The sequence below is a fragment of the Gymnogyps californianus genome, chromosome 10 (genome assembly GCF_018139145.2).
Source record: "Gymnogyps californianus isolate 813 chromosome 10, ASM1813914v2, whole genome shotgun sequence".
Taxonomy (NCBI): Eukaryota; Metazoa; Chordata; class Aves; order Accipitriformes; family Cathartidae; genus Gymnogyps; species Gymnogyps californianus.
In genome coordinates, this window is record NC_059480.1 from 13,786,988 (window position 1) to 14,075,345 (window position 288,358).

A 288,358-nucleotide genomic window follows, 5' to 3' on the forward strand; every position below is an offset into this window, starting at 1 on the left:
GGCTTGGGATTCAGAGGTTGCTTGTCTGATTAAATGGAAAGGAGGTAATTTAAAAGCATCTTCCTTTCCAAATATGTTACTGTCAATTGGCTTTGGTTCAGAGGTTTCCAATCTGAAGTACATGAGGCAGCTGCAGAAGAACTCTATTAATATTCCTGCATAAAATGCTTTCTTAGCCCAGGTCAGCTCCCCTATGCACTTTTGATGTATTAGAAACTTAATATTTAACTGAATTGACAAGTGATGGGTTTTACAATCAATGTGCACAAAGGACATGCCATTCCCAAGGAAGCTCAAGATTTATTAAATATAATGATAGAGGAGCATATCAGGTGGAGGCTACTGTGCAGTGTTTTGTTCCTCTATAGTTCATATACTGTGCAAGATACACCTGTGATATCGTCTGGTTTAAAACTGGGCTGAAGCTCAGCTCTATTTCAGTATTAAGTAAATGAAAGTTATGAATCTAGTTAAAATGGAGAGTGTCAATCTAAATGTTCAAGAGAGAGAAAAAATAAATCTGTGGCATGTTTTCCTTAATGTTTTGCCACAGGGTGATTTCTGAACTCACAGCACAGATGTTTTAAATATGATACAACCTATCTGCTATGATGTTCAATGCTAATTCCTTCAGAAATATGTACTAATTTGGGGGAGGTTATGTTTTCTTTTGATGAAGTAACTCAGCTACCACCAGTGTTTCCAGGAGCTTTTTCACTGTTTTGTGTTTTTTTTTTTTTTCTTTAATGGGTAATGTTGGAATGAAGTGGCAGGGTCTTTCACAGAAAGGCTAACTTACAGTAGTTTTTGTATAATGCTCTACAGATGTAGATGTTCCCCAGATGTGAACAGACTAGAAACTTAGTTTTGTCTCTGGGTATTCATTCGCCATATAAATCTCCCAACACATTCTTATCTGCTATGTAAATAAGATGTGGAATTCCAATAGTGTCTCAGCCTTCTACAGCAGATGGTATAGTGAGATTTACCACACCATTACATTTAATGGGATTGAATTCATTTGGATTTCTTGATGTTCACTCTGTCCTTCTCTGAGCAGCAGTGTTGCCAATGTTCCTGATTATATATGATTTGAGAGAGTGCTTAAAGAACAAAAAACCCTTTATCTTAGAAATATGAGTATTTTCTGTCAAATTTTAAAGGGTGTATGTATTACATTTCAGAGGATTTATAAGCCCTATGAGAAAAGGATATTTAATGAATATTCAACAAAGAACTTGAAGTCATTACATTTGAAGATTTTTGTAAATATCAGCTATCCAGTTAACTGTTTTAGTACTAGCATCATTATATATTCATTTGGAAAGAAATGAGCTTTTTAGCTCATCACATCAGTGTAGACAGAGTCAAAACAAGAAAGAATCTATGTTGAGGAAAAAAAAATCTTTTAAAAACATAATCCAAATAGAAATTTTTTATTTTCATTTCAAAGTAAAGCTGGCTCACTGTATGCAATAATTATACTAAATTAATAAATAATATTTTCAAAATTGAAGTGTAAACCAACACTGCTAAAACATAATTAAAAATGACAGTGTAAAACAGTCAAATTATTCTAGTGAATTGTCTTTTCAAAAAATGCTGCTGCAAACGCCTTGATCTGCTTGTTCCACAAATTGCTGTGTACCCAAAATGACATCTAAAATGTATACAGATGTTGTATGCAGTCATCCATTAGCTGACACTTTAACTTATTTTCTCTGCTTAGCATTCTATCGTTTCTGCAATACCATGTGTGGCCTAAAAATCTGCTCAAACCAGTCTTGTGAATTTTATCATGCTGTTGCTATTATTCCTCACGATAGTCATGTAGACCACCAAAATACTCTTACAGGACAGCTGAATGAGAAAAAACATGTCTTTTTATAATTAAACTTAGTAAGGATTTCAGAATTTTTCCACCTCAAAAGTACCCAGGTTTTTTAATTAAAGTTATTTCTAAAGTCATGCTTCAGGTTCAAGAGATCTTAACTGTTTTATAGACTATTTTATAAATTGTAAATCAGTCATCTGATCGGCAATAACACACTCTTTACTACAGTGCCAAGCAAGGACAGCAATAATGCTGAATCTACCATGCATGAATGAAAAAGCTTTAATTAGCACAGTGAATGGCGAACATCTCACTTTTCTCAATAGCATATGTAGGCGATAATATCACCTCTGTAGCCGATCCGGTTTACACCCAGAATTCCTATTCCGGTGGGCACTACAACTTTTGCTTTTAATTTGAAGATAGATGAAAAATGCAATGACAAAATTCTGAAACTAATGGAATACTATGGAAAACTCTGAAATACTGATGTTTTGATCTAAATAATATAGGATCACAGGATAAATAGTTGGTTCCACCAAATCACCAAACTGAAAGGTAAGAGAGCTATAATGATGCTAGGAACTCTGGGCTGGGCTTCCTGGGAAGAGGCTGGAGGGGACTACAGGTTCCTTTGCCCAGCTCCCGCGAGCTTGCACACTCACAGCAAAAGTCAAAGTGCAAGATCAAAATTGTCCTATTAAAAATGCTGGGTTTGTGAAAGACAGAGCTTTAATGGAGAAATATTCTGATGGAGAGTTAAGCAAGCTGTAGTTTACAGCAAGTTGCCCTCTCCCAACATCACAACACAGGCGCTGTGAGCTGTTTTTGCCAATGCAGTCATTTTGCTGGCAGTCATGAGGAAGACACAGCAACAACAAGACATGTTCCAACTGTTGCACAATGATCACATGTTGCTGTACCATGTGCTCGCTGACTGCAAACACTAACGAAATTTAATCATTAGGAAATACCTTTGCTTTAGTGTGACTATCAGCAGCTTTGTCTGCAAAAGAAAATAGGAATCTAAAAAAAAAAAAAACATGGAAGAGGCAGTATGGCATTCTTGATTCATCTCTACTATAGTTTATAATTGAAGTAAAAATGAGAGCTCTATAGATCTTTCATTTCAGTGAGACTTCACTGACAAACTTTTCCCCCCTTCAAAGACAGTATCTTCAGATACGGCAGCCCTACTTTTCCATGCAGTCTGTGAGTTGCTTCTTCACTCCCTGGCTTTGATGGCAATTAGATCAGACTATCAGTATAGCTCATTTTTCTATTGCTTACCCATAGCTCTTGTTACCTTCTGCCAAGGATATTAATGATATACAATACATTAATGATATACCTATATTGGCATTAAGGAAATTAGCTACAGGAGGTTGCTGTAGGCCCAGAGGAGTTTTCTTATTTTCTTTGATTTATTCATGGCAGACAGTGGCTTTAAGACTGGTTCTGTTTGTGAGGAGAGAGAAGAAAACAAACAAACAAACAACAACCCATGCATCGTGGCTACTTTCCCATGGTAAAAAAAAAAAAAAAAAGAAAAAAAAAAGCCCTGAAAAAGCTCAAGCACCTGTTATTTTCCAATATTTATATTCTCACAGTGAAAAAGCTGGGGGGGAAGAGGAGGAGAAGTACTTGCCATGCAAAATGAAACTCCCAAACTGTTCCATACACTAATCTGGATTTTTGTATGTATATCTTTCATATATGAACTCCAAAGCCTTCTGAAGCATTTTTTAGGACTTTTTAGACAGAAAAGACCCCAAGAAGAAAACTGAACTGTCTCAAGTTAATTCTATTTTGCTTTAATATTGAACTTCCAACGACTCATGCTGGTTTAAACTGAGTAGAGACGCCCCATGAGATGAACCAAGGAAGCATTGTTTCATTCTAAATAAGTACTCAGAGTTTGAATGTGTATTTGGATCAGGTTATTTTCTTTGAAAATCCATGAGAATAGATTTTCTATAAGATACTGTTGGCACTTGCTTCTGGAATATAAGGGGAGGTGCATTATTTAATGTGTCCTTTGCAGTCCTAGTAACACAAAAAGTGCAGGAGAAAAAGTTCATAATGTGTTCACACATCAAAGTCTTTGGGTTCTCACTGTTACTAGAAGAGTAACAAATTCATCTGAGTCAAACAAAGGTCTGTTCTGCTCTCTTTTTCTCTTTTTTTCTGTATGGTTTGGAATCTCCCAAGCAGGGGTATGGAGGCAGTAATTGCAGCAGGGAATTTAAGAGTAAACTTAGGTAAAGGAGTGATAAATCAGAATTCCACTTTTATCTAGTCAATGCATCGTTTACCCACTTAGATACATCAAATAGAGAAATTTATCCACTTTTTTTATAAAGCACTACAGGATATATTCATGAGCCAGTGGAGGACATGAACATCACATGAAAAATACTGATACTCGGGTGAATTGGGAAACAGTAAATGAAATAGTTTTCATTTAATTGCTTGGGGGCTCTTCCATGAGGAACAAACGAAAAAGAGATCTGTCTACACAGCCAGCAAAACCAGCCCAAAGAGTGAAAGGGAATTTTCCAGTGAGATACACTGGATATATTACAAGAGTTGCTCTCCCTTCTCTGTGTAATCCAAAGGTAAAACAAACTTTTCCATGCTTCCTAAAGTTGCTTGCTGACTCCCCGCCTGTGGTTATTCATACTAACCGAGTTACCTATGTAACTTGGAGCTGCCTAAACAATTTTTTTCATTTTAAAAAAACCTAGATGAAAATTTAATCTCCTCTTCCTATGTTGTACTCAGTTTCATTTAAGGATTGGTATGCATTTTCACTTAAATTATTCTGAAAAACAAAGAACACGGTATTTAAGTTTAACATGTCATTAAAATTGGGGATTAGCTCTGTCTACTTTTGAGCTTCATATTTAGCTTGTTCTAGAAATTCATGGTTTCTGGGTATAGTAAGAGGATGCTACTGACTTAAGTCAGCATTTTATGCACTATGCATGGCTTCAATAGCCGTTAATGGAACTGCTACCCCAGTCCATCTTCACTATAACACAAACTTGAAGATTCCCCAGTTCAGATAGGAAAAATAGGCACAGTCTTCCTCTAAAGTACCTATGATAGCGACTCCAGATGGGAAAACATTTTGAAATTATGGAGAGCCAGTTTCTATATCTTTGATCACACCGAGTAACTTCTTGCTTTACAGATGGTGCCACTGACATCAGCAGTTCCTGCTGTAGAGTCAGGTGCTAGACAGTATGAATTTGATAACTAAACCTGGCCCTAAGGACAGTTCTAGCACCTGAAGAGGACTATTCTTTTGTAACACAAAAGGAAACATGTTTATCATTCCTTTTGTTATTTGATAGTCACCATTTTGATATTTATTTTGTTTTAATCCTATCACTAAAGTGAAAATTTTGGCTACTTCTTCTATTACACTTTGTGATAGCTACTCTAAATTTCACATTGCTCATGCAGTTATGAACAAGACAAATTTGAGTCATGGACTGAACCTAGAAGCTTGTAAATCAAAAGGCACCACAGGTACTCTGTGTTCTTGTTAGTCAGTCCCTAGGATTTAGATAGGAAAAAATTTTTAAAACAGGAAAATAATATACTGTTAAAGTTGATTAGCTGGCTGTAGTCTCCTAGATACAGGAGATTTCCTCCTTTTGCACAGCAGGTGCATGCATGACTTATGCAGGCAAAGCTCAATTTTGCAAAGGTTAAATTTGATCAAATTGATTAAATACAGATTTTTCTTCCATTCTATCAGTACCAGGTTTATGCTTACTGGTTAGAAACCTGTTTCCCAAAAGCCAGTCATTTCCTTACTTTACTGTGTCTGATTGTTAAGTATCTACAATTTCAAATAAAGAAACAATCCTTTTACTTGTAACTCAAAAGTGCATTAAGTAGCCCCCTGCAAAAACGTTCTTGCTCACCTGTGACAAAGAAAATAAGTAAAAATTAATTTCTCCTGGCCCACTATGTTTGGCACATCAATGCTCAGACCAGATGAAATGATTACTTCAAGTAAAAGTACTTTTTCTTTTAGCAAGTCAGAAGAACAAAGTTTCCAAAAGCATCACACACTGAGAGAAATAAATTACTTTTCTCACTTGGCCGAAACTGAAAACACAGGTCTGGAACCTGCAAATGTTTAAAATTCAAGCTAAGCACTACGTATATGATTAGCAATGTTGACTTTGACAGGGATTCTTATACAGATAAAGTTAAACACACGTATGAGGCTTGCATAGGACTGGGGAAAAGCTAGCCCTGTCTCTGGGAGACTGAATGCATTAAATTCCCATTTGAAGTATCCGGTAGTGGATAATGTTCAACACCTTGTGGAAGATACTCAGCGTAGGGGCTAGAGTGCTAGTTTACACCTGAGCTGATGGCTAGTGGTGGGCAGGATTTCAGCTCCTCACCATGAAAAACCTTTGCACCATCCAGGAATTATAATGGAATTTATTCAGGGTCATTAACTACGCAGAGACAGCTGTGAGCACTAGTAAGATTTACTTAGCATGAGGATATAAAAATTAACCAGTCTCCTAGATTATAGATACAAATCTGTGCTCCGAATCCATATAGATCAATGCTAAATGAATCATTAATATTCTGTATGAAGCAGAAAATGAAGCTGATGAAAACTGATCCCCCTACCTTGTCATTACGTTCTCTATTATCACAAGTTCATCCAAAATTGCAAATCATTACAGCTTCTCCGGCATCTGCCACACTCCTCTACTGTCCCTGGAGCACTCAGAGAGTCAAATATGTTTACTAAAGCATAAAACTACTAGCACCACTCATCCATGGTTACACAGACACATCTGAACATTACTTTAAAAGTGTCATAGACCTTATATTTATTGTTCTGAATAAACATTAGTCTCATGAGCAGAGAAACACCAAAGACTGGAGACTGGTAATTACTCACAGGACAGGTACACTGCCATTAGCTGCAATGAAAGCCTCTCTGTCTTTCCATGTCAGCGGATTTCGGCACTAAGAAAGAGTATCTTGCTTCAGACAGGAGAATTTAACTCCCTGCTTCTTTAGTTTTAAGTACTTAGGCAAAAAGACCGTGATGTTGCTGGATGTTTGACTAGCTTTTGACACAAATTGCACTAGACACAGTACATGGATAATTAGCAGTGCATATAGGCTCTGTTTTTAATCCAAGCCTTTTAATGTAAGTCTCAAAAACTAACATTTGGGCCACCTGAAATATTTCATGACATTTTCATTTTTGCAAAAACTGTAAGCCCTCCTACAATGCCGATAAAATTATGATTTTTTTCAATGAAATTTTGGGTTTTTAACTGGTTTTAATCTTTATTTTGATTTTAAAAGCTAAATATTTTTAACAGTTTAAAAGTAAACAATTCTATAGGAACCATTTTTATGAAAATTCAGCGCATTTTCAGAGTCAACAAGCAGAAAAATCAGTTACTAAGCTCTAGCTCTGGTGTAATTTTCTGCGAATAAAGATTCAGTTGTCTATCTGATATCAACACACTCTAAACATCAAGGCAATACAAAATTGTTATTTATACTATTATATTTCTAATTAGAAGGGACAAGAATCTTTTTAAAGTGACTGTCTTATAGTCTAATCTAAGTCTGTGATGAGCACTAGCAAGATGTCAGGGAAATCAGAATCAAGTCTGATGCCCAGATGTTTCTGTAAAACAGTATTTGAAGGACTGTGACCCACAAAGAAGTACACGCATTCGTCCAAGACACTAAAATGTGCTGATGATCGCTGCACTCACTAGATAGCAGAGACATTTGTTCTCTAACATAACAACTCCCAACAACTTTTTAACCCACATCATTTAGGACTACCAAAAATGGGAGCTACCTCTGTACTACTATTCAAAAATTAAGTGTTGGACTCATGCCAGTCTTTCATTGATGTGCTACATGAAATCGAGGAAAAGAAGAAAAGCAAAACTAGATACCAAAATTTTCCACTATTTCTCTGGCAGCCCCAAAACCAAAAGCTAACGTGTGTTTTGGCAGAGTACCACTTCAAAGCTGACGGATATTGGGATTATTCTGGTTTACATCAGCTACTGGTCTGACCCAGGGCCTTTGGTGCTGTCCTCTAAGGGATGAGTTTGGCAGACTGAGACACTGGACAACACCCCTCGCCACGCTGTGCTGTGCTGCAACGTGCCTCCGGGGTGGAAATTGGGGCTGGAGGCTCCGCATGCCGACCGAAACCGAGGAAATGCGCCATAAGGCTTTTTATAACTCGTCTCTCAGCCTCACAGAAGGCAATAGGCAGCCTTTTTTTCTTCAGTGAAATCTGCCTTTCTGCATTGCTCATATTCAGCTCACAATCAGATGCTATGCAGATCAGTGCCCAAAATATCAATCCAGCCAAATGTTTGCCAGAGCTTTAGGGAAACCTTACGGTCTCAGAACTATTTGCATTCTGAGTTGAATGTGCTTTAATTTCAATTCTACTGGCATCTGCTATGTTTTCACAATCTTTTAGAAGGGTTACTGGGATTATTAGCAAGTTACTACTGCTATGTTTTCACAATCTTTTAGATGGGTTACTGGGATTGTTAGCAAGTTACTACTGTGATTTGACTTTTGTTTTTACTTTTCCCTCTCCCTGATATGGAAAGGTAGTAAACTATGTCTGAAACTCTGCTACAAATTGGTCCACCTTGTTCATTTGATTTGACATTTTGGGGGGGGGGGGGGGGGGGGGGGTCAGTTTGAGGTTTACTTTCTAGTGTCCACTCATGCCTTAGAACAATATAATTTAAGTGCCATGCAGATACTTCTCAAGATATATTCCATTTGTATTTGATCTTTGGCCTGTGTTGACACGTTTCCTTCCCAGTCACTTATTGCCTTTTCTCCCAAATCCACAAACAAATTGTTCTGTAAAAGACCTTTCACTGATATATCCTCCTTGCTTTACACCTTTTATTCCCTGAGCCTTTCATTAGCAGCTGCCAATCTCTTCTATTTATCAACTGACACCAGTGAAACCACTGGATTTTCTCTTTTTCTTTTCAGACCTGTACTTCAGATCCGCCCGGGCAGTCCAAGCTGGGAAAAGAGGTGATGGCGAAGACAGTCATGGGGAATTGCATTCGACTATGGAAGCAGCTGTGGTCCTTGAACAACAAAAAGCTTAGAAAATTCACCTTTTTAATTTGTCTAATAAAAATGGATGACACTGGTGTGGGATGGATTCTAGCTGCTTTAGGCTGGTGTTTGGATGAGCAACAACTCAAGGATCCTCAGGAGTCCTCGCTTAAGAGAGTGCTGATTCTCCCTCTGGTTTGCTTTCCAATACTTGGGAAGCACTAATGAGTGTTTTAAATCAAAGCGCATCTCAAATATTAATGATGTTTCAATGTGCCTCCCATTTAATGTAAAGTAGCGCATAGCGCTTTTCAGCTGATTTTATTTTTTTAAATAGATTTTGCACTCTAACTGGCATTAGCAGGAGACCTCCGAGTGGCATTAACATATTAAGGGTGCTTAGTTCCCTGCCTGTCTTTATCCCAGCCACCCAATGAGTAACTGTTATGGTCAAGCTTGTGGAAAATCCTTCCAGAAACTGTTTCAAATGCAAACACCTTTTATGCCCTTTGGTTTAGTGCATCTTTTTATTTTACATTTTTATAGGGATTGGCTGTCAGGAGAGACATATCACATCACATTGTTTATATATAATGCCATTACAAAGACTTCATGTTTAGCTGCAGCTCACTAGGGCTGTTTTCCTTTTGGGGGATAATTTGTGCCAAAATGAGAGGAAATAGCATTTCCTCCGAGAGTAATGAGCAGCTGGTGCTTTTGCCCTGGTGTTTATGGGATGTAATAGGCACAGTGGCACATTTGGAACTGGTTGGGGAGAAAACTAAATGCTGCTTTCTTTTATCTTTATCACCCCCTTTCCCAAGAAGGTTTTTCAGTTTCTATAGTTTATACTAATTTTAGAAAATGCAATAAAAATAAAACTGCAGCACTTTGCCACAATGTAGTTGGATATTACAATGTATGCTTGGTAAAGATGGACTGTTTTTATCAACTGGAATCATAAAAACTAAGCCAATAAAATATCTTTAAAACTTCTCCAAATAGTTCTTGGAAGAACTAAAGCAAAGGAAGTACATCTGGAAATCATATTTGGAGAAGAACCAGTGAAATCGTCAAAAATTGTACATCTGCTCTTCTGGCCATCATCTGACCTTAACTTGTGTGTTCATGGCTGCCGTTCTCGTACCATGAAACTCTAATCCAGCGACAGGACAACAGTAGAAAAACTTTAAAAGTACCGATTTCTCCTAAATAGCATTTAGCAGTTCTTCAACCAGTGTAAATTGGTATAGCTCCATTAACTGTGATAGAGCTATGCAACTCTCTTTGAAAACAATATAAACCCATTGAAACAGAACCAGGATCTGCTCCTTTATTCACAGCACTTCAGACTGACTGATTAGACCATTATGGATTGTGAATAGGGGTGGCAAACACTGTTCCACAGATAATGTCCTCTTCATCAACCATACTAATTGGTATTTGTGGTGATCTTATAAACATTGCATAAACTAATGATACGCACGTGATAGTGGTTCAGTAGCCAAAGAGTATTTGTGTTGATATGATGTGATGAAACACATAATTACCTACCCTTGTTGTAACAGTGCTTTTTACATGGATCACCATTAATACAAAGAGTTACATCATTCTCAAGTAGTGATGTCATACTGGTGATTTTAGAAATGAGGTTATGGGTAAGCAAGGAGAAGTACTCTTCCTAGGTGGTTACATAAAGAGATTTCAGAAGGGTGCCACTTAGGTATTATTCGGCTAATAAGAACATCTAAACACATGTTTATAGAATTATTTTTTTATATAATTCAAGATTACGTAAAGCTTTAAGAATGGTTATTTACTCAGCATTGTCTGAAATTTGCCACCTAAGTCCAGATTTGGGCACCTTATTTAGTTAGCTTTTGTTTTTCTGAAGTGATGGCCTTCCACAAAAGCAAGTTAGAACTAGGACATGTATGTAGGGCACTCAAATGTGCATTTAAAATCCTGCCATAAGAACCTAATTTGAAAAACCCAGGTTTTAGCATTTCTCGCAGGGAATACATCATGGCCAAACCATGCTTATGGGAACCTCCAAATGGGTTGCAGCTCCTCTGAATATTCAGAGTATCCATGAGACAAGAAAACTCTACATAAGCCTGAAAGTTATTTACTTAGGTCATATTAAATTCTCACAGTGATTCACCTTGGTTTCCGGTTGTGCTGCAAACTGAAGGTTCAGACCTGGTATACTGGATTCAATACATATGAATCATTTTAGGCATAGTTGAACACAGCATTTCTGACGTGCTTCTGAAATGAAGGATGACTGTGTGAGGAGGTACCTTGGACATGCCAGGGAAGCTTCATCCTATGAAGCCTCCTGCTTCAGTGTCACACGAGAAAAGAGCTCCTCACTGTAACTTGGATCACCATCAGCATCACCCAGAGGCCGGCTCAGTTAGCGCACAAGGCAGTACTGGTAATTTCCTCACATTTCCTTACCTCTCCCACACATTCCTCCTTCTGACATAGCCCTCAGAATGAAAGACAAGAGATGCTACTGAAGCAATGGAGGAGATTAAACCAATCACCACAATGTCCCTCTTCTTCCACTGGCCACAGCTCCCTTCACCATCACTTGCTGAGGGTGCCCTGACGTGCCCTGCAGAGCCGGGCACTTTGGCATCCCTGAGACTACCTGACCATGAGCTGGCATGGCCCTTTGTCCTGCTTTTTTCATGCTGCCCTGACACCAAAACTTCCTGTCTTATCCAGAAGTTACTATGACTTGCCTTGCCATCCCCAACCAGCCTTCTTGGACATCTGGTTAACCTCGTACTCTATTTACCTTAGCTCTTTCACTGCAGGATGTGACAGCCTGCCTTCAAAAATCTCTGCAGCTGGAGGGCTACAGGGAAAACCTCCTCGCCCAATGCAAGAAGAATATACAGGACCATATTTACAGCCAGATATCTCAACTATTAGTTGGATGATGCAGGAATATGTTGTGCCCAGTTTGCTGAAAAGGGAATTTATCTTGCTTATCAGTGTGAGGCTGAGCACATCGCAACCCCCACTGTCACTTATTCTTCTTCTCCTTTTTTCTTTCCTCTGCATTTGGATGTTTTACATGTTTTAAATAAACTAAAATAAAAGCCCGGTTAAGCCTGAATCACCAAATCCTGTCCTGCAAAACTTTGCATACTGCAAAACTGTGTTCCTTTTGAAATCATTGGATATCTTACCATTCACTTTAGCAGCAAGCCGGATCCTACTTACTCTTTAAAAAGTACCTTGCATGATGGCTTCAGAGAAAAAAGGGCTGCAGTACTATTTGCATTTTTTTATCTGAGTTCTGAACATCACACGAGTTTCCAGAAGAGACTAGGTGTGCTCCAGCCCGACCTCTGCTACTTCACACTGCCCTCGGAGCAAAGCAACTCCAGAGCATGCACCTGAACTCCAGAGCTCCTTTTGCAATTCCTTGTATTACAAAAGAAATGTAACTTTGGAAAAGCATTCCAAAGAAAAATGCAACACATAAGGCTTCTAGTCCCCAGACTGCATGGTTAAATAGCGTTTAGGAATCAAAACAGACAAGCAACTAGTACGAACATTTGTACAATCCCTCCGAGAATGGAGAGAGGATTTCTAACATTAGCAACCTCTTTAGGAGAATTTCTGCTTCATAACTGCTTTTCATACTGTTCTGCCCTTTCCCTTAAGCTCTTTCCATTTAGTCCGCTGGCTCTTTGCTCTCTTTTTTCAGAAGCTCTAAGATGGTACTTGCCATGGTTACAAGGTTTTGCATTACCTGACACAAGAAGACTAAGAGGGTCTGACAGCAGATTTAAATAACTGTTGGTAACTAACACACAATATTATTCAGTTTAGCTGATGGAAACTCAGTCAAAAGCCCACTTATCATTAAAATCGACATCTCATAGCACAATTAGGTTTTCGGGTTGTTTGTTCCACCCCATCATTACTCCATGTTTGACATAACAAAGCTTGCCATGGCTTCACTGGGGTAAGATGGGGAAGAGGCTTATTAAGCTATTGAAAAAAATTACTGAGCAAATCTTACTACCAGTAATCTGTGCAAACTTTCCTTGGTCAGGAACAGATCACTGTCATCTTACGGTAGAGACATAGGAATTCATCTTGCTGGAGTAAGAATACAGCATACCTCACAACCTCTGCCACTTTGCTCCATTTAAGGTAGAATTTTTTTTATAGTAGTAAATCTGGAGCTTTAATTTACATTTAATAAATCATCTTGACCTGCTGCACCAACCACCCAGCAGGTGGTAGACCTAGCAGGTACTCTTGGGAGAACTTAGCACACACACCAATGTTCTCATTAATATAGCACAATCAATTTGAGCTCTGGGCCCAGGATTAAAATGTGCAGCCATATTTCAAACTCCATCTTTGCAGCCTGGGCTTTGGGCTGCTCTGGCCTGTGTGCCTGCTGTAATCTGCTCTCCCCAGGGGTTCAGCTGTCTAGGACCCAAATCATTGTTCAGACAAGGCACAGCTGCTGAGTCTCTCCCTGCCTACCTAGCGAAGGCTCTCTTATGTCTTACAGCAAGCAGTGAGAAAACTCATTTTTAGCCTGGTAGGGTGTTGATCCTGACTATCTTTTGTGTGTCTTCTCCAATAAGTAACTGTTTTACAATTCTGAGTTGTGCTTATCCCGCTTGTGGAGTTTCTGTGCTCATGGCAAAACATGTCCGAAGCGACCACCAGAGGAGGGTTACACAGCCACCTGATTGCTGTGAGGTGCACATCAGATCTGACCCCAAAATCACAGAAGGGCTTTTCAGCTACCTGGGGTCGGTGGAGCACAGGAGTATCTCAACAGCCTGACCACAGCCTTGCTGAAACAGCTGAAGAAGGTGCATAAGCTGAAGCTGTTCAAAACACAATCTTTTACTTGGTGTGTGGGGAGACCTATGGAGCACCTGACACCATGGTAAGGCTACCCTGATAGAAGCTGTGTTTATCATATCCAAAATTCTTCAAATAGTTGGCAGTCAGCTGGCTGCAGCCCCACGGCAGGCACAGCACAGGTCTACGTCCTCAGCGACACTTTGGTAACAATCTGTCCTGAATGTACATATGGCTTCACATACGATGACAAGCCAAGCCCCAATAACTCCCAGGAAGGCTCCCAAAAGGCATACACTTATCAGCTCAGTCCTGTTCCATTTCAGCTCTTTTTAAAACCAAAGATAACCCTTCCCCCGATTCACCAGCCATAAACCCACTGGAATATTCTACAGTGAGTCGATCAGTTTGTCATGCCAGGATTGCACAGATCAGTAAGAGAACAAGTGATATATTATAATTGCACATAAAAGGACTGGAATGATCTTTTGCATCTTTATTTACTTCTATTAGAAAATGTCTTGGCAGACTTAGCCATTAACATTTTCTGCTTTCTCAAGGAAAAGATAATTTATCCTCTTAAGGATATTAGACTCCTGTGTATTGTTTTTCCCCATTTGGTATCCTTGATTCCCCCTTCTGAACACTTGAGTGCTTGCAATCAGCACACAATGACACTTACTAATAACAACTGAACTACAACACCCCACCATAATGTTGTTCTAATACAATATATATAACACGATATAACACCAGCAATGTGGAGCAGCTTCACTGTGCAGAGACTCGAGTCTCTCCATACCTACATCTGTTTTCTTTTCCTTCTGGTACATCTGCTGTGGAGCATGACCCCTGCTGAGCACAATGAGACCCAAACTCATGTTTTTTGCTGTAATTCTGAGCCCCAATTCAAATTCTGGTGCTTGGCTTTAATTTCTCAGAAACTGACAGATGCTGGATCAACACAACGGCATGCAGAAAGCTGTGTGTCGTGTTCTGCTGTCTTTGTTATGCTTATTATATTCTACTGGAGAAGTGGTCAACAAACAAATTCTGTAGCACACCTTCTTGCTACATTATATGCCACATTGCCAGCAACAAGAGAAATATATGAGACACATATGGGAAAAGGGAGAAGAAATGTTAGATGGCTAATCTATATAACAGACTGCTAAATTTCAGCGCTGTTTTATTTGCTTCAAACAGCAACAGACAGAAAAACATTCACTGATTAAATTCTCAATTTTTTTCTGCTAAATTATGTCCTTATTAGTAACAGACATACACATAAATATAGCAATAGACTGGAGCAGCTGCTCCATCAGTGTTACAAGACTGCAAGACTTGGGCATTCCTGGGGTCCCCGAGCTCTGCAATTCCTCCTTCTCTGCACCTCCCCACAGCGCAAGCAAGTCCAAGCGAATTTCACTTGTAGCCCTCTCTCTTCCCAGGAGGAGGAGGAAGAGAAAAATATAAATCCTTATCCAACAAAGGGAGGACATGTTGCATTTGTGCCAAGGATTTTTTTTCTTTATTTAATTCTACAGGTCTAATTAATAACCCCTGAAGTCCTCTTGGCATCTTCCTTTTAAAGCTCTATAGGCTGCTCCTTAAGAGAGAGCTAATGCGATCCTTAGTGTACTTCTTTCTCCTCGCTTTGTTTACAAGTAGCATATGCAACAGCTGATCAACATCACCATCACCAAGAGTGAAAGAAATCTATTCCTGTTGCTGTGAAAAATAAGGGTTATAGGCATACGCATGTATGTTACTTCAGACAGGCACTGTTCACCAGTGTTGGAGATAAAAGTTTGTTTAGCTCAATAATGTAACACCCAGAATGGCCATTCCATATATTTCTAGATATAGATCTCCAAAGAGATCCAGCAGGTATTTTACAAATATTGTACCTTCCCAGCCACGTACCTGAAGAGTAAATCCCAGGCAATCTAGTTTACTGGTTCTTCCCTACGTGTGGAAGTGGCTAAGCACTTTACCAGGCTTAGCACTTCGAGGCACCTCAGACCTTCACTCTTTCATTAGTAGACTTCAAATTCCTGAGGCTGAGGAGCAGAGCAATTGCTGGGTATGAAGAAAGCCCTCTCCTGAGTCCCCCTTCTGTGCTCCATACACCAGATTTCAATCCTTCCCTGTTTAATATGAAACACTTTGCTTTTTTGGCAGGCTGTTTTCCTAGAGGGCAGGCTGATGAGAAGACCTAGGGAAAACCTAGAAGGTCTTTGACATATTTAGCTATATGCTCTTAGTAAGAACAATTTAATTTTGTTAAAAGTATAATTAACAGAAATCACTGGAGGACACCTTATGACTCGGTGAAAAACTATGCTGAGGTAATGTATAAGGCTTATTCAGTTTATTTAGAAAAGTGGGAAAATTCCATGAATAATAATAATAATAAAACTTCTGTTATCCTCTTTAGAAAATGAAAAGTTTGATTAGCTGACTTTTTCACAAGCTTTTTAAACGAGAATTTTTATTTTTCTTGCATGGTAACTTTCCCTATTTTTTCTTTTCTCCACCCTCTCCCCCCATCATTCTTTGCTTCTATATAAGGGTAGAAAGGAAAAAACTGAACAGTAATGCTTTTTCTTTGTTTGGGGAAATAAAAATTTGAGCGAAAGTTGTATTAAGGTGATTTTTTATTATAAATGTTCAAAATGTTTTGACAGCTCTATTTTTATTTATGTAACATGGGATAGATTTATGATCTTTTCAATGCTCTTTTATAGTATAAGCACGTGGGGGAAAAGGCCCATATTGTGTGATGTGGTGCAGGTCTGCAAGACAGCATGCCAGTGCTTGAACCATTGCTATATCCACAGGGGACAGAGCAGACCAACCAGGGCTCTGCAGCGGTAAACAAATGAAAGCCCAACTGTTTTTCCCTGTAATATTTCATACATCAGAAAAATCACATATGAAAATACAATGATTAGGAAACTAGCATGCTCCTGGATTACGGAGCTAACAGTAGCTCATCCTAGCAGCATGTTTTACATTGCTTTCGTATCTACAAGGCACTGGCAAGCTATCAAAATAACACCAGCAAAACAGTCAAGCACTATGCAAAGCAGACTTTCAGAGGACTGCACTTCTGTCAGCTATATTACGAAGACCTTGTGTTATACCCAAGCCTTTCTTTTCTCACTGTTTTCGATTTGACCATAATATTTTTATGACGTGTGATTTGACAACACTGGTTAAGCAGCACTAACTGCTTCCAGTCTACACAGTCTTGCTGATAGTTGTCCTAATACATGCTAACACTTGCAAGAAACTATGTGCAAACATGATATAGCAGTAAAAATAAGACTGAGGGTTTGCTAATGCTAAACATACCAGGGGGTTTCAGAGTATTTTAGGGTAGTGAATGTCCACATGCATAATTACAAATACGGGTATGGTAATTCAGCTCTGTTTCTATGTCCTGGACATGACATCATTTATTCTATATAGTCTTTCCATTTTTTATATTTGTTCTCTTTCTTATCTAAATCAAGATTACTGGGGAAGAATCATATTTGAGCAACTAATAGATTCACACTGACAAAGCTCACAAACTATGATGTTATGACTGACACAGCACTGTAAAGTATTATTTATTGGACAAAGGACAGTTAAGAAATTTGGTGGTACTCAGGCAAACGATTAGGCAGTCATTGTCAACCACTGTAGCAGAAAGCCTGGTTTTCTGAGACATTACAGCTTTGGGAGCTATTTAGACTCATTTATATTGTGTGTAAAATAAACATCATCTGTGCAAATGGTGAGTGTGAAAAGTTAGAGATTTACACCTACTTCATATTTATGCTGTACTCCTTTAAGTAATTATAGAGATGAACAAAACTGGTTAGACAGTATTCTTATGGTTAGCATTTGTAGAGAGGAAGCCTTGAAGGCTTGATTTCCCCTTGTCTTCACAACCACTGGAAAGGAATTCAAAGCAGAAATAAAATACTGCCAACCTCATCTGAAACTGATGTGAGACAACTTTGCTCTGATGCAAATGAGATTAAGCCCAAAGGAGAAGTAGACTCACAGAGAATTTAAGGATCTCACCTGTTTTCTTATTTTTATTTCTGAAGAAGAAAAAGAGGTTGTAGTAGTAACTAAGCCTACAGCAGTCTCAGAGCTTTCTCTTTAGTCCCTCGTATGTACATAATTGTTAACAGCTCCATGTCAGCTCCTCTCCACAAGGGTTACAAAGGAAATTGCAGAGTTCCACCCTCGGATCCGCTCTTGCACAGTTTTAGACAATAAGGGCTCAAGTGTGCTCCAAATCACCCTTCTGCAGCCACAGATTTTGTGACTGATCAGGTCACCTGCATGGGTATTTAACTCTACTCCAGAGTCCAAATTAAAAAAAAAAAGTTTGGGCTTGCAATTCCAATTTATGTACCTAACATATTCCAGTTCAGTTCAAGTTTAGGAACCTAAATAATTTCTTTAATCTTGACCTGATCATCATCCTCCACCTACAGCCATCCACCCACCAGTCACCTAAAACAGAGATAAATCCATTTTACTTGCAAGCTGAGTTTTTCGATCTTTCAATTAGTATCCAGTTTAGGTCACAGTGAACAGGGAGGATAATGAATAAATCATTATTCTTCCTCCATGCTTCATCTGGTCTTCCCTGCTGGTGCCTACTTTCTTTACTGTATTATTGGAGCAAATGTACTTTAACTTTGTGTAGATGTCAGAGAAGACGGCCCACATGTGCTGTAGCTAGCGTGTATGTAGCATGTTGTCACCAAAGCAACATCTGTCTGATGACTCAGAGTAAAAGTGGTTCTGTTTGTTCTGTGTCAAAAAGAGAAACGCTACTTTGATGTTCTAGCGTGCATCAGAGTACCAGACATATGCACAACAGAGGCAACGGCAAGCAGCACAATCTGGTTTCATTCCATACATTTTAGGTATTTTCCAAGGTTTAAAAAAAAGTTTAATTCTCTAAGCAGTGAACTGCTTTGCAACACCTCTAAATAAAATAGTCCTCCCCCTTTCTTTAAAGCACCGACCACCAGTATACTTCATAATCTAGTCCTGCCAAAAATGATGAGGGCAGGTTCTGCCCATTTATGCACAGGAAGAAAACTGTTGAAATTTGTCCTTTCTAAACACATGATTTTCTAATTATCACAAGTGAGTTTTTCAAAATAGAAAACAAAAATAATTAACAGAATGCTAAGGGCTACAAGAGGATTTTATTTTTGCTGTATGAAAGTTCTTCAGATGGTATTCACAGCTGACTAGTGAATTCACTATTCTCAGTTCCCAGCTTCACACACCTTTAAGAAACAATTTTCTGCAGCTGGTTGCACATAGCACACTCTGAAAATCAGGAGCCTTTCAGGTGTTTCAAGATGAGCCTCCAGAGATTAAGGCACCAAATTATATTTGTCACTCTACAAAGCATAAGCCTAAAAGTCCAGCTCAAGGCATCCATGATTCAGATGAGCTGCCAAGCTCCTGCCAATCATTCTGGCCAGCAACAGGGTCAGGATGCCAGAGAACACGGGGACTCAGGGACAGAGGACAGAGAGTAAATACTTTTGGGTCCATGCCTAAGTAGATTGGGGGAAGAAGAGCCTCCTGCTAGTTAAGCATGGAGATACAGCTTCCAGGGAGGAGACAGAATCAGCCGGGAGCAAAGCTTGCCAAAGATGGTTTCTAACAGCCAGTTCAGAAATCATCTGTGATTTTAACAGCCAGTTGTGCTGAAATGTGCTCCAGCAGAGTCCTGCAGATAGTTATGTTATAATGGAAAGAGCCTGTAGCCAGTTTGTAATCCAACTGCCTAAGAAGAGCAGAAGTTAGAGGGGATACAGCCACTACACCCAGTGTGCCAGCTTGGACTCACTGCTCACAAAGGCATTCAGCTCAGAGCCACTCCCTTCAAAGGAAGCAGTAGAAGGGGTCTCCTGCTACAGCATGAGGTGCAGTCTTCAGCAACAGGCTAAATCTAACCCTTGGGATTGCAGAGTCAGCTAAATTAAAATGTCATCTTCCTGCAATAGAGTGTTACTGCAGTCATAGTCTGCTCATCACGTCTATGAAGACTTTTTACTGCTGTTTGTGCAATAACATCCCATCTTGAAATGGTGTTTGTTAAACTTGCACCATATTTCATTAGCTCCTGCCATTTCCCATCACAATCTCTTTGAATTGCAGAATGTTATTCAATTTAGTTACTATTTGGATTTCTTCCAGAGCTGTATGGCTCTGAGAACAGCGCACAAAATAACAACATTGGCTTGTATTATTTTCGACAGCTCCCTTTGTTGTTTTCTGATGATGATGTGTGGTGAAATAGCTGAGAATGTAATCAACGGTGCTGATTTTGTATTCACCTATATTACACTATATTATATCTTTTGCAGTTTTAGTAGTCCATGCCCTTTTATGTTCCTAACACTGCAGTTGTTGCTATTATAAGGGCAATTTTTTTCTCACCAAAACAAAACTGAAACTAGAAAATTTCTGTGTAAGTCTGTAGCGGAGCAGAGGACAAAAAAAAAAAAAAAATTTAGCCCCATTTTTCTCAGGAATTTTCAACAGTTCCTGAAAAATACCAAAGAAATAAGAGAAAAGCAAGATAAAAATATAACGTGCTCTAGTACTTTCCACAGTGAATGATTGATTTCTTAGCAGACAGAGCAACATGAACTTTATAAATTGAAGTTTTCTTTGTATACCTATAATATTGTAGCTTAGGCTGAGCAACTATGGCAGCTCTAGCTTATTGATTGAAGTTTAAAGGAAACCCTCATCACTTAAATCTTTGTTCTGGAGGTTTTCATGTGATTCACCAGTACAAGAACATATCCAATAGCTTTGTAAGGTCGTGGTACATAGAACCGGTCAAACAGTTTAGGTGGAGGGTGGGGTTGTATCAAAGCGTTCAACACTGCACTAAAATTTCTCTCTGGCTTTAAATGCAGTTAATCAGGACCCACATATTAGTTAGGCTCATGTAAGCAACTGTCTGGCAAAACCATATCCCAGTTCTGCAGTAGGTGTAAGACTGAAATCCTACCCTTAACTAATCAGTTAAGTACATAACTTGATTTTAATTTTAGTCAGCTTGTCTTCCTTCTTCTGCCTGTAGCATAGAAACTTAAATCTGTTACTGTGAAATTAAACAATTTAGAGACTGAAGTGATATTAAATTGGGAAATAAAAAAATTGTAAGGAGAGGGACACTTAAAAAAAAAACCCCGTCCCATAGCAGTTTTGACAGGACTGTGCTGTTCAGTTAGTTGTCTCGGGCTGGGTTCTGCGCAACGTTGCACTGCACTAGCGTGGGCTGTGAGGGCTGTATTTTATAGTAACTTCTCTAGACCAGCTGCAGAGAAAATTCAACAATAAAATTCAAATGATGTTTGTCATAAGCTTCTGCTCTTTCATCGCTACATTTGTGTACATGAAATGTAATATACTAGTGAGAATATCCCCTGACATGGAGCTGATTTTTATATCCTTTAAATTTACCACTAGCTTTACAGATGCCGCAATCTCTTTTATTCCAGTTCTAGCAATTATAACGTAATCTGTGCTAACATTGCAGATTACTAGGGCAATTTTGAAGATAAATGATCACATCTCCATTTCCATCTGCTGGTCCAATCAGGAAAATGGTGAGAATAAAACCTATCCTTTATATTGGTGCATTTTGGTGCTTGTCTGGCAGCCTACTCAGACGACTGTATTGGGCCATGCAAAGAACAATTCCCATGAAGATACGAAGAAAGCTCCCAATTCCCCACCGCCTTATGTCTTCATTTTACAACATTATAAAGGTCCAAGCATTTCTCTTTCTCCACCATTGGGCATACTCCCGGACATGAGTGACATACAGTTTTTCCTGCTCAATAGAAGGCTTTCCTAGATGTGAATTTGGCACATTTCTGTCCCTACAGCTACCGTAATTACAAGCTCTGGTCAGAGTCCTTAGCCAAGCCACAACCATGGGCAGTCTGTCTTGTCCAAGCACTGTGATACAGCCAGGGCACTCCAGTTTCATCTGTTTTTGTTGGTCTAAACTATACCCAGGTACCAGTTTGCAACAGACCAGGGTCGATAAAAGAAACACGTTCAGAACGTGCTTAGATATCAGTTGATTTTAGAGCACAAACTAAACAGCCAAAACAAAACAAACACTTCTCCCTGCCAAACCAGACAGACTTCTCCCTGCTTTCCTCCTCCCCCTCTCTCTAAAAGGCCTGTCTGATGAAGATTTTTCAAGAAAATTAGGTTTGCAAATCTCCTGAATATAATGATATCAGGTCATGCATAACTGCTCAGACATTTCTTTTGTCATCAGGTGCAAAGTTTCATACCATTGAAATGCGTTTCAATTCAATGATTAGAAAACAAAAATATTTGGCGGATAAGCAAACTAGAAGAACAATGCAACTATTTTCAAGGGAATTATTTGCAGCACATTTCTACTAGTAATTATTTTTTGTTCTGGTTTGCAGCGCTTCTGCTTCTGGCATCTCATCTCCTTCTCAGCAGCCAGCAATTGAATTAGAATCATTGCTGAACAGCAAGAAAAATCTGTCATAGAAGTCATGTTGACAGACAACTTTGTTCTGTTCTCATTTCTATTTTCCCTTTATTGTATTTACATCTGAAAGTCCACACCTAGAAGTGAACAGAAACAGACACAAATCATATTTGTCTAGCCTCTTCCTCCTTTGTCCTGCTTTTGTCTTTAATAGAGCTTGCATTCAGCCACTCGTGTCAGGAGGAAATAGCCAGCCACCAGTCTTTACTACCCACTGTGTCTGGCAGCACATCAAAAACCTACCTTTTCTCCAGCATACTGCGGTAGTAGTGCTTGTCTCCCATTATCATCCTGAATGACTAACAGGAGTAAAAGATGATCGAATTCTTACTTTGTAAATACTGGATGTCACTGTTTTTGTGTATGGTGCTGTGCTTCCAGGTATGACATCACAGCGCCAACAGGACCTGGGTCCATGGACCTGTCATTTGAAGGCCAATCCATCAAAGCTGCCTTTCACAGAAAACCATTGCAGATAACCCCCACACAGGTTTTGTTTGTTGTTTCTTTTTTTTTCCTCCCTTGAACAAGCCCAATTTTTACTACATAACATTGTTTATATAATGCTTTCACAGACACAAGCAGGCACCAAGCCCTCCGTAATGCTGACTTTTAATAAAAGCTGGTAAAAGAGGGGGTGGGGAGGAGTTTCCCCCATTCTCATGACATTGCATATCCTAAGGTTATAAAAATATTGAAAATCCTAAGGGTGAGAGAAATGGAAACACAATTAGTGAAACAAATGCATCTCCTCTTTCCAACTGCAAAATTTTATATTACCTCCAGACAGAAACACCCTCCAGAAGTTGACTGGCAGAAGAAAACTGCACACAGCAAGTTTGATGCACCTCATGTCTTCCAGAGATAGAGTATTTACAGATAAAACAACTCCCTCCAAAACTAAAGAACAAAAAAATTTCTGCTAAGAGCTGCTTCTGCAGAAATCAACATGTCCTGTTTGCTTTATAAAGCACATGTACAGAGGACCACTCAGCAGCCGCACTGACTGCGGCCAACTTATAATTAATTCACTGATGTCTTTTAATCTGTGGCACCTCAGATAAAAGCACTGCTGTGGAATGAGCTATGAAACCCTTTGCAGCAAGGATGGATCTGGCTCGTGATACATCCCACAGGTTCTTCCAGGGAAGTAAACCTTTGTGGGCTGGTGACTTGTTTTGACATACAGTGCGGTACGGATCATACGGTGGCCCCGACTTCACAGCCCTGCATGTATGAATAATGCAGGGCTATGCTGTCAGAGGCAGGAACGAGCTCTGTCATCACTGATGCCAGATGACAAAAACTACCATGTCAAAACACCACCTTGTGTTGTGGCTGCTCTTGGGAAGTTTCCTTCCCATTTCTGTCCCTCTTCCACAGAGGAAAGACCGCTGCCATATATTTATGTTAGGAAAGGAAGGAACACAACATGCTTCCTATCCTTACGCACCCAAGGAAAACACTTCTCATCTAGACCTGGTTTATTAAAGAAAATGAAAGAGGGATCTGAAAGCCAGGCCAAGATGCTCACAAACTTGTGAAGCCCAATAGGCCCAGGCAGTCATGGTAAATGAAGAGAGTCCTCACACATCTATGGTGACCATTCTTTGGACAAGTTCATTCAGATTTGTTTTTTCTGAGACATCCCACATCTTTCAGCTCTCTGAATTGTTTGCACAAGCTTTGCAGTTGTGGGACCTGCATGGTACCAACTGAAAGCAAATACTTGTCCTTAAAGCAGAAGTTAAAAGTTCTCCATCTCCAGGACAAAAGTCTCCATTTGCACATATTGGTGATCATTTTACAGTCATATTTACATTTATATAGTCATAAGTCAAAAAAGGTGTAAAAGATGACAGCCAATGCAGAATTTATCCTCTTGCATGAAAACAATTCAGTGTAAGACCAAACGGTGAAAACTGGAAAATGCCATTTGATATCTAGCTCCTTGGTGAAGCATGTGTTTTTTCCTCAGCAGAAAGCAAGATTCACTGGGGGGAAAAAATGTTTTTTTCCTTTAGGAACAGTACTCAAATTCAGAAAGACATTTCCTTTCTGGTGACAGCTCCTCAAAACACATTGACTGCATTTTCTTTGAATAGATGCAGTCTTTACATACTCCCATGATACGTGTTATATCAGGCCCATTACTGACACAGTTATTGATATCATGGGTAGCTTTAGACAAAATTGTGGACTGCAGTACTAAGATAACCACTAGTCTTGCCAATAGGTCAGATCACATGGAAAAATGAGTGACATGGGCTTTGAGTATGTGGTCCAGCTTGATCACATAAATGTAATCTCTTTTAGGATCACCTTTAAAGCCAGAGCTCTCCGATACTTGGAATTTTTCTACTTTACTGTCCCAATTTACACGCTTTGAAGTCATACAGCGTGTGCAGAGTGTCCACTTATACACATCTATGCACACACAGATCATCCCAAGTTAAGCAGAAACAAGGTGCATGCAGATTTTCATGTGTTCATAGATCTATTCATGTACACGCACAATTAGTCTAGATTGCATAGAAGTGATTTTAGAGAAATGGTACACGTTAGTGTGCAACTATTTTGAAATGACAAAACTAAAAAAAATAAAGTGCTAGAACTCAATAAAATGGCTTGGCATGAAGAGTGGTTGTAGAAAGCCATGAAGATAGTTAACTTTTATCATTTGGTAAAAGTGAAATTATAAATAATTGTATTCATTGAAATCTCAACAAGAACCAAATGAAAATATTTTTTGTTTTTTAACTAACCTTAACATTCAGATCACACATAAAACTGAAAAGGGTTTGTATATATGCATAGGAAAGGAACAGTGTGGTGTATATATCTTAGATACGATCACTTAAAATGTTATTGCAATGGGGAGAAATTATCTATTACTATAGAAAATAATTCTCATTTCCTTGTCAAAGCCTTTCAACTGGATGTTTCTACCTTGTAACTTCACAAATGACTTTGTGTAAGAAGAGATATCATTCATTTCTAAATCCCATGACATCAGTATGCCACCCAAACTTTCTCTAATAATACTAAAGTGATCTATCCTTTTCCCTTTTAAGTCACAAAATTTAAGAGTGTTGCCAGATGAGCATAAAAGAGGTTTGCATTCACATGCCATTTTTTCCACTTGGTTTTGTCTAACACATGTCAATGTCTTTAAAATGCAGAGAAACCACCGCTAAGAAATAGCTGGCCCATGGGACTGGAAAGGTGATCTGAAGGTTTGCCCTGCTGGGTCACTTGCTGTGTATCCGGCTTATGGCTCTGGTTGACAGTAAATTAAAGTTACTGCCATTTGACAGGTGTGCAGCAGCCTATGTAAAATGAGTTGGTGTGTCAAGCGCTGCCGTTTGTAGGCAGGTGTCTGCAGCACACCAGCACGCTCACGGCCAGCGCTTGCCTTGGCAGTCTCAGGAGAGCGCTCAGGAATCGCCCAGACACGGAGCACGGCCTGCGCTTTCGCTCTTACAGGTGGTCCTTCTGCTTCACGGTCGAAGCACGTAGGCAGCACCGCAGAGGAAAGCGCAGGACTTCACTCCTTGTGTGGCACTCCTAAATAAGCACTTCCACTTTCACTGCCAGCAGCTGGCTATGTGCTATAGTTAAGAACTTAGTATCTGAATTTAAAAAAAAAAAAAAATAGAAAAAAATATTGTGCCATTATGTAGATATTACACATCATCCTGATAAGAGAAAAATACATATAAAAATCTAGATCAGTGATTAATTGTGGGAGACCATCCTGCCTGGTTTCTTTCAGTATTGGAGTGGAAAACAGCTCCTTGCTGTAAGCAGCCCAGAGACAGCTTTTTGCATGCTCCCTGTGGGAAGCTGGATGCCTTCAAAGAAGTCAGAAGGGAAAAACACAGGAGGCATTCTGGCTCTGCTTCTTTCTCTGCTGTGGCCAGCAGCACCAGGAGGACTTGTTTGTAAGAAAAGAAAAGTAATACCAAAATGATCAGATGAAGAACAGCACAAAAATCCAACCAAAAAAAGATCAATTAAAAAGGGGAAAACCATTGACTTTTTTCAAACTCCCAGAAATCCACACCTGATATTACAATATCATTGTCGAAATAAGTGATGTTTCCTCACTTGGAATTATTTGCTTTGTCCCCATTTATTTTTATTAGAAATATAGAAAACATTTACCTTAACATGAGACCCAGAGGACATTAAATCACAACAAAATAAGTCTGCAAACTCAGTGCTGTCATTATGAACAAGACTGTGATAGAAATCCAGGGAAGCAAATGTGGGTAATAAGACCATTTTCAGGTACATGAGAGAATAAAGATTTAAAAAAAGAGAGAATCAAACTCATGCTTCAGGAAAATCTGGAGATAACTGGGAAAACAGTATTTCACCATGGGCAGGTTACATGAGTGATTATTGAGATAGGGTATAGAACAGAGTTCAGAAAACATTGGCATACAAATTGCTTTCCTTAAATGGTCAAAAAGTAGTGAAAAAATAAGCTCTGCTTTATGTTAAACTGATACGTCGTTCTTGACTGAAATAAAATACTTTGTTTCAAGATTGTTCTTACATTTGGTTTTTTTCCCTTTTCTTTAGTTCAACTTAGTTTATAATAATCAATGGAAACAGCTATTTTAAGAATCAAATTAAACATTATGCAAAGAGTCCAAGCCAGCCCATAGCAGTCAGAATTTAAGGCGTTTCTCTCACCTTTGTCTGAAACATCTCTGCCTTGCTCAAAATAATTACTTGGCTACTTGGAATATAAGTCTATTATGATAGAGAAATCATATGTTTGCATGCAGGTCATTTCTAGAAACTGCCAGTTACCGGGCACCAGATTACAGAGGTTCATTTATCCCGTCCACTACGTCAATTTCTATGCTTTTTCCAAAATGATGGTCTTGCTAGAATTTCTGAAACACATCTGGTTTTTTTCCAACTTGTGATTTCTTAAAAATATTTTCTTCCTGCATTTTTATGCTTTCACTCTTCTGCAGCGTGTAAGGTAGCTAAGCAAGATCAATTACTGTGTTAAGAGTTTCAATAATCTTACTTTCCAAAGCAACATCCTTCTTAAACTCTAATCTTTACTGTTCCACTACTCTGACAGTTGCCGTTGAGCACTACAAGAAGAAGAATTAGGTAATTGTATCTAATTGTGTTCTCCCTGACTGTTGTTTAAACAAGAAAAGCCTTTCAGTTGTTGTGGAAAGTATTAACAGCAGACCTTTGCTGACCTTCCAGAGCCGTTTGGGAAAACTTGACATTACACAGAAGCTTACTCAAACAAGCTATAATTAAGTTGAGAGTGGAGTGACACCACTTACAAGAGAAAACTAAGTATGGCCATTTAATCCAAAAATTACTTAAGGACTCCCGGGAGCACAAAAGTTTACTTCTGCTAAAATAATTATGTTTTGCCATTAGATAAAGAGAGGGTACAAATGGAATATGCATGTTCTTTTCAACATCACTACCCTTCACTGCCCTACCAAAACTGGAAGGGGCAATGGAAAGATCTTTCAAACTAATGTTTTGCATTCAATTAGGTAGAAGCATCTGCTTTGCCTTTAAATAATCTGCCAGTCATTCACAAGGTAAAGGACAAATTCTGACTGCTGTTGCGTACCCAGAAGTCCCAAGGACTAACTGAAGTATAGAGACCTTGGCCTTCTGAGGTTCAGGACAACAGTGCTTTACCTCTGGCTTAGCATATTAGTCTCTTCTCTATTCCCTCCTCCGTCTGTCTCTCCCACTGTCTTACTTTTACCTTTCACAGCAAATATTTGTTGTTAGTTGTCTCTGGAGTCAAAACGTACATTGCATAAACTTCAGGATGTGTGTCAAAAATAAGAACGGTGTCAAATTTACAACAGTCCTGTCGAAAATATTAAGCATTTATGTTTTTGTGAAGGTTATTTAGGAAATGCCTCACATCCCTCCTTTTGCAAAATTCCTACTTTAATATTCTCAAAACTCAAACAAAATTTTTCCCAAAATATATACTGTAATCTGTGTATCTCTTCTAGCTCTCTCTGAAATATTAAATGAGGTATTTCTTGGAAAAGAACAAGCATCAAAAAATCAGGCAGCCAAAATCATCCCCCTCAGTTACAGATTCAACAGTACCAACTTCTCAGATGGTTTCATTGCACCAGACACAATCTCTCCATTCAGAGCTGCAGGAACCAGCCACGCTACCCAACTGTCCTGGTCTTTTTTTTTTTACATTCTTCTCATGCTTTCTGCTTTGCTAGTCATGCCAGCTTTCATGCCCCTTTCATCTCCTTCCCAAAGGCCGCCTTCTGTGCATCCTCATGCATTAAAACAATTTCAAATCTATTTACCTTCAACATATTTAAATTACTGCTAGAAAAGCTCACTCCTTCAACATTGTCTATAAAATTCTAGAATGCAGTCTTAAAATATTTTTCATGTTCTACTCTTTATCTCTAAATATAAATCCAAAACTATGAAAAACCTCCAGAAACTGGAGCTAAATGAATTCTGACAAGTTGAGCATCTGACCAATGGGAGTAGATAATCATATTCCTGTAATTAAGGACTATTTTAACACCCATATACATGATTTGACTTACGCCTCTTTTCAATTATATGTTTCAATAATATAGGCCCCAAACATTATTGTCATTCATTAACATTCAGACTATGAGTACAGAAATCTCTTTTCCCTGTTTACTCAGTGAGGTACTTTCATGTACTAAGCACAAAGCAATTAATAACAAATACCCATTTACTGAATATCCACAGGTCAATAGCCAAAATTATTTCTTCTTGTTATACCTGTGTCTGTATTTCAAACTACCTCTAAACACATCATATTTGTAGGAAAGTACAGAAAAACTAGAGGGCCACTGAAAGTACCAAGGTGATTTGTGAAAAGTTTTAAGTTTCATCGTAGTGCCCCCACTATGATTGTTGTAACACCACTGTAAGATATCCTTTTGAAGGGTATTCATCCACGTAATTTAGGTGCCTGAAATCATAGGGTGTGAATTAGGAAATTAGTTTTCTTATTGCTCCTCCATAGTATCTGGTAAAGGTAGGATCTTCTGGATGACAATTCAGAGCAAGATCTTATTTTCTCCCTTCAAGAACTTGTCTCCCTCAAATGCCTCTCAAGAAAGCCCAAAAAGTCAAGTCAGCTAACTGTATTACCAAAATCAGGCTTTTTGAATTCCCTTTTGAGACTACTGCTTGCAAGAGCACAGTATTTCAGAAGGCAATAAGAGACGGTAGATTGATTTTGGGGGGAGAAAGTTGTTTTCTTCTCATCAAATTTGTTCCTTTGTAAGAAGGTTTTTGCAAACACATTCAACCAAAACAGGCTGGAAGTAAAAGAATTTTAAATTGTTTTTATTTTTGAAAGATATAATGACAGAGTATGAAATACTTTCAAATTCTTGCAAACCAAACAGCAAGAGAATGGATATATTTTAATGCATCCAGAACAACCTTTTCTCTCTAATGCAAAAAAAATTACATAGTAGCCTAGCAAATCAATATAAAGTCCTTTTATGGTGGATCTATTTGTGGGTGATTCTTTAATGTTATCCTTTTTGATACACAGTAGGAGCAGAGGGTTAGAGGTAACTTTTCTATTCCCCAGAATTATTCTACTAGTGAACTAGATGAAAGAATTTTCATTGGAATGATAATTTTTGAATTCAATAGAAAAGCCATCCAGAACAGAGCTCCCAAAAATACTTTTGTTGTTGAAAAACGTTATTTCTCAGCACTAGAACGTTCACAAGTTTTCATTAAATTCAGGCAGAAGGATATCTGGTAAAGAAGATGAAGAAAGTGAGATAACACATAATACTTGTCCCTTGCATAAAATATAGGCTGGTAAACAGGGCTCACCTGGGATGCAGAACAGCACTTCACACAGAAGGGAACTGAATCTAGCTTTTCTGCATTTCAGGAGAGTGTCCAAATCTGCAGTTTACATAGCCAGCCTCTGTCACTCATCCAAACTCTTCTCTTTATTTTCTCCTGTGTTAGATTAATTTCTGTTCACAGGAGCAGAAGAATGGCTCAGTAGCAGAACAATTGAACTCAGGTTCCTTCCTCCTAACAGATTGTTTGGGATACAAAACAGAAGTTATTTGGAAGGATTAGGCGGTAGCCTAGTGGTTAGACATTCTGACCTCAGATATCCAAGTTGGGAAGGACTTGAAAGTAGTCAGCCCACATCCTGACTGCTATAACCTGAAATTCTGGAGATGTAAGCCTGCCTTAGATTTTTCACAACCAGATTTCTAGAGCACTTTATACCCATTCGGTGCAAAAATATTGTGAAATCTCAAAATGATTTGTGATATCCATAAATCTATTTCATTTGAGGTTCCAGTTTTATCTACGGTGTTGTGAAACCTCTGAGAGTATCTATAAAAATACTGAGCTATAGAATCAACTTACAAATATACTTTCATTGTGCTCTCAAAACCTCACAGAATTAACTGGGTTTGTACTTTGATGTGGAGATGAGAGGAAAGCTTTTAAGAGATCTAACCTTTATTGAGTTCAGATGAAATCTACATTCAGTACTAAAGTAAGATGCCATTGCCTAAAGGAAGCTGAACTTACTTCCTGATAAACACATTTTAAAGTCTTAAATTTGCTTTTACCCAAAAAAATGCAAAAAGCATTTTACTCTTTCCTTTTCTATAATGAAAGATTATATTGTCACATCAGAGAAAAATACCATAAGCATATTCCATTCCCATCTTACTCCTTTGATTTTTTTTTCCCCCTAAAAAGCACCCAATTACTTAGTCCTCATTTTATTCATGGCTTTAATAATTTAAAGAAGCATTTATAAAAAATAAAACAACCAAGCAAAACATAAAACACAAATAAGCCTATCTGACAAATGAGAACTAGAAGGAGAGAGGAAAAAAATCCTTGTTTCTAAACCACAGATTATTATGTAGATATTTTGTTTGTTGTTTGTTTTACAAAAGGCCTGATAGATGAAAATTTTATGTGCCACCTTTGTGTAGAGAGAGAGAATTAAAGCTCACTATAAATGTAGTCTCTCTTGATATTTCTGGCCACAGTCAAATTAAGGAAACTGTTTTGAAGCAGCGAAAGCGAGTTGTGGCATGGCTGCCCTTTTCTGTTGTGCATCGTACCAGAGATCTTGAGAAAATAGAGTAACCTTTGGTCCAATATCAATTATACCTAAAAGGATGGAGGCAACTCAAATCAGGGAATGGGGTAAAAACAGAGACCTTTGCTATGCATTTTCTTTTCACGATACTGAAACTCGCAGATGCTATGTAAGGCTCAAGATGTGTTGACACAGAGGAGCATTAGCTCCAAGGCAAGAGGACAACAAGGACACACTGAAGTGTTGTCCACCAGAGGAATTTTCCTCACTTGTAGAAGTTTCCTACCAGGTTTTTGTGAACATTTTGTCTTACCAAACAGCCCACTGAGGATGTTGCAGAGAGCAGGTTTCCTGGGACTGTCACCTGCTCTACAGCAAAGGGAGGCTCTGAGCTGGGCTGGCCAGAGCATACCTTTCCTGTTCGGATGGCCTACAGTACCTGCATGGTGTATTCACCAGTAACTGATCCTAAATCTCCAGAAGTGCCACCCAACAATATAATTTGCCATATGTGCTGGGTTTGGCTGGGATAGAGTTAATTTTCTTTACAGCAGCTAGTATAGGGCTATGTTTTGGATTTGTGCTGAAAACAGTATTGATAATTCAGGGATGTTTTAGTTACTGCTGAGCAGCGCTTACACAGAGTCAAGGCCTTTTCTGCTCCTCACCCCACCCCACCAGCGAGGAGGCTGGGGGTGCACAAGGAGTTGGGAGGGGACACAGCCGGGACAGCTGACCCCAACTGACCAAAGGGATATTCCATACCATATGACGTCATGCTCAGCATATAAAGCTGGGGGAAGAAGGAGGAAGGGGGGGACGTTCAGAGTGATGGCGTTTGTCTTCCCAAGTAACCATTATGCATGATGGAGCCCTGCTTTCCTGGAGATGGCTGAACACCTGCCTGCCGATGGCAAGCAGTGAATGAATTCCTTGTTTTGCTTTGCTTGTGCGTGCAGCTTTTGCTTTACCTATTAAACTGTCTTCATCTCAACCCACAAGTGTTCTCACTGTTACCCTTCTGATTCTCTCCCCCATCCCAACCAAGGGGAGTGAGCAAGAGGCTGTGTGGTGCTTAGCTGCCAGCTGGGGTTAAACCATGACACCACAGAAACTTAGAATTTAGGCAGTTGACTTTAGACCCGTGAAGACCAGCAACATGGATCAAAAATGACTTACTGGTAGCAACAAACAGCATGCTCTCTGTGATAACCAATTCACTGATATCAAAACAGTTATGGTCACTAAAAGCCCAATAGTCTAACCTGCAGCTATCATTATATTGTAATCTCAGTATTTTCTTCTCCATCATCTCAAATTATTTATTTATGCCCATGTTACTTGGCAAAAAACCAAACTCAACACTTCTGATAAGTAGTTTGTTAGGAAAAAGGTCAGTGCCCAAATATTGCTGTCATTTGTATTAAGATCCCTTCTTTTGCATTTATTACGACTTCTGTGGTATACTGAAGGGGAAGAGTAGAATGAAGTTTATATTTCTACACATGATAGATTGGAGCTGAATGGTGACCAGCTTCCTACTGAGTCACTGAACAGATTTTTCTATATTTCCAATAAATTCAGTTTTGAACAAAACTGAATTGTATCAATTCATTTATTAAACTCTGTATTTTTCTTTTATATTGTAAAGGACATAGTTACATGGCACGAAATCAGGCATTGCTAAAATTAGGCAATATATAATAAAAAGTATTGTACAATCCTATCACCCAAAGTTAAACATGTTCCTAAAAACTCCTTATTTTGTGCAAAATATTGTGACCTTCCATTTAACAGTGATGCTATAACAGTTGTTCTGTGTTGTGTAAGAAATATTACTACATGTCTCCATGTAACTCAGCTCACACCAATCTAAATATTTGATACAATATTTCACAGTTTGGGGTTTAACATTAGTTTTAAATTCCCTAAACTAATAACTGAATCTTTAAAACTCACAAAACAAAACAGTTACCCAAGTGGAAAACATCTTAAAAGCTCTCCGAAGTTGGGAATAAAGCTTTATTAAATACAACTGTTCTGACACGATGGATGTACTTACCATAACACCTATGGGCTTACACTATTACTGCTATCTTGAACAATTCCCTAAGTGGAAATATATAATTTAGCACACCAATGTCTCTCAAAATATACTGTCTTACAAGTTTGTCAGTGTCTATCAGCTCTAGCTAAGTTCTTAGTGGGAAGCACCTCTATGGTAACTTTGTCTAAATTTTTTGGTTCTTTCTAATTTGTTTTTGTTAGACACGCAAAAAATTTAAGCTAACAAAAACAATGTAATTGAATTTAGAAGGTTTGTTAAGTAGTTTGTATAAATATACTAAAGACAAAGCCTAGTGTCTGGAAAATTGTTACTGACTTCCATACACCAGTGCCCTCAACAAACTGAGCAGAAAGACTTGGTGAAGAATGGTGGGGAGGACTGAACAATTTCCAAATAAGTTTCTGTTGAATCTCTTCAGTTCATATATTATCTCTATTAGCATATCAGAAAAGTTTGCCTGAAGAAATTTTTAATTAAGGACATATTAAAGAAAAATATATTCAAGCAGAGAATTTTCTCAAAGTAAAATAAAATTTCATTCACATACATGTTGTTTAGCTATAAGAGGAGCTAATCTGCAAAAATATAGCAAATTTTGCATTCAGAAAAAATACAAGTCATCAAATGGCCTAGACGATACTGCATACTGAATCCAAAAGCAAATTCATTCTTTGTTGTGAATAATCTGCCCAGTTACAGTCAAAAGAATCCACGGCTCCTTTATGCAAGCAGAAATCTTCCATGTGAATATCATGAATCCATGTTCACTGACAGCATGAAATTTTCCCAGTAACTTCAGTCAGCTTTGACTTGGGTTCTAAACAAGAATTGCCACGGTGGAATATATTTTTCAAAGTTGCATGACACCCTTCTGTGACATTACCTCTAATGTTTCAACCTTTACCAGGGAAAAGGTAAAACAACAGTATCTGAAAAAACCTAAGGGGATACGTAAGAAAGAATCTGATTTCACATATATGTCTTTAAAACACTGCTCCTTACCGCACTGCTTTTCAACAAAAAAAAAGATATTTTCAGAATGTGTTTGTAAAACATGAAGATACAAGTGGTTTCCTACACAGTATAAATCCCTTGCAGTGCTCCCCTGCAGAACACGCTCCTTCCCACTCCCAGTTAGTCTTGCATGGTAATGAACAAAGTAGTTTCTTTTTGTTTTAACATGAAGGGAAAATAATTATTCTTGTATTTTGCACATTTATTCAGGTACTTTTCATTTGTGTCTGTAGTTTCTCTCAAAATGGAAACGGTGAAGATATACTACTTCCTATTTTAATCCTGACATTGTAATATTTTTGTAGTATTATATTGTTTTGTTGACATATGTGTAGAAATGGAAATTCAAGTCCACTCTAAAAGCTGTGGGAGAGAGAAAATACTTCACATGGGTAAGTCATAAAACAAGAATTTGTCATGGTTAAAATAAAACTTTTTCCATGACTACCTACTTCTTTCTTATTTCAACATACTGTGGCCTAACTGAAGAACAAGCAGCAAGACCCAGAATATAAAAGTTTTAGGCACAAGTATTTCTTTTGCTTCCCTTGCAATGTGAAAGTATCTTAATTTGAAAGAAAATAACGTCCCAAGTGCCTCTCAACCTTTAAAGAAAAAATTCATTCTGCAAAGCTTGTTAAACATAATCTACACCACACCACACTGCAGGTGAGGCTTGCCAGCCCAATCTGACAAGCATTAAAAAAAAAAAAAAAAAATAGGCATGCCTCCTGCTAAAACAGAGGGGTAACTGCTCCTGTCCTTTGTGCTACACACACAGGGAGCATTTGGAGCCTGCAGTCACCTGGATCTCACAGGAGCTGTTACTAATTATTCATTATTAATAACTACCTTTAGGGAACCTAGGATCAAAGACTGGACCAAATACTGTTCCCATATATGACAGGCTGCAGGGCCCACTCCAGCCCTTCACACTTCAAAGCGGCTGTGGGATGAGGAACGTTGACTTTGGGCCAGCAGCACAAGGGCTACAGAGTCACAGTTTGCCATCGCCTCCTTCTGCCTTCCCCCTTTTTAGCTGGCCCTCGTTAGGAGTTCTGTGGATGATGAGGAATCCTGAGCTGACTGAAGCAGCATGTAGTTGTATTTTAGCTGCTTTTAGGGGAGAGGGAGGCAATTTTTGCTTTACTGTCAGATGTGTCCTTGTGGAACCTTTTTCCTCTTTCCCTTCCTTGCCTTCCTTCCAGAAGCATCTCCAAACACCATCCACCACATGTAGTGGTAGGACTGCCCAAGTACTACTTTGTGTTATCAGTCCATGCTGTTGTAGTGCACTTGATTCATAATCACTGTCAAAAACAGCTGAGGATGGTGAGGAAGGGGGGGGGGTGTGTGCGAACCACACTGTCCCTCCACACTCCCCTTCCCACAGGAGAAGGCACTTGGGCTTGCAGCAGTGATTCTGGGACCAGTTAAGGGCTGGGAAGAGGGACCTCCCTCATGCAGGACAGACTGTGGAAGTGCGCTTGTCTTGAACGAACAAGTTCAGTTCTCAGAGATGTTAAGTTAACACATATGCAGCCTGGTTAAACCACACTCTTAAATCTTGTCTCTTTCTTCACCATCTGTGACAAGGTTTTTCTCTTTGAAACTATTAAGAGAAGTTGACCTTTTGTGCTTACATGCATTTCCTCTGTTGAGTTTTTAGACTCATCATCCTACCATGTCACTGCTTTCCTGAGGAGGACTATAGTATATAAATAGCCAAGCTCAAAAGAAGGTCCTTCTGATCTATTTGACAGTTTGTCTTCCTTGATTATATGAGAAGACGGTAACTTGTAAATTGTCTCCTCCTCAAAACTTAGCAGAGTTGAAGGTACTGAGCTGTGTTGTTTAATGACTTCTAAAGGAGCCCTGATTTAAAGACTGGAATAACTGCAAAGTTTGGAAACATCTGGTACTAATCTAATACCTACTCCAATCTAAAAAGACTGATTAAACACTGCAGCAACAGGTGGTGCAAACACTAGTAAGTCAATTTTAATAAGAGAGGTCAACACCTTCAGCTCCTCATTTTTCTTTCCATAAGTACTAATAAATTTCTCTCAACAGGTGTGGGTCTAGGATGTATAATTACATTGTTCGCAAGCAAAGGTCTCTTAAAAAAAAAGAAGTGTCCTGGTTTCAGCTGGGATAGAGTTAATTTTCTTCCTAGTAGCTGGTATAATGTTATGTTTTGGATTTAGTATGAGAACAATGTTGATAAGACACTGAGTTTTTAGTATAAACACTACTTAGCAACAGCTAAGTCAAGGATTTTTCAGCTTCTCATGTCCAGCCAGCAAGAAGGCTGGAGGGGCACAAGAAACTGGGAGGGGACGCAGCCAGGACAGCTGACCCAAACTGGCCAAAGGGATATTCCATACCATATGACATCATGCCCAATATATAAACTGAGGGGAGTTGGCTGGGAAGGGCGGATCACTGCTCAGGAACTGACTGGGCATTGGTCGGCAAGTGGTGAGCAATTGCACTGTGCATCACTTGTTTTGTATATTTTAATTCTTTTAGCATTATTGTTGTAATTTTATTATTATTATCATTATTTTCCTTCCTTTCTGTCCTATTAAACTGTCTTTATCTGAACCCACGAGTTCTGGGGTTGTTTTTTTTTATTCTCTCCCCCATCCCACTGGGTGGGGGGAGTGAGCGAGCAGCTGCATGGTGCTTAGTTGCCAGCTGGGGTTAAACCACAACAAAAAGAAGAGGAAAAAACTTCCAATGTTTGAAATGTCATCCCTGACTTCCTCCACTATTCTCTTTTCACGTATATTTTTCATGCCATGAAAATGTTTATGGGTATCAGACTGGAAGAAGTACTACACACTGCTCAGTACTTCTCCAGGAAGAAAAGTGTTTTCTGGATTTACTACAGATTCTTGTCCAGCATGTTCTAAACCTCAGTCTTAACTAGCACAAAAATTCAATTCCTTCTTGCATTCAATGGATGCCTATCCTTATTCCTACAAGAAGGCTCTATTTAATTGCTGGTGGCTCTCAAAAGTGCATCAGTCTTCACTGTCTGATTAAATGACTACTTGGGGAGGGGGAATATATGAAGTCTACGACAAGGGAAAGAAAAAATACAAGAGTGGGGCCTGACTCTGCAGTCTGCCAACGCTCTCTCTTCAGAGTAGACAACCCATATTTTCCTTTCAGGGTGTTTAAGTACTTGACATGCTGCGTGTTTAATTTTTATATTCTTTGTTTGGCATTCTTAATGTTCTTTGTAACAATGTAATACTGGGACAAACTTTTCTTGGCACTTGAACTGAAAATGACGCTTCAGAATTCAGTGTTCTGGTTTGAGCATAATGCAGGTGAAAGAGGATAAAGATGCTCTAAAGAAAGCAAGATCTTCAGGCCAAAAGGTATATTGCTTAACTAAATGGTTCCTATGCCTTTTACTATCTACAAGGGCTTTTCTTTGCCTGCTACATGGGCTATTTTTACAGAAATCCCAAGGGGTTATTTATTGTGAAAATAAGAAATAACAAAGCAAAGAATATCAAGGGAGCATTCAATATAACAATCCAAAAAAGAAAACAGTAGTGTCTGAATCAGTAAAGAAAAACTTTGTCCTCCACTGCACCGTGTAGGGGTTGGAATGTCCAGTACAGAAGCAAATAAGCTAACAGTTATTATTCTGCAGGGACAGGATTCTGAATAATCCCTTATTCCAGTTGTTTGGCAACACTGAGCTGATTACAGCTGAGGGGTGGTTCTGCAAGCTGAGGAAACTATAACAAAACAGAGCACATTTACAGGAAATCATGAGAATACGCAGAAAATTTGGGCTCCCCAGAGGGTCTGTTGGAAGAGGACAGGGCAGCCCAAGGCAGTCACAGCCCCGGGGAGAGGGGAAACCTGTGAGCTATACTGCAACGGGCATGCCCCAGGAACAGGCAGCCCCTTGCGGGGAGAGCATGACCACTTTCCACGTATTGCTGTGACACACTTCCAGCCAGAGTAAGTACAGAAGGCGGCTTTTTCTTGGCATTACAACCCACCAACAGAAGGAAAACTAGGTTTGCTCTCCTGCCTCCCATGGAGGCTGCATTTGTCCAGCAGTGCCAAGCGACACGGCGCACACTCTGCACGTGTTGGCATGTGGTCTCTAGCCACCTTCATCTGTGTTTTGTCAAGTCCTCTCTGAAAATCTAACTGCATAAATACCCAGTGAATTCCTCCAGCCTACACTGCTACCCACAGCCCAAGCCATGCACGATCTCTTCTTCCCCAACCCACAAGGACTATTATTAATCAAAGCCTACGCCAAGACATCTTCCACTTGATGTCTTAAAATCAGGAGCTTCACCCTAAGAGTTCATGATCAAGTTGGATTGCTTGGGTGAAACTGTGTGCGCTTCAAACCATTTAAAAAGTGATGTTCCGGCCCTAAATGATCTCTTGAACTCAGAAACACCAAAAAAAGCTCTGTAGAAATTTCTCTGGATTCAGACCTACATTCTTTTAGCACAGCTGGGTATCTGCTTTCTGACAAGAAGTCTTTTTAGTTCTAAGAGCCTTTTAATGACTACTTGCTGTAGAACTACACAGTTCTTTGTTTATTTATTTATTATGAATAATTAGAGAGGATACTCCCAGGAGAAAGAGCTTTTGTTTTTTCAAGGTGGTTATTTTAAGAACATTCATTTTTATATAAGACCCACTAAGTAATCCTCATTCAATCCATTCTCACCCAAAGCTTGGGGGTGTTTGTAAATGTCTATGTATGTTGTTCTTCTAAACATGCCTAAAACAAAATGCAAAACATTTGAATTCAAGAAACAAAAAGAAATATATTAATTTCCACCTAGGAATCAGTTACACTAAAATCCAAGTAGTAAAATGAAAATATAGGGTTTAATAAAAGTCTGATTGGCATTTCTTTTTCCTAATTCCTATATACCACTTGTGGCGTCAAGGAAACATACAGCTTTAGCTCCATTTTAATTACATGGATTTAAGAAAGCTGTTATTAAAACAGAACCTTCATGTTTTTTCAGCTATATTGATATAATGGTGTTAGTATTGACTTAGCTTACTCCTTTGAGTATGTTATGAATGATTTGCCTCCTCATCTACACTTCTTTATGAGACAGGAAAGAAAATAAAACCAAACAAAAGACTCAGAGAACTCTATACAGAACTTAGACATTGCAAAACAGATTTTTTTTCCTATCTTATGGCCAGAAGAAAGGGGAGAGGAGAGAGCGAGAGAAAGGATTAGCATAGGTAGATAAAAACCACTTCATTACCGGGAAAAGAAATTCTTTCCTGGATACTCATTAGTAACTTTACAGTAGCAAGACATTAAACTAGTAGCAAAAACATTTACAAGAAAACATCCTTTTTCTTAAGAATATGTGGTCAGCCAGGCCATATGAGTTGTCAGCATGACTAATGTGATGGCACAATAGCTGATGTAACAGCAAAAGGAAAGACATCACTCTTCCACTTTAAAAACCTGATGATCTAGAAGATAAGTATCTTGTTCACAGGATTACTAAATGATTCTTCTAATGAAGACATTTATAAATATTTTGTTAAGAGTCAAAATAAAAATTACTTTTATTGTGCAAACCAAATGCACTTGAAACGAACCATATTGTCCCACAGTAAATTTTAGAAATTTTGTGGAGAATGCCTCGACTATAAAAGAAACAATTCAGTGTCACTAATCAGAAAGACATATCACCAGCATTGTGCTTTTGCTGTATAATGGGTCCATTTTGACTGATATTTCTGTCTTGCTAATTATACAGAACCAGCTTTCTGAGATACTTGGTCAAAGTGGGGTTGCCAAAGATATAGTTATGAATAATTTATTTTGGGAGTAGATTAAATTACACAATTTCATGCCACACTGTGCTGCAGGTGCCAGAAGTTTTTATGGCTCTAAGAAGGAATTTAGACAAAATTAATGGAAGAAAAATTAATACAGTACCATTAAAGACAAAGATAAAACTTCTAGCTCAGCAGATCTCTAAAGGTTATGGGGGAAAAAAAAATACACATACTTTCCATGATCTTCCACTTTAGAGGAAGCTTTTAGGCAGCTGCGTGTTCATTTTCAGAAAGATGAGGTTTTGATTATAAATAAATAAAATAGGACTTGAAGCATTTACCCATTGATATCAATTATTTTTTTCATTATTTAGTATTTAAATCCAATCTGAGATGTCATTGCACATTCACTATATTGCTCAGCAAATATCTGAAAGCCAAGTGCCTTTCATGGGACTGTAAAGGTATAAGAGAAGCCAAATACATTGGTTTTTTTTTTAAAAGGTAAATATGTAAACCAAGGTGGAGTCCGTATCTCTAACTAGTATCAGAGCCTAACTGGTGAAGGTCAACAGAGCTGCAAAATCCCTCAGGGAGGGATTCGACTCATTTTACTATATTTGAGATTAAACACCTAAGTAATTAGACAATTAGTTATCTAGGCTCTCTTTACAGTCAATGGAGGGAGCAAGGCAACCTCAGAAGGAGCTTGTACTGAAAGGAAGCTAAAAGATCAGCTGCTGAAAGTATCCATCTGCTGGTTACACGGGTGCTTAAATGATGGTTTCAGTTAAAGTTTTAACTTCTGGACAAGAATTCAGTGAATAGATCCTGTCCTTTATGACTCCTTTCATGTCTAGTGCTCTCTGATCTGCTTAAGGAAGGGTTACCTGCAGGTACTGCTGCAGGATCTGACCCAACTCTTAGTGACACCATGGGAGTCTTTAGGAAGTGCTCGGTGAGACTCAGACCGAGGTAGAGTCCATGCCTGAGTGCCTGCAGCTCCCTAATGTAAAAAGAAAATCTTTGTCATTATTCCTTACGGGAGTGATACACAGCCTCTTACAAACTGAAAAGCCAATGCACATTTCTAATGCATTCTCAAAAGCAGATCATTATGTATATCATTTTGTATAAACATAGTCATCGAGGGAATTTGGAATAGATTTATACCAACATTTTAATAAGTTTCATGAGAAAGAGGTTCATCAAATAAAAATAATGAATGATGGAATTAAAGAACCACTGAAAATTGCTAATGTGTTTAATCATCTCAACATCTATATTTATATATGACAAATTTGGATGATATAGCGGGAGTAATTCTGTTTCAAGTCTCTGAGCAGGGATTGCATTTCAAGATACTTAACAAAAGCAAAGCCAGAGCTTGCCTAATCTGCAGGCAGACAGAAAGCAGAACTCTGTGACCATTTGTGTGAGGGCACTCGAAAGCCTCTCTGACATCCAGATATTCAGTTCATCAACCAGCAAAAGTCACATGCGAGCCAAAGAACGAATAATGAGACCTGGCTATGTAGAAAATAGAGAGGATGCACAAAAAAGTCGTAAGATGTAATAAACCCTGACATTTTTCTGTGACCTAGAACCACACCTAAATGTCCTGCCCATTAAGCTAGTCACTTAGCTGTGCTCACAGGTGCCAAATCCAACAACACATACACAAAGGACCCAGGCAAATACGGTTAACTCAGTCTGGGCTGTAATCCTGAAAACCTCTGCTCAATTGCCTCGCAGCACTGAGGGTTTCTAAGGACAAAAACAAGATCATCATTTCTGACCTTTGTGTTTACCACATGATTATCATTCTTTTTCTTTTGCTTTGACTCACAGTATCTCATCTCTCTATCTTAAGCAGGACTACTCTACCTTGAAAAGAAACAAAGATGCCGCCAGGGAAAGCGCACAGAAGATGCGGTTGCCAGGAGCAGAGCTCCCTGGCTGGGAGCATCACCTTGCACATCAGCACTAGCCCCGTCTCTGGGTCCCCAGGCCTGTGTGAGGATGTGACTCACACCATCTCCCTCCAAATCACTTACCTAAGTGCAATTTTTGTATTCTTTCAGACAAACACATCTGCAGACACAGCAGTCCAGCTGGACTGCTAAAACCCTGGTTTGGCCACCATGAACAAAAATTTCCAATAGGAAAAGATTTCCAGAAGTAAAAAGATGACATTTCTAAGGAAACACGGTCTTGTTGGAAGACTCTGTCCTGAGGCCTCCATCCCTTTTTCAGGTCATGGTCCTCTCCTGCCCTGTCCCACCACCAGGCTAACGTCACCTCCCGCTGTACGCAGCTCACCCTTATTCCCAGCCACAGGAGGAGAGTGGCCGGTTCCAGAACTTCCAAAAAAACTTTTGCCTGCTCTGCCTAAAAAAAGCTAGCTGGGGTGAGCAAAGGTAAGAAAATCTGCAAATAGAAATCTTGAGCAGAGAACCCGGACACGTCAAAGGCGACGAGGCTGCGTGGTGGCCCTATTTATAACTGACCATATGGCAATTGATTTCCTGTTGCTCACACAGGGCATATCTGTGACTCCAGCCTCTGTGCTTCTTCCCACCTTGCTCTCTTGCCAGGTTTATTTATACTTTTCCCCAGCTCTGAAGGCAAATCAAGTTAATTGGCAATTACATGAGATTAAGCAAAATAACTAAAAGAATAAAGAAAGAGGGAATACAATGCTCTGATTCACTGTGCATCACTCTCCATGGGAGCTGTGAAACAACATGATAGTTATTCCTGCACAAAGCAAGGAAGCCTCTACATTTTCTGCTGCATGCGGGACTGAACAACAGTGCAGGTTTATACCTATGTTACTATTCAAATGTCCATTCTTACCCAAAGTTTCACATAACTTTCCATTAAAGCTGACATCTCAATTTGAGACACACTTAGCACCCCCAAAACTAAAGAATCATCTTAAATGCCTGCCAATTTTGCAACTGCATGACAAAAGAAATAACAAATTAAATTATTTTTTTATTGAACACTGTGCAATATTAGTCCATTTGGAATAGAGATAAGGAACTAAAGAGCCAAAAAGGCCTTTCTAGTCAATGATCTAAGATGAAGAGATGCCTGGGGGAAAGAGACAAATTTGGAGTGTAGGAAATGAAAAACAATTAGAAGAATTAAAATAATTGTATTTTCCATGAGGGGAAAATAGAGATATGGGATAAATTACTAAGATGGGTTTCTAGAACAAACAGTGCAGCATTCAAAATGGTAATAATAGTGTTTCAAGTACAGCTATGAGAAAACCTGCTTAGTGAGCATAAGCCCAACTTAAAAAAATTCTAATCACAAATTTGGTGAACCTAGGGAGAGGTTAATTAAGGCTAGCAGAAACAAAGAGGGTAAGGGCAAGGCCTACTGCAGCAGTTCCCTCCACCCTCTCAAAATTTCCAGCAACTGGAAACAAAAGAAAGACTGCAGCAAGGGAGGTAACGAGTGCAGAAGAGGGGAGAAAGCAACATTATCATGTTCCCTTGTCCTACACTTAACCCATCTCCCAACAAGACTAAGTGATGCAATCTGCACGGGGCATCTGTGGATGCAAACATTTTTATGAGCTACAATTCCTTTCAAAACATGGTGTTGCTTTGCTAATTAGTAAGAAGATAAACATTTCTGACAGGTGAAATATATTGTTATACTGTTAATTGAGTTGCACAGAATAAATTGGACAAAGTAGTATATGCTCTCTTTCTCTCTAGGGCTGTTCAATCCTTTCATTTTTTGCTTCCCTAAACACTAAAAACAGGCTGAGAATCAAAGAACAGCATCCTACAGTGTAGGGTCCTAGTGCTTAAGCTGGTTTCCTTCAAATCTCCAATCCATTTACCTGCAGATCAAAAGTATGTGCTACTCATGTCTTTTCATCATATGCAATAAAAACCCTTAGAGAGATTTAAAAAAAAAAAAAAAAAAAGTCCAGAGAATGATCCATCACTGTCTAATGCAGGTTGCCCTCTTCAAAAGTACTCAGTCTTGCCTGCTTTTAAAAGCTGGGACGTTGCACTATTACACAGATAGCAGACCTCAGCCAGGTATCAGTTTCTCAATTCCTTCTCTACAAAGATACCAGTCAGAATAATCTGAAATATTATGTACAGCAGTACTTGCAGAAATAGCCAAGACTCTGTCTTGGAGACAAAATAGCCCAAATCCCCACAAGTTTGGTAATACTAAACTCTTAGCTGACAGTAGCTATGTCTGAAGTACCAAATATCAAAACACATTAAAATCTCACCTGTAGACCGCATCAGTTAGTGCTAGGAGCTCAGTCTCACCACTGCACATGTTTTAGAGGGGGCTACTTTGGACTAGCACCTGCATACTCCAGAGGAACACCAAGAGGAGGGGACACCAGCAGAACCAGCTTTTCCATCTGCACAGGCTGCCAGGGACACTTCATAAGGTGTCATCCTTATGTTTCGCTCTCCTATTTCTGTTACTGCAAATTTCTTTATCACTTACTTATTAGTCTTTCACTGTGAGCCCATTATTATCACAATTAAGGGGGAGATCAGAAGAGTTAATTAGTTGATAGCTTGTTCACCACTGCTTCAGCATTGTCAACTTCCTGGCTTCAGTTTATTTGATTCACCAGTTCATGATGGCACGATTAGTAACAGGTTTGAACATTACATTTGTAAAGTCCAAAATCAGAAAACATAAAAATACCAAGGGAATCATATAGCACTTATTTATATTTCAAGATTTTAAAGCCACTTTTATGAAGTGGCTCTTTTGGAAGACCTGGTTCAGTTTTCTCCCACTGATTTAGAAAAAAATAACAGAATAAAGTGTCTCGATCCACAGTAGCAAAGCAGAAGTTAAAAACAGAAGGTTCTGCTGTCCTTTTCAAGTCCTAAGATTAATTGCATTTTCATAAAGATTTTTATGCTCCATTCACCCTATATCCCTTTGCCTTACCTCCTCATCCTGAGAGTTTTAATAAATGATTCATTCTTACTAATTCAGCCTTGCCAGCTTTCTCTTGGTACATAATAGTTCAGTACTTAATGCAGTATAAGAGAGTCTCCGCTAGCCAATTTGATTAGTCATAGCCTCATCTTTGCTTACCATGCTATTTTTCATTTTTTTTAAAGTCATCTGGAATGTATTCCCTGCTCTGGTTCATGCTGTGTTGCTTTGTGTTGGAAATCCTGAACAAGGCATACTTTATTTGTAAAATGCTGGAATGGCCTAGCATTAACCAAATGCTGCAAGCACTGAGCTTTACACTTTATTTGAACTTTACTAACAACTTTAAAGCCAGCTGCACTAACTCCCTGAACCATCCCTTTCAGTAAATCATATCTCCAAGAGTGCAGACCCACTCCAGCACCATGTACAGGACCGTAGCAAGCTCCACTGTCCTGTAAGTCTCCAGAATTCACTGCCACATTACCAACCAACTTAGGCCTTGTGTTCCCTCAAATCTCCCCATCTCTTTCAGAAAAAGTGCTCCTTAGGATTCCTCTCCTCCTCAAGTACTCCATACCTGTTTCAGATAACTTTTTTTTTTTTATGGTGAAGTTTTGTTTTTCTAAGAAAAGTCTCAAGTTGTTGTAGGCTTACCTGCAAGTTTCATTAAAAGATTAGATGCTCATTCTTCCTAGTCGTTACTGAGGATGTAAATGAAGATAAAAACATAATGTTGATCCCTGCAGTATAGTGTTACTCCCTCTCACTCCCTTAAAAAAAAAAAAACTAAAAATGTTGTGTTGTAGAAAGAAAAGGCCACATACCATTTATCTAGTCAGTACATCCATTTTGTGTTTCAAGGTTTCTGAAAAAAGGCTGCAAGGATGGAAGGATCTCACAGGTTTATTACATTTGTCAGATGGCCAAGTGTCACCTCCCTAAGATAGTTTCACCTGTTTTAATTGCTTGTTAGTTAAGCCAACCTGCCTTCAGCTACAAGAAGATTTTTATTGTAATTAAGATAGGCATGGTTACTTAATGCCAGAAAAATGTACATTTACAGAATGTGCTATCTCCTCAGTTATAATAAACCAGAGAGATTTGATCATAATTAACCTAAAAAGGCTATTCATAGAAAAGGGCCCAGTTGTGATCTGATTAGTCTAAAATTCTTGGGCCAAATTAAAATATCTTGTAAAGTATCGATTGAGTTGTTAACATAATTTTTATCTTTCTCCCTACTCTCCACTGTTTTTTGTACCTCAACATACTATTTTTAAAATTAATTTTATCTTGTTTTTCCCCCTCCAAAAGACAAAATATCATTGAATAATATATTTACATACTAAAGCACTAAACATAGACTTTTGCAAAATGCCTGGGAACTGACTATAACTTTCATATAGCCATTATTAAGTGAGTGTAGACTACAAATCTTTGCACATTGAATTCTAAGTTGACTTCTACTCTGCATCCCATTGAAATTGAGGGGGGTGTATTTGTGAGTCAGTCATGATGAAGCTTGGCCCCAAAGAGGTAAAGAATAAGGATTAAATCCTGATCTCACTGAAGTTAATGGCAAGGCTGTTCTTCACTTCAGTGAGTTCAGGATTTCACCCTAGGTCATATGGCAGAATTTTAGCCTCTATTTGAGGAGAAAATGAATTAACTGTCACATGCCAGACAGATGAACATAAAGCAAATTAATCTGTAACCAGAAAACAAGCCACAGGGAACATCACCATCACACACAGCTCCATACATCACAAGACCTTCTGTTCAGTATGAAAGCTATCAAGGTGCCTCTTTCTCCCTCCAGTTCCATAGTCTAGAAGCCTCCTTTGAACCAGATCAGTCTCTGCTGCCAATTCCTTTTCCGTGAAGGAAGTCCAACTGCAACATCTCCCTGATTCTTGATTAATTAACAGGCTATCCTGCATACTCATGATATGTATTACATGTAGAAGTGGGCTCTGGCACGGGTCCAACCCAAAGTATAGGAAGCTGAGTGAAAAATTCTCACCAGTAATAAAAACAGTTAAGGTAATGGAGCTTTTCAAAAAAGGAAAACATTTCATTTTCACTTTACATTTTTCTTCAAAACAGATGGATATTTTGAATGTGAATAAATACTAGAATGGGTTGAAAAATGAGCATATCTTACTAAGAAACTTTAAAAAAAGGTTTTGCACTATTCAACCTTTGAAAAAATTAAGTCCAAAATTTGTCAGTCCACCTTGGATGACATTGCAAAATGGTTTTAAAGAGCTAACTCACATATCTCTGAATAGTCCATCCTGGAATACTATAAATCAGAAACTATTTCCAATACTGTTAACAAAGATGAAAATCACACTAAACTGTATGCTACTCTGGTAAGGCAATAAACTTCTAAGAGTAGGGTGAATGCCACAGAATTAACTCTTATTTATGGGCCTTCTAAAAGTGAAAACTAGAGTTGGACAACTGGCCATAAAGTATCAGTGAAATCTATTAATCAGCAACATGTGGCGAGGCTGCGGAGCAGGCAGTGCTCTGCAAGGCTTTATTTTGCTTGGTTTTCACATGTCTTTTTACTCTTTCCTTTCCGTGTGCATCAAAACTTGATCTATACTAAGCATTATTTAAATAGATCAAATTCTGTTCTCTCTCTGTTGGCCTTAACATTCCTGCAAACTAAGGAAAATAAATGTGGAACGGGGGAGATTATTATGACAACTCCCACACTCCATTAAATTCTCTCAGGAAAATATGAAGTGTGATAAGACAAACGGACTGAAGAAAATGGTCTAAAACCAGAAAGTGACTAAAAGCAAATGGTACAGCAATAGGCAGCCTGTGAAACCCATCAGCATTTACGGGACAGCCTGCTCCACACAGGACCAGGGGAAAGGTGTACAGTTACACATTGCTGATTCACCAGATGTTTCAGCCCCCTGCACACCACACGGGCAGCGAGAGTGGAAGGTAAGTTGAGGCTTTGGACAGCAGAAACCCAGCTTGCCCACACTGTGGCCTTTGCTGTTTTGCAGCGGGTGCGGAGCTGGGAGCAGGCTGGGAGCAGGACCCAGCTCCATCCCTTTATCCTTGCTGAGACCTCCCTGCCTCTGGAGGATCCTCCACCGAGCAGCTGTAAACAGACGCCAACTCCTTTGCACCTCTCAGGCAACACAAAGGGATCAAAAGTGGGGCAGGAAATCTGGCTGTGGGCCTCTTGTTCACGCTTAACATGTCTTTTTCTTTTTCTTTCTTTCTTTTTTCTTTTCTTTTTTTTTTTTTTTTTTTTTTTTGAACAATGACAGGATTTTTAGGACTGGAGACTCGTCCAAATGGTGTCAGAAAAAGGAAAGGTTTTGATTACAGTTAGTTATCTGGCACTATCTATTTAGAAATGTCTGAACAAATAACTCCAATGTCAGATGCTCTAGTTCTGGCAGAGTAAAGAAATACGATTAGATCTGGCTGCCCAGATGTCCCAACGTTGAGAATAATATTTTTAAGCACGAACTCATGTACTGCTGCTGTCATGTACTTCAATAGACTTATTTTGTTCTCATGAGCTATAAATTGTAATAAAATTGAACCAGATTAATGGTTGTAACTGGCCTTTCTTCTGTCATACATTATTTCAACAGAAGACAAGGGCCTTTATGGGTACAGACCTGAGTTCTTCATCCCTGTGCTAACCTGCAGGCACTGGTCATTGCACCCTTGCAGAACTATCCACAAATAAGGGCTCCTAGTTTCTATTTCTTTCCACTTCTTTGATGGCACATTTCCTACTGCCATATGGTGTTTTCTACTTATATTTATGAAATATACTTTTATGTATAAATATATTTTATATATAAATATACAAACCTATAAATTTCTTCATATTGTCATTTTCAATTATTTTCACCTGCTTTCATTCCTTTTCATTTCTAGGACCATTGGGATGGCAACAGCTCCTATCATACAGTTTTGGATCTTTTCCAGTTATTTTTGTGCTGGCAGTTTGTTTCAGGCGAAGCTCTGTGCACTGGTTATGTTGGTGGTGTTGCGCTTATGAAGTTCTCACTTTTATTTACAAAAGCAAGTGCTTGAATATAGGTGACAATGTAGATCATTTCCTTTTTTCTGATTTAAAGAAGATAGCTTTATTTGAAAAAGCACTTGAGGATATCTGTTTTTCCAAAGGGTTATCTGTACTTGTTATTCATTAAAAGTAGAGACAAGCTCAAGACACGGAAGCAGGGTGTCTCATTTTTTCCTAAATTTTGTGCTATTTAGACCTGAGTTTCAGCTTTATACGCCCATCAGAAATGAACACCGAGAAAGTAGTTTTGACAGTAGGTGAGTGAAGCTCTCCAGTAAAAAGTTTCAGCCAGATTGCTTTTCCCTGAAATGAATACGCAAAAGGCTGCTTTCGCTTCCTCTTCAAAATCGTTCACAGGGGTCTCATTATTTGCACAGAGGTTTATATAATTGCACCCACTCACATGATTTCAAAAACTGTTTTTTGTCTGTGTGTATAAAAAAGAAGAAAATAAATATTTTAATCTTTTATATTTTCTTAATGTCTAGCAAGAAAGTTCAATTACAGCCTCTCTACTTATAAAAATCATACAAAGGCTTCAAGTCTCAGCATGTTCCTGCAGTAAAGTGCAAACAATCTTGCGGTTACAAAGGCTACTTTGCTGAACCTCATTCCTTCTTCTCTCTCTCCCACCAGCTGAATAAATGAGAGACATATTTAGCAGCTTCAGTAGAAACTATTTTCTCATGCTCCCACTAACAAATCAGGGCAAGAAATGACAGTAAGTCACAGAATAGGAGCAAAGTATACAGAGAAAGAAGTAAATCAGAATTGATAAGGGAGGATGAGATAAATAGGGAAAAAAAGAAAACCCAAACCCTAAATTCAGGCAGCACATGAAATCTGAGCAGCATATACAGAGCAGACAAAGAGATGGTAGAGAATCAAAAAAATTAATGCATTACAATCTCTTTAAATCAGATTGTTTTCATTCATAATCATATTAGAGGAACAGAAAGTAATGGCAATAATATGTTTTTTTAAATTAGCTTTTTTCCATTATTCCAGATTGTTCATCCAGTACATGGTAACACAGCACAGAGAGAAAACTACAAAAAAAGCAAGCCACAATGCTCTAACCCAGGCACTGACTTGATGAGGAAAAATCACTTGTCATGAACAAAAGTTACTAAAATCTCACAGTAGAACACTGTATTTCTTCTTATGTTTTGGTTCAGGTTCATATCTAAACAAGATAAAATCTTTGCAAAGCACCTCCCGAATGCAGTCTGTGCTGGCGGCACCTTGCAGCTTCAGGAGGGCGACTGGGGTCTCCCCGTCCAGCAAAGCTCTCGCCAAGTCCTGCGGCAACTGCTTCAGGGAGTGCAGTTTCTGGAAGTCATTGGTTAACTTCCTATCAAACAGCTTTACACATTTGCAAGAATAAAAAGTTAGTCAAAACTAACATCGCCCCATGACAGCCCCCAGCAACTGCTATCCAGATGGATGCTGCTATTTACTGTGTGGCCCAAGGAGCCTCCCCAGCCCCTCCCCAGCAGCAGATTGCTTTCTGGTACTTGCTCTTTTTGATGGCAAGGAAGAAAATGACATCTAACATGTCTTGAATTAGAATGACTAAAGATTTTCCCCAAAACACTGCATTTAAATATATACAGGTCTCATCCAAAAATGATACAATTCAGGTTTGATTTCTATGACCTTTACTACAGGCAATAAAATTCAGACAGAAGACAGGGTGAGGTAGACTGTCCTAATTGCTCCGCATACCCACAATTAATCTGTAGCCTCACTACCTGGGTTTAATTTGCGGCAGAAGCTACCTCACCGCATCAAAGACAGTGATTCACCTCTCCACTAATCAAAATTTGAAGAGCTACTACCAATAGTAATTAGAGAGCTAAGGCCGATCATCATGCAACTCAGCATTAATTAAACAATATTATAACAGTTTTCATTCAGCTCACTGAGTGCACCAGGAATTTAGCCAGAAAGAGTATCACGGATTTTAACTACTTTTCCAGAAATCTTTTGCTCCATGTAATTAAACCCCTTCAGTCCCTCAGTAACCGCAAAATTCAAGCCCCTTTCATTGTTATACGATGAAGAACAGTGAACATTCATACTCATTTGGATGATTCGCCCTTTTAATAATGATTAGGAAAAAAGGAACTCAGTCCAGCTTTGTGCTTTTCAGCAATTACGCAGGTACTTAAAGAAAAGGTGACATAGCAGACGATATATACAGATGTTATAAATCAGTGTAGGTCCATTGATTACAGTCAGTTTGGGATTAAGCAAACTATTTCTTAAAAGCAAATGCACCAGTACTGCTCTTCAGTGACTCTTTCCACTCTATAGCATTTAAACAGGTTCCTATTTTAAACTTTGGCCTGTCTGTAAGGCAGGCAAAAACAGTAGTAAATGGGGGTCCAGCAGTTTTTCATGTTCTTGTGAAACAGGTTTGGGTAAAAGAGAGAAAGACCAAAACCTCAGCTTCAATAAACTGACCGAAGTCCACCTTGGGACACAGCACCAGATCACAGCACCTTAAAATCTGGCTCTGGGGATGTAAATATGCATAGTCTAAGATAAAAATCCTATCAAGTATTTAAAAAGACGTAACAAAAATTTTGATTGGGGAAAAAAACCAGCACACTAAAGACAAGAAAGAACTCAACATGATAAAATGAGCCCTTACTTGATCTTTGTTTGCAAGCAAAAATCAGCATATAATTTGGCAAAAAATATTGTTAGGACCAAGCCTGAGACAATGGGAGCTGGTGCAAACCAAGAGAGAGACAACGGACTGCTTTCATATGGGGATGCTCATTCCTTTGGGTATCCATGAGGTACTACTCCATGAATGCCATACAGGCAAGTGGGGTAAGGGATTAATCTGGAACGAAAGAATTCAAAAGCGGACTCCGTAGGATTCCGGTTCGAGCATCTTCGTGTGGACTCAGCCCTGGAGGTGCTGCTGCATGGCATCCTGGTTAGCTGAACAAGCAGAGTACACCACAAATAACTAGCCAGCTAAGGCAAAACAGTTGTCTGATTAACATATAAGGACTTCAGAGGACCACAACAGCTGTGTTTCAGACCCAAGTTAAGCTCAGTTTGGACCTAAGACTCCTTTAATAATGCATTGATTAAATCTGCCAAACGCTTAGTTATAGCTGCAGCTATGGGGATGATAAATGTTTAGCTCTAAGTGTCCATGTTCTGCACTGTCTCTTCTTTTTACAAACCTTTCCTCTCTTACTTCATATGTCTTAAAAGATGGCTTAGATGATATGCTTCGGGGCTCCAGGGCAGCTGGGAATGGCATTGGTGCTAAAAGGAAGATTTGCCACAACAGGATACAGGGGGACAAGATGTAATGAACATGAGCTTCCAAGTCAACCTACATGTCACGGTTTGTTTCCTAAGGAAAGAAGAAAACAATGATAGTGCTCAGCTTCAAATCAAAATACTTTATGGGCATGCCATGCTGTACAAACGCTGTCAATGTGTAAAAAAGCAGAAACCTTGGGTAACTGTCAGCAATAGATACAAAACATCGTGCATCTGCCCAAGATAAAACTTCACAGTGTGTTTGGGGTTTTATCCCCTGTGTCCATTTGTCATTATTGTCCATTTCTAAGTTGATGGCACATTGTTACATAGCATGATGTTATCCCTGCCATCTCTTTCCTTTCTCCTAGGGTTATGCACAGTTTTTCCTCATCATTTTTTAATGGCAAGTCTTTTATCATTTCTGGTAATGTAGCCAAATATTTTCCTAACACTGTATTGTACTATTCATACTGGAACAGTAAATGCCTTTTATCCAGTGTTGCCTTTTTTGTCACATGGGCTGCACAATCTATCTTATTCCAGTTCTCCTTTACAGCAAATGAGTCTGGATTTAATTAGGATCTACCTTAGTTTTGCTTTCTGACTGTAATCAACAATCATAGAGAATCTCAGTATTTCTTTACATTGTCTCTGATCTGTTTCTTGCATACTGTCCCAAATGGTTAAATATGTTAGTGGAGACTGATGTTTATAAGACTTGGAGGACAGATTCATTTGGATCCTCTATTAGAAGCTCAGTGTCATTTTTGTTAATTAACTAGCAAGGCAATTTTCTTCTGGTGTCCTAGACTGGAAAGCAATAAGAGATTGACGTGTTAATCTAATCCAACCTCCTGTACACTGTCATGTACAAGATAGTGGCCTTCAACCACATTTTTTTAACTTATTTGTACAATAAACAACTTTCCAATATGCACAAGAGATTTAACTTTTATATACTTCAGTGGCAGATTGCTATGTGAAATACTGACTTGAGCTGGAAGCCTGAGTCATAAGTAGCACTAGGATTAGGATCCTAACCCAGCAGTTTTCTTCTTCTTGTCCACAATATTACACAACACTCAACTTCTTGTCTGCACCCATCACAAACATGAATCAACAGCAGTGGTATCCATGCCCAAAGCATAAGGTTACGTTTTTGATGCCTAGCTAGCTAGAATACCAGAGTGGCCATATAAAAGCAAACGGTGACATATGTTTACATTTTGTCCTGCTCACAGTCACTGAGCTATGTCTCCCAGACTTCTGAAAATGCCCTGGGAGACCAGAAACCTATCCAAGGCTACACAACAAATAAACATGGAGACGTGATTCTCAGCTCTGCTAGATTATCTGCCCCCATAGAGAGCTATATAGAGATACATAAGCACATTCCCCATGATTTTCAAAAGTGACTGCCTGGTGGACGCCTATACTTCTGAGTGCCAAAAGGATTCTTGTTTTCTGGGAACAGCTGAGCGCTTCTTTCTCTACAGTCATGGTGTGTGATTGCAGTGGGCAGGGAGCTCTCATCCCCTTCTCCCTTGGGCTCCTCTAATAAAAAGTGACGCTGAATTTTGTGCCCTTTCAGGCCTGATGTGGTGGTGAAAGAATGCACATGTTAAAAATTAAAAAATAATGGAAACCATTGCAAAGTTACACTTCAGTTTGCTAAACAAAGATTTTTTTTTTTAATCGTCATTCAAAGTGGGAGAGAGAAAAACTGAAGAGAAGGATTAAATATAAAGAAACTTTGAAATGCACAGATCAACATTTGTTACATAAGTAGGTTTTTCAAAATAAGTCATCCTCCACAATAACTATACAGAAAAGCAAACCCTCATTTCACAAGACCCCATATGTTTTTTGTATTCTTTTTGTGTGTATGTTTTATTTCTTGCATCAATGAGTCATAAGATGCAGTCAAGGAATTAATTTGAAGCTTGAAAGCTAAAAGGAAGAGAAGCCGATATGTGTAGTTCTGTAGCCTCAGATTCTTGTATCCAACTACATAACATATTTTCTTTCCACAGGAGGTAGTTATGACAAATTAGAAGTCTGAAAATTTTCTGATGGTGTAAAGGCTCCAGCTGTCACTAGGGAGATAGTGATCAGATTTCATAGCTGCATGGTCCCATGGCACCACTAAGAGTTCCATATGGTCATCCAAATGTTTCAACTAAACCCGCAAAAAAAATTCCACCATGGCTTTTGCTTTTAGAAAAATAAAACTTTTCTTTGTAGGATTTTTTCATAAAGTGCCACCAGCAAACAGAACTTTCTTGATTTGGTTGTCTGAAAAGAAAATCGTTGTTAGTCTTTCTCTTTGTTTCAGGTTCAAGTGGACAGAAATATCAGCAGTGCAGGACACGTGCCTGACCTCTAACTTTTTAATCTAGCACAACTTACATAACATGAAGTAGGCTGGTAAGTGGACATGCAATGAATAATTAAGGTGTGTATATGTACATGGTGATAAACAGTAATTTCTTCAAACCACTTCCCTTTTGGTGTAAAACCACCTCTGTTAAATTGTTAATGCTATTACTGTGGACAGAGACTCTTTCATTCATGTCAAAGATGTCAGCATAAGCCTCACACAATAACAAATGACAAATGCATAATTTATTGATTCTTAAATGGCTATGTCCTTGGATGTATTTCTTATAACTAATTTGCTTGAAGACACATCTGGCTCCTGAAGATAGCATCTGTTTTAAAGAAGGTCAGTGCTATATTTTAAAGTTAAAGGCAGAAGAACATAATCTTTTATCTGCTGCGCTCCTCTGCTCTTTTAGCCTACAGATTTAGCTCTCACTCAATTCTGTCTACTGATTTTTATATCAAATAAAAAATTGAGCAATCTGTTATTCAGTTTTGAAATAGTGATGAACATGTACACACACACTGTGCTAACAATCAAAGAACGCAAGGGGAGAATGCATAGGTTTCAAGTGACTGCGTACTGTATGAACTGAACTATTTAAAAAAAGACTTAAATTCAATTGTGTTGATATTGCTTTTCATTAATACTCCTTTTCTACAAAGGTTACTCAATCTGTCTATTTCGATGAATGGTGCTTGCTTGCCCAGAGTTTTTTTTAGTCAGATGTACTGCTTATGAATGTGAGTCTAAGATCTTCTTGCATAAAATCTGCAAACACTGAACGCTGCAATGTTTATTCTGCTATTAGGCCATGAACCATGACTTCTCCTCCAATTGTTCTTGTACATACAAAGCCTAATCCTGCACGTCTTTGTTATTTCTGCATGATATTTATGCACATATATACTCCATATGACTTCAATCCATGTATCTTAGTTATTTCATCAAGTTCTCACTGAATTTTAGCAGTATTTATTTTTACCCACCTTGTGGCTGGAACAATAAAATATAAACAAAAGCTTAAAATCAGCTTGAAGTTTACATTTAAATAGGCAGACACAAGTATAAACGATTCAGAAACTGCCATTTTAACCCTGTGATGAACAGCTAGGCACCTTTTGCTTTTATATTTCACCTTGCACCATACACAAAATGTTTAATTATTTGAGGATTAATGGAGGTAGTTTATAATTAAGCTGAAGTATGAACTGATGTCATCATCTCAGTATGATGATATACATTTTTATGCCAAAGCACCTGTTGTTTTGGAAGGAAGCAGCTGATATCATTATCTACCCAGCCAGATAGCCTAGTTTCCTGCTGCTTAAAAAATTATCCTAAGGGTTACCTAAGTTGGGGAAATACAGCATTTACTTTTTCATGCCCAGGACAGGAGAGAATGCATAAAATGACTTTATTCTCAGTCAAAGGTAGAGGGGGGACGGGGGGAGCATGATGCTAAAACAGTTAATATTTATTTGTATGGAATTCAAACCTTGCAATTGTTTTCATGCATGAATATACATGAAAAATGATATATAACAGGTATGTAAGTAAATATATGATTGGACAAGAGTCCTTTATATAGCACAAAGGAGAACATCCTTTTTTTTGCTGTGGGTATTTTTCACTGTATGATTGACTCTGACCACTGTATAGCAAAGGTTAACACCAGCTGGGGATTTCTCCTGCGTAGAGGTGGTCAGCTGCTGCCCTGTCCCTCGTCCCCGATGTTGTAAGGAAAAGAGGTTGCCAGGGCGATTTGGGAAGGGGGAAGCTGTGATAGAGGTACTCTGTTACGGTGGGTATTTTACAGCCATGAGGTCATTACAGAATCTCATGCCAATACTATAAATTAAAGCTGCATGCATGAGGACTAGAGAGCACTGAATCCTGGATCCACAACCAGCCTTGGGAGATCCATGCCTCCATCCGTCCGAGCGGCGCACTGACAGAACGTGGAATCAAGCCCAGAGTGGTTTTAGTGTGCCTCCAACTATCAGGCTTTCCTCTGAATTGTGGCATTATGCCAGAGCTGTTCATTTGGGTTGTCATCAACCTGCACTACTGTAAGGAAAGCTGAGACGCAATACTAGCGAACATGTCTCTTGGGAATTTTTGGCTCTCCCATGATGATAATTTTCTGGCTTTCTCAGTGCCATGATGCCACAGTCACCAAATTTTCTTTTTGCAATAATCCCTGGTGTGTATTCTGAGCAGGTGCAATATAATATATTTTCTAGGACCAGTCATCTATGTACAAGCAATATTTGGAGAAGCATAATAAATAACACATTTTGCTGGTTTGCTTGCTTCAATTCTTTTTCATATGTTTTTTCTTTTTTTCTTTTTTTTCTCATATGAACTACCTTTTTTCCCATCCAGCTCTCAAACACTCGTGTTGAGCAGAATGTCTCTTCTCTCTGCCTTTAGGTTCTTTCCAAGAATATTCCTACAGCTGCTCTTTCCATAAGTCTGACGCCATTTTAGAAGGAAGCAGTGGCTAGTAGGAAGTAGATTTCCCACCCCTCCGCAGCTTCCCAGACCTCCCGTTGCTTGGCAGATCGTACTACTTAATGATATGAATAAAGAAACTTTTGACAGAACAAGAAGTTGTGACTGAAAGAATCCTGCAGTCTTTATCCCCACCTCTTACATCCAGTTTTCCCCGGGGACGTGTTTTCTGTTGGTTCCTCCGCAGTTACCTTAGGGAAATAATGTTTCTTGAATGCAGCTATTTGGGTCTTGCTGGGAAGGGGAGACAGCAGGTTTCTGTGCTGTGTTTCTTCCCTCTGCATCCAGTCTCTATTTTGAAGTTTTCTTATTTCATTTTCATGAACACTTCTGGGTCTTCCTTCCTTTCTCCTGATCTTTTATTATGCCCATAGTTGTGCTATGCAAATTTATTATAATACTAAGAGCATACTTAAGTGATCTATAATAGATAACAATACGGATATACTTACTCATTTTACTTCATAACACCTCAATGGAGTTAACATGGTTTTCTTAGCACTAACAAGCATTACGAAGTTAGCACTAGTTAGGGGGCTTATATCTGTATTACAATCTGTATTATAGGCAATAGATTAATGAATGTTTTTAAGGCATTCTTACTGAGCTTCACATCAGATGGGAAATAAGGTGTAGTAGCTTCCTGTCAGAGGAATACTTATTATGGTGTTTTATAATATGGGTATGCTAGAGATCAAATTAGTATCCTAATGGGCTGGAGTTCAGCATCGTGATCATTGTGACGTTGTGCACATTAGCTGTGTATGTGTGCGGGGGAGAAAGACCCTTGTCTAGATATTTATGGATATTGAAAGCTACAGCCATCAGTGTTGAATGAAGCTAAGTCTTATCCTAACCTTCTTCCTCTCTCTTTCATATCATAAAACTGTCCTGCAAATTAGGTTTTCAGAAAGTTATTTAATAATACAGAAAGCTATATTGCCACACCAAACGTACAGTAATTGCCTGTGGGTATGCAGTATGTTTACAGCTGGTGCATTCTAAGCCTTGAATGCTATTTCTCTATTTGCTAGACTTCAAAGAAAGTATTGCTTGCTGTTTTTCATGATACCCAGCATTGGTATCTGACCAGCATAATGAAATGCTGGCCATAGGTAACAGTATAAATTTCTTTTCTTTATTTCTTTTCTTCACAAACTATAATACACAGTTTCTCTAAAATTAGTTAGGGTAAAAAGAAAAATGAGAATTGAAAAGTTTGCACATATTTATAGAAATGAAAAACACTGTTCTAAACAAGTTCATAACCAGTGACAATGTATATATTTCCATGATAATAAAAAATTAGAATCTCTCCTGCACTTCCAAGAATTATAAAACTAGTTATCCACAACACAATAGCAATTAATTATAAATTTGTATCAAATAATTTCAATCTACAAGTTTCATTTCCCTTGAAATGTCTTTGCTGAAAATGACTTTGTTTTTAAAGAATGAACTTTAAAAGTAAAGCGAAAACAAAATTAAAATTGAACCTTCATGTTGAGCTAAAGGAAGAAAACCATGGATATATTTTAAATATGTTTTTGTACAGTTTGACCTTGGAATTATATGGATGTTTCTTTTGCAAACTTGAGTTCATGGCTTCCACCATTGACACTTTTTCATTTCAGGATCATTAGCTGCATTAATAATGATTACTTAGGAAATATTATGGTCTTGAACGTTTTCTGAAGACCTCCTCTGACACTGCAATTTCAGGAACATTTTGTGTGTACTAATCTATAGTTCACATTCTTTGAGAGAATTTCTAGTCCCACTCAAGAAAACTGTGACAAGCAATAATCCAGTACTTGAATCTTTACTGTTTGCCTCTGTAAATCCTAAATTCACTGGATCAATGAAAACTTTGTCTAAAAACTGCTCGAGTAAGAGACTCCTCAATTTAACACAAAACTGAGCAACTTTAGAGGGATAAAAGACTTCTATATAAAAATCTGTCTTAACCAAATTCTTTGAATTTGCTGTCTTCAAAATTATTTTTCTTCTGTACACTAAAATGAGATTGTAACACAGAATAACCAAAATCTGGCCACTGACTTCTACTTCATTCTGGTCCATCACCAGTAGCTGAAGATACTGGACCAGCTGCAACAACACAAAAGTATCCAATATAATGCTGGATCAAGTACAGCAATTGCCCTTCTGTTTTCTCTTTTGAGGATGTTTGTTTTGTATTTTACTTTTATGAAGACAAAAAGATACTTTTTGGATCTAATATCTACATTCTGGGAATGTCTGTACAAACATGCAGTTCTGTCTGTACAAACATTTCTTTTCTTCTGAACTAAAAATAAAATTATTTTACATAAAAGCTTGGGAAAAATGTGAACCAAAGTGAATCATGTGCCATATTGGTCTTTGGAATATTAAGGCTAAATTCCCTGCTGGCATAGACTGACGTAGGTCTGTTGAATTCAATGGAGCTATTCTAGCCCACACTAGCAGGGAATTATGAGGCAGCTTGGTTTTGTTCCATAAATTAGACTGATGTGTACTAGATAATTAGGACTACCAATTAAGCTATGGATTGTGTATGATCTGATTCCTGTGAATACATGGGTTGAATGTACATGATCAGAGTTTAATTTTATATTTTGTATTGTAATATTCTGGAGAGGAAAATAACACCTTGATTCTTTGCAGCAATGGGAAGGATGTTTCTTAAGGGGTGACAACACCCCCAAAGAGGACATCTGCATCTTTAACATTTGTGCGTGTCACACACTATAAATCAGACAGTATTCAGAGTTGGCTAAATCAGTGTAATCCTTTACTGATATGAAAATTCCATTTTCCAGCTCTAGCTGAAGTATTTGAGATATTGCTAAATATCTCAAATACTAAATAAGTAAATATAAAGTAAAACAGTCATTTTCTGGTCAGTTCTTAGCAATACATCTTTCTTGTTGCACGATCAGGAAGTTAGACCTCTTCCCTGCTATGGAAAGGGATGAAAAAGGAGACCTGGAGAACAAAACTTGAGTTTGATGGATATCTATATAGTTTATCGATAGGAAGCTAGGTAGGCATCTGTAGGGAAATGAAGTACCTTTAGAGAAACTGCTGCTCACAGCAGTCTGTTGGATCGTCATTGAGGCCCTGACAGGAAGAACAGCAGATGAAAACATCACTCAGCATTGTCTTTGAGAAAACGTGTATGCACCATCTTCTCACCTTTCCACAAAACCGTCTCCAAATATTTTAAGCCACCACAGAAAGGGCTGGCTGAACAAGGAGCTTCCACCACCAACATATCTGCTACAGAGTGGGCTTCCAGACCAAGCCGTACAACCATTGTGTGTCTGGACAGAGTATAAGCCAGCTAGAACTGATTTATTAGCAGTAATGAATATCCTGTAGCTGTAGGGCTGCACTGCTAATGATGCATCAATATTACAATCATGCAGGTCTGCACTTCAGGCTGGAGTTGGTTTTCCAGGCTATCCAAGATACAGAAAGAAGCATAACTCCCTTACCCCCTCCAGGTCTTCACCTACTGATAAGACACTCCTGGCTTACCCTTTTCATTACATGTAGATAAGCAAAACCAAATATGAGCAGTGTATCTTTTGGAATAAAACTGCTCATAGCCATCCTCTCTGGTTCACAGCAACCATCAACACTGAGATCAGCAGTGCAAATAGTGAAGGATGATCACATGTTGGCTGTCCAGATTCAGCTGTGTTTACTGTTCCTGGATTGTGATCTCTTTTCAGCCTTCTCTTAGGGAAGAGGGGGGAGAAATACTAATTATAATAAAGGGATGATCCATGTGCAAGTGAGGGAGAGGTGAGCTCACTAAAGCTAGCAAGTGCTCACAGTGGGGAACAGGGCAGCCTGGGAGAAACCAGCAGGCAGATGAGGGACTGGGATCCCATACAGATGCACACCAAGAGGCCTTAGGAAGGGATCTGATACACTGGCAGACCACAGAGGAGATGCATTTTCCCCAGGGCCCAGAGGGGGCTGTGACATGTTTATTCTATCTCCCAAAGCCACTGAAAATCTTTGGACTGAGAGCTAGATTAGAGAAAAGGATCCAACCTGCAAAGACATTGTGGGCAGGGCAAGCAGTTCGTTTTCAGACTGTTATTTTAACTTCAGACAGCTGATCTGAATTCCTCTGTTTTAAAAGTTCCTTTCCTCTACCCTGTGTTCAAAAAAATCTAGCATTAGAGGCTGAAAGCCCTTTTGGTGTCCTCACTATAAAGAAAGATACAATCAGCCTTACTTCACAGCTACACCTGGCTTGCCATCGTAACTACGTATCCCAGTAAACACTTGGAAAGCAAAGAAAAATGAGCTTTTTCTTCCTGTCCTCAGCTTTGCCTATTGTACAGACCTGAATCCTTCAGTCTCCTGATTGATAACTGTGCCTTTCCATGGCTATTTGAGATAATCATGTGGAAAATCAGTGCAAATGATGCATGTTTAATTGGGGCACTACCAGAAATCCTGCATATCAGTCGACCTCTCTGGGAGAAATCTGAATCCACTTTGAAAGTCAACCAACAATTTCTGGCAGAGCCGAAGACACTCAAGCCTGTGGTAGTAAATAAGTGACATACTCAATGGCCAGAGAAAATGTGAGCCATTCAAATTGCTTCAGCTCCTGTAAAGCTATGGCAAAGAAAATATTAAATTACTTTTAGTTCAATTATTGATTGGTAAAACTCATTCTTTCTTGTGAATAAATCAGCGGGGATCATGTAAAAATCACAGTCTAAATCCCCAGTTGGCATAGGTTGTCTTCATTCTGCTGCTCACTGAGAAACTGGCTCCACAAACTCTTTGTTTGTGTCCTTCTTTGTGAATACGACCATCACAAGCACAGGCCAGGACTTTACGCTTCCTTGGTTTTAAACTTTGAGCCAGAGTCAGTGGGGAGAGAAAGAAGAAAGCTCCAGAGAAAACCTTACTGAGCATTGTATATCTGCTCAGTTTGGAGAAAACATAGTAGCTATTTGCAAATTAATTAAACGCAGGGTGAGCTCTTTCAAAGTACCATATTGTTTCACATACGAGCAAAGTATCAGTCAGACAAAGCAAATATTATATAATCTGATCTAGGATAACATTGTGCTACGGTCATGAACTGTCAAGTGTTTCAGCAAAAAGACATAGTGATACCTTTTGTGCTATAAAAGCTCTCAGAAGCTATACCAACAAGACATTTGCTATGTCCCCACTTGAGCGTATTTCATCATTGAGACATTCATGTGCCTATTAAAAATACATTTCTGTTTCTAGCCTACTTGTGCCAACAGGTAAAGACATTTATGGCTAGGAGGAGCTGCTTGTTTGCTGATCCTGTCAGAACACCTTTGTGTCAATAGAGAAAATATATGTGCACAGCTCTAATGGGGATCCCTCTACTGTAGTACCTTGTCATTTCGAGAGCGCCTTGCCCTCCATGCCCCGTGAGCATTTTTTACAGTCAAAATCAACATGCCTGAGTTCTTGTTTCCAACTTTCAGTAATGTTTATTATTGTTTGTCAGCAACTCGGCTCTGCTGGAAAAACCTCCTTCGGTGAATAATGAAGTCATTCCCACAGTGACTGCTGGGTTCCAAAATTTTCAGTACTCTACCTATGGCTATTTAGCTGTACATGAGAAGCGCAGAAAATCTTACTTTTCATGGCCCATAAATAAACACCCAATCCAACACTTCAGCACATTTCTAATTGTAATGCAGCGTGTAATGTTTCAGTGCACAATACAGATGTTTTCAGTTATTATATGAAGAGGAGACAATGATGGTTAAGTATGTGTTTGCATTATAGTCACGGCATGAAATCATTATGTTCAACTTTCCTGATCATTTTCTTCATAGAAAAAATAAAATTCTGTTCAGCCATGATTCTTTCCCACATGGAACAAGTTGCAGGGAAGTCAAAGACATCCATTTATAGCCCACTTACTTATAGCAAAATAAAGGGTAAAAGCTCTGTTTAAACATTGGACTCTTTCTGTCCTCTTTCCCTGTTGTTAATCATATACCACCACTTAGCTGAAATGAGCCCAGGGGGTGCTAGGATATAAGCAAGAGCAGAGCTGTCCCGTGGGATTTTTATCCTCTGTGATAACAGCCCAATCAGCCATCTCCCTTGGTCCATCCCCACTGGGGGTTTAAGAGGCAACTGTCCTCAGCGGAGCACCAAAGTGTTCTCTCGCTAACACTGGGGTACTACCAAGTCTATTTCTTTGATATTGGTTTTCATTAGCTTTTCTCTGCCTTCAGTCCTCTCTTACTTTCTCCCCGTCCTTCCTGTCCATCCATCTCAGCAGTTTTTTGTACAGGTAAAAAACTACCCAACTAAAGCTTCTGCTGTCATTTCCTTTCCTATTCCAGAGCTATCTCCCTTCATATCTGCCTAACTCCAGTAAATTATTACTTGATGAGAATAACTCATTAGTTCACTTATAAAAAGGCCTGACTTCACAAACAGATATTTTTATGAGTTCTATTTGTGTAGGCACAAATAACTATTTTGGTTATGTGAACAAGCCACATGGTTACACATAGGCAGTAAATATCTGGGCAACTCCAGACCACAACTTGAGACCATTTTAACTTTAGAAAAATCAAACCTTAAATGGCAAAGAAGTTTGATATTCCTAGATTGGCAGGGTTGGGTTTGTCTCTTCAAGAAAACTTATGGTTTGAGACCATTTGTGATGTACAAATGCAGATGAAGTAACAGAAGAAAGAGTTCTGGCACTATTTACCATTGGTTTATAAGGTACTGAAATGAAAACTGAGTAATCAGAAGTGATCCAAAGCCATCACTACAGCAAGTCATACAACTAAATGAAGCAAACTTTAAATCTTTTAGTTATGCCTTTCTTTTCTTAAAGTACAGAACTGATGTGAGATACCAAGCCAGAGTAAAGGACAGAAGTCAGTGGCAGGGTACAGAGCAAGTTTGATTTTAAATCTAGCAAATCCTAAAATACTTGAACCAGGTAGAGAATAAAAGAGAGCAGGATGTAGTGATATTGCGTGTATTAAATGGAGGTATTTCAAAAGAAAATGTAAGGCCAAAGGATTCAGAGACATAGACTTGAAAGAAAACTTACTTTCAGAGGAGTGCTGATGATGAGAAAGTGATCAAAACCTCAGACTTCGAAACTAATCACATTTCAGATCCAGTGAAATTTCACATTTCATTAATAAAATTATGTTACTGCAAGGATGAATTGGGCCTAATTTGAATATGCATACTTATGCATGGTTTTAAAATTCAAATCTTAGAGAAACTCTGGGAAAAGAACTGCAGTAGTTAAATGACATGACTTAAGATTGCAGTTGAATGAGCTGGTTGTAGCAGATAATGTTTTTCAAAAGATTCAGTCTGATTGTAAATTCTGATTTCTGATTGTAAATTACTCACAAACAAATGATTTTTTAAATTGAGTTTATTTGTAAATATTGAACAAACTAATTATGGAAATTTATTTCAGTCTATTGTCCATCCCAAGCCATGTTTCTCACACCTCTGTATCGTGCGTTGCTACAGTTGGATGATTGATCGTGTGATAATAAAAATCTCCGTGGAAAACTTTAACCCAATCCTTTCTTCCTTCTTCAAGTGGCCTCCAACAGCACTTTTGGATAGTGTTCCAAACACTGAAGGAAGAGAAGCAAAATTCAATGAGTTTATTACCCATGTCAAAATCAATCTGCAACTTGTTTAAAGCAGCCTTCTGAGTGGGCTTCTTCTTGGAGTCATTGCCTGCAAAAAACTGTACATAAGTAACACTCATTACAGGAGAACTTTTCAATCAGCAATGGATATGGCTGAATGCTAAGCAGTAAATAGAGTGACATTAACCCTTTTCTTGGTATGGTTCAGCAATCAAGTTTGAATTGTTTTAATTTGTTCTCCTTTCACTAGTGCTCAGAAATAAAGAGCTTTTGTGAACAAATGTCATGTGATGTGGGGTTTTTATTCCTCAAAGTTTCACTTCATGTTGATGCTCTTTATTTTGTGCTGTATGTCAACAAAATTTCATTATAGTCTTCTTGTCACCTGACATAATGACAGAAGAAAGAAGAACAAGAAGTATGCCATTAGCGGCAATTCTTGTTTATTCAAGAATAGCCTAATTCACATGTGAACAACATCTTTTCAGAGCACAAAATTAGCACACATGAGGGGAAAAGATGCAGTAAAGGATATATTAGGAATTTGAAGAACGGTATATAAGCATAGTTATGCAGTAGGGGATTATTTCTCTGGATACGGGTACATATTTAAATCTTGCTGTCCTCTGTTCCACACAGCTACGTTAGTCCCACAGTCATTGAATTGTTTTGCTCTGATTACCTGTAAACTTTGAAAATAATATTTAAAACAAACTCCTTGGAATCATTGTGTTTTATCATGCTTCACAAACTTCATCTAGTACCATGCATTTCTATTTTCATATTTAGTAACAGTGACTGTAAACTATTTGGACAATTAACGCAATGTGGTATGCTAACTGATATCAAAGTGAGGTACAATAAGTATCTAAATTAGGGCTTTCAACAAGGTAGACAAGTCCATTTATAACATTGAGATTCCAAAGTAAAAATGGAACAGGCTTACACTAATTAAGCATTTGGTCTAATGCATTAAATCCTGTTTGGGAATTTACCTTATTCACTTTCAGGATTGAACATGGTTTTTCAAAAATAAGAAGATTAATAATCAAGATAAGATGATAGAGGGGAAAGGAAAACTGAGAAACATAGGTATTGTTTTAAAAGTAAGAGATGTTAAATTGAATTTCTGAAGACAATTGTAAAAACGTACATAATTTCAAGCTAGATCAGACAAAACTCTTAGGAATATGTTGATCATCTCTATAGTCTTCTGGAAATTTCCCTGCATTACAGGTACAGACTAGTAAGATAGTCAAGTAAGTCATTTCCACCACTTGTAGGCAACCAGGCAACACCTTTCTCAGAAGGAAACCACTGGAGAGAAAGAAGTAGTTTCACACTTAATACTAGTCCATATAACCAAAACATGTTAGTGGTCAGGTTTCAAAACGCCTTAATTATAAATAAAGTGTCTTTTTATTTAAACATGCAAATTGCTGGTGAGTTAAGCATATATTGCAGAGTATGAACTCCTCACATCAACAACTAATAATAACAATAAAAAAAAACCTGGAGAAAAGCAGCCAAACCATCTGACAAAGCCCAGGGCACATGTAACCCCATCACTACAAATGACTGCAGAGCTTACAAAACGAGCCAGATGCTGCTTCTGGAAGGATTTCATCTATAATACCCGAACCGCATGACAGCCTGTCACAACTCATGTTTGGCCTAAAGGTGTGCATCACTGGTGGAACGGGCAAACAATGAGAGGGAACAGGGGCGAAGCCTTAATCCTAACTAAGGAGGGGGTTTTTGTTGTGGTTTGTTGTGTGGGGTTTTTTTTTTAATTTGAAAATTACATTTGGTTTACCTGCAGACACTGGCACAGATGGTGCTTCTATAATATGCTGTTATAATAGACTGATCTGTTTGCAGTGTTGCATTCATGCGCAAATTCATGTCCAAATGTATTGGGTCTTCTATAGTGTCGCTCAGGATTGGGTCAAGTGTAGAGAAGATGAGTGTCTCCTTGGTGTATAATGAAGAAATTCGCCTATAGCCCCTTTGGCAGGTGCAGCATCTGTGTTCTCAGCCCCCTTCCCCAGCTAGGCATGTCGCTGGATAATAAAATAGTTGCTGAATGCACAGACTTTATGATAGGGTTGAAAATATGCATGAGAAAGCTGCATTTCACTGAAAGGGATGCTGGTAAGGGTTACACAATCCGTTAATTCTGGCTTCATTTTCCCTTCTTGATTCCTCTGCAAAAAGCCTGCTAAGCAAGGCTGGAGGCTGAGAGAGACCAAAACCCGCCCCCTGGTACTGAGGTTTTAAGTAGAAAGATTTACTAGTACCAACTGTGTTTGCTCCCGTGTTGCTTCTGTTTGATTAGTTTGAAGTTACCTTTATGAAAGCCTTTCCTTGCTGAGCAGTCATGGCTGTGTCTGCCTTCAGCTTAATCTTTCCACTAACTTACACCACATTCTTCAACCTGCATTAAATGATACTTAGGAGGATTATTTGCATTTTGTTAAATTATTTTGCTGGTTTACGACTGTAGATTTTTCTAACCAGAAAAAAATCGTTGTGATTCCTAAAGGTAAACAAAACTGTCCTCTCTTTGTGACGTTTAGGAAAGCTACTTCAGCACAAAATTGATTATCGCTACACCAGCATAAGTTCATCACCTTCAGGAATGTGCTTAAATATATGTTTATGTTGCCTCTTAAAAAGTTGAAGCAAGTCATAAAAGACATTTAAGGCAAAAAACTTGCAGAACATCACAACCAGGAGACAGCAGAAGAAACCATCATCCAGTGTAAGTTTGATCTATTCTGGGAACTTCAGGAACAAGCACAATTCCCACATGCACACACTTTTCTTTCTTTTTCTTCTTTTTTCCCCTTTTTTTTCCTTTTTTTCTTTTTTCTTTTTTTTTTCCTTTTTTTTCCTTTTTTTTTTTTTTTTTTAGCCAAGAGAGCTCTAAGTTTGTTAATAATGAACGTTTTCTTGATGAAGAATCAGTCTCCCACATGGTATTACTTTGCCAGTTCACAGCAGCACACATATGCCCTGGTCTCATAAGGAGTCCCATGAAAGATCTCCAAGTTGCAGATAGACACCGCAACAAGTGATTCTTTCAAAAGAGGCATTCCTGTCTTAACTTTGCTGATTACAAACATGGGAGGGAAACAAAGTGCCAGTGAGAGACTTGGTCCTTTTACAATGATAGCTTAATCCATTTAGGCAACTCATATAAGTCAGAGAAGGTATAAATTTCCCATTATAAATTGCATTCCACTAGATTATTTCACTTGCTTACATCCAAGAATAGACAATGCCTAAAATGACTGGCGCTATTCCCTCTGAATCAGTCGCTGAATAAATGTTAAACTCGATGTTGAGTGGGGATACCATTATGGTGATGCTATCTTTGGATAAGGAAATAACCTAACAACAAGCAAGCGTTGTGCGATATTCAGACAATGGAAAAATCAAGGCCTTAATCAGCTGGAATCTGTGTCCTGCTGCAACTGGTAAATACTCTGTCTCTCGGTTATTACCCTTCTTAGGTAGGTCTCAAAACCCTCAAGGGTCACTGGAGTCAGTGTGAGGCAGGTTTCTGCCATCCCTCTGTTCCTGACCATTATCATCCTCATTGTGGCCAGGAAAGGAAGACGAGGACTCTCTTGTCAGAAGTGGATCTCAGCTGGCAATCTCCACTCAACTTTGGAGGTATCAGCAGGAGTTAGTTGCCTTGTTGGATCAAAACCCAGAAGGCCAGCCTTTACAAGTGAGTGCCTTTATACAGTCCTGACAGTGCAGTTGCATAGACAGATCCTCGTGCAGACCGATCCGGTTCCGATCACAAATGTCACCCTTCCTAAAGCCAGGAGGCCTCAGCAGGCTGCATGTGGGTGTCACAGCCAGGCACACCACAAGCCCACAGTACAAATGCTTTCTTGTTCCTCTTTTAGGGATCAGTTAGGATAACTTCTGTGCATACTGATAAAACTTTTCTTAATGGTTCCTTCACGATTCGCATTCTTTCTGTGATCAGACATAAGATACCATATAATCACCATCTTTGTAAACACGGTGTTTGCTGAAGAGATTGCCTTGTACAGCATATAGCCAATCTGGCCAAAATAGGTTAAAAGGGGAGAGTTAGCGAGTGGCAATGGCATATTAATGAAGTTTTACAGTTTGTCTATGACCCCATAGGTAACAAAGTGAGATAGGCCAAAAATTTTGTAACGCCTGTGTTGTGGCTCCTCCTGAACTCCCCGTCCTTGTTATGTGTAATGCAAATAACCTCCTGGTATACATAAAATCATAGAATAATTCAGGTTGGGAGGGACTTCTGGATGGAGATTTCTATGTGTTTCTGTTGGCTTTGTAGCAGAAGATACTACGTCCTTTAGTGCCAGCAGCCACAGTAGTACTATTGATGACCACTAACGGCCAGCTAACTGTGTAGCTATTAATCAGGTGTTCTTAACTTGTGGCTTGTGGGCATCATGTTGCCTGTGAGACATTGCTCATAGATACAGAAGACTAGAGAGTCAAACCAAAATCGCCATAGAGCATAAAGATGACACACAGAATATGCGACTTCTCCTCTTCCCTGTGAAGCAGCAAGGAATAGTGATCACTGCGTTCATGTTCATCTTCCATTCTGTAGATTGCCTGCAAATAAAGACCTCAGTGTATGTGAAAAGAAGGGACCAAATCATGTAAATTTGGATTTCATAATGTTCAAACTGTTTAAGGAATCCTTTACCATATGAAAAGCAATTATAGGCAGAGGAATTAGGACAATAGATATGCCCTGACTTCATCTCACCTGTTCTACTGAAATACAGCACCCATAATGCATGCACACGTTGGCACAGGGTTGTTTGTTATTCACTCTTTTCATGTACTGCCTGATGCATCTTTGTCATGATTCTTTATTCCTAACAGCTATATCAAGTGTTGCAATTACTGCACAATACAGATTTAAGCCTATAATATTTCTAGATTGGAGAGAGAAAAATAATATATTAAGTGCTTGTGATATCCCTATGTATAAGTTTGAGAATCATTAAATAGCTGTCACTCTTCCTTCCTCCTCAGCATCAATTACTCCACTCTGGTTTTACTTACTCCACTCTGTATAATGAGTCCCTAGAGCATGTTTCATTGCGGGAGAATGAACACATTCTTCACTTGCGGTCAGTGGGATGTGGTTAATTTGAAATCACTTAAACTATTATATCTGTCAAGCGTGGTTATTTTATTTTCAATTCACATCAGTGTTTTAGTATGCATGTCGGTTACTGGGTTAAACTGGCAGATTAATTTCCAAGCATTCTGTTGTAATGTTCTTCATCACTGTCTTTACATGTAGGCTCCTGTTGAAAGTTAATATGTTCCCATTAAAATTTACCTCAGAGAAATCTACATTTAATATAAACACTCATATGATAAACAACACTCATTACTGAATGAAAGCTGGCAAGATCAGTGGACTTCCAGCTTTTCTCATGAAAACCCAGAATATTTGTTTTTTTCATTGTTCCATCTTAACTTCTTTTGGAAATGCGATGCGGAAAAAAAAAAGTTCAGTAACTAGGGTCTTTTTGACATGTTTAGTTTTTTTCTGATATGTTTACAGATTGTATTGTTCAAATAAGCTGCAGGCTTCAGTTCAGTGTGAGCAGATTCACAATTCACACTGTATAAAACTGTTTGGCGTTGTTTTGGGTTTTTTTCTTTTTAAAATATTGTGGCTTGAAATTTATAAATAGCCAGAATTTGAAGATGCTAAAATACTGACTTACATAGCTACTAATAACAGGGTGCTCACACAGAGAATTAGAGGAACCGCCGATGGGCTTTTTATTACAGCAATATTGTACATATTACATGAATAAATTACATTGTTGCATTATGCAGCTGCTGCATCATCAGTTTAGAGAGTAGACTGTGATCCTAAGTATGCGGGGATGCAAGCTCATTATCTCTAAATCCACTTTGGTTACAGCCACAATATGATCCAAGTTAAACTCCTTTCATATAATGTATTGCATATACCTGTGTGTAATCAGGTACATGGCTTAGAGATGGACTGATGAGTTTAGGTGTCCAATCAAATTTACAAAAAAGAGTCTGTTTCTCTGAATCAGGCAGAATCTTTCACTTGGAAACTATATTACCCATAAAAATACAAATCTATGTATGTTGTGAAACATCGTTTTTGATTTGAAAGATACTAGTAGAAAAATATGCATTTATATAATGGCAGTTCTTCTCACTGTAGAAAAACCTAAATTAAAAGAAAAACTGTTTTCTCTCTATCTTATGATGATGATGACAACTGCTAGTGTTTGAATGCTGCCAAGGCACTTCTTGAAACTCAGTTGTTTTTATTCTCTGCACATTGTTCTCTCATCCCATCAAATAAAACACAAAACTTAACGTTCTCCACAGCTGCAAATGTTTGCCTAGGACTCGTAGATTCACATTTACATATTTTATATATTGATGCAAGTATCTTTGGCTAGGCAAGTGTCGTGGTTTAACCCCAGTCAGCAACGAAGCACCACGCAGCCACTTCCCCCTTCCCCCTCCCGGTGGGGTGAGGAGGAGGAAAGGGAAAAAAAAAAAAAAAAAAACTCGTGGGTTGAGATAAGAACAGTTTAATAACGAAAGTAAAATATAATACTAACAATAGTAATAATGAAATATAATAATAATAATAGTAATGAAAAGGAATATAACAAAAAAAGGGGGGGGGGGGAGAAAAAAAAAAACAGTGATGCACAATGCAATTGCTCACCACCCGCTGACCGATGCCCCGTTAGTTCCCGAGCCACGATCCGCACCTCCCGGCCAACTCCCCCCTGTTTATAAACTGGGCATGTTGTTCTATGGTATGGAATACCCCTTTGGCTAGTTCAGGTCAGCTGCCCCGGCCATGCTCCCTCCCAGTTTCTTGTACATCTGCTTGCTGGCAGAGCATGGGAAACTGAAAAGTCCTTGACTTAGGATAAGCGCTACTTAGCAACAACTAGAACATCAGCGTGTTATCAACATTATTCTCACCCTAAATCTAAAACGCAGCACTGTACCAGCTACTAAGAAGAGAGTTAACTCTGTCCCAGCCAAAACCAGGACAGCAAGTAATATGCTGTCAGTTCTGTTCTTTTTGCTGAACCCCTGTTTCTTTTCATTGCTATGTTTTACTTTGCCGAAACTGTGTTTATTTTCATTGCTATTGTTATTCCACTCTTCTGAAAGCACATACATCCCCTGCGTTGCCCACCTAGCTCATTGTGCTCATCACCTCAAGGGAAATCCTACGCCTGGAGAAATCGGTCGAGGTTTTACAGCTGGCTTTAAGCTGGACAATGTTTTACTACTGGGCTCTTGCCAGATGAGGCTGTTTGTTGTATGACATTTCTACAGAGCTTTTCATAAGTGGTTTCTTTAAGAGGCTCCTAAAAGCTATCATAATCATGGAGATAATAGTGGTTAAGGTGAGGATAAATACGTAGAGCTATATCCTTTTATGCATACATAATAAAACTAGGTGTGAGAAAATCGCACGCTTTTAGTCTAAGCAGTTTTATAATAGAAATGGCCATCATTCAAATCCCAAATTTGGATGCTGCTGTTTTGAATACTTTCAAGAGATTCTAGACAAATGAAGACCTAATCCTAACGTGAAGTGATGTATATGTCATAATGCCTATATTAGTAAGGGCACTGGAAGAGCACCCAGGACTCACTGGTCTTCTGTCCAATGAAGACTGTGGCCCAGCATTGACAAAAACAGAATCAGAGAAGAAAAGGAAAAGCTTTGAGGCAGTGTTTCCCCCTCATCTGGACATGTTTCCAGCATAATGTAAGAAATATCCATGCTACACTTGAAAGAAGGAAGGGAGCAATGAAAGTGTTGACTCAGCCATCAACCATGTGTCACTCCCTCTCCTCCATTAAAAGCAGAAATATACTTTTCCTCATAGTTATTTAAAATTATGGTTTTCCCATATAAATATCTAAACATTCTGCAACATTAGACTTCCCTAAACTTTAGGCTAAGACAGAATGATTCCTGCACCTTCTATGCCATTCCTAAAGTGCTATCAGCTGTAGTTCATAGCTACTTAGAAATCATGCATCTTGCTGAAGCTGAGAAGATATACAGGAATCCTAAATAATACTACAGCATAAAGTGAAGACACCCTATGTTAATATTACCAGGTCACGTGGTTTGGTCCTGCTGTTAGGCCTTTTTGGTCCACGTGTCTGAAAGTGAAGAACACAAATTTGAATACAGTCTGTACCTATAATTGACTCTTTGCCTTTTGTGACTCACCAAAATCATATAATGTTGTTTCCATTATCCACATCAAAAAAAAGAGCTTTAAGATTGTCAAAGAACATTTTTGTGTGAAAACGTGCTCAACCAAATGTTCCTGGAGATAGAATAAGAGGGGTGAGAAATGCAAATTTGTTAATGCAGTTGGCAGTATTCATGCATCTCTGTGGAGATACATATACCTGAAAAGAATGAAAATTGTCCTACATTTATAGGCAAGACTGTCAAGGACCATCATTGATCTACTTCCAAAACTAAATCTACTTCAAGTGACAAAGTAAAGATCTTCTCAGTTTTCTCTCAGAATATACCTAATATTTTTAGGAAAACAAAGAAAACCTAAGTAGATAACCTGTTTTAATTCTTTTGTAGAATGAAAGAGCATAGTATTTTCCAGTACTAATCCTGAAAATGTTCTGTCCATATGACACACTACTATTTGGGGGGAAACATTAAAATATTGTTGCATATAAAAAAAAATAAAAGGAAGTTAAAATTGGAAAAGGAATTATCTAGGTGAATGCTGCCATACTCATAAAACAGCATCAATATATATACACACATATGTGTGTGTGTGTAAAGTACATATATATATGCACAAATGTGTATCTATATAAAGATAGCGATGCAATCTGTATTATGTACTATTTTTCATATTATTTTTTGCAAGGCCTTGAGTTTATTCAGCAAAACACTGAACAAATTTCTTCAGTTATACTATGGCAATTTCAAATAAATTTGGTCCCAAATAATGCAGCTATGAGGAGGGAAGAGATGTTTTGTCTTGTTGTGGTTTTTTCATTTGTCTTTATATCAAAAAATTGCTGAAGCAAGCTGGATCACAGTCATCTTTTGGTGACCACGGTCATAACTGGATATGAAAAATTTTGATTGCAAAGATTATTGTAGGCAAATGAGAATACCTTTCAGAATGGAAATGGCTAGAGAACCTTAGCTTAACTTTTATCACATGCAAACTAAAAAGGAGGCAATCAACTCAACAGTAGCGTCTGATCTCTGCATGTCTCTTCAGAGTCAGTTAGTAACCAGTACTGCGAGCAGCTGTAGAAAGTGAATTTAATTTTGCGTGTGTGTGTGTGTGTGTATAAAGAGAATCTAAAGCTGAAATTTTTTTCAGTTCCTGAGCACAAGAAAAAGTTGGCATACAAGTTGCCTGTGGTTACTGGGGTAAAACAGTTAATGTGTGAGGTTTTCTTCTTCCAAGCTGTAGTGAGAGATGAAGAGATCCCATATGGGCCACTAATACAAAGAAAGCAGAGAGTAACAGGAAAAGAAAAAAAAAAAAAAACAGCGTGTGTAAGGGTAACAGAGGGAAATAAGATTGAAAGAACAAAACATCAACATTGTTAGTCATGAGGAACAGACAGGAGGGAGGTATTGCCTGCTGACCATGTGTACCAATGCCAAAGAATCTAAAAAGAAAACCGGCATCTGTGGTACGGGATGGTCTCTCTCTAGATCTGAAAGACAGCAGCAGATTGTTTTTATAGAAAGAAAAGGTGTCAGCAGAAAGGAAGGAGCGTACACACATGGAAACATTTGCTGTAAGAAGCCACTTGAAAAACAACCAAGGAGTTGAGTGGAAGAAACATCTGTGAAACATGCAGCAAGACCACCACTAGTGCTTCAGGGAAGAGGTGGGAACAGAAGGGAATACACAAGCAGTGTTGGACATAGCATCTTGTCAGAACGACAAGGAAATATTGTCGGTACTTTCAAGAAAACCCAGCATCTTGTGAGTCTGAGGGGAAAAATATTTTGTCCTCCTTGTGAGGAAGCAAGGGAGTACTCTTTATACTTATCAAGAAGCAAACAAGTCTATGCTCATTGACCAAAGTCAATCAAGGAGTGTTATCTTTAAGAAGAAATTGCACTTTTCAGGGGATATTTTGGCAATTCTGCCTACCGGGATCAGGATACTTCGGATTCTTTTCATTGGCTTGCTGCTTCTTTTAATAACCCTAAATGTGCAAAGTCTTGATCAGTATTAGCTTAAGGGATTGCAAATTGCCACCAGTGAAACACAATGGCCGTGTAGTTTTGGGGTCAGTGAAAGCAGATGTGATGTGTAGCACCAAGGACGAAGAAGTCCCATACCTTTTAGTTGTCTGGCCTTAATTTTGTGGTTCAGACTTTGTTTGGTTGACAGAAGAAAGCAAAGGCTTCATCATATCAAGACAATATCTGAAGTCACTTTAGCTATTCCTCATGAAGACATCAGTCTAGATGCAAAATAACCCAAATGAAAAAGAAAGCATTGATCAGGAAAAATTTTACTTCTCTGGGTTTGAAACATTCTTCACGCAAAGCCTGTAATGACTTTTCAGCATTGCCAAGGAATGGTGCAGGAAAGGATATTTTGTTAGCCAACTGTTACATGTAATTGTATGGAAAGCCCATGTGCTGCCCAAAGGCCTCTTAAGGAGGTCACATAAAAGATGAGTCATAATGTAACTGATTTCTACCAGATCATCTCTCCATTTGCTCACTGCAGAAAAAACAAACTATGGAATGCGAAAGCACTTTGAAGTGACTGATGATCTTGCTGCTTATTAACCACACTGAAGGCAACCTTAGCAAAAAGTAAATGAAGGCAAATGCGAAATAGATACTGGACGGCTCATTCCGACCAGTGTGAAGACAAAGCAAACCTTTTCTTCTTCACAAAGAGATGTGCTCTTATTCTTACACAACAGGTTAATGGCAGCTCTCAAGGGAGAATAATATTGAGAAAACAAGACTATATACTTTAATTTTCTACAAAATATATACACATTTTAATAAATTCAGACTTTCTTGCAAAAGCATTAATTCTTTAAGTTAACAATAAAAAATGCTGCTTTTTATTTTCTTCCTTCACAGGCTAATAGGTTTTTTCATGTATCTTTTGGTGAATCCATGGAAAAATCCACTTTTTCTAGTGAAACAACAAATTTAAATAATTACCTGAATATAAGGAAAAAAAGTCCAGAGGCAAAGAAAGATTCTTCAGAAAGAAGCAGTTTCTATCTGCAATAAGTTCCAGGTAACTTTTCTGCCCTCAGTGGCTAGCAAAGATTGTTTTTAATTAATTACAATGAATTTATTAGTTTTTAAGAATTTATGATTAAAGAATTCCTGACTGAACAAAAACTTTCCTTCGTAGTGCAACCTTCCTAAAATCACTTGTTAATGAGTTTTTATATTATCAAACAGTTCTTCAAAATCTGACTTTGTCTGAAAAAAATAAAAAATCTAACACAACCAGGCACCTACTAAGCAGAATGTAAAAAATTAAATTGTAAGTTCCAACTATTACAAGAAATTGTATGATTTATGATTTTTTAAATTTTTTTGCTTAATATTGGCCGATGCAGTGTTAGTTATATTTCCTTTCACTGCTGTTTATTATATAGCCCATACCTTCCCTGCATCCTTCAATACACCCACGGACTGGGAAATTGAAAACCTGCTGCACCTGTGCCCAGCAAGCGGGTACGATGCAGGGTGGGTCCCAAGGGTCTTGAAGCGTCAGACCATTGGTTGTGACTCACTGAAATCAGTCCTGCTTTAGGAGAGACGTATGTCATCTTGCACATCTAAACCTTAATCCAAATGCCTAGCAGTACATGCTGGTCTTGACAGGTACTGAGCCAGCTTGCCACTTGGCAGATTAAAAAGGACTGCCTCCTGGAGATTAGATGGCTTGGCACAGCAAGAACGCAGAGGTCAAACTATGATGTTTGCCAACCAAAAAAGATCCTCTCATTTTCCCACTCTATCGCTGCTCCCTGGATAAGCATTTTTGGCCTTTTGCCTTGGTTTGAAGGCAAGACTTGTTAGGATTTAGCCTGAGGGACATGCTTTACTGTTGAAGGTCAAGCTAGATTTTGAGCGTTGTGAAGCCCTGATATGGTAAGGTCATGTTCTTTCTCATTAGGGCTGATCTCTCAAGGCTCTGGGTGACTCCTGGGGCACCATCAAGAATGGAAATTATTCCACACCTTGCCGAGACCAATTCCTGATGTTTTTTACATTCCAGTTTCATGAAACACAGGCAATTTTCCCTGATATTGCAGCAGAATAGAACATAGACATTTCATTTCATATAGGATTTCAGAACATGAACATTTGGATTTGTTCCCAGCAATATACTTTGTCTTGACTCCTATTCATTATTTGTATACTTAATCATCATCTGTATTTTTAAACCGGAAGTAATTACACTCTAAACACGCTGAAACTAGACTTATTGTAAGGCATTTCATTGTCAATGAAACAGCAGATTCTGAAGAAACACAATCCTACTGTCATTTTTCTAACAAATTTTGCCTGTCATGCATCAGTGGTTTATTGTTTAGTTCTTCTGGAGCTAACATCAGTATTGCAATAATGCTTTTCTTCTCTGGGCACTTGTTCTGCCTTTTTGTTACTCGGTGGCACACTATCTCTGCATATCACACATTCCTAGGCACCTGACACTCTGCAAAAAAGTCCACTGTTTCCTAGCATGTTTTGTGGGTCTGCTCAGAGCCAAGGCTTCAGCAGCAGCATAGGAATGCTTTTTCACAATTTTCTGGCTCAAACAACAGTCATTTGGGTATTGCCGCAGTGTGATATAACTTTACCCCCTCCTCAAGTCAGGCTGTTGAGGAAAGCGTCATTTGACACACCTCCAAACTCACAGTGCTCATCCTGTGTCGGAGCCTTCCTTCCTCTTCGTAGTGTCTTTTATGAAAACACAATATCTCAGAAACAAACAGCTGTTTTGAAGCAAAGTGTAACAGAAGAAACTTGAGCAATCTCTGCATATGTTTTTATTCCTCATCTGTCTTGTTGCAACAGACTGTGCAATAGGGTGAAAGTTTTACCTATCATCACACTCACAATTCGTCCAGACTTCCAAAAACCCATTTATAGCTACAGTATGTATCAGCTGCTCAGTTTCTCATCATTGTGGTAGAGTTTATTGGAATTAAAAATATAGCTTCTCTTCCAGAAGCATCACAGGCAGTCCTTCTTTTCTCAGACATTGGTGTGAACAGTCTTCTGATTGTGAAGTTAAAAAGGATAAATTTCTTTTTAAAATTAAATCAGACCAAATTGGCTTTTGACCTGCAGTGAAGACTTTTTGTTTCATTTCTCAACTTTTGAAACATGTTTTCTAAAGTTTTGATTGAGGATTTCTTGACTTCCACATGATTCTCTCTTTAACAGACTGAGCAGCAAGGAGCTTCTGTCACTACAAAGAAAACATTTCCAATCCCCTGCTCTACTGTCAAGCCCACATTAAAAAAAGAGAGAGTCAGCAACCTAAGGATGCTGCCTGAAAAGCTCCTAAACAAAGATGTGGTTCCCAGAGTTTAATAAGACTATTTGTATGCATAAAGTCTTTCATAGCTGTAATTATGCGATGTCAGATCGGGATAATTTTTTTTGTTTTTTCTAATATTTTTAAATAATCTGCAGTAGTGTCAATACCAATATTGATAAGAGTGAATTCACTGCTGTAAAAATTGTACTTTATTGAAAACCATTGTGATTTTATTGCCTTTGCTTAGTATCACTTGGTATTCTCATTAAGAATGCTTGAAATTTCTGAACTCAAATATTCAATACTTTCACTTCACTAAGTTTTAAACCTCCTGCTCCTTCAAAATTGTTTCATTCTAGCCCATTGTGTCTCTCATATTTGCTAATAGCATCTAACCTGGAAAAAATACCTCCTCCCATTATTGCAAAAGTAAAAAAAATGTACTACTTGCAAAAAATAGTCTACCCAAAATGTTGTTTTGACAAAAACTTGTTTTGACAAAATACGGTAACGATAAGGAAAGTGCAGGGAAGACTAATACACTCCACACCATTGCACCTTTGAGAAAATGTAATTAGTACAGAGAAAAGTACTGCAAAAGTATCTGCAATAGGAGTAAACCCAGGAAATAAATGCATAGAATTAATGTCTAAAAGAGTATATCTGGATGGGTTTTTTTTCTCTTTTTGTGGTGTGTTACAGAACACCGTGATACCACAGAAAAAGTAGCCAAAACAGTAGAGGACACAAGGACCTCAGTTATTAAAAAGGGTCAGACAACTACTACCTGTCTATATTCTTTAAGCTAGAGAAGATTAAAAGCCAAATAGGAGCCTCAGAAGGCTGTGAGTCTCATTGAAATCAATGGGAAAATGCATACACATCTGAAGGCAGGGTTTGGCCTGGGCAAGGGAACCTCACTGAGACAAATTGTTCTGCAAAGGCATCAGAAAGGGTCAAGGCTCCTGCAATCCTTGAGTGCATGTCAGCCACAGAAAGAGAGAGCAGAAAGAAAAGCAAAGGATGGCCCAAGTACAAGAGGAATTGAGGTGGAATGTCTTTGCACATACCATCATTGCAGAAATGAATTACGGAGAGCAGGAAAAATATGGATAATGTAAGGTCTTAAAAAGGGACAGGGCAGCTTTCAGAGGAAAAAGCTCATTTTGTAGTGTACAACTGCTAATGCAAAGGATGGGGCAGGACTGGCAAGGCATCCCATCCTCCTTCTGTCAAAAAAAAAATACATCCATCTTCTTGTATCATCGGCATTTAATCAGGCATTAAACGTAAAAACTCAAAGTGATTTCAGTGTCTCCTCCAGATCAGGAAGGATATATTCTGTGAGAACTCAACATTTCACTAAACCAACGGTGTGTTGTGAATGAGTCGAGCTCCCCAAATTGGATTTAAAGGCGAAGAGGCACGCTTAAAATGATGTGGTGTCTGTTAGGCGAATAGCGGCGGCTGCGGGACCGATGCAGCGACCGAGGCTCTAAGCTGACATCAAAGCAGAAAAAAAATCGGCTGAAATGACAGCAGCAGCTGCAGCATCCGCCTCTAAATTAGGCTGTGTTTCAAAGTCTGGACTCAACTGCTAAGCAGTATAAAGACCCAGGAGGAAGGCTGCCCAAGAAAAAGAGTTAGATTTCTAACCTAACACATCAAAGTAACACATGCTTAGAAGAGCAATAAATGCATATGGCACACATTCACATGCTGCCTAATTGCAGTGGGCTCATGAAGCCAAGACAAACCTTCAGCTGATTCCTACTTTTAGAGAGGATTTGAGTCCTTTTCGAATGCAGAAAACTGACACAAATTGGTAGCAGATTAGAGACTGGCATTGTGATAATACAGCCCATAATTTCAAAAGATGGCCATTTTTCATATCATAAGACACCTTCGAAATACTGAGCTCCTTATTATATAATTTATACATCTATCAGATTACAGCATATCCACAACAACATAATAAATGAAGAAAAAATCTTTTTCTCAAAATTCAGAAATAGAAATTCAGAAATAGAATAGAAAGCGACCAATTTCACTCTTAATTTTCTTACATACCAGTTTAATCATACTTGTGGGAAGAGTGAGAAATACATGATTAAATGAAATACATCGCTGAATGTTTTAGCAGTAAAAATCATTGATTCGGGAAAAGTACCCATGTTTTGGTATGCATTTTTATTTTAGTTTATTCTATAAATTTAGGGAAACTATTTGCAACATTATTGATGATGTACAGATTTATAAGAAAGTAATTGGAAATAAGCCTGAATGTGTGGATATTTTATTTGTTATGTACACCAAGCATGCTTAGTACAAAAAATTGCATCTTTTCATAGTTGTAGGGATATGATTTGATTTCTTTTTTTGTTTCATGCAAGCTGGCAGAGGAAACTAAGTTAATCACTTGAGATGTTTATTAAAATTTCTATGAAATTGCAGTGCAACGGTGGATTTGTGAGCTAATTCAAACTTATACCTTCCTCACTTATCTTTGAGAAACTGTGAATAAGTATGTAATAGAAACACAAATAAAAGAGAAAAAACATGAAATATAATTCTCTACAAACCTCTGAATCTTGCTTATATAGCTTTAAACTAATGCACTTTTGTAAAGGGTTAAAGTTGCAAGCAACAGCAATCATCTACAGTGCACTCTCTTAACTTGTGCATTAAGAAAAACAATTCCACCAGAAATGATGCAATAACCCTGACACAGTGGCATTATTACTCATGAAGTAATATTGCTTTTTATGCTTATAGACTTCTACCAGTTTAAATGAATCTGTTCGAGGACATCAACATCAAATACAGTGGTATAGCAGTTATCATCAAAACAATCAGAGATGCTAAAAAAAGAAAAAGCCCCTCAACGTGCAGTACTCAAGGGAAAGCAGAAGCACAAATGTCTATACATATGTTGTACTTATAGGATGTGCTCTCTCACTCAAGAATCAATTGATAAAATATATCTGTTGAAATGATTCATCTTGAAATGAAAATTACTCAGAAGCTAACACTCAGACACCCCTAGAAGGACACAAAAGAATATGGTGTAAATTAAGGCCAGATTCTTATTTTAAATTTTCCAGATTTTGTCATTTGTGCAGTCGATGTAGCATTGTATGAAGTCATTCTGTAAAATGAGGTAAAACGGAACTGCATGCCGTTTCTGCGCATTGTGCAGAGGAGCCTGGAGGGGTGGTGCAGCAGGTACCATGGGTTAAGCACACAGGGACTCTGAAAGCATGAAGATCATCACGGCCCTTCTTAAATTAACTCATCCTGACTACTTGAGTGCATTGTAGTGTGTTTCAATCACTACAACCAACTCAGAAATAGTGTGATTTACTAGTGCTTAGTCAGATCACTTTTTACTCTTTGTTTTGTTTCACTTTGTCTTTGATAATACTTATTAAACACTAATGTTTAGTGAGCATTTTGGAGGAGGGATGTCTTTGTTAAAAACCCAGTGACCATGGCTCTCAGAAAGGGTTGAGAACTTGCAATGCAGACATGCTGAACACTCTGAGAATAACACAAGATCAAATAGTTATGTGGCTGCCTCAATAGACAACTTGCCTGGTGTGGAAATTAGAAAGGAGAGAGTTTTTTCCTGTGGAAGATGAAAGACCATAAAAGGCCAAACTCAGCACAACCCTTTTTATAAGTAAAATATGAAAATACTGTTTTTGTTGTATGTACTTATAAGATGAAATGCTTGTGAAGTTATACAGTAATACAAACCTCTAATTTGCTTCAAGCTCTTCTGACCCAGAATATTGGTATTTTGAATGAGAGGATTTTTGTTGTAGTTCTGAAGAGTTCTAATAACCGCAGTGTTTCTGAGAGGACCTGCTCATTTTCCCCCAGCCTGAAGTGTATCCAAACATAATTGGCTTTGTATTTTCTGAGCATGGCCTTAGTTCTACGCTCTTTATCTCCTTCTTTACTAGATTATTTCTCATATAAATTCTGGAAAGGGGGGAATTGAGAAAGCGGCACCATTTTGTCCCAGTTTTCTGCTGAAAGTTCACCTTATTTTGCATTCCCACTCTGCTCCAGGGAGCACCTGGAAATCTCACAGAATTTAGGAAGATTCTCTGTAGCCTTAGCAGTTTCCCTCTACTTCCAACTATGTTATTAACTTTCCCATTCCAACCCCAAATGAGCTTAAATATAGACTCCTCTACATCTAATGAGCCATAATTAGCTCATCAACTTCTGACAAGCCTAAATAGACTTGTTAGGGAATGACAAGTCTCGTCGATCGCACAGTAGAATGGGTGTCATCCCTCCCACTCAACCCTCAAAGGAAGGAAACAAATCTCTTAAAAGTTATTGGGAGGGTTACCAGTCTCCTCCAGGAGCCCAAAAGGAGGGAACCTAGTTTAGGTCACTGCTCTCCTACCCTGCCCTTTTAAAGTTTGCAGAGCTTTGCACAAAAATGACCTGGGTAAGAAGGAGACTGTAGAAGCAATGTATTGGTGTGATGGGTTATCCCTTCTCCTTTTGCCCCCCTAGATAAAGAAGGGACGGTGATGCTGAAGGGAACAACCCTTGGCTTGTTTCTTTCGGCTCTGTCTCTGCAGTTGCCAGAGCCAAAATTAGCTCATCAGCTCCTGATGACCCATGCTGATGTTACTATTTAAAATGTTAATAACTCTTAAAATAATAGGAGTCTAATCATCTAATCTTTATTTCTCTGCACTACAGCTCAACTAGATGAGTCCAGGGAGCCAAAACTTATTTCATTTATTCCAGGTAATTTATTTATTTATTTAGCTAGGGAATGCAAAAGTGGCACGAAGTAACAGTGCATTAGAAGTAACAGTGCATTAGGACTGCTGAAAAATGTCTTTCCTATGCAGGAGAACCATAATGCCTCAAACAAAGGATCCTGCCATTTTTGGAAAGTATTGGTTTATACTGGTGTTTTGGTACTTACATAATTCAAAACTGAAAGTTTGGAAACTATGCCAATATTTGGAAGTTTTGAGAAATGGACAGACCCACCATTTAAAAACAGCACATGTATGCATCTGATGTTAAACTTATTTGGATACATAAATCTTAGTAGTGACCTGTCTATTTCAGAGTCTATGCAGTTTAGGTGCTTGTCTGTCTACATGCTATTTCAGGATCTGGCTTCTAAAGTAAGAATGATATTACCCTAAAAAAACACTGCCTGGCTGGTTAGAGCTCTTCCTGAAGTAGTGTAATAAATGTGTTCAAGTCACTCCTGTGCTGGAGGGTAGTCAAACCCTTCACATACTAGATAGGTCTCCTCAGCAACAAAGATATCCTAGGTAAGGTTGTCCTCCCTGCCCCAGGGAAATGAAAAAAAACAAATCTGAAAAGAACTGAAGATTCTTTTTGAGAAATTCCACATGGCAGATTCCTCAAGAATGAGTTCTTGTTTGACAAAACATGAAGGCCACATCATCAGTAGGTCATTACAACATCTGGGATTTTCAGAAGCCAGTTGAGGTTCTGGGAGTGGGATACCTCTGGAAATCTGTATTAAATTTACAGCTTAAACACTGTTGGTCTACTGACTTCAGTGGAGCAATGCAATTTACAGCAGCTGAGTCAATGCCGAGTGCCACAGAAAGCCTGTAGAGAAATTAAAATTCCTGCTCTGATAATAAAATGGATCTGAAATCATGAAACTGCAATAAAATTAATATGATTCTCGTTTGCTTTTTTAGCAGTTATTACATCTCAGTTTCTGAAAAATATCTATCTTTTGTTTCCAAGCTATGTTTGTGCAGTAGGATTCTGCCCTAGGAGAATCTTATCACCGAGTTATAAATCTCTGAACCCAGAAAATTTCAACAGAAATACTTATTCATTCCTAACTAGTTTGGGTTTAACACTAACACTGTAATTAAATTGTGTTTTCTTCACTTTTCCCCTGCTGTTTCAGAGAGAATGTGTTCAGCTTTCTGGTATACAAAGAGAACTAAGTGAATGCTAATCTATTTTAACCTCAGTGGATTTGAAGGAAAAGATAGACTTTGATTTTTTTTTTTTTATTTCTAAAATAAGGCTTTTAGGGAAAAAACTAAGAACGGTGCCTTCATATCCTTATCAGGAATTTCAAATAAAAATCCTGTTTTCATTACTCTAGCACAGAATAGCAATTGATTCTGTCAGACTTTAACTGAAGCACCTACTGCATGTCAAAATATTATTTTTTTATCAAGTCTTCATTTATAAAGTCAAAGAAAAGTTAATGTGAGAGTGTGCCTTCTGCTCTCACAAACATACTTAAAATTGGCTATATACGACATCTTTTCTGCTACCATCATCCCACACTATGCTATCTAAATTACCACAAGGTTGTAAGTGTTCCCTTGAGGCACCAAATAAGGTTGGCATGTTCAACTACTGCTTCTTTTTGTTGATTTTTTTAAGTGAACATCGACGAGCAATGGCTCACGCATGACTGGGAGGGGATAACTACTGGGAGGTGACCCTGGTCACATGGACACAAGCACCAAAGCAAATGGTGGAAATGAGTGGGAGCGTCTTCAGCTAAATTTGGAAAGCCGCATTTGACATGTTGTCTTCTCCCTGATCCTGACTTGTCCTGGAAATCAAGAGAGTCCTTATGTTTTTGGAAAGACAGTGGCACCAGATAGGCATGTAGAAAGGCTGGGGTTGTATGTGAAATATAGAGATATTTAGGTTTCCTGTTCAACCTGTTCAGACTTGCATACAAAGACAGCACTTCGACCAAACAGTCAACATAGACCAAGATGCTCTGTTAGTCAGGAGGGTGGTATGATTGTCACTGGGCCATCTGACATACCCTGGCAATCAGAGAAGTTTGTTGAATTGACATCTTTCATCCCCTCCCACCACATGACAGATCCAGGAACACACGTTTCCCTTCCTCACTACAAAACTCCACTTATTCTGGGGCTGCCAGGACAAGACAATTGCTGTGTTATTCCTGTGCATCTTCCAATGCAAAACATTGTTCATTTAATGGGTTCAGGCAGACAGAACTTGAAAGTAACATGGCTCTAGTGAAATGTTTTGTTTTGCTCCTTGCAAGTGGAATACAAAATTACTACTTTAAACTCTTACCTCCTTATTTTAAAAGTCAGAAAATGTGACAGTGAAAGTTGGAAGCATCAGATAAAGCAGTGTGATATCTATAAAGGAAAAGTTACACTATAGGCAACTTACTTACTCAGCAGAATATACTCTTTAGAAAACTTGTTAAAAGTGGTGCATTAAGACCAGAAAAATGCTTTGAATAATCGTGATCAGGAACCTTACGAAAGCACTGGTCTTCTGGGAATATTGGAGAAGACAGACAATCTTGACCTTTGCCCTGGTAGAAACTTAACCATCCTTTTTCTTGAGCAAAGTACAAGCAAAGAAAACCTTGTTCAAATACAAGGAAAGAGAGCGCATGAATTCCTTCTGCAAAAGCCACAGATAACATGAGGAGCAGAAAAGCACAGTCTTACTAGTAGCCTCAGAAGCTCAAGATCACACACAGAATCCTTTAGACAGCCTAAAAGAGAGTGAAAAGCTCTGGGTGAGCTCTTTTTCCCACTAAGGTCAAAGACAAAATACTTGCTGAGTTTGTCCTCCAGATCTTGATGTTCTGCAAAAAGAGGTGGTAATAGCAGAAAAAACACCGTGATCAAACTTATTTACATTACCCATATTTGTAACATATGGGTTTTTTCTCTATAAAGATGTGTCAGGAACTAAATAATAAGCTACAGCTTTAATTTCACAGGGGCATAGTGGTATCAACTTATAACAAGGTGTCTGGGAATGAAGACTTCCAGGGGCACAGAAAGAGTCAACACGATTGTTTTACAGGATGTCCTATTTGTAAGATTGCCCTTTTGCATTTGCAAAGCTTAGCAGTGTTATCTAAAGACGTATGTATTAAGATACATGGGCTGAGTATTTTTGCCCCTGCTTGCAAGCTGTTTCTTTATGCAGCACTAACTCCATAAGAAAAACAGTACCTAACTATATTGAGGGAACTAAACTTTATGGCTTCCTGAGCATAACTGAGATGCCTGGACCAATACATAAATGAAACACTGTATTTTTAGTGAGTAGAGTCTTACAGCCTATGTGTACAGTATTTGTGTATCTCTACGCTGTGTCTTGCCCTCGAAGAAGTGAGTAGAAGCTTTTCTGGAGCTACAATGATGCAGAATAATTAATTCAGAAAAAGGGTTTGACCAAAAAACCTGTGGAAATGAGTATTTCTTTTCTTTCTCCCGTGATAACACAGAAGCCCCAAGTTGCAGTGTTAATTACCTAGAGAAAAAAAATAATAAAGCAATGGAAATATGGTAAACAAAGGTACTCAGATAGCTTGTTAAACCTTTTGTGCACTAATATGTGATCATCTGGAGCAGAATATCCCAGCCACTCAGACCATCGTGTCACCTGGCTTTCCATGGTGGGATGTGCTCTGACAGAGCTGGGGCCCTTTACTACTTCATTGGCCATGTGGTCACTCAGCAGCCTGCCCCTTTTATTTATCTTTCCTCTCAACGTCACTGCTTTACTGTAATTTCCTGATTTAAAACAAACAAATAAACAAAACCACTATAAATTCTGTTCTTAAAGGTTTCTTCCTGACCTGCCATATAAACTGAGACTTGAGTACAAAGAACTTAAAAGCTTTCAAATCTAATTTTTCCAAGTACACTGAAGGTATGGAAACTATATATTTTGTGGTGGACTTTGGGTTAAATCACATCTAATACCTTCAACTCAGAAACAGAGCAATATGGAGACATCCAGGAAGCAGTGGAAAACCTCTTTGAACCTTCCACATGAGAAATATTGTTTTTCTTACTCTTAATAGGTTACATCCTGTCCCTTCCGTACATCCTCAGTATCCTTTCATCCTACAGGTCTATGACTTTGTCTCCTAAGCATCCACCAAAGTGAAACAATCCTTGTGCTTTCTGTGATATGCAGCCCATGCATAAAGAAGAACAGGCAAAAGCCAGGCTGTATCTGAGCCATGAAGTGTTAGCCAGAAAAAGATTCTCAGAATATGTTTTAAGATCTGTAACAAGTAAGAATATAGTCCACTGGTGTGTATGTTATTTTCCATGTGAATGACAAACAATACAAAGCATATGTCTCCTTTATAATGAAAAAGTCATTTTTGTTTAATAAAGTTATTTAACACTCATTGTGAAGTTCGGCAGAATGCCATTAGAGGGCATGAAAGAGTAGTTGTGTAGAGAAGGGAACACAGACTCAAGCAAATAAACTAAAGAAAATAACTGGAATCAAAATAAAATAAGAAAAACATTTTTAGTGAATCACCTCTGTTGAGCAATCAGCTCTGGATGCCAGCTCTGCAAACCCACACTCTGTTCTTCCTTCTTGAGTCTCCTGTCACTACAGGGAACGGGTCTTGGCCACCAGCAAAAGCAAGATCAAACCCATTTTGGTCCAGTACCAATATTTAACTTCTGGAATTTTTCAGTCATGTATAAAACAAGACACAAACCCAAAGGTTCAGTAATCTAACTGCTGTGCCAGTGACACAGGCAAATCAGAGGGATTACAAATGCTCAGTACAAGGGGAGCAGCTGATGTCTAAAAGGCTCAGTAAAATAATAAGAGATTCACACCAGGAAACAGCCACAACAACACGTGAAATGTATTTTAAAGGCATTTAATAGATTTCTATTAACCCTTTGGACTGTTGGAAAAGGCCTGTGGAAATAGAAAGATGTGTCAGAGCAGAACAACCAGCTGCAGAGAATGTTAGTTAAATAAAATTCCAGCTTTCTGAGAGACCTGGAGGAAAAGAAATGGTCCAGCACAAGAAAACCATCATTTTCTCCTATGTGCGCCAAAGCAGAGCTAGAGTGATGTACAAGGAAATTATTTCCTGCACTCCACTCCTCCTAATAACCCCTTAACTTTCAGCAAAAAAAAATGGAGGAGGTAATTAAAAAAAGAAAGCAGAGAAATCAAACAAATATTTAAAATATCATTTCTATTCTCTTCACTTGGGAAGGCACTACAGTGATCACCATCATCGTCTCAGACCCCTGGAGATATGGTGACTCCTTTGCTATCATTAGGGCTACTATGTGCCTGCTTTTTTTTTTTAGTATGTCCTACTAAAAAGTGCTGTCTGAGCCATTCTTTACAAAGGCAGCCAGTCTATAATTGTTTCTATTTTTTACTCCCTATCAGGAAAAGTTAGGACTACTCTTTTATTCTTGTACTTGCCAGAGATGCTATCCAAGATTTGTTCATGATGACAGTTTTTGCTGTTTGTTGATGATGTCCTTGGTTCAGAAGGACCAAGGCCGAAGCCTGATAACACAGTCATCAGACATCCTTTGTGGAGTTTCCGCCAGGTGTTTATTGGCAGAAGTGTACTAGGGTGCATCAAAGTCCTTTTACGTAAAGTAATTGTGGAGTTGCCAGTACTACACCAAAGAGAGACAATACAGTCTGAAGACATGAAGGCTGCTCCTGTGAGACCCCAGTAGTCAGAACATAACAACTTGTGAAGCATAAGGTTTCTCATGTGGGGTTTTTTAAACATTTTTGTCATTGTATGTCATGATAGTCTTGTTCCTCTCCAAATACTCCATCCCACTTTGAATATCATCTTCAGTTATGTCCTTTGACAGTGAGTTCCACATGTAAACTACATGCAGTAAGGCAAAAATATACCTTTTGTGATGCAGAGGAACATTAAGCCTTCCTAAAATATCAAGTCCTTCCGAACTGAATTTGGATCTCTTGGCTTATCCATGAAGTATGAGTACAGTCTTTTTCCTTCCCTCTCCATAAACTAAGTATTCAACTTTTGCAATGTCTACCTCTTTGCAATAAAAAGTTAATGTGTATCCCCAGATCAGCAGACTGATTGCCACAGAATTATTTTATTTTTTAGAAATAGCAAGGTATGAATGTCAGGATAACTATTCCCACGGAGTGGAAACAGACTGTGGATGTGCGACATGGGGATTAGAAACATTAAGTATATTCTCAGTTTATAGGATTTTATTTCCTTTTCATGTGACTTTTTTTTGCCTTCAGTTTTATATGTGATTGGAAGGCTTAATAAAAAATGAAGAAGTTTAAACCCCCCTCACATTATTTACTTCATGCAGTCAGCGTTCACAAGCATCAAAGCTTTCAGTGCTGTATCAAAAACCATGAAGCTTTAAGGCTTGGCCAAAGAATCAACACAAGCCTAAAGCAGAGGCATCAACTCATGAGACTGCTGACAGAATGGATTAAACAGACTTTTTAAAGTATCGCCAGTGCTGTGGGAAAAAAAAAGCCCTCAGTTCTACACATGCTTTTAAACTAAGAAGTCCAGCTTTTGTAAACTATTCACTTTGTTGATGCTCAACAAATATCTGTTGATGAGATGACATCATCTGCTAAAGAAAATAATTGCTCAAAGGCTTAACCCTGTTTTTGCGTAAAACATATGGGCTAATGATGCTTTGACAAAAAAAAAAGAAAAAACAAAACACAAAGAACAGCAATGGATTTTCATGATCAAGGAAATGTCATAGTCCTTGCTTGCAAATAAGAACACTCTTCCTACAGGGCCTGACTGCTTTCACAAGCAGAATTGGATACTGGAGAAATAATTTCATCGTGGTGTTCCACAGAATTTCAATACAGGCTCAAATTTTCTTCTTCTTTGCTTATTTACTATTAGCCGTTTTAGTGCTGCGGATAGCTGTCATGGTATTTTTTTCATTTGTCAGCAATGCCATTACACCTGCATTGTCCATACTGGGAGATTATGCTTTCCCTTATGTCACGCTGCTGTTTCCTGGCTGCTGCCTCCAGTTCTTGCTCATCTACAGGCTGTCTGGTTTCTCCGTGCAAAACAAGATTGGCAAGGAACAAAATGGTCTATAGAGATTATTTGTCTGTCTTTAGGAATGAAAATTCTCTACTGTCTGCTCCGTAGCAGGGTTGCAGCATAGCCGGCAGTCAAAGGGGAACGCTGCTGTTTGCTGCTTCACGATGTGCCTTGTCAGCATTAGCTGTCCTGTTCAGAGATCCACAAAGGGACAGAAAGGATCCCTTGGAAGTAGATATAGTTTTCATGTATCTGCTGTTGTCTACTGTATTTTATTGTTCTCCTGGAGCCAACAGAACAGCATAGGCAATGGACACACACACATACAAAACATACATACATCAAAAACATACAGGAAAAAATAGTTTTAGAGTCAAGGAAGAGAAAGCTCCTTAAGAGCTCCTGACCTCCTTCACAAAACTGCAACAGGCAGACAGGCCTTGGAAGGCCACCTCCAAGCACTGCCCTGGAAGTGCCAGAGCAGAGGTGTCCGCTGACACAGCCCTAACTCTAGATCTGAGGCTTGCAGGTGGCAGGCAGTTATGTTATTTCCTTCAATTGTGGTGCATGTTACTGCAAATCCACCTCCAATCTGTGGCATTTTCTGCTGTTCAGTTACGTACACTAGTAGGCCCTTTGTGCATTCCTAGCACATCTCAAACCTTGGAAAGAGTGAAGGGGAGTTTGGGGACTAATTCCTGCCTTCATTTAAGACCTGAAATCCAAATCACTCAGGGTGCTGCAGGTCTGGGGGTCCCCAGAGGCTGGGGATCCCCCAGGGAGGCAGGGCAGGGCCTCGCAGCCAGGGTCTGTCCCACAGGCCCAGCCAGGGAGCAGGGCAGGCCAGGGGGCACCAGAGACAGCTCCAGCCCCCGGTATCAGGCAGCCCTGGGGACTGGCTGTGGGAAGCTGGAGGCCGGCCTGGCTGCTGTGTCGGTGGGGCTGGGACAGATGGCCCTGGGGAGTGGCCGAGGATGGCCCTGAAATAGTGTCCTGGGCCACGGGCCAGACAGGGGGAGGCCCCGGAGAGGCTGCACAGCACCACCATTACAGGCCATTACAGCCCTCAGCGCCCAGCCACAGCATCACTAAAAATGCCAGCCACAGCGGAGTTATTGGAAACACAGTGCTGAGAATTTAATCAGTGAAGCAGTTGTCAAAAAGAGCCATTATATAGCTTTTGGGGCCTGCATGTCATAGCAGCTTAGAATTGAAGATGTAAAATAGTATGACTGCTTTTCCTGTGCGAGACTGCACAGGTAGAAGTGAGATCAAAGTCAAGGGCACAAGTAGTTTTTTCGAGACTACCATGTCACAGACTTCCATTGAAGATGTAACTTACACTAACTCCTCTGAAGAGCATACTAGAAGTATTGAAAAAAAAAAGCTGTACATGGATACGTGGAACAAGAGCACAATGTGATGTTTATAAATACAGATAATAATGAACAGATAATGATGAACAAGTAATGAACAAAGATCAAAAAGAGAAGATAGTAATAAAATGGTGGTGCTCAAAGCAAGCCGAGTAATGGAATTTCAGCAAATGTTGTTTTATTGCTAAATGATTGAATTGGGGGGGGGGTGTATTAACAATTAAGATGGCTGTGACCCACAACTCTGTCAGCCTTGAAGCTGACTCACAAACTGTGGGCCTGAACACCAGATAAAAACAACTTTTATTGTCTTGCTAACCTTTGAACACTGGACAATAAAATACCATACTTCCTTTGACATTGTGTCATACTTAAGATTATTCTTTGAAAATTCCTTTCAAATTAAATAAATTCCTTCCTTTTGATGCAACTAGACAAGCATTTACATTGAATTAGAATAAAACTGTTGTTCATTTTCTCAGAGGACAATGACTTGGCCAAATTGCAGGTTATATAAAGCCCTGAACTTATTAAATGCCTATTTTTAAGCAATGTTTGAGAGCTACATTATCTGCAATAATCTTTTGACATTTCCATCCAAAGGAACTATTAAAAATCATTTGTCTTGCTGCACTGTTGGACATACACCTCTTTTCAGTAAGATCCACTAGCATATGCCACTGAATTTGAGGGTTTTCACATGTGTTTTTTGTCTTCTGAATAGTAATATGTCATAAAAAAGCGTGAACTCCTGAAGTTTGGTAGTGCCATTTAGCGTCTCCAATCTTTCACCTTCATGAGGCCGATTCCTCTGAAAGTGCGCCCTCTGAAATTCAAAAGCAGTGTATTTGTAGTGAAACCTCTTTAGAAGACATAACTAATTTCCTTACTTATGCTGTTTGTTTCTTTAGTTATGCCATTTGTTTCTTTGTGAAAAAATAAACAAGTCAGACTCTCCTTCTCTGTGACTAGAACTTGGTCCTTGAGAAGCTGAATGAATCCGATTTATTCAAGCAATATGCAATTTGAGAAAGTAAATATATAACTTTAGCTCTCAGTATCAATCGGTTAAGTTCCATTCCTTCCATGGAGTTTTGTTATTTTATGCCAGTTTATACCTTTAGTCCAAAGTTGCTTAATGATAGATTATAAGATATAATGATAATTACGCAACATCTTGTGAAATGCTTTGTTTAACAACATTGGCATTGATTTGAGTGGTAGAATGAGTTGGTTTTAATTCTATGACCTTGCTGGTGGACTTAGACTTCTGGGGTTTTTTTAAAGCCCTTTATCTTTTGGGTAGAAGGAGGGAATGTCATTGGCAAAGGAAACACTTTTTCTGCAGACATCTTTAGATTAATGGTCTATAGACTAAGTATAAATACAGAAATGACATTTTTTTACAAACTTCAAACAATGGCAAGTATTAGTGAATAGATACAGAGCTCATCCAGTACTATCAACATTTTCTAGCTACTCTTTCATTTTTCTATGAATGTAGTGATTTCAAAGCCATCCTGGAATGTCTATAGGGCTGTAATTTGACTGACTATCAACTTCCTGCATCTACTAATAATCCTTCTTCTCAGGTTAGAATTGTGAGTGTTTTGTTCTTCATCTTTTAAAGATCCCTCTGCAGGACACAGAGGGTTTTTTCAGCTTTTTCCTAGTCAAATATATGAAATATGCTGATTTAAAACAATGATACACTAAAACACAGCTCTGACCAGAAACACCCAAGATGGTCATGGCTGCCTTGAGGAACTATCATACAGGCTCCCTCCTTCCCTTTTCCCCTTGCATACTGCTGCTTCTGTATTCAATAACTATTTCCACTCTTTGATTAAATGTAAGCCATCTCTTGCTCTGTGGATTTGCAATAAGACTTCAAATACCTTGGCACTTAGGAGCCAGAAGTGTTCTTCAGGCAGAATAGCACATAAATGTTAATTTAACATGTTCTAGACTTGGGACACAATTCCTCCCATTCATGTACATCAGTTTTACACTGCTTTAATTCTGCCAACTTTAGCAGAGTTCACCTTGATTTAAATTGCTGAATAAGAGCCTAAGTGAGGCACCAGGATAAATCAGGCAAAAAAATAGCAATCATATTTTATTATATATATATAGTAATGTTAAGTGCTAGTTCCTCACATTCAGTTACATGGACTGTTGTTGTGGTATTTCCCATAAACAAAGATGACACAAGATAGAGAGATTGACTGACTTTAGTCAGTTGACAGCTAGCTAACAGCCAGCAGTAAGGATGGAAATCGTTTGAGCCCAGGGGTTTAAAGTGCTAAAGCCTGCATTTGTGTCTGCTTTGTATTGTGTAATGCATTTGTATCACTCTCTGAAATGTATCTTATGCGTAGAAAACTTGCTACATTTTATTTTCTTCTTTTTATTGATTCATTTTTAAGTGTCTTTGGTTTTTTCAAGGTTCAGGTGCATGGTGACACAACTTTGCCACAATTACAGCTGAATCTGCTAGACAGGGAGGCGATGCAGATGAGGGAGGCCCCACTGGATGCAGTAAGTACATCAGCAGATATAGAATTCAAATGTCTGGAAAGAAAACTGATGTGCTTTGGGCTACATCCAGCCCTGGTAAACATAAGGGCAAATTCATTGAAGGCTTTGGTGTGACACCGGCTTTGCCAATAAAGAGGTTATCTGAAGAGTTCCAGCTACTTAAAATGCAGAAGCTCACTTAATAAGACAAGCTACCACGATGTCTGACTGCCTCTTCGTTGAATATCTGGTTATATTAAGGGTCTTACCTCTCATCTTCAAAGCCATCCATCAGATTAGCCTAAGCTACCATGGATGACCTCCCAAGAGATCTCCAGTCCACTGAGCTCTCTAGAGTCAGAGATAAAAACTGGAGTTAGCACTACGGAAGACAAAGCTCTCCTGACCACTCACCCACAGTGACGTGTCTCCTTCCTCAAAGAGATGAGCAGTTCTGGGAATCCCAGCGTTTTCAGATCAAAGTATTAAATCCACCCCTTAACATGGTCTTCCCTCAGAATAAAAGACAAAAAATCCTGATGTCAAGGAGGTGATGAGAGAGCTATGGGGCTTTTTAATGTGTTTACTTTTAGAGTCTGGAATGTGTTCACACAGCACAATGTTGGAGTGTGGCAAAACTGCTTCAGCAGGCAGGGAGGTCATAAATGGCATGCTTCTGCGCTGGGAAGAGACTAAACAGGAGTGAGGCACGGAGGGATAAGGAACTGTGTCTCTCTGTAGTTTAACCGTAACAAGTGACTTTGGTGGTCTCCATCTTGCACTGTGCTCAGGGTGGTCTACATAAATTAGCAGGACTGGCTTTGGCTAGTGAAGTTTTTCATTCTTTGTCTCTCTCAGATAGAAGGTAAATTTTCAGATTCAGAAGCTGTGATCTGATATTTTCTGTGCCGTATATTTTATTTCTTATGCCCTATGCAGAGGAAACCATGGTTGCATGTGAAATACAAAGGATAAGTAATGGTTTTATTATGCTGTTTATTAGGTCCCACTAGTCTAGTACTATACAATTTTGAGTATAGTCACACACTCACTGTATAATTTGTCTATATATATTCATCTACTCCAAAACAGCTTAGTCTTCATGGTGCATGTGCAAAACAAGGATTATCTGCAAGAACTTTTAAAGTTTCAGTATTACTGCTGCTGGCATTAGTAAAAGTATAGCAGATTCTATGTAAATCACTTAAACTATATATGAGTAGAAACAGTGTTATTATCAATGGCCACAGTGTATTGACAAAACAGTAGAGAAAACTATGCAGATGACTATCTAAGACTGCACTGCTATTACCTCACTGAGCCTTACTTCCATGTCTTTTCTGTAAAGTGGTAATTTTGTAAGAATTTACCTCTCATAGTTAGCAGTCATGACTACGTTTGAACTCCTACACCGTTGCGCACAGAAAAGCAGTGCATCTAAGAGAAATTGAGGTGTCTTTACACTACAGACTGCTGTAGTGCAAAGGTATCTCTACAGGCTCTACACACATATAAAATTAAGTAGTCTCTACACTTATTTAAACCAGCTTTAAAAGAACTCAGTCTAGAATCAGTATCTTGCCCTGGCAAGACAGCTGCTGACATCTGGTCCATTTTGACTCCTTTCTAACATATTAATTGTCAAATAGACTTAAGCATGAAGTTAGATTTTGGTTCACTCTGTTTTGTTCATCTGGGATTTTTGTTCTTTATATCTGATTATGAAGAACTGGTTTTAGTGAAGGCCTTGAACCTGCAAAACTGAACCTGCTTAGCCTTGTCTCCCTGATTAATCCAGCTGAACAGCCATGGAGTTTCTCAGGAGCACACAGTTAAGCACGTACCTGCATGTTTGCAGGTTTCAGGCCTCCACTGTCCACATATTTGCACCATCCATTTGTGATTACATACATTATTTGTTATATCTCCTCTAAGATTTAAAATGAGTGTGCATTCCAGACATATAATTAAACTATACACTGGACTAGATCCTAATTTCAGGTAAGTAAGTCAGCATAAAATAAGAGCAATGTAATTGAGATGAGGCTGCTGATTTCAAGTGCACTACTTTGGATTTTTACTAGTGTTGTAGAAATTAAAATCTGGCCTATAGTAGCTATTGTTTCTATCCTGAAAAAACCCTTCTCCACAGCTATTTTTTCTTCACATTGATAGGGAGTAAATAAGTACTTAGCCCATAAAATGAATATGGTACATTAAATACTTTGTCTTTGTATGCTTGCAATGTATGTAGCCTAATACAAGTATAGAAATGGATTAGCCATTCCTCTTTAGTTAAGAGATATATCAGTGCATAAAGTCACAGTCTGGGTTCATTTAGCCTTTTCATTTGTAGTGCTCCATATTACATGAGTGCAGATCTATTTGAATCTCTTTAATATTCATGATCCTCTCACCAGTCTGAGTGAAAGAGATAAAGCTTTTGATAGCAATCTCAGCAACTTGATTAACAATGCACTAATCATCACTACCATTGACCTGATTCAGAAATGTTTTCAATTCACCCATCACTTTATAACCAAAGATGATTGCATTACCTTACCATTTTTTATTTAAATAAAACCACATGAGCTGTAAATATCTTGCCATTTTACTAAATGCACCTTGGTACCAAATTAATTTATTTTTAAAACTAAATACCAAAATGACCTATAATAACCAATTAGGGCAGGAGCATAGGGAAAGCGTGTCACAAGTGGTCTGCAATAAAATCAATTCACTTTGACTTCACATCAATAAATGTTAAATTGTGCCAAGGAATTAATTTTGCAATAAATTGTTATTGTTGTTATAAAATCTAACTAACGCATATTACCAGGAGTAATTATCCATATATCAGAATGCATTGAATGTAGAGTGTGCACTATAATTACTCCCAAAATTGCTTATCATTCAAATGGTAATTTTAGGGATAATGTTTCTTTAACTATAACTTTATAAATTTCATCTGAATTTTATTTTTTAGGGTTTTTTATCTTTACTTGGTACTGCAAAGAAAACAGAAAATGGACTGTGAAAAATGCAACAGATAATAAATATGCTAATGTAGTTTAATCAGTATTTCTTACTTTTATATATAATAGCCAAATGTTGCAGCAGTATTAGTAAAGTAAGATACCTCATTTTGAGTGGAATTTCCTTCATGAGTGCTAACTAGAATCTCCAAGCCTATTCATAGCAATAGGTAGAGTGTAGCATTGCAAAAAATGTTAACATCCAGCTCTGTGTGACCATAAAACCTGTAGTGGTCATCAAATGTTATTATTAGATATTAAATGTTTTTATTGTTCTAATATTTGTGTTCAGCCTGAAGTCCACTCTCACAGGGATTTGGTTCAGAATTTTGAAACTGTAATATCAAAGACCAAAGAGAAAAAAAAAACCCTCTTACTTGATTTGTACAACTAGATCGATGAAGAGTTTCCTGTCCTCCTAATGTTTTGCAGGCCATGAATATCATTCCTGTGGTGCGCTGGGAATTATTCAAGACTAGGACAAACTAAAGCAGTGTACCCCCACAGACAATCATCCTAGTGGATGGGTAATTCTAACTTGGGATGTAGAAGAGCTAAGTAGAGATTCAAGCCTCTATACTATTTTGCCTTTTCTGGACCTGGGATCGTTGAAGGGTTAATTCCACAATGCAGATATTACCCTGCTTTTAATAATTCTTAAATACTGTGATTAAATTGGGTGGATCATTACATGTTTGTAGTTATGATGACTGTTTTCAGCTCACCTGAAGCTTTCTAATTGGGTTTGTTGCTTTTTTCTTTTTTTATTTTTGAGGTGCCTTAACAGCATCATATATCTGAAGTTCAGAACTCCCCATGTCATAGAAGAATACACCTGGAAAGATGTCAGTATTTTGTATAAATGGGTCATCAGACATGGAACCATTAATACCTAGGTACAATTCCTAACAGTATCCAGTCGCTTTTTGATGAATTAAGTCTAAGTTAGTGGTGCTGGTTTAGTGTCATCGTCGCTATTTTAACTAACTTAAAAATTTTTGGCAATCTGTGTAGATAGGGCAGGGAGTCTGAACAATTTTATTCATAGAACTGTTCACTGTGGTTTAGACATAGTAACAATTATAAAAGGAAGAGATTAGGGAAGACAGCTCAGTTGGTGCTCCTGTGTGATGAAGCTCTTCTGTGCAACAGGAACCTCAGTCTATGCAACTGCCATTGCTGTCTTTTTCTGCACATAATAACTACAGAAAGGAAAAGAACAGTGATACAACAGTCCTTTACACATTCAGAATAAATTAAGATGATGATTAACTTTGTTTGATGATGAACTTTGGTTTTTCTTTTTATGACATAACACTATTCTGTTGAGTATATGCTTTATGCTACCTTATTTTCATAACCACATATAGTAGCTCAAATTAGACAACAGAAAGGCTTTTGCAAAGTATTTTAGAAAGATAGCTTTTAAAAAACAATTTTGAAGTGGCATGAATAAAAAATTTTGGATGTGACAGAATTTTCTAACATCTTCTTTATTGCCTTAGGTTAACTGCTGATGTCTAAAAACCCATTGTGCTAGCAGGATCCCAATCATTAGCAAGAATTGATCATGATCATGAAAGTGCACTTTCCTTTTGGAACTGACCAACACATTTTGTAATGATGAAATGGATGATCTCTTAATTATTCCCCACATCTAGTAGTTGTAAGGAAACATTTCAGTAATGAGCAAGACATTTTAAACCTCCTGGAATTGCATTGTCAAAAACTTCAGCATAACTGGATGCATGGGACTTCTCATACTTCCCTTTGGATACCCAGTCTAAGCCCACCAAGGTAGGTTCCTGTCTAGGTCAGTCCAAGTTAGGTGACTGATGTAAGCCAGACTCACCCTCCAGGAGCACACAGAGAGGGCATCTGAAATTACACACCAATGGTAGCTAAAATTTGGTGATACTATTTTTATTGTACTGACTTTCTTTTTACATTTTTTTCTTGATATTATTCCCTACAGAAAGTTTGAACTCTCAGAGATGCCCAAGGGTTTTGTAAACCAGGTGCTGTTAAGTACTTTTGAAGATCCTGACACAATAAATTGTTAGGAATATTAAAGCGATATTTTGAGAATGAAATACAAAGAAAAAAGTTTTTTTTTTAAACAAAGATATCCACAAGACATATATAGTACTTAAAATAAAGCCTCTGCATGTAAATTAGCTAAATGCACCTTTCACTTCTAGTAGGTGCTTCTGATTCAATTGTTTTGTAGGTGTGAAAAATAGTTTCTTTTCATATTACTTTTAAGAGCCTTCTGAAGTGAATCATTTTTAGCCAATGTGTGATTTTTTTAATAGATTATCTAGATTTAATTTTGATAAAGAAAAATGTGTATCAGCTTAGCCATTTAATAAGAAAATACATGGCCTAGAGAAATGTTATTTTAAAGCTGTTTGCCTTTTAAATTGTAACAGTCTGTATATTTGTCTAGACTCCATCAAGGGGACTATTGTAGCTGGAGGCATCGGTTTGAAGAAGACTAAAGGGCTACATCATGTCAAAGCCTCAAGTAGGAATTATTGCCTTTCTTGCCTCAGTTCACAGCTGTATTATGTCACCAAATCACATCACAGTGTAATCAAAGATGAATAAAATATTTTTTTTCTTTACCTTAAACGCTTTCCCTGTCAATTACAATCAAAGGACATGATTTCAGGTCTGTCAGTTTACTGGGTTCTCTCCTACTGATGACTCCAAAACTGTAATCTGCTAAATATAAAATGAATCAGAGAAGTCTTAGAATGATTCTGCTATTAAGAAGAAGAATGTTTTTCTCCCACAGGGGACAGGAAAGTAATTGGTCTTTAAAGAATGAAATCAAAGATGTTAAAAAATGACCTTTTTTGGTCCTCTCCTCTCCACCTTTGCCTTTTTGGATTTTTTCTGTGCTAAACCCTCAGCTGTTCAGTATTCTCCTCTTAAGAGGACAGGCATAAGTATTCTAATCAAATCTGTCCAGTTTTGTGTGCCATTAGCGTAAACATTTAACTGGCATCTTGTTTGCTACATCACACCTTTTTTTCTCTCTGTGTTATTGTCGATTAGGTGCTTTGTAATGGGCAGGCTGTACGCCTGCTGCAACTCCAACTTCTAGGCAGTTTACTGGCTTGATTACATCATTAACCATAATCAAAAACATTTCCCCAGAATGATTTTAGCTTGGTAGTAAGGATTGCTTCCTTTGATCCTAGTAGCATCATTTTACGATAGGTTGCTCCTCATTTACACTACAAATGCTGGCAAAAATGAAAGTGGTATCTTCACTAGTAATACCAGATAAAATAAAATAACGGGTTCAGCAGTCATGCCAGCTGCTTTCATCGATGAACAATCACTTTTTTCTTGTAAGAAAAAGTATGTATATACACATATATATGTGTATGTGCGTGTGTTATTCTGTGTACTGCAATTTCCTAATGTGTATCCTTGCATTATACTTAACAACACAACCCTTTTCAGTATTTAAACTGTGGTAAAAAGCACGTCATTGAATTGCAGCCTTGCAAAATGTTTTCAGTCACAGCAAAAAATTTCATTACACCTGCATTGCTTGCATACAGACCAGAAGTTTATTTTAGTGCACTGTAGTCTTGTCAGAAGCCTCATAGATAGCAGATTTAGTTTCCATGATTTCTAATGATGTGTCCTTATTATAAGGCTAGTTCAATAGTTATAGCTCATATCAGTTACCTGCACTATGAAAACGTCAATTGAGTAACCACTCCAAAACTGAAAACCTAGATGGCAGACTTACCTACTACAGTGAAATTATACATGTGCTATTCTAGAGCACTAACAGCAATACACCAGATGCATATAATAAAAATCACGTTTGATCTGTACTGTCTCCAGGACTGAGCTAGAGCTGACCCATGTGGGTGTGACAGACAGAGGATGTTCAAAGACCATCATACTGGCAATGCCCTTGATCTCTCCTGTGCTCTTCCTGTCATATTTTACAATTGGGGCTTTTGGTTTTTTACGGTAGATCTAAAGTTTACTGGGGGAAGCTGAGAAGTGTTTTGTGGACACTTCTGTTTTGTGTGCAAGCATGTGTCAAAGGGATAGAAAGGGAAGAGATGTTTTGTGGACCTATCCAAGCTGTGCATCTGTGCTTGACTTCTGGGGATTAGGTTTGATGTCCCAGCTGGTGGTGTTCAGTCCCACATCCCTACCTTACTCCCATCCAGCTGCTCCATGTACTGCAGGGCCAACGGACATGGAGGATTTACGTAACCTCTCACCTTCCTCTGTTAGAGCTGGACAGCCAGGAGCTGGACACCTCTAGCTACTCTGGATGCCAAGTCTCACTTGCTAGCAGATTTTGCAGTTGAACAGATTCCCCAAAACCTTATTTCTTTATTACTTTATTCCCATTTTGAAGCAAAAGTGCTGCACTTTACAAATGTCTAACAGGCACTTGTCTTCCATATGCTTGCTTGAGGAGCAGTAGAAAAGGAAAAGGAAATTAGTGCCGTCTTCTTGTTGGTTAAACCAAGGAAATTTGTTTGATGTTCTTCAGTTGCTGATAGTTTTGTAGATTTTAATATAAGCCTGAAAGAAACCCATAAAAAAACTAAAAGCTCAGAATCTACTGAAATTGTCATCAGCTTATGCCGTCCACTGTGGCAGAGGACTAGGGTTTGCCGGTTGTCCTGGTTTCAGCTGGGACAGAGTAAACTCTCTTCTTAGTAGCTGGTACAGTGCTGTGCTTTGGATTTAGTGTGAGAATAATGTTGATAACACGCTGATGGTTTAGTTGTTGCTAAGTAGCACTTATCTTAAGCCAAGGACTTTTCAGTTTCCCATGCTCTGCCAGCAAGCAGGTGTGCAAGAAGCTGGGAGGGGACACAGCCGGGGCAGCTGACCTGAACTAGCCAAAGGGGTATTCCATACCATAGAACAACATGCCCAGTGTATAAACAGGGGGGAGTTGGCCGGGAGGCGCGGATCGCGGCTTGGGAACTAACTGGGCATCGGTCAGCGGGTGGTGAGCAACTGCACTGTGCATCACTGGGGTTTTTTTTCTACCCCCCCCCTTCCTTTTTTTGTTATATTCCTTTTCATTACTATTATTATTATTATATTTCATTATTACTATTGTTAGTATTATATTTTACTTTAGTTATTAAACTGTTCTTATCTCAACCCACGAGTTTTACTTTTTTTTTTTTCCCTTTCCTCCTCCTCACCCCACTGGGAGGGGGGAGGGGGAAGTGGCTGCATGGTGCTGAGTTGCTGGCTGGGGTTAGACCACGACACCAGTGATGATACACTTTCAATTTTTAGAGATGCCAATGAATAAAGGAAGGGTAGCAACTGGGTGCCAATGAATAATGGAAGGGTAGCGACTGGGTCCTTCCTTGGCAGGTGTCCAAGGAAGCCATGATGTATTTATGTGGATATTCCCTGGCTTTTCAGAAAAAGAAAAACAAATACAGTCTCTAGTGGCCAAGTCTAAAATGGTCACTGCCTTTAGTAGGATGATGCACCACACAATCTACAAACATGGAGACACAGGAAGCAGACTGCCTGCATCCATCAACTTAGTAAATGCCTCCAGATTAGCAGAAATATTTTGAAACAGCCAATAATTATAAAAGAGTTGCTTGCCATTGCATAATTATTTTATAAACCACATAACATACAACTGTTACTTACTCACAGAGGCCCTCTTCACACTGTACCATATGGCTAATGGCTTCTATTGCACATCACACCATACTGAGTATTCCTTCTCATCATACTGTATTGGCTACTGTCTCAGTTTGCTGCTAATGTCTGTGTTACCCTTTCACTGCATGTTTATTTTATGAAATTGTGGCATCTGTTTTTGGTGTTTATTCTAAAATGACAAAATGCTATGTTTCCAGCCCTAGCCTGAAAATTACCTCAGTATTAATTTCCCAAGGTAGATTTAAAAATATATTCTTGTTGTCTTTTTCCTGAGTCTCTGACAAACAACTTTTGACCTTTTTTGCATTTTTATTTAAAGTAAGGGGGGGGGTTGTTTCTTGAATTTTGTTCCTGAATGATTTGCACTGTTTAATATTGGATCTTTTCTTTCTGTTGGTGACAACCACACTTTGCCTACACTGACCAAGCTGCCAAAAGATTAAAATATAAATAGCTTTCTTTTTCATTCAGCTCCCAAACACCTTCATAATCTTTTCACAGCAAATATCTAATTCTAGTATGAAAGCACTATTGCGGGACCTATACATCAAGGATACACACAAAGAACATTTTTCAAAGTTTCAGTGGTATCATAGTAGCTGGAATATAATTTAAAAACAAAAGAATTAAGTACAGCAATGGTAATTGTCCTGGTTTCGGCTGGGACAGAGTTAACTCTCTTCTTAGTAGCTGGTACAGGGCTGTGCTTTGGATTTAGTGTGAGAATACTGTTGATAACACACTGATGGTTTAGTTGTTGCTAAGTAGCACTTATCTTAAGCCAAGGACTTTTCAGTTTCCCATGCTCTGCCAGCAAGCAGGTGTGCAAGAAGCTGGGAGGGAGCAGAGCCAGGGCAGCTGACCTGAACTAGCCAAAGGGGTATTCCATACCATGGAATGTCATGCCCAGTGTATAAACAGGGGGGAGTAGGCCGGGAGGCGTGGATCGCGGCTGGGACATCGGTCAGCGGGTGGTGAGCAACTGCATTGTGCATCACTGTTTTTCTTCTCCCCCCCCCCTTCCTTTTTTTGTTATATTCCTTTTCATTACTATTATTATTGTATTTCATTATTACTATTGTTAGTATTATATTTTACTTTTGTTATTAAACTGTTCTTATCTCAACCCACGAGTTTTACTTTTTTTCCCTTTCCTCCTCCTCACCCCACTGGGAGGGGGGAGGGGGAAGCAGCTGCGTGGTGCTTCGTTGCTGGCTGGGGTTAGACCACGACAGTAAGCTATATTTTAAACTTTCTTAATAATACTTTGAATAAGTGATTAGAACTGGAATAGCCCTAGAGATTTTAATTTTGTGTCATCAACCAATGTGTCTGATTCAGGCAAAACATTGATTCCACCCCAGATACCACCACCAACTACTAAAGACACAAACAACTTGCATTTGAGGGCCCAGTTCCAACAAAAGTCTTGTTTGACACTGGCCAAGTGTATGCTGTGGAACTGGGTCATTTGCAGTCACTTTCTTACAGACAAATCCTGGAATCTTTTCTGCAGCCACAGACTGCAGTAACAGTCTGTTGGGCAAGACAGCCAGGTCAAGGGTAGCTACAAGGCTGGCAATAGAGCAAGTGTTATGCACTTGCTTCTCCAAGGTGAATCACATGGAAACGTGGTCGTGACCATCTGTGTGCAAGTGTTGTGCTGTTGGCCCTTGGTGTAAGCCTCACCGTGAGGCTGTGAAGTCTGGTTTTAGCATCTGATCCTGCTCTTGTGAAAGTTGGTGACTTGTTTCCCAGGTACTTCAGCAGGACCAGATTGAGGCCTTTGGAGGACAATCCAGTTTCGAGTTCCTCAGTGTCTGTTTACTTTAATACAAATTGCCCATGAGCAGTGTCCCATGGGACGTACCTGGGTGGCCCTGCATGGCCTGGGGACTGACTCACCCACCAGCTCAGAGCTCACCTCATCTTCCAGCATGGTTCCCCTACAAATGGCCGCTTCTCTCACCCTGCAGACCAGTACTAAGCTAAAATCAATCTGCTCACTCAGTCTGTCTGCTGACAGGTAACACAGTTACAGAGAGCTATTTGGCAAATTCAGGCATTTGCAACACTTGGCAAAATTACTCAAATGCATTCAAGTATTTTTGAAGCTGTCTCTGCTGCTCATGATGTTCCTCGGGCACTTACAGCAACTGATACCTAGGGAAAGAGAAGAAAGACCCATTCCAGCACACCAACTCTCTGCTGAATACTGTATGCAGAGCCTTAACTGCTTCTTAATAAGTTTTCTAATTGATCTGTTCTAGTTTAAAGTGTCTGGTGTTATCTTTTGCTTGGTTTTTTTTTCTAGATGTCACACTCTGAAATTGTCTCAGTGAAGCAAAGACAGAGTGAAACAATCATGCACAGGGTGTGCAGACTAAACCAGAGGATTCCCGTGTATCAGTCTACACGTGGAGCTGGCTACACTTCCAATCCATCATTTGGAAAATGCTAGTAATTCAAAAAGAGGAAAACGTTCTGGCAAGAACAAGGAAGGAGAAAGTGGTTGTTAAATGTCTGATGGACAGCTGGAGAACTTTAGATCTGATTTAATTCAAAATCCTTGTATACCTGAGTGCAGTTTATTACTTATTAACATGACCTAGTGCTTGTTGAATGGACATGGCTGCAGTTTTGCCAACTGCATTGAAACAGAAACAGGTTCCCACAGTAACCTCACACTAATATTAGCATGACCTGAGTACTATCAGGTGTGTGGTTTTATGCAAAAAAATGACATTTTACTGTATATTTAATAGGAAACTCACCCACTTTCCAGTTTGCAGGAAATCATAGAATTAAAAAGTTTTTTTCTCTATTTTTTCAATTTTAACTTTTGCAAATCTAGGGAAATTTTTAAATGGAATAAAAGAAACCAACATGATACACTGAATTGCACAAATAGGAAGAAAGAAACAATAGGAAAAGGAAGTATTCAAAAATAATTTTTTTTTCTAAATATTCTTGGGCAAATAAGGGAGGAATTGGGTTCATAATATATTATCCAGACAATCTGTCTGGATTGTCAGCATGTCTTTCATGAAATGAAGATTCATAAGGAGCCAATAGGTAATCTAAGCAATATAAAGAGTCATCAAATAAAGGATCCTCAAAAGTGACAATGAGAGTGCCTTATACTTAAATTGGACTATTGATTTTATGGAAGAAGACCTTTACATCAGACATTTTGGTCTGCAGAACCATGGAGACATGCTTTACTGCATTTGTTATTGTCACACAGATTATGGAATTGCCCTGTGAAACAAAGTTTGACTTTACCTTGTGATTTCCTTTGCATCTATGATATTTGAATTAAGAGTTATTCAAAAGTTATGCCTTATTTCCTTCCATACTTCCATCTTCAGACTGCTGTCAAGTATTATTTATTAACTCTATTATAGTACTACATTGAGACCTTACTCAAGATTATGCCCCTACTGTGTAAAACTCTGTACATTATAAAATAAAAGATAATCCTTCTCCCAAATTCTTACATCAACATAAGTGAAAGATGTTAGCATAACATCTCATGATAGCATAAAAAGAAAGTAAATGACTTGATCGATGGCCAATGGTAAGTCAGTGGCAGAGCCAAGACCAACATAACTTCCCAGCTCCAGCTCCCTGCTCCAAATCAGCAAGGATGTAACAAGAATGACAGTAAAAATGTATGAGAGAACTTTTTTTTTGCAAGAAGAAGGAAAAGAGTTTCATAGCTTTATTTCATTATTTTTTAACAGCTACCTGAATTGTCCCTTTGGACAGACATCTCTTTGGCTTGCAGAAATAAAGTAGAATGTAACAGAACGCTTATTGACAGGAGGAAGAAAACCAAAACTTCTTTATGTTAGTTAAAAAGTCATTACTATGAGAGCAAATATCTGTTCTACAGTATCTAATGTTCTTCCCTTTTCAGTGCCCAAGATCCACTGTTTTTTTCTCTATTCTCTCACTGTATTTTAGACAAGATGGAACAGAGGCTCCTTGGTCTCACTGACCCAGTGGAACAACAAAGACATTCACATTAAAAGAGATGTGGTTACCCTGAGCAGGAAAAATATATCCCCTTCCAGATTCAGCCACTGGTTTTTAAGAGATACAGTATTGACTGAGTAGCGAATAGTAGTATCTGTCACTATTGTGACAAGCTATTTTAACAACTAATACATATTTTAGGGGGAACTGTATTTGGTGCTTAGTATGTTAATCTGAGCAGTACGTGTCACTGAATTCCTTGATCTTCGTTTCCTTTAAAATAATGACAATTAGTACAGAAAAGTAGCTCTTCACAACAGAAGCAGATTTACTGTTGATGATCTTCCTCAACTACATGATGAAAAGGCTTAATTCCTGAAAGGAAACATCTAGGTTGCCACACTGGACTGGAAATAGCCAAGTCAGACACAAACAGCAGCGAGCAGAGCTGTGATGATCACTTAAGACTTTCCAAATGCAGACACAGCAAGAACAAAGAAATTCTTCCACAAAACAATTCCCGTTAAATAATTCTTGGAGTAGCTCAACTTAGTCAAGAACTTGAAGATAAAATCAGATAAATCCTACTGCCTACAACTAGGACTAGGCATCTGCATTTAACAAGAACCTCAAAACCTTTTACAGATGAATTGTGGCTGAGATATATGCAGGCTGAAGAGCTCTTCAGAGTCTGTTCCAATGAAAATATTGTCTAAGTACATAAGCATTAGAGCTGAACAAATAATTCTCGATGAATAATTTATCTGATTGATTTCCTCTTTTTATTCTCTCCCTCTTCAGAGGCTATGCACGGACAGAACAAAAAGTATATTGAATTTATTCATTATTTGAAATTATTCACAATCTTGTTCAGTGAATAATTCTAGGCCTGCAAATCCTTTGAACTGCGGACTTTGAGTAGCTAATTTGCAGCTCACACCATAAAGTGTGTAATAACGAACTAACTAGCTAGCCAAGCACAGTTTTTAATTGCAAGAGTCTGACATCTGAATGAGTCCTGTTTGAAATTCAGTTCAGTAAGTGTACAAATGCTCAAGCTAAAAAGTCATTTTTCGCAGGCATTTTCCCTACTTCAGTGCAAGTGCTCCAACGATGGGTTTGAAGTATTTGGAGAATACAAGGCTACCCATTCACACAGTTCTGATAGTCCCCTTTTCTTCTAATGAACCTTAGCAATAAATAGATGAACTTATTCAGGAGCAGAAACATTCAACTTAGTGTAAAAGCGCATATTAATAAGACTAATAAGAAGGTTCATGTGATAATTTTTGTCTTACTGAGAGCTCGCACAAAGAAGGGAAAGGAAAAATATCACCTTGAACAAGTGAAAACACAGAGTTGAGTCCGGCAAGTCTCCACAGAGCTAGAACCACAGTCTTTTTTCGTGCTTTTTTCCTCTCTGCTTTATTTACTCCTGTCTGTCCTTGACAGATTCATCAGTTTTAAAAGTGAACTTCTTCTGGGTCTCCATATCACTCTTCTCCTTGAAAGACTGGCTACAGAGAGCTGATCAAAACAGAGGGCAGGTAGACAACCAGAGCAGGATTTCAAGAAAGGCTTTAGCATGCTTTAAAGTGTTTCAGCTAGGGGCTTGCTGAGGTCAGAGGCAGCATTAACTGGAATTTGTCTGCCACTTCTTTGGTGTTTCTGGGTATCCCTAGAGGCTTTCTCATATCCTACCTTTGAACTTCAGACTTTTAGCATGCTGGTGTATATCTCATTCCACAATTTTGATTGTGAATCTAGCCAAAGAAATAAGCTAGAGTTTATTTACCACCCATCAATCAGCAAATAAATTATTTACAGATGTGTTCATTTATTTGACTCTTTCATTTATTTACTTATGACTACAGCAAATACCACCATCAGACAGTGTCCAGATGGAAAACAATTACCTCACACTGGAACCGTATGCTTCCTAACAGAACTTGAGAAATTATTTGACTTTCGGACAGCTAGAAACACTTAGAAGTAAGTTCAGGCCTGTTTTTGCAAGAAAATCCCCTTTGGATACAGTTGCTATTAAATCTTTCTGACGTATCCAAAAAAAAAAAAAGGATTTGACCTTCAGAAGGAGGCTTAGGATACTGTGAGTCCAAACTGAATGGTAATCCCGTGTAAGTGGCAACTCAAGAGTAGACTCTAATCCTCTAAAACGTTGCCCTGTGCACTGTGTCAAGTGCAAGAGTAACCAACCCATGTTGTTTATCCAAATACATGTTACCTAAGGCTCAGAGTATTGCTAGATGTAGCATGTCAGAATTTACTAGGAGAGGAAGAGCCCTTTGATTACATTGGAAAAGAAATAATTAGAATCGTACTAGCAGATCAAATTTGAATATAAAACCTTACACTACTTGCAGTTGCTTAATAGAATTTATAACTACTTACAACATTATAACCACTGAGGTAAAATGGGAGCACAATGAAATTGATTCAATATAGATCAGTATAGATGACAAGGAAGGATATGTCTCTGTATTCTTCACTGGCATCTCACACACTTCACAAATCCAGGGAAGTAACAGTTCTGCAGTAATATGCAACACTGGGAATTTACAGTTTGAGACCTTCTTCTCTGCATCTCCAGACTGTGTTGAAACAGAATCCAGCCTATCATCTGGATCATTATAGTCCAAAACTCTACAGGCCCCACATCATTGCTCAAATGGTAGAAATGATAGCTTTCATCTGCACTCCTCCAAATCCAGATGCACTGTCATTTGCTCCTGCTGTGGCATTGCATTTTGAACTTCATGTTTCACTGGGTTGTGCCTTACAGGCAAAATGCATCCCGTATAATTCTAGAGAAGAATTGAACTAATTCAATTTCCAGACATCTTTTAAAGATGTTTGTGTTCCCAGATACGTGGTCATTTGGAGGGATGTTTTTTCAGTCCTGGCTGTTTCTGTTGCTTCTTTCAGGTGATAGAATGGGATAGAACCCTTGCAAGAATTCTCCCAAGGAATGGTATTAGCTGATATCTTAAAATCGAATGCAGTGCTTGGGTATTTAAATAAATAAGAATTCAGGAAACAGATTTTACGTACTAAAAAGAACACAACCCTGTACTAGAAAGAACCGTATGACCATCTTGTTTAAATAAGAGACAAGAAGATGATCAACATCATGCTTTATTAATAATAAAACTGGAAGTAATAACTATGGAACTAATCTATCTTGGAGGGAACAGTATATTCCTGTATTTCCTGTCTTGGAGGGAAGAGCAGATTTTTGCCACGGAAACTCCTTTCTACATCCAAAAAGATGGGTTTCATCAGAAAGCTTATTTCTTGTTGTAAAGAAGCTGAAATATTTTGGAGGTTTGCCAGACATCATGAAAAGCTAGGTTTCCTAGGGATTTCTTCATATCAAGGAGTATGAGTCCCATTAACCAGAGAGGGAAGAAAGATATTAAAGCCTTGAAAATCCTTACTCATACACACAGATATATTCCAACAACTTTACAAATAATACTTCACTTTTTAAGAGATTCTAAGGTGTTTTCCAAAATAGAAAGAACCAGCAGATCGAGTTTGTTAAACCAAAAGTGATTTGGACAGGGACACCAAACACAAAAGAAATTCTGAAGGCTTAGTTACAGAGAGGCAAAAAGACCTTCCTTCAGTGTCTCCTGTCCAGGAATCTGGGAACTGGCTTTGCCTTGATTGACCTTCCCTAACAGAATACAGATCGGCATGGGATATTTCTGGACGCCGTTACTTATAGACTGGAACATGGCTTGTCAACCATAGGCTGCAGCTGATACATAGGTAATTTAACAGCTATGAATTCCTTCACTTGCCAAGCACCTCCAGAGAATTTCCATTATGCAGACAGAAGGTGATCACCATAAATTTAATATCTTACAGATTTTTTTTTCTGTTGTTCATGGTCAGCCTTTTACATTTTCAGCTTACAAAGGTACAGATGGGATTCACTAAACAGTTCAGAAGCTAAATATACTTATGCCCTCCATTATAGTTTACAAACATGAAGTTAAGACTCTGATCATTAAGTAAACTAAATATAACTTGAAATCACCCTATCAGTGGTACGGTTTTAAATTCCTATTTTCTTTTCTTTTTTTGTTTTGTTTGTCTGATATTGAATTACTTTTTCAAGGCTAAATAAATAGTAGATGGATCAATCTTTAGGTCGCAAGATGTATCTTTTCATTGCCAGGTAATATTCATAGCACAGCAGGGCTAAATGATGCTCCACAGTTTGAGGGCATTTCATGGAACCTTTGCAGTGATTATTTTAAGTGATGACATTTAAGTGGTATGAAGTGGACATCTAAATCTTTGGATTTTGGAATGAAAACTGTTGTGGGAAGATATTTTCAATAGCACAAATAAGAATCAGTTAGCCACCTTCCTTTTTGACTAACCTTATTTGCATTGCCCAAAATTAAACAATTCAAGTCGTCCTGACACCCATAACATTTTTTAAAGATTGGGTAGCTTTTCACTTTATGATACTACCCTCTGAACAGGAGAGCCCACAACTGGAGACGGCACCCCAGATGTGGCCTCACCAGTACTAAGCAAAGAGGAAGAGTCACCTCCCTCCATCCCTTGGCAAAACCTTTCCTAACGCATTGCTGGCTGATGTTCAATTTGATGTCCACCAGGACCTCTAGGGCCTTCTCTGCAAAGCTGCTTTCCAGCTGGTTGGACCTCAGCCTGTGCTGGTGCCTGCAGTTATTCCTGCCCAGGAGCAGGACTTTGCATTTCCCTTTGTTGAACTCCATGATATTCCTGTCAGCCCATTTCTCCAGTCTATTGATGCCCTTGTGAATAGCAGCACAGCCATCTGGTGTATCAACCGCTCCAACAAGTTTTGTATCGTCCGCAAACTTGCTGAAGGTGCGCTCTGCCCCATCATCAAGATCATTAATGTTAAACACTATTGGCCTCAGTATTGACCGGTGGTGTATACCGCTGGCCTCCAGCTGGGCATCACGCTGCAGTTGAGCTAGATTTCAGTCCACCTCACTGTCCACTTACCTAGCCCATACTTCATCAGTTCACCTATGAGAACGATGTGGCAAAAGCATTGCTAAATTCAAGATAAACAGTATCGACTGCTCTCTCCTCCTCCACCAAACCAGTCACCTCATTGTAGAAGGCTGTCAAGTTGGTGAAACATGATTTCCCCTTTATAAAACAATGCAAATTACTCCAAATCACCTTCTTGTCCTTCATATCTTTGGAAATGGTTTCCATTCAGCAGTGACTTTTTCTTTTCTTGATAATATTGACAAGGCATCTCATATTCACCTCAACATTTTGGGGGGATTAAAAAAAATCTGATATTAATACTGGTACATCACTGAGAACAACAAATAGTAAGGACAAGTTGTGAAATATTCCTGGTTCAGAACTTCAAAGGTAGGGCAGAAATCTAGGCTAGGATAAATTATAATTCTCTTAATTAACAGACTTATAATGGAAATGCAAATTCTGAGAGAAATGATAAAAGGAAGTGTAGATCCTAATTACAGCTTATCAGAAAAATATTTTTTAAATGTTGAAGTAATTTCCATTTTGCAAGATTGAGAATGATCATTGTCTCTTCACAACAAAACCTTTCCCACAATCTTCCAGAAGTTTTTTTGCCTTGGTTTGGTTTTATGTTTAACAGAATAAATTTTTTGCCAGTGAATTCATTTTAAGAAATCAGTAAAATTGCAGTTTCTCTAGTAAATCATTAAAAGGTACAAATCTGAACAACGAACAAACTTTTTTTTTAAAAAAAGGTTCTGTTCTGATGAGCAATTTTGTGCTGACTCCATTTACACAACACTTCATAACATTAAAACAGGGTAAGGCCTGGGGTTTTATTTTTTCTAAAAAAGCGATGGAAATCACACTCTGGAAGTGCTGGTTCTGCATTTAGGAACCCATTGGTTGTGATCAACAGGAGGAGGAGGAGGCTCCAGCCGACCTTCGCGCTCCTCTGGTGTTGTTGCTATGGCAATACTGAGCATCAGATTAGACCAGCTGTAAAGAGAGACATGCTGTGTGCTCCCTGAGTCCCTACTTTGCTCTTTCTTTTGTTGTTTTTTTTTATTAAAATAGCAATACAGATTGTTTGCGCTGAACATGTATAATAATAATGTGTGAAAGAATAAACTCATTAGACAGCAGAAGCTACTGTCAAGGCAAAAACCTAGTGGCAATTAAAAAGAACAAGGCATTTTGTAGGTGTGATAAACCCTCATGTGTCAAGACAGAGCCAAAAATTGAATGAAACCTCTCTGCAGTTACATTAGCACATTACTATTCATCACTGGTGTTTAGGGTTTTTAAACTTTCCTTTGAACCCATTGTCAGAAGCAGGTACATACTATTTGCAGCACTGACCTGAAGTGGTGTATAACCTTCTAAAAGAAGGTTAACATAAGCCTACAATGGAAACCACCCAACTAACTTAGAGCATCCTAAAAGAGAGGATTGCACAACAGTAATTAATAAACGAAACACAGAAACTTCATTTCCGTTGTGTGTTGGATTTTTCACCTTAAAAACTACATTTGGTGTCTTTCACTTATCTATTCCTCTTCCTTTAAGGCTGCTTATGTTTAGCATTAATGTATGGTAGGGACACAAGTTAATGATAAAATCCCCTGCCTGCATGTATATACATAAATACACACACACACAAACACTCTGACATTTTTGCTCTAGAAAAAGAACACAATGTTTTAAGAGGTTGTGCATATCAGAGGTGCACATACTGCAGGAATCAGGGAATCCAGAAAAGGTTTGCCGTTGTTTGAGTCCTGTGCAGCCGGTGTCTGTCCTTTTGGTAACTCAGGGTCTGGCTGGCACATTGGCAGTGTTTTTCAAATTCCATGCACTCTTTTGATACTTAAGCACTGTGACTGAATAGCTTTTACTTAGCAGGTTTCCTCAATAAAGCACCAATCAAGCTGAAAGAAATTGTTTAATCCATGACTTGGTCTAAGGCCAGGTCAAGTTGGTCTCATTTATCATCTTTTTAAGGTGGAGCTTTTAAATATGGGCAGATGATACAGCTCTAAGTACTGGAACCCATATGGAGAAGGTATGGCTCCATTACTATTAACAAGTCATTGTTAATACCTCTTTGCCAAAGTAGCAGAACACAGCGCCTGGTCAAACATAAAAGCCTTTGAAGATTCTTATGGGAATTCAGTTAGACTTTCACTGTGTAAATGCACAATTTGTTTCTACTATATAGACCTTGAAATGAGGTAGATCCCAAAGGCTATAGCAAAACATCTGCAAGATCCTGTATGGGTCAAATATTCTACTGATGTGATTTTCTCTTTGAAAATTGGTTTACAGATGGTTAGCAAGGTGTTCACAGTGTTCAGTTTTATTATTTCATTGTTGACATTTGCGTCCAGTGCTCTGAAAATAACTTTGTGAATTCAATACAATAATTACTGCCTAAAGGAAACATTATTGAGTTACGTGAGGAAATTAAAGTGAGCCATTTCATTTCTTTTATTACCGTTTATTAACTTTTCTCCATATGTAAATCATCAGAGAATTTAGAGGGGAGTTTCAGAAGAATTACTCTTTATGAAGCCCGGTGCTGCTACTTTTACTTTCGGGCTTGGCATCGGCCAGATTTATCAGCCAGATTCTGCAGAACAATGCCTTGTCCTGGTGTGTATCACCACCAAATTCTGGCTCTTCATCAATACAGCTAGCCCAGGGAGAGCAGCGCCACTTAAACAGTGATCGTCAGGGGAAGAACAGCTAATTTAAGAGCGCTTATACTAGAAAACAAGCACTATGGATATGGATATTCTCTACAGACAAGATGATCAGAAAATGGTAGGTTCAAAAGAAATATTATTTTTCTCCATGACGAGAAGGGGAATAGTTTCTTAAGTTGTTGCTGTTTACTGTCGAGAAAACTTTGAAAGAGTGAAGGTGTTCATCTTGGGAATTGTCTTATTTCATTAAAAAAAAAAAACCAGGGCAAATGGGCTGCATTTCTAATCTCTGCTTAATACTAGGAGTTGATTTAAGATTGAGCATCCTCAAAAGGTCTCAATTTACCTTGTAACAGCAACACTGGGCTCTCAAAAGTGCAAATGTAGACATGTATTCTGTGGTGAACAGCCACAGTGCCGAACCTCAGTAAAACTAATAAATCTGAATAATTAATACACCGATCACAATCACAATCAGCTGTCAGGCAAAAAAATATAATTCATTAAATAAAAATCAGTTATTTATTTCTCATTGTTTTAGCTGTATGTATCTGTTTTAGATGCATGGAAAACTGGACAATGAGAAAGACTAGCTTTTCCCTTCTTATTTCCCCTGTTTATTAAAAATATGCTTGAGAAATAAAACCTGAGGAGGGAGGGGAGGGGAGAAGAAAATATATTATGCCTCAAAGGAAAGAGAAATTTGCTGGATACAACAGAAAAAAATTATTATGATTTTCCATGTGGAAATAATACAGCTACAACCAGCACACCAAGCCTGATTTCAGATCAGCATCATCTGTTGTGTATGAACTACTCACGTAACACAAGGGATTGCGAGGTTAACTTCAGTGTCAGACTGAAGGCTTGGCTTTACCATGCCTTTGTTTGGAAAAGGTGACACTAAAGTTTTTGGAGGGTTTCTTGTAAAGCTTAGTTAAATCGTTGTTTGAAAAATATAAACCAATAGAAATGTGCCTTCATATCAGATAAAGGTAATTTGGGCCTACCAGACATCTATCATCTGCCCTTTTCCAGGCAATGCAGGAACACTGCATAGCAAATGTGATTTGGCGTAGGAGAAACAGCACCAGGATTTTTGTGTTTGCCTGCAACACTTCAGTTGCTATTAGTTGTAAATCAGTCCAGTCTGTACATTTCCGCTGGCCTTGACTTAGGCTCATCCCACCTCAGTTAGGAGCACATGTGCGGTTACTCACTTCATAGCTGATGTAAGGAGATAAACAGCTCCAAAGGGCAAGTCTAACTGCAGAGGAAAGGAGCCTGATTTAATCACCTAGCTGAGGTGTCTGAGCTTAACCAGGATAAATTAAGCGGGTCTGATTAATTTTGTTGTGTTTCTGAAGGAAGAAGAGTTCTGTGCTGTTTGTAATATGGTGGAATTGTTTTACAGTACCTGTGGGTCCCTCAAAATGTGCCAGAAATGGTGCCATCTTTGGGGGAAGAAAATCAGGGCTTCACATGATACCTCACACCACTTTTACTTCAAACTGGGATGGCTACACTCTGACTCAGAGCAAACATAAAAAAATTCTTACTGCAAAAGTGCATGCATGGCAGCATACTTAGCATTTTAATAATAATGGCTCACTGCAGTACTATTTCTAATTCTTTTTTACATTTTTTTTTATCATGAAAATGGATTAATGGTCCATTTTATGATTTTCCAACACTATTCTTTGCAAGGTGCAGGCATTCTGCTCAGATGGTTTACTTCTCTTCTGTGAGCTTTACGAGTGTGCTCCAGTTTGCTCTTTTCAGCGTGCTGCATGTTGAATATTTATCTGTGCTTTTCTTCAGCCCACCTCCAGATTTCTGATTCTCGTGATTCATGACAAAGTCTTTAATGACACTGGAAAGGACAGCCACCTCAATCTCATTGTTTGCACAATCAAAAGATCATAATCCAGCTGCAATAAATCTCAGCTCTGATGAGAAATAATTTGGCATTGCCTAAACATGACATGAATATGTTACGAAAAGTCTGTCTTAGTTTCTAACTTGCAGCTTGAAGCTAAGAGCAGTGGATGAGATCCAAAGTCTACACAGTACTTTTTGGTCTTGGTCTTTGAAGCTTACTAAGACTTTCTCAAACTGCATTTTATAAGCCCACTATATATTTTTCCTTGTAAAGGCCGTGTATTTTCTTGTAATGTTTTTCCCTCCCTATCCAGTTGAAACCAGTATATTCATAGTACGATCAAAGTGCAAATGTTGACATTTACACTGCTGGACATTTAAATAAAATTCTTATATAAGTATCTATTAGGCAAGATTTACTTCATGCCATTTTCAATCAACTACATAGGCAAGCAGTATATATAGAAAAATAAATCCCCTATTCATACTTATACAAATATTTCATGTACACTTTGTTTATTCATTGGAAGAAACTGAGCATATCTTCCGCAGTTTTACCACAGGTCATCTGAAGGGCAGTATCAGGATTCCTGTGATCCATGTAGGCCTCCCAAGAGGGCAAAGAACAAGACCTGTTTGATCCAGCACCTGCTGTGCAACCATCACTTGCATACTTTTTTGTAAATTTTTGCCAGACTATGAATAGTATAAATATGTAAGAAAGAGCAACAGGAAAATCAGCTGGATATTGAGAAAAATGCCATTAGGAGCCACTGATCAATCATTTCAGGCTACTTTTTTTTTTTTTCTCTGCTGGGTTTGCAGCTTCAGCAAGGTCAGCAATTGGCATCAGTATTAGCAGACCAAGACCACCACATAGTTTTTAGCTACGTTACCACATTGTGTTTTTGCTATAGTCTAGAAGGAATGTGCACAAAATGCAAAATATAACAGTTGGCATTTTTATGTGGTATGTATGACTGGCAAGCAGTTTGGAGACTATTTGATGAGCATTCAGAATACCCTGATAGGGTTTAGCTATACAGCTTCTAGGAATCATCAGATTCTAATTCCACAGAAAAACTTTAGCAAAAATCCTCTTAATTGCCAGATAAATTCTTGGAGGACTGTTTTGTTTTGTTTTAAGTTTAGGTCCTCTGGAACTTGACAAAAAGACCTTAGGGAATGGATTTGAGTAATGATTTTCTGAAGCTATTAAACTTAACAATGACTTCAAAGATTTAGCATCTGTTTTTTAAATGTTTGCATGAGGCTGACAGTTGGTATACAATGTTTCACCCCGTTGCAGTTGGCAACTACCAAGATATTAAATGTTACATAAAATACAAACTTCGCCTGAAACCATGGTTCTGATCAGGAGGAAGACTATGAAATATGGCATCTTCATTTTCATCAACCCCAGGTGAGGGTTTAAAGTCTGCTTGACTTACTGACACATGTACCTTTATGTCCCTAATCATTTGTTAGCACCAGAAAAAGGCAATGCGGTGAGGGCAGAGTGAGTTTCACTCCCTTCTGGCTCACGTATCAGGAGCTGTTAGCAAAATTCCAGCTCCATGGTGGGGATGTGTCAGTCCAAAACAAACAAGATGTTTTTCAGATGCTAGACTGTTTAAAACTCTGAGACTTGGAAAAATTTATTTTATTTTATTACTGTAAATTGAGCAAGTTTAATTAATATCAGCTCACTGACAAACAAGTATGCTGGTTTAATGGTTGGTTTTCACACTGTGCAACAAATCCTGACACACAAGCCTTTATAGGAGTCGAAAGCCCAGACAGCAGAGCTAATGTGATTCCACTTTGCAGCTGGGTGAAGGGTGAGAGAAACAAATCTGTGCAGCCCCCTTCCCTTTATGGACGAGCTCCTTCATTTCATTCCGCAGGCCTAAAGCATGGCCAGAGGCTCTCAACTTCACCAGCTGCATGGAAAAATTTCCTTTTGGAAGAAACTTACATCATCTATTGCTAGACCTGTCCTGGGTCTCCATAGGTAGTGTGAAAAGTGAATAATTTACCGTTCGTAAAACTCAGATTATCTCCTGTTTGTCCATTCACTCTCAGCACCACCTACACCACCTGGGAGTTAGCTCTACTATTTGGCTCTTAACGATCCGGGCTCTAGTTGAATCAGTAATTTTATCTAACAAAAGCCACATAGGAAGAAAACAAATGAAATGCGGACTTTTTAATGCCACTGACCACAAAATGTGATGGCACTGCTTTGTCACTGGTTTGCTAACTGATTGCTATCTTCTGCATAGGTAGCCAGTGTTTTTGATCAAGATGTCAAACACACACTTTTATGCATTATTATAAATTGTAACGCAGGGCACAGTCTGGGCAATGTATTTGAGTGTAAGTGTGTAAGTTCTTGGGAAAGGAAACAGGTGAAATTTCAACTCTTTAAGACAATTGTTCTAACTTCTCACTGTTCCTCTCCCAATTTACTTAGTTCAGAGGAAAATAAGGGAAAATATTGTAATTACTTCCCTTTCATATCACTTCATTTGAAAGAAAGGCAATAAAGAAGGGGATACTTCTGAACTTTGAGAAGCTATGGCACAATTAACGTTGGGCTACTCCCCCTCTCCCTTCTTTAAAATAGTTTATTGAAACTAAAGAGTGGAAAGAGGAATCCTTCTGAAAGAAAGTCTGTTTATGCAGCGCTCATGGAAGAAAGTGTTCCAGAACATTAATTTATTTTAAAATATTGCCCTTTAATACTGCCAAGATTAATGAAATCAACTGTCATCTGCAGAGGAAGTGCCGGTTTACAAGCCAAAGCTGTTATGAATTACGTGCAGGATTTTTTCAAGATTTCAGAAAATTTTGGTAGAAACCATGTGTGTAATATGCTTATTTGATACAATTCTCCATTATTTAGCTCCTATTTTTTCCAGCACCCTATTTGGCTACGGATAAACAACTATCTTCACAGACTGGAAAGTATCCAAGAAATATTGAGATAAATAAGATGCATTTTCCCTAGGGATTTAGGGTGATATGATAAGCTGAGATCTGCCTCAAAGACAGATCTGAACATAAATGCAAAGCAGAACTGTGTGAAATCATCAACTCTGCCTGCTAAAATCAGTTCTCAGTTTCTTCTGTGGCATAAAATGTTCGCTGTATCTTTCTATAGCATCAAAACTTTCATCAGTTTTGACATCAGGTTTCTTGTACTCCCTGAGTATTAGTGAGCATTAGTGAAAGCTTTCACCAGGGCTCATTTCCTTTGTCGAGGTCATAACCTATTTCTTCTTATTCTCTCATTGATCGAGCTACCCAGCATCCTCTGGAAGGTCATAGATAATTTTTTCTTTGTAGTTTCACAGAGGGAAATTCTGATCTTTTTTAGGTTTGAGTCAATTAAAATGCAGATCCCTCACCCATACTTGTTATACAGAGGGCTACATATTTAGCTGGCATAAAGCAATACAAATGTAACTACCTTCCAATAGCTGTATACACCTATACTTTCTGAGAATTTGGGGCTGTAATTCCCTTGCATAATACTAACAACATTATTACTACCTGGCATTTCCACTCTTATGACAATATACGTTCTGTACGATGTATAAGATTGTAGTATACAATTTGCCATAGCTAGTACAATTCTACTGATTTCCACATAATTCTGCCATCCATAACCTAGATACTCCTTTTTTGTCTATACTGAAACAGAGAAGGCTATAAAGGTCTTCTGTGTAGAGTTACTGCAGTTGTAGGTCTTATCCTTTATAGATGAGAAGTGAGCAACTCATTGTTGGTCCTTCTAGACCCTGAGAGTATCCACTGACCATTGGAAGACCTACACAAAAGGGAGTTAATAACTTCTGGAAATGACACTCACTTTTCTTTTGGCTACTAGCAAAAGGCTGTAATAGCACTGTCTCCTTTGAAATAACACTTTTTTTCAGGATGATCTAGACAGGTTCTGGCCCTCGCTGCTGCCAGTAAGAAATATCAGAGATCACAGCCTGGCCTCAAAAACCTGCTCAATACCCAGTTTGGATCCTACAGAGGGAAGGATTAAAGCCCGTCATCCAGATGGAGGAAAGCAAATTTTATGTTAGACCTATGTAAACTCAGCAGATCTCTGACTGTCCTATTGAGTTTAGCTTTCTCATGGACGCATTTACACTAAAATCTCTCTTGAACATGTTTCAGCCTCCTCTTCTGCCCCTGCTCCCTTCATTGCTTCCTTCACCCTCTAACCCCGTTCTCCAACCACATATTCTTGTAAGATATCAGGCAGGCCAACCTAAGCACACCACTTCTGGTCTTACACTGGAACTTCCATTTGTTATCGTAAAATTTATATTTCATAGCTAATTAGTTTTGCACTCTTTTGCCAAAGAGTTTTTAGTCTGGATGACAGCTAGGTACCACGAATTCTAGCTTTCAACCTGCAGAAACCAGTCACAAGAATTAGATGCCTAATTCACTCCCCTGTGTAAATTTGTGTTTCACCAGGCTGCCTTCATGCTAGTAAATATTTATTTAACATAAGTTTTTCTCTTTTCTGTGATCAATGCGTTTCAAAGTAGTGAGCCAGAGAGCAGAAGATATATTTCATCAGGAAATCATAAGAGTTATGCACAGACTGATCCCTGCTTTGAAATTTTACCCTTGAGTGCCCGAAAGTCATTGGAAAGGAAAAAGTAGATATGTGAAACACAACTGTTGCGTCAGGTAGAATATAAGTGGACTTCAATCCCTAGGGAAGCTGCATCTAGCAAAGAGATAAAGTAGTTACTCCCTCAACACTGAACAAAGTTCAAGGGTAATTCACAAGCAGCAGCAGCAGGTAGAAAAGTTAAAATTCTTCTTGGCAATGAAAAGGGGGGAGAAAGACAGAAATCATTTGTAAATATGGACTCAGGGTATCATTCGGGTGATCAGTTTTTATCAGGGATCCCAGAAAGACTAGAGTCTTTGCTCAGGTGAATTCCTACTCATCACAATGGGATGTTGCCTGATCAGACAGGGGAGCACATGTGCAGCTCTGTCAGTACTATACTCACTTGCACAGATGAGCAGGGAGGTAGGAGGAATGGAGCATACACCTACACATGGTATCAATCTTGAGACAGGCTGAACTAGTAGAGAAAGGCCTTCCCAGTGGAAAAGTATCCCCCATGGCAATGAGCTAGGAACATCACTCTGCTATTCAACCTTTGCCATGTTCTGGGCTACAATAAAGACTGTGCGGACAGAGTAAAGGGGATGTGTTAGTCCCAGTTGTTTCAGCTGGTCTGAGCTAGGGTGAGTATAAAATGAAGCAATATGATGCCCTGGCAAATCCTGTACTGTACTCTCTATGGAAATAGCCTCATATCAAGGCATATTTAGGAGTTACACCTAAAACAATAGCTGTACAATAAGACAAGCAGCAGATTTGGGTTAACTTTTGGACAGTGGACTTGAATTAATTTTATCTAAGGACAACATCCTCTGAAATTATTGGTGAGGTTAAGAAAAAGGAATGGATTGGTTTTCATTAGAGCCCTGTGAGCTGTGTTGCTTCTCTACTTTCCAAATATTGCTTTAAAAAAATTAATTAAAACCCAACAGTTTATAGAGGTTTATACTGATTATACATCCCATATCGTTTTTTTTCAGGTGATAAGGTACAGGCTCCTGCATCCTGGCAAAACTCCAGGATGGATAATTACATTGCCTTGCCAAGTTTTAATTGGAAGAGGTGTTCTTCTTAACTTTGTCTCCTAAATTACCGTGCGTTGTTGTGTATTGTTAATTACTGACCACACATCTCCAGAGGAGGCTAACTTGCAGAGGTACTGTATTGCTGTAGTGTAATCCAGAAAAGAACTAAAGCTAAAGCCCTCAAATATGTCTAGAAGGATGTTGGCAGGGCAGGACTGATGTAGTGCCCTGTCATCCAAGCTTTACTTCTCCCCTTTCTTCTTTCATTTAAAATAATTATCAGTGTAGTCTGATGACAGAGCCCTTCCATTTTTTTGTGTATGTTCTAAGTGAAGAAAGAACCAACTAGGGTACAATTCCCCAGCTTCTCAGTGGTCTGTTGATGTTGTGGTGATTTGGAGGCATTTCTGTGAAGATCTCCGGCAGGCTAATTGGAGGCGTCTCAGAATACTCTTGCTGGGGTTGGAGGAGGATCGGTTTGATTTTGTTTTCCAGAGAAATGTTAGTTTGTTCTAACCAAAGCCGTTTGTGAAACAGGAACATAAATCTTTTGTCCCAAACCATTTTAGGATAGATGCCAAAAATGTTCTTTTTTCAATATTTCAAATTAGGAAATTAGGCAAAAAGGAGGAGAAAAGAAACAGAGTCCAAGCAATTTTGTATTTTAAAATTTTAGAAAAAAAATAGACTGAAGAAAGCAGAAATCAAAATAAAGCATTTCCAAAACATCTACAGAAACTTGTGTAATCTAAGCAATTTTTTTTGCTTGATTGCTCAACACAGAAGATGGTAATTTCAGCTTTTTTACCAATCCAGTGTATGGGAAAATGATCACAAATATGAAAAATTCTGAGAAATCAGGAAAGTTATATGTTTCCTACATACAAAAATAACATCATTTTATTTTTACATGATCGTATTTATTTCAAGCTGATGTCCAGAGTTTAAGCTAAGTGATATCACTTATTTGTAAATCTATACAAACATATATAATTAATGTGAATGTAGAAAACACTTGTGTAGAAATCTAAATATATTGTATGTATATTTGTACGGGTAACAAGACAATTTTTCTATGCAGTAAATATTGCTGTTAACCGGTGTGACAGTTTAGTTTGAGTACCCAACCCAGATAACTTATGATGTGAGAGAGTTCAAGTCCCCCTCCCAAAAGACGTATGAAGAGGGAATAATAAGAAGCAGGCAGTCACCATGTGAGGGAATAGGAAGTCCCTCAAGCTGCTGAGATCCTTAATCTTAAAACTACACAGATTTTGAGTGAAAAAGTTGGATACTGTCTAGTTTTAGTACTTTACAGGGCCTTCTCTCCTACTCTAGAGTTCTGAGGTCGGGCTTATGCTAAAGAGGACACGGTAAACCAAGAGTGCAATTCCAGGTCCTGACTCGGGGAGGGGGAGGTTTATCTTTTGTAGTTTGCATGGTTTAAGGCATATTCTTTGAGCAGCATTCATGGCATTGTGCCAGTGAAACCAGAGAAGACAGTAAATGCCTGCAGCAGAGTTGAAACTAGGCTTGCTAAAGCATAAACAGGCAAAGAAGAAGGAAGAAATTGCTCCTGAAGAGCAGTTGCTATGAGAAAATTATGACCACATGCAAATTCTCCAGGAAGTTGTGAAACATGCTTCAGGTTGTTGAAGAGTTCATCTACCTTTTATTCCCCCTGTTCCCTAAGAAAAAAAAAATACAATAAATTTCTTGAGCAGAATGATTTTAAATGATTGAGGAATCTCCCTTCAGTTTCCCAAACAGTTGTTTTATTGGCAACCGAAGCCCCTTTTTCATTACTCTTCAAAGATCCCTCCATTTCAATTCTACTTGTTCACATTCTGCTTCAAATGATACCCCACTGAGCTGACCACATGCGGGACTGTTTTCCAAGACCTCTTTTTTTAATAAAAATTCTCTTTCAGTGTCTCCACACCATGAAACAAATCACATAGCTTCATAAGCCATCAGACAATCCTTTCAGTTTCTTGTGCAGGCGAACTGAGCCTTTTTCATCTGATTAATTCACCAAGCAAGCTGATCTGGGAAGCATAAAAAGCTTCTGAGGCAGGATGAGAATCAGCAGCTCATATTTCATAATAGCATCACTAATGCCCCAAATTAAGTGCTGAGGCTGTTTTGCTTGGCAATATCGTTTCATGTTAATTTTGGATGGGACCAAACATGAAGTTGTAATCTCTCTCTGTCATGCTGCGACTATTTCCTTGACCATCTTAAGTGCTGCATTTTATGAGGAAGTAGCTATTACTGCTGGGTATGGAAACACTATACAAGTAAAACCTCCTTGAGTTCCTGCCCCAAAGAGTTTACAGATTCATGCATTCATTCCTCGGAGAGGGCACCCTTGGGGAGCATGCCTGGCTCCATGTAGGGGCTGGCCAAGAGGACCCAGAAAGGAGTAACTTGCAGGCCTGGAGCAAGGCGAGCCCTGTATTCAATGAATTTGACCTCAGCCTCTGAGGGAAAAGGAACCCTCTGAATGAGTTGCAAGCACAGGTTTTGCATGCTACACTGGTAATGCTGCACCAGATCACCTCTCCTGACCAGTAATTAGCAGCTCTGTTCAATTTGTTGGAGGAAAGACTTTAAGAGAAGGAAGTTTGATCCTTTGAAAAGCAAAAGTAGCTGTTTTTTCTCACATTGTGTATTGCTGTAGCAGTTCCAGTTGCCTTTTAGTCATTTTTAATGTTATTCTTTTTTGAAAATTCAAGCTGTGGTTTTTAATGACCAGTACTACTCAATGTGGACAACTAGTGTTACTGGTCAACATGTCAGTACGTCCGTTCTAGGGTTCTAAAAAGAGGCACCTAACTTTATACATAAGAGTTCTTCTGTTTTCACTAATTCATTAGGATAATGAACTAGTTAGTGTTACAATTTTTAGACCATTTACTCAGGTTTGCTGAATCTTGTACTGTTTGAGGGCCACAGTCAATCAATATTGATACTTATAAAAATATGTAATCTTGAATATAAAAATATTTTTATTGGTCTTGGTTTTCACAGAAGAGTGGGTTTTGCTCCCTCAGAGCCTGTCCTCTTGTCAGCTTCAATTTATCTCAACCAAAATGATCATGTTCCCAGCTATGAACTCTACATTTATTTCATAGACCCATAAAAGGTCAAGACCTTAGATTTTTTTTTTTAATCTATGCTATTGTGATTTTAAAAGAGCCTAAAGGATCAACAAGAGCAAATTAAAAGAAGGGAACATAATTGTGTGTTCATTTACTTCAGATCTTTGGATACTGCAGTTCCAATTTAAAATAAGTACACGTTGGTAAGCAAGTCAAGCACAGAACTGTACACGGTATCATTTTTATTAAGGCTGGCCACTTCAGAGTTCATTTTTACCTTCATTAAAATATTTTAATCTATGTCTTTAAGTATATGAAACATCAAAGTTTCATTCTATCATTACCATCTCAGAAAGACATCAACTCTCAGTAAGACCCTTGTCATTTTCTTTGATCTTGTACAGACCTGGGGATTTTAAGCCTGGTGTTGACTCTTTAAAAAATTTTAGAACTAATTGCTTAATGTTTTTATTGTGTCCTCTTCTCTAATTTAATATGATGTTTTATGAAGTTGTTAGAGACTGCAATCTCTGTATTATATTTTTGCTGTTACTGGTGGCATATTTCTAGTGAAATTTCAAGCTAAAGGGAATAATTTATAATGTTCCTTATTTTATTGATAAGAACTTCTTTCTGGTGATCCTCTGTTACTCTGACTGGGCTATAATTTTTCTTCTGCACACATATAATCTTGCAATGAAATAAGTAGCCTTTTTTTGTCTACTTATATTCAGTGGATATTTTGAGTCTGTGGTTTAATTCAGTGTAATTTACTTCATATCTGAACCAGAAGAATATATCTATTGCTTTTAAACTGCCTAAAATGTTGTGGAGTGTTTAATGCCTAGGGATAAATCTGGATTCTGCTGAAGGCAACAGCAAGCTCCCATCAACCTTAACAAAGTCAAAGTTTCCCTGAAGTGCTTAAGTACCAGAAGGACTTGCCCAAAGCAGCCTTTGGTGTAGGATATTTAGACACACCACTTTTCCTGTCCATGCAAAAAATTCCCCTCTCACTGACAGTCATGACTGAACCCACTTTATCTCCTTACCAGCATACAAGAAATTTAGGCCAGCTCAACTGAGTGCTAAAGGCTCTGATAGATACTTTGTGCCAATTGTGGTTTTCACCAGATCCTAGCCACAGTTTACAGTGGGATTATCTCACTGATTTACACTTCCTTAGGAACTGCTGTTTCTTGGAAAGAGACTCCACTGAAAACAGCTAATCTAGTTCCATTCTGTTAAAACTAAAGGGACTTGTTTATACATGATGGCTAATTGTAATTGATTAATATGTGAAGAGGTAAGACCTGATCTATGTGAGTGTCTAATTCCAAATCAGTTTAATCTAGGGAGAGTGGAGAGCAGCAAAAGCTTCTTTCAAGCTGAGTTGAATGAAGGGGGACAGAAAGCATAAGTGAAATTTGTACTCTGCAGGACAGACTGACCTCAGCAGATGGATGCACTCTGCACTTTCCTATGAAGTCTTTAAAATATAAGCTTCAAACACACAGCCCACAATAACCTTCACTCTCGGTGACAAAAATCCCAAATACACATGGCAAGAGGGGCAGCTGAGAGAAACTTTTTGCCAGGAGCAGATTAATATAGCATTCTTGGGGTTTGCTGTTATCAGAGTAAATAGAAACAGATGAGGATCCAAGAAGACCAGACTGTAAATCTAAGTAACAATCAGAAGACGCACTCCAGTAAATTGAGAAGAATGATACAATTTCTGCTCTTTCAACTCAGTGCTTCCTCTGCTCTTCAGTCACTTCATCTTTGGCTCTAATCTTAGCTAACTAACAGTAGTGATCTGGTATTTCAGCTACAAGATTCTGCATCATTCAATGTACCTTCACAATTTTTGGATACCTTTCATGCACAAATTTCTGATGGCTCAAAGCATATAGCTAATTCAAATAACAAAATCTTTGAGCTTTAGTTGACGTTGTCACAGTATGTTTTCTGCCTAGATCTGGATTTTCTTTGATGGAATGAAAGAAATGAAAACAGATTTGTGTGCTAATCCAGTCTTATTTTCATTTTATGAAGGGCATGTAGGAAGTTGCTGATGATGAATAAATAAAAGTAGCATGCCAAGTAAATATTATTCATTTGTAGTCACATATGTACTAGTGGGCGCATTTTTGGGTTTCAAACCTCATCCAGATGGAAAAACATCTGGAATTAAAAAAATATCAGGCAAAGAGTGCAATATCTGAAAGTCTGATTATGTTGTTGGGTTTTTTTTTTTTTTCCTGGGTCCGATAGTTCTGTAAAAACTGTAAGGAAAAAGACAGGAATGCAAATCAATGTATATGTATTGGATTGTGTATGTGTTATATCAGGTTGTATGCATAGTTTTTAAAAATCAGCTTCAAGTTTAAAGATGCTGATATTACCTGCCTGGACTCTGAACAGCATGTTTGTTAATGTAATATTTTAATTCCATTTAAGTTCCACTCCTGTTTTGGCATGGTTGTCTTGTTCCTACATAGGAAGACTTTTTGAAATATTGAATTCTGAGTACAAGTGGCTATTCATGCTTCTCAGGCTTTCTAGTGAGCAAAATAGACATGCTTAGTGTTTTCATTTTATCTTCTATGTGTGGCAGATCATGCACTACACCAAATGCTCTCACATGGGGTTCACAAGTCATTTACTTACTATTAAGGCATAGTTAATAAAATGTCAACAATTCTAATCATAGTTACCTTTAACAAATACCACAAATATTAAATTACATGATTAATACATCAGTGTTTATTACCTGGTGTCAGAGAAAGTGGTCATCTAGTAAATCAGTCTTTGCACTAGAAACATTTAAAGGTAAATGTCATTACAAACCAGTGTGATTTTTAGGTCTGTACTCACAGTTCTGCGTAAATGCCTCATAACAAGAAATTAGACATTAGACAATTTCCTATGACTTTACATCATCAAAATCGGGTGTTGTACATACCGCTTCTGCAGACTTCAGAATATTTTCTACTGGTTTTCTTTCCATGCAGTTAAACCAAAATTACTCAAGAAATAAGATCCTCAGTGTGAAAAAACCTTTCTCTTCCTTACTGAAATTTCAGCACTTGATTTTTTTCTCTTTATAAGTATGTATTGTTAAATATTTTTTGAAAATAGTTATGTACTTGTTGGATCTTTCCATAAGACTAACCTGAACTGACTATTTGCATGGAAAAGCTATAAGCGATCTCCAATAAAAGTAGATATTTTTTACTAAGGATTTTTTGTATTTTACACTATTTCACAGCTTTGATGTCACCAAAAGATTGTATTTCACAGCTGTTACTTAGCTACCATGAATTACTGCTTTACAAAAAAACAAGGAAAACATTAAAAGATTTTTAATTAAGAAAATTCATGACAGCATTGAGTTCCTCCAGCATTTAGTGCAACATCCTTTACTTTTTATTTTAAAAGCTTAATTGAGAGCTATAAAAAATTCCCAGTTAAGAATTTAGAACTCCTCAGTTGTTACATGAGAACATTAAAATACATTTCTAGCAAAAGATTTCTCACCATAAAATAGCAAGCTCGGAGACAAAAAAAGACACCTCACACAAGAACTAGCAGCTATAGAGCTTGCATGGCTGAAGAAAATGGTTTTGCCTGTTGGTCAGCTGTTGACGATACCTACAAGGTACGTATTCTCATAAACCCCAAATTCTGAGTGAACAGAGAGGGGGGCAGGATCCATTTCTAGGAAAGGGTTCTGTTAGAGGAGGTAGGGCAGCACACTTCTCACACTCAAATGGGAATGGTGGAATCAACATTTATTATTATGAATGTTTCAACAGGCTAAAAATGTCTTGTAGAACAAGCAAGCCTGATAAAAAAAAATCCCTGCAGAGACTCACTATCAACTGTTTTTTTCTGTCGGTCTGTTCTACACCTTGAAAATGCTTGGGCATGTGCTTGTTTTTAAGCATTTATATACCTGCACTTAATGCCTATAAACTCTAGACATGGGGACATTTCTGAAGACACAAAATGCACTTACACATTCTTTGAAAGTGGACTTAGCTCCCCAGCTCACATTTGGTCCCTGGACATAATTTTTCATTAAAGAGTCTTAACAGAGGTTTGGCTTTGTTGGTTTCTTAGCAAACTTTGAACTCTCCATTATTTCAGCATTCTGGGTGGAAATAACAACAGACATACCTATATTTTCAAATGGTGCTTAATTTTGAGTATCCCAGCAAATGATCTGTCTTCTGAGATCAAGTGGTATGAGTCCTGATTTTCCAAATGCGTCAATCCTAATGACAGCAACAATAATGTTGCTGATAGTTTTAAAAACTACATTATGAATAAAGGCCAAACAAGAATTTCCCACTGAACTCAGTGCACATTTTAGTATCCGAGAGAAGAATAGATCTAAATATCACTATTAGTGTATGAGATCAAATAGCTTATGTGCTTAAACTATGCAGTTTAATCTGCCATAAAGCCAGCAGAAAATGAACTCAACCTCAGAGAAATTTAAAATACTTATTTTTTAATGGGAAACTTAAGTGTATGAAGCTATTTAAAAGAAAAGTATACTTTTCTAATGCTACTGATTCCAAAAGTGCTTTACAATGACAACTCTCAAGTTAGTTATATTTCCTAATTTCTAAATAAGATATAAGATTAAGTGATTCAGTGGAAATATAACCGATTTTCTACCCACAGCCACATAAACAGTATTTGGTTATAAAACTTTAACAGATCCATTTATGTACTAAATTATTTAAGCAAATGTAATGCTTCCAAATTGTATTGTTTTGCAAGGTTTCTCTTGGAACCTTTGCCATTTATCATACATGTACTTCTGTCTTTTTTCTACTCAGAAGCACAGCATGAAAAAACTTCATTTCACATTGAAACATCACTATGTGGAACAGTGTGATGAAATGAGACACAGGAGGAGAGTTTGTGTTATACTCTGGTAAACAGTTGGTCTACAGGAATGATTTTATGCTGTGACTGATATATCAGCTGTGAGTCCCAAAATATGACTGATCTAAAAGCGGGAGTTCTGCCTATGATAAACTGTATGCATGTCAAAGATTACAGGTAACATGCCTAAGCCTGCTGGGAGGTCACAACCTAAATCTCATCTAGGAGTTAATATAACAATGCAATAAATTCTGGCAAAATTATATCTCAAGTATACTTAAAGATAATGTTACTCTGCTAAATAGAACAATACTAACAACTAAGATCCTGAGCTTGTAGATAGGACCTTGACATTATTTACATGCTTCATGTGAATGAGCTGTTCCAATAAAGATCTACATTAAAAACAAGCGTCTAAATGTTTGCAGGTTCAGTACAGGCAACTCTGTAGAGCACAGAAGGAAAATCCTGCCCATCTACCGCGTGGGATTGCAAGAGCTACATAGTATTCATGTATTAACAACCACTGATCTGAAGTAGTTCAGATTTTTGAAAAGCTAAAGACAAAATCGCTAAATATTATTTTAATAACCTTCTGGATGAAATGAGAAAGTGTGCTCAGGGTTATTTGAAAATGTGAATTTACTCATTTGATCCACTTAAGTACATCAATAATTTCCCAGGGTGTTGTTCACATCATGTAACGCCTGGCCTTCCACACTGTCCCACGGAAAACGCTGGCACTACTTCAAAAGCCAACGGTCTTTTGAGTGGACCTGATTCAATTATGTGCATAAGTATGTGTTTAGGTCCTTTAGAGAATAGAGAACAATTTATTGCTCCGAAGCATATAGCAGTAAGGATGATGAAAATCAAATCTGTAGACACCAGTCATGCAGTGAACTTTACGTAAAAAGATTTTTGCATCTTTTAGGATCACTGTAAGTGTGACAAACTGAAGATGAGTGGGGAGCTAAATCTGGCATCATAACCTACACTTAAACGTAGAAACAACACACAGTGTTTCAAGTCTAAAATAGTCCATATTGTAAAGGGGAGTTGTTTTTCATATGTAAGACTTGAACCCTTTTGAAGCTGCTCTGTTTCCTAATCTCATTTAGAGAAAAGTGTTTCTCATCATGCATAAGCTGTGAAAAGATAGCTGGAAAAAAGAGTGTTGATTAGAAGGGACATTTCTGAAACACTCTCAGTTTAAACTTCCCTGTCTGAAATTCACATCTTCCTCCATAACCAGCCATATATTTGCCCACTGTAGCACTATTATCATCAGTGGAAACTTTCCTCTTGACTCCAGTGAACAGAAGATCAAGACCTAGAAGTGACCACAAGATTATCTCTTTCTCTCCTCATCAGTGATTTTAAAAACATTTGAAATGTATCACTGTTTTTTTAATCATTTTCACATATGCACAGCTTTACTCTTCTCAAAAGTAGGGAAAATTCTAATCATCTTTTACAATGGAAAGTGAAACCTGCTTTAATTTCTAGTGCTTAATGAAAATGATGCAAACTGGGTTAGGAACATCACTAGATATTTTTTAGAAATGGATAAGATCAAGTGTTTTGTGTTTAATAACAATGTTCTTTTGATTGTTAAAACAGTATTGGAGCAGCATTGAAACACGTATTTTATGTATATAAGCCTTAACATAGTTTCATGTCACAGGAGATGTCACTATGAGTCTGGCCACTGACAGCAGGAGACTCAAAAATAAGAGCTTTAATTAAAAGATTAATTACCAATAAAAGTGAGAGGCAACACATGAGGAAGAAAGCTAGCTGAATGCTGTGCCGCAGTAAGGAGAGAGAAACACTTTCCAGAGCTAAATGCCTGGGGGTTTATGGACACACACTCCCTGTTTCAGGCAGGCACTGCTGACGGCAGCCCGCTTGAATGGACGATGAACAACTGTCCTGGATCATGGGGACATTACCACCTCTGTCTAACCAATGCAACAGCTCACACCACTGCACAGCATAAGCAAAGCAGCCTCCTTGTCCATAAACCTTTAAGATTGTTTGTGCCTTCATTCTGTCTGAGTTTGCCCCCTGCTTATCCAGGCAGCAGAAACTGGCTGAGTTGCCTTCTGTTTGTTTTGCGTCCCCAAACAAGTGCATATGGGAGAAGGGATCACTTTGGATCCTGTTAATTGGGTGATTCTTCTGTAAAGTAGGCAGTCAGAGTGAGGCACCAATGAAATGAAACTCAGGCTAGCAATAGCCAGACAGAGCCACAGATGAGTGACCAACATCACTCAGAGCAAAATATGCAGGAGATACAGCATTATAAACAGCCATGAATTAATTTTTTGTCTGTGAGTAATCCACAGGGGTTTTTTAGATGTCAGGAACAGCATAAGCCACAATCTAGATGCCCCTCTAGTATTGGAAGTAAAGGAAAGCAACAGATCCCGAGCGAGGCAGGAACTCAGGCAGATCCTGTCATGCATGATCCTCCGCCAGCAAAGAAAAGCTGAACCTTCTCTGCCCAATGTGAAAAAGAATGACCTTTCCAAAACATCACATCCTGAGTGACGAAGCGCTGCCCACTGTCATTCTGCACTGGGGCAGGAGGAGCACAGGTACCAGGGCTACGCACCATGAAAAGTCACCACAGTGAGACAAATCTCTGCTCGGGGGGAGAGAAGCACTAACCAAATGGGTACTTCTGCCTAAAGAGCAAGAAGCCTCAACACTCTCTGCATTTGCGGTTGCTGTTTATATAGCTGAAGTCTTAATACAGAGGACGAAAAGCCAAATAAACGTAGCAATAAGAATTAGCTTCCCATCTTGTAGACAAAAGCTGGAACCATATTAAATTTGTTCACATGCTTTCAATGCAGCAGAATGGACAGTCTGTATTTTAGAAAAGGCTTTGGTTGTTTTCACAGTAGGATTGAAGTAATAGAAGGGCTGGCCTTCAGCTCCAGTGTTAATATCCATGTTCATCAGTTAATTCTTTGCTTAAACATGCAGAAAGTATCTTTTATTGTACAGAGGGAATTTGGATACATAGAACTAAATAGAGTGGTACAAAATGTTTATTATCCGTTTCTTGCAAGCTGATCTTTTCTTTCACTGGAACAAAATCCATCAGCCTTTAAACTTGTTTATATTTATGAAATTAAAAGTACTCTCTCTGACTGTCAGACTACAATTCATTCTCATTTATTAGCATCTTAATAATCAACTGTTCAGCATAGCAAATTAGAGTGATGCAGGCCAACTTTTGCTTCTTCATGCAGAGTATGAAGTATTCTCACAGTACAACCTTCCTGCAAATGTTTGTTCCTTGCCAAGTCTTTCACCACAGTACACTTTAATTAGGCCATAGAAAGCTGACATCCTGCGTGCTTCCCAGGTGTACACATTTTCAAATAAAGACTACAGGCCCAATCCTGTTCCCAGCGCATGCATAACATTGAGGCCAATGAAAAGAATTAGAATCATAGAATTTCCTTTCATTAAGCACTAATACACTGTTCACATAAGAACACAGTTGTCAGAATAATAAACTACTTTATAGCCAGTAGGTAAGATACCAATGGCTCAATACCCGATACAGCTCAGAAATATGTAATGCTCAAATGTAGAAATATCTCCATTACTGGTTGAAAGAAAACAGAAAACCTTGTAACTCCAGCAATATACAGAAAGAAAGAGATATACACACGTACCTGGCTTAGAGACACACCAGTGCAATTCAGTAATAAGTTGTACATGTCCCACTTCATCTGCACTTACTCCACAGCTATTTAGTGCAGCCCTCAAAGCTTGTCAGAAAAAAATCTCTTTCTACAACTTGTAAACATAGAAATCTATCTGCCCTTCCAGAGCTATGTTTGAGTCCAGCGCTATCCCCTGCAGTAGGAGCTGGTTACAAGTGTTTAGAAATTCTGCAGAAGGGACACACCGTAGTCCACACTTTGCACGGTCTGTTTACACCGGTTAAACCCAGCACCTAGCACAGCAAAGCCCTGGAGCACGGCTAGGGGTCTTAGCCACGATGTTAATACAAAGAAATGACAGTAGCAATGCTTCTACCCCTGCAAGAACCTGAGATATTACATCTTTATATTGCTTTATGCACAGAACTCTATTTTGTAGAATCATAGTCTATTCATAACATTTTATGGAGAGTAACGTTTCTTTCCCTCAGTTGGCTTGTAATGCTGGACACCTGCCTTGCAGATGGGGGAGAGATGGAAAAAATCAAATCAAAAGTATTTTTAAGCTCCCTAAAATCATTTAATAACTTTCTATGCAATCTGTGGCACCTCTTAAACACAAAATTATGAGGTGCATGTTTCACAAGCACTATTCTGGAATGTGGCTGCTTAAATTACCTCTCTGCCCCCACCGATTATGAGCCTTTCCGAGGATAACCCACAGACACCACCCGATTGTGGTCTACAGCCTTTGTGTGGCTTAGGGAAAGTTGAGGCCCTCTTCCACTTGAAAAGGCAGAGTCTGCTATCCCACACTGGCGCCTGGTTTTAGATGTAGAAGGTACTGAGATCAAGAGTTAAAGTGTTGCAATGACTGTGAGTCCTTCCCACTCTTGATAGAAGCTGCACAGAGAAAGGATAAAAAGTAAGAGTAAAGGAGGGGGATTTCTGTTGGCTGTCTGGGGAGTGAGGGTGCGGGGTGGGCAGGGGTAGCTGTGCCCCACTCACTGCCTTCCCTGGCTGCCAGCTGGCTGTCATGGTCCCTCCTGCACATCCCTTGCACTGCAGAGGTGGGAGATACCATATGGTGAGGGCACAGTCTTCTGTTTTCTAGAAATCATGACGTTTCATGCTCAGTTTGTTCCCAAGCCCTCTCACTAGTTCGTTCTACAAGTTTGCTCTTTTCCCTTCCCGTGTACCAGTTGTGACTGGGCGGTCACCATCTGTGTGCATCACTTCTGTTTGGTCTGATGGACTTCATTTCTCCATTGTACTTTCCATACCCAGGCCTTCCCCAGCTCCCCAACAGCACACTCCCAAGCAGGGTAACTTCCTAAGCCCAGTTCCTTCAGGAGCTTTTTGCTGTTCCCGCTGTCAGCTGGGGAAGCTGAAACACCTGAAAAGGAGCAACTCTTGCCTGGCAAAGTCACACGCAGCTCCTTGCTAGGAGCTGCCTCCCTCCATCCTTCCCTCCCAGAGGATTTAAGCAACAGGAGAAAAGTCTAGCAATGCCTTCAGGTCACTCTTACAAAGAGAAAGCAGTCAGGAGAGAGTCTTTCATCCCTCCTGGCATGCTGCAGCGTGCCTGTGGCTCCCTGACCATTTCCCGACCCAGCTCCAAGCACGGAGGTGAAGCGGTGCCTGCCTGGGGCAGGGGCTCCTCTCACTCCCTCTCCCTCCCTGGGCCACCACTCACCACAGGAGGTGACAAATGCCACCGAGTGCCGTCCCCAGGGGAGCACCGCTCCCAGGAGGATGTGCATCAGGCAGGACACGCACCCCTGGATGCACACCAAGGTCTAAGTCACTTTTTACTGCAGTGGATCCAGGAGAGAAATGAGAGCAGGGTAATGTACTTTGGCAGACTGATATTTGAGAGTCTTTTCATACCCCCACTTTGTTTTGTTGGCATATATTTCCAAGTACCAAGTGCAGTCCATCACAATAATATTTTCAATAAAATTTCAAGAAAATGAGATGATAACAAGACCATGATATTTTAAATTGAATGAATTTCAAGATAGTTAAGAATTAGACTCCCAGAGGAATACTTTATGTCACAAGCTATGAACACTACTGTTTAATGTACACTCATGCTCCATCTGTTTCCTTTTCCATTATTCGAATCTCCTAACCAGTTTCTCATGCACACTTTTCAGCTCCATGCTGTGTTTTCTATTTATTGAATACATTTCTCACTTCAACATTTTTCCACCTGAGCTGGCAGTTGTGGCTTTTATGGCTGTACACATGCAGGTCTCCGTAGATTATGAACTTCATATTTTTTCATTTGCCTCATGCTTCAGTTCTCTAGCTTAGTAGGCCCTAAAATGTGCAAATTGAGAGGTGTTTTGAAGTAACCATTGCTATTCTAGGCCATTGACTTGTCATCAATTAGATTAAAACATTGGTTTACAAAAATAATGTTTTCTCTTTACTTCATAAAAAATAAAACACTTGGAAAAGGAAACCCAGCTGTGCTAAGAGGCAAATTACTTTATGTGAGTAAGCAAACATTTTCTGGTCAGAGCTACAATGTATTATTCAGGGCCATTTTACTACATCAGTTTTAAAGTAATGTGGCTGAACTGTGTTGTTACTAAGTAAAATTGAAAAAAAATCACAAGGCAACTTGTTTTTTAAACTACTATCTTCTTTTCTCTAACTACTTAAACTATTTGCAATTCTGGAAAATCCAGAGACTTTCAAACCACTCTGTGTTCTTCTAACACTAAAGATCAGGTGAAAAGGAACTATTTTGACAGCAATGGTTTATTATGTGTTTAATAGAAGGATCGGCATTGGGTCCTTTTTGTGGTGAACACTGTGCAAACACACAAGGGCATGGACTATAATCTAAAATGTTCATTGCTGGATTGAAGATGTGATGCAACAAGTGCAGCAACAACAGGAAAAAGAAGAAGGAGGATACTGCAAGCCAAATAAAGAATTGAAAGGGTGGCATTGCGTCATCACACTTGCTAGGAACAAAATCACAAATGGCAAGTACGCTTGTTCTGCATTAATGAAAAGTTTCTGCTAAGACTAATATCATCAAATCCTTTGGACTGAGAGGAAGCAAACTGGGTCTTTGCGTGTTTAGCAACAATAAAACAAATGACTCAACGGCAGTTAATGAAAACTGCAATATGGAATAGATTGAGCTAACCTAGAAGACATAGTTTAGCAAACTAATAAACTTTCTTCCAAAACTACAGTAGAAGGTCTCATGGCAAACCAAGAATTAGAAATAAATCCTCAGCTTCCACTGGACAGGTGATTTTCTAACATTTCCCGGTAACATCAAATGACTTGCACTATAGCTGTTGGTTGTCAGTGCAGTAAACAATTAAAAACCTGTTTTCTTCCACAATCTTTTTGATGCAAATGCAGAGGAGAATATTATCAAAAAGTCAAAAACGACAGAGCTAGTTGCCTCAGTGCAAAGGCAGCATTTATATTTCCTGCTGGCAGATGCATTTGCCAAGAAATCTCTAATGTAATAAAATTAGACAATTTAACCAGCATGGTGGATTTGCCCGTTTTTACTGTCAAGCATCAACACTAGTATTTAACCCCAGCATAAAGAGACACGTGACTAAACTTACAATGTAAGGTTAGCAAATCTTTCCTTTTTTTTTTTTTATTTTTGGTCAAATAATGCACTCTTCACCAGCAGACCATGTGCTTACATTACATATGATAAATACAATATTGTGGAAGAAAGGTATTAAAATGGATTTCAAAAGACAGATGAAATGTAAACCCAATATCCTTCCTTTCACCATTAAATAATGTTATAGAAAGTTAAATAATGCACAAAACATACAGTGATCAGCCAAATGCTGTCTAACCCTATCAAACACAGGTCAACGCCATCATAGCAACCATCTGAAATTTCCTCCACTGGAGCTGCCGAATGCTTTGGAAGTACAGAAAGCCTAGAATTGAGACAGAATTACACTAGCATTGTGTAAATAATCAAACTGTGACCTGTGGGGTTAAAACCTATAATTGGAGTGATACTTCAAAGAGATGACTACTTTTTCAGTGCTATTTTGTGCAGCCAGATAGGAAGATGACTTGTTGGGATTCTATTGGCCAGCAACACTACTGCAAAAGTGATATTTTCAACAGCTGCTGGTGCATTTGTGCTCTGACAAATTAGAGGCTAAATCGAAGCATTAAAGAACATCAAAGGACTAATTTAATGCAAAAAACCAAGTACTCCAATTGGATCTATTTTACAGTGAATTAATAATGCAGATTTATACAGAATGTGATGCATTGAGTGCTTTGTTTTCATAGGGACTTCAAAACCACTTTTTCCCCCATCACAAAACATTAGATTTAGTTATCTGACTGGTATTTTCTCAATGCTTTTCTTTTGGTCCAAAAAACCTGTTAATTACTGGGATAATAGTTTGGACTAACTTGTAATTTTAAAGTATACTATATTATACTGTCTCACTCTCAGTCCCCCCCACACATAGATTAGTTTATTGCTATATACACATATTATATCAGACCTATTACACAATTAAGTAAGATTATTTAGGCACATAATCCTTTTTATTAAGTCTTATTACTAATGCCACCATTGTTGAGTTGTTAAGACTGAAAAACACTGGGGTTTACCATAAAGTACAGTAGATGGCATGCGATATCTCTTCTTTTAACAGAACTTCTCTTTTACTAGACATAGGAGATATTTAAAGCGTTGAAATTAATTGGAGGAAACCTCACTTCACAACATTTGGTTGTTTGTTCCCATCTAAGTAAAAATTGAGTTGCCCTGAGTTTTATGCTATTTTTACATTTCATCTGCAATTCCTGCTAAAAAGAAAACCTAATCAAAGAGTATATATACATACCACACGGGTAATATCTTATCTCCCTTTTATTTTTGCAGATCAACTATTTATTACACAAGTATTTTTAGCAACTAAAACCTGGTTTGCAATGTGTTTCAGATGGAGTGTATTACAAAAAATTCACAGGAATTGTCAGATGATATTTTAGCTAAGAAATATTTGAGGGGGAGGAAAACTATTCCGTTCAGACCTTTACCAGATGTTCAAATACAGGGGTATGATCTTGTACCAGGGAAGTCAACTGGATGTTTGCCACTGCCTTTAGTAAAAACTGCTTTTGAAAAACCTGAAGTCATTAAAAAATATAACTAATAATCCCAAAATAAACAGCACAGGAAAGGGCAAATGAAAGTATTCTTACTGGTCTGGTTCATTGTGGTGATGATGTGTGCACCAAGGTCAAAGTGGTGAGAGGTGGAGAGTTTACTAGCAGAAAAAAAAAAGAAAAAAAAATTGCAACCCCTCAAGCACTACTACTGCATTTAGATGCTTCTAAATAGTCCAAGTTATAAGCTTCAAATTTGATTGTTTCCTTTGCAGTATAGTGGGTCATTTTCCAGCTCGTACAGACACAAGAACTTCAGCTTGTAGTTTATATGACCACAGCTACTTTTTATATATATAATTCTGCAGGTTGATGGCCCGTCATTCATTTTCCACCACCAGGTTCTGTTTTGTTTCTAGCACTTAAGTTGTAGATGTTGTCATATTTTTCTCATTTGTAGAAAGAGCAAATATTTTATGTATCCAAATAAGACCTTAGCAGAAACAAATGTTTTGTTCTAAGATTAGGAATTTCGTCATACAAGAAAATTAATCTGGTTGTCTACCTTTGCCAGTAAAAGCAAAAATGTAAGTCCCCTATACAGCCAGGATTACCCGTATTGATATTTACAGTAACGAAGCAGACAGCATGGCTCATCCACCAGACAGGGAAACAGACCAAATATCTAAATGCTGATGTCAGTAGAATCCCCGGGTTAAATATTGTAAATTTATTTCTATTATGTATTACAAAAGGCACCCTTCCTCATTAATTTTACTGAAGTCTCCAGATGGGAAACAAAATATTAATTTTGTTCAGCCTTAGGCATTGTTGACTGTTAAGGTACTCACTAAATCACTGATCTTACACACATTAATATTAGATTTCTGCTATAAAAATTTAAGACCCATGGGTATAAGGTTCAGTTTGTCATAAGTATAATTAATTGTTTTCAGAAATGATTAATTTGTCAAAATGGCAAACATATATATTGGGCAGGCAAGACTCCTGAGCAAGCTAACCTACCTTAAAGTCATGGTAATACTCATGGAATTATGCAAATTAATTGAGTCTTTCAATGTTGCATAAAATGCTACTACTAGTACAATGCATGGAACATTAGGCTGTTCATCCAACAAAAAAGTTGCATTTTAAAGGCAGGCATCTTTACAAGAGAGTCCTTATGGCAGAAGGTCCTTAGAAGTACAATCTATTTTTCTGCAAAGTGATAGACTTTCAACCGTTACATAGAAGTTGTATTTTTTTATTACAATTTTTAAGGCAACCCTCAAGAGAAGAAAAAACAGTAAAATTCTGCTGGCCCTGAGACAAAGGAACCTATGAGATTTGCACTTTGTACTGATGCTAGGGGGAAATGGTATATGTCCTAGTAATAAGAGTTTTACTAGTAAAACCTCATTTACAAGCCTGGGAACTCGTGATACACTACATTAAAATCTAAAAAGATTAACTTAATTATGCAAATTAAATTTACTGTTTATCTTGTCTTCTAAATAGTAAAAGTCATTGTCAACATTGAAATAATGGAATTATTCTAAATGCATTTCTTACCCTCCGAAGTGAACTACACATATATTTGAAATTCCTATGTAGTTAATTATTATCCAGAAAGTCCATTCAAACATAGATTTATGCTCCTCACTAGCCGAAATTTTTATTTTTATGCTTACTGTTAGTGTCTGGTTATCAATGAACTCAATACAGCAACGCAGCAAATAAAAATATTTGTGTCAAATATAATCACCTTTAATATCCATAGATTACTTTATCTGTGATTAAGTAGTCCTAATAAAATGTTCCCTAACAAATCACTTTGGATTTCCTGGAGATTCACCCTACTAACTCTACTTCTTCACTCCTAAAAACAGTAATTCTGAAATAAGAGTTATTCAAAATATACAAAGAGATATTTCGGGGATGAAGAAAAGCTTCTCTCATGGCTGAAAATCTCTCTCCTAAATCTCATGGAGCCCCACAGAGCTGATTCTGATCTTCACCCATTTTATTCAAATGCCATCAACTGACTTTAGCGGTTGTTCCCATTTTACGTTGCTGTAAATACTATCAGAATTACAATGTACACCAAAACACAGGTAGAAAGTGAGTGCAACATCCATTCTGGCACACTACAGAATAATGCAGGGCCATTAGACAAATGCACTAGTGAATCAATTATTATGGTTTGAGGCAACAACTTCTGGCCTTGGACTAATAGACAAGTATTAATTTCAATCTCTCCAGTGTCAACAGTCTTGCTATTAACATATATATCAAAGACACAGTTATTATGACAAACCTAATAGCCTTTTTTCCCACATCTAATCACATTTTAAACAGTTTTTTTAACTTCAAACTGGACTTTGTGTTTGAAAATTTATAATTTTAAATGCAGACATTCTTTGCTGCTTTTTAGTGATATGCTGTAAATCAAATATAAACACCTGACATTCAGGGATTTTATGCAACCTTATCCTAATTAATTTCATATTTGGCATAGTCAGTTAAGAATTAATAGTCAGGAATATTATGTTCAGTTCCAAAAATTCAGATAAAGTTTCTTCCTTTTTTTTCCTAAAAAAAAAACAAAACAAAAAAAACCCCCAAACTCTGTCAGATATCTTTATAAATAATCTTAAAGAATAAAAAATTTAGAAATCCCAATCCAGAAAGAAATCCAGCTTTAAATCCACCTCATATGTAGATATCATGTCAAGCTATAATAATGGGGTCCATTGTGCTTTGAGTGCTTTCATGTCATACCCATTATCTCTAGCAGCAGTTGCTGTACGTGGAGAGGACACAGAGCGTTTCAACTCCCAGCCCAGGTTTCAGCCTGGGCTATGTGGGAGTTCAGGGGCCCATAATGCCAGAGGAGCTGCATGGTCATCACTGGAGATATGGAGCTGGCGCTCCCCAGGGAGACAAAATGGAGCAGAACGGTTGAGTCATAGCTCTGGACGGGGAGAACATGCAGTAGGAACACAGAGAGGAACAACAGGGCCATCCCTGGCATAAAGCTGGGAGCCAATGGCCCGTGGTGGTACCCAAGCGAAACCATTTGGGGACCTCTCCATTTAGACCACGCTGTGGTGTTAGAGTTTAACAGCACATGCCAGTAAACCAAAAGGGTAGCAGGGAAGTGAGGCAGCCGCCAGCTACCCCCATACCTATAGTTGAGGGGCTCCTCCTATTTATTTAAAAAATAAAGTATGAAGTATGGCAGAACTAAGACACTGTAACCCAGAATCAATGCTTGCTCAGCTGGTAATGGTCACTGCCCAACCCTGCAAAAGTTAGGGCAAACTTGTGCCTTGGGATATAGCCAAAGGAACAAATGAATCCCTCTAGCCAGTAAGCATCAGTGACACCGTGCTGAGCTGTCCAGGCACACATGCGCATTAGACCCTTCAGCTGCATTTCCCTCAATGCCAGTGCAGACACAGAGGACCAATGGAGTCTCTGTGACAGCCCAGCACCTCCCTGTGTATTTCCAAAGGCTAGCCACAAACAATCCCACAGCTCCACAAAAACTACGATTTGCATGGGAATTAGCAGTGCCATGCCCTAACCATCTCTCTCGAAAAGAGCCACACTTGGTCCAGCTGAGGGGAGGATGGGGTCAGTTGCTTCATTTGAGATGTCCATATAGGAAGGAGTGACTTGATAGCAAAAGTAATGTAGTACCTGCCATACTCTCTGATGCTCTGTTAATTGTGTAGATGACTTGTGAAGCAGTTATTTACCAGACGACTACGGCACAATGTCTCTCTGAGTAGTTTTCCATATTATTATTACATCGCATTTGCCAGGAACTTCTTTCAGCTGTGACTTATTGCTCAGCTACAGAGTATCCACAGTTAGACAGCAATCCTGCCCTGCTTCTATGCAAGGTCCTGAAGCCACAGAACAGTCTTGTTCCACTGCACAAGGGCAGCGATGGGATTTGAACGGGGTCACACATGGAGGGCAGACCCCAGCGCACTTTCACACATTCCCCTCTGCATTCTGCACAGCAACAAATGAGAAGCATTGGGAGGAGAGGGCAATAGGATGGTCATTATATTTGTGTCCACTTATCTCATTGTAGGGTAAGTCTACATCTTCCTTCCACCTGAGAAGAAAAGTTTTCTTTTCCTTCCAGTGTCTTTCTACCTACCATTTAATTGGACTGGGTTCTAGACCTGCATCTTAAGGTCCGAGGCTTGCTCTCACTTACATGAAGGGAAGAAGGAACTGGGTCCCTAGGCAGTGTATGTTTCTAATAAAACGTATATTATTATTTCCTTAATAGACCACAGTGTCTTAGAAGAGGTCCCATATCTGTATGTGAATTAAATATTTAGATACTCCGTTTGAAATCTATTTTTTCAGTGACCCATCATGTAACTATTGTGTGCATTTTGGCAAGCTACCATGTTGCACATGTGCAGCAAATATGGCTAGTAACAAATCACTGTGATGTCCCAAAAAGCATATGTTAAACTTGCCCAATAGTCAGCACTCAAAATACAATATTTTGCTCATTTTACATTTCTTTTTTCAGTCTGAATACAAAAAGCAATCAGATCTCATTGGGGAGTTAATCACTTGTGAACATAGAGCAATGAAATTATCTAACACAAAGGGCCCTTTTTTTCATCCCTTAAAATCACTGGTGAGCCTTTACACATTTATTCACTGTTGAAAATGATTTTGTAATTATTTTGAAAGAGTCATTTTGGGAGGTATGTGAAATGACTTCAACAGAAATACCCATATGAGAAAGCACTCAATGTAAAGATGACGTAATTGGACTCACAGCATTTTTCATATTCAATTTCTGTGAAGCCACTCACTACCAACTACTTAGTTGCTATTACTTACAGGTTATATGCTACATTTCATAACAGACATTTTTCACAGTTAGATCTATAGGGTGAGATATTGCAGAAGACAAAAATACTCTGAGTTCAGGAGCTTTTGCAGTAACAAAGACACGCTGTGGCCAGAGTTTATGTCCTCACTTGTCTAAAATTAATTTAAAGCACAAATCACAAGCCTACATCCCAGTAACGGCTTGTGCCAATCAGCCATTCTGGTTTATATCTGCAATTCATTTTTACAGGCTCTAAGAAATACAGACACACATGTTTCAGGCACATATTTTTCTTACATCCAAAAAGGGGGATGGGCACTTGTAAAATCAGCTTTTATAAAAAGATATCCATAAACATGTATTCCAGAGATGAAATTTTCTTGTTACTGCGGAGCTATAAATCATTGCCTCTTCCTAACTGACAGGAGTGTAAAATATTTATTTCATATTAGTATACATCTATATACTAACATACATTGCGGGGTGACTGCAACCTGGAATTCACAGGATGTTAAGAGTTTATAGGGTATCCTAATATTAATATAATTTATCAGTATTTGAAGACCTCGGTGTTCCATCCTTAATCTTTGCAGTTTGTGAATGATCAGCACGGGCAAGCATCAGAAAATAAAGGTAATAAAGACAATGCGGGATTAGTGGTATGCTGCAGAAAGAGAACCTTTCTGGCACCACATGCTGAGATGATGCTAACATTATGGTAAGAAAGCAGTCTCTGATTGCTCTAACACCACTATATTTCTGAAATGGTTGCTTTTGTTACCATCAAAATCAGAAGAGACAACTTAAGACTTCGTTTGTTCTGTAACCTACAAAAAGGACTTCTCAACATCATAAATACTGCAAGTTTTTTATTATTATTCCAAAACGTTTTGCTTTCTACTGTGAACGTTACACACTTTGACTGCTTTCTCAGAGTTCTAGTTTGGACTTACTTAATGCATTGATATAGATACTTTTATACTACCAAATTAAAAAGGCTAAATCAAAAAAGTATCATGCCTGTGTCACCACTTTATACCTTTTATGTCATTCTAAAAGCTTGTTGCTTTCTTTTGTAATTTTGACATAAAATTGTAATTGACATCAAATTGTTTACCTTGTTTTATATAGTTTAAATGTAAACGATTAAGAATGTTACAAATGAAAATTGATTTTAAAAAAATGTTTTCTCTTAAACCTATCTACACTAAGGATCACTGCTCAAAGTTATCTCAACCATTCAAAAAAGCACTCACTGTTTGACCTTTAAACTTTCTTACGTATTAAGTAAAAAAAAAAATCCTCCAGTAAATTAAACTGCTTTTGTGGGGAAAAAAGCCAAACAAACAAACAAATAAATAAATGAATGAATAATTAAACAAAACCAGGTCTAACAATAATATCCTGCGTGGGACTATGTAAAGAATGAGACTGAATCCTCAGATGATTTGAGTGAGGGAGACATTATCCTCTTACATTTAAAACGCTAACATGCTACCCAAAAGTAAAAATTAAAGATCTAGAAACAGCCATTTTACTACAGGAATAAAATTGCCTATATTTGAACCAAAAAACTTTTATCTGTTGGAAACTGGAGTGTCAATTCCATTCCTAGTTTTTTCTTGGGTCATGAAGATTTTGAAAACACAGAATTCATTCCACAAGATTTGTGATTTCTTTTGTTTGGCCAAAATTTGAGTCTGCCACCAGGATGTGCCAGACTGAGATGCTACAGCAAACATTTTTTTTCTTTCTTTTCAAGTAGCCATCAACAATCTTCAAACACATATAAAATTAACAAAATATTACTTGGCTGCACTTTCTTGAGCTTCACTAGACATGTTAAAGAAAGAAAGGGTTTGTGATATTCTCCCTTCACCATCAGCAACAGCATCATTATGGCTATTTAAAAAAGTTGCTGCACTGCAGTCCCTGTGGCACATGGGACTGAAATTTCCATTACAATGCACCAAGTCTGCCTCAGGTCCTGGAGACTGTGGGTATTATTTTTTTTAAATGTTAATTTTTATTTTATTTTTACTTTATATGTAGAAATCTGACAGCACTTAAATTTTAATCATTCAGGAGCTTAATCCAGGATTTCTTTCAAAGCTTAAAATTCCCTGTAAAGCCAAATTCCTTGATGTGCAAGAAATGCAGAATCAAACCCTAGGTAGCTGGATCCGAGCTTTGTTTTATCAGCCAAGAAACGAAGTTCTCCTGATTTATAGTACTGTACGTAACATTGCTAAGATAAGGATGTACTTGCCTAAGCCAGGCCCTGATCCTTTAATGAGCTGTGGGTAGGCTTACACACATGCACCCTTCTGGAGTCACACTGACTCCACTTGCAGTAAACTCCAGTATTGGCCAGGTTTCCCTATTTCCCCTAGACTTCAACGAGAGAGAAAACCATCCTTTATGCTGTCATTTCATTATATTTTAAGATCGCCTAATAAGCATTTGTTCCTCACCCTCTGAATTCAGGAGTAGGACATTACGAGAAGTGGGCTCTTTTAATTTGATTGATATTATTAATTTAACAGTAAGGATAACTAAAGAGCACAGATTGTGAGATTTTTAAATTTGTTTTTATTTTCTGATAGAGACATCTACATCATCATAACTCCAAAATGGTCCATCATCAGATGATGATGTATTCTCTTGAAAAGGGACAACTTTATTCTACAGATCACCACTACTGCAATATTAAGCAAATTCTCTAAACAATAAGATATTCTGGGATTATGCTTTCTCTACCCTTTTTGCAACATATACCTGTCCTCACTAGGAGTTCTTTTCACCAAAACATTTTCATTCAAATCAATACACTTTAAAAAAGGATTTATTTCAAGAAAACATCATTTTGATGGAAAAATGTGTCAAAGAAACTCTGTAATGTTATTTCAAAGATCCCCAGTTTACCCTAGAAATTCAAAAAGAATTTCATCGCTTTATTAACAAAACTACTTCCAGTACTGTATTTTAGGAAATCTAAAATCACTGAGTTGCTTAGTTATATTTTTTACATGTCCTTTCTGTGATGTCAATGGCACACCTCAAAAATAAGATATATCACACTAAGATTTTTCCTGTAAAATATTTACATGAAAGATTATACTTTTTAAAGCTTGCACATGCATTCTGCATTCATCATACTGTAGAATAGTCATAAAATACAAAAATGCTAGAGGTGTGGTAAGATTTTTATTTAAAAAATAAACAATACCTTTGTATTTTCTGTAAATACTATAAAACAGTGTAAAAGAAATGATAAGAAATAAAATTATATTTGTAGAGTCTTCTGTAATTTAATATTTTGACAGTCCAACTCTACTTTTTTTCTCTAAAAGAAAATAGTGTTTATTATAGAAAATAAGACTCATTTAGTAGCATTGCACATAGCAGACATCACAAATTATTTACAAGCAGATCATTTTATGGATCTCCCATTGTTCTGGCAATACAATGTGATGATCTTCACTACTTCATTTCATTAATTCATCACTTTATGGAAAGCCATTTGGCTACAAACAAAGCATCTACCCACTGTGGCGTGCTTAATTTTGACAACTTTCCTAATCTAATACAAGGAAACATTGGAAAGAAAATATCCTTCACCTTTAAAATGGCTTGTAAAGGCATAGAAGTGAAATTCGTGCTTACTTTCGCTTCACAGAGGAACAAATCGCAGGCCGAGCACACTTGCACGTGGCCAATAGCCAGCATCATTCCTGCAGAGCTCAGGGCTCTCCCCATGCATTTATGCACCAGCCAAGGTACAGAAGCACCTCTGGCACCAGCACCGGCACCAGCCAGAGGACACCAAGACACAGCACTGGAGTGGGGAATAAAGCTATGGAAGATCCCTCACAGGTCAGCCAGGACCATCTTTGAAATTTCAGCAATAACTGCTGGGATGATGGTCCTCGGTGACAGAGTGGAGGGATGTGTTTCGTCTCCAAACAGTGAGATAAAACTCTTTGTAAGTGGGATGGGGCCCTGAAACCAAGGACTTCCCCACCCGCCCCCACGCCAGACACATCCAGACAGAATCAAAACGTGTCTGATAGCCTATAACAGCACCTGAGTTCACCACATTCGTCTCACTTTGGGAAGTGAAGGGGATAGCTGTGTTACATATGTAGTAATAATTGGCAAATACTGAGCTTTTGTAATGGCCTCTGCAGGACTCATTGTTTTTGCTTACAGCCAGTATGCTTCACCACCCTATTTTCAAGATACTTCATTACCCCTGCTAGCTCCGAGTCTAGTGATTTTTAGGTATATGTCATTAGCCTGACTGCTGCCCAAATCTGCTAACACAGAGCTCTGAGCGAATAAATATCACAGATGAATTTAGAGTGTCAGCTTGTGGAAGGAGGCAGCCCTCACACGCTTTTCTCAGTCCCATTGCATTTGCTCTGGGGATGCATGTCTTATTAGCGCTCTGATTAATAAAGCTCATTTATACCTTTAAAGAGATCAAAACAAGACCCGTTTGGGGAGACTTGTGTAGAAGTTTTCACATGCTTTATAAATGCAGGCCAATACACTGTGAGCAGGTCGTTCTATGTCCCCTTCAAGAACTACAGTCCTGAGAGCCACATGAAACAGCTCATCAACACTTCCAGCTGAAATCAAACCCATGCTAATAGCAACTACGCACATATACCGCCATCCTAATGCATGCAGAAACGACATACAGTGACTGCGCTAACGAACAAACAGCAAAGCCTCAGGTAGCTGGATTCTGACCCACTTACATTGATTTTTTTTCCCTGACTGACGCTGGAAAATTGCACGCCAAGTTAGAAGGACTAGAGGAGCCTGGCAAGACTGGAGACCTGCACTGCAGTTTTTGGGCTCATGCCCGCAGCCCACGGCAGGATGCCAGGCTGCAGCAGGGGCTGGGGAGAGCAGGGGGGAGCTGACCCTCTCAGCTCCCCTCACCCTGTTAACGGATGCACAGTGAGAAAGGATGGCCTGATCCATGCTTCCTACTTCCATCACACTAGAGAGTATGCCAGGCTAGATATTCACACCTGCCATGTCTGAAGATACGAGAAAACACATCCTCTATTTTCTTTTGGTTTTACAGGAAAAATGTGGGGTTTAGCTCTAAAACAATATGACAGAAGAACAACATTCAGTATGAGCATCTGCACAGCACTGGGCACACTTAGGACCTTGTACGAATAGCAACACGGTTTCATTAATTGCTCCCAAGTCATCTAGTTGCTGGGACAGACAACACGCAGCTCTTCATAAATGCATATGGTATGAACCAGTGCTTGCCTGTATCAGAGTTAGTGCCTTATTGCACTGGTTTGGTGACCCAAATGGTTGCTCCAAGACTCTTTGGAGCCTTTGTGAAGGGACCGCGCTCCTCCGCCTAGAGAGGAGTCGCGGCAGCGGCAGCAGCCAGCTGGCCGGCCGGGTGGCTGGATGCCTGCCAGAGGTGGCTCGCCTCCAGCGCTTCAGCCCCTGGAAGCTTTGTAGCAGGAAGTAGCTGACAGATCATCAGGGATAATGCTTTTTGTCTATTAGGTAACTGAAGCATAATTTGATGAAAGTTAACCAAAAAAAAAAAAAACGTTAATAAAAAGACAGTCCTTTCTAAACTTCATGAGAAAAAAGCCACATGATAACTACCTCTATGGCTTTTAAGTGAGAATGATAACACTCTGCAATATACGACATATCGGTGACATGGCCACTACATCACATACCAGTTTTGATCTGTGGCTGCTCTGTGCAGCCTGCCATTTCATTCCCACAGCTAACGTGCTTTGCAATTTTCCCACATCCTACACCAGGTACAAGAATATTTTCAAAATCCCCAAACCATTTCTACTTTTAACAGTACATCTTTAAGTTATTCAATAGGTCTTCTCCTTTCCTTTCATCTTTGAGAGATTTCTAATTCAAGGACTGGACTGTTATCAGCAGTAAAATTAAGAACAATGTGTTTTCGTAGATGTGTCTGAGGGAAGAAGATGGTCTATGGATTTGGTAATAGAAAGAAAAACTAGTGATAGAAAGAAAACCCTTGACTTTCAGAGACTAATCATGCAAAGATCTTAAGGCCAGAAAGGCCCATTATGATCTTTTAACCTGACCTCCTAAATAATATTGACATAAATTTTCATTTAGCAATTACTACACAAAGGCTGCAACACTAAAGGTACCAAAACCTTCCCTTTAGAAAGTCTTCCAGACTTGATGTAGAAATGCCAAGTGATAGAGAATTTACTATAGCTCTGAACACGCTGTTCAAGTGGTTGAATAGTTTCACTGTCAAACACATGCACCTGATTTCTAATCTTAAACTGTCCGGCTTCAGTGTCCAACCACTCCATCTCACAGAACATACTGTGCTTGTATGCCCTACCTGCTGCTCAGTTTAAGCATTGGTTGTAAATCCCTTACGGTTCTTTATGATGTGTCTGGCATAATGGGATCAACATGCTACTACTACTACCACCATCTACTACCACATTAATCTTCTTAACCAGAGCATCCCTTAGGAGCTCACATTCAGGTATTTATCCACCACAACCCTTAAATCCTTTTCATAGTCATTGTTTTCAATTACATTTTTCCTTCCAGTAAGGGTGACTTATGTGTTTGCAGATACCACAGCTGAGAAAAAAAAATCCTACTACAGATATATTACAGACTAACTTGTAAGATTGTCACTGAGATCAAATAGTACCTTTCTCCTCAAATAGTACAGGGATTGGGGCACCCTCTACTCTTCCACATGTAGGTCTGGCTTATTGCTCAGTTTCACCTTGATCCAGACTTACATTTTGATGGGCTTAAAAGTGAACATGCATGTTTCTAACAAGATGTGAAATTAACCTTTCACATTTTCTTAAGCAGCAAAGGGAAAATCCAATTGTTTTGCTATAAAGGCCTCTCCCATTCCCATTCCTCACTGAGCATGCATGTACGTGATTCTGTCCCCTAAAATATTACGTAGAAAGGTAGAAAGAGCTTATCCTAGCGTTGCAATGGCCATACCTTGAGATTACTTTAGGTTTCCCTGTGCTTCATACTCTTGAGAGTATTGAACAGAGGGCTAGCAAGGGTAGATTGGAGGGGAGAAAAATCTTCAACCCACTGGACCTATGCCCATCTCTGCTGGAAGATTTTGATGGCTTATATTTAAGAAATACCACTCAGTAGGCAAGCCAGAGAGGAAAGTACACATGAAGTTAGAATATCACCATGCCCACCAGCATATAAGCAACATTGGCTGTGAACAGACAGAGGACTCCTGAGACTGCATTGGTTTTGAATTTTGCATCAGCTGTCCCCTGACTTGTGGTGGTACTCCTTCTCACTGCCAAGAGAAGAGCTGCTGTGGTGGCACTTCCCATGCTCACTTATGGGTGGAAGAAAGCCCCAAAGTGCTGCGGGTGGTTTTTGTGATTTACAAACGCCCTACTGCTAGTATCTAAAAGAAGCAAAAACACATATAATCAAAAATCCAAGAAAAACCTCACACACTTGCTGCAAAATATAATGCACTGAAAATCCATGGGTATTACTATGGTTACTAATCCATAGATAACTAATGTTTCCTGCCTTTTCTTACTTTGTGGGTTTGTCTGTTGTGCTTTATTCACAAGAAGAGTTCAATAACAAATTATCCTTAATTTACTGCTACTAACGATGTAGGCAATTCTTGGTCCCAAGGCTTCTGCCTTAATACAGGCAAAACACTCAGTGAAGCAGACAGCAGCTTTGCCTAAGTAAGGATGGCAGGATTAGGCCCACCTTATTATACAGTTATTTATTACACAATGATAATTAACACGAGGTAGACAAGCTCATTTGTTTGGCAACAGCAACCCTGGTTGAAACACACCGTTAAAAAGTGCTGAGCATAAATAGTAGGAAAAAAATGCTTACGCAACAATAAGAAAATGTATGATTGTGTATTCTATCACATAGCTTAAAAACTGCAGGTTAAGCAAATTACCACTGGCACTATGTATTCATAATTCTGCCGATCACCTAAATGAATGATCAGGTATGAACCTTTCAATTCTAGCTGCGTTTCTTTCTAAATACCTTACTATTTAGCAGCCTAAAGGGAGCCAACACATCAGTAGCGCTTTCTATGCACTGTCGAGTCCCAGCTTGAGCACACCAAACTCTGAGGCCTTTTGAAATCTTTAAAGACAATCATACATAAGACAGTTTCTATATTGCAGGGCTAGCTAGCGATACTGCAGCACAAAACAATATTTCAAGCTTTCTGATATACATGTGTCACCTCTATGTGACAAATAGTTTGTATTAATTAGGCACTAGACTTGGTGAGATTGCTGTTATTAACTGAGAGAAGATGGGTTGAATTTAATTGTGTGTGACATCAAAGTCAAGTGACTGATATTTCAAGCATCATTTAAAATGTTTGATATTGGAGTCATTGTATTCACATAAAGACTGTCTAAAAATATAAAGGAGAATGATGAGAGAGGAACTGAAATACATTCATGCAATCCATCTTATGAAGTGAATTTGATGTAATTTTGCTTGTATTTTTGACCCAGTGCTGATAATATTTATTTATTTAGTTGTATAAAATTATTACTTTGAAGAACAGTTTATTTTTCTCGGTACTAATTTTGGAGACAGCTGGGATAGTTTGTATTAGTTCCAGCATCAATGTTCTCAGAAATGTGGACATAAGGGGGGGAAACATAAAAGATAAGCTTGCACTGGGATTTGCTTTATAGCCATTAATGAAAACTGTTTGGAAAATGTTTACCTAAGAAAAGCAGACTGCACATTATTTAGCCAAACTTCCGTAACAGCTTGAAAAAAGAAAGGGGGAAAAAAAGGAAGCTATATTTAAAACCGCGTATGAAAGAATATATTTAAGGAGTAAGAGCTCGCTGTTGTACCATGCACTGTACAAAAGGTAACTATCTCACACTCATCAGGATGTGAGAAATGTTGTTTTAGGGTCGAATGCTTCCCTCATTTAAGATGCTAGCCAAAATCCCCTTCAGTTTGATGGGGCAGAATCATATCTGTGATGTAGCATGATAAGGTATATGGTGTTTTGCTAAAAAGTGGGTCAATAAACGATTGCCCCAGAGGATACTTGTCTATAATGCTTCTGCATTGTACCATTTCCTTTCAGTTCTTTCTTTAAAAATAAATAAAATAAACCACTTGCTTATTCCACACTTGCCATAAAGTATACAAAACAATCCAACTGAAATCAGTTTAATTAAACCGTAATGCATTGCAAGCAAACATGTATCCCCTAGGTATTCCCAAGTAGAGAAATCTGAAGTGCATGACAGCCAAAAGTAAATATTAACATTTTCACAAACCACCAAGGCAGTCTTCCAGTTAGGACAACCTCCCCGCTGCCCCAGTGGTGGCCTAGACCCACACACTGTGGGGTGAGGGGGGACAGTCAGGCTCCCTGGAGGTGCCTTTCCCCTCGCTGCAGCCCAGGAGCCAGTGAGGAGGCCAGAATATAAAATCAAATATATATAAAATATATATCTAAAAATATCAAATTATATATATGTATGTATAGTGTACATATATGTGTAGTTTTGCATGTATGTAAATGTAATTCTATACATTGTTTACATTATATTCTTTCTCTCTCTCTCTCTCTCTCAGAATTAGTACTCCCATAATCACAAGCTCAACCAAGACCAGCAAGTATATATGAAGGATATAACCTGATCTGCAGTGGGACTCAGTTCTCAGAACTTTGTCCTCCCAGGGGCAGCATATTCTAGACTGACCTGGCAAACTGTTTAACCACGTGCTTAGTTGTAAGAGCCAATTTTGATGGGGGAACTGATGTGCGTCAAGCCAAAAGACACATAAATATCTTAGCAGTTGTATAGATAGAAATCCCAATAGCTGACAGAATATTCATGGATGAACTCCAGTTCCTGTGACATAGCACTTCTCCCCCACTTCTCCTGTTCTTTACAGCAGTGGACCAAAATCCTCTCTGAAATTATCCAAATTCTCTTGTCCTCAGTGGGATTACAAAGGTGCACCTTTCCCTTACTCTGCACAGGACTAGCATTAGCCTTAGGCTTTAATTAGTCTTCTGCTAAGAAAAATTTAAATTATATCTTTAAAAAGCAAGTTATTCTAAAATAACTTAGCATGTCAGGCAGGATTCTATCTTTGGCAGTTGTAATATCAGTTTAAGCATAATTGATAAAGTAATTTATATAACCAAGCACATTTTTTCTGTATGTGAATTGTTCACAGAAGAAGCTCTAGGTTCCCTGCAATTCATTTGTTATTAGGAGCTACTTAGAGAATCATTACAACAACCTCTCACTGCTCTGTCCTTCATCTGACAGACGATTGCTGCTAACACTTAATATTTCAAAGAAATTCATACAGCATATTCCTACTTTTTGATAAAATTTGCAGAACTTGCTGAACTAAGATGCAGTACTGTATTTGCAAATTAAAAAATGTACTCTTTACTAATATTTTCAAATGTGTTTAAAATTCACTGTTTCCACAACCATCCCTGCCAGGAAGCTCATCTGCCTAGAAGAATATTCAGGGGAAGCAAATATTAAAGAGTGTGAATATAATCCAAGCAAGTTTGCTTAAAAATGCAAACAGATATTTGAGGGTTTGTTTTGTTTCCTCTATCCAGCTTGCATTGAAACCTTCACAGTTTGAAATTAAATAAAAAAAAATAAGAACTCTTCCATTTGCAGTAGAAAGTACTTTAAAACTAAGCTCATGCTTAAATTCTGTCACCACTGAAATCAGTCATTCTTTCTGAATAATGCTTTCTGCCATGTTGGTTATGTGATAAAAATGAGAGGAGCGAGAATTGTCAAAGGAACAAGTTCAACCATTATAACCCTGTGCCCCAATACATACATATATTTAAATGCAGCTCAGAGATGTAATTTAGTTCTGTAATTAAGAATTCTCATAATACCTGCAAAAAAGAAGCAGGTATCAATCTAATAATATTCTTCATCTGTCTTCAGAAAAATGGTGAAAACCTTAAGGCAAGATTTTGAAAAGGGGTAGTGCTACTTCTCCTTTGAAGTACAAAAACTGTTTATGTATCAAATTCGACTGTGACATAAAAGTTTCCTTTGTAGAACATAAGCCAAATTTATTTGGTCTTTAAACTTTGCTAGTATGTTGTTGGCTGGAATGTGACCTTTTTGGAATTGTTTTTCAAACATCATTCCAGTGGCTGAAATACCAGTAGCTGCATTTTGGACGGCTTCCAGTTAGCTTGTCTACCTGTCTGCTGTGAAAGCGTGAGCTTGCTGCACTGCTGCTGCAAAACAGTGCCCTAGGCATTATTTTTCTTTGTTGGCAAATACACATGACTTTCAATTTTTGCAACCATTTGTAGTTCACTGGCAGATTTATTGACCAGGAAAGTTCATGCCTCCTTCATGCTGCCCAAATAGGCTCTGTTTTGTTTTGGGTTTAGCTGGGCTTCTACCTGACCTCCAATGTTGTGGGAATCATTTTACATTGGCAATTAAATGTTGGAGTAGTTATTTGTAGCTTGCAATTGTCCCCATTTAGAAGAATAACTGCCCAATTGCAAAGCTTCTAAATGGGCGCGATTGCAAGTTCAAACAGTTGGGCCCACTTGTAATTACGGGCACAAAATTGGGCTCACTTACATCGGAGGTTGCTACTGGAGACATAGGCCACCAACTAAAAATAACATTTCTTTGCCTGGTTGCTACTCTGTGTTGGTTCATTACAGCACGAGGAATGAAAGGAAAAGCCTCTTGGTGGGAAGACAGAAGAAATAAATACATTAAGACAATTTGAGACTATAAAGTGATCAACATGGCGCCTAGGACAAATGATCATAACTGTCTCATGCCTAATCACCCATTTCACACACAGCTTTATGAACAAGCTTTGTTCCCTTTCATGGCTTTTCTCTTATTAAGACAGACAGTGGCAGTGGTCAGAGGACCCAATTCCAGGTACCAGATACACCAGCTGTGGGATGCCACCAGCCATTTTAATCCATCTGTTGCACCTAGAGCTTTTTTCCTTCTCTTCACTTGAAAGAAGCTGATCAAGAAAACACCAGCTGGAGGTTTTTTCTCCTCTCACATAGTCAGTGTGGGTACAGTGTTACTACTGTCAGGGAAATTGTGTCTAACTCATCCTAATCATAATCAGGAGAAATTGCCCACTGTTTTCTCCCCACTGCAAAAGTATTTTCAATGGTCGAAGGACATACTTCTACAGGTAAGGGCTCCTTTTTGGTGCCATCATAATCTCCTGCACATATTTGATGTTCTCCCCAAAGCATATTCCAGGCTTGACAATGAGAGCGCAGCCCTATGGACATGCGCACCCAGGCACACAGAAAAGCATGCTGTTTAGCAGCTCTTCATTACCACTGCTTAACACCACGGCACGACTAAGGAACAGCTCCACTGCATCCATGCAAATTGCTTCATCACAGTCTACTCAAACTGGTGCACCTAATCAGCCACCGAGCATGTCAAACCACTGCTGTTCAGCTCATCTGCTGATGACATGAGACACATCTGGGCAATGAACAAAGGGAATATTCTAAACATGCTTATGCTAAGAGGAGAATTAATATTCACCCCCAAAAGGTGCAACTGCCAATCTAGAACAGCAAATACAATCAACTATCCTACAGTACTAAAGTCTTGGGGATGAGATTCTCCCAAATCCATTGAAACCAAATTTCATTTAGTGAGGATGTGGCTATTGAGACAGATATTCAGGTAAAACAGAAATATATTTAAGTGTAACTGCATTTTTTTCAGCATCACATGCACTGCAGAGTGCATCTATTTTGTGTAGATTCAACAAATGATATTTTAATGTACATAGATAATTTACTGAGCAAGCAGTAGACTTGGCTGAATGAATGTCAGCCATTGAAGATCCAACATGGTGCATTTTCACGCTTGTTACTTAGTACAATAGCAAAGAAGGAAACATTTAACATATTTATGAACTTGAAATCTCTCTCAAGTTCCACGGTGTGGGACTATCACAAATTTTATCACATTTCCTCTTCTATATTCATGATAAAGAGTAAGTGAAGCACTTACTATATATTTTTCAACATAAAAAAAGGTTTACTTACGACCTGTACTATTCTCACAATACTGTGAAATATAGCTAGAGAACGTCATCTATTTTTATATCTTGCCCATAATTCCTGTTTGTCTTACATACAGTGGATAAGATGCAGTGTCTTTCATACTTAGATATTCTAATGTATCCAACCAATTTCTGCATATCCTGCTTAAAATGATAATGATTAGATGAAAAATAAATCTAGTGGTTTCAACACCAAAAAGACAGTTTTAACAATATGTCTAAGATAGAACAAAATTATTTAGCCATCTACTTAAAAATAGCCATGGTACATTTTTAGGCATCTTCAGTCTAAACTTTAAATTGCAGATGTGCCTGATGATTGCAAGGGAATGGGAGTTTGGACTCCATGATCCTGTGCTTGGCCCTGCTATTCTGATGAGATATTTCACTGGATGCATTAATTAGCTTGAAAAGTGTCCTATTACTGTGGTTGCTCCCCATAAGCAAGTCCTTGATTTTAGACAGCAAGAGCAGAATTCATTTCATATCAGCTTAATTGCCTCCAATTACCTACAGCCACCTAGAATTACCTAGTGACCAGAATTAGATGTGCTTATTTCTTTCTATCAGCCTTAAATGCGGTTAAGACGTAGTGATTTAAGTTCAGAGGTAGACATCTCTGCGGCCGCTCTGTAAAGTTAGACTTCAGAGATGAATCACATTCCCATTTCCAGTGCTGAGAGGCCTTTGCCTCCCATTGATTTCAGGAGGAGTTGCATGTGCTTAATGTCCAAACTATACTAGCCACATTTTCAGGCCAGCTTTGCACTTAGTACCTCCCATCGCTCTCATTAGGCACCTGGAATCTGACCCGTATCATGGAGCAATCACTGCCGCTGCAGTTCACGGTGGCGGCACATCTACCCTGCTGAGATAAAGCACCTATTTGGACCTCTTTGGCTCTGAAGATTCACTGGAGAGGAGAGCCCAAGTGTTTCTGGAGAGCAGGGAAGAAGAAAATTAGTCTTTCAACAGGCTATCATTAGGTTAGTAGCATAATATAATAATTTTTTGTCCTTGACAACTGATTTGTGCAAGGTAGAGGCAGCATAGGCTATAGCAGGTTAATATGTCCTATGTCCCCACAGGACTGCTCGAGGCAGAAGAGAAACACAGGAGAAGCAATGCCAGAGGACACCTGGGGAAAAGGTGTCCCCTTGCTCCTGTGGGCTCGTGTGTGGAAAGCCCCGGGAAAATTTTCAAGCTGATTTGCTTTCTGTTTTCCTGATTGTTCAGTGATAATAAAAAAGAATGGCAAGAAAAAAAAGCCTTTAAAGGACTGAGGCTTGGAGCTTTATTTCCATTTCCATTTCCTGGGCTAGTGAAACCACCCACTAGCTTATATAGCCCTTAGGCATCCTCTTCCCTGAATTCATCCTCACAGGACACCATTGCTTACAGCTTTTCTATTCTGTATAGGTTCTTATACTGCCCTTGTCACCGTAGTAGCTGAGTGCCTTCCAGTAGTGCATTATGCGATGTGACTAACATCTGTGACAACCAAAGCAGGAGGGAAAAACAGTTAAGGCCCCAGTAGCTTTCCCCCTACATAGCATTTCACTTTCCAACACTAATAACTTTCTCTCTGTGAATACACAGCTAGACTGTTGTGGTCACGTTTGTAGCAGATCAGCAACATTTCATTCTCTCTGATGCTGAATTTCTCACTTTAATAAGGCGGTGCGGGGATCATTCTTCTTTATTTTATTCACTGAAATGCAAAAGGGTAGGAATTATTCTTCAATTATATTTATTTTAAAAATATCATCCACGACCACAAAAACATGGTAGGCAAGGTAGCCTTGACTAGTGGTGTAAGCCACAGGCTTCAGAAAAGAATCTGTGGAAGACACAACATTTAGCACCGGCTGCAGTGTTTGGGGAAATTTTTCAGTACCAGACTCGGCTTCACAAGCCTTGGGGTGGAGGTTAAAGGGGCACCGTGTTCCCCAGCAGTGACAACTGAATATCTCATTGCAAGGGAACTCGCATATGGGAACAATATGCCTGCAAATCTTTTAAACGTATGCAATTGCTTTGCCAGAGCAATTGATATGTTGTGGAAGAAACTGCAGGGCAGGTGGTTGCTGTGAGATGACCCCACACTTGGGACCAAGAGTGAGACGTGAGGTCAAAGGTCAAGTGTGACTTTGTTAGAACCAAAAAGTACGGTCACCTCACCACTGCTGCACGCCCTGCAGCAGTCATCACCGCTGAATGCCACACAGGTTGCGGGAGTTTGGCCACTTTTTAGTGGCATGAGACAAAGCAATTGCATTTACTATTAGTTTTCTGATTGCATTAAATGTGACGCTAAGAAGTATTAAAGTCTATGTGCAAATATAAAACAATACTCTTCTTTGGTGTCTTAGGCGTGCTAGTTCACCAGGACAATGAGAAGGGTATCATGAAAGCAACTAGAAAATCATTTTAAATAAACAATTAAAAATTTTTAAAATCCTTTTGGCATTTGCACTCATTCTGGGCAGGTATTGCCCCAGAGGTAATTCACCTGCTGCTTCAGAAAAGTTCTCCTTGACTCTAAGAAACCCTAATGGAAAGTTAAGAATTTGGAGGTGGAGGGAGAGAGCAGAGGAAGACAATTTTGCTTGGGTTTTGTGGGTTCCCTCCCAGGTACCAGGCACTATAGATACCATCTAGATCCTAACTGACATAGATTAAAACATAATGTAGGGAATATTGTAGAGAAAACTGAAAAGGTTTTACTGATTTAAAAATTCCTTTCCTTTCTAATCTCTTTTTTCTGCTGTCATTCCAAAGGAACCCAGAATATTTCACAAATTTTATATACACATTCCAGGATGGATTGCAAAATCTGATTAAGAGCCTGTGCAGTATCAACACAATACCACGATTAGGATGGGAAATGAAGAACACTAGACTTGATCTTGCCTCAAGCAAAATGTCCAATAGCAATGAATGCAACACAGAAAGAGGGACAGAGCACAGATGTTCAGACCAGAAGACAAGCCAAGAAAGGCTTAAAAGATCACCGGCTACAAGACATTTCATAGAAAGCACGCTGTCTTATTGCTCTGTAAGCATTATCACACAAGACAATGCAGACTCTAATTTAAACAGTCAGAGGGAAAGATCCTTAAACTGGATGCCAGTTGGCTACGACAACAAATATGTATCGCTGTTCTGACAATATTCACTGTGGTAAACTGCGCTGTGAAGTAATTATCCTAGAGACTCTGGCACCCCAGAATAAATAGCAAGTCAAAGAATCCATCGATATACTTCTAGGGCGACAAAGCCAGAAGGGGAGTGTAGGAAAACCGTAACAGTCTGGCCAGGGGGAGGTGGGGACAGACAGTGTCCTTCCTGTGGAGCTTGCCGACTGTGGCTGTGCTCCAAGGGCACTGCTGCAGCGCCTGGCCAGGTCTTCAGAGCTCTACACGTCACTGCTGCAATGCCAATGAGTACCAACCTATGAGTACCAACCTGCGTTGCCTTGTTGGAGCCATTGGAGATGTACATGCATATGCAGGACCAAAATATTTGTATTGATGTTGGGAAGTATTTGCAAACTGTCAAATTTGTCATTTCCAAAATGAAAAAGATATTTACACCAGGCTTGCCTAATGCAGACACACTCATGGTTCAGGGAAGACTTTCTAATCCGAGCCATGCTATACCCGCTCCCAGCTGCTCCATGGTTAGTGGATGCAAAGGTAACACAGGCTACCGGATCCCAGACTACAGTCCTGCTATCAGAAAGTCATGGGGTGCGGGGAGGAACAAGGAGGGAACTCAATCTGATTGCTATCGCTTTTACTTCTAGTATAACACAAAAAGAGAGGGTAAGCTGTGTAGTCACACATGCAGATTATTTCTCTAATTGCTATCTGCACTACAGACATAAAGTAGGATAGGATAAATCCTCCATTACATAGGATAAAGTAATTGAGCAAGAATGTACCTATGACACGAAGTCGAGAGAAGTCACTGACTATGTGACCCATACTTTAATGGGTGTGACACAAAGGTCAGGAGAATCAGGGGAAAATCTCCCATGATTCTTATGGCTGCTACAATAATGTAAACTCAGTATAATCAAGTGGTTAGAGCAATGGCCATGAACCTAGGAAAATTGGTCCACTTCTCTGCAACACATATGTTCAATCTCGTGTTTAATCCACTGCACAGTAGTACTCATGATAACGAGATTTCCATTTGCCCAGTGAGCACTGTGATGTTGCTGTTCTCACATCAGTGTTTTAGCAGTCTTGTTGAAACTCAGCTTTGTGACACTTCTTACTACAGTGCAGTCCAATAGGATATATTGTCTCAAACTTTGGTGCGTGCAGCTCTATAGTGAATATTTAGGGGATGTTGCTAGATGCAAGTGTATCTGTCAATCATCTGCTTGATGGTTTTGCCTGATGGTTGTTCCAGAAATGGAACTTTCTTTGTGTAGCTCAAAGGCAGCAGGACCTAACACTTCACCCCAGCCACCTAGTATCTACCTCTATTATAAAGTTGGTCCAGTGAATAAACATGCCACCCATCCCGTGAAAACTTAATCCAGGTACATACCTTGGTCATAAGCACTATCTGAAAGAGAATCTCTTGCTGGTTCCTGCATCCATCTATTAGTATTAACAATGTGTGTAATGTCCAAAGACTGTTTAGATAAACGAGTGGGAGATGTGGGCCATGTTTCATAATTATGCACTTCGTTGAAATATACTTTTCATTATCTTCATGCTTTTGCTTGCCCTGTGCATTGTGCCATGATACTCATCTCTGGGTGAAGATGGCTTGATGCCGGCTGGATTGTAAATGTAGGTGCAAATACAATTTTGTGTCATATTGTGTCTATCTCCTGCTTTAGCAAGAGAAATTACTCCTTCTGTAAATAAGTCACTGTAACGTGTTGTGCAGAAGCTGTGATGTATGGCAGTTATCAAGACTGGCATATCAGCCTGCATGTGCCAGATGATGGTGTACTTGTCCCAGCTATGCTTTTCTTCTAGGATTTCTGGGTTAAGGAAGCAGATGGGATAAGCATTGAGCACAGAGTCAGAATACCTTTGAAGGCATGCAGGACAAGCCCCAGAGTTTATTTTATGTGCTTCAGATGGCATTTTAAACTGGTTTCTTTCCCCATTCAGTGTCTGTGTAACACCTACATAATTCTCTCCTGCAGACCCTTACACCTTTTTGGGTAGCTCAGAGAGCAATGCTGATCTTTCCCACCTGGACTGCAGCTATCACGCAGTGCCTGTCATTCTCATACAGATCAAAAAGGATTTTGCAGGCTGTTGTCCTTGATCAATGCCTTACATGTCAGTGTTAAACAAATGCTTCAACTGAGAGATGCCCACTTTAAAAGATATCATCACCATCAACCCAAAAGGTCCTGAGGCATGTGTGGCACGGCTTAGTAATGCCTCTGAGAGGGAGTCCTGGCCACCATGTCGTCGGCAATGCTCCCTGCAGCACCTGGCATTTTTGCTGGAGATCATCCATCCAAATAGTGACCTAATGCAACCCTGCATAACTCATGAGCCCACAACGTAGTGGTGTATGTGCAAATGTTAGCGTTTCTTTTTCCAAGGCAATTCAACGTGGTTAACAAATTCTGCGCTCCAGGTACTCTTCATCCTACAGCTACAACTGCTAGCACTTTTATAAAGCTGTCTTAATTACCAGTGACCCTGTGCTCTTCAAATGCATCAGCAGTGCAAGGGATGATTCAGGATGACAGGGTCACAAGCAACGGGAAAGAGTGTCTGATCCATGCCCCACTTTCATATATCTCTAGCTCATAGACTATCTGCCCTAGATTTAAAAAAATCTTGATGTGAAGAACTCTATTTTGGTAGAATTTAAGAGGACTTGGGTTCCAGCCTTCTTTTATTGAAGTTTTGGTAGGATCAGATCTGTATAAGACATGAACACTAGAACAGAACATGTAAAATAAAGGATTTGTGGATGTGAAAGCTGATAGATTTGGGTCTTCTGGAGAAGAAGGATTTTCACCCTCAGCCTAAAGTTAACTAATGCCTCTAATTTAACTTTTTACATTTTATCTGGATCTGAAAAATGTTTCTGATTTTACGTTAAAAGCTCATACAGACAGCTCAGGAGAACTGCGAGTTGACGCAATAAGAATCCAATGCCCAAATTTGTTATCGCTAAAAATCTCCCTGAGGAAGTCAACGAGCTCTAGAAAATTCCTCCCTGAAAATTTGTCCACAATGGCAATGCTTTTGGGGGAGTCAAGAGTACAACTGCTTAGAAAAATGTTTTTCTCTCCTCACCGAGTCCACCATCAGCCCTGCCCTGATCAGCAAACACAAGTAGGAGTTTTCACATGCTACTTTTATTGCAGTAAATCATTTAGAAATGAGAACAAAGCAGCCTCAAGTGCATGCTTAGGTGCTTCGCTGAATAAAAGCTTTCATACAACATGTAAAATAATCACAATACTCCGCTCCAAAAACAGGATGCTTATAAAAAAAGACATCTATCATGTTGCTCCAAGAGCTAATCTCACATCCTCTTCAATCCTCACAACAGAGTCTTAACATTATGTTATGGCAAAGTATTCTTTTTAAATAAATTACAGTAAAATAATTCAATCTTCAAGTTTCTGTTATTCATAAATCTAAATGCTTATGTCTTTTGCTTAAAAACACGAATAAACCTCAGCATGCCTCTTTAGTGTGGCATAATATTAAGTCAAAAAAAATTCTCTAAAGAATCGGGAAAGGTGACATAGCTCTCCTTCTCCAGTTCAAGGAAAATCAGACTGAAGGAGCTTACTGGTGTGATTGTTGTGATCCCACTGATGTGATTCTGCAGTTGATCATATGAAGTTCATCAAAAAGGAAAAACCAAAGGCCCCAGTCCTACCAAAACTTAAGGAAATGTCTGTTCAGCTATGCTGCCATAAGCAGTCTTATTTAAACCAGTGGAAGTGCACATACTCAGAAAAGCTCAGCAAATTTTTGAGAAATTCTGTCCTTTGTCAAGATTTTGGTTTTGCCCCAGTTTCTGTGTGTTGCTCAACAACTAAGGGAAAGGAAGAATTAAAAACTAGCTGTAAAGCCACCAAAATATAAAAATAGAGGGGAACACCAGGTATGTATAGTGCTTTACTTAACTCATTCTTTTTTCTAACTCTTGCTCCAAACTACCTGGATTTCAATTACAGTTTGTTCCTTTAGCTTCATATATCCTGATCTGTGTTTTTATTTAAAGCTATTTAGTGTCCACTCAAAGCACTGAGGCTTTCTGATGACATCATCAAGTATGATAATGACCTCAGAACCAACCGTTGTTGTGATAAGAACCCAGTCTTCTCCCAGGCTTTCTGCCAATCTCTCGTTTCTTCACCCAGTGTGACAATCTGATTCTTTTTTACTTGTAACTGGGTGTTATTTTGCCTGTGATAACTATGGCTCTCTTCAGTATTTGCCCATATTGCTCCTAGGTCAGCCTGACCTGTGTATAAAAAATGCAGATAGATAAAATATAAGTGTTCATAAAGGAAACAACCTGTTCTGTCAACAGACCAACTTGCTTTCTTTTATCTAAGCAATCCTCTAGACAATGGAAATATGCAAAGGTCAGATCAATCAAAGCACTAGAGAAGTGCTTCTGATGCTAATATTAAATTAGTAACTCTTTTTCCTTCCAATTTAAAATAGAAATGGTGCATGACCAAGACATTCTTTTCTCCTTGGGAAAGTCCAAAGACATACCAATGGAAGAGACATGGTGGCCAGAATCTGATACATCAAAGACACTCCTCAGAGCCCTGCCATCTTTGCCACAGTCCCAAAGCGCCCACAAACAAAACAAGGAAAAAATAACAACAGAATCAGGCAAACTTTGTGTGTGTTCCTCTACAGCACATCAAATCCCATCAGTCCCACATAACACTGTCAAAACAATGAAAATAAGGGGCCAGCTAGGATTATGTCTTCTAGAAAAGCTTTCAGTTTGCAACATAGGCAACTCTGAAATGTGCCAATCAGACTCACCTGCCTGTCATTCACTTAAATCTACTTTGCAAAATACCACAGGAATGGGGACTTTATAAACTTTGATTCTATTCTAAAACCAGGCCCAGAAAGCTAACCAAAACAGCAAAGTTTTCTGCAATGTGAGATGAGACATGGGAGAAATTCCACAACAGCTTTCACACACGCACATCTAACCCAGCTATAGGGGAGGCAAACAGCAGAATTAAAGGGTAGCACCCAGCCCCGAACCTCCAGTAGGACACAGGAATGAGATAAAAGGGACCCCATCCAGAGCACCCATCTGGTCCATTTTATTCCTGCATCCCTAAGCCCTACAACAGACTTTAGGTAGTACCAGCAGGGCATAACCCCTCTGCCTTCTCTCCCTCCCCCAGCTAAACAAACACGTTTATTTACATAAAACAACAAACCGCAGCTGCGAGAGACCTGCGGCCTCCCCCTGTCCCCTCTGCAGCCTCCAGCCGCGCAGCCCGGCCGGGTCCCCGCTGGGGCGGCCGCTGCCCCCGACCGCCGCGCCCGGCCCCCGCCGCGCCCGCCACCTGCCGCCGCCGCCAATGGGCGACCGGTCCGCTCCCACTCGCGCCCTACTCCCGCAGCCCCTACCGCACCCCCCGGCCGGAGCGCAGCGCTCCTGCGCCCTGCCAGCGCCACCCCCGGGGCCGCCCGGGCTTGCACAGAAAGGAGAGGTAGGTGTAGTTACTCCTGTCTGCTTTAGGTTTAATCATCTCAAAGGTTTCAGTCGTTCCCAAACGGCGTCAGTCATGCAAACACGTACGCACAGGGCAGAGTGATCCCTAAAGAAAAAGACGCATCGCTGTCAAATGTTTAGCATTAACATGTTGATCAAAAACGCCTTTTGGGTTCTTCTGCTTCACTCCCCCTCCAAAATCTGGTTTGATTTTCCAGCTCCCCCTCCCCTTGTCTAGCTTCTCACCCATTAAAAAATAAAAAAGCATTACTTTTTCAGCTCTGCTTTCTCCAGACAGATTTGGCTCCCTCCAAAGCCTCTGTGATTAAACACACAGTAAATAGTAGTCAGGCCAAAATTCTCTAAGCCTGTGACTTTTTTGATGCCAATAAATCCCACTGCACCTTTCTCTTCAGCTGCCCTCAATTTCCTTGACTCTTTTAAGGCTGTCATGTGCATCTGGACCTGGCTTCCTCTTCCACAGCAATATTCTCATTCTCTTTCAGATTTCTCTCTGAAAAACTGCAGACCATGAAATCTACATGTTTTCTGAAAGCTTTGAAACAATTTAAAAATTTGAAAATCCCCAACCTGAAAAAAATCAGCTTCAAAATGGCAAAAATATTGATGTTTAAGTTTTAATTTCTTGTCAAAAAAGGAAAAATTGAAAATTAAGAATATTCTAATACATTTTCAATTATGGAAAAAAAAGATCATTTTGCTTGAGACATATAGACCAATCTGAACCCAAGATGCTGACTGTTGTCATTACCAGTCTGCAACGTAAAAATGAAAAAACCTTATCTGCTGATATGGAAAGAGCAGATCTCCAGCCTGTGTAAAGTGATACAGTTTTTTGGTATTTTTTTGTTCCAGCAGAAGATCTCTTCCACAATGTGTCCAGTACATCTGTGTTTTCTTTCATTCGAGCCAGAAGCACCATGGGGCAGACACAGTCTTTCTTGATATATTTTTCTGAGCAAATAAGTATTTAATTTTTTTCTGTGGTGCAGAATACAAAGTAGTGTGACATGGCAGATTCTGGTCATTTATCACAGAGGAATTTAGAGGTAGTGAATAATAAAATTTTATTAAATGGAGACAACCAGGGTGAGTATAAGTGTGTGGTTATAAGCCCCTCTTTTTTTCTTGCTCACCAGATCATTACTCTACACAGCCGTTAGGAGAATGAAAGCTTTTGAAATAAACAAAGTGCTGCTGTCAAAAGCAGAATAGTCTAAAGTGCAGAAATTAGAAGAGTAAATGGAACTGGAATTACCATGGGGACAGGAAGGAGATAAAATGTGTATCTAGCAGAATTTGGGGTCTAGCCAGGCATGTATTTTGCAGCAGCTATCAAGGAGACTGATTGCTACCCATTGCTCTTTGCTGCCCCTACTGATCTGCTGGTGGAGTGGGTTATGTGAGCACTCCCCAACTTATTTCAGTCCAAAGAGGTCAGGTTAGTTTAGATAAACAGTAAGTCTTTGCTAATTTAGTGCATTTTGAAAAAATAGGTTAGAGGAAGCCTGTATGAGCAGCGCTACTAGCAAAATTGAAGGGATTTGGGATTCCTGATAACCACCCAGAGACAGGCTGCGGTTACTAATATCTTCCACCAGCACAGCTGAAGTTGGAAGAGCACATCTGTTCACCTCCTGAAGAGGACTAGATTTCTGGTCTGCTAATCCCATTTTCCACTACATATTCAGTCAAAATAGCCCCTAAATGGCTGGAGATCCCTCTGTGCTCAGAGTTCCTTCAGTAGCATTAATTTGGCAAAAGTAGCCGAAGAGAAAAGTGAATGTTAGTGTTTGGAGCCTGATCAAAATAGGGCGTATAAACAGCATAGCAGTACATAGCTCTGCTGTATCTCATCCGTTGCTGCTCTTAATACTCTGAGTTCTTAAATCAGGCAGCTCCATGCAGCTTTAATTTAGTCAAGGGCCAAGCAGCTATGAATTAAGGAGCCATAGGGCTAGAGCTTCCAGCAATCTGTTCTCTCCCAAATGTCCAATTAGAAGAGATAACACATTCAGAGATAAATTCCTGGCAAGAGCTGAGGATGAGATTTTGCTTGAATCAACAACGTGGTCAACACATTGAGAATGATATATGAAAATAATGTAAGACAAAGATCTGAAATGTTTAAACAAGAAATCAGTTATGGGCCTCTCAGAGGTGGTAAAGGTAAATTATTAAAGAATTTATAATTACATTCATGCCTAATTATTAATAAACAATGATGGCTAACAGATGCTGCGGCAGATTTACATTTCCTAAGGAAACAAGAAGAATTATAGAAGAAAATCAGGATCAGCAAAATAATTAAAACAGGAAGCTGGAATATCTGTAGATGACAAAAAAGCTTTTGTCAAACTATTCAGGAGGAAGCAGTAAAAAAAAAAGGAAAGAGATTCCTTTTCAAACCTTAGAGGCACTAATAGATTGAAGAAAGCTGACACAACACCTATTGTGAGAATGGAAATAACAAAAGTTTCAAGAAGTTGAAGACCGGGATCAGATTCAAACCAATGTGTTCACTTCTTACTGATGTAATTCAAGTGACTTCACCGATACAAAAGAAGTTGAACATGACAACAAATTGATATCTTGTTATCTTTACCCTATGAGTAATCCAGACCATTTTAGTGGAAAGTTTATCAGAAAAATCTGAAATGTATCACTTAGAAAAATTAACACCAAACCACAGAACAGAAATCATGGCAACTAAACTTGGCAGAAAGCTTGGAAGGAGTAACAGTGGGTCAACAGGGGCAATTTTGGCCCCAAATGATTTAAGATCCGGGCAAATATCGGTACAATATTCAACACTAGACTGTATGATTAGCAAACAGTGTGACAGAGAGAAACTACTGAAGGGATAAAGAATTGGCTTTGATTGTTAAGACAAGAGACATTTGAAAATGGAGGGAAGAATCATGAAGATCTATTTTTGGAAGAATATTTCTTGTTTATTTATGACCTGGAAAAAATCATCACCAAAGAAATTACTGAAGTTTTCACAGAAACAGATAAGATGACTGACAGATAAAGATGTAAAGTGATAACAGAAACTTGTATAAAACGGAAAATAAAACCTAGTGATTAATTGCTGGAAAACAGAATGTCGTGGCAATGTTAAAGAAAAACACTTCTTTAACATGAATTTTGAAACTACCAAACATGAAAAGGAAAGAAGTGGAATACAACTGAAATTTTCTACATCATTTCTTCAAGTTCAGGATTTTTTTCCAACAAAGTAAAGCACTCAAAGACTTTTAAGCACAGCCAGGACAGCCTGACAAAAATGGAATATTAATGATACCATGCAGCATTCAAGAAGGCATACTCAGCATCTGTACCTGCCCTTACTTAAACACATGTGTTACAAGGCTACATTTACATGAAGACCATTTGGCATTGCAATTTCATCAGCAAGAGCACTGGAGTTACTTTCTGGTTCACCAGCACAGCAGCACAGACTGGCCAGGGCAGAAACAGTGAAAGGCACTGGGTATTGTCGGGTTTTAATCATGGTGCTATCACAATCAGATGGCATTAGGTCCTTCATATACTCTGAGTACAACGTAATGACTTTTCACAAGACCACTGTCGCACCACATTTACAACATATCTCAGAAGACTTTGAAGGTAATTTCTATCCAGTTTTCATCAGATTTAAACACCAGCTTTCACCAGATACTGTATTCTAAAAGTTTCACAAAATCTCCCTCTAGGGTGTTTTCCCCTTTTAAGGGAGAAATTGTAGTATGCTCACAGTCAGTGAAGAGCAGTATTTTGGCTCCTTATGTATTGAATACTTGTAGAAAAGATTTTCCTCTCAGTATAGAAACAAGTGTCTATGTATTTAGCATCGATGAAAACTGTTACTCTTAATAGGAACAGTTTGTATTAGGTCATTGAATACTTTCCATCCCCTAGCATCCATTCAGACCACCTCTTCTGCCATTACATGCCAATTACTTCTGTCCAGTCACAAGATAAAAAACATCCAGCCTCCCATTTGCAAATCTCAAGTCGCACTTCTTCGTTTACACCCAAAAATATCCTGCCCTCTGTTTCTTCCCCATCCCTTTGGCAACCATCACAATTACGTGCATGGAAAAACATTATTAGGAAAGTCTAATGGATTTTAATTGTTTTCATTGCAAATGTTTCTCCCTGGTGGAAAAAAAACTCTAATCATATTGTCTCATTGCTCATTCTTTACTCTTCTTCCTGTTGGCTCTATTACTCTCTCCTTCTGTTCATTCTTCTTTCCATCCTGCTTCCCCAAATATACTACCATGCCATTCTCTTTACTCTTTCTTGCCCTGCAGGGAAGCTCATTGCTCTCTCCTTTCTAACTCTTGATGATGTCACTTCTCTAACAGAATCTGCAGTAAAATCCATCTCCTCCTCCTCGCTTCCTACAAACCATATGCGAAAGCAGTAGCAGAAATTGGAAGATATGGCAAACGACCCCTGCAGTGATCAGGTCTCTGCACATGATAGGCAAGCACTCTGAGGAAAGAACATAGGCCGAAAACCCTTTTGTATTGATAGGTCCTGCTTCTAGCAATAAAGCAGAAATTTCAGTAGATTGAAATATCGGTTGTTCTATCAACAGCCTGGTGGTGCCTAGAGGCTTCATACAAAACTGAGATCTCAAAACTGGTTTGGGTGCTCCACAAACACAGTAAAACTAGTCTCTCTCCAGACACCCCACAGTCTAAACAGATCAAATATGCAAAGAGTGGGACAACAGAAATATTGAAAGGTCAAAAGTTTTGCCCGAGGAAACAGAGTAGATCTTGTCTGTGATTACTTATTGATGGCTTGTGTATTTATTTTCATTACTTATCCCATGGCCAAGTAGTAATGGAGAAAAAAAATCCTCGTGCATGCTTTCAGACCATTGTCTGGAACATCTTAAGCTGTTCTGCCTATTTAATTGGTTAATATTGATAATCTCATAGTTAAATTAGAAAAATCCATTCTATTTTGACACGGGCAGGTACCATTCTCTTTGTCTAAATCAATCCATTTGTCTCAATGCTAACAAACTCACAGCAAAAGGGATAAGTTTTGAATTTTGTTAGGTTTTTTTCTTTGAAGGAAATCACCAAAACAAGTTTTGTAGTTTTGGTTTGGATTCTCACTTTTGACACACAGTGAAGGGTGCTGTCTCTCCTTACCTGTCTGATCCAGGTGTGGATTAGCACAGGGGGAAAAAAAAAGGTGGATTTTTTTCCCAGAAAGCCTCCCAGGTAATGCAAGGATCAGAGATAACGGCTTACCAGTTCTCAGGAGCAAAGAAAGTCCTCACAAGGTTTATGATTTAAAAACATCTTAATGAAACAAAATCCAAACAAGAAAAAATGCCTTTAGAATGTCTTAAGGATTTTCATTACAAAATAAAACAGATATTTAGAAATGTCTGATAATATCAAAGAAACATGTTTGATAACTTGTTACCAATGCAGTTGTAAATTAGTGATGTCAGCAACTATGAAAATGCCTTTTTTTCCACTACACTTTTAGAATCTAAAAAATTACTATGGGCTTGTTTAGGATTGTGACCTGGTGTGCCGTTTTAAACAATAGGCGATGTCAATAAATAATGATGTCATTTAGCCTAAAGATGGTCTCGCTTTGTTTTCAGAGTATGAGCTGGAAAGCTTGAAACAAATTGACTGGTCTCTGATCAGCTATAAAGTTTTGAGAAACGTTAACATTTCTATTGTTCTAAAAGCAGAGGATATTTTGGGGAAAATCCTAACTCAAAAGCAAGTTGTCTGTCAAGAACTGAGGGCTTTCCACACATTTCTTTTGCTATGAGAAGAAGTTGATGATACTTGGGTGCAAACAGCGAACAAGTTCAAGTAGCTGAAGAAATTTAACCTGTAATTCGGGTATTTGTAAGTGGCAGAGTATAACACGAGCCCTTTCTTTTCAGAAACCACAAGTTCATTTCTCAGGCACAGAGAAACATGCTGAAAGTTAGCTGCTATGTAATCGTAACACTGAGACGTAGACTTCCAAAGGAATTTGGGAGCTCCAGTTGCAGGTACTCAGATACTTAGAGAATCTCACCAAAATGCCAAAATACTCACTGCCACAGGCTGAAAACAGGAGTCGTGTCTTGTCTGCTTGGACTCTGTAAACCCCACCAGGCACCTTTCTGTAGTTCTGGGTATCTAAGTGTCTCCAACCGTCCAATCTAACTGAAGAGAAACCATATCCAAGTAAATCTGCTTTTGCAACCATGCAAAGTGCCTGACATTTGTGTCTGACCGTTCCTATTCCACCTACTCAGCTTCCCTTGGCTTCTACATTTCAGATAAAATATAACACACAAATTCCACCAAAGTCCATTCTGACACCACCTTTTGACAGAATTTGTGCAGGATCCATTTCTTAGATTATCTTCTGAGACACACATATTAACATAGACATAAATTTCTCAAGAACTGGAAACAAATATAACCAATATTGACTAGGTTATTGTGTTTAATTAAATTAATCTTTACTAATAACATAGGGGGGAAATATGCATGGCTAATATTGCAATTTTTAAGTTTTAAGAAAAAAGGATTTTTTTTCCCCCAACCAGCTGTAAGATACAAGGGAAAATTTATCTTGTGTATTATCTAATAGGCCTTCCAGAACTAAAGACCACAGGAGGTAAGGCTAACAAAATTAATATGCAAAGAAGTTCAGCACTAGGGACCCATAATTTTCTTGCAAATGGTTTCACTTTAAGGATGAAACAACACAAGACAATACCAATTTCTTTCTTTTTTTGCAAATAGATGATGCTTTAAAAAAATTAACGCATGACAGCAGGTGGGAAGAAACTAGAGAAGTGGATATTCAAAGTAGAGAGTGACTACAAATTTGATTTGCTTAACATTTTACTAACTGATTTGAATTCACTGATATGTTAAAACAATGTCAGGAGATATATTTAATTAAGACAAGATTGGTTGTCATTCAGACATGAAGTAAACATTTAGCACACCTAGTGAATTATTAAAGTGAATGAAAAATAATCTGACCTTCAGAAAGCAGAATCATAAATAACAAGGACTTAGGAAATTCTACTTGGCCATGTTTGAAAATTATGTTCATTTTTTGCTTGCATTAAATAGTAACTGTAAAAGTAATCATTACCAAATGCATTATTAATTAGAGGTTTTTAATGGCAAAGGAGTGCTTTTATTGCAGTAATAGATTTATATCACATTTGTATATGCAAGACTGCTGAAACGTGATAAGAGAAAGTTAAACTGTTCTTGCTTCTGTGTATGGAATTAACATGGGCATTTAAGGTTCTGTTCTTTATATCTGCTTTGTAAGATGTCAGCAATAACTAGGTATTGTTTCTTGTAATAAAGAGCTCACTGTGATTAGATTTCAAAAATATACGCCTGCACCCCAGGAAATGGCTCGATGTAATAGTATTCCCGTCAATTCAAAATAGGTGAGTGTCAGACAGGCTTCGAAGGTAACAAATCAGCTCAGCATAATTCAGAATTTTAAAATTGAGACTTTGAAAAAGGAGAAAGGTTACATATCTTGGCCTAAGCATCTCATAATCAGGTGTTTATATATGTCAAATGTAGTATATTATGGCAATAAAACATACTGACAAAAATGGTGTCTTTGAAATGAATCCTCATGTAGAACTGGATGATATTCCAGCAAGGAACATCTTGTTTTAACAAGAGCATGGTAACTGATACTCCAGGACATTAGTTTGAAATATTTTTTTCTGTATTTTATCATTCTTTCACATAAGAAAAGCTTAGCCTTTAGAAGTTCAATTCACCTTTGAAAGATCTCAGGAAGTAACTCCTAATAAGGATTGCAGAATTTTTTTGCCGTTAGCCTTTGCAAACCGAAAATGTTGTGTTCTCTACATACCATAGAAAAATTCTATAAATACTCTGTTCGCTATTGTGAATAACAATTCAACCTGTAATTAAGTAGGTTCAATTATGTGGGTAACTTCTGACTATTGTGATTCTTCGTATTTGTAAAGGTGTACATGTTCATAGAATTAGGATCAAAGATTGTTATAAATATGGTTTCCTTAGAATAAAATAAAAAAAAAAAATTAAAGGGAGTGGGGGGAGGCAGAACATAGGGACTTTTCCCTGAAAACTACCAACATCAAAATGTAAAACAATCCCATACAAAGCTTTAGTTCACACATATAATATTTTGTATTTATTTCTGCAAAATTCTGCAAGATTTAAGAAGAATCTGACATTTTTGCTAAAATCAGTGGGAAAATGATTGAAGCAAGATACAGGTCAGTATAAGGATATGAAAGACACACAATTTTATAAGAGAAAAATTAGATGAGTAGATCCCTCTCATTCAAAACCATACGCAAAGAGATCCCTGCATCCAGCCACATGAACTTTCATCCGTCTTACTGAGAAATTATTGTTTAGTAAGAAATCTGATCAGGTCCATACCTTTTTATTTATAAAACACCTATTATATCTTTAAGTAAAACAAATTCCTGAAATCAATATATGGGTAACATTCCTTGAACAAGAAGCCCCATTCAAGTGAAGGAAGCCACTCAGTGCGGAAGTTACTTGTGTGTAAGGGTTTCCAGGACTGTATTGTGGTTTGATGAGTCCTGTAAGTTCTCTTACCCTCCCTAAACTTTGTTTTCTTCATTTTAAATATTTTCAAAAAAATAATTCAGCTATTTAAATCTGAAAAGATATATAAATAGAATTTGCTTTGGTGATTATGCGTTCTTAGAGGGGGTTGTATTTAATTCAGATGCCTAATTCAGGGCTTTGATCCTCAGGCCATAATAACAATAGCAACAAAAATAAAATGCATTATTTATAAATTTATAGTATTGTAAATTCAGATACTTCTAAAAGACTGAAAATCAAGCTCCATTTGTTCAATATAAAAAGGTTTTGAAATGTAATCTCTGTAGGTTGATTGATGTATTACATAATGTCTTTTTTTTGCTTTCTCTGTACAAACATGTTAAATATGCTTGATAGTTTTCTGAGTACAAATAATTTCTTCCATTTCACTTTGCACTCGATCTATTATCTTTTACAGGATTTAATAAGTTAGTGTAGGCAATATAAAATTGAATTACTTTATCCATAATCAAATTAATTATATATCAACAATTTCCAAGGCCATAAAATATGAATATCTAATAATAGCAATGTTTGCATTATGCTGTAATAGTTAAAGAATCTTCTTCTTTAAGGGACAGTAAGAGGATAATGGAGACTGCCAAAATTAAATACAATATCACATTTATTCCTTTTTTATTAGGCTGCTTTAATTTCTATAAATCATATCCTTGTAGTCAACTGGAAAGAAGTTGGGTGGTTAGAGGAGTTTTGGTTAGGCAAATAAAATTATGTTCCTTGTCAAACGGTTCTTGTAACGTGAAGAAAACATGAACTTGCTAAAACTTGCAAACTTGGATTATTTCATTTAAAGGGCTATTTATCACTCACGTAAACAAAACCAGACGTTTTCAGGTGTTTCTGTGACCCCTCAGTACAGACCAGCAACATGATTCGGTTCACAACAGTTGCTTGCAACACTCCCACATGGAATTCCCTCTGTCCCAACACAACAGGAACAGCCAAAATTTCTTTTGTTCAGTAACACAGCAGAGATTATTGGCTTGATTATACAGTGTGCTGGTCACCTTTGACACCTAATCCATACTTTTCCTGCAGAGGCTGGCTGCTGAGTATCCAAGGAAAGGATCACTGTCTTCCAGCACTCTCACAACACCCCCTGAAAGCTGGATGCCCATGACCGGGCAGCGTATTTACGTGAGCTCTTCCTTCCCAGACAGCTCCTGAGCCACAAGCTTTCCAGAAAGGGTAGGGGCAAGAAGATTTTTGCTGGTTTCCCCAGAATCTGGAGAGGTTTGTAATTAATATCCCAGCTCCCCACTGAACCTGCAGTGGCAGGCTGAGCATCCTTGCCCTCTCCTAACCTGGTTAAAATCTACCACCTCAAGGATCAGCCCTTGGGAAAGTCTGGGGAAAGCAAATCCTGTGTTTTCTCAGACTCCCCTGCAAGAAATGATGCTCCAAATAAATTGCAAGCCTAAACCTTGGGACAACATAGTTAAACCCCAAAAACCCTGGTCACCTCAACTTAGTGCCAAATGCTAGGAGCCAAGGGAAGAATGCACTTCCTTGTCCTCTGACTCCATCAGCAGTGTGATAATGCCAAGCAGCTTGCTGTAAAATTAGAGTGGAAGTAGATGGGAAAAGTTCTCAGTCACAGCAACGCCAGTCTGGCCTTCCCGACAAGAATCCTGCAGCCACAGAGCAACAAGCAAGCAAGCAGAGACGCTGCTGCAGCAATGCTCCTTCCTTCCTTCCAGCTCTTCCCAAAGCTCACACCAGGCAGACCTGGTGGCATCTTTCTTGCCAAAACATTTCTGCTATTGCAATGGTTTTCCCTTTGAAAGAGGAAAAAGGTACCTTCTCCCTTTCTGTTTTAAATACAGTCAAGCATGTCCCATCTTGGTATGAGACCTAGGGTGCTCTAATGTAGAACATGTAAATATATAACATTAAAGGACAACCGCATGCTCATTTGGTTCTTGCTCAGTATTGTCATCTAGGGCAAATGTTTGATATTCCGCCCTGCTTCTTAGTGGTCTCCGTTCTTTAAGCATCCTTGAAATTAAAAGACCATTTCTTTTTCTTACACTTCCCATAAATCATATTGCGAGATTTTTTACATCACTGCTCAGAAATATCAAAGCATTAAACCATACATTATGTTACCTCGGGTCCAAGTGGAAACAAGCAATTATCTAGCCTCCAAATTGTGGAAATACATGCATAGGAGCCAAAAATCTACTGAGAAGAAAAAAATACACATTTAAGATGCAAAATGAGACTTATGCCAAATTGGATTTCATGGAATATAAAATATTTGTTTTCTTTATGAGAAAGCAAATTCATATTTCTGTGTGTCCTCCAATATGTGTGGAATATACTTGTAACAAATGTGGTGTGTATCTCCTGATTTCATAACAATCTTGGGCTAAATCAGCTTTACAATTATTATAGTGCAATTTTCCCTATCAAGAAATGCTGTGGACTTACTATTTACCTTTCAGTTGATTTTATTTGCCAGATTATATACCAAATGGTCCCATGGGCTTGCTGAATATATGGGTGCTAACAATGAAAAATGTGCATAGTTTTAATACCAACTTTGTAAATTGCCTTAATAATAGCCTGTATAATGTAATAGTATTTTCAACCAGTACTTTTAATTTCTAGCTCATAAAGCCTTTTCATTGAACCCCAAGGGTGTAGCTATAAAAGTAAGATTTAATTTTGTATATAATGTGGCCTAAATTAGTTTTAAAGCAATAGGAGAAACATGCAGCTCAAAGAGATAACACTGAAATTATTATAACTCGATGAAATTTCCTATAGCAAAATTAATCATTATTTCCATTTTAACATAATTTGACATCAAAAATATAAGACTAATGTAGATCTAATCAAGGTATATATTTTAAATGACTTTGCTGTAAATTACAGAGGCCATAAAAAGAGTGTTGCAAACCATATGACAGCAAATGATTAGAAGACACTTCCAAAGTGTAAGTTCAGTATAATATTTCTTCGATGGAATGAGTTAATGAATGAATACTACTCCATAATAACAAAATGGTGTATTTATGTTCATATCTTTGACCAAAACTGGAAGTCCATACCCAGAAACTGACAGTGCAGCTTCATGGTTGTCAGTCTTGGCATGCTTGTCAACTGTCTGTGACATTTGGTCATTTTCCCTAAAAGTGCCTCTCCTGGAATCATGTGATTATGCAAAACCTCAGTTTCTCAATTTCTAACCCTCCTGACCGCAGAGAAAATCTAGCAAGCGTGAATACTAAAGCAGATGAAAGGAGACAGCACATAAAAAAAGACCCAAAATTATTTTCTCAGACTCTCTTTTTTTATTTATTTATTATGCTTATCTTTGTTCAGGGGCTTGACACATTCTTGAATGCTTAGGCTTGGCAAGTGTAAATTGTTGACCGTTTTAAATACATGTAAAAAAATCTTAAAAGTCAGCAGACTGGTACAAAGTCTCTATAAGAAAAAAATTGTGTTTAACTGGCATTTATTTTTAAGTACACTACATAAGTGAGGGCCCAAAATTTTTCCTGCTATGTTGGCTCTGACTCTCTTTCTACAGGAAGACATCTTCCGACACTACATGCTTTCTACTGTGAATAGTTCATTTGGGCTTTAAAAAGGCACTGATCACAGCTATCTTTGTGGCTAAATCTGATACAACTTCAAATCAGACAGGTATAGGGTACAGGAAAATAACAAAGAAAGGAAGATTTATGAGGGTATCAGAAGATTTAGGTTATTCCCAGCATTTGGAATACTATTTAGAATGTTTTCTATGTATATTAAAAGTTTATCCCACTAACATATGAAGATCTCTCAGGTCTGTGATATGAACACCTGCACATCTGGGTTTTACTTGCAAGACCAGCAAGGTTTTGTGTTTTGTTTAATACTCTGAAAGGTCCTGAAAAAGAAAAAAAGGAAAAGAAAAAAAAAAACCCAGACTCTGCTTCATCAAAACCATCAATGAAGCACAGGAAGGAGCGACAAGTCAGACATATTGCCTCAGCGTGCTCCAGCACTGTGGTACCCAAGCACATTTTGGACCCATCAGGAGAATGGACTTTGGAAAACTTTGCCCAAAGAATCCTGCAAGTTCCTGATGCTGACCCAAGGCTGTTAGAGTAAAGAGTAAAACTTCCACAGGTTTCGATATGAACAGGCTCAACCTCATCAAGAGTGGCTTTGTGGAATATTCTCTGTCAATGTTTCTTTTTTAAAGTTTATTTCATCTTTGTAAGCCTTATTGATTTTTACAGCTGCTGCTGGTCTGACTCCAGGAATTGAATAATAGGCTGCAGCTCCCGCAACACCACCTCCTCCTCCGAAGTTTCACATCCTGTATATTTTGAATACCTAAATACACTCATTAACTATTTGTGTTTCCGAAGCCTTGCAACATATTTACTACAAACAAAAATAAGTATCTGTATCAAGCAATCTAAGTAATTATGTACATTAATTATACACACACATATATATTTATATACACAGGAAGGAGGAAAAGGTATATTAGCTGTATATTAAAGTGGTGTTCTTACTAGCATCCAAACCCATCATTTGCCCAGCTGACGGGGGCTGCGGGAAGCAGACACCGTGGCACTGACTGCATTGCGTAGGACATCACATTACCTGTCCCTACACATACGAATCCACCTGCGCCACAATGTGGCAGGGCAGTTTGCTCGCCTCTCTATATCGCACCACTTGGGCGAGACGAGCAGCCGGAGACACATGCAGGCAGGGCCCAGGGCCAGAGCTGCGCTGGGAGCCTTGGGTGGCTGCAAAGCTCTCATTTTTGGAGGAGCAGCTGTAGCCTTTGGGGCAGCAACAGGGCACTCTGTGTGGCACTACGGACAGGAATCAGACAGATGTGAGTGCCGACGTCACAGTGCTCACCTTGTGTGACTGCAGAGCCCAGGAGGATATTTTGATCATAGAAGTGGAAATAGTTAAAGTTCAGGGAGTCAGGTAAAGAGTAAACAAAATCCAATAAGAAATACTTGTTTAACAAGGTGTCATCTAAGTGAGAGTTAAATTTGTCTGTGCCTTAATTAATCAATTCAGTGGGATTGTATGACTGGCTGAGGCCAACGGACCTTAAAAATCACTACACATTTTTAATACCAGCATGAAAAGTATGCTATATTAAAACATCACCCAACTTTCAAGCTGATCTTTTTCCCTAACATATTTTTAGTAAAATTATTCTATAGCCAAGCTAGAATAACAAAGGTGTGTTCTGACGGAAAGCCAGGGGCTGGCTTGCTGCTGAGGGGCTGGTGTCGGTGCCGTAGGTGCTGCGCTGAGGCTGGCATGGGTGCTGGGCGTACAACATCCCAGCAGTGCAACAGGCTGCAAAGTGAAAAGTTGTCTCCTAACATCAGCCACGTGTCCCCACAGCAGCACTTTAAAGGACTGACTGTGAGCTACCAACCAAAAGACTCAACACGGCATTAATTTGTATCTGAATAAGCATTATTTTGTTTGGTACATTTGTAGTTTTTACAGAAAATGTCCTTTGCTCAGTCATTTGGGTGATTTTTTTGTTTTGTTTTACTGAATTTGCCTGGGGGAATAATGGTTATGGCTGAATCACCACTAGAAGGCAACTCAGGAGGACAATGGCAAATTCAAATGCTGAGGATTTTTCATTTGCTTGTTGTGGCATTGCTGGCAGTAATCAAATAGCCAGTGCTGGTCTGTTAGAGAAGTGGGTTATCCCAGACGTTTTCTGAGTGGCAGAGCTGAGCTGCCACTCCAAAAAGAATTTGTAAGCATTGCCAAACAGGTTTTGAAATGCTACAGATTTGCTTTGAAATTAGTAAGAGCTGTTTTATTATTTGTTTTCTACGTTGATAAAGATATTTTTTTTGTTGCATTCAACAGAAAACAATAATCTCATTAATGTCCTTGGAAACTTTTTCAGCTTTCCTTTTCTCATCTGTAAAACTTTCAGTTATCCAATCCGGAAACAGAAAGAGTATCTTACTATGCAGAGTGATCAATTACAAATGATAAATAACAAGTAGCAAAGTGCTGAAAATCCAGGCATTATGATCAGCTTGCAAACATCCTTTGTGCTCAGCATTTCACTAAAGTGCTCATTGAGCAATCATGAATAATGAACACAATAGTAAAAAAAAAAAAAAAAAAACAAACTTTGTTCAGTTAAAAATTGGCAAGGAAAAAAGTCAAATAAATTATTCCATATGATCAGTTTCCCCTCCAGTTACTGCTTTATCCTCCTCTCCGCAGTGAGAACCACCAGGACCTGCCTGCTTTTTTCCTGAAGGTTTTTTGACGATCTACTACTGGAACCTCTCCCTCTCTGTCTGCAGCCTCAGTCTGTCTCACGGAAAATATTTGGTGGACTGCAACCAGGCTCCCCTTTACACGCAAGTGCTCTAATCCCACCAAGCAAGAGTGCCTATTTTTCAGAATAGAGAATGAGCTCCTCTGTTTCATCCAAACTAGATTTATATCAATGTCCAGATTTAAGGCAGAGATTCCTAGCTGTTCTCCCATGGAGAATGAGATGAAAAGAAAGAGTTAAAATTTCAGTGCTTTGGACAAAACACATGTATTTGTTCAAGGAAAAAAGTTATAACAAGAAGATATGCACGCCTGATGATGAATGAAAGCCTGTTTGTACCTAATGTATCGAAGAAATTGTTCAAGAGCAGTTAATTTTGCCATTTCAATGTCTTTATGAGTTATCTGCCACAGAAGTACTTGTTTTAAAAAGATGAGTTGCCTGGCAACCACTTTAACATAGAGCAGCTGACTTTTCTGAACTTTGGGAAATGTTTTATTCATCAGCTGGTATTCTTTGCTCACTTCCCTTCATTTCCAAATTCCCTTTTCTGATTGTTTACATGCTTTTTTACATTCTGCAGAGCAACTTCATGGTCTATCCAGTACCATGCGATAATGGACACCAGTCTTTGCATAATGGACACCAGTTTTTGCACAAGTCATTTTAAAAAAGCAACAGGCATTCATGTTATAATTTTTATTGCACACATACTCTGATCATCATATGACTTGACCTAAGCTAGCCTTATGGTGACAGAATGTTTGGAAGAGTTGTATTAATTTTTTTCTATTAATTAATAAAAAAATCAATGCCAGAGACATTATTTTCCTTCAGGAATTGCCCACATATCTGTTGATATCAGTTTATGGGTAGGGAAATAAGACACTGATAAATAAAGAGATAGAAAGACAAGAACAGTTTCAGATTACACCACTTGGAAAAATTACAAGAAATCAGGAGCGAGGGGAAAGGAATATACAGAAGAGAAGTTCTTGCCAATAATGAAATAGTTCCCAAGGGAAATAACAGACGTCTCTCATTCTGAGCCTTTTCCTCTGTAATTTGTATGGCAATACAGAACCTGAACAGACCAAAAGAAAGACACTGACATTTTGACCCACCTAGCTTTTTGAAGCCTTCATTATCAAACACAGTTTGATAAAGGCACCCTCATGTGTTGGTTTAATTCTCCATGTGGAGAAAAAGTTGTTTGATCTCCAGCTAGGGGACCACATCCCTTGAAGTGCTCACGTGGAGTGGCGTACCTTGAGGCCCTGACCCGAGGAGCCACTGTAGGGGATGTTGGTTTGGATAACAGTTTAGAGTATGTCAATGATGCCCTGAAAGGGGTTTGCGGTACTCACACCCTCGAAACCTGAGGTAAGACAGTTTTCCTATTTTGAAGCAGCACCAGATACACACACTGTTCAGTTTTAATGAGCTCTCTTGTTTAGGAGGGTGTTCTTGTTTACACATCCCTGTAAATGTGTGTTAAAGGTGCAACAAAAGAGCATTTCCAAAAGGTTAAGTAATGAAAAAGAGGCAAATAAAAGCGGTATGCCCGGCCTTTGGCATTGCACATGTGTTCTGGTGGTTTAAGTTTATGTTTTATCTCTGGTTTTGACTTACTGCTTTCGAAGTAAGTTAAGAGAAATTGTTTACTGTTTAAGAAGAAACAATTACAAGCCAGTATATGTCATTAAAACTCCTCAATAATTCTCCTTATAAGGCCATTAGCAATGAACAGTGTCCTCTGAGGAGGGTTTGAATGGGGTCCAGTGTGCACATGCCCTGAGCAGCACAGGGAGAAACCCCTCAGCAGCACTCCACCGAATGCCCTCCATCCGGGGGACTGGATGAGGCAGCGGTCCTGCTTCATGCAAAATTACACAGGAGCATATCATTTGTGTCATCACTCACTGAATTAAAATGCCCAGACAAACATAATGCCATTATCTCCTAATCTTCAGATGTTCGACCGTGCTGGTCCAGTGCTTTTTTTTTTCTCTCCCAGTCTTAGTGTGCTAGGTGACTACAAGCACCTGCTGTGCAGAGCGATCTTTGAAAAGAGTCCTTTAAACAGAATGTTTCATGGAACTTTTCTTCTGTTGCACCTTGCTAAGGGTGACTGCACTGAGTGAGGATTTGGCCTTGTTTATTTTCTCTTTAGGAGACCTTTAAACTATTCACTGTCTTTCTATAGAGATATAGTAGTGATAACATCTTTTAAAAAAAATAAGAGTGAAATCTTTATCCTAAAGAAGCATGCCTGATTTATTAAAGTCACTAGCCAAATTCCCAACTAATTTAGTAGAATCTGCACTGTACTCTAGGACTTCACCAGAAAGTTTTTTTGGCTCAGAAATACAAGACCAGCTGAAGGCCTGAAGTTGTCTTGTTGCTGTACAGCTACGCTGTTCAAAGAAGCATCTCATATTTAGATCTACTAAGTCCTGAAGACTTTGACAAGTATACTAGCACAAGTAATTTGTGTTAAGACTGAACTACAGGCACAGACCGGAGGATTACCAAAACACCAGAGAGATTCATGTTCATATATTTCATAAATTCAAAGCAGTACACCCGTATCATAGTCCTGCAAAAGGAGTCTAGGCTTCAGTCCTCCAGTACAGGCTCAGGGAAACCCTTTGCATGAATCAAGTGTTTTCCTAAATAAGAAGCCGTACAGGCAAGGGCACAATTCGCATGTCATGTAACTTTGGTTGGAGTCAGTGGACCCTTCACCAACGTTGGTCAAAGCAAGCCCAAATGCAACCATGGAAGTGTTATTACTGGCAGAGACCACAAACCAGGAAAATTGTGCAGGTACGTAGAAATTAAATCCTTCCTCCAGCTATCATTTCCAGTTAATGCACCCATGTAGTTACAAAAATATTCATAATAATTTGTGGTAACTTTAAATTAAAATTCTTACTAAGTAATAGATCACTTTATCATTCTTGTCTTTTTGGACGCTACTCCCCTCCCAGTGAAAGTCTCGGTTTCTCTGTATGTGTCTTCCTTACACATATTAGGAAATATTCGTATTTCAGTTAATATTTAGATCCTATTCGTGCCCATACAGTGGCACAAATATACAACACCACATTTGTATTACTTTCAGTCTCTCTGCCTCTATGTAGGATGGTTGGAAATCACCTTCCAGCTGCCTATGAAATGGTAACAGAAGCTGTTAACATCCAACCTTTCCTTCAAGGGGGAGAAATGATTCCCTAAAGGAAACCCGTGTGGTTTAATGGCCTTCCTATGCCCATGCTTGGCCTGCTACACAGTTTGGTCTTTACCTCTCTCGCACATAAAAGACTCCCTGTAGCGAAGCACAGAAGTTTGAAGCGCAAATGAAGCAGGCATGTTTTGAGCAAGCCTAAATATTGCATCCCTCCACAGCTTTCCATTATCACCCGGTCAGTGTAATTGGCGGTACAGGTCTCCAGAAAGCAAAAATCTTCCTATTTCTATCTCAGTCCTCTGGTTATTTATTAAATAACCTGTGAGGTCTGCTTTCTTGCCCTCTAGAGGAAGAGTCAGATTTGCCATACATATTAGTTACATAAAGCTGCCCCAGAATTTAGTGTGCTCAACTATCAAAAATTCAAGGGAAGCTTTTTGCTTCCCTTCAAATCTTCTTAATTTTCTGAAGAAAAACACAAGAACTAAAAATTAAGAAGGCTTTGTTTTGGTGTCAAAAAAAAATATCAGGAAAAAGTCAAACTCCTTCCCAAACCTTCAGCAATTTTTAAACCAGCGATTTTTAAAGTTTCCATCAGCGTTCCTGGGGAAAGCGTGCTTTTTGTTTTTCCCTGAACAAAGGCACTGTAGCACGTAAAACAGACTTCTGTTTGGCCCCAAGCATGCCCAAGGTGCTGCTAAGATCTCATGTGTTTCAGGGGGTCTCAAAACCTGAGTGTGGAAGTAGAAAGAGTGATGTTCATAAGCAAAGAAAGCAAGATCTAAGGCGTGAAAAAATCCTTTCCTCTAGCACTGTAATTTTTTACGGAGAAATGTAGGATGGCAACTAAGAGGAGGATTTCAAGGTCCTTATAAACGCCCTATAGGTCTTATGCAAGGGGATCTACTGCTGTCATGTTTGGGCAGACACACAGATTCCCCTTCCCCTACTCACCAGATGCGCATCGCTTCCCCTCCCTCCCACCCCTCCTTCCTCTCATACGCTCCATACCACCCCCTTCCCTGTCCAATTCCCAAACAGTTGCCCCACATCTGCTGCCCCTCTGACTTTGACTGTAAACTGCCCGAGCCACTGCCTGTGGTCAGGTTCCCTACACTTGGCTTAGTGCACCCAGTCAGGCTACAGGGCCAGGCTGGAAATATCAGGCAAGCAGTGACACATATTGCTCAAAAGAAACAGTGCTCAACGAGGAAAAAGAATTGTCTTGCCTGGATACGGTTAAAATGCACCTTTTTAAAAAAGTTTACTTGTTGGCCTGTTCTCTGTTGCACAACACTCTCCTGGCATGCTTTATTTATGTATCTATTATTTTATTATTATTACTATTATTACCTATTGTCTGTTATTAATACAGCTATTATACATCTATTATATGTTTACCACATACCCTTATATCTATCTGTTCTAAAACTATCTCTCTGCCTATGGGAGAAGAAGCTGTCTCAGGAGCATCTGATCCCAGGTGACTGGATTACTAGTAACTAACACAGACGGTACCAGTTGGTGGACTCCTTACACCGCCTGTGCTGCCTGCTCTCCAACTCCAGATACGTTTTTAGAAGCCTTAAGGAGACAATAATTAGGTGAGGTAATGGTTATTCTTAGCCTATTATCTCTCACGCAAATGCTGTTTCCATAAATAAAACCTGAAGGATCCGTCAACACATGGAACTTACTCTAACATATCCTGATGGCACAAAAATGAAATGGGATCTTCAGATTTGTTTTCAACTGAGTAAACATGGTGATTTTTAGGGCAGGTCTTCTGAGATGTCTTGGGCTAGTAAATACATGCAGATGGTAAAACAAATTGACATAATATTAATTGAAGCACTCACTATCCCTTCAAGAGTTATTGTTTTAGTTCAGTTTTCTATTGGAAAGGAATTCGTTGTACTGTAACTTGATATTATTACTACAAACTAAACAAAAATATTTTTTTTAATCGAAAAGGCTCCTGGTTTTCTTGAATCTAATAGTAATTGAATCCACATTTTCCGAGCTATGTAACAAACAGCTTTTTTGTGCATAACTTGTATTCATCTTGGAACATGATATATTTTCAAAGGCATTATGGAATGAAGTGCATAAGCAGTCAGATTTGAATATAACATATTATACCATTCAATCAGCTTACTACAGGCCATAGCCTTAAAAATAAAATTATACCAGTACTGCTGGCATTTGTGCTCCAGAGGGAGATGGTTAATTCTTCAATAAAAAGTAGAAGGATTTGCATCTGCCCTGGCTGACAACATAAAAGATCAACGTTTTTCTTATACTTAGGGCAAAACGTTCTCTGTAAAAACCAAGTTAATGCAATATTAAAGCTGCAGAGTTAAGCATATAAAAATGAGGATAGGCACAGTTAATGATGAACAGTCAACCTTAATTCTGTCCTTCAGTATGTTTGCATTAAAACGTGGTTTGCCCTTGTGTGACCACTTCATTAGCAATATAATTAAAAATATTAAGCAGCAGAAACTGTGGGGCAATCATATTGAATCTTGTCCTTTGAAAAGAAAATTCAAATAACTTTATAGTGTACGTGGTATATTCCAAGCTTTTGCCTTATTATGGCTTGGGCAGGATTTTATCTATAATAAGAAATGCAATGTTTCTTATTCCTCACTTACAAAGTTACTCCCAGACTCTTCTGATATGATAAACAGAATATAATCAGGGAACAGAAGCATAAAAGGAGAAAGATGCACTATATTCTACATATATGACACAAGTTCTCAAACTTTAGCAAGCAAATGAGTCAGTTCAAGTACTAACATTTTATATAAAACATTTTATTCTTAAAAGTCCTACTTCCCAAAAGCTGGAAATATTTTTTTGTAATCTTTTCACGGTGAAAAAAATGTATTTTCATACCAGAAACTTGAAGCATGGAAACACTACTAAACCCAAAACATTACTTCAAGTTACATATTAAAAAAAAAAAATTAAGTAATAATTATACTTGTCTCAAAAGGTAAATATCATCTTTGTTAAAATTCTTCCCAATTCTTTTGGAATCAATCTGGCAAATCAGTCAAGATATACCCTACTACACCTTTTTTGTCCACATCAGATCCTCCCCCCCAGGCCTTGCCTCCATACAGTTACTGCACCAAAGTAATTAAATCAATTGGAAAAATGATTCGGCTAAAATCTGTGCCACCTCATATCACAAACAGAACATTATTGGTACAGAGTTTATTTATACCACTGCTGCTTGTTTTCGTTAAAGCTATACTGAAATAAATATCTTTATAGCTAACACACTTGTGTCCACACTAGGCTGTTACATTGATTTAAACACTGTCTGTTTTCCCAGCAATTTAGCTAAATTATTAAAACAATGACATAAAAAGAAGAGCATAGAGAGCTAGATGATAGAAACCAAAAAACACTTTTGCCTCTCATTTTCATCACCTTTTGTTTGGATTAAAATCTTGCAGATCGTGTCTAAGCCTATAGTCACAAAAAGCAACCACATTAAAAAAGAAGGGGATTTGGAGGGCTCTGCAGCATTCACCTCTTTTCGGTAAGAGCTACAAACAGTAGAAACATGAAGTAAAATTATCGTTAGTTGAGTAGTGTATGAAAGTGTCTTTTTAACAAGAAAGTGTTCCACTTTTAGTTTCTTCTCCATTTGTAAAAAACCTCTGTGAAACTTTTTCTCATTATCCGTGATTTATTTCCTTATTCCTAGACCTGGAGTGTAATAATGGTCCAAATGTAATAGCCTTGACCTTTGCAGCTCTTCTCAGGGAGGTCACGGAAAATTTTGTTTAAGTCACGAGCAAAGATTTCAACTAGCAGTAACACGAAGCACTTAGATTATACCTTACTTCAGAATATGTATAAGGGCTTTATCTACTGGAATGTATATCTCAGCTGTCCCCTGTGGCTAGCCATACAATCAACATTTTTTTACAAGCAGGGAAACTGAGGCACACCGAGAGTGAATTACCACTGACTGAAACTGGCAAAGATGGAATTAGAGGTCAAGTTTTCTGCATCCAATACTCACTTTAACCACAGTCTCATCCTTCCTCCCAGCGCTGTCCATGTCCTCCCATAACAAGACACAGTTATTATTTAAAAATTGAAGCGTGGGAAGGTTTGTGCAGATGAACACTGGTATTACTGCTCTTATGTGGTGCTGATTTGAAAATCCCAAGGAATTTTCGTCTCGTTAGGCAATGCCCAGTAATAAATTTCTTGTCTCCACTCTCCTGCCTGCTTCATCCCATTGTCTCCTTTCCTAATGTACTGCACATCAGGACTGCCATTTTTGGTACAGCTCTAAATTCAGTTCTCTCTTTCTAATTACCGGAGTCTCAGGCTGTTAAAAGGAAAATAAAAGGAGCACTCCGTTTTACAAAGGGGCAAGCAAACGGGCACAAAGTGCATCTTAAGAGTGTACTTATCAGCAAGGAATCCCTCACGTCTTTTCTCCCACCATTTTGTCAAAACCATAAAAAAGAAACAAAATGGCAACCACTAATATTCAGATTAATAAAGACCCATATGATTCCCAGCTGTTGACTATAAGTGGCAATCCGTGTGCAGTCTTTGTACCCAATGTGGTTTTCACAATACCCGTATTTGTTTCTGCCTCTCAGTCAAGCTCCAAATAGGAACTGGTATGTAGTAGGATCTGTGCAAATAATTTATTGTCTGTCTTACATTTAAGGAACTGCAAAAAGAATGTGAAAAAACAAGGAAGAAGGTTTTTGTCCATTAATCAGGACCTCATAGAGAAAAAGAATGGGGTTTTACTTGTTAATAGTGAACAGCGGTTCATGCTTTTAGATTTCATGACTTTCCATAAGGCGCAGGCATTCATATGGTTCTCACATTTTCTGACAAGTCATGCAGAAGTTAACTTAAGTTTAAGCATTTACCAAAAGCTGCAAGGAATACTGTTTTCTTTGAAAACATTCACCGTTTTCCTCACTGTGCCGTATTTTTAAAACACATTCTAGGTTTACATACCCAAACATGTATTAAATATTAATATAACACGTTTATATTGGTTCCTGTTTATTTTCTAGGGGAGCATAACAATAAGTATTGTGCAGTTTGACAGTGCTAGCTACATTATCTCCGACTACTTTTAAATGCCATCTTTCCGCTTCGTAGGGATCCAGCTAATTGGGAAACCAAAAGGAGCAAGCGCTCCTCTCCTCCCGTGTGCTCCCAGGTCAGCCCCGCCAGCGGACGGCCAGCCCCGAGGAGGTTTCCCACAGGAGGACGATGCCGGGAAGGAGGCAGTGCCACCCTCCCCGCCACTCTCCCCGCGCCACGGGGAGCGGAGGAGGCCTCTGAGCGGCCGTGGGAGCGGGGCCGGCGTGGACTGCGGGCATCGCATTCCTCCGCTCCCCAGCTATCGCGGCGGTCCCAGGGGTGTTGCTGCAGACAGCAGTAACTTAAAACAGCCTCGCTGAGCGCGCTGCTGGCAGCCCCCAGCCTGTGGGAGCATCTTGTACAGCCTCCTTTGAACACCCTCACTCCTGGGTTCGGAGCCAAGCTCGGTCTGGCCACACACAAGGTTGGGAGCTCATGGAGGTACGGGCCCGGCTGCTGGCAAAGCAGCGCCTGGGGGAGCCACGAGGTTGCCTCTCTTTAAAGAATAAAAGTGGTTTGCATATAGGAACTTCAGCTGAACAGCACTGTTTTGCAAAAGCAACGTAAAGGTAAGGCTTCTTGGGGAACAGCTTACAGGAATGGAAAAAAAACTTGTTTTATTTCCTGCAAATCAGGAACACGTGTTTACTAGTTGTTAAAATGGACTTGCATATTAACTCTTTAAAGCCTAAACGTTATCATATATGTGGGAAAAAAAGGGCAACGAAGACAACCAATATTTATCATACATTTTCTATGCAAAAGAGCCAGATAATGAAATGTATTGCAGAGTACAGATACATTGCTAAAGAGATGTGGTTTCACAATATTCTTCCATTGCAAACTATTCTCCCATTGCATAATTTTACAAATTATGTGAAAATATTCCTATTGAAAGCGAATATGATTTATACTAATCACTCAGAGGCAGCTGGAATATGAAGGAAACTTGATGCATTCACTGTTTGAAAAACAGGACACTATATTTATGGACACAAACAGAAATCAAGACAGCAGCTCTTGGGAAAAGACAAAAATTTTAAATCAGGCATTGCATTCTCTCCTTCACTAACTACATCAATAAAACTACAATATGAAATAAAGCATGGCTTTGCATTTGCTTGTTTATTTGGCTGGTTTTATTTAACTATGTTCAGCTGCAGTCACTGATACTTAAAATCTTATAACACACCATTACTGTTGCGTTCAAACACCAGAACAGGTTACCAACGACAGTGATCAATTCTACGTGCATTTTTTTTAATTATATGCTCTGATTCAATCAAAAACTTAAAGGCAAAATTCTGGGTGAAATTTCTGGCCTGTATTATCGAGCAAGTCCCTTCTAATGGTAGAATCACTGAATACTACAGGAACAAGCAGACATTTGTATCTCTAATGTAATTTCTGCACGTGTATCATGGTATAGTGCTAGCAATCATTTTCCATAATACTTTGCTTTAGTAGCTTCTACAAATAAGACAACATTTATAAAACGGCAATAAATGCAGTTCAATTTAACTTTTGCCTTACGCATACTGTTGCATCTATGCTGGATTTAATGCGTCAGCCACTTGCTACAGTGTTTGTAGCCATGTAACTCAAGGTCCCAATCTGCAAGCCCTCTCAGGACGTGTTCTGTACCTCTTAGCACACTGGCAGATGCCAACCAGCCACATGTCCAGTCTACAGCTGCTGCAAACTCAAGGACTTTCTGCCATGCAAACCCAGGCCTGAAAGATATGAGCCCTAGGTGCACTAGATTTCTTCCCCACACTGTTGTTCCAAGATAATATCTAGCTTGACGTGTCACTTCTCTCTTTGCTCTGGGTGCACAGACCCGTTGGGACCTGAAAGTGGTGAAGGCTCCTGGGTCAGCCCGGGTCCCCACAGGTCAGCCCTGCACTCTCTGCTGCGCACACAGACGCAGTGATGGCCTACGTGTTTTCAGGTTTTGAACCCATCCAGCCCTTACTTTTCTGTCTCTAGCTGCTAAAGACAACTTAAACGTGCATCTTGTCTAATTGCTAAGGCTAAGTGTGACTCATGAGCAATCTGCTGGGTTGTGGTTTTATATTTGGCAATTGTGCCACTTCAATGAGCTTATGCCGTCCCTCCAGCTCCCATGTCAACTCCTGTTTCTTTTAGCCAGTCCAGACCTGGTTCATGATGGAGCCACAAACACAGCAGTGCCAGCACAACATGGGGGCCTTCTCTTTTGGCAGCTCAGTACTTGGGAAGATTTTTCAACAGCACTCATGTTCCATTTTAAGCTCTAAAATTCAGTAGCCAGATATTGAAAAAACAAGCGGCATCCAGCATCTTTTCTGAAAATGTAGATCATTGAAGACCTAAAATCCCAACAGAAGTGTTTTGGAACCTTGGAAACTCTGACCAGCTGAGACGAACAAAGACAGATCAACCAAGAAAGCTCTCCTATGGTGATGGAGTGTACAATTTTTTTCACGTCTGCCCTTTGGGGTGGGCCTGACACGTCATGGCTGACAAGGCCGTTGATAATATGTGGGGTGAAGCCTTGATTAACTGACTGCTCAAGACAAAACAGCAGCCTCTGAAAGGTCTGAATCTTTCATGAAGATAAAATAGGAGAATTTTAGAAACAAGTGACAGATAAAGAGATGTCTTTGAGGCAAAATTTTTGTTAAATCTTTAACTGAAGTAACATTCAAGACAAATGTTTCCCCAAAACAGTAAAGAGAAGTAACTATAGCCCAGGGCCATCATTGGCCTTTCCCTTGAAAGCATCCTAATACACTCCCAGCTTAACCGGCTCGTGTCTAAACAACTGTTTGCCATAGACAAAAAAAAAATCAAGTAAAAATGTTGATTTAATTATATTGGCCTGTTCTGGTGGTATAAAAACTTCTATGAATACCCAGAACAATGTGTGAGTGGGGAGTGTGTCCCTTGTAAGTACTGAAGTTAAAATGTTTCTGTTGGCTTCCAGTTCTGGAGAGATGGTGACTTTTAACTCTAAGCACATGCTCGATTGGTCTGCGGCGAAGGGATGGGATTACTCATGGGCTGAACGTTAATTTCTGGATATTGAAATACAGCACGTACAAAAGTGGAAGAGATAACTGTGGCTGTGGAGGCTTCACGATGCCAACTGCATTAGCCAGCATTTTGGGATGATTGCAAAAGGCAGGTGATTGCTTATTAAATATGGTCATTACGTATGCATATGGCTCTAAATATTGAAAATGAGTCATTTATCTCCTGCCACTGATTTAACTGAGGTTTATTCTGATACTGGTCCATAAAACACTAATAGCCTAAAATCTTCCGGTGTATTCAACATGGAAGTTTTAGGCTCAGTTAAAATATAGACCTCCTATGACAATAAATACCTAGATAAGCATTTGGTATTGTATTGAAGAGGCATACTCACAACATGAGCTACATAAACTCATTCTCTAAATGGGAATATTTTAAGAGATATCAAGTACAGATGTTTCAAAGTAGAATTTAAGGTCTCCCTGGGTGTCCCCAACTGGTGATCACTCTATTATAAGCTTAACTCTTCACAGATAGAGTTCAGATTCCGGCTTACCTACCTGACTTTGCATGAAGGAAGAATAACTGTTATGTTTCAACAGTTCTTTGCACCCACTACCTAATATAAACCATGAACAGCTGCAATTTCACTGCCCAATCCTTTCTTATACCCTTACAACATTTGTTCTGTTAATGTAGGTTAATTCTGCAAATAACACTTCTGTAAATTGTTCTTGCAAACTGCTACATCATTTATGTAAGGACTTCTGTGAACTTTGAAAAATTAATGCCTTTAATTTTGGTTGATGGCAACATCAGCAGAGCTCTGTAAATTGCACTTTAATGAGATTTTGCTACAGGGGATAATCTGCTACTGACAGAGTAACATCTTGAAAACATCTGTAGACCTATAATTTTTCTATGACGATTAGATCCCACCACAAGAGTCCAAATACAGTGCAGAAATAAAGGAAAAAATGTAAAGTCCTAAATGAATATCCAACCTGTTCTTTTAAAAGAAGAGGCACACAATGAAAAGTTTCATGCGCTGAAAATAAATCAATTTTTCTGACTAATTAACATTTAGCTTTATTTAATTAAGAAAGACTATTACTGTCTTCACTGCTGTGCATCTGTATATAATGAAGCAAACAGCAGTAGGTATAAGATACCACAGAGGGATATGCCCAAGTAACTCAGCACTATAGGTGCAAAGGAACGTCTATTATTGTTAAGTAACTGACATCAGAGCCTCTCTTTAATGTTGTCATAAATAAAAGAAAGATTTTCACAGATGCTTTCGCATATGGTTTCTTATTTGTCTCTGATGGAGACTGGGAGTTAGATTAGATGCCAAAATTAAATGATTTAAATAGACAGCTGCATAATGCAGACTACTAAATAACACCTTTTGAACACTTTCTATTTATAGTAAGTTCTAACTCACAGAAGGATGACAAATCTCATTTTGCTTATACCACTGTAGGCTGTTGCTATAAAACCACTGCTTTTACAACACTGAAACTTCAAGGTACACTGCAGTCTATTTGGAAGTGCAAAGCGCACAGGATTATCATGGCAAACAGGAGTGGAAAGCTCAGAATCCAAGATTAATAGATTAATTTAGTCATTTAAATATGCAGTTCATGATTATCTGTAATAGAGCTATCCAGGATGAACTGAAAAGGCAGGTAGAGAGAGGACGTCAATGCAAACTGCTGGAGAATTTTGAGTCTGTCATCATCCAAGTTCAAGTGAAGTGATGGACATCAGAGAAGGCACTTAATGCCTAAGCAATAATCTATCATTTACCAGCGCTAAGGTATTATATCTTGGGGATAAAACTTTGCATCAAAAATACTGTATTCGGTGCAAGGAAAAATGCAGGTGGGTGAGCACTGGCTATATAGCTTTGTCAGTGTTTTCAACCCGGCACAGGTAAGCAACATCCAAGCATGATAAAAATGCAGAAGAAAACAAAAACAAACCAACCCTATGTGTTCAGAACATTGTGTTCAAGAACTTGTGTCAAAGGCCTGCAGCATTTCAGGAGACATATTCTGTAATAGTATAACCATTCCTTGAATTGTTTTTCCGTGTCCTATACAACCATAAAACAGAGGAAGTAACAGTTCACAAGTACGGAGTCTGCATGAAGTTATTCTGGAAAGGAATAGGAACTGCCAAATCCTACCAGGATCAGAAATCTACTCCTGAAAGCAGTTAACACTCTCTATTTCCAGCAAGGTGGAAGGTACTAGCTAGTGGACAACTCTGAAATGTTCTATCAAAACAGAGGATTTTTCCTACCACCTATCTGTCAGCGGAGGTACTATGTGCAGAAACACAAAAATGAAGAGGCATCATTTGAAAGATACATTTATAGGTTTCTACATAGTCTATCCTATCTGCTGAGAAAGTCAGAGAAGCAGGATTTAATCCCTGTGGCAGGAGCTGGGACTCATGCACTAGGTGATGCTCTTGTCTTTGGCCCCCTCCTGCCCACCACTGCCTGGGCTGCCTGCACATCAGCCTCCACCACAGCCACCACGGTATAGCTCCACACAGTTCTCAGAGTGGCGCCCAGCTGCTGCTGTTGTGCAGACTTGGCCTTTTCCTTTTGTACTGAAATTAGAATATATTAATTTTATCTCCTGTTGCCTTTTCATTGGGATTTGTGAGTCAGAGGTTAGATCACTTTTCCACAGAGTTCAGTCCTCACAGTTCTGAGTAGAGCTACTAGGGCACACACAGCCCTCACTCCTTCCTTCACACAGGCACAGCCCAAAATTTGCGTCCTTCTTTGAGCCCGGCATAAGCAGCTAATGAAGATTAGGGATACTATCATCCCTTCTCCACCACTTTAGCCTTGCTATGGCTCCACACCGGTGTCACCAGACACTAAGGGGACAACTCGGGAATCAGACAACTTCCAAACCCACCTATCTTTTTCCCACCCTGATAAAGCGAGTAGGACATGAGAAAACAACTTCAGCCTCTTACAATTCCAATTTCACAGCCAGAGAAAATGAACCAGGAGGTACGCATTTTGTCACAGAAAGACAGTAAGGATGCCAACACTCCCAACCCCAAAAACAGTTAAGCGGATTATGCTGCCTCTTTATAGCTTGGTCTCATACTGCACGCTGTATTTGTCAGTAACATACGGTATTCATCCATTTTCCTTTTTCTAGACCATCCTTTTACTAGCTAGCATCATACAGTTGATACCATTAAGAATCTAACATCTAGTAGTGAGAGTATTTGCCTGTAGCATGGCACTGTATAAATAGAGGTAATGAGAACTTTACTGTAATGTTTATAAGACCGTTTAGATACTCAAAGTGCCTTTCATATACTCAAATAAGTAATGTCAACACAATATGATCCCCATTCTCCAGAGGAGAAGCAGGGCTGAGTTTCCATTTAAAATTTCCCAATTCCCTTTGCTTCACTTCTAACAGCTTAAGTCTGCTAAAAGTAGCTCCAGGGGAAAATTTCCAATGTGTTCCAATAATGTGTTTTATTAACTACATTTTGTAGGCATTAATATAATTAAAATAGTATATTTTATGTAAATGCCAGCCGAATTACAAAAGATACCATTAGCAAAGATTTGAGCTTAAAGAAAATGTATTTCCAGCAATCTCAGTTCTTCTACAGTCTTAGGGTAACTAAAGCTCTGAAAGGGATTCAAGATGTGGATAGATGTAGATGTGCTCACCACTATAAAAAATTTGGAAAAGACTAATTCAAGCTTGAAATATGGAGCACTGAGACACGACAATGATCTTTAAAAGCAACCACTTAGAGGTTTCCCTTACTTATGCTTCTCTTGACTGGGAGAAGCCTCTTTGTCTCTCTCCACTAAACTGCTAATGCAATGAGTGTAGCACCAGCTTTCCAAAAAGTCTTACTGTGCTGTACTATAAATGATTAAGCTACAGAGGGAAGTGAAGCTTTGGCTGACGCCCTTGATAGGAAAGTCATTAAAACATACGTGCCTCTTTTCCTACCAAAAATCTGAGGAAGTTCTCAACAAGTAGTCACATAAATTTAAAGCAACTGTGGCAGTCTTATTTTACACGTCAGACGTGAGGAGCATAATCGGAAGTTAGCACATGGAAAGCCACCAAGCAAGCTAAAATTTAGAGTCAAATAGGACTGAGCACTTGGAGGGCTCCAGCACGGCTTTCTGTACTGTTGTTTCTGTGGCACCACGTCCTGTGGATGAGAAGACCTCTGCAGGGCCCTGCCTTGAGGGAAGCAGCCCTTCACCCCTGAAAGAACCTGTTCGGTTTTATGCTCTTCAAGGATTGATCCACACTAGGCAAAAAAACAGCTCTGTGTGTAAAACAGCATTAAACGTCCTTTGCATCACCCTGTGCAAAGCAAGAGAAGCTTTTCAGTACTGTCCAGTTCACTTTATTTTGTTTCATGTCTCATTAGCTCAAGCAGGATAATGAATAACATCAAAACAGAGTCCACTAAGAGTGATAGATTAGTAAATGGCTGTCATTTTTGTGCAAAAAATATTTTTATGAATGTATGCACATTTTACCATCAAAAACACTCTTTATTAAGCCTCTGTCACTATTGATACTGGCATTATATTCTGTGAGTGCTTTGTTATTATGTGCTACAGTTCAGTGGGTCTCAAAACCATCAAGTTCAAAGTCACTAGAACAGGGACTATATGGCAAAGACAGCAAAAGTCAGGTATTGACCCATGAGTGTTCACCTGACTCCTGAAGTGGTTTTCGGATTAAAAATCCAAAGAATCCACTGCTGGGGAAAAAAGGTCAGCAGTATCATGAATATCAGAAGCAATATTTTGTAAGGCTGAGTTCTTAATAAAAAGAAATATAGTATGAAGCACAACTAAAATGTTTGAATAGCTGGAAATAAATCACCTTGGGTAAGCTGAACAGAAATAGCAATTAATAATGCTAATAATTCTGGTTCTGAGCATATCAAGTAACCGAACAATTTAATATACCCTAAAATACAATAAGAATGCAGCATTACAGTAAGAAAATGTAAATGTAAATAACATCTTCATATTACCATTGACAATAGAAAAACAAATAGAAGGTGTCTACTGAAAGGAAGGGGAGTGGAATCTATTTGAAATATTGTTAATGCTTAAACACTTAAATCTGAATAACAGTTGCGTTATCAGGAACCTTCCTAGAAAAGGAACAATTGAAAATAAATTCCATTGGAACCGGAAAAACATTCCCAATATCAGTTAATATTACCATCTGGTAATAAAGATATGAAGGTCAAAAAAATGTCAGCTAACTTTCCAAAGCCAGAGATTGTGAACTTCAACCACCGAACAAGCTTATTTTCAAGGACAGAGATCAGTATACAATTGATTGCCATATTATCCACAATCCAGAGAATTTGGTTGTCTTCCCTAACAATAAGACCGGAAGATAAAGTCTGTACTTCACTGAAGGAAAGAAAACCTAGAAATAATATATCCTAGCTGACCTTGAAGATACTACTTAGATTAGGCAGGGAAGAATATCTCTCACATTGAAACTTAGTCGAAAATTGTCAAACCAAACAAAAAAGGTCACTTTGTATTTCTGACAACTAGACCATACGCAAATTAAAATCAAATACTTTTTCCTGCCCTATGAATGCTTGTCAAGTGGCTGGGTAAAATCTAGGGAGCTCAGCCTTACCAGGAAAACAGATGTTGCCTCATCTGGTTTGATGCTCATATGGATGTTGAAGTCTCTAAGGCTAATAGTACAGTTCCAACAGTAGCTCTGACAGAGTTTCAATGAATACATTTGTGATATATTTCATACACTCTGATAGTCTATACACTCTTGTAACTACAAACTTTGATCCTTCCCTGGAAGTACAGGAAACACCTGGATAGTCTAATAAACTCCGCTACACAGTTGGCCACTTTGTGCATTGCAACCAAATTGTAACCAGGTCTTAGAAATATGAGATGTGGATCTCCATTTCCTCTGTATTGCAGCCATCGATGCAATACTTTCCATGCAAAAGTGAGCCCTTGGGGAGGATAGTGAGGGAGAAGAGACTCAAAACAGATGAAAGAGAGCCAGTAAACCTAAATGCATTTCTATATAATGTGTTTCTCTTCAAGCAAGAGGATGTTGTCCTTTCTCCTGTATGCCTCCTTTGCTGAGCACAGATGTATTATCTGCACTCTTTCTGCTCTCTCTGCTCCTTTACTCTTCTCTTATTCCCAGGCATAAGTATGACACTTTCCACATTTCCTTCAGATCACCAATCTCAGTCCAGAAATTGTGAGCACAAGATATTTTGACCAGTGGTGACTGTGACCAATACAGGACAGCTGGCTTTCCTCACCTCTGCCACATAACAGTTCTCTTTTCAGCGACTTTGGTTATTGGTCAAAACCAGCGCTTTAATACTTACAGTGTAACTCAGAGAGAAAAACAATTCAAGGTTTAGGAAGATAATTTCTTGATGTCAGTCCTTGATCCCCAGCGATGTTAAGACACAACTTTATTATGCTATTTATCATGGAAGAGTTATGTTGGCTTAATATTTTTATACCAATAGGGTAATTTAGCATGTCAGCTTCCTGAAAGACTAACTTGCTGTGTTTATGATTATTGCAACTTTAACACCTTTGCATTCCTTCCTCTTTATCTCTTTTCTTTTCCTCCATTTGTATACTGAGCTAAACACATTAAGCTTTTCCCTTGGTTCCTGCTGGTATTTTTCAGTCCTAAGCAGAAGAGATATACCTAGTAAGGAAAAGAAGTCTCACCTCCATCCTTTCTCTTGATTTTGTATATAAAAGAACACATTGCCTAGTTGAGACTCTCCTGGTCAGAATATGAATCTATATTGGTACCTCCACCCAGTGGCTTTCTACCCTCCCAGAGAAGACTAACCAGGGAGGGCTAGGAGAGCACACACAACTAATCCTATGGGAAAACATGCTGAAGCAAGTTTTATCCTTTACACTCTTGTCACCCTATTTACCTTCCTCGTAGAAAGTTACCACCCTGACAGACAGGTACACTAATCTTATTTCAAGAGCATGCTTTGGGTTTTTTTCTTGTCATTCTGACTTTCCTGCATTCCTTGTCATCCTCATCTGCCCCAGAGTCTGACATGTTAGCTGTTTTCTAAGTGCCACACACAAGCGGTATGCTACGGATGTAATAGCAGATAATGGTCCCTAATATGGTAAGCTAAGCTTAACCACACCTAAGCTGCTCGTCGTAATGTTACATCTTGTCAAAGGTTTTGCAGTACCTTACCTGAAAGTGGTGTTAGAGCTAATGGATGCTCTTTGCATGATTATTTCTCCTTTATTTAAGAATGAGCATTACATTTGCTTTTATCCAGACTTTCAGCATTGCCCAAGGTCCTTTTGACTTTTCTGCTGAATGGTGGTTGTATAGGGAGGTTGTTAGATAGGTCTTAATTTAGGAAATGCACTGAGGCACATGTTTCCATTCTTCCCTCCTCAAGAACAGATATGCTTTGCTCAATCAGAACATCTACTTATCTTACAGCACGCGTAAATTGGATTGGCTGATGGGTGTAGATTTAAATTTGGCATGAATTTCATTACATATGCTTTACCTTCAGCTATTTTTATTAGCTTTCCTTTCTTTTATTTGCACAGGCTTAAATCCTTTTTTTTGGTGCTTGTTTAAAACATTTTTTAAGTTCTGTATCTCTCCCTTATCTGAGTTGCTATCATTCTCCTCCTCGCTTACTATTTGTATACTCAGTAGGGCAGACTAAATAAATTAATAAAACTAGTTCTTGTTTCCAAGAAACAACTGTAGTGTCTACAAAAAGATGCAATTATAGTGGAATAGCTCTTCACTTCCCATAAATAACACTAAAAAAAAATCTAAATAACAAAATGCTTTTTCAAGTTTTCCAGCAAATCAAAAAGATTTTATGTACCTACAAATTCTAATCAAAGTAGCAATTAAAAATCCATTTTTTAAAACTCAGTTAAAAATCCAGCTTTGTTCTGGAGTAAATAGATGTGAGTTTGCTTGAGTGTAATACACATTGCATCCATTTGACAAGAGGGTGAGAACAACAGGCTTGGGTTGTGGGTTGTTTTTTTTACTTTAAGTGCAAATCAGCATGAATGTTCTTTATGTTCCTATCTTTTGCTTTTACATCAGTAAAATTTTACACTGAATTCAGGTCTGGTCCTCAAAATTTTATTTTTGGCTTGGAACAATTTTGCAAAGTTCTATATGGAATGTAATTTCCTTGAAATTTTTATAGAATGAAAAATACCCTACTTCAAAATGTGTGTAATAGAAATAAATTATAGTACTACTTCATAGCAAATGGAGGAAATTAATTAAAGCTTATAATTAGAAATTACTTAATAAAGAAATGTTCCTGTATTCCTTTTAACCTGGACCTAAGAGAAGATATTTAAGCGAACAATGAACTCCTCACAGTTAAATTTGACAAAGCTTCTGTTTTAGCAATTATGCCATTTTCAAATCTTTGATTTAAGGCAGTTTATCAAAGCTGGCTGCATGTCTTAATTGAACTTGCCATTTCAGTGTAAGAGTTTGCATCCTCTAGTTTGCTTGCAACATGTTTTCAATACACATGCAAAAGGGAGAGCTAAGCATATTTTGCTATTAATGAAAAAATGTTTCTAAATATACGTGGCATCCTCCCTCACCTGATAACAAGCTGCAAATTGAAGGCTTTGGTTCTTGTTTTTCTACTCACCGCTGACTGAATTATGTTTAGAATATATTTTTTAAAATATATTTAGAAACATGGTATTTTTTCTGATCAAACTAAGGTGTCTCTTCTCTATTCTTACTACTGCCAAGCATGTGATTTACACACAGTTTAATTATTCAGATGTTTATTATGTTCTACATAATGAAATTTGGACCCTCATATTTTCTTCCTACATGCTCAGTGCAGGCTGCAATTATAGCCACAGATATCTGTTTATTTGATGAATTTTGCTTCTTCTGCATAGTTTGATAAATATGGAAATAAGTCAAAACCTACTTTATATACAGTAATTAAAGTGAAAAATCTAGTCATGATGCAAATCCTTAATTGGACTCCAGGAGAGATATGCAGAATTTCTCTTTAATAATATGGGATGACTGGGGACAGAAAAACAAAGCACACTAAAATATGGTTTAGAAGCACAATTAATCACAAAATAGAAAACAACCAATTTAGCATAGCTCATTCAGTGACTCTCAAGGCTCAGGTAATGTTCTTTTAATCATCTGGCTCTAATATTAAGGTTGTGTCATGTGCAGCTGAAATAAAACACAATATATGTGCTGATCTTCAGTGTGAAACATGTTCTCTGGACTAATTTGTAAACACAGCCTTTTCACACTAAAATGCTCAGTCTACTTAATGACGTGTAAGTGAATGATCAAAGCAATGTAAAATGGTTTTTAACTGTTACTATTTAATGTATTAATTCATTAGCAGAAATAAACCCTCTTGCAGTTGGTTGCAGGGAATATGTTTTTGTTGGCTATATATAATTCATTTTGTTTTTTCATTTTATTAAGACAAAGTCATTATTTTGGCTGATGATGTTCCAAAGAAGAATGTACTTGTTAAGCGGTATTAAATTGACGAGTTATAGCACAGAGCAGGTGGGGCTGAGATACAAGTCTCCAGGAAAGAGAAGTCTGTACAAGCTAAAGAAATAAATGGTTTTTTTCCAAGCTCTGAACATATATTGCTCTAATCAGCTAAAATTAACCATCACTGTCACTTAATTTGATTGTAAAAATATTATTCTCCATATAGCTTCGTGTAATATCCCATTAGGGGAATATGATCACGCTCTAATCAGAAGGTGTTGGATTTATTGTGCTAGTTTGTTTAAACTACAAATATAATTAATCTCCTTTTGCACTTATCCTAAATAAGAAACACCAGAATGACACTTTTGTCTTCAAATGGATTATAGACATTGAGTAGAAGCCAGAGGTCATCCCCCCGCACGGCCATAATTATTGAAGCAAATATCTGCTTCAAAACCTAAAGCGTTCTGTCAAGCATTCAGCCTGCCTGACCCGGCAATGGCCACGGACCGCACCAGAGGCTCCGTGGCTGGGACATGACCAGGAGGACCACTCTTCTGTTACCCAGATGTGCCCGTTGGTAGAGACCATGACTGCAAGCTTCCATGCTGAGAGCAGCTGAAATTAGAGAGGCTTGATGTCCAGTATTCAAAATCACTGTTAAAACTCTTTCTAAGTCGGAACCCCAACTGTCTTTGACAGATAAAAGGAAATCTATGCAATCTAGTTTCAATGTAGTCTACTCTTGACCACCCTGAGATGACCTGGCACCTCTGCATGCACCTGCCATAAAACTTAAAGGCTTCAGAAATTCTTTTCTTTGAAGTGTCCTAATAATAACAGTCTAACCTTTGATGTTTCTTCCTGTACCACATGCTTGAACTTCTTATAATCTAAAGTGTATAACCTTCAATTGCTACACACAAACCGGTTGCACATCTTGAGAACACAACACTATAAACCTAATGCAAACTGTAGTAATGATGTTTTTATTTCATTTGTATTTAGCGCTTTATTTATATAGCATCATAAACCTAAACGCTTAACACACCAATTGGCCATTAACCATCCAGGCTGATTAGCATGGAGCAGAATTCACCCTCCACAGCCCAAAGACAGAAGAAATAAACAAACTCATGCAAAATAAACTTTGCGTGCAAATACAATATTTTAGGAAAAGATCCTTTTCACACCAAAAATCAGAGAGAAATTCTGTTTCCAATGGCTTGAGATCACATTCAGAGAGTATTATTTGAATACATAAAAATTACCGGACCTTGAAGAAGTCAGGGAAAGTTATTTTTAAAAACCATCTCTAGCCTGATGATTACCTCAGGTTTCTGTAAGTTTTTACAGAGCCCTCTGAGAATGTCTGTCCAGCTCTGTTTTATGTTACTTCACAGATTTTTAATATTCAATAGTCCTTATCCCATGCAAATGTTTAGATCTACAAAGAATTGTTTCTAGTCTCTATTTTTAACTTCTACATCGGGGATGAATTTTATCCAAGATGTATCATTTATATAGCTCCGGGGAGAGAGAAAACATATTCTCCATGTAGCCCCAGTCCTGCAAAGGCTCATGAACATGCTGAACTTCCCTTGCTGTAAGCCATTCTGCTGAAATTGTGAGCATCTGCAGAGTGCTGCTCCAGCATTATTTAAATTCCTACCTGTCCTGTTAATCACTCTTTTGGGTGGTCACTTCCAGTTGACTATTTTTCACCTTATGGTTTTCCAAAACTTCAGGGCATTAGATCTAAATCTTGCCCTTTGGTTGGAATTTTTTTTTAGGTTGCTTTTGAGAACACTGAACTTTGGAGGAAAATTATTTAAGCAACAATTATTATTCACATTTTAGGGTAATGCGTTTTGTCCAGTTACTCAGAAAAACGGAAAGGTTCTCTTTTTCTTTATAACTAAGGTTAAGCTGGACATTTACAAAGAAATAATCGTCACTGAAGAGAAAAGCCCTTCTGAGCAGACCAGTGAACACAGTTCAGTCCAAACTGCCCACATGCATCAGGAAAGAGAACACATAGTTCTGGCCCTCTCTTCGGTTTCCATTTTGTTATCAGATGTTTGCAATGGATCCGTACCGACCTCAGTTCACCTGACTAAGGTTCAGTCCTTCTGGCTCCCACTACAAGATTAGAATCCAAATTTGTAAATTATCAAAATGAGAGCAGTTACAGTTACACCGATGTAACTGGTCAAATAGCTACAATAGAACAGGAAAAGATTTGGAGAAGGAAGGCGAGTATGAACAAAACTCAGTAACAGCCTCCAGGCATGGGCAGGTTAAATAAACTAAGTCTCCTGGAACTGGAAAAAAAATTACTTAAATGACTAATGGAGACACAGTAAACCTCCATAATATCAAGAATGATGTGGTCAGGATATATGAGGAATGATTGCTCACTCTCTAGAAGACTTGAGGGGCCATCAGATGAAACTTGTAAATGTCAAGTTCAGAAGAAAAATAGGGCATTCTTGATATACAGTGCATAGTTAAGGCAGGGAACTCTTTTCACTGGGAGACACTAGGACTGCCAAAAATCTATATGGATTCAAAAAGCATCTGGAGAAATTCATGGAAAGGAAACTCAACAGGACTAATAAATAGAAACATGGCATCTCTACCGGAAGAAATCCCACAAGAAGCTTGGAGTGTAATTCTGAGAAGTATCACTGCACAGTTGCTCTTATTCTTCCCTAGGCATCTGTTGATGGCTATAGTCAAGCACAGGATATTGGGCTAGATGGACCAGTGCAGACACTGGATTTAGCCTGGCCCAGTGCAGACACTCCTGCAGTTTGAAGAAAAATGTACAGCTGTCTGACTCATTTCAATGTCTTCAACAATAAGGCAAGAGATGTAAATCATTATGAGAATGAGACAAATCTGAAGAAATGACATATTGATGTACACAGAAAAATTTGGCATTGGATTTCTCAAAGACAATATTAATATATAGTGATGGAACCAGGCAGTCCACCTAAAGATCTAGTTCAAAGTCTCCTACCTGGTTAAAATCCACCTGGAGGCAAAGAAAAGGTGGTAAACATCGGGTTATTCATATCGTTTTGTCATATTTGTCTGACTTTTAAATGCCTAAGAAGCCTCTTAAATGAGTGTTCCTAAAGCAGAGTGAAAGCATCAGCATTTGGCTATACGGTACATACTTTTGCCCCAGCCTCCAAAGCATTTCCCAAGTTTGCTCTGTTTTGTTTTCACTGGTGATGTTTTTCTACTATTGGAGGCTCCCAGAACTCAGTGCAGTATTGCAGGCACCATTTCACATAATAAAGGCATTAGCACCTCCTTGGTTTCTAAAAAGATATCTCTCCAGCCTGAAATTACTTTTGCCGCTGTATCACTTTACAAGCTCTTTTCCAATTTGCTACCCACTATAATTCTAGGTATTTTTCAGTCTGACTGCTTTGTAAGTATCTCCTTCCATTATGTAAAGTGGTTTCTTTTCAGATTCTAGATTGTAGAGCTACTCAAAGTGAACAAAATTTTTTCACTCGCATTTTTCATTATCATGTTGCACTTAAACCATTTCTTAGGGGAACTTAATAATGTTCTGTAGTTGATTAGAGTTAAAAAGGCCTATATTCTTCTTTCAAATATGTACAAAAAGCTCCTATTGACTGACTTCAATTAACTGAATTTATTTCAATTCAACAGTCTAAATTCATTCTTCGTCTAACTCTGCTGAAGTCTAGTGAGCCAAATATTGTGTGACACAGCTGAATTTCACATCCAAACCCAAAGCAATATTTCAATGTTGTCCATTACACAGATGAACAAAAGGGGAATACTCGACACTGAAAACTGAGTGAAACACATACCCTGACCTATACAGAAGTTTAGACTTGATTAGGTTGGTCCTTACATCATATAACTATAAAAATTCTACTCCTAGACCTAGTGATTACCACTGTGAAGTCCTGGAGTGGAGTCATAGCAACAATGCCTCCCTTAGGCTTCAGCAGAGGTCAGGGTTTCCCTACACATCTGCAGAATAACAGCATTGTGTTTATTTAAAGAAACTCAAAAATAAAAATAAAGCAATTAGGAAGCTTTTCAGGAGCAAACAAGTTGAGCAGGAAGAGGGGAAAAAAAATCAAATAAAACAGGAAGCAAGGCAAAACTGTATTTACATCTTCTACATATGGAGTTTGGAAATCCAGGTGGTTTCTGTTTTGTTCCTATTTGCTTCAGATATTGAAATATCCAGATGTCAGTACAAAAATATACTTGAGAACTACAACATTTTAAAAGAAATTAAAAGTCATGCTCTGTCTATTCTACCCTTTAACTGACACTTTGTCACAAGCATAATCAGTTAATACAGTAGTAGAAATAATTTGCTTTTTTTACACTTTTTCCAGGGTTCAACCTAACTTATAATGGAAGTCAGCTTGTTGAGTCAGTGACTTCAGAGGGGTTTGGATTAGCTCCAAGTTAGAATGCTTTTTTTTTTTTTTTTTTAGTAATACAGCCAGTATATCTATATGAACGAATATGCTCGCTCTCTCGGCTGATTGGCCGATTGACCTACTTTGGGACAGGAATAGCTGTTGTAGGTAAAACCAAGGTTTATCAACTGCAGTATCCTATTCCATCAGCGGCTGAGGATGGGTGCCTGGGGCGGGAGGCCAGGCATGCTGGGAGAAGAATGGGAATAGTCTCAATTGCAGCCATTTGTTGCACAGAGACTTCCGGAACCACTTCCCGAACACTGAAACCAGTGTTTCTAGCTCTTGATAGTGTTTTCTTCTATTAAATTGTCCAATCAGTTGTTCAACTCATATAACATCTTAGCATCCTGTGGCAAAAAGTTTCACAACTTAACTACGTACTGTGTGGAAAAGTATTTACTTTGGGTGATTTTGAACTATCAACTGACATCGCTTGAGCTCTTCCATTCTTGGATGTTATAATAAGATAGTGAATAAATGTTAAGGTATTTTAATAGCTGGTGCTTAGTGATTTTCTATGTATTTTCTGTAAAGGTGCCACTGTATGTCAATTAGTCAGTTTTTAAAAGAACATTCCAGACATACAGATAATATGCAATTAATAATATTGTGCTGATTAAATAAGCTGAATTAGACCGTGAAGCACAGTATCAGCCAGTCAAGAAGTTGAAAGGAGCTGACATTCCTGTTTTGAACACTGGATTATGCTAAAATCATCAAGCGTTACTCTCAACACAACACTGAGGAGAAAAAGCATTACTTCTTCAGATGCAGCTCTGGGTTCAGGAGCCAAGAAGCACCACCTGAGCAATATCATTTCCAACACAGGTGTCTGATGAACACAGAGACTCGGCTCATCTGCTCATAGCAACCAATCTTGTTTAGAAATTGGACAGCCTGTCTTAATATTTCAATGGCTTGAAGTTGTTCCACCAGGTCATGTTGAACTAATCTAATGCCACAATGAGAAAACTATTAAGTGCATAAATGTAAATAGGCAAATAGTTGTTATGACTGTAAAAGCAAAAAGAAAATGGCATCCTTCCTCTGCCAAGCAGAAATGAAAAAAACAGTCTCAGCTACTACAGTACTAGTCTTTTATGACAAAAACCTATTACCTAACAAGTACCTCCTGCCAAGAGACAAAAACAGCAACATTCATATCTTTAAAGATTTTTTTTTATTATTTGTTTTTTTCTGCAATTCTTATGATTTCTACTCTTTTATTTTTCTGTTATACACTAGTCCTGGTTGAGAGATGATATAAGTTGAAGTCACTACCAGATTCAGTAGCAACCTTTGCTACCACCAAGCATAAGGTTTGGGGAACACAATGGGACACACAGCACTAACTGATGGGGTTGCCTGAGATTTTATCTCCCACATCATCTCATTTGCCCTAACCTAGGCACATCATTTCAGTCTTGTTCAGGTATGTTGGTGCTAAGCCAAGTGAATTAAGAACTCATCAGTGCCAGCAACAAATAAAAGAGCACTATGCGCTATCTGTATATTAAAACTATAATGACATCTGCTTCCATGGTAATCCTGCTAATACCTTCACATATTCATTAAGCAAAAGGGCACTATGAAGGAAACAGAAGTGTCTACAGAAGTCAAGATTAGTCTCACTGAAGCTTGTTGAAGACAATGCTTGAACATGTTTTTTCACACAAACAATGAACAGTGATGATTTACAATTTCTTGGAAGAACTGAATAAATCCCTTCACAGGCAATGGAAGTGCTTTCCCTGGCCAATGAGAGGAAATATTCAGAATAGGCTCTTTGTCCCAAAAGAAGGACTGACTTTCACTTGGAAAGAGTATATTAAAGTCTAGAAAATTAAAATACTAATTGCCTTTCCCCACTCCTTTCCACGGCAAAAAAATTATTCCAAACAAACATTAAGAAAGATGACGTTTCTCACAGAACTCTTGTATAAGGAGAGCTAGATCATCTACTTGCTTCTGAATTTAATATTCAAGCAGAAAGAAGTCACCATTTGCATGAAATAATGCAATTGTCTGAAAACTAAAAAGTTGGCATTAAGTTAATGTGTTCCAGCTTAGAATATATTTGTGTATGACTATGTCAGATATTCTTATCAAAATAAAATCAGTCCCAAGACCAAAAATGAAGATGTTGGTCATGACTGTCACAAAAAAGCCTCATCTTTAGGACTCAGCTCAGTGGGGGAATGAATGGGCTAATAGCTTAGAGAATGGTGGATTGCTGAGCTCTGTATTTGTGGTATGAGTTCATTCAACTGTACCTACAAAAAGTAAAAGTTTATGGCAGTTCCTGGGTGATTTTTATTTACTTGGAAAGGAGAAGAAATTTGATCCACTAATTAAGGAGGTCTACAAAGTATTGTTATTGTTCTTAGAAGGATGTACTTGAACGCATATTTTTTATCTTTTCATTATTACTATAAATTAAGACCTTAGAGGAGAACTTTAATGGGCTATTTCTGTCTGCTTTACAGGAGGTGACAGTCAACCAGAGGTACATAAAGAAAAGATTGCAGAATGCAATGATTTTGATTAAAGCTTTGATGAGTTGCTCAGCAGAGATGGAAAACTCAGACCATGAAGATCTACCAGCCCTTATTAAAAATCCATACAAAACAGTTTGTATTAAGCTCTCAGTGTCTTAGACTCAAGACAAAAATGAGTTTAACGGTTTTTCTTGTCCATTGTGAAACCAGCGTTAGAACAGAGAAAAGTTTCCAATCCACAAAGACAGTATGACAGAACTGAGCACATCTGGGTGTGCTGCATTCCTAGAGCACCTGGAGTACTTCAGAACTCTATTATCCAGAATTTATGGAAAAAGAGTACTTTTTAGGAAAATAAATATTTTTGTATTGACGAAGAACACCACAAGTACTTCTTAAAGCAAGAGAAGTAATTTTATTTGGCATAAGCCGGCTTTCCTGCAACAGTAGTCTTGATTACTTTCCTGAATAACTGCAACTCCCTTCTGGGACTTTGTTTTAGTTTTCCCCTGCACGTTTTGAATGCTTTTCCAGCTCTGTATCATGAAAGCCACCCATACACTGACACTGAAACCATTTGCAAAAGAAAACAAAGGTCCCTGATCTCCATACAGGGAAGTCTTAAATGAAGACTTCTCTTTTCTTGGTCTGTCTTCTCCCCCTTTAAAATCTGTTCTCCATCTCCTTGAAGAGAACGGGATCCCATACTTGCTTGCCTACGGAATGGGTACAGATCCATATTTATCCTGCTTCCCATACATAGAGTTCATAAAGCTCAGCTCATGCAGTACTTCACACCTGAGAGGATAAGCCAGTCATTGTCTAACAGCTCACCATTCAAGTTGACTTCAAACAGTATATTCTACCAGCTGAGTTATAAATGGGGTTGAAGTACCCAATCAAGATGAGGGGCTTTCATCAGGCAATGACTAAAATTATTTAAACTTGAAGCTACGGCAAAACGGTCTCAGAATTTAGCAGAGCCAAAAGAATTAACACTATGTGAAGTCATAGAAAGCAATAACCCAGAGACTTTCTGTCATCAGTACTGCTGAGCAGCAACCACAACAAAATGAGAAGGGATGTCCTTCAAAACTTAGGTGGGTGAAGTAGTAGGAGGAGTAGTGCTTTTAGAGATATCACTTACAACTAGTAGTATGCTGAGGCTCTTAAGAAGGTGCTTCCTTAGAGACAGAAATACATATTAAAGTATAATTTTAAACTACAACTTTCATACCCCAATCACTTAATCTCCCTTCCTGGATCCCAAACTCAGAAATGAATTGATGCTATTTATTCTCCAGAATTCTTCCCTCATTCTCAAGCTGTCTCCTATATACAATCCAACACCAACACAAGAGACATGGTTTTAGTTATAGGTGGGAAAGGAAGATTGACTGGCTCACCTCTTGAGGTTTTCTCCAGTCCTATAGCTTTATGATCCAGTTCCTTAAGGGAAGAAAACACCTAGTTTTCTATCAAACCTAATGTGCCAGTAGAAAGCTAAGTCCCCAGGCAGTAGCAGGTCAGAATCTTACTACAGAGAATACTTCTGCAAAATTATAAGCTTGTTGCTGATACCTTGGGCCCAGATCCAAACAGAACATAAATCACCTAAAACAAGTCTTAAACAGAATGTAAACACCCGCAAGTCAAGAGTTGTAAAAACCTCTGCAGAGCTGCTATCAAATGTTCCAGCTTGTACATTTTTTCCGTACCTTTAAAAAAAGTGATAAATTACTTGGAAAGTCTCTGTCCGAACATGCACAGAACTTCCTTGTGTTTTCATCTAATGACAAGCAATTTGGCAACACTCCCATTCTTAAGTCCAGTGGAGTTACTGAAACCAGTCTTTCCTTCCCCAGCAAGGAGAGCTGGCCTGTGCAGAGCACAAGTTAACCAGGCTTGAGCCCTCCCCAACATTCAGTGACTGCAGGAGCTTGATTTCAACACACAGCTAAAGAGAGTCTATTTGGGGCTCTTAGGAGGTAACATCCAAGAAGACACTCAGACTGAAAGCCAGAAAGATCAGGTTCAAATCCTACCTGCCAAGGGATGATGAGTTGGAAGCCTGGTAAGTAGAGGATGTGCAGGAACAGCCTGCCTACAAACCCCTCTGAATGATGATATTCTCCATCCTTTTTGCTGAAGATGTGCCACCATCAGAAAACAACATGAACAACTATTAGAAAGTAAAAAAGAACCCAAAAGGGAGCCCAAGTCTAGCAGCAGTTCGGGAGTGCAGTGGTTAGGACACCTCCTAAGGAAGTGAATGTCCTTCAACATTAAGAACACTTACTGGAGAAAATAAAGGAACAATCCTATTTGCAAGAAAGACAGAGCAGAGCTGGCCACCTGCAGGATGTGGCTAGTTGGCTTCTATTGACTAGTAAAGTACTATCTTGCACTGGAACCAGTTGGATTTTCATCACTGAAATATGAATGCTATTAAGTTTGTCACTGATGATATGCTAATATTATTAAAGGCTGATTTTCCCATCTTCATCATGTTCCCCTTACAGTGTAAGTGCACATATCCTATCTCATTTTAATGCAATAAAGATGGTTTTGAAAAAAAAATGCATTAATGGTGCCTGAGGTTAGGTTTCTAATTGAAATTTAGAAGCTTCAGGAGAAGCTTAGGGCTAAAGGGCATTTTGTACGTGAAAATATCTGCCTCCTTTGGCCAGCTAGTCAAAGTGGTGAGTTTGTCTGATGAACTGTCAGTGCACTCTCCTCAGAATACAGACAGCACGTGGCTGAAGAGTCCCTGTCTCTCTGTCTTCCCCTGCCAAAGAGCAAGCAGATATCCAGAATCTACTGCTGAGACATATTTTCCTTTTAGAATAATTCATCAGGAATTAAGAGGGATCTTTAATCTTCACCAAAACAGGCTTTATAACCAGTCCTTATCTTCCACAATGTTCTTAAAGTCACCAGTACGCAACAGCAGAGAAAGTCATAATACATTTCATAAGGAAATATTATTTCTGTAGTGGAAATTGCCTTTCTTTTTAATAGCCTCTTCTTGGGCTTCCATTCAAACATACACAAGAAAGTTCTCTGTGAATCTGCAGGTATATCAGAACACCGATTTTAATAGCCACAAGAACGTTTCTACCTTTTATAACTTTTTTTTTTAATTAATATGTATTTCAGCTGAAAACCAAAATAATGAGACTAAGAACCAAGGCTGTATTCTCTTGGAGCTTTATTTCCCATTCCCATGTTCTTTCCGATTTCCACTTTTCCCACTAAGCCTCCTATCAGAAGACAGAAGAGGGAGTTTGTCATGGTTTAACCCCAGTCAGCAACGAAGCACCACGCAGCCGCTTCCCCCTCCCCCCTCCCAGTGGGGTGAGGAGGAGGAAAGGGAAAAAAGTAAAACTCGTGGGTTGAGATAAGAACAGTTTAATAACTAAAGTAAAATATAATACTAACAATGGTAATAATGAAATATAATAATAATAGTAATAATAGTAATGAAAAGGAATATAACAAAAAAAGGAGGGGGAAGAAGGAAAAAAACAGTGATGCACAATGCAATTGCTCACTACCCGCTGACCGATGCCAGAGCCGCAATCCGCCCCCCCGGCCAACTCCCCCCTGTTTATATACTGGGCATGACGTTCCATGGTATGGAATACCCCTTTGGCTAGTTCAGGTCAGCTGCCCCAGCTCTGCTTCCTCCCAGCTTCTTGCACACCTGCTTGCTGGCAGAGCATGGGAAACTGAAAAGTCCTTGGCTTAAGATAAGCGCTACTTAGCAGCAACTAAACCATCAGTGTGTTATCAACATCATTCTCACCCTAAATCCAAAACCCAGCACTGTACCAGCTACTAAGAAGAGAGTTAACTCTGTCCCAGCTGAAACCAGGACAGAGTTCCTGGCTGCAGAGCTCTGTGAGGGATGCAGGCTGATCGTGCAAAGGGTAGCGATGTGAGACAGTAAATTACAGACACTATGAGGCACCACAGTGGTATTTTAGATGAAAGCATTTGGGGTGAGGAAGGCAGTGCCAAAGCCATGCTAGCTTTTTGGTTTATTTTAAAAGTAAGAAAAATATGGCAGTGTAAATTTATAATAAAAAATTCTGTTAAAAGCAGCTTCAGTAGAAGATGTATCAACTCTGTAGAATAGGGGAGAGAGACATCATTCTCAGTCCATGTCTTAACTCCCAGCCAGAAATGTGTATTGCACACTGAGGATCAGATACAGTTCCCCTATTTTACAGAAAAGTCTCTCTGCTGCATTGCATATATGTTTGCCTGACCTTACTGTAGGACAGAGCCACAAGAACAGAGAGCTGAGGAGCAGTGCAAGAGACCAGGTCAGCCCCGGAGCAGGAGATGGATGATCTGTTACCAAACAGTCTCCAAACGGCAGAGGTCTGATTTGGTTTTTCAAATTTCCATCAAGGAGGTTTCTACACATACCCTGATAGGCTGTTGTCTGTTTCACCATCCGAGCAGCTGGAAATTGTTCCTTAATATCCAACCTAATCTTTGCTTCCTGTAAATATCAGCCAATCTTGAATAACAGCTACGCAGAAGTAAACGATGGACAGCCTTTTTTTTGTTATAACCTCTTTTTCCCAAAACTCCAATGAGGCCTCTCATTCTCCTCCTTTTAGTATTAAAGAAAGTAAATTATTACAGCCTTTCATTGTAGGTGACATTCGCAAAGTCCCTGCTTTTACTTGCTGTTCTCCTCTGGATTCCCACCAGTTTGCTGCCCTCTCTCCTAGCATGGCCAGCCAGGGCTGGATGCCATGCAGCAGCGACCTCCCCTTGCTCACAAATGCATTGCCTGCTAGAAACATCGAATCCTACTGGGATGGCAGCTTCGTTTTTTGCAACATCATTGCATGTTTTGTGTTTTCACCGAGACACTCTGAAATTCGCAGACCCTTTTCTGCAGTCCTGGTAACCAGGCAGACATTTCTATTGTGTGCATGTCTTGACGACTTCTGAAGGGCAGCACTCTACGCTTGTCCTCAAATTTAGATGTATTTATCTACAAATATAAATTGTGGATGGCTAGTTTCTCATTGTCTTTTAAGAATTTCTACTCTTTCTGTGTCATGTCAGAAATAAAAAGAGTGGATATAAAATTGCACATGTTCAACAATGCTCAATAACAAGACACTGAGCATTGTAGAAATGAGCATATTTGATTTAATCAAAATAAGTGTTGTAGGAAAATCACGTAGGTTTAATTTTTGAAAAGCTATTAAGTTTCAAATTAAATGGAAGATTGAAATAAAAATGAGCTTTAGCTGTAAGTGGAGGCTAAATTTGGTCAATTTTTGTTGTTTATCTGTGCATAAAGTCCTTGCATTTACCATTTGACAAATCCTCTAATAAAATACTTGCTGCAATCAGGTGAAGTAGGTTATTAATGGTTCTAAAAAAGATATACAGGATTGCCTCATCCTGAGGCAATTAAGTCTGTGAAGTAAGTGTGTTTAATATCTCTGGGGGCCTGACTGGAATGAAACAGGTGATCTTTCTATAATTGCCATTGTTTCATTTAGAATTTCTTTAATTTTGTTTGTTTTTAACTGAAGAATGACTCCTTGCTTTATATCCCTTTTGTTAAGACTCCAGTTTGGGGACTTTCAAAGGCTCTGTGCACCACATCAAAAGCAGAGTGGAAAATTTTAACCACCACTGAAAAGCAACATAATGTTTCATGTGAAGCCCTACCATCCCACACGGGAGAGGACAGTCCATATTTACTCTTAGTCTCTTGACTCGGGCTTTGCAGTGGTGCTGTCAGCTCCCACGTTAGGTCAGGGCAGTCCAGACCTCCTTGCATTGAGTCAGCTCCTCAACAAACCAGTTTTCTCACGCCACCGGCTAGCTACCTCCGTGGCTCTTCATCTTCCACCCTCCCCCAAGGGCCTCGGGGGCTGATGGATGAAGGGACAGGGAGTCGAGTCACCACACAGCCTTCCTACTCAGCTCTCCGACACATCTTCATTTCAAAGAAATGCTGACTTAAATACAGACCTTGGCTTTCGCTTACGGATCCCCAGATTCAGGCACTTCAGTCTGGAAAACAAATGCTTTACCACTGTATGTTTTCTGAGGGATACATTGTGTATACATCAGGGTGCTGTTCAGCCCATTGCTATAAAATCTTGTATTTTTCATTTCTCCTTTTTTCCTCTGCTGTGTTCTTTTTTTCCCTGGATTTATTAGTGGGGATGGTTTGTGGAGGTATGGTTAATTACTAGAGCTTATGGCCTGCTGTGATTGAAAGCTGATCTCACCAGTTTGGGGTCTGTGTTATATTTATTCTGTATGTAATTAAATCTGAATACCATAACTATGCATAATGTTGGAAAATAATGAGAAACTTTTTTTTTCTAATGAAAACACATATGAAAGGTATTTTCTTCCTGCAGTACCAAATTTCTACAAAACACTCTCCACCTTACACACACAAACAAGCAAACAACCAAAAGGCCAAAAGGGGCATTCCAGTTACAATTTAGATGAAAACAAATGTTTGTTTATCAGATCTATGTGATCCATTAAAAATAAAGAAGAAATTCAAGCGAACTGTGATAAAGGCTATCCATATATCTTGGGGTATTCGTAACATCACAGACATACTAAAGGCATGCAGAGAAGTGCCAGCACAGCAGGGTGAACATGAACAGCACATCCTGGAAGCAGCAGCATCCAATTGAACACAGGAGATTTGGCTGGAGAGTCCCTCAAATAAAACAAGTTGTGGGAGGCCAGGCCACTGCTCTGACTATAGGGATCAAAAATTCTCTGAATTTCCTTACCTAAGGAGGGGGGACCAGACAGATATGGGAGAGGAGATCAGACACTGTTTACACTGAGGTAAATCAAGCAGAACACTGAACAGCTCATTGGACCATACCAGAATTAGGCCAGACATATCATATCTAGAGGCTCAATTTTTTTTCTCTGCTACACATAAATCTGAAGTCTGCCGAGGTCCTTGTTGTTCACCAGTGTGACAGTGATCTGAAATTAGAGGCCTCTAGAACATCCCTAGAATATCAGAAATCTTTGGTCCGGAAATTCATCTCATTGCCTCTATATATAGCTCATGTTCAGAAAAAAAGAGTTTGGTATTTGATCTAATGTGATGAATGATACAGTCAATAACACTCAAAAAAAGTGTGTGCAAGCCAAAGCAAAAATAACTAGACCAAATCCACAGTCTTTCACCATAGCAAAGCAAGCCGATCTTAGGGCACACCAAGCAAGACAAGGGTGACACAGTAACCAGGAGATTACCTTTAAGGTTTAAGAAAAATAACAATGTGCAAAAAAAAAAAAAAAAAGAGACATCTTTTCCTAAAGAACAAGGACATGGCCCCTCTCCCTAAAAGTACTGAATGTAGGGCAAGAATAAGTCAAGTAAAAATTCATTGAACTGCCAATGTATGTGAAGTACAGGAATTCCCAGTGAAATCCTTTTAGGAGGACCTTCCTGTCTAGAAAAGACCTTTTGCCTTGTCCTCCGCCCCAAACAGTAAGGACCAGACCTGCCAGTATGAGCTATAAAGAACACCATGAATCATTCAAATGCCCAGGCATTACATTACTAACAACTTTGCTTTTTTGAAATTAAGCCATTGCACCCAGCGTCGTGGCTGCTAAAGGAATGCTCTTGAAGGAAGCAGTCAGCTAACCCGTGTTTCTGACATAGCAGCAGCCAGCCATTTTCTCTCCTTACCCAGTGGCAGATGCATAACAAAGTGTAAGTACTTGAACAGTCAGTCTCAATCTGTGGATCAGAAAGCAACGTGAACCAGCCCCTGTGGGACAAGATTAACGGTGCAGGTGTCAGCAAGGTTGTTTGCACCAGCCATCACCAGCACTTGAATGGAACCAGATGTACCAGCTACTGCTTTTTTCCAACAACCTCAGCTTTATGTGGCACAGAAGCCAATGGCAGCTCAAAAAACATAAGCATCCATACAAATGCACCTCACCACAAGATTCTGCAGCAATTGTTTGTTGGGATTTGCAATGGTTACTTTTAGCTACATCTGTGGTGTATATGGACCTGAGACAATAATTATCAAAATAAGAAGTTCTTTGCTGAATTCCTACAACTCATGACTCTTTCCCTTTCATACATAGTCTAAAAGTGGATGATCCAGGAATTCTGCTGTTTGGTTTTTTTGCCACAGTGCTCTCCAGAGCTGTCAGTCCTCGACCACTAACTTCTGAACTATACTGATTTATGGTGATTTGTCAAAAGAGGTTACCTGCTCTTTACCAAACTGGGTATCAGCCTTGGAGTCAGGAGAAAAGCCTGGAAAGGACAAGCTGCTGCTTGCAGCCTGCAGAACTCAGGAGCATGCCCAAGCTCCAGCTTGCAGCCTATGCCATGATCATCATCATGACTGTGCATCATGGCAATGCACAAGCATGAGCCCTTTCCCACCTCCTCTCCACTGATTTCATCATGGCATGTGTCAGCCGTGTTTGCTCTCTGGATAATCAGAGACTGGGACCGCAGGGAATGTCAAATAGAATATTCGCCCCATGGGTTGGACATATGCTACTGCTCCCTCATGAACTCAAAGGATATGAGAAGCACTGGGCATAATTACTGCTTTTATTACACTAGGTCTGGAGAGCTCGGTTTCAGGCCACCATCAGCCATCCCATCTATGTAGCCAAGGCTTTTACCCCAGCTACTTGCGGCACCTCAGGGTAACATTGCACTGCACTAAAAGAGAGCTCTTGCTGCACAGTCTTTCTTTCTAATCAGAGTTCCCTACAATTTGTAGATCGAACACAGAAGGGAAGTTTCCCCTTTATATATCTTCAGATTCCCACAACTTTGGGTTTGTTTTTTTTTTTGTTTTAGTGATGAACATTTTCAGATAATCTCATTAAATAACTCATGACATGTGGTAGTAGAGAGGTTGAGGAATCCTGTTCCCAGCTACATAAAGTACTATCCTGTATCATGTTTTAATCTGCTATTTTTTGCACAAGTAACAGCACACCAGATTTTCCTCTTTATTGTCACATAAGAGTACTTATCCACCAAAAAAAGAGGAACCGCTTCCTGTGGGTGGCCGTACAAGCAAAATTCGAATTGCAAGACTATTTCCTAGACAGAAAGCTATGAGATTTCATAAGATCAACAAGAGAACAAATAAGTTCTTGTTATATGAAAGCAAAAATGTCAGTATCCATCCTCCATAATAACAGTAATTTCATAAATTGTAGGGTTTATATATGAGTTACAGACAATTAATACATTTCTGAAAAATTTTAGCCAGAGGAAGAAAAAAAAATTAAGAGAAAATCACAAATGTGCTGGAAGTCCCTCAACACCACCACTACCTTGCATGCAATAATTATGTTGTCAGTTGTACTCAGGGAGAACAAACAAGAAAAAGACACACATCCCTGACTCCTCCAAAGAAAATGTTTGTTCAAGAAACACGAAGTAGAAAACATTTTCACAAATCTTATTGTGCCCAAGAGAAGCTGTAAGTGGCACGGCAGACATTTACACTTGCCAGAACTCCATTCTAAACGACCTATTCAGTACAAATGACTGTCTGGCATCGTTATTGCTGCACTGCTCATGTGCTTGTGTTTATCTTCCTAAAACATATGCATGGCAAACTTTTCAAAATGAAATTATCACAGGTAAAGTTTGTTCTTTCTGTCATGTAGCTAGTGTCCTGGATACTTTCTTGGAGCAAACGGGACTAAAATCCCTAAATTGTACTGCATTTTGTTAAAAAAGCTGGATGTTTCCTGGTAGCTTAAGGTAAATGACAGATCTTGAAGCCTTGGTGTAATTAAACATGAAAAGAAACAACATGCTGATGAGTCATGCATAAGGTATTTATTTTATACAGCTTTCCTCCCAATCTAATTTTTGCTTCTGAATTAGCAATCTGTTAAAATACATGGAGTTGTTCATACCTACAGCTTATTGCAGCTTCTCTCAAACCCACAATGGCAATAATGCATTGGTTTAGGTTTGGGAGTTGTTTTTATATAGTAATCTCTGTGACTGAGGCTGCTAGACTCAACTTTTTGTTATTTCTTTTAAATGAAAAGTGAAAAGTTAATGCACTATTGTGCAACAAGCAGGAGGGGAAGTGCTGTAGCAAAATCCATACCCACCAACCCGTGAAATACATGAAGCTTTCTTCACGTTCACTGTTTAAGCAGAACCCCCACAATGACTTCACTTAAGAGTCTGCATAAGAACAAATGGCACAATATCTCAAACTTTAAAAGATACAATATGTTTGCAAATTATTTCCATAAGTATGTTAGTAAATGAAAAAAAAAAAGCTTAAATCAAAGCAGAGGAAGGAGTGGGAGTTCTTCACCAAACAGCTTGTCTCCCAGTAGAAAGGATGTTTTCAGGTTCATATAAGCAAAAAACCATTTTAAACTCTAAAGCTGTAGCCAGTGCTACCAGGTGGATATATCTGGAATGTTATTGCTCATGGGAAACACTTGGATGACAACTAAATTCCAGGGAAGAGCAATGCAGAGTGGTGTTCTGCTTTCCATTAGAAATAGCTCCCTCCACATTTCTCACCACCCCTTGTACACTTCCTCCAATACACTGAGAAATCAAGCTCCAAGATAACATACCTTTTTTCCTCAGCCCCCAGTTAAGAAAAAGCTGTTTGTTTGATTTCAGAGACATGCAGGTGTAAAATCAGTTGAATTTTCAGCATTTGGGCATGTGCCGAATCTTGTTCCTAGTGGTCTGCTGGGTAAAAGAATTAAAATTAAGAGGCCTGGACATTTCAAATTAAAATACTCACACCAACATTCAGACCTGTTAGCACCCACACTGATTTCAAAAGTTAGATCCTTACTTGTTTTGGGAAAGCAGTCATTTCCACAGTAAAAGTGTTTCATAAGTTAGGAATGTCCCTGCACCTCAGGACATGGTCCAAAACAACCTCAGTGACGCACACATTAGTTGGGGACTTCGCAACTCCAACTCCTAGTTGGAGTTGCAGTACCCAGCCCTCCCACCTTGCAAAGTTCACCCTTTCACTTGGTTTGTCCTTTATTGCTTAATATGGTAAGTACATAATTAAATACTTAAAATACTCCCTCTGCTGCCAAAGCCTGCCTTAGTACCCTCAAAGCTGGCCCCACTTGCTGGGAGCAAGTTCAGAGGAACTGTACAGAGTCTGAGCCTCTTCCTGTTGAGCACACTGATGCTACAAGATTGAGTTCTTTGACTATTTTTCTTTAGTGCCAAACCTGACATTTTTCTTTACCTAAAATATATGGGATATAGCTAGAGAGGTTGAAGAATGACTCTTCTGCCTCAAGACAGGTTCCCCACACTCACATCATCCCTAGCAGAGGCTTGTCTGACTTCTCCACCATGAATGGAGACCCCAAAAGGTCCCTAGGTCAGTTCCAGCACTCAGCTCTCCTTGCAGCTGGAGACCTTGATCTACCTCTGCCCCAAACCCCCTTTGCTGCAATTTTAGCCCACTCTCTCTTCTGCTGTCTACTACAGAGAAAGAAAGTAGTACCTTTTCCTTACCAATAACTTTTTCGATATTCAGAGGTTCTTCTAAGCTTTGTCCTCTCTACACTAAATCTTTTTTGTGCTACCTTTCCTCACAAATCACATCTTAGAGCTGTGATCAAACTTGCTGATTTCTTGTACAATTTCCTAATTTTCCTTTATTTGTAGCCGAGGTCTGAACTACCTACCAGTAACGTTCCAGCTCTCTCCTCTCCCTCAGCAGGAGCACTCAAAGGGAAAAAGCAGTGCGCTCTCATATATATAGCCCTGGGCACAGGTGATATAAATTGGCACAGGTCTGTGCCTAATTAAAGGGCTATGTAAATTCAGAAGAGGTCGGGCAGTGTGCTTTGTTGTTGCTTTAGGGAGGGTGTGGTAGAGAGAAGGGCTAGGTCTTCCCTTTTACTTGTTTCTGTATGAGAAATTCAGGGCTTTTGGTTTGCTGGGGGCGGGGAGGGGGCACTGTTCAGGAGATTTTCGTGTTGTTGAATTAAAGAATCCCTGAGAGGCGCTCCTGGGTGGGTAGAGGACAATTTAGCATTGCCTTCCGGCTCTGATGAGTTTCTTAAAGTTAAACAAACAGCACGGTATTACATCCCCCTAGAAAAGGGGCTGCTTTCCCACGCGGGGAAGGGCTTCTTTCCTGAAAGTCCGAGGGTTGAAGGGGGGCTGCCCCCGACCGGTCACTGCCCTGTAACGCCTAGGAGGCAGAGGGTCACTCCTGGGCAAAAAAGTCATTGCAACCGGTGCTGCGCTAGCACGCTCCAAAAACCGTGAGAAATAAAGTCAAATACCGCGTAGCTTGCCTAACTGATGCTGCCCAGCCCCAAGAGCACGGGGCGGCGGGAGGTGGGGGGGGTCTCATCGCTGGGGCTGGGGCCGGCGAGCGGGAGCGCCGCCCCGCCGGGGCTGCCCGGAGCCTCGCTGAGCGGCGGCGGCGGCGGCGGATCCGCGGCGGCGGAGCTGGGGGCGCCCCGCGGGCGGGCGACGCGGGGAAGGACCGCGATGGGCGAGGATGAAATCCGAGGAAAAGTGTGTCTTTCTCCTCACTTACAAAAAGTTGACATCAACTCAGTTGAAAAGTAGGTTAATTAGTAGTGTCTGACAGAGCTCTCCAGCAGTGACTTACTTCAGGTGCCGCACATTACTGCTACTCTGCTGAAAAAAGCTTTGTTTTCACCTAGCTTTGTAGCCTCCAGTGTCTGAATATTGATTAACTCTGAGTATTTGATTTCTTTGAAATACACTCGCATTATTCCAATAATCTGCATCCTTTAATCGAGTTATTTTTTAATGTAATTAAAATATTAACAGCACTTTGCTACTAGAAATGTGACCCTTGGCAATGAAGTCATTTCTCCTTTTACCATCAGAGCTCGCCGATGTCCCTTAGCGAGGGGAAGTGGTTGCGGGGAGGGACTGGACGTGGTCAGCAAACTCCCGCGCAGGGACTTACCCCGGGCAGGGGTTTTTTCTCATAGGAAGGACTGAAATATTTGCATTCCTGAGAGGGTCTTGGCGAGCTCGGCCGAGCCCCAGCCCCAGATCTGGCCATGCGAAGCCAGAAAACCTTCCCCCTCCCGAGGATGTCGGGGGAATCGCCCTGGACCGGAGCAGTCTCCAGCCTTCCCCCTTGGCCCCGCAGGCAGGTGTCGCGCTGGCGGGGCCCGACTCGTGTCGCGATAGACGTAGTGTCGGGGTGGAGGTGAGAGACGCTGCCCGGGCGGCCGCCGCGCCGCGCGGGGCGCTCCGCGCTGCCCTTCCGCGGGCGCGCACGGCGGCCGGGCCGCGCCGGCCCCAGCCCCGCCGCCCGCCAGCCGGGCGAGCAGCGCGGCGCGAAGCGTTGTGCCTAACGCCAACCCCGGGATGCGCTCAACTTTTCAAAGGCCTCTGGTACAGTTACCTTCTTTTTTTTTTTTTTCTTTTATTAATTGAGTGAGGACACGCAGAGGAAGGCACGCAGGGGTAACGGTAATCGCGGGATTAAGCACGGGAGAAATAAAGACTAAGTTGCTGCGCGTTCATTCCCGCTGCTCAGGCGCTGCTGCGCACAGCTACCCAGTATTGAAGTGTCCTACGCAGCAAGTTTCTCCCTTCTCCTGTGGTTTCTCTGGAAGTCTGCTGAAAAGGCACCCCTCTCCTGATCCCCAGCAGCCACAGAAACTCTGCCTCTGCCTCTTGCCTGTGTTTCAACCTGCCGTTTTCTCCCCTAAAGGGCTCTGCCAAAGTTTGCTGTTTTGTTCTCCCCTTGTAACGACACTGTGCAGGGCGCAGCTCCTCTCGGAGGAGGAAACCTCGCGGCGAGATCCCCCTGCGCCAGATGGGATTGCTATTTCAGGGCGAGCAGGCAGTGGCCAGGGCCGGCGGAAACCCGCGCAGAAGGACAACCTTTGAAGCTCCGCGGGAGGGGGCGGAAGCGGGGTCGGGACACGGGGTCCACTCCTGGCCCCAGGGAACTGGGGGGGTGAGTGCGCCTCTTTTAGCAGAGATCCGCAGCCGGTTCAGAGACCTCCTCCTCCTCCGGTATTGGCATGTGGCGCAAAAGCCAGGAGCAGGGCTCAGCTGTACCTGCCTTTTCTGCTTAGCGTAAGGCACCGCTCTGGTGCGGAGAGAAGGGCTCATCAGCTGCTCACTTCTGAAGCCCTGGGCCCCACCTTGATGCGGTTTTCTCTTCCCAGTGTTCCCTGTAAAGCCAAGCAAAATCAAACCCAGTTGTCTTGATCTGATCCAAAAGATGTACCAGACCAACTCCGATCTCAGCAGAAATGTCCTTGTTTCAATTTCCTCTTAAGTCTATTGCTTTTTCTTCTCAGGCAGGCAGCCATGCAGCCACTGTTTTAATGTGCGGGGTGAATTGTAAGGTCATCAGGGCTTCCCTGTGCTCTAGGAAACTTTTTTTTGTTGTTTGCAAGGGGGTAAACGAGAGAGGTCCCCAGCCAATCCCTCTCCCATCAAAACATTTGTAATTTAGACCCTGCCTGTTGACTTTACCTAGCTGTGACAGGGCGGGGTTACGGGAAAGTGCCTATCCAAAAAAAAAAAAAAGAAGAAAAAAACCCTCAGAAAAACAAAAGTTAAAAAGAGCTCCAAGCCCCCCCCCAAAAAAAAAAAAAAATCCAAATACTCCTTCAAATTACCAGGTTGGGAGGGCTGGGGTCTGCTCTGCTGCAATTACAGGCTTGTCCGCGCTATTTATACCGTACTCTCCAAAGTTTGCAGGCTTCATGGATAAGAAGCAGAGTGTTCCTGGAATCCGTTCAGAACGTGTTCTGATGTACAGATAAACTTCTGGAAAGTATCTGATGACTGTGCCCGAGTGCGCTGACCCGCCTCCCATCGATGGGAATAAAGCGATAGCATTCGACTTAAAGAAAGCCGCAGAACTTAATTAATTCGATGCTTTAATGGTTATAGAATCTGCAAAACACTAGTATTAATTTAGACACTGGCATCTGGTTTCACTGAAATTCATGTCGAATGTGCAAACTACCCCAGCGTTCCCGGCTGCTCCCCGGGCGGGAAGGGGGGAGCGGGCGAAGCGCCGGGGAAGGTGCCTCGCCCCGTGGCCGGCCGCTCTCGGAAGTGCAAGGCGACTTCACGGCGGGCTGGGCACGGGTGGGAGCTGACCCCGGCGCACACGCACACGCGCACCCACCCCACGGCGGTCCCACGATCGCCGCCCGACACGCCGCCGGCCGGGCAGAGCCCGCGGGAGCAGCCGCGCCCGCGGCTCGCACCTAGGCAGAGCGGGGGTCCCGCACCCCCACCCGCACCCGGCCAGGGCTGGCGAGACCGGTCCCCGCGTGTCTCATCGACGGGCTTTTAGCGCGATGTACACACGCCCCCGGGGCCGTTTGTCCACGCTTCCGAAATCACGCAGCACTGTGACTCGAGTCGGCTTTTTCCGATTGTGAAATCTCTGCTTCAAGACAAAGAGTCTCCTTAAATCATGAGAATGATAGACTTGAAAGAGAAAATTGATAATGTTAATAAATGGAGTTTACTGGGAAGATGACATTTAGAAAAGGGTGAGATGTCCCAAATTTAATTTTCGCTGGTGAAACAAGACAATTCTAAAAGGCCACAGATGAGACGATTTTTATTAAACATTTGTACTATTTTGGAAGCTAAGCCATAACTCATCCGCACTAAAATTTAACGACTTCGATTCATCAGAAAAGTTTGCGCTTGGACTCTGCTTCAAAGAGAGAACAACAACTCCAATGACAGGCTATAATGATTTCCCCCCTCTGATTTGCAGTGGGTTGGTGTGTTCTTGTGCCCAGACCGAAGATTCATATTCAAATCCCGAAGTCATAAAATTTAGGCTTTCGCATTTGTCTTCTCCAAACCGAAACTTGACTAAACCAGAGTCCAGGATCAAAAGCGCGCAAGAGCTATCAATTTCTCAGGGGACTGCAAAAGCCACTTGCCGCATAGTTACTCTGACAGTATTGCGGACAATTTGGGCAACATTGGGCAACACGTGTTGTCCCTGGGAACCGAGTTGTATTGTTTCTCCCGAGGTTTCCCTGTCAGCTCCGGTTTAACAAAAGTTGTGCTCCAAGGTTTCTCGGGAAAGGCGAGCAAGACTCAATATTGGGCACAGAGGATGAGCAGAGTTAGGGAGGAGGTGTGTTTGCTCGACTTGGGGCTTTGTTGCTGCTCCTGGCTTTACTTTGTTTTCCCCCCTTTTAACTATATTTTTTTCTCCAACGGCATTAAATAAAGACAAGTGCAGAACTAAAGGCGAGTTCAAGGTGGCAGTGCCGGGGCTTTGCCCGAGTAAGAAGTGCGGCATCGCTCCCTAAATGTGCATCCTTTCCTCGGAAAGAGGTGGCAGGAGAAAGCGATGTTTTTTCACATGACTGTATCTGATTTCCCCAAGGGAGAAAAATACCTCGGTGACAGCCCCGAGCCCCCAGCCCAGCTGACACGGCCCGGGCAGCTCAGCCCTGGCACCTCACCTCGCCTGCCAGAAAAAGTTTGTTTTCTTTCACTGAACGGGGTGTTCCCGGCCCCATCCTGAAGCACTTGCACCCAGTGCCTGTACGTGCAGGGGGGACCGAGCCGGCAGACAACAGCCCGGCCTGTGTTTATTCTCCAGACTTGAAACGAAAAGAAACCAGCTCTTTGCTTCTTGATCTTTTCATTTCCTTTCCCTGGCCTGGGAGGAATCCCCCTGCCCGCCCCGCACGTTTTAAGCCATGTCTGCGGCACTCCGACTAACCCTAGATCTGTTTTTTAAAACGTATTTAGGCTGCAGAATTTGCTGACACATAAATAAGCCATCAAGGCTCTCGGAAGCTCATGAATCTTTGACTGAAGTATGTGTGGGGACTTACACACTTGTTCCACGTCGTGATACTTTAAAAACTTTCACAAAGACGACTATGGACAAAAAGCACCTCTGTTTAACAAGATAATTCTTGCTTTCAGTTTTATTTCTATTTTCAACTTCCTATTCTTTTGTCCCGTGACACGGCGCTTTTTTCCCCCTCGGGGACTCCTTTCTCTTCTTTCTCCCCTCCTATTCTGAACTGTTTTACAGCCGCGCTTTGTTACTGTCAGGAAAAAATGTCTGGAGAGCCCTGTCTCCTAAAGAAGGAACAGAAAAGGGAGGACTGGAGCTGCAATGTTGCCTATGCATGCAGAACATCCCAATCTGTTTTTGTGCATTGAGTTGGGGAGAGGGCAGCAGGGAGCGTGCACCCAGCCTCAGCCCGGACAAAGGGAGGCCGGACAGCTGCGCACCCGCCACAAAAGATTCACTCTTCTGTCAACTCTGTTTACTTAGTGTTGTTTCTGACCTCTGTGCTACACTTGTTGCTAATACATATGCTTATCAAACCATTTTAATTGGCTTTCTTCATAACATTAGTCCCAGCGCTTTTTTTTTTTTTTCCCTACATGTGTTTCCAAATAACTTAATTGACTTCTCTAATATTCATCTTCTTGGGCTCTAAACAACGGGTTTCTCCCCCCACGCTTCCCAGTCTCCGGGAAAAAGGCCCAGCGGTGTCTGCACGGAGAGAGCTTCACCTTTCGGAAGGGGTGGCTGTGCGGGGAGATGAGGATGCGGGGGTAACCCGCACCCCGAGGGGACAGCCGTGTCGCCGGCGTCGCTCCGGCTGGCGCAGCGGATCCGGGCCGTGCGTGATGAAGCGCCTGCTGGTAGATAGGCGAGCTGACTATCCCCGTCATGTTTTAAATGTGGTTTTGCTTTGTTTTATGGCACTCGGTGGACTGGTGCCAGCCCGAGAAGGCCCGGCACCACCCTCCGAGCTGCCCATCGATCAAGAGCGCAGCGCCCTGACCAGGAGCGCCGGGCTGAGCGGGCGCGCACGGCCCGCGGACACCCTCTGCGGCCGCGCCCCCTGCGCGGGCAGAGCCTCCCCGCCCGCCGCAGGTAGAGCCGCGGGGGTCGAGGCCGCCCCGCTTCTCCACCCCGCACCGAAACCCTGCGTCCAGGGCAGCCCGGGCCCCCCCGCACCGGCGGGGCCGGCAGGGAGGCGCTGAGAGCCCGGGGGTCCGCCGGGCTGGGATGCAGGAGGTGGTAGAGAGCAGCCAACCTGCACCCCCAAATCACCGAGCCCCGAGCACCACTCCCCGCAGCCTTTACCATCTATATTAATCACTTAGCTTGAGCCTCTCACCCCTCCTTTTTTTTTTTTTTTTTTTTTTTTTACAATTTCGTAATTAATTGTTGCGCTCGGGTTTGTAATGGAAACAATCCTGCGAGGCCGGATGGTTGTTATGATTTGCTTTCTTTAGCGTTTCTCCCCCTTCGCGAGCATTGTTCGCGGTGACTGTCTGGGCTCAGATATGATGTTGGGACAGCGCCTCCCTTGAAATGGAAACAGAGGTCTGAATAAAGAAGGGTGGAAAAAAAGTACTTTGTAGTCTGCATCGTCCATCTTTAATTCAGAGACGCATCTATACTCCTGGGAGCGCCGCCTTTGATCTCTTTGATTTTTACACCAGATCTGTTATGGACTAAAATTCCTAGGTTTTCCATAGAAACATCTCCATTCCTTCGGGATATTGATGTTTTCTTCTTCCTAGGGGTTATGATATGGTAAATCAGATTCAGAAAAGCATGGACAATGCCAGCATTCATGGGTCGGGGGGCGGGGGTGGGGGGGCGGGAGCCTCTCTCTCTTCTCCCAATGAATCAAAATATTGTTTATTCTGTTGCTCTTTAAGCCCAGTCACTTCAGCTGCCTTTCAGTGCCTTCAACTCTGGAAGAGGGGCAGCAGCAGCAGCAGCAGCAGGTTGCGTTGCCATGGGGACCCTACTGTATGGCAGCAGCGCCAGCCCCAAAGACAATGCCTCGCAAAGGGCCTTGAAAAGTGAGGTTTCTCCCTTTGCCACGCAGCCACTTCCGATGGAGCAAGCATTCTCCTTTCGGGACCCTCATCTTGTCACTAGAACAATGTCTATCTTCGCCTGCCAATTTTTTTTTTTTTCTCTATCCTGCCTTTGATCTATAAAAAATCAAAAGAACAAAGTCAGGGGAGAATAGGGGGCTTTTTTTGTTGTTGATGCACAGAACAGGCTTTTATAATTTGGGTCTACTTTTGTGCCTGAGGATTGCAGGGGCAGGGAAGGAGGGTAGTTTATTTGTGTGTTGGGCTCTCTCCAGCCCTGCCGACCCTGGGCACGGCGTGTGCCAAAGGCCCCCCTCCTTTTCCCCTCCTCCTCCTCCCCAAAGCAGCCAGGAATCAGGAGGGGTGCTGCCCAGCCCGGGTGTCCCCCACTCCCTGGCCTTGGCCCTGAGAGCTCTCCTGCAGGCTGGGGCCTTCCCACCTGCCAGGCTCAGGCCACCGCTGGGGTGGCACTGACCCTTGCCCGGGGCCAAGATAGGATCACCCAAGCCTACTAATTAATGTTGATATTAATAACAGAGATGCATGCAAATAACAGCATGCCCATCACAGTATATTACAATGCATGATGCAAAATGATGCTGTTTTCCAAGTCATGATTTTGTGTAAATGTTAGAGGAATGAACGTGAGACTAACACCCTTTTCTTAGAAATCAGACAAATCTGGACAGCGTGAGGCCCTGAGATGCTGAAATCTTGGCTTTACGTGCCAGCAAAGAAAAGAAACTGGAGTGTCCATGCAAATATGCAAGTGTGCATTTGACTTCTTTGTTTGTAAGTGGCAACAGGCATTGTCACGCATGTGTAGGACAGGCTATAAATAATCCTAGATGGAAAACTGGGTCTAGTTCTGGTTCTTTCCATGAGGACAAGTGGCTGGTTGGGTTCACATGTGACTCTATGCACATAACCCTCCTGGAATTAACCCTAATCACTTGAGCTCAGCTCGGTTCCTTGCCTTGCTTCGAACAGCGGGAAGTGTTGATTTCTCCAAAAGGATTGCATTACAGCTACTTCCTTTTCATTAAAATGCCAGCAAAGGAAACAGCAGAAATGACTGGTCTGTGCTGTATCGGTTACACTGGCTTTGGTGCCCTGGCTAAAACGTGTTCCCACACGATATGGTCATTAACTCCATCACAGACTGTTTCCTACTTTGAAGGAGTCAATTTCTGGGCAAGACAATACAGTAGGTTGGGGAGAGAGTGGAAATTAGAGGAAGGTTTATTGAAGAAACTCAGACATCCTTGGTGAGAGCTTGTTCTGTCTCTGGCTACCTTTTCTTAGTTATTTTTGAAAGAAAATCACTAGTTTCAAAATGCCTAGTTAAAGTAAATTAATTTAGACATGGGCATCTGACCCCCTATCTGGGTTTGAGCTGCTGGGGAACATTTGCCAAGGGCTGCAAATGGAGGCAGAGGCACCCCTCACTGGAGGGCTGCGAGCAGGGGCTGGGACTGGGGTGGCTTCACGGGGCTCAGGGCCCTCGCTCCTGCCTTTATGTCAGACAGACACAGAACGGGGGTGACACTCAGCCTTTTCCCAGCACGGGAGATTCATGGGTGGGCATGAGGGAGTGGTAGGGCATTGCACGTCCCAACAGTGTGCCACGGCAGTTTCAGGTCTGGCTGTAGATCACAACTGGGATGTTCTGGGTGCACCATCCAGTACCTGGAGACAGCCAGTTCTCCAGTGCTGTATCTGCCTGGCATCACCTCACCCTTACAAGTGTCTCCTAGCAATTGCCTATGACCTGCATGGGATTTCTGGACCCTGGTCCCATGCCAAGCCCACAAAAGCCCTCAGCTCAGTGCCCAGGAGCTGACCCTTTACCATCTGAGGTATGCCCATACCTCAGGGTCTCTGCCCAGGGACTGCAGAGGTGAGCCTGTCTTAAAAATAATTGCTGAGGCAGCGGGGTTGGAGTTGGGGACCACAGCATCCACTTGCAGGCAGTATCTGGGCCTTGGAGAGAAGGGGAAGGGACGGGGGAGGGCTATATTTCACCTGTCTGAAAGATAACCACTGGGAGAAGATGTAGCAGGCCTGGGGCCCAAGATCAATCCCCCTTCCCTCCTCCTCCTCCTGTTTCCCCCCCTTCCCCGATTCCCCGGGGAACTGGCTTCCCACCCTATCTGGTCACATTCTCTTCCCAAGATTAATTGTTGGGTCAGGGTGGATTCACCATTGTGTCAGCCTGCAAGTGCCTTTCTCTTCTTTCTGGTTTTTTTAAGAGAGCCTTAGTCAAACTTCAGGCTCCCCTCTCTTCCCTCCTCCCCCATCTTTTAGGGCGGGGGGCTGCTACCCCGATCCGACCTTCTGGGCTGAGAGGCATCAGCCATGCCTTTTAACTGTACAATTATGCACACTCCCTAAATGTTGTTTTAATAACAGCGTTTGAAAAAAAGCCGCAGCGGGTTGGTGTTTAGAAAAGCAGTGAGATGCCTGGAGCAGCTCGCTCTATCCCTCACACACACACACAGATACACTCCGGACAGCTTTGCGAGGGGAACGGTGAAAACGCACCTAGCACCTAGATGGGGTGACCCCCATCTCCACGGGAACCTCCGGGTCCCCTTCGGGCAGCGGCGCCCCTGGGAGGCGCAGGCGGGAGGAGGGCGCAGGGCGGGCGGGCGGGGGCAGGGAGGCGGCTCGGTGCCCTGCGGGCAGCCCTGGCCGGGGAGCAGCGGCCCGGCCGTGGGGGCAGGAGCCAGCACGGAGAGCCACGCACAGCCCCGAGCGGAGCCAAGGGGGCAGGGAGGCGGTATCTCCACGCTTACTTTAGCGCGGGGGACAGGACCACGGAACACGGCTGGGGCCGGCCGGGCTGGAGGCACCGCCGGGCTCTCGGGTCGCCTCCCCCGTAGCCGGCAGAGCCGCGCAGCCCGGGCGAGAAGCGGGCACAGGGATGCCGTGCGGTTTATCCAGCCGCCCGCCGCCGCCCCTCGGCGCCTGGCCCTTTCGCTCCGCTATCAGCAAACGCGCGGAGCGCGGAGGCGGCGGGGACAGCGCCCGGCCCCACCCGGGGCAGAGCCCGGCCCCACGCGGGGCAGCGCCCGCCGCCCCCCCGGGGCGGCAGCGGCCCCCTCGGGCAGCACGGTCCGGAGGGTCCCGCCGCCAGCTGGGGCGGGGAAAGCCCCTTGGTGCGCCCCGACCCCGGCGGCTCTCCCGGGCTGTCACCAGCCACGCCGCTCTCGGGGCTCTGCCCCGCGGGAAACTCCCACTCGGTTCTCGCTCCCGTGTCAAACCACAGAGCCTGGCACTCATTTTCCTTCCAAAGTAAGAGGTGCTGTGAAGGAGACCCAGACACCTTCATATCTCAGTTTTTCTTCTTTGGACAGGAAATGTGCGTGGAGGAGGGGTCGAGATCGTAAATTTCATTGATTACTTGCAGATTGTACAGAGTATGTTCAAGCTTTCATGACAGCTTCTGGAGACATAACGACTGGACGATATTGCCCGAACAGTACAAAATCTCTTTAACTACTACAAAGAAATCAGCAGGTAATTATAGGCTCGATTGTATACATAATAGGCATCGGAAATCGGAGAATAACTGTAGGCAGCGATTCTGAGCCAGAAGAGGAACTGTCGTGCTTCAAACTCTTGTACAATAGCTGCTCATTGTGCTGGGTGTCTTATTCTAATTAGAGATACCTGCACAGCATAGCAAATATAGAAAAGAGACACACCCTTGATCTCCCTGCCAGTAAAACTTATCCTTTAAAAATTAAAGATATAAAGGCAAAGCCAGCCATGTGGGTATTCCTGAAACAAGCGATGATGCTGAGCTGTGCCTTCTGCCTCTGGAAGAGCGCTTTACTGGGCAGAGCGAGCAGAATTTCTGACCAGAATGGGACTGCTGGCAAAAAAAACTTTTCTCAAGGTGTCCAGAGAACTACCTTTTCCACAGAGAAAGCTAATAAATATGAAAGAGCTCCCGGCCAAAATTAACCGAAAACAACAATCACTTCGGGAACATATCAAGCCCTTATTTCATATTGCGTTTATAATATTTAAAATTATTTTTTCTTGACTTTAGGGGAAAAAAAGACAAGCTTGCTTTTCTATACCTAAAGGAATGTAAATATATATTTCTGATATGGAGATTGTTCCTTTTTTAACAAATGGTTTTGTTTTGAAATCATTATTGACACTCCCTGTGCAGAATAATCTGTCTCTCCTTTACCCGGTGATTCCTCCTTCCAACAGACTCTAATGCCCAGCAAAATCACGGAAAACACTCCCAAAAACTCTCCTGGTGTCGATGCCCGTTTCACTCGAGGGCTTCTCCAATTCCCGTTTCTTTCAGGTGAGGTTTTCCAACGAGTTCCCTCGCGGGAAGCCGAGGCGGTGCCTGGCGTGTGCAGCTGTGCGTGGGTGAAGCCACGCACTGCCCGCCCCCGCGGGTCTGACCCCTGTTCTCCCTGGCTGAAGCGAGCCCCAGCCGTTTCCACACAACTTCGCTTTGAATATCATCTGGCCTTAAAGTTCACTTCGGTTGTTTTGCCTCTAGGGGTACGTGCTATGTTATTCTAGGTCACTAGTGACCTATAAGCCTAAGTGAACGTGTGTCCACATCAAAAGCCAGCCACGCAGAGGCAAATAACCCAAAGTATCATTTCAGCCTATGGGGAAGATTGTTTCCACCAGGTCAAGTTTGACTCTGTCAAAAAGCAGAGCAGAGCGAAGCCGAGAAGTGCCAAAGCCAGGGCTCCTCACCCTCGACAGGAACGTAGCGCAGTGCCAGGGGAAAGGCGCTCCTCGGGGCTCTGACCTTTCCAGAGAATCGGACTTGAGCATCAGCCCCGGGTGGGCGCGGAGCCGCTGCTCCGTGGCAGCTCCCGCCAGAAGCGCGGGGTGTGCAGAACTGGGCACGCACTTCACGCGTGTCTGTGGGATCGGAAATAAACTCATCGGGGAGCAGTCAGGCTGCAAATAAATTAGATTTTGATTCCTTTCATTTACAAATATCTTATTTGTGAAGTCCGATTGCTGTTTTTCTAAACATCATTTACTACATCGTTGTAAACGAGATAATATAATCGTTGGTTAAAAAATCGAAATGATTGATAGAAATAAATTCTCTGTATAACTGGCAACGACTAACAGCTGAATATTTCACTCGGTGCGTTGCAATCCCGCTCCTGTAACAACAGTTTTGTCTAAGCTATATTGCTGGCTTCTGCCTATCTATTTGGTTTTAAAGCCAAGTTAACGTTAGATCTGAAGCAGGATGTTCGTATAAATATGAATCAACTTTTTCAAAATGCTCCTGAATAAATCATGCCGTGAAAATAAAACACAGAGGGGGAGAAGGAGGGGAAGTTGTCTTTCCCAAAATTGAAAGACAGGAAAAAATTGGTCATCAAAAAAAATCTCCAGATGAAGACAGTAAAGGTAAATCAAAGCAGAACAACTGTTTGCAATATCACTTGTACTTTTCCTGTTGGGCTGCGCAGTATTTTACCGAGTGGAAGTACTAGCAAGATGTGCAGGTATCCGCTTACATTATAAACTTCAGTTGGTATAAATATTCTGTTCCAGAGAACAGCTTTATCACATGCTTGCAAATAATAAAGTAGCCTTTCAAACAAAAGCCATACATCAGGTGTCATTTTATTAATGAACGATGCTCTGCCTGACAAATATGAAGGGTGACTCTTTTCTGCTCCGTTCCTCCCGCCGCCGCCCGTCCCGTCCCGCCGCCGCCTCCGACGAGGAGCGCGGAGCCCCGGCCGCCGCCCTGCCCGCCCAGCAGCCCCCACCGAGTGCCGCCCTGCCTGCGGCTGGCTCCAGCCCGGCTGCAGGTCTCCTCCGTGCAGGCTTTAGGGGGATGCCTGGGACTCCAGACTTCAGCGATCAAATTCACGTACACAACGCTCCCGCCAAATGGCAACTTTTTTTTTTTTTCCCTCCCCCTAAAGTTTTGCGGTGTTTGCCCAGTTTCGGCAGGAGAGGTTCGTGGGAAGAAGGATGGGTCAGATTTATGTCAGGGTAACCTGCCTGCCTCCATCCTTTCGCCTGTGTCACCTAGGAATTTCTCAGGTGCACGGTTGCATCTCACCCCGCACATCCCTCTGCCGTCAGCAGTCGCCGGACAGTGCCTGAACTCAGCCTTTTCCATAGCCGGTCCCAAACCTAATCTGTTAGTACAGCTCGACAAGCCGCGCAGTGAACGGGGCAGAACAAGAATCTGTTGATCACCCTGGCCACAAGTTCACTTTTCTGACCTTATATCCTAGTCCGGCCGGTTGTTGGGTTTGGTCTGGTTTGGGCTTTTTGAAGCCGGCTCTTATTCTACGTGTTAAATGGTCGGCTCTTTAACCAGCAACTAGCAATCATCAGACATTAATTTATACGGCTTTTACAAATACCTAAGCTATTTAAAATGCTGAACTGGGTTGTGTGTGGCAGGGAACATCTATCTATTGAATAGGCAGTGTCACACGGTAGCATGCTCTCTTGTCAAGGGTGATTGTGTTTTAGGCAAACATTTGAGCAAACATAAAGGCAAAGGTCAAGTACTGTTCAGTTGCAGTGTGTGCTAATTCACCTAGCTAACCAATGGGGCAAAAGTTGCATTTTCTGCGAGCACCGCAGACCAAACCTCTGCGAAGGGCATTATTAGCTGTGAGCCGGCTGTGATCGCTTCCAGACAGCTCCCGAGTGGAAGGGCTGGAGGCTCCGAGGGTGCCCGGGGTGCATGCAGCTCCTGCACCATCACCTCCCTTTGCTAACAAGCGCCTTCCTATAAGCTGGTGGTTTTTGCACTGTTCTGCTCCCCCCCCCCCCCCGCCTTTTCCCCCCCCCCCTCCTTGTTATGTATTTCTTTCCCTGCATTTTCTTCCTCTCCCTCCCCATTCACTGAACAAACGAAGCTGGGCTGCCCATCGCCGGCCGGCTCAGTGCCCTGAGCGCCCGGAGCACCAGCGCAGGGAGAAGGGCGATATCTGCAACTCCGGAGAAATTGGGCGAGCGGAGACCAGTGGCAAGAAAGTGCAGTTTGACTCCTCATTGAAAGTGCGTGGGGAGGAGGGGGGAGGAGGAACAGAGTTACTTTATTATCCTCATTCCTCCCCACGTCGTCGCAATAAACTAAAGCCATGTTTTGAATAGGAAAGGCTGGAATTTATCTCTGAGGGTGATCTGCCTGCAGAATTTTCCAAGCAAACCTTATTATTTCTCATAGGGAAATTCTTCCTGCCATCCAAAAAAATAGAGAAGAATCAAAGGACTGGGTGGTGGTTGTCACACTCGCAGCTTAGAAGCCTCTCTCTCTCTTTTAAGGGGTGAAAAAAAAAAAAAAGAAAAAAAAGACAAATACCCCGGCGACCCATTCCTTCCTTCTCGGTTCAGCCTGGAGGGCTCGCACTTTGAATCAATAGTCATTTTGTTTGAACCAATGGCTGTGCTTCCATCCAGGCTGTACGTACAGTAGTTTTCATGATAAACCCGGGTTTCACAGTTGTGGTCTTAAAGCACTCAGGTTTGGTGGATTGCACGTGCTAAATAAATAAATAAATACATACATGGCAGTGGCATTAAAAAAAAAAAAAGCAACAAAACCCAAAAAGCCCCAGCAAACCGACAAATAAAAACGATTATTCTGAACCCAGACGAAAGCTCGTGAAATTCTTACTTGTTGCCTTGTGCTATAGAGGCAGTCGCCTCCCAGTCCCGCACCGTGGGGTCTGGCTGCTGCCTGCCTCTGCTGCTGGGAGAAGCGGGATGATTTTTTTTTTTTTTTTTTTTGACAAAATTCCAGGAAGAACATCAACAACGTTAGAGACATGATTCTAAGCACCAAACTGGTTTATGGCTAAAATTATATTAAAATCACGAGGACATATTTTCTTTGCAGCGCAGACTTTAAACACAACCATACACGCATGAGAAAACATGTTTAAAAAAAAAAAAAAAATAAACTTACCCCCGCCTGCCAAACCATCACAACTTGTGGGACTCTTCTTTAGTGCTGCAGGCAACTTGGTCCTTCAAGCCCTGCATTAAACACGGTGGATACAGTGAAACAGGAATAAAATTAAAAAAAAAAAAAAAAGTTTTGTCATATATTTCTAAATAGTCTAATCTCCTTCAAATGTCTCGGATTTCTTTACAACCCACTGGCTACGGTCCTATAAACACCACCTGGGCAGTTTCACAAGCTTTAAAGTTTTGTGTGAGTGCGTGTGTGTGTGCGTGTGTGTGTGCGTGTGTGTGTGCGTGTGTGCAGTAAGTTGTTTAAAAGGCATCGTTACCATTCAGAGGTATAAAAGTATTGCCCTGATCTTTGGTGTGACGGGGTTTGTTTTTTGGATTTGGGAGGGTTTTTTTACATGCACCTCTCAATTTACTTAACTTTTTAAAGATGGGAAAAGCTGGAAGCTTTAGTTTTCGAGAGACTTTTCTCGTTATTCATCTGTTTGGTCGCCTTAGCTGCACAAAAGCGTATCAGCTGCGTTATGAAAAATGGCCTAAGCCCAGAGAATGTCACAGTGGTCGACTTATTATTTTAGCCCTTCTTAAAAAAAAAAAAAAAAAAAAAAAAAAAAAAAAACTCGGGGAAAGTTTGCTTTTGATGAATTCAATAAAAGCGGCACTGCAACGGAAGAGATTTTAAGCTAAAATCATACAGCATGGGGGCAAAAGCTTAAACCAGCCAGATGGCCAAAGGTAGCCAGAGTCTGCCCGCTTCAAACCCATCCACTGAATTTACAGTCCTTCAGGCTTTTAGCTTTTTTCATGTTTATCGTGCTTTGTTTCCCGCCATTAAAAATATCTCAACAAACAAATAAACAAAAGTGAACTTTTAAGATTCATGTGTCACGAACCGTTTTTCTTTCTGCCTCTGGAACAGGGACAAGGCAGGATTTTTTGGAGGTCTGGTTTTAAAAAAGACACGCCATCTCAAAGCCCCTGGGCAAGGTGTTACTTTTTAATTTACCAGCACCTCATCTCTCGTCCCCAGGGAGGGCTTCCCGGCCATAGCCAGAAAGGACAAGTCGAAAGGACTGCAGGGATTGCAACTGCAGGCTGTGCTGTGAATCAGTTCCTGTCCTTCTCCTGAGTAATAAATAGATCTAAATAATAAGAGTGATTAATAATTATAATAATAATAATAAATACCCCAGACTAGGGACTCTGTATGGCAGGGCGTTGAATTCCGTGTGGAGTTTTTTTTTGTTGTTAGGAAACATCCATAAACAGCCCCAAAACCACTAGTAAACTCTATTCTTTTCTGGCTTAAAAACCTTTGTAATTCTTGTGATTTCAGTGGCACTCGGAGGCTGCCATTGGCTTCCAGAAAGTTGTCCTGGCTCTAAGCGAGGGCAGAGATCTGGCGCCTTAGCCTGGATCTGAGGCTGTGTCCACCTGCTTCATAACAGGACGGAGCTTTTGATGCCGCTGGTCGGGGGGAGATGTCAGTGCCGGCTGTGCAGAGGGGAGAGTAATTTGCAGGAGAAGTACAGGCTAAAAGCTTCCTGCCCACCCTGCCCGGGCTCCCCTCGCCTCTTGCCCCTTATTTCATAGTTATTCCCACCCTGCAAAACAAGTGTCCGCGCCGCCCCGCGGGAGGGGGGCTGCAGCCAGCCCGCAAGTGCCTAACGCCGAGATAAAACTCCCCCCCTTCACCTCTGCCCCCCCCGGCAGGCCGGATCCAGTCCCTCCTGCCTCCGGGCCGGGCCGGGCCGGGCCGGGCCGCCCAGGTCGCGTACGGAGGGGCTGGGGCAGGCGCACCGCCATCCGCGCACCGCGGCCCCGGCGCGGCCGGAGCCGCCCCGATGCCCGAAGCCACCTGTGCCCCGGCAGCCAGGGAGCCCTCCCGCCGCGGGCGGGGAGCGCAACCCCGCGCCTCCTCCTCAGGTAGCGCGGCGGCCGGTGCGCGGGTCCCCGCCGGAGGGCTGCGCGTCCCTCCGCGGGGAGGAAGCCGCCGTGCCCACACGTGGGGGCGGCAGGTGCCGCCCGCGCACCAAGGGGGTGGAAGGTCCTGCCCGTGGTCCAGCCTGCGGGCGGAGGGATGCTGCGGACAGCCCCCGGGAGGCGAGGAGAGAAGGGGATCCCCGTGAGCCGGCGTTTTCCCGAGGGTGGTGGGGATTTAAAAGCTAATGTTGGGCTCAATTTGTAAACGATTAAACGAAATGGAAGGAGAATAACGCGCAACGCTGCTGAAAGCCAGCTAGAGAGCAGAGGAAGGAGCGTGTGTTTGCGTGTCTATACGAGTGTGCGAGGCGCGCACTGGCCACAGTCACCTTTCAAAGAGAAAATTTACTGTGCAGTTTCCTAACGCCTAATGACCTCCGTGCCCGGGGCTGGCTCCCCGACAGGCGCTGCCGGGATGGCCACGGCATCAGCCACGCCAGTGGTCAGGAGCAGAAACCAGTTTGCAGTCGTTTCCCCCGCTGGTGCAGCAGCTTGCGAGAAGCGCTGAAATAAGAGTAAAAAGGAGCTGGCGGGAAAAACTACGGAAGAACCAGCTCCGGAGCAGCCCCCACTCGTGTGTGTACGGGTCTGAGCAGCGCCGGCCACCGGGGTGGGAGCGGACACGTGTGTCCCGCTTGGTACCCCCTGCCCTGCTGCAGCCCCCGCTGCTGCCCACCGCACGGGTCTAACCCGTGTGTCTGCCTGCACCCGGGGCTGCCCTTAACGGGTCACCTCGACATGGGCAGCAGAAACGTCTAGGGGAATCCTGATTACCTTCTGGACGCCTTTTTCCCAAAATGCTTGAGAAATCCGTTAAATCAAAGACCTCGCGAGGTTGGAAATCGCCCTTTGCATGCCCAAGGAACACAGGCTGGGGAAACTTGAAGAGACTTCATCCCGATGGGAATGACAGCGCACCATCGAGGGGCGTTTAGAAAATTTGGAGGAGGCGGTTAAATCGGTCAAACAAGGAAGTTTTGGTTTTGATTTGGGGATATTTTGTTCCCCAGAAAATAATATCGATTCTGAGCGGTTTTGCAGAAAAGGGGGTAAATCAGGCGATAAAGGAGTGCGTCCCAGCCGCGTGCTCCCAGAAGCGTACCTGCGCCTGCTTACGGAAACGACCCGCACAACAGTCCGGCAGGACAGAGCCCCGCTGCCCCCCCCCGGCGCTGCCCCCTCGGCGCTGCCCCCCCGGCGCTGCCCCCTGCGTGCGGCAGGTCCCCCCGCCTCTCAGCGCCGGCTCATCCCCGGCTCCGTAGCCTGTGCAGAGTGCTTGGAGATCCCCCGGGGAGACGGGATGCTGTGAGCACTACTGGGGTTAGCTTCACCCTCGGGGCTCCCTCGGGGGATGACCCCGGGGGGGGGACACCGCAGTTTGGGGCAGCGAGGGGCAGGCTGGCCCCGGGCGGGGGGCTGAGCGCTGCTGGCCGGGCTGGGCGTCCCCACCCTGGCCACCGGCTAGGCGCTGCCGACGCTTCGTTCGTTCTGCCCCGGCTCTGCCGGGATCCGGGCGCACCGGGACGGCTCTGCCCCGCTCGGGTCACGGCGGGCCCGGAGCCACCCCGGTGTCGCGCCACGAGATGCAGCCTCGCCGCTCCCCTGTGCGAAATACCGGCATGTGGTCACGTTCACGAGTGTGCAAGCTATTAGACGGGCTGGTGTGTCCTCCCAGCTCCAGGCTGCCCGTGAAACGCTGGTGTTCAATCCCTCCCCCACCCCGGTATGTCACCCTTCCTCAGCCCTGCGGGGAGACTCGCTCTGGCTCTGCGCCCCCTTGCTCTGGACTTCACACCCTCTGAGGACCGATCCGGAGCTCCCATCCAGCCCCAACTTCCCTGGAGTCAAGAGGAGTGAGCGGGTTTGGCTCTCGAATTGTTTTCGCAAGTCAGGACACAGCTAAGGAACGGAGAATTGCGGAGATCTTTCCCTCCGGCTGGCCAAAGTGCCTGCTAAGGACGGGCTTGAGGGCAGAAGGCATCCTCGGAAGTCCTCGCAGTTCTCGGAAGCTTGTGCCTTGTTTCAATGTTTACTCCCCGTACTGCAAATGTCACCAGAATGCAACTTTAGTGCTTTGCGGTTAATATTTTTTGCCCGAGGTCTATCACTAGCATTAATTGTCCCAATAAATTGAGATACAGTGTACATAATGCAATGTAACAATATGGTTATATTCCACGTGTATGACTTAATTAAGCTATTTGCAGCCTGATGCTGCAAGTCAACGGGTGTGCAAGTGGATTAACAATGTACTGTTCTCGTATCCTCAGGATGGTGCATAATTACTTTACTGGCGGTACATATCAATTTTTGATGATTGCAGAACACATGCTCACTTTACCAACAAGCGCTTTAATAACTCTCCATTGTGTTTTAAAAAAGCGTTGTTTGGAAATATTTGGAAGCCTCTGCAAACAATGTTCGAGGTTCGAAGCGCGAGGTTTAGACCTGATCTATATTTGATGAAGTGCAAAGGCTATGAGGCAGCGCCCGTCCCCGCCTGCCCGCTCCCCGCTCCCGGGGCCGGGTGCGCCGGGCGTCGAGGCACGCCGGCGCGCCTCCGTGCGGTCCCCGGGGAGGGAGCCGTGCGGCGAGGGGGGGGGGGGGGAGCGGGGGGGTGTGCACCGTGCCCCAACACATGCTTCTGACATTTGCGAGCGGAGTAATGCAATTAGGAAACTCGATTACAGGGCGGCGGCGAGGCTGGGGGAGCCCCGGGTCTTTGTTCCCAGGAAGATGGCGCCAGGGTCTGGCCGGCGGGATTTAGCGTGCGGCTCTCCAGGCAAAGGTGGAGGGGGACGAGTGCCGACCTTTCTGGGGGCAACTTAATTTCTGCAGCCTAATCGTGTTGGGGAGGCAGGTACCATCCATCAGAGCGAGTTCCCTGCACGGCGCCGAGTGGGGACAGGCTGCCTGCCCGGTCGGGCATCGCCGCGCCCGGCCCGGCGCTCTGGAGCACCAAACACACTCGGTCAAAAAAAGAAACGAAAAAACCAATGCAATAAAAGCTGCCGCTTGTCCTTGGCACGCTCTGGCGTGGGGCAGGAGCCCGACCAGGAGGGCCTCGAGAGTCCGGGGGCCGCCGGGGTGGGTGGGTGCGCCAGTCCGCCTGGGCTCGGGCCCCGGCGTAATCAAAGGCACATGGGTTTCTTGGCTTGGGAGGGCATTTAATAACTCCCAACCGCAGGGGATGGCTGGGGAGCGGGCTGCCAGCCCCGGCCGGGCCGGCGAGCAGCCTTGCGGGCGCCGGGCGAGGCCAGCTCCGCGCGGCCTGCGCGGCCCCCGGCGCCCCGCTCCGCGCCCGCCCCGCGCCCGGGCGCGGTGGTGCTGCCGCTGCTTCGGAGCCTTCCTGCAAGAAGTCGATTTGTTCTTGTACCTGAAGCAGGTGATGTTTATGCAGAGACATCTGAATGACAGCAGGAGTGAAGGACAAATCTAATAAAGCCTAATAAACCGTGAGAGTCTAAATGTCATTAAACTTACAAAGATGAGACTCCAAATCACCAAAAAGGTAAATGTCTTCATTAGTCTGATCTCTGAAGACTGTCGAACATTTCATTAATTTATAATTTATGATTGTTTGACAAATATTGAAAAGTATGTAAATATGAGGGGGATAATGTCTTTTCTGCGGGAGATAAGGAAATGACCCAAACTGTACGTGCCTGCTAGATTACACACGAGGTTCCATCTATCTGTTATCAAACTGTGCTTTCCCTTTATACAACATATTGTGCAACTGACAAGTGAAATAGTGCAGATAAACCAATGGTTTAAAACGTAATAAAGACAACAGCCATTTGCATTTTTTACATTTTATTACAAAGGTAATTTACTATGACACATTTCTGAATGTAATTTATGAAAACATTTTAAAGCAATTATATAATGTATACAGCACTCGGAGACACAGAAAGTCAGATAAATAATAATCTTATGGATCTTCAGAGACTTTCTATAACACTGAAAATATAGACTTTCGCAGGAACAGCAGTAAAACATAAAATCATAGAAATAAAATGCAGAATGATGTAATAAAGAGGAAATGGGTATAGTTCGAACTGGAATTGCAACATTAGATATTCAAGGAAACAGTCTCATCTATTCCAAAGAACTAGATCATCTCAGAATATTATTTTTTTCCGTCCTCTGCCTTGTGAAATAGGCTTCTTAGAAAAGAGGATTTCTGAGGAAAACGTCTCGCACCCCAGTCCTCTTTGGTGGACCAAGAGGTGGACCTTCCAGTGGGGATCCCGGGGAGGCAAGGAGCAGCGTCAGCCTCCCTTCGCTCTCCTGTGACAAAGGGGAACTGGGAGTTCATGAGCACTCTGCGTCTCGGGGAGAGAGGGGGAAGGAGGCGCTGCTTTGCGCGTACGCGTGCAGGAGTCGCTGTGCGGGGCCGGGGCCCGGGGCTGCGGGCAGGCCCGGGCAGCTGCCAGCCCGCCTGCCTGCCCTCTCCGCACCCCACCCGGCAGGACCCGGTGAAGGTTTCCGCAGTCTCCCCGCTTCTCAGCACAGCGCACACTTGCTCATGCCCCAGTGAAGTCTACGGCGAGGTTGCCACTGTTTTAGTGGGCGAGGGGCACGGGGCGGCTCCCCGGCGTGGGGACCTGCGCCCCCTCCGCCCGCCCCCTCCGCTCGCCGCTCCGCAGCTCTCCGCGGCTCTCCGCGGCTGGCGCAGGAGCGCTTCGCTGCTTGCCGTGGAGCGCAGGGAGACGCCCAGAAACCGAGAGGGGACAGCGTCGCCCGATAAATGCCTCCAGGTGCCTCCAGCAAGGTATTTGCACCCAGAGGGCCAGCAAACCCATCGCGTGCAACTGCCTGGCTTTTTGTTTGTTTGTTTGTTTTTTCCCCAAAGCCACCCAGTAGACAATAAGCCACGGAGCAGAGTTTTGTAAAAGCCCCGCATTCCCCAGAACGGGCTCTGTGTCTTTGTCTTTACATAAAACAGTGCCCTTTGGCCAAATGTGCCTGTAACGAGCTTGTAAAACAAACCAGAAATCTCAGCTCTTCCTAGAGTCTACAAGCAAGTCGCTTTATTCCCAAATCTTGCAAATATGTTAGGAGTGTTAGAAGTGGGACTAAAAAGCCCCCTAGCAGAGCTGATTACCTGCTGTGAGCCTCACTGCCACAGACCCTTTCACCAGACATATTAAATCTCTTACCCTAAGAAAACAGGCACTTGTCACAATTGAAACCCGACGTATCGGGGCAGCGGGATGTAACAGTTTAGGGAACTTTATATTTTCCCCGGAGGCCCTTCCGAGCGGAGGTCCCTAACACGCCACCCCCGAGAGGCCTGAAGGGTCTGCCCTGGCTTCGACGTCTCTGAGGGCCACGTCCAGAGAGGTGCCCCTCGCCGGTCCCCCCTGCCCACTGCCAGCACCTTGCCTCTGGCCTGGCACCCAGTCGTTCGTGGGGCAAAAGAGATTTCGACGAGATGGCAGGTGATTCCCCCCCAGAATCCCGTTTTTTATGCTCCCCCCCACCCCCGTCGGTTGTCCCGGCTCTCTCCCCCGACGGCAGGTCCAGATGCCAGCCCCAAGCCCGGGGCTGGCAGGGTGGGTGCGGCGGCAGCGCTGCCCGGCGCTGGGAATCGCCACCCCGGCCCCCCAGCAGCCAGGGACGGGTGCCGCCAGCTATCCTCCCCCACTCTTTGACAACACGCTGTCATTCTTTCCCAGCTCTGAAGTATGTGTTTTATTATAGATTATTTAATTTGATGAGCAACATTCCCACCGCCTTGAGCATAGTCTAAGTGGAAAAAGGTTTACTTGGCATTGCGAAGCGATTTCAATAATAATAATTAAAAAATAAAAAGAAGCCAACGACGCTCACACAAGCAAAAAAGCTCCCCAAATATCGCCAGAGGGGCTGAACCGGCTTCCACCGACGTGGGTAGCAAGGTTTTCCACCCAAACGAGCCCTCATCTCTTTTTTCTAATGGAGACAGGGACAAGAGGTGTCCTGTCCTACCATCCCGCATCTGCTGCCAGGGCAGGTCCTCCCCGTCCAGTCCTTACACGGCTGTTTGTGAGCATCTTGGCTAACAACCGGTAATTGTTGAAAACTGGCAAAACGTCCCCTGTAATTTAAACTCAATATACGTCAGGCAACGGAAAGACACTGGCGACTCATTTTTAGGGCATAAATGATTTCTTAGAACACTCGCGGGTTCGTAACTTGCAACGAAAGGACGAAAAAAGGCAGAAGCGGCCGGAGGCTGGGCTGGGAGAAGCTCACCGATCCCTTAGTCATAAAAGTGTACAATGGAAGGGCTTTATTGTCTCTCGTTAAGCAGTTCATAAGTGACCCCGTTTATTTCTGAATAGCCATGTTTTGATGACTTATAGTATATGCAAAAACAAACTTTCCCGCGGTGGTTTTTTTTTTTTTCCGTCATGCTTTTCTTTTCAAACAGCCAGATGATTTTAAAAAGAAAAACACCCAGAAATGATAAATCGCATCGCATAGCTAATGGCTGGAGGGCGCGTTTACCAATTCATAATCATTTATTCTTGGTGATGTATGACCCTTACTCTTAAATCTCAAAAGCTTCTATTTGAAGGTGTAAATAGCTTTTCCCCCCCTTGCAGTAAACCTTACTGCATTAGCAGTGATTGATCTCCTGTACAATTCGTCCCAGAGTGCTATTTTAGAGGGGGAACACTGGCTTTTGGAGATTAACTGGGGAGTCTGTTACATATTAATGAACCTAGGAGATATACTAACGTTTTGGTAATTTAGTTATTTGTGTCTATAGCTTTCGCCGTTATTTTCTCTTAGACCCCCGCGGTTGTTATACATCGAATTAAAAAGTGGTCCTTCAGCATCATTTTTTCAGTGGCAACTAAACGCCACTTAATGTGAAAAACAAATGTTGACTTGTCTCTTGAAGGAAGTGTGTTTCTTGGCAAGACATCAAAGTATTTTAAACTGTATTAGAAGGGTTTGTTAGTTTTCTTACCCGGAGCCTACGGTAATATAAGAAAATAGCCTCTCGGTGGAGGCAGCCCGTCAGAGGGGGGAGCGGGCGCTGCGCAGCGCTGCACATAGGTGCACGCTCGAGAGGCGGTTTTAGCTGCAGCAGGAATGCACGGGCACCTCTTCGCTGGGATTACAGCCTTGATTAACGTGCTAATGAATAGGGATGTTAAAGAGTCGTCCGGAAACCCGTCTGTGAGAAGGAGGAGTGAGAAACTCCTAGGCTGGGCTTAGCCTGCGGAGAGACCAACTTAACTAAAATGCCATTAACCTACTGCTCCTGAGCAGACACTCGGGCAAAACACCTCGGAAATGTCTGAGATGGGGCCGAGGCGGAGGCAGGAGGTGGAATCCCTGCTGGGCTCTAGCTTCTGCCCCTGCGGCTGATGCGGGGCTGCGGAGCGGGCAGGGCAGCCCGGAGCAGCCGGGCCGGGCACCGCGCACTCGGCGGCGGGGCAGCCGCTGTCCGGCTCCTCGGCGGAAAAATAGGGTCGGGGGGCTGGGGGGAGGGAAAGGAGCCCGGCGGTTTTTTTGCAGTGGTTCCGCTCCCTATTAACTTTGACATCTTGCGCGAATTTATAAATTAGGGTTCATTATCCTCGAAGGTCGTTAAAGTAGGCAGCTCAGCTAAGAATTAATGCGTGCAAACACCCTCGCTACAGCTGGCTTCGCCCTGAGCTGTCTGGTGGGCTCAGAAAGCAGGCGGAGGCTACAGTCACTCCAGTGGGCAAGGAGAGATACCGGTCCCTCCTGCCCTCCTCCACGCCATTTATCGCCGGTACCTAAAGGGTTGAAGCGCAGCTGGCCACCAGCCTGGAGAGAGCAGCGAGCGGATCCCCAAGTCAAATGGATCTGTCCTTATTTTTGAAGGGAACAAACATGCTTCTCCCCCCGCGTCCCGTCCCAAAGTTAAACGTTTGTTTAGGACAAACTCGAGAAGCAACAGTCTTTGCGAGAACCTTGTTTTCCCCTTCTCCTTGTGAATAACAAAGTGATCATAGGCTACTCGGCCAGTTGGCGAGGAAAAAACTTTTGTTTTCTGGGGCGATTTATGTTCTTTATAAATATGTGGTTTGGAAAATAAAAAGAGACTTGAAAACGTTGTTACAATGAAAAAGGACAAATTAGAAGACATTTTCTGTGATCAAAGGGGGAAGAGAAAGCGAGTAGGGGTATTCAAAAAGCTTGACTTATTCACACAACTCCTTTGGAGACCAGGGGCAACAAGCGTGTCTTACATTGAAAAGGCGGCTCTATTCAGAGTGCAGGTGCGAAGTGGTGTGGCACATTCTGCCACATTATGTAAAGGTTGTTGGAGATTAGTGTTCAGACTTAATAACTAAAGCGCTTGATTTACATTGGAAAAAAGCCCCCTCATCCGTGAAAGCAAAATAATTTAACGCGTGATCATTTCGAGTGCTGCTGATATCCTAATACTTGCATTGTTCTCGGCCAAGTACTAGAGGAGCGCGGATTGATGCTTTTGGGAACCTATCATTTACAGCCACTGAACTCTGCTCAGAACTGGAGGTCTGGAGGGGAGATAAAAGAGGGGCACAAGAGAAAAGTTTCACATTAGGGGTGAAAAAAAAAAATCAGGGAGAAAACAATATAAATGTGACAGTTCCCCTCCTCCCCGCAGACGACTCCGCGCCTCCTGCCCGGTGCCAGGGCGAAGCAGCGCCCAGGTCTGCGGAGCTGAAAATTGGGCTCAGGTCTCAGGCACTTCTCTACTCCGCCTTCCCCCGTCGGAGCAGAATTACTTACCTTACTAATTATTCATATTTATGTAAATGTCATTAGTTAATGTAACTTTCTATAAAAAGATAATCAGGCGAGAACGGAGCATAGGTATTACCTTAAGTGCATTGGCTCTGGTTGTTTCATTCATATGTTAATACACGTGATGCAGTAGTGCCAGGCGTGGGGAGGGGGGAGAGGAGGGGAGAGGAGGAAGGCAAAAGAAAGAAATTAAATAATAATAACAAAGCCCCACAAAGGCTTTAAGTTTGCATCGCAGGATCAAGGAGCACGATGCCTTCTGATGCACTGAACAAAGGGGGACCCGGCGCCGTCCCAGCCGCGGCGGCTGCCCGGGCATTCCGGCAACTTTGGGTGGCTTGCTTGTTTGATTGTGTCCCCTCCTCTTTTGGAGGAGAATTTTATGCTTCAACCCGTTTCGATCTACCCAAATCCTCGTGCCAGGCTGAGACCCTCCATTCCCGAACGACCCGAATGAAAGTATCTTTGTACGGGACACGCACCAATTAAAATTGCAATACCTTTTTGCATCCTTCTTTAGTGTAAGCATTTTAGGGCCATTTCCATAAATTCTCCGCGAGAATAAAGGCTATAATGGGAACAAGGTGAGAAAGCTGTTAACCATTGTTTCAGCAAGAAAAGGTCGTAAGTCAGGCAATTGGTGTCTGACCTGTCAGGATAAGGTATAAAGGCTTTATTCATGCAGTCGCTCACGATTTTCTCAGCTCTCACAAAAGTGTTTTTATGATTCTGTTTTCTTACCTCGTTCCTTAATTAAAAAGCTGAATGATTAGAATAGCACCTGCATAATGTCTGGACGACGCCTGCATACTAATTCGCGAGTCTTTACATCTAGTAATTATAACATAAAATCAGAGATTGAATAAAACAGAAGGATTTTGCCCCTAAAGCCCTGCTAATCCCCTTTTAAAAGAGTCTGCTGAAATAATTCAGAACAGTTTCCGGAAGTTGGATTACCGACTCTTTTTTTGACTATTTACAATGAAATGATATTTCACACTTAAAAGAGTCTCTGTATTTCTACAACAGGTTTTTAAAGGTGGCCTGTTTTCTAGACAATAACAATCCAGTGACTCCTTCTTTCTTTTCCTACCCATTTTTTCCCCCTCTTCCTCCCAAGCAAGATCTTCGTCTTTATCAAGTATATGCGAGGATTAATCTGTGCTCAGGTAGGAAGAACAAAACCTACCCCCTTGAAACCTCCCTTTGACTCCCCACTCCAGGACTCCCAGCCTGGCCACCCCCGGCCCCGGGGGGACGAGGGAAGAGGGCTGCGTGAGGGCAGCTCAGTTTTGCCCAAGTTCAGATGCACCCTGTTTCCCGGCCGCTCGCAGGAGCAGGCGGTGGAGCAAGGAGCTCCCATTGCTTCACTATTGCCCCCCCAGGGCAGAGGATAATTTAAGCCAGCAGTGACTAGTCAAAAGTTGGAGAATAAATTTTTTTTTTTTTTACATCTTCCCAAAACAGCTGGGGGTTGGGGAAAGGGAAGGGAGAGGGATCCGCGCTTTTGTCTGGCATTCAGGGCGGGCTGGAGCAGGTATCCCCAGGGGCAGCAGGGAGCAGAACGAGGGCAGGAGGGAGCCGCTGGCCGGGGGCAGCGCGGTCCCGGGGGGGTCCCCCCCGGCCCGGGCGGGCGGCACAGCCCCGCACGGCTCACCCCGGCTCCCACTCCCCGGGTGCTCAGCCCTGCCCCCCCGGGGGGCTTCCCCAGTCCGCGCACACCAGCACAGTGACCCGGAGACAGGTTTTGCAGCAGTTTGTTGTCCTCTGGGTAAAATTGACTTGGGGGAAAAGAAAAAAATAAAAAGCAGCAGATTTGTTAGGGCGTCCTGTTTATTTTAGGAGAAAGGTTTCCTCGTAGCCCGGCGTGCTCCAGCCCGGCCATGGGGTTGACTGCCGCGGTCGAAGAAGAAGAAAAGGAAGCTGATGCGCGGATTTCCAAGCGCGGGAGCTGGTGCCCGAAGCCGCGGGGTCTCGTCGCCTAATCCAGGCGAGCTAGCGCGGTCCTCGCTCCAAATGCAGAAGTTGAGAACAAATTCAGCCTCACGGGAAAGCTGCAGAGGTTTCTCTGAGCTGTTGCCATCATTAAGAACACCTTAATCTGTTGTATCTTTTTTTTTTTTTTACTATTAAAGAGTTGATTTTGCTGTGACTTTTGTCGTGCCCCCTCCTTCTCCTCCCCTAGTGTAATCCTGCAAAAACTCTAAATCGTCTACGAGAAAATGGAGTCAATGTGTCATTCAGCATTAAAAATCTGGGGGTTTTAACTAAAAGCTTTAATTGCTATTCTGGCCCCATTATAACCATGGGAACGACGTGCTCTGTTGGGATCTCAGAAATGCTACATATCCCTTAAGCAGGCGTTCCTCTTGTTTGTTTACTCTAGCTTACTTTCATTTATATCCCAGGAATATTCTTTCACCAGGCGACACACGAAAAGACAAAGGGTGTAAATAAACTAACATATGGCCCAGAGGTTTTAGGGAAGCTGGAGCCGCTTAGCAAGTCATGTGGGTGATACTGGGAATCCGACTTCTCTCCTCCCCCCACTCCCGCATAACCTCCGCTTCCCTGCGCTCTCCTTCTACCTTCTCACGATAAGTCACGCTCGTGTCGCGACCAGCTTTGGGGACCAGCTGGTTTTTCCTTCAGACTGGAAAAATCTAGGCAGCGAAGGGATGGGCGCACGTCTGTGTGTCTGTGCTTCTACGTGCAGCTGGAAAAACCTCGTTGACATAACAAATGTGCGTGGGGACGTGCATACACACGCACACCAGCCTTGGACGCGGGCGCTCCCGGGTAGGGGGGGGTCCTGCCCCGGGAAGCGGCGGCGGTGCGGAACGCTGCGGGCCGGGCCGGCCCGGCCCGGCCCCTCGGAGCGGGCAGGCTGGCGGGGACGCAGGGGAGGACTAAGAAATCCGAAGCACACAGAGATACTTGACAACAACCACCCCCCCACACCCCCCCCAAGTTGTAATCCGTTTCAGGGTTTCTGTTCCAAAGAGCCTAAATGGTGGCTGAGCCCCCGCTCAGGCTGGAGGGGTGCAGTGTGTTTAACCGCACGCTGCACCTCCTTCCCCTCCGCTTCTCCCGATAAGGCGGCGGAAACGGGTCTCGGTTACCGATTCATATTTCTAATCTTCCTTTCCTGAACATACAATGTTCTTTTGTTAAATGAATGGTCTTTAATTAATGCACTTGCACAATGCAGGGGCTTGCATGGGGATCGATGATAGGAAGCAACAGGGGATGGTTCCCTCCAAAATGGTTTGTCAGCATTGAGAAAGAAAAGGCAATGTCTATAAAAGGACCACTAATAATGCCCACACGTCTCTCACCATGTTGTCTGAGGGGACATTCCTTCCCTTGTTGACAGTCAAGTGTAATAAGTACATGTCTTCGCTCAATCATTATAGACCATAGAATTGTATTCTTTAATTAGCATGTACTGTTAGCCCTCCTTTCCTTTATGGGCCATTTTTTTGTCTTTTACAGACCAGCAAAAATGTTTTCCTTCGGTTCTTTTTCTTGAATTCTTTTCTTTCTTTAATTATTTTCTTTCTTTCTCTCTCTCTCTTTCTGTAGTCAAATGTATTCTTTATTGACAATATTCCTACCAGCCAAAGCCAACTTTTTGTCATCTCTCTGTGTTAGGCAACTTCTTTCAAGATTTCCTTTTTTAAAAGGAGTCAAGGCAGCACGCATGCGCACGACGCTCGCGGGGTTAGGACCGCTACGTGCCCAAGGCTGCTGCATCCCTCTAAATTGCAAAGCTGATGTTTAAAAAGTCATGCGAAGAAAACTCTGAGCATGTTCGGGAGCTGCGAAACCCTGCAACGTATTAAAATCTTTTAGGGGAACATGCAAGGCGAAGAAGGCTTACCCTCAGATTACTTTAGCTGACGAATGAATTTCCTCTGTTAAAAAGAAACAAAATGCTCTAAATCCTCCTAGGAACCTTATAAAAAGTGTCACTGTGACAAGGACTCATTTTGGGGGGGAAATTCTTCAAACAAACAGTTTCATCCCTCAGCCGCTCTGCCAAAACAATAACCCCTCGGGGGCGGAGGGGAGCAGCAGCCTTTCGGGGGCGGCTCCGGCTGGAAACTCTCGCCAGTATCCAGAGTATTAGTGACCCCAGAACCGCAACCTGCGTGTGCGAGAGTCAGGGTGCCACTGCAGAGGTAACCGGAGGGGACAACAAAGGGACAGGGCTCCACTCGGGTGACACCGGGCTCTGTTTTCACGCTCTGCACCTCGGTCAATATTTAAAGTACAATTCATTTGAAGTCTCCGATCTGAAAAATGTTATCTCAGAAATTAAGCCAAAGAAGTGTTTTGTTTTGTTCTTTTAATGCAAATGCCAACCTAAAACGATTAACATTAAAAGAGGTTAAAGACCAACAAAAAACACACATTAGTACTTGATTGTACACCACATTAATAGTACACTGGTTTGGGGATTTTTTTTTTTCAACTAATATAAAAACCAACAGAAAGACAGGGCTGATTACACAGTGTTTTAGGAATGGCTCGGTATCATCAGTACAAACACATATTTTAAAAGTGCACAGCTGTAAAAATAACCATAGAATTGAAACGTTTATAAATATTTATTGTAAAAAAATCCAAATATTAAAAATAAATAGTATGTTCAAACACACAATAGAACATTCCTTCATTATCAAACATGTCATGAAGGAAAATATGGAATATAAGAAGTCTGGAAAGAGATACAGCATATCAACGTTGCAAATGTTTTTTGCGAGCTACATTTTCAGAGGCTTCTTCTCTGTGCAGTTCACAAGGAATGTGGTAGATTTTTCCATAAATATGACAAGATCCAGAATTAAGAATAACAACAATAATAATAATACCCACTCCACTGCAGTTTGACTCGTTCTTTACTCAGGAAAAGTCCCATTAAATTAATGGGGTTGCTTAGAATGGCAGGATTGGGCTCAGATCATTCTGTAGCAACTAAAACAGAAGTACACTGATGAGTTACAACTTCAAGGAATTCGTGTTACAAACAGAGCATTGCATGATCTCCAATGAGAAACTACTAAACAAACCTTGATCAGGGAATCATTTCCGTATACACCGTGATGTTTATAAAATGAAGATACAAAAGGGATGCAGTTTGACTATCTTTACACTTACAGACAATAAAACATGAGAACATATGGAAGCCATCGCTTTGAATGCGTTTACAACTTCGATACATTGCAGTATATACATGCTTAATAGGTATTTGAACTGTTAAAATGATCAAAGCCTTTACTCTTATGTCTACGCTCTTGCTTTCACTCTACTGGAAAGAAAACGTTTGTTGGTCACATACTGGTGTTAATGAAACCCAACATTTCTGCCTTCTCCCAAGAATCGCATTCTGTGCAGCATATGTGTAGGAATAATTTATTAGACGGAAAAGTTCAGGGGATAAAATGCAAAAAAATGGACATCATTTCAACTTTCGAACAGTACGGTCATACAGACATCTATGGAGATCTGTACACAGACAGAGTTTCACACAGACACAGCCACATATATCCAGATGTATGTCTATACACAGGATTCGATAGTTTGGTATTTTCTGCACCCTCTGGGCCCCTAAAGTTATCTTTAAAAGTTTGATTTTATCTCTTTAGAAACGGTTTAAAGCTAACGGGCAGGGTGAGTTTGACAGAGAGGAGAACAAATCGCTGACAAAGAACCTTTTACGTTTCATCAGCGTTGTTAGGACGACGAGCAGGAATTTCTCAGATAATAACTCCCACTTCAAAGATTTCTCAGCTCAATAGAAATTGGACCATCCTTTTTATTCAACCACAAGGGCTGGCACTAAAGACGACTCAACTGTTTGAATTTTTTTTCATCGTGTTTATTTTTCCCCTATTCACTTGGATAAAATAAACAACAAGACAATTACTGGAACATGGACTTCTAACTTTCCCGGGCCCATGGCCCAGCGCCCATGGCCCCGGCCGTGCGGGTGTCAAGTTCCCCCGCACCGCGGAGCCTCCGCTCGCCGCCGCGCAGCGCCGGCCGGGCAGGGCGGGGTGGGAAGAGGGGCACGGGCAGCTCCCCCCGGCCCTCGCCCCGCTTTCCCGGGTCCCGGGGGACTTCCATCAGCACACCTACTCCTTGGGGCCGAGGCAGCCCGGGGGGGGACCTTTCGGTCCCCACCCTATCTTCCCCTGCGAGGGGTGGGGGGGAGGAGAGGGAAGCACTCCTCGGGCTTTATGGCCGGGTGTTGCTGCGAGAAGCTGGTCAGAAATGCTGGGGAGAGGGGATGGGAGCTCGCCCCGAGCCTGGCTGGCAGCCCCTTACTTTGGGGAGAAGGAGAGCGGGGCTACAACGCCGGAGCGGAGCCCACCTCAGGGCGAGGGCGAAGCCCAGCAAACCCCAACTCCGCCGAAGTGCATTAGGTGGAGGAAGTATATCTCTAGCGGGGAGCAGATTGAGTGTATTAAGCTAGCATGAAACCAAAGGTCAGTGCAAATGTATCTTAATAGACTGTCTCAAATGGAGTGTGCCTCCTTTGAAGGCCGCTTGCTATTGCTCTCCTCATTACCATAGCGATCCTAACGTGGCATGCTGATGCACCATAAAACTCACACTTTCAACCCCAAAATCAGGCCCTTTGAACAACCCGAGCTTGATTAGACCTTTCTCCTTTTCTTTTCCCCCTTAAAAACCATTTCCTTGCCTTTAGAAACTCGCCCTCAAATCCCAAACGCATTCTCTGATCCCGGCAGAAAGCAGAAACAAAAGTGAGCTGAGGCGACGGTTCAAGCGGGCCTTTTCTTCTTGACAGTCTTATCCATTTTTATTATGGTCTGGAACAAGTGCCCTGTTCGCGTGGGTTTTGTTTACCGGAAATTAAATGAAAATGATTTAGTTCGCGTCAAACAAAAATATATACTTGTATACACAAGAAAAAGGGCCTGTTAGACGTAAATATTATGTCCTTAATGAAAAGACTGGACGGGCTCCAGACTTCGCCTTTCACTATTTAAGTATGACTTGCCTATTGCCATAGAAATCCTAACTTACCATGAAGATTCACCGTTGTGAAGAAATACTTCTTTGTGCGAGCTTGCTTTGATGTCTAAGGCATAAGATTCAGGCTTTCAGCTGCGTCTGTCTAGATTACCTTGAGAGCAACGGGGTAGACATCTGTAACAAGCAAATGAAAAATTAAAGGTGATTAGCCTGCACATCCAAATACTTCTGTAAATAGAGAAATAAAGAAATAAACAGATCTCAGGACACAATGGAAACATCCTCCCTGCCCGCAGCTGGCTTCTGTACCTCTCGATTTGCACGACACAAGTTTCAGGGGCTGCACAGGGACACAATTCCACCCTAGTTTAGGCTCCTCTCTCACACATTTCTCTCGCCTAGGTATTCCCTACGTGTATTCCGGTAACGACACGCTGTTGTCACTATTGGAGGTGTTTAAATACAAAAGTTGTCGAGTTTGGGCGAGTGAAGAGGGGAACCCTGACTTGGTGCCTTGGGAGGAAAATAAAGCTGCACCAGTAGACGAGGCACTGGGCGTGGGGATGTTTTTAGCCACTGACCAGCTATTTATTTTCCTGCAGCTTTTATATTATATATATATATATATATACACGTGTGTGTGTGCGCATGTGTGTAGAGTTGTACACACACACTAACTCCAGTCACCTGGGTGCAGAGGTGATGTATCGGACACGAGAAGATGCGGTTACAGCAGCCTTCTGTCTGCACTCAGCAAGCCATGGAAACCTCTTCCAGCAGCCCATGCTATTTATTTGCCTGTACTATCTGGTATTCTTAAACACCATTAAAGTAATTAAAACGGCACCATTCGGCAGTTTCAAGCTACCCCAGTGGAGGGGTTTGTTTGTTTATTTATTTTGGGGTTTTTTTTTCCCCCTTCCTTCTTTCTCTGAACTAGAGGAGTTAATCCTGTGGGTTTGCATCGGGTCTAGTTTGAAGCTCTGGGGCAGGATGAAGATGCTGAAGCCGCGTTGCCGGACCCGTACAAGCAATTATCATCGGGACTATTCGCAGGGCAGACGCCGTGGAGCAGCGGCCCTGGGTCCTCGCGCTGCCGGGGGGCTCCCCGGCCCCGGCTCCGGCCCCGGCCCCGGCCCTTGCCGTGATGTCACCGAGCGGGCTCTGCCCCCCCCCCCCGCCCCCCCGGGAGCCCCAGCGCCCACGGTTCAACAGGAGCCACACTCTGGGTGGAGACGGGCATGTTTGGGTATTAGAAGTCATTACCAGTGGGAGCTAAAATGGACAGTCAATCATCGCACCCCCCCTGGGCCTTTCTTTATTAGCAACGACTGTGGGGTGGGGGATATATATATGTGTATTTATATACAGCAAGAGGGAAAAGTAAGGAGATTCTTTACAGAAACGTCCATCGAACGGGTTAATTAATCAAAGAATTTAATGGATCCATTTTGTACAATTCGGTAACAAATAATAGTTTATATATATATTTCTTTAAAAAACACACTCTCACAGAAAATCGTGGGCGAACAGGACACTGCAGCACACGGTACTGTTGACAAGAGAAAATCTGAACAGCCAAAATCTGTATGAAACCACTTTGGTCCTTTGGGGAGGGGAAGGGAGGGGAGGGGAGGGGAAGGGAAGGGAGGGGAGGGGAAGGGAAGGGAAGGGAAGGGAAGGGAAGGGAAGGGAAGGGAAGGGAAGGGAAGGGAAGGGAAGGGAAGGGAAGGGAAGGGGAAGGGAAGGGAAGGGAAGGGAAGGGGATGCAAATCAGTGAGTGGGTTTGTAAACAGACCGGAGCAAGACGGTCAGAGGGGTGGGGGTGTGTGGCACGGAGGGAGGAGGCAGCAGCACCCTGGCCGAGGCGGGAGCCGCCCTCCCGTGTGCGAGGTGCCGGCAGCGCAGGCTGGGGCCCGCCGCCGGCCCACCCGCGTACTCCGCGGCGCGTCGTCTCTCCCTCTGCCAAGCGCCTCTCTGCCTCTCCCGCTCGGCCTCCCCGTGCCCCGGAGCAGCGCTCCCCGTCCCCGGCCGGGCGAGGGCCGCCCGCCGCCGCTCCTCCGCCCGCGGCGCGCCCTAGCAGCGGGGCCGGGGCTCGCCGTGGGGGCGCGGCGGCGGAGGGGTGGCGGGGGGCGCGGGGGGGCCGCGGAGCCCCGCGCCCTGACACACGTACCATTCGCTCAGGTTGGCGGCGGGCTGCGCGGACGCGGAGGGCTCGGCGTGGGAACAGGAGGCGGGGGGCTCCCGGCCGGAGTCCGAGGAGGGGGACACCAAGGAGGGCGTGGAGGACTCGTAGCCGGAGCTGGGAGGAGGGGATTTGCAGTGCACTTTCATGTGTTTTCTCAGGGAGCTGGGGTGGGTGTAGGACTTGTCGCAGCCTCTCACTTTGCAGTTGTAGGGCTTGTCGCTGGTGTGGACGTGCGAGTGCTTCTTCCTGTCGCTGCTGTTGGCGAAGCGTCTGTCACAGCCCTCGAATTCACATTTGAACGGCTTCTCCCCTGCAGGAGGCAATGGGCGAGCACAGCCATTAGCGACGGCGGCCGCGGGGCAGGGAGCGGCGCACCCCGGCACCCCACCAAGCCCGCAGCCTCCCCGGGCCCCTCTCTCCGGCCCTGGCACGGCTCCTCTCCCCGGGGCAGCTCCCCTCCGGCCTCCGCCTGCCCCCGCGCCACCGGCCCTGCCCTTCCCCGCCCGCCCCGCCGAGCTCCCCCGCCGCCGCCGCCCCGTGCCCACCCGGCTGCGCAGCCGGCTCCGCAGCGGGAGCGCCCTGCCCGGCAAGCTTCTCCTCCCCCTTCCCCTGCCCTGTGCGTCAACGTGGGGTTTTGTGCAAAAGACAAAGCCCCGAGATGAGGAAAACTTAGAGGCCAAGTGCTCGTTCCGAGCAAACAACGTGTGTTATGCCCGCAGACTCCGATAGCCTGCGGAAAGAGCGGTCAGTGATCTATCCCTGGGAAGGTTTCTGCGTTGAATACATTTCTCACACTCCCCCAGGTGCACGTGGAAGTATTATTCATCACCTGGCTAGATCGCATCTCATCCACTCCATTCTTGCACTGATTACAATCTCGTGGAAGATCCGCATCCCACCTCCTTTCCCCGCTCCCCGGCTTGCTGATACCGTGTGTTAAGGCACAAAATCTTTCCAGAAGACATTGATTGTGGGGGGCATAACGATAGAGATTCAGCAGGAGGATGACTAGGCCGGTGCACGGCACTGTCGTGAGGGTAGGATTCCCTTTTCATTTGAACCTACTCAGTCATGGAAGGAATTGCAATCGGGATTAATTTGTCTGGTAATATGATAAGTGACGTTAAGCATAATAGAAATACAATCGTGTTGCTGGAGTCGTGTGAAAGTATAACCTCGGATCGTGTGGACCAGGCATGGTACACGATATAGAGGAGGCTTTCAAGGAAACACCCCACAGACAGCTTCGGGATGAAATGATGACTACATTATTGTCGCTGATAATAGCAAACTGCAAAACCCTGCTCTCCAAGGAGTACCCAGGTCCTGCACCCACCGAGTATGAAAATAATCTCCCCATCCGTCAAAAGCCAAAAAGTATCAGCGCGCAGAGGACACCACAAAAATATACAGCTGAACCTTAAACGTGAAGTGCAAACAAAGCCACTGTGTTCACCATCATGGCGTATGTGGTCGAAAGGACTTCCAATATTTGTAAAAGCTTCCAGGTTTTGGGTTTTTTTCGAATTTGTTGTTGGTTTTTTTCCCCCTCTCAGTTCGTCACGATTAAATTTCGGAGGGACGCAGCCCACCTCGTGCTCGGCTGCGAGCAGAGGCACATAAAGGAAGGCATTCCAAATATTTCACATGAATGCACTTTATGCAAGGTGGGTGGGAAAAAGCTCATGGCTCCGCGTTTAAAGTATGTCCTTTCTGCACTGTAATAATCAATGAGGAGCTCTCACGTCCTGCACCGCTAACATTTGCACAGAGGACGGGTAAATACCTGGCGTTAGAGGGAAGGGGGGAAGAGGTTAAAAATAAGGTCTCTTAGAAAACGATGCGGGCCCTGTAACCAAATACTATCGACATACAGCGGTGCATATGCATAGACACACGCACGCACATAATCTAATTACAGTTTCACCTAAGGAAACAATTTGACCTTCAGCATCCAAGTTGAGACAACAAATCAAGGGTATTAGTGTAGTACAAGCAAGCAGTAAGTTAGGAGACCCCAGGGAAAGCCATCCTCATAAGCACTCTGCTTGTGCAAAGTGAGTTACATTCAGGTAAAAGCGGGCTGCAGCGCATTCCGCTTCCCCGAGAGTCGAAAAATGTTCAACTTCGCTTAACCCCCTGAAAGAGCCACTGAAAAGTCCCTCCGTACAGTCAGGTTTCAAGTGGGAAGAGGGCAGCATTTTCTCAGCTGCCCGGTTTGCATTCTCTGAACGCCTCAATAAAGAGGAGCCATGCGAGACGTTTGCAAGTATTCCTTTCGCGAGAGCAGGTTTTCTTACGTGGAAATCCCTACCCGGCAGGGAGAGGACATTTTACAGGTCCTGGCTGCCGCAGCCCGGGCACGGAGGTGCAGCCACGCAGAAAGTTCCCCGGGCGATGGAGAAGCGGCAGGATCTCAACCGCCATTTTAGCCCCACACTTGTAGCTGGGCAAAAGTGTTCAGTGAAATTCAGCTTGGAAATTGTGGCATAATCCCCCGTCTCCGGGAGTGGATTAAGGTATTTACAAACTTCTCGGGGGGGGGTGGGGGGGGTGGGGGGGTGGGGGGGTGGGGAAGCCGGAGGTGGCGGCCCCCGGGATGCGGGCGAGGCGCGGGGGCGGCGGGGGCCGCCCGGGAGGGAGAAGGGCTCCGTCCCACGCCTCGCACTATTGTTCCTGGCCCGCTGGGAAGGCGGCGAAGTGATCCCTGCCCGTCCTGCTCGTCCCGCTGCCGCTACATTAACGGCCTTATCCTCCAACCTGGAAAATTCGCACATCGCCAGAAATCCCTCTGCCTGCTCCCCAGCCTCGGAGAAATCAGAAGTCATTAATATTTGAGGAGGCAATAATTTTCCTGTTGAATCTAGAACTGTCTTCATGAATAATTCGTAGCGAGTTCTATTAGGGTTTCAGAAACATTGCGTTTTTGACAACTTCTGGGTGTTTAATAGAAACGGTGGAACCATAAAGGCCCTGCAGGAGTTTTCACAATACGGCAATTAATCACCGGGAAAGTTAAAGCGAAAAGTACAGACGCGCGGAATGATGTTTAATAAACGCAAACCTCCGATCTCGGGTTTGCCCTGAACCTGCCTCTCCGATGTAGGTCAGTTTTCCCAAGAATTTAACCATTTTCTGCTTCAGAGACTTCAAACAGTGAGGCCGTTAAAGAGCAGTAAAAGTTTGTTTACCTAAGAAAAATACTGTCATTAAGGGATGAGTTCTCCCGGTTAATGGCTGTACCTGTGCTGATCCGACAAGGAGCTGGCTCGGATACAAGTTATGTGACCCGGGGATACTCCTTTCTCCTCGGAAAAGGGGGCCGAGAAGGCAGCAGAGGAACACAACTTTGCTATCGCTCCCCCCGCCCCGCACACAGACGAGCTATTCATAGAGCGATGGAAAAATAATTAGGTGACGAGTGACGGTCGCTGTAAAATCTCTGTGCTATGTTTAGACGATAGCGATACGAAATTAGTATACGTTCTGCATATTATATCACGTCGAGTTATATCATAAAAACGCAACTCCTGGAAGGGTCAAGCCCTGCACTGAGCATGGGGGAAGGGGAGTTTTATGAACTGGAAGGCGAAAAAAATCGTTTGGCTGTAAGCAGATCTTACAATAGGATTATGTAGTTTCCCTCGCAGTGCATAAGGCTGTACAGAAGGAGGTGGGAGGTGGAAAACCCTACACTGGAACAGATTAAATTTTCCAAAAAGGGCTTAGTTCTTATCTTCTTCTTCAGAGGGGGAAAAAAAAAAAAAAAAAAAAAGCCAGCGCTACAGACTACAAACACCGGCTGCTAAACTAATTAATACAACTCCACAAGCTGCTCCTGGAAATGTGAAAACTTTCTACGTGCAATTTCATTAATTATAAATGCTTTCCTGGCCGGAAGAGTTCAAACGTAGTTTTGCAAGATCGTCCATCGAGTTACTTTATTTCTGTTAACTAGAACTAACAGATGTTTCTGACACATGTCCCAGTTTCGCTTAACAGATCTGCAAATGACATTTCAAAATGTACAGGCCGAAACAATACCGGGTTTTCTTCTCCCTTTTTTTTTCCCCCTCCCGAGAATCAGAACTTGCAGCTCCGCATATTTGCGAATGCAGAAAGTCGTTGGAAAGCAATGCTCATTAAAAATGTCAGTGTTATTCAGATCAAACATTTGAAACTCCCTCTGCCCAAAACAAAACTGTTGAACGAAAAGGTCGCAGCTGTGTTATTCTCACAATGTTCGAGCAGCAGCATCTCAGCGACATCAGTCAAAACTGACTAAACAAGTTGTAACTTCTATTGTTCACTTTTAATTTGTGAGCTTGCACAATGATTTCATTTTTTTCCCCAACTACTTTAAATTAAAAAAAAAAATCTCGCCTGTGTGAATAAGCACAAATAGTAGCTATATCACTCGATATTTACACAGATCTACCCGCATAAACATTACAGCAGCCTCTCCGCACAACCAGAAAAAAATATGGACGAGAATTCTGAGATTTGTTCTCGCTCTCCCTTTTTCCCCCCCCTTTTCTCCCCCCTCCTCCAAACGGTAAAGAAGCAAACAAATCTGAGAATTTATTTTCCAGAAGTACTTGGCGTGCATTCAATAACAACGCAAAGGATACATTAAAAACAAAATAAAGCAAAACAGTATGCTGAATAACACAGAGAGAGAGTAAAGAGAGCTTTACATACTGACCTGTATGAGTTCTTTTGTGTATTTTGAGATTCTCTGATCTGGCAAACACTTTGCCACAGCCTGGGAAAGGGCAGGGGAAAGGTTTTTCACCTGTGTGGACTCTGATGTGATTTACAAGTTTATATTTGGCCTTGAAAGGTTTCCCTTCTCTTGGACACTCTTCCCAGAAACATATGTGATTGGACTGCTCGGGTCCTCCAACGTGCTCCACCGTGACATGAGTCACCAGCTCGTGCATCGTGCTGAAAGTTTTCGAGCATAATTTTTTGGGAGTCTGGTCCAACTCAATCCACTTACAGATGAGTTCCTGTTTGATGGGCTGCCTCATGTAACGAAAAAAGGCACCCGGGCCGTGGTGTGGAGCCAGATTCACGTTCAGATTCATGCCACCGTAGCTATGAAGCGAAGAAGCAGCAAAAGGATGTGTCCTGGAGGCTGGTACTTGAGTGAAATGTTCAGACCTGGCGTACATTTCTCCAGGTAACCCCAGTCTTATCTGTCCGTTTAGATGGCCACCTGGAGCTGCATGGGGAGGCTGCTCATGGAGTCCAGTGAACAGAGAGGGATTCCCAGCTTCTGAGTGGTGGTGGTGGTGACCATGGTGTCCGGGGTAGCTACCTGTTGTTGAGACAAACAGTCCGTGGTGAGAACTTACAGCGGGGTGCTGCTCGGTCAGCCCTGGCATGAGTGGGGCCGGCAGGTCTCTGCGTATGAAGAAGTCCCTACCTGCTGCCAGAGCTTGGGCTGGGTGAGAGACGGGGTAAGGGGCTGCTGGTGACTGCGCCGGGCCAAACGCTCCCGTTTGACTAGAGACCACCTCGGCTTGGCCTGCCATATGATGATGATGATGATGGTGGTGGTGGTGGAGCTGGTGGTGGGGATGAGGGGCAGGGCTGAGCTTAAGGGCCGCGGGGTGATGCTGAGGAGGAGGATGAGGAGGAGGATGGTGGCGGTGCCCCATGTGTTCTGGCCGGAGCGGGTGCGGCCCGAGGCGGGACTCGGCGGCGTGCTCCCCCGGCTGTGTGGGCGCCGTGGCATGGGGGTGCCCGGCGAAGCCCAGGAAGCCTGTCATGCTCTCAGGGGGGTGGTGGTGGTGGCGGTGGCGAGGAGCCCCCGCCAGGTCTACTAATCTCAGCGCCGTGTTCCGCCTGGAGAGAGCAGCAGGGTCCATCACTGGGATCCCCAGAGCATCCACGCTCATTAGCTTCTAACGCTAAAAAGTCACCTGACAGCGGGAGGAGAGAGACACAAAGAGGGAGGGGGGGGGGAAGAAAAAAACAACTTTTTTGTTTTCTTTCTCCCCCAAAAAAGTTTCCCGGTCCCGCTGCCCCGGCGGCGGGGGGCACGGGCGGCGCTGCCAGCGGGTGGGCTCGGCGGGGACGGCGGGGGCTCGTTTTTGGCGGCGGCGGGCCGGGGAGGTCCCCCCGCGCGGCCCGTCCTCCCGCGGGGCCGGCGCGGAGCCCCACGCGGCGCGGCGCGGCCGCGGGACGGGACGGGGCGCGGGGGACCGCGCGCCGCCTCCGGGCCGCGGCACCGGCCCCGCCGGCCAAACAATCGCCGCGCCTTCCCATTGGCTGCCGCCGGGGTGTCGTCACCGATGACAGGTCCCGCTGCTGACTGAAAGGGTTATCGCTCGGTGCGGCGGGGATGGGGTGCCGGGGGGAGGGACTGCGCATGCGCCGCCGCTGGGCGTCCCCTTCCCCCGGCCCCCCCCCCCGCTTCCCGCCCCTCGGAGCCCCTCGGCCCGGCCCGGGGGCACGGCGAAGCCCGCGGCCGCAGCCCGGCCCGGCGGCGGGAGGCCCTGACCGGAGTCTTCCCCCGGGCCGCGCTGCGCCCCGCCGCCGGGCCATCGCCGAGCTTCCGCCGCCGGGCTGCGGCCGTGGGGGAACAAAGCCAAGGCGGGCGGGGGGAGCTCAAGGGGGAGCGCCCCGGCCGCCCGCCCCGGCCTTTGTCCGTTCGCGCTGCCGTGCCCTGAGGCGGGGGGCAGCCCGCGGGGTTCCCCCCCGGGAGAGCCCCGGCTGCCCCGCCGGTCCCCGCCGCCCGGCCGGAGCAGCGGGAAGCGAGGCGGTCCCGCGCCCCCCGCGGAAACGGGCCCGGGCCGGCCTGCGGGTCCCTGACACTTGTTGACAGCGCGGGGAGCGGGTCCTTCCCCGGCAGAAACAGCAGCTGGAGCCGCACCGCCGACTCGCTTGCCAGGCGTACGCGTCTGGCCTGGGCTGTTGTACCGTTGCCTGAGCCCTGACAAAGGATTCCTGGAAGACTCCCCGTCCCCTTCTCCTCCTTTGACAAGTTTTAGCAGTTATCTGGTTATTGGCTGCCGGAGCAATGCGAGAAATCGTGATGTTCAGACTGAATCTGAGTGTTTAACCCAGAAGAGGGAGTCTCTCTCCCTTTCCCCCTGTCTCTCTCTCTCACGCACACTTACAGGATAGTTCTGCGTAAAATCCCCATCCTTGGCTTGAAGGAAAAGCATTAAAAGCATTGCAAAACATTCATAACCGACTCCGTTCTGATGCTTCTCACCTGCAGGAAGTAACATGGTCTGCAGGGTTTGCATCGCTAGTGATGAAAGTGTAGGTTAGGGTTTCACCTTTATACCCTGAGGCCTTACAGGTTTAGAAAAGCTTAGGGCTTCAGCACAGAAGGAAGCATCTACTTTTAGGAAGGGGACTGTGAACTTAAAAAAAGTAAATGAAATATGGGAAAAGATTCTTCTGCTTCAAGAAAGAAAAATACAGCTGTAAATATCTGCCCACCGTATTACCACAGAACTTGGATCCTGACATAAAAATGACTCCACCAATAAACGCAGTCTTAGGAAATAAAGCAACAATTAATTCTCTATCCATCCTGTCAAACTCTCAGCATTTTAATACATTAACTTGCTGTTAACTTGCCAGTGGACACTTTGCCGCATGCCCACCAGGTAAAGCTCCCAGCGCGGGATTCTGCGTCTCCATAAAAATTTAACAGTATCGGCGATCGATAGGTTTTATGTTAAGTAGTAAAACAAGAAACTGCTTGGCAATGTCAACCCAGCTACTCTCATAACAGAAGCTACCAGCCAGTGATCGGGAACCGTAAGATTAAAGTGTAGGACATACATAACCACATAGGGGACATTTTTGTCACAGCTTCGCATACTTTGGGCTGGCTGCAGTTACATATTTTGGCTCTGCTTGGCTTTTACCGTATTTCCCCTGTAACACAAGGCTGATATTTAGGTAGCTAGCTACAGATACATCCTTGTGTACATCTTTCTGAGTGGAGATGATGAAAAGTGACAAATGATGCAATTAGCTCTCCGTCCTTACATAACATGTTTATGCAGGCATTTTAAAGCACACACCATCCTCACAATATCTCAACTTTCAAGTCTACTTGCTCTACGAAATGGATTTGACAGTCCTATTATGACCATCTCAATAGGAGTGCACAGAAGAGACAAACGTTAGGAAGTATGAATCTGTTACTTACAAATGTACTGAGAGTGTGAATTCCAAATAAAGCTGCTTTCCTCATACCTCCTTAAAACACTGCTTCTCTACATACTTGTTATCCATCAATTCTGACACTTCTCAGTCAAGGGAGAAAACATCTGGAACAGTTTATCAATTAAAAAAAATGTCATAACCGGTTTGCCCTAAGCTCATTTAAAATATTGTGATGGTTTCTCGTCAGACACTCATGGCTCTCAGCTCGCCCCTCACTCAGGGCTCTCTCTCACTCCCTTTTCCAGGCAGTGCAGGAGAACCTGGCCCTCGGTGTCCCTCACTGTTAGGTGAAGTTGGTGTGAGCCCCGGTTGCGTGCGTGGGGGGGAGCGGGGCGGGGGGCGGGCGGGGGCCGCCACATGACCGCGGGGAGGCGGAGAAACGGGGAAGAGGAGGGGAGCGGGGCCAGACCCGGCCGAGCTCCGCGCATCTCCCAGAATGTTTTGAAAACTTGAATGCCTGTTTGTGCAGCCCTTTGGCAGCTTGAGCTCGTACGGCTGCCGCTCGAGGGGTGACCGAGGTCTCCTGCTCCTTGGCAGCGGCCTGAGCCGTGTTTGACCAGATAAGCCGGGCTGTCGGCAAACTCTCAAATGTGTCAACATCAGCTTGTGCAGGGCCAATTTTTTTTTTCTTAATTATTATTATTATTATTATTTCCTTTCAAACCCACCTGGCTACGGTAAGGGCATCCTCTTCTAGACTACCCTCGGGACTCATCAGCCGGATGAACCCGGAGCCTTTCCAGGGAGAAATCAAGATTGCTCAAGCAGCAGAACAGAAATATCCTGAGCTGAAGCTGAAACTCAGATGTCAGGGCAGGTTCACAGGACAACATTTTTGCAAGATCTATAGGATAGATCTTATCTTAAGGGAAATGAAATTTAGAGGGACCACGGTGCTCTCCTGAGTGCCAGATCAACACGAATAGGCGGGCAGCTTGATCCTGAGTATAAATTTTCTAGTGGCTGCTGTGTTTCTGCGACTCCATCCGCAGCCCCCGGCCCCAAAGCCCGCCCGTGCTGCAGGGATGCTCTAGGGAGGTGACATGTTGTAAGGACGAGTCACAAGCACTTTTCCTCCTCGGTCCCCCCCTCCGACCCTGCCCCCGACCCGGCTCTCTCGGGGAACAGGAGAGCTGGCCGAGGCAGCGCCGGGAGAAGACGGGAGCCCCGCACGTCGGGTCTGTCCCCTGGGAGGGGGGCAGAGCTGCCTCCCTGCTTTCCAGCCCGCCGTGCGGGACCCAGAGCTCTGCCTGCCCACACCTCGGGGGTGCGGGGCCGAGCCGAGCAGCCCCAACCCTCCGGCCCCTGCCTGCACCCCCGCCCCGCGCCGGGCGGCTGCCGGGGCCTACGGGATGCAAGCTGCGCCGCACACCCCTTTGCGGTGACCCCCGGGGATGGGGACAGCCCCAGCTGTTGAACGGCTTTACAGATCCACCACACTTCGCCTTGGTTTTTGGTAGGAACCCACCCACACAGCAAAGCGCTTATCCATTTCTACCTTTGCCGAAGACAGGGCTTGCTGTGAAGGTGAGATGCAAAACCCCAGAAAACCAAGTGTTGTGCTCTCTGACTTAGGGCCGAATCCTGCTCACTCTTGTGAGTGACATTGCAGTGCTCACATTGTGAGTGGTGCGCAGCGCAGGGAACAGCTCCTGCCCCGGGGAGCATCGGGGAGAGCAACATTTGACCTTCAGCCACCGCCGTGCTCTCCCACTCCTGCCTCTGCACAAAGTTCCCTGCCCGAGGAGCCAGCTAGAAACTTTCCATGCGGTGCGCGACGGCTGGGGCAGGACGGGATGCCCTGAACTCTCCAGACAGCAGGTTCCGGGGGTTACCTTGAGGCTTCAACTCCCGGACGAGAGGAGGGGAACGGTTTCATCTGAAAATCCTAGTATTTACTGTGATAAAGGGAAAAAAGCGAGGCATAGAAACAGAGTGGACCGAGAAGTCGCCCTGTGCGAATCCTTATCCCCCAAACTCGCATTGGGCAGGGAGGGATGAGGGAGGCAGCGAGTGGCACAGGGGCAGGCGCAGGACCTGAGCCCGAGTCCCTGCCTGCCCCGGCAGAAGGCACTGCTGTTTAGGAAGAGGTGGTTCAAGAAAGCCTTGCAGTAATCCCAGCATCTCCTCGGAGAGAAGAGGAGAGGGTACCGAGGGGCTCGGGAGCACGCTCTGCCTTTGTTCCTACTCCCTCGCCCCATTCCCACTTACGGGGACTTCTTTATTTCAGGGTTCCCGGATAATGGGAACTCAGCTACCAGACGAGCAACGACTTGTGCCTAGGTTTGCCTCTCACGTTTTGTGACCTATAGCTACCCTAGGACAAGCAAATCATATGCTTATTTGAAATAGAATATTTCATTCAGTACCTCAAGATTAAGGTATTCCTGTCAGATAAGCTGTCAGTCACTAACTACTCAGACACCACATTGTGGAAGCCTGGTATCCCTGGTAAAGATGATACATATCATGTAAACCCCATCAACAAGATCAAAGTCTTCTTCTTTAATAGGATCCAATACATGTCAAACCTCATTCCAATCAAATCGTCCGTAAATGAATTCAAGATGAATATGTCATAGAATAATGTGACAGTGCAATCACATGGGGTCAGGGGTTGTTGTTTCAATGAGAGAGTCGTCAAATATTAATTCTAGAACCTCCAAATGAATAGGCATTGAGCAGGATTAGGCAGCTGCTGGTGGGGAGTTGTGTCGCTGATTTGTGTTTATGCAAGTACGTTAAACAGTAAGCTGAAAAAAATATTGTCTCCTTTGAACTGAAAAAAAGACATATTTTAACTTACTTGACTTTTCCAGGATGTTTCTGTAAAGTCGTTTTCTTTTCCTCATTACAAGGGGAGTCTTGTGCCTCATTTCCTGACTTTGTTCCTGTTTGGGGAGAGAGGTGGAAAGTTAAGAGCAAAACCATTTGTGTGGGATATGAAATGAGTAAGGCGCTACCTCGGGCATCATGGATTCAAAAAGAAAAGAAAAAAAAAAAAAACAAAACACAGGAGTTAAGCAGCGAGGGTGGGGGGAAGAGAAACTTTCTCCAGGGGGAAACTGGAGGCTGTCTCCCCAGCAAAGCAGCACATGTTTTATGGAGTCATGAAGTTTCCATGGCTGATTTAGGGGGAAAAAAAAATATGAAAGGACATCTTTTCACTTCTCCTTTGATCTGACATTCACCTTCTGGCGGGCTATAGTAAGGCAGGTTTTTACCAACTCGACTATATTGTTTTCAGATCCTTCCCTCCCGAAATTAAATTTCGGACTCTCTGCGAGCCTCCAACGCAAGTTGTTGTCTCAGCAAGGATTAGTATAGTACCACCCTGGCACTTCTCCCTGCCTATAATTTTCAGCTTGCTCTTTGCACTCTGCAAGGCAGAGCACTGCCACTACTGCAGGCAGAACTTTGCAGAGCTTTCTTTGAGCGGCAGCAGTAACCCTGAGAGCAGATCTGGGGTTTGATGCAGTGTCCGAGTCTGAATTTTTGCAAATATCTTTGATATTCTCAGGGTTTGGTGGTGGTTTTTTTGTTGTTTTGGTCTTTTTTGTTTTTCAATACGGAAAAGCACACTAGGATCTGGAATCAGTTACTTCAAAGGAGAGTATTATTATTATTGCTCTTGCTACTATTACTATAAGGACTCCAGGGCCGGTAAATAAAAATCTGTACTAACACAAATAATTGATGATATTAATTATGAAACTTCATCAGCGTATCACAGTCATACTCTATCACAAATAATTTGATGTCCTCCATATTTTCACTGCTGTGATGAAAATTACTGCCGAAATAAAAAGAACTAGAAGAACCCCGTAGGAATTATATTTTCTAGTCAACTTCAATTTATCCTCACACTTTTATCAAGTCAGAGCAGCAAACACTGCCCCGCTAGCGAGAGGTTTGCGGGAGCTGTGCTTTATTGGTTAGGATGGGAGGCTAGAGGAGTGCTCAGTTCCCAAGCGTTCGCCAAAACTTGTTGAAACTGGACAAAAAAAAATTCGCTGCATTTAATGTTTCAAATGGTTACCAGATGACAAAAAACGAAGGCAAAACAGTTGTGGATTTCAGAGTAAATATTGGCTAAAACTCTGGCTCGACCTCGCATGCCTTTCTCATCTACGCAGTGCCACTGGCAGAGCAGGAGGGTGAGGATGCCCCAGTGCCCGAGCTGGTCGGATCTCGGCCGGGCCAAGCCCCGGGGCTCCGGTGCGGGGTACCGGTCCGTCCCCCGTTCCCCGCCCCCCCCCCCCCCCCCCGGGTCCCACGCTGGGGCTGGGGGTGCGAGGGGCTGCAGCCCGCGCAGGCGGGACCCGGTCGCCCTTCCCCAAATGCTCACTTCTACACCCGGCCAAAGGTGGGCCGGCGGAGCGGGGCTGGGTGCAGCCACCGCCCCCGCGGGAGTCCGGTGGCCCCGGGCGGGTTTGGCGGCGTTGCCCCGGGATGTGTGAGCCGGGATGAGCGTGCGGCAGCGGGGACGGCGTGTGTCCCGCCGCCACCGGCTTGTCACGCAACCTGTGCTTTCCGCGGCCGCGCAGGGTGGAAGGGAGCGCTCGCCGGGAAGGTCTCGGTACAGAAATAAAGTTCCTCGGCTTCGGGTGGGGCGAGCCCCGAGCCCAGCCCGGCAAACGGGCTCCCTGCCCGGCCGGGCTCCCCAGGGCTGAGGGACCGTGCGTGACAAAGGAGCAGCAGGGCGGGGGGCCGGGGCGTCTCGGCGAGGAGCCCACGCCGGTCCCCGTCCGGTCCGGCGCTGTGCCGGTGCCCGGGGCTGGCACATGGAGCCGGGCTCGGGTCAGAGGTCACCCTCGAGGGCATCACCCTCGGCGGGGGATTTGGGAGCATCTCCCCTTCCCCAGCCGGCGCCGGGCGCGGGGGCGGCCCCTCGGGGCCGGGACCGGGGTCTCAGCCCCTCCGCGGGCTCTGCGCGAAGTTGGCGGCGGCACCCAGCTCCTTTGGCAGCTCCCCCGGCCCTGCCCGCGGGGGGGTGGAGGGGGCCGGCCGGGCTCCCGGGCTCCGTCCCTCCTGCACCCGCCTATAAAGAAGGGCGTGCGGTGCCGGAGCGCCGGCTCCCCCGGCGCGCCCCCGTGGCACCGGGAGCGGCGGTGGGCGAGGCGCTGGGCGGGGAGCGCGTCCCCCGGGACGCCTCCCCACGGGGCTCGCCATTGTCAGCGCTCCTCGCCCTCTGCCCGCCGCCCCGGGCCCCCGGCCCCGCCTGGGCGGCCGCAGGACCCGGCCGAACCCGCCGCCTGCCCGTCCCCACCGAGCCCGGCCGCTGTCGGGGCTCCCAGCGCCTCCGCCCCGCTCCGCGGACCCCCGCCGCCCCGCGTTCCGCGGGCCGCCGGGCCGGACCCCCCCTTCGGACTCAGGAGGGCGGGCGCGGCGTCCGGCGGAGGGTGCCGGAGCCCCCCCACGACGGCGCCCGGGCGCTTCTCCCTCCGCCCGCCCCCGCACGCCGAGGTGCCGCCGGGGGCCGGCCCCACGTGGGCGAGGGGCAGCCCAGGCACTGCCCCCCCGCACCGCGGGGCTCCATCCCTTCTCCCCCGGGGTGGCCAAGCCTCCTCCCGCCGGGGCCCCCCGAGGGCAAGGAGCTCTCGTCCAGCCCTTGGGGCAGGCGGTGGGGGCTAGCCAGCTGCCCGGGCTGCCCAGCCACCCCCTGCTCCCAGGCACTTACCCCTGCGACCTGTTGAAGGTTTCCCCTCATTTCTGAACTGGCAAAAATAAAAGGGGGGGGGGGGGGGGAGGGAAAAGAAAGAAAGAATGAAAAAAGAAAACAATACCCCCCCCCCCCCCAAGGACCCACCACCTCTTTGGCGCTTCCATCGAGGCGGTCATCCTTCATTTCTTCTTTTCTTGCTTTCTGGAAGCAGTTAGGGAATGTATGATGAAGCAGAAATGAGCCGTCAGGATGATATTTTAATGGCTTATATGTCACGTTGGTGCATGTGGCTTTGAACTGGAGCAGCTTTCGTTTCCTGCAGAGAGCGCGCCGCAAATCCCACTTGATAACTTCTACAACCCACAACATTTTTTTTTTTTTTTTACATTCACTCTTACACTGTATATTTAGATACGCTTCCTAAAAATACCCGCTCGTCTGCCTTCTCGTATGTTTTGCACCGACCTGGAATGATCAGTGGGTTCCCCCTGCACTGGGAGGCAGGCTAGCACTGGACTACCTAACTTTCTGGATCTCCTAATGCCATCACCCTGAAGACTTCACAATAACGCTGACAACTCTGTCCTTTGCTTAATTTTAGCACCAAATACAGAAAGTAATGTAACACCCGCCTAAAGACCACGTCCACAGACGGGCGCGCTCCTAGAGCGGGTATACCTGTTGCTATAAGCTACTGCAATTCCTTCGAATGGATTTGGCAGAATAAATGCAAACGTGTAGATTCAGACCAGCATTATTCTGAAAAAACTGTAAAACCTCCCAAGATCCAAGGGAAATTACATAATACATCTGCTGTGAAAGCGATCTCCATGCACCGAGCACAGGCAAACTGCATCTGCAGATAAACTGCAGCGAAACATTCCTTCAAGGCAAATCAAAGTTTATTTTTTGTTTGTTTGTTTGTTTGTTTGTTTGTTTGTTTTCTAGGCGCAATGGCCATTTTTATACCTCTCGAAATGAGGCAGTTCTCACCCGAGAAGGGTTCGCGCAGCAGCTCTGCTGGTCTGATTCCCCAGTACCTGAGCTGCGGATTGCTTACCAGCGCCTTTAATTAGAGAGGATGAGTTTAAAGTTTCTTTGTTTGGCACTCGGAATTGGAGGGGCTCGGAGTGAGCTGCGAAGGAGGGAAGTGAAGGGCTGAACAAAGGCGAAACGGAAGGAGTCCGACTCTTAGCGAGTTTTTGGTGTTTTCGTTACTAGAAAATAATTAAAGCTAATGAATATGCAGGCGACTGAGTAAATAAATAATTTGCCAGTTTTATATATGTACACACACACATGGGCACATACGTAAGTGTAGCTATGCATACGCACACAAAGACGTCTATATTTTAAAGTTTCACGAGATCTTTCTTCCTTTTTAGTGCCGAAGCATGGTTTAAAATATTGTACAAATGTTGCTTAGCTTAATTGATTAAGCCACAAAGGTTTTCTGCTTTTAAATACCATAGTTATACCTTTCAACAATCATTTTAATATATAGTCAATGGCTCTTTGTAGCGAGAACAAAAAGGAACTATCCGCAGTTTTTCAATAGACTTTGAGCTGGGGAAAGACAGGTTAATCGAGGGTTGCATCTAGAAAACAACCAAGTGTTGTATGTTTGCACTGAATCCAAATGTCTGCATTTTTCTAACTAAATCAAAGGGAGTGTTATTTCTTTTTCTGCTCACTCATCTGAAGGTAAGTAAATTTTCTCTGGCGATCAAAAGCCTGGTCAGCAACAAAGACACCGCCTGCTTTTTCCACCGTCCTGGTGTGGCAAGTTGAGGAATTTCAATAACTGTGACAAGGGTGACTGATTTGTGAACTAGAAAAGGTTTGAATGTCAGAAAATTTACATTGCTCCTATCGAGGATTTTAAATAAATTTTTACCAAAAAGAGAGAGAGAGAGAGAGAAGAAGAAGAAGTATCCGGGAGTTTCATGCAGCAGGAGGAGAAACAATGTAGGTTTGGGAAATTTACAGTTTTACCTGAATGAAAGAGACTCCGTAAAAAGAGAGAGCGAGAGAAAAGGAGAGCGAGAGAGAAAGGAGAAAGAAAATAACAAAAAAGAGGCGAAACAACAACAACAGAAGTAGAAAGTTAAGAGTTCTCACCCACCTGCGTTTTGATGGGTGCAGAAAACAAGATTTATTTCAGAAACCTGATGGAGGGATAGAATCAGCTACCCAGAGAAATCACGCCTGGTGTTTAAAAATAAAATCAAATGCACCCAGCACCTACTCTCGGAGAGCTTCAGTTTTAAACAAGCGGAAAACAACTTCAAAAGAAGCGAGTCCCTACAGGGCTTCTCTTTTCAAAGCCTAAAAAGTTGCTCAGTGATCTTAAAAATTCTGGATCACCAAGAAATCATCATTACCATCATCATCAGAGTGCTGGGGAGAGAGGGACAGAGAGAGGGAGAGCGGGGGAGAAAATAACCCTAATAATAATCAAAGATTTTTTTTTTTTTTTCCTTAGCACACATACACACAAAAAGAGGCACTGGAAATATTTCCGTGGAAAAAAAAAAAAACACAACAGGCTTTATATATTTAAAAAAAAAAAAAAAAGTTGCTACTCCTGCAGCCCTGTTTGTCAGAAGGGCTGTCAGGGCGCTCACAATACCTGCGATTGATGAGGCGGAGGGGCCAATCAGCGGCGGGAGGCGGCCGTGCGCGCCCCTCGTTGGCGGGGCCGGGGGGAGTTACGCGGGGAAGGGGGAGCCGCCGCCGACCAATGAGCGCCCACGTCCGCCCGCACGTCGCTCCGCCCCCGGCTCCCATTCATCAAGGGGGGGGACGGTGTCGTCTTTTCAATTCATTTATCTGCAGGAATGATTGCCGCTATCAGTCTCGCGTTCACCGCCCGGCTGAGGAGGTGAAAGTTTCTCCCCAGGAAGATAAACCGCAAAAGACAATATTGTGCATGATTTGCGCCTTTTTTTTGCAAAGCGAAAAAAAAAAAAAGGCCCCCCAAAAAAAAAATCGGGGAGAGTGTGGGGAAGCTCGAAGAGGAGAGAGAAACAATCTCTCGGCCACTTTGCAACATTCCTATAGCCAAAAAAATCACTGAAGGAAGTTTCTTTTTTGTTTTGGTTTTTTTTTTTTTCCTGCCCGTGTTGATCTCTCTCCGTTATTGTTATTTGCAGCCAGTTTATTTTTGAGCCCACCCAACCCCCCCTCCCCACTTAAACCTCCCTGAAAAGTCAAAGCAGAGAGACAGTGAATATTTTTGGGGCACATTTTTATTATTATTATTATTTGCAACTGCGAAGATCTTTTCCCCCCTTCCGCACCAGCCTCTTTTTTTTTTTTTTTTCTTCTTCTCCCCCCCCCTTTTTTTTTTTCTTCCCCCTGCGCTGATGCCGAAGGGGGTGTTTTTGATGTGGTTGCTTTGGTGGTGATCGTCGCTGACTTTCCAAAGAGGGTGTTTTCGCCGCTGCTGCTGCTGCTGCTGCTTCTCTCCGCGTTGTGTGTGTGCGCGCGTGCTTTTTTTTTGGTTGCTGCATCGACGCTGGGAAGATGCTTCTGGATGCTGGACCGCAGTATCCCGCCATAGGAGTCACTACCTTCGGATCCTCTCGCCACCACTCCACGGCCGATGTCACGGACAGAGAAGTGGGGCTGGGGATCAACCCCTTCGCCGACGGCATGGGCGCCTTCAAAATCAACCCCAGCACCCACGAGCTGGCCTCGGCCGGCCAGACCGCCTTCACCTCGCAGGCGCCCGGCTACGCGGCGGCGGCCCTGGGGCACCACCACCACCCGACCCATGTCAGCTCCTACTCCAGCGCCGCCTTCAACTCCACCCGGGACTTTCTGTTCCGCAACCGCGGCTTCGGGGAGGCGGCGGCCGCCAGCGCCCAGCACAGCCTCTTCGCCTCCGCCGCCGGCAGCTTCGCCGGACCCCACGGACACACCGATGCCGCGGGACATATACTTTTCCCGGGGCTGCACGAACAAGCCACCAGCCACGCTTCGCCTAACGTGGTGAACGGGCAGATGCGCCTGGGCTTCTCCGGAGACATGTACGGCAGACCCGACCAGTACGGCCAGGTCACCAGCCCCCGCTCCGAGCACTACGCCTCGACCCAGCTGCACGGCTACGGCCACATGAACATGAACATGGCAGCCCACCACGGGGCAGGGGCCTTCTTTCGTTACATGCGGCAGCCCATCAAACAGGAACTCATCTGTAAGTGGATTGAGCCCGAGCAATTGTCAAACCCCAAAAAGTCCTGCAACAAAACTTTCAGCACGATGCACGAGCTGGTGACTCATGTCACGGTGGAGCACGTTGGAGGACCCGAGCAGTCCAATCACATATGTTTCTGGGAAGAGTGTCCAAGAGAAGGGAAACCTTTCAAGGCCAAATATAAACTTGTAAATCACATCAGAGTCCACACAGGTGAAAAACCTTTCCCCTGCCCTTTCCCAGGCTGTGGCAAAGTGTTTGCCAGATCAGAGAATCTCAAAATACACAAAAGAACTCATACAGGTACGGTAACCTTCTCTGTAGCTTTTCTCCCTGCGAGTGGAAGTGCCGAGCGCCGGGGCCGGAGCGGGGTGCAGGGACGGGCCGGGGGGGCCGGGGGGGCCGGGGGGGCCGGGGCGCTGCTTGGCTGAGGGTCGGGTTGGAGCGGAGGGGTATGGTCCAGGGCCACTGATTTTTTCCGGGAGAGGCAGGCTCGGAGCTCCGCTGCAAAACGAGCTCGGTCACAGCCACGCCAGCAGCAGCAACAAAAAGAAAATTATCCCTGCCGAGGCAGAGGGGGAGAAAGGCAGGGTTTGCTGCTGGGATTGTTAGGGCGGGGGGGGGGGGGGGGGGGGGGGGGGGGGGGGGGGAGAATCGCAGCAACCTGTCCTGTTTAAATTTATAGGTTTTAATTAATTGTTGTTCGGCAGTTTTGACTGTGGCACGATGAGAAATTGTGCTAAATATTGCAGGCAGCTCATCCGTCTCTCCTCTGCAATTCAGGGCTTGGTAAATATTTAATTCCGAGGAGTGATTTTAAATAAACCGAGCCCGGCGCGTTAGTGTGTTATTGTTGTGCGGAGGGCAGGCGCCGGGATCCCTGAGAACTTTTCCCCATCGCGGGAGGTGGAAATGCAGCAGACCCTGGCCGGGAGAGCTCTCTCCCCCCGCTCCCACCCCCGAACGCCGAAAGCCAGCGCCGCTTTCCCGAGCGCTTTTGCAGAGGGTTTGTGGGACTGCCCTCGCATTGTATTCCCCGGCCGGATAATTTGCAATATTGCAAGAAAATACGGGGGAGGGGGCTGGGGTGGATGGGAGCGTAAAATATCACGAGAATGAGCTATAAAAACGGAAACTAGACACTGAGGATCGCGTGTAAATACCACCACGCCTGCTCTCTCGCTTGGAGCATTGCGAGGAGGGAGAAGTGCCCAGGGCTGGGGCTGCAAATGAAACTCGCCCCTCCAAAGGGGGGGGGGGGGGAAGTTGTTTAGCCTCCCCCCCCCCCCCAAATGGGTGCTGAGCAGGGGTCGGAGGTGCGGAAAGGACAGAGAAGAGAACCAAGGTTTTGGGATTTGAGCCTCGTTGAAGTTAGAAAGTTGCAAGTGTTTGAAATGGAGCCCGGGGCTTCCGTCCGGCGGTGCGATGGGGACAATGAGCGACCCAGCCGGCCCTGCTTAATCGGATCCGTTTTCCTCCCCCCCTTCCCTCTGCAATAGGTGAAAAACCATTTAAGTGTGAATTCGAGGGCTGTGACAGGCGCTTTGCAAACAGCAGCGACCGCAAAAAGCACATGCATGTGCACACTTCCGACAAGCCCTATCTCTGCAAAATGTGTGACAAGTCCTACACGCACCCCAGCTCCCTCAGAAAGCACATGAAGGTAAATGGAGGACGCCTGATGTGCGGGGCTCGGACGCCGCCTCGGGCCTGGCCGGGGGAAAGGGCTGCGGGGACGGCGGGCAGGAGCGCCCGGGCCGTGGGGCGGCGGCGCGGCGGTGCCTGCGGGCGGAGCGCGGCCCGGGGCCGGCCGGCGGCGGGGCTCCGCGCTGCTGCGGCCCGGCCCCGGCCCCGGCCCCGGCCCCGGCCCCGGCCCCGGAGTCCGTCCCGGGCCCGCCGGGCCGCGCCGCCCCCCGCCCGGCAGCGCTCAGCCCCGGCCCCTCGGGCAGGGCCTTTTGTCGGTGCGTTTTATCCGGGGAGGGGAGGGGGGGCAGTGCGAGGAGGCAGCCGGTGGGCGCTGCCCGGCCTTCCCCGCCGGGCAGGAGCCGGGGCCGGGGCCGGGGCCGGGGCCGGGGCCGGGGCCGGAGGGGAGACCCGCGGGGATGCCCGAGCCCGGGGCTCGGCGCTGGATCCCGTTGTCTGGCACATCCCCCGCCGAAGACGACCGCCGCCAGGGCCTCCGTCCTCCGCCGCTCTCTATTTCTGCCCGGGTTTTCTCTTGCAGGTCCATGAATCATCCTCGCAGGGGTCCCAGCCTTCTCCCGCCGCCAGCTCAGGCTACGAGTCCTCCACCCCTCCAACCATCGTGTCTCCATCCACAGAAAACCAGACCGCCAGCTCCTTATCCCCTTCCTCCTCCGCAGTCCACCACACGTCCAGCCACAGCACGCTTACATCAAATTTTAACGAATGGTACGTCTAAAACGCGAAAACAAAACGACAAAAAAACACAAAATGAAACAAAATAAAAAAGCCCCAAGCGAGCAAACAAATACCCTATTTAAAGACTCCAAAAATAATGAACACTTTGAAATCAGAATTTAAATGAGCAAACAAAAATAAAATGCTGCCAGTAGACCCAGGACTGAGTAAAATGAAGACTTCATTTTTAAATTTTTTTTCTTCCTTTCTTTTTTTTCTTTTATTTCTTTTTTTTCCCTTTTCTTTCTTTCCTTTTCTTTTTTCCTTTCTTTCTTTCTTTTTTTTTTTTTTTTTTTTTTTTTTGGACTGTTCTGCTCTGTTCCAAGGCTTGGTAGGCGAAGGGGTTAGTAGAATGCATAAGAAGACAAGGTTACCAGGGCAAATGCCAACTGTGTAGGGCTTTACTGGAAACCACTGATTAGAGATCTCCAACTGCATGTCTGCTCGGGCAGCGGCCTTCCCCCCCCCCCCCCCCCCCCCCTTGTAAATACAGAATTATTAGCTTCAAAAACAAAACAACAAAAAAATGTACTGTTTGATTTTGTAAATAGTTATATCGCAAGTTGAATAAGGGGATATGTGGATTTGTGGTCTTTGCATATATGTGGGGGGAGGGGCGGGCGGGCGGGAGCGGCGGCGGGGGGGCGGAGGTGGTGGGGGGGCAGAGGGAAGAGGTAGAAATTCAACTATTTGTACTGAATGGCAAGAATGTTCTAGTAAATGTGTACCAAAATGTGAATTACTTTGTATTATTACAGTCTAAACGTCGATCTAACAGAATATTATTGGTATTAATGTGCTTTTTTGTATAAAGTGCAACATTTCGTCCCAAAGTCCAGTCTAAGTAGTGCAGTAAAATGTTGTTACACGTCCTGTCAAGAAATTCGTATAGTGAAAGCCTGGATCTGCGTGTCAAACTGTTACATTTGTTTATGTAAAGTGATATTAAAAAAAAAAAAAGATATAAACTATATCTGTCCGTTGCTTTTGGCAAATACAAGAACATAATGTATATAAATCCTAATTTCCATATTTATCCGCATGTAAAGGTCCGGTTATACATGTTACAAGATATTCAATATTTATGGCTAGAAGAATTGGTATGTAAAATTTAGTTTACAGAACTGTTTGGTAACATTTCGTACCTTATTAAAGATTCTTAAATCCCATGAATTGTGGTAGGAATTCTTATTCGCTAAGTCAACCTGCTGCAACTCCAACTAGCTTTAGGATATTAGAATAAAACTGTCCCAGTTTTTCACTGCTTTCCATTATGTCATCACTAAAGCAGCGAAGGTGATATAAATGTGATAAATGAAAGGATCCCTGCTGGCATTACTATAGTGTGTAATTAGTATTTATATCAAAATTTATGAAACAAATTTTCGGCCGCAGTATAATTTAAATGACCTTTGCAGACATAGAATAACAACCATAAAAATAACAGAAATAGATTGCATATGCTACATAAATATTAATGTGGGGAATTGTTACACGAGAAGTGCTGCACTCCACTCCAACACTGCCCATGAATCTGCATAGACTGGGTCCCTAAATTAAATTAGTTCGGATAACATATATTAGGAGATTTAAAACAGAGGAGATTTCGGTTGCTATTTTAATTTAAGGCATTTATGACCATAACTAATTCTCAGGCAGTGGATTCATGACTTTCCTTGGGCCTTTTACTCCAAGAAGTACAGCACTGTTTCACGAAGGCCGTTGTTGTTGTTGTTGTTGTTGTGTGTTATTTTTTGGTTTGGTTTTTTGGATTTTTTCTTTTTCTTTTTTTTTCCTTCCTTTTTTTTTTTTTTTGCTGATATTCCTTAAAACGTGATGTTAATTTAAATCAATTACTTCTTATGTTATGTTATTATTATTACTATAATTTTGCCAGTGTTAATAGCTTTCTAAAAGAATAAATCTAGGGGATAAGAATTATTTTATGTAATTTGATTATCTTTCTATCTCTTTTATTTATTTCTCATTTACTTAAGAAATTCGTTCCATTGGCTGGCGTTGATACAGTAAATTTGTAAATGAGAAGACAATATAAAAAATCTAAATTACTTGTGCTTAATGACTGTAGCAGAACGCCTTTTCTCTAAATCAGATTGTCTTCCTTGCAGTTTAGTTTGATAGATTTGCAAGCTGTACTGCTTCCACTAACTTAGCTACGGTTGTTGGAACTGTTGGGCTTTGTTCCTGGTTGTAGCTTGCATGATCGCCCCATTAAGCAGACAACATATCAACAGACAACACAAATCATGAGGTTGGCTAAAGCTGCGAGGGCTTGTGATATGTCATAGAGTGAATTGCACAAACTGACCTTCCAGTAGACCAAGATGACACTTTAACAGCTTCTTTAAAGAAATATTATGTGTACAGCGAGTCAATAGCCATATTAACCGCTCGGGGGGGGAGGGGGTGCCGGGGGAAGCCGCTCTCCGCTCATATCCATGCGGGCGCTTCGTAGCTCTGGCTGTAACCCACCCAGAGCACAGCCCGCCTATCTCACAACAAACCCCCGCAAGTATTTTTCTTTGTCCCTAACATTTGGGGAACTCGCTCGGAGGTTTTTCACCGCCCCAACGCACCCCCCTCCACCCCCCCCCCCCCAAAAGTTTGCCTTGCTCAGATGAAGCCCCACTCCTGCCAGCTCGGCATCGCCGTCTGCTCCCTGCAGCACCCGTGGGAAGGCTTCGCTTTAACTTTACTTTCTACAAAATGTTATTATTATAAGGCTAATATCAGTTTTCAATGAAAAGAGCGCCACCTTGCAGGGGTTGGCGAGACAGAAAAAGTTGGAGCCCGGTGGGACCTGGGCAGAAAGTGTTGGTACTTGACGAAATGTAATCCACCGGGCGAAAGAGCCAGGGACAAAAATGTTTTATGCGCCGAAAATGTTACTCTCTGCGAATCTTTCAGGTTAACTGTCGCGCCGACTTGACCAGGCAGCGCTTTTAAAAAATAACCTGAGCGTAGCTAAAGAAAAAATAAAATCGTAGAGATAGTCTGAGCCATCCCACTGTAAAATAAACCCGGAGAAACGTGGTGGGGGTGATATATTTTAAAGATGCGTATTGCAAGTTTCTTTGAACTTGTGTAAAGTCCCTAGTGGTCGCTTAACACAGATCTGTTACTTGTGTGTATTGGAGCACTTGGTTAATGAGTATTCTTTTAAACTTTTGGTCTGACGTTTGTTTGAGCGCCCTACAGCAGAAAGAATGATTTTAGTGTTGTTGTTGCTGCTGCTGCTGCTGTTGGTTTTTTATCTGGGGTGGGGGGGGAACGGTGCAATACTGGTTGATCGCCATCCCATATATGTTCTGAATTAGCGACAATCACTGGGGCTGGAATTGCTGATGCTGAATTCAAGTCCACGCCATGCTTGTGCTGATCGCTTGGCTCTGGAGAGGGGAGCAGTGCTTTGAAACCCCCGGCAGAGAGAGGTGTATTTTTGCAGGCAGAGAGGTTGTGAGGCGTCTCTCCGCTGTTTCTGCGCTGTTTCAGTCCCTAAAGCCAACTTTCCTCTAGCAAGGCGCCCTTTGCGGATTTACTCACGAAGCCTTGCGGGGAGAAACACGAACTCCAGCTCTCCAGCCTCGACGGGGGCCATCATTTTCTTTCTAATGTCTGGCTCTTGAGATGCTGTCGGGGTACTTTTCCTGCGTGGGTTATTAGGTTTCGAAGTAGGCGGGGGCTGTCTGCGCGGGGTCGCACCGAGCCCACGGCGGGCCGTGCCGGCAGCCCCCGCGCCGCTCCGCGCTCCCTGTTTCGTGGCAGCCAAAACGCTGGGGCCCGACGACCGCCGTCCGCAGGCTCCCGCGCCCGCGGAGGCTCCAGCCGCCGGGGGGGAGCGTTTGGAGATACCCACAGCAGCACGGCAGTACTCGCGGGAGGGTGCAGGAGGCTGTTTGGGGGGGGTGTGTGTGGGGCTGTGTGTGCTGTCCCCTCTCGGGTGATGTGCCCGCGGGGCGCACACAGCAACCCCTGGCCGTGCTTGTGCTGTTTGCACGCAGAAAGTTAAATGCAAAACAATAATCGGGCGCTTCCATTTCCCCCTCGAAAGAGTCGCCTTTCAGATCGCTTTAATGGCTTGTGAATGATCGCTTGAATTTTTTAAAAGGCGAGTCCGGCATTCATAAGACAAAGTTAGCTTCTTTGCAGCAGACACTGTTTGAAATGGGGACATACCCTCCGCGCTGGCCTCGACTGCTTATCGCCCTCGTTTTAGCCGTAAGGAAACAGCAGTCCCCGGACTGATGCGCGTAACATCGGGACTTTTATTTACTGCTTTTCTGGCCACGCTGGTAAACGGCTCCGACTTCGTAAGTTTTCCCACGTCCAGAGCGCTTGCTCCTTTCGCAGCAACTTTTAAACGGAGCAAGCGGCGAGCCCGGCGGCGGGCCGGTGCCGGCGGGCGCGCAGGGAGCCCCGGGGCGCGCCCGGGTCGGCAGGAGCCCCGGCGCGGCCGGCGCGGAGCCGGAGCCCCTCTGCAAAGCCCACTTGGAGCAGGCAGGACGGGGAAGGAGATCCCCTCTGGAAAAGGCTGCTGACACAGGGCAGAGTATTTCAAGTGACCTGACGCTGAAAGAGCCGGTGTGCGTTTTACAGCGAGAGCTCAGGGGGAAAAGAGTTTGTGAGCGATAGCCCCATGAAGGAGGCTGTACCGTTTACTAGACACGTTATGTACCACCGTTATAAAATGTACGTATGCATATACGCACATACGCACCCCGTTCACACTCGCCCCACGTCTGTGTACCCGCACACGGGTGTGCCTGCCCGTGTCCGCGGGTGGGAAGCGCCCGCCGCCCCGCGCACACGTGCGCGCTGTGCATCTCGAAATAAGGGATCGATCCCCGCGGCGCAGCGCGGCGTTTCCGCGGGAAATCAGCACGTTTCACTCAAAATGTGGCGATTCTCTCCTGAGCGGGGGTTTGCTGCCGGGGAGAGGCCGGGGAGCGCTGGGAGGCCCGGCCGGGGCCCGGCGCGGCCGCGCAGCCCGGCCCGCGGAGCGGCTCCGCCGCACCCGTCCTCCGCGCCTGGCCGCGGGCCGCCACCGCAGGGCGCGGGGGATCCCGTGGAGAGGACGGGCACTGTCTGTTTTGCGGGTATAATCCACAGGACACACGGTCATTGCTGCACATGCACACACGCTCACCGGAATCGCCGTTCGCGTTACTGGTTTTATTACAAACATAGACGTATCTATAAATATATATTCACCTCTCTATCTATATTTGTATGTAAAGAAAGAGCGCTGTTTCTAGAAAGGCACATATTCATGTGTTTACATGGAGGTATATTTTTGAAGGCTCACGTAACCTCTACTATTTAATGCAAATGTCTGTGTACAATGGATCGCGTTTATAACAAAATGGGTGTATTTTCCAAATTCACCCGGAGAGATTATTAATTGAGATTCCTATTTTGAACTAGCCGCAGGACACATTTCTTCAACTTGCTGAACGTGCTAAGGTGGGTTCCGTTTCACCGCAAAGGGGCTGTGTTTTAGGGTGCATTGTTCATTAAAAATGGCCAAGTTTTTTTTTTTTTTATCAAATTATTTTTTTCGCTGCTGAACTCTATGGGTCAGATTTGGTTCATCTTCGATAACAAGAAACACGATCCTGTGAAGCGAAGGGGCTATTTTTATCATGCAGCTGGAAGCTGTCATCAATTCGTAACATTTATTTCGGCTTTAGAACGATAGTATAAAATAGCATGAAGTTTCCAGATGACGCCCGTACTGCAGACAGGATTTTTCAAGTATAATAAATCAAATTAATTACCTTTTAGATATATACGATCATACTACCTCTCTATGAAACTGCTATTAAAAAAATGCTCCGTGTGTGCATCTGTGATTGTGCATGTGTTTACACCTCGGGACCCAAACACAGAATTAGCTGTCTGGGGGTAGCTGGAGCGAGGCAGAGCACATGATCAGCGATGCACACTCCAGCCCACGTCCACACATGCCCGTTCGCGAGACGTGGGCAAGGCTTTGCTTAGCAAAATTCCTAAAGTTGTGTATTGGCACGGGTCAGGACTTTAAGATCCCTTCGGATCTTTCTCACTTCCAAAAATCCCGTGAAGAACACGGCCAAAGGCTGAAGAAAAAAAATAAAAGGCAACACCCCCCCCGGCATCAGCAAACCCCCCCGGCCCCCACCCGCCGGGACGTGTGGTTTGTGTTTGATATTGCCTCTTTCGGGGGGAGGCCGGGGCAGCGGGGAGGTGCGGGGCTGTCCGCCTGGGGACGGTTCCTAGAAATCGCGGCTGTACGCGGGGGCGGTGTGTGTGTGCGCGTGTGTGTGTGCGTGTGTGTCTGTGTGTGTGCGCGCCCGCCGCGCACCCCGGCGGCAGCCCCGGCGGCGCATGCGCGCCCGCGGCCCGGCTCCACGTGCTGTTGAATATTTATGACTCTCACCGCCTCCTCGCCGCCCGCGGAAGGTAACCGCGCCTGCCTCCGCGCCCGCGCAGGGGAGCGGCGCCGCCGCACGTGCTGCCCGCCCGCCCTGCGCCCGCCGCACCGCACCCCCGCGCGGCCCGGCCCGGCCCGGCCCGTCCGGGGCTGCTCCCGCCGCGCCGTCCCCCTGCGCGCACCGGTGCGCCCGGGAAGGCACTTTCCCCCTTCCCTGCCTTCCCCGGCATATTGGGCAAACGCGACCTCCTTAATTCAACGGGTGCTTTAGCAAATCACCGGCTCCCTCCACACAGCAGTTCTCAGCTCCGGTGTCCGCCAGCCCAGTTGCTTTTCGTGGGCTTATGTGGCAAAATGTAACGGGCGCAGTCGCCAGAAAAGTACGGTCTCGGGGGAAGGGAGAAAGGTTCTTGTAATGGATTCCTTTCTACCTCGCTCCTCTTAGTAAAATCTCATTATACTGTATGGCCCATCATATTTTATTGCTGCTATATCGACATCGCATGACAGATCCGAGGAACAAACGCAGGGTCTTGGCATTTATTCCGTTTGTAGGCTGCAGGGTTTTTTTAAACAAATAGTAATAATTCCCGGCACTCATTGTTCAGCGGCACGAAGTGATTTTAAAGCCTTTTGTACGGTGGCAAAATTACATCCCATGTTATCAGAAATGTGCTTCTCAATCTTGCTAATGAGGTGGGTTTTTCTTTCCCTCCAGAGCCCGGTAGGGAGTGGGCAGGACGGAGGCAGGAGTCCTCGGAGCCCACGGGGGGCTCCCGGGCACACCTGGGCTCGTTGCCCCGGGGCGGGCGCGGCCGCGGCCGCGCAGCCCGGCCGGGCCCGGCCCGGCCCGGCCCCTCCGAAGTTCCCAGAAAGGCCCTTCCGGGTGGAGCGACGCTGGCTGGAAACAGCCCAGCGACAATTCCCCCTCCGCAGCCTCTCTCTCTTTCTCCCCCTCCGCCACAGCCCACCCCTCTCCATCGCCTCCTCTCTCCTCCTTGCCCGGCGCTACAGATAAACGCGCGCCCATCGGTGTATCCGCCGGGGCTGGGTTGTGAAAGCCTCTCCGACCAACACCTTGAGTGCCTGTGCCCCCCTCCCCGCCTGGCTGAGGCTCCCTGCGCGCCCCAGCCAACTACAAGAGGCGACAATAAAGCCGGTGTCCATCATGTCGCCTGTTCATTTCAGAAAGGGCAGATCCTGACCTCAGTTCCCCAAGTGGAAGCTTGTTTCGGGCTCGCACTGCGGGCACCATTTACTCCAACCTTTACACAGATGTGTATGAACGCGTATTTTTTTCCACCCTTCCAGCCAGGCTTTTTTCTTTCTTCCATTTCCCCCCTTAGCCGAAGGGGAAGCTCCCCGGAATTTGCAGGGGCGCGGAGGGCGTTCCGGGGGACAGTGGCACCCGGGCACACACCTGAGCCCCGTGCCCCCGCCTTCGCATGGGAACCCGCTCGCATCATTTAACTCCCAAGAAAACTGTTGATCTCCTCCGCGTGTGAGGCTGAACCTTTGCATTTAGTGCTCATGGCTGCGTCGCTTCCTCCCTCCCCCCAGCCCTTTTTTTTTTCCCGGGTTCGTCCCTATGTTGCATTTCCAGAGATCCCCGGGTCCCCCCGGCAGGGCTGGGGCAGGCACAGGGCGCCGGCTCCTGCGCCGGGACGGGACTGCGGAGCGTGTGCTGCGGGGGCAGGGGAGGGGGACGTGCCCTCGCTTTTTAGCCAACTGGACCAGGATGGGCTCTATTATTACTCCTGTTATTATTGTTGCTGTTATTATTATGATTATATTCAATTTAAAATTATCCCTTTCTAACTTGCAAAGCGCCTGTAAATTTACCTTAAACCTGATTTCTTTCCTAGCCAATGGTGTCAGGGGCCGGCTAGCCTGTCCCTCCGGAGCATTAACCCTTGTCGCTAGCTGGAGTGAGTGAGAAGCTGAGGTTTGGCCCTGAGGAGCTGCGTGTGTAGATCTGGCACAGCTTTGCTCCCTTAACTCCTGGATCTTTGTTTTGGTGGCGACCAGGGAGAGCAGGGAGCGCTGTGCTCGCATTTCCCTCTGGCTTTTACACACACACACACAAATCCCCCTTTCCAACTTTCTGCCTTTTGCGCTTCCTTTCCAGTTTTTTCACTTCTCAGACCTACTGGCAGCATTTGCCGAGATCTAGATCCCCGCCGTGGTAAGTGATGCTTTTCTCCATTGCAAAACTCGCTCAGCTCTCGGCTCACTGTTCCAGGGATGGGTGTAGAAGTTGTATTTGTTTGGAACAGAATTGCCCAGCCCCAGAGGTTTCACGTCAAGCAGCACAGAGTAAAACTATTGTCGTGTATTAACTCTGAATGGGAGCAAACAGACCAAATAATCATTGCTGGCTCAGACAGTAGCATGGCACTAATGTCATTCTTTTTAAGTTTGCAAAGCAACTTTTTTTTTTTTTTTTGGTTGTTACGGGGAGAGCAAGCCTGTGTTTTGGGTCTGATCTTTATATTTACATTACACACCAGACCATAACAAACTATACAAAGAATGCAGCTGCCATATGTGCTTTGTGAACATACAATTATGATTGGGGGGGGTTCATGCATTCAACCTAAGTGTTGCAGACACACTGATACCACTCCGCAAGGTTCGTGCAATACCTGAAAACTCACTCCATATTTGGGGGGAGGGGTTGGAGAGGCGTTGCATTTTAAAAACCTCTATATTTAAAAAAAAAAAAAATCAACTACAGTAAATGCCTCCTGGACATTTATTTTTAATGTACAGTCTGCAGCTCTGACTGGATCACATTCACGCTTATTCAGATGAGGTTGAATTTGAATAACTTGCTAGTTTCTCTCCCCCGCCCTCCCCCATCACCCTCCCCCTTCTTTTTTTTTTTTTTTCCGGTTTGTTTTAAAAATTAAGAAAATGAAGAGAACCGCTGAGTCCGGCTGACCTTTGGCTGACATAATTTAGCAGGAGACCGTTCGCAAATGAGGACTGGATAAATTAGACACTCTAGTTCTCCGGGTTAAAGCAATGCTCAGCGCCCGGCTCCCACCGAAAGGAGCCGGGGCAGGGGCTACCCCGCCGCCCGGGAGGCCCCAGCGCGGCGGCGGGAGGACGGTCCCGGCGGAGGGGCGCGGAGAGCCGCCGGGCACCGCCAAGTTCAGGGCACGTCCCCTTTGCCGAAAGCCGCCCCTGCGCGCCGCTGAGAAACGAGCCCGATAACCGCATGCTAATGATTCCCCGCCCGCAGGTCCCCGCTCCGCGGCCGCGCAGAGGCCGCGGGTGCGCACGAATGGCGGGGCCCGGCCCGGCCCGGCGGCTCCAGCTCCGCGGGGCCGCGCCGCTCCGCGCTCGCGGGCTCTGCCCGGCCGCGGGGAGACGGGGAGGCTCGGCGGCCTCCCCGCCGGCGCCGTTATCGATCTACGGCGGGACTGGGCTCCGCGGGCGGCAGCGAGGGCGCGGAGCCGATCGCCGGCCCCGGGGACGCGGTGCCAGGGTGCCGGCAAGCACGCCCCCCCGCCCTGCCTTATTAGCTTGTCAGAGTTTATCTCGTTAAGTTGTGCAGGACGTTACTCACATGACAAGGCACGGGCAAACTCTGGAGAGGGCTTAATCCCCAGAAGTTGCTGTCAAAAAATAAAAATAAAAAAAAAAAAGGGAAGAAAAAAGAGAAGGAAAGCGCGTTTCGTGTTTTAACCGATCATTTGTTGAGCATCTGCGGATACTGCTGCTCATGCAGGCTTGCCAGGGGATTGCTGTTTTAGAGGCAACGGAGCGTTTTCCAAGCGCAAGCTAAGGTCCTTTTTTCCCCACTGGAAGAGGTGAGAGCCATTCCCTCTCTGCAGCGGGGCGGAAGGGGGCAGGGGCACGGCAAGGGGCCGATTCTGAGCTCCTTAGGCAAAACTTCCAGCTGAAGCAGGACGGCGTTCCCAGCCGACAGCAATTTCCCCCTCTCTAATGAGTCGCCTCTGCTAATAAATGATGCCTCTGCTCAGGTTCCTCAGCGGTCTGCAGCTGAGTCCGAGAGAATTTGATCCTTTATTTGAAGATGTGTTTTAATAAAACGGCTGTAACGTTGGCATTTTATTAGGAGGTTATTGTTTCCAAATTAACAATCTGTGAAAAAGTCTATCCTACCAAACTAGATTCACCTCCATGCACTCCTTTCTTCATTTACATGCATTTTACAACTAAGAACCTAGCTCTACATTTCCCTGAATCATCAGACCATTAATTTGCTGGGGAGCTAGCTGTTTCACCCAGACAGATATAATTCAGAATAAACTCAGAAGAAATGCAAAAACATATGCTTTTCTGTCATTTTCTCTCCCTTCCCCCCCCCCCCCCCTTTTTTTTTCTTTCCTCTTTAGTCCGTCTGTGTTGAGCAACGCCTTCAGAAACTTCATTATCTAAAAGGCAGACCTAGAGGGCAGGGACTTTGGGAATAGTTTCCTTTTATTCTGAAACTTTCTAAACTTAGAGCAGGGTTGAACATGTCCTCAAATCTGCACCTTCCAGGAGGAAATGAATGATGTGCCAGACACTTCACTTCCAGTCAAAAAACATAAACCAAATGCTATAAGGTTTGGAATTCTTTCTCAGGCCCATTTTCTGCGCACATTTTACAGTCAGAATGTAAAATGGTCACCTCAGTAGTTGATAAAAACCCTATGCAGATGTTACTGTATATCTCTTCCTCCATTTTATTTCAAGTAAATTTTACTAACAATTCACAGCAAAAAAATGGACAGCCACCCTGACAGGATACCTTTGCAGGTTGCAGGCCAAGCAAGCTCAAACAGCTCACATGTTAGAAATCAACTTGGACTAGGTGTAATATTTCTGAAAGAAGAACATTTTTTTTCCTGCAAATAGGTATTATTTTGCACTTAAAATTTCACCTTTCTGAATGGTGAAAATTTACACCCAAGTCAGCATGAAGCATTGTAACAGAGGGTGGTTGCAGTGGAATTTTAGGTTTTCAGGTATTGTACATTAAAAAAAAAAATCCTAACAGAGCAAGTGTAGTTTCTGCTTGACATCTGAAAGAATTGTCATCTAGGAAATACCCCGAAAACATTCATCTGCTAGATAATGTGAGTGCTGACTAGAAATATATTTCCACCAGCTCTGCAATACAAATCAAGAAACATTGTAAATACCATACGATTGATAAATCAAGAATTTGTAAATGCAACGCCATCATCACAGCACTCAAGATATTTTTTCCTATTTATAAAAATACATGTTTAATTATTCAAGTTTGGATTTTCCTTGTCGTAACTTTATGCTTTATTGAAAGCTGTTGAACCCTTAGACTTTTGATTACTGGCATGT

The 288,358-nt window shown here is 41.7% G+C and overlaps 2 protein-coding genes and 1 long non-coding RNA gene across 3 annotated transcripts; 1 reads left to right on the plus strand and 2 right to left on the minus strand.

Annotated features, from left to right (window-relative positions):
• Positions 1-65,149: 65,149 nt before the first annotated feature.
• Positions 65,150-220,918, minus strand: LOC127020343 (uncharacterized). The gene is made up of 3 exons (XR_007767061.1): positions 220,846-220,918; positions 219,927-220,044; positions 65,150-65,312 (listed from the first exon to the last, which is right to left on the minus strand). It is a non-coding gene; the product is annotated as an uncharacterized LOC127020343 (long non-coding RNA).
• A 35,075-nt stretch (positions 220,919-255,993) lies between these two features.
• ZIC4 (Zic family member 4) lies at positions 255,994-262,011 on the minus strand. Its single transcript, XM_050902571.1, has 2 exons — positions 260,811-262,011; positions 255,994-256,415 (listed from the first exon to the last, which is right to left on the minus strand). The coding sequence occupies exons 1-2, from the start codon at positions 262,009-262,011 to the stop codon at positions 255,994-255,996; spliced, it is 1,623 nt and encodes a 540-aa protein (XP_050758528.1).
• An 11,475-nt stretch (positions 262,012-273,486) lies between these two features.
• On the plus strand, positions 273,487-276,848 carry LOC127020065 (zinc finger protein ZIC 1). Its single transcript, XM_050902493.1, has 3 exons — positions 273,487-274,473; positions 275,670-275,833; positions 276,395-276,848. Exons 1-3 carry the CDS (start codon positions 273,498-273,500, stop codon positions 276,590-276,592), a joined length of 1,338 nt encoding a protein of 445 aa, XP_050758450.1. The 5' UTR covers positions 273,487-273,497; the 3' UTR covers positions 276,593-276,848.
• Positions 276,849-288,358: the final 11,510 nt, after the last annotated feature.

Bases quoted from the DNA above. Each gene is read 5' to 3' on its own strand.
- ZIC4 (XM_050902571.1), bottom strand. From the start codon at position 262,011: ATGAGCGTGGATGCTCTGGGGATCCCAGTGATGGACCCTGCTGCTCTC. The intron at 256,416-260,810 runs GTCAGTATGTAA...TGCCTCCTGCAG, and splicing joins ACACAAAAGAACTCATACAG to GGGAGAAGCCGTTCAAATGT.
- LOC127020065 (XM_050902493.1), top strand. From the start codon at position 273,498: ATGCTTCTGGATGCTGGACCGCAGTATCCCGCCATAGGAGTCACTACC. The intron at 274,474-275,669 runs GTACGGTAACCT...CCTCTGCAATAG, and splicing joins ACACAAAAGAACTCATACAG to GTGAAAAACCATTTAAGTGT. The intron at 275,834-276,394 runs GTAAATGGAGGA...TTTCTCTTGCAG, and splicing joins CCCTCAGAAAGCACATGAAG to GTCCATGAATCATCCTCGCA.